Source organism: Triturus cristatus, chromosome 12 (genome assembly GCF_964204655.1).
Source record: "Triturus cristatus chromosome 12, aTriCri1.1, whole genome shotgun sequence".
NCBI lineage: Eukaryota > Metazoa > Chordata > Amphibia > Caudata > Salamandridae > Triturus > Triturus cristatus.
This window is the reverse complement of record NC_140595.1, coordinates 220,054,961-220,342,117: the sequence shown is the minus strand read 5'-3', so window position 1 is coordinate 220,342,117 and position 287,157 is coordinate 220,054,961. Positions and strand designations below refer to the sequence as shown.

At 45.9% G+C, this 287,157-nt stretch overlaps 2 protein-coding genes across 2 annotated transcripts in view; both read left to right on the top strand.

The window, feature by feature from the left end:
• The first annotated feature begins 44,996 nt into the window (after nt 1–44,996).
• On the top strand, nt 44,997–208,660 carry LOC146775741 (butyrophilin subfamily 1 member A1-like). Its single transcript, XM_085637865.1, has 7 exons — nt 44,997–45,190; nt 79,662–79,729; nt 115,220–115,576; nt 126,744–126,776; nt 168,281–168,301; nt 187,899–187,925; nt 204,011–208,660. The coding sequence occupies exons 2-7, from the start codon at nt 79,663–79,665 to the stop codon at nt 204,541–204,543; spliced, it is 1,038 nt and encodes a 345-aa protein (XP_085493991.1). The 5' UTR covers nt 44,997–45,190; nt 79,662; the 3' UTR covers nt 204,544–208,660.
• A 47,367-nt stretch (nt 208,661–256,027) lies between these two features.
• RFWD3 (ring finger and WD repeat domain 3) overlaps nt 256,028–287,157 on the top strand; it is a 162,950-nt gene continuing 131,820 nt past the window's right edge. The window contains exon 1 of the mRNA XM_085637103.1: nt 256,028–256,155. The gene's annotated coding sequence lies outside the window, so the exon portion shown is untranslated. The remainder of the gene's footprint in view (nt 256,156–287,157) is intronic.

Sequence of the window (287,157 nt, the reverse complement as noted above, 5' to 3'; positions counted from 1 at the left end):
GTGGGCCGAGACACTAGGCAGGGTTGCCCCCTTTCCCCACTCCTCTTTATCCTTACGATTGAACCAATAGCACAACAACTGTGGGAAGGTTGGATTCTTCTGAATGGTTCCCCCACTTTTCGCATGGTGCTATGCTGGTTTTCGACTAGTCTGACTGGGATCCTGCTGATCAGGACCCCAGTCTATCTGCTTTCTCCCTTAGATTGTTGTGGTTAGCACTTAGGTACATCCCAGATTGGATACTGGGGTTCCTTTATCAGTCCCTAGTATATGGTACTAAGGTACCCAGGCCATAGGTACCCCAGAGGTCTCCCATGGGCTGAAGCATGTATTATGCCACCCATGAGAGACCATTCAAAATAGAACTACAGGCCTGCCATTGCTGCCTATGAAGTTGGTGCTTGCACCACTTTCTAAAGAAATAGGTTTCCTATGTCTAGGGTCACTGCACTTAAAACCTATAAGCCACCCCTATAGCAGACCTTTGCAATCCTGAAGGCAGGGTGCTTGGTTCTTAGTGAGCGGGTGACCCTGCATGAGCAGGACACTCTTGCAGCGTACGGAGTCCATTCTTACGGGTTATCAGTGAAACAGCCATAAACTATATAGAGGGGCACCACGTAATTACGCGATGACCATCTCGAAAACGGCTGCAACGAATCCTATCTTGTTTGGTATCAAACATGTTGAAATCATACCCCTACACCGTAAATGGTGTGGACATATCATTCCAAGGACTGGAAGAGCCCTCCGTTAGGCTCTCAGTGTTCCGGGTACAAGCCTTCTTGACCCTAACAGCACAAAATGGTTGCTGCCGACCAGAGACACGATTCTGCCCTCCTGCTGCTGAGCCAAGCTCAAGCAGGGGAAGGCAGAACACTAGGCATCCTGTCAGAGGGAGGCGAGATCACTTCCCAGACAGGATTTAGTGTATTGGAGTGGGGTGGGTGCGCCTGCCAGCGCCACTCAGTCTGCATGAGGGGCACATTTGGTGTCCCTGTGCATAGTTCAGTTCAAACCAGTTTTGGGAGCCGTTTGCTCCTACTCTGGTGCAAAACTGGACAAAGGACATGGGAGCAACCTGCCCCCTGTCCAGACCCTCCCCTGGGAGGGTCCCTTGAATCTTCCCAACCCTTTCTCTAGGGTACTTAAGGACTTACCTGGGTTTAGGTCCCTAGATTTGTCAGGGTATAAGATTCAGATCAGACACCACTTCTACTTCTACCGTCTGGGCACTCTGGACTTCGCTGGACTTTGTTCGGGCCTGAATTTATCTCCCTTTCGATCTCCTGCATTGTCTGTGTCTGTGCATCATACAGGAACCTTTCAAGGCCTCTGAAGCAGCAAAGACGCTTGAAGGAATCTCCCTTGGAGTGAAGGAGTCACTCCCCGTCATTCGCAGACACTGCAACTAAGTCGACCGGTCTGCTGATCCTGAGCTCCTCCGGACTCTGTAAGGTTTTGCTACACAGGTTGTGGTTTTCCACAACTCCTGAGGCCTGCCCTGCCCTCCCACTAAGTTTGAGGCCAGTATCCCTCGTGGGGGTTGCAATAACTGAACCTGTGTGCACCGCATCCAACTTGCTATTGCAAAGGCTTATTGGCTTCCTTCCAAGAAGATCTTCGGGCTTCAAATAGCCCCAACCTTGAGCACCTTCAGTGACCAGAATCTTCAGCCACACCGCATTTTGTGCATCGTGGCCTGCATCTTTTGGTGAGCTGCTTGAGGTTCTCTTGCGACTCCAGTACCTCCAGCTTCTGGCTCCACTTGAGGCTCACACTTGTTTCGTTTGGGCTCCCCTGATTGCTCGGGACCCGCCCTGACTCCTCGGCTTTTGCTGAGCCCCCTGGACCTTGCTGGTACCAACGTTGCTCCTTCTTTGATTCCTGTGTTGGTTGCATTTGCCAAGGCTTGTTGGTGCTCCTGCCGGATGCTGACCTCTCAGCAGTCTACATTCTTCGTGGGACAGCTCGTCCATGGCTCCTGGTCCTCCTCAGCGACGCCTGGTCCTCACAGCTGCGGAGTCAAGGTCCTGTCACCCATGCGGCAACACCAGACTTCGGAGGGCATTCGTCTTCCTAGTTTCCTGGTCACTCCTGAGTGACATAGACTCTGTCATCTATGCTTGCAGGTACCTCTCATCAAGAATCCGTCCTGGTATTCCACTGGACACTTCTTCCTTCATCCACAGGGGCACTTTCCTGAAGTCCTCCATTGGGTTTGACGGTGGTTTCCGACACCACTTCACACGTGTGCACCCGGCTTCTCTGGTGTAGGTAACAGGGTGCTAGGGTATCCATGGGTGGGGTGTCTCTCCAAGCTTCTGTCTTCCACTGGTTTTTCTCAGGGTCCACTGGGAAGGGTCCTTAATCTTTTAAAATCCAACCGTGTCTTGCACATAGAGTTGTACTGAGCACCCAGTCGTATTTCCACACTGCAGACACTCTCCAGGGGGTCCCTATCTACTCACCTTGGGTGGGTCCTTGAGTCCCCAGCACTTCTATGTGCTCTCGACCCTGTCTTGATCTGACTCGTGGTTCTTAAACCACTTTCTTAGCATATGGTGTGGTCCGCCCCAGGGGTCCACTGTGTATTTCGGTCTATTTACTGTGTTTGCTAAAGTATTGTGTGCGTTGTGTTTATCTCCATGTAGGAAATACTGGAACGTACTAGAGAGCATTATATAATAAATACATATTTTTATAAATACTTTGTGTGGTTCTTTACACTTAATTTGTACTATAAGGTTGCATTTTGGTTAAACAAGCTGCTTTACACTCCTTCTGGACCAAGCCTGAAGGCTGATCTCCATAGCTACCCCTTAGAGTGCTGTTGAAGGTTGTCTAAGACCTCCTGAATCACCATATGGGGTTGCCTGGACTGGTGCAAAGTGCCCACTTACATTAGTGGATATCACATACCAGGCCAGCTGCTCACAACGACGTAGACAAGAAACAGGGCATAGGGGGATTCCAGTGGGCAACATAACCCATACCGTCTCACTCTATGCCAATGAAATGATTTCGTACTTTAAAAATATCCATAAAGAACAGATAGAAATGGCCCAATTGCTACCTACTTTTGGGACCCTATATCCAATACCCTGTGCAAATGTCAAATTATATAACAATTCATGTAAAAAGTTTAATGCACATGAGTTCCTTTCTTTATTTACTTAACTTCTTTTGCCCAGCCAACACGTGTTTCATGTTGGCTGGGCAAAAATAAATTGGTAATCGCAAATTGCTACTGCAAATCCAAGGGTGCCCATGGTCCTAAGGCCTCTCTGAAGCGACCCCTCCAAAAAGGTAAGTGTGCACATGTGTGCGCTGAATATGGCTGTTTACAATGAATGCGTTGTTCACGCATTCCTTTACAACGCGGTCGTTACAACAACAGCATTGTTACCACATGAACCATTACATCGCAAGTCGTTTCAATGACTTGCTGTAGGGGGCGCGCTGGACTTAGGGATAGTGTTATTCACTATTCCTACTCCAGTTTATGCAACAGCAGGGAAGGTGTTGGATTCTAAATCCAACAACAGCGCGCCTTCTACAGCAAGTCATAGAAACGACTTGAGATGTAATGGTACCGCATTGTGGAGACAGCGTTGTAAACGCTGTTTCCCGTGTGTGCTACATGGCACTTTGAAAAATGCATTTTTGTACATTTTTCAAACCATAGATAAATTACCATCAACTTGAGGCAAGGAATGTGCAAGGCTACTGGATTACACCAAGAGGGTGTCTTGTAATTCGAGATTTAAATGTATTAAGTTAAACTTGCCATCTTACTCCGAGCATACCTAACTCCACATAAAATTAACTTGCTATACCCTACAGTTTGTCCCCATTGCCAAGTATATGGGGCTGACTTACTGCACATGCTGTGGGGCTGCCCACAACCATCAGAATATTTGACAGGTGTAACAAAAGTACTAACTGAGGTCACAGGTGTGTCCCGTCTTGATACTATGGATTGTTGTATACTGGGATTACCATAGGTTCTAAAGGTACTAAGGTAGTGGTTTCCAATATGTTAGCCGCAGCATCCCAGTGCACCATCAAAACTAGCCAGGTGCGTCACGCACCAAGGCTTTCTGATTTTCGATTATAAGTGATAATTGCTGTTTAACATCACAGAAATGTGAATTTTTTTCAGTAAAAGCATAAAACCTAATTTTCCACTAGATTGCCGCAGAGCATTCTTGATTAAGCGTGCAGAAGTGAATGTTACTAGTACTTCGTGCCTGCAGCCATGGTTCCTGGTTTGACCTGATTTCCAGCAGAGAGAGAGATGGGAGCCTCATCTGCTGCAGCTATGCATGTGCGAGAAATGCGGTAATGGGAGTGGGGCGCAGGGCTCAGATAGCCATCTTGAAAGATGCTTAGAGACACGCTGCCCTTTTCTGCTATAAGGCAATCAGTGACCCGCCTGCTGTTGGAGGAGGGGTGGCTTCCTCAAAGTCAGGTGCATGTCTGTGGGTATGATGTCTGCTCCGGTATTGCTCTGTGATGATCCAAGAATACTAAAAAAAGCTCTGTCCTTTCACACATGGAAAGAGCAAAGGCTGATCACCCCTAATTGGTTCCTTCATGTTGGGATACCCTCCTACTGGGTTAACCTGATACTGTATCCAAGATTTTTGTTTTGTGACCCAGGGACTATTGGGCGGAGCTGCCCTTTTCTATTAGTGAGTTGCAAGGCCTGCTGACCGTCAACTAGATATTAATGTATATATAACTTTAGAGTACAAGATTTGGATCCTTGGGGGCTGGCGGGTTCCCAGTGAACAGACACCCGTTGGTTTAGTAATAATCATATCCTGATGATCACAAGTGTGTGACCCCATTATCACTAGGGTTCACTGGGTTCATTAATGTCACGCCAAATCCACATAGATGCCTCTGATCTCTCCCTCCCCTCCTCCTTCCCTCTGTCTATTCACATTGTTAGCCTTTAAGTGACACAGAGTAGTTTGACTTTGGGTTGGAATCCGGGTGGGGTTTAACATTTAAGCAACTGATTTGTTTTGGGTCCATTGTAAGTATTTGCATATGCTCTGACACATTTTTAACTACAGATTAAAGTACTCAAAATACTAACGTGTTATGGATAGTACATAAATATATCTGCTTTTAAGATGTGACTTCAGTCTCTTATAATACTGACTGTTTAATATAACAGAATGCAATAAGGTTTGTGTTAAAGAAAAAGCAAACGATCATGGTCTGAACAATGAGATGAGAGAAGATAGCATTCATGAAGCGTTAGAAGACTTCTGGGACAAGGCAAAGACTGAATGGCATTACTCGATTCTCAAAATGACTAAAGGGTGTTATAAATGATGTTTTCCATTTGAATTCTAATCTGGTGAGATACCCATTTTAGGACTACTCTGGAAAAGACTTTAACTCCTTGAACAGCTTCCAGGATATCTGATGTCAAAGGCATGGAGAAGTGATCCTTTATAGTTTCTCGATTTAAACCTCTATAGTTTATGCAGGGATGAAGTTCAGAAGTTCATTTCTATGGCACAAAGAACAAGGACGCTCCTAAGGAGGACTTTAAAGTAGTGATAAGACCCTTTGCCACATTTGTTTCTAGATATTGTTTTAAGGCTTGCCGTTCTGTGGGCAATAAAGTGAAAATTTCTCCGTAAGTAACAATTGCATCCGGCAAGATTTCAGTAGCACAGTCAAACATATGATGAGTGGTAGTCCCTTGGTATAAGATTCTTGAAAGACATTGAGGAAGTCAAAATAGGTCTTATCACTACGGAAAGCCGAGCCACAGAATGAGTTGGATTATCAGATAAAAGTGTAGGACATACTGGTCGATAGTACAGTGGGTAACACAATACTGTGAACCCAAAACCAAAGTTTTAGCAGATCAAATGATATATGGGTTATGTCTTACAAACCAATTAATCCCTAATATTATTGGATGACGGTGAGAGAGAATTAACTCAAGTGTAATGGTTTCTTAATGAGCGGAAATTCTAAGAGGTACGGGTCAAGTTTCTTCTACTACTAGGCCTGAAGCCACTAAAGTTCCTGCCACAGCTTTAACAGTCAATAAAATCTCCTTCTTGGTAATCAAAATTCGATGGTGTGAGACCCACAAGATGTTCAAATATTCTTTAGAAGCTCCACATGTGAAACATTAGAGTTTTAAGCTGAAGTAAAAACTCACCTGGTAAAACACTAACTGAATGATTCTAAATGAGAAGGCAAGGGTACCTGATTAGTACTCACCTCTATTGCATGCACATGGGACAAGCATTTTAATTTCAATACTTCTGAGAGGAGCAAGCTGGTCGAATAGGGCAAGAACTAAAAAGATGGCATTCCTGACCACAATACATATATAATCCCAATTTTTATTTTATTATTATTTCCTCTTCAGTAAGAGGACCCCTAGAATAACTCACTTCCATGGGATCGTCTTCGGGTTCAGAAGACTTGGAAACGGTCTTAAATGGTGGAGTTTTATACTTTGGTTTTTATGAAGATTGCTTCCTACTTTCCAAATGTCATTCCTGAAAACAGGTATTGAACTGGAGAGCTAATTGGATAAGATCCTGAAGAGTAGGTGGTGTAGCAATCCTGGTGAGTTATTTTATTTATTTAAATCTTGTAAACCCTCGCGAAAGAGGGTAAAAAATGTTTCTCTGGCCAAGGCCTTGAATTTGAAGATATAAGAAAGTCCACCTTGCGAAAGCCCTATAATCTCTTCTTGGGTAGAGAATTTATGATCATAGTGATTAAATACCTTCTCGAATTCAGCAAGGAAAGCAAATAATTATTAGGGTGAGGACTAGTATCTGAAATAAGGGGCATCACCCATGCCAGGGCATTTCCAATTATGTTACTCACTATAAACCCCATCTTTGACTTATCAGAAGCATAAATGTGGATCTTAAAGGTGAAGTGGACCTGGCAAGTGTCCAAAAAGGCTTTTAGTTTTTGGGGTTTTCATCAAATTTCATCTCCGCTAGACCAGCCAAGGGATGATCCAGAGAGCCTTGTTGCAAGATGGCCAATGACTATCAAAGTGAAGCATTCTCCGAAGTCAAGTTCTGTACTTGTAGCTTGAGGTTATTCACTGATACCAAGAGTTCTTAGCCCTGGGGTGTTTCCAGAGGTTGATCCATGTCTAAATTGCCTTAGCGTCGCAACCTGTCAGAAGCTGGTCTTCTCTGCATTGCTTGCAGGGTCTTCTTCATTTGGAAATAAGGCCATTTACTTCCAGAGGCAGAACCACACTCCAGATTGAAATAGGAAATCTGGAACCGCTCCAGAAAATACCTGCCATGGGCATATACACCACAGATTTCCTAGAGAATTATACTGCGCGTCCTACCATGAAATCCTGGACTATCGTAGTCCATTCACGGAGGCTTTCCAATTCCACACACATGATTTAATGTGTGCATGTATACATGAGGTAACCCTGGCAGCGTGACTATGTTTGGTTGCAGTACTAGCGCTGAAATTGTATGTGTAGAGCTATGTTCTCAGTGTGCTTGATTAGGTTGCCTGATGACTAAGGAATCAAGAAATTGCCTGATGGCTAAACAATCAGGCGGTTGCCTGATGACTAAGCAATCAGGACACAAGACTGTTAGCTGTTGGCTGCCATCTTGGCAAGGCTGAGTTTATAAGTTTATAAGTTCAAAGTGGCTCTGTCTCACAACAAATTCGCCAACTCTAATTTGTTATGCGCAGGGCTCTTAGTCAAAGATTACATGCCTCTACGCTCATTCAGTATCATAAAGTCCAACGCATTCCACGAGGTTTACGGTTGCCCATTAAACCACTGTTATATAAATTCCAATTCAATAAAGTTTTCATGGAGAAATGGCAGGCTGTGCTTAACAAATGCTCACTTGACCTCATCTTATTACTCATTGAAGAACTTGCTCGAACAATTCGAGAACTTGACAAAGAAATTGATTCCATAAAATCTGATCTCTCAACACGCTGCGAGGCTGATTATTAGAAATTAACTCTTGATGACATCAACAATAAACTTGAAACGTACGGTAAAGAATTGCAAGAGCGCAAATAACGCAAATTTCGGCGAGATACAATAGATTACACGTTGAATGAGGTTTATACCTGGGCAGAGGTATACGCCCGTAGAAGACCGTTCCAAAAACCCAACACCTCATCCCAGGAATCTGTTGTTTCAAATTGCGAGCTCGATACCACACGTACACCAGTCTCGCTTCCAGATGAGTCACCCACCACAAGTTCTCAACCTATGGACAAGGATTCAACCTCTCAATCAACCTCTTTTTTAGCCAGCGGACCATCCTCCAGCCGTCCACCGGACCCAAAAAAATTAGGAGGAGCAAAAGAAAAGGAATCAGAGGTCCGGAATCTAAGGAGCAAAGGCAAACCCTTACTATAAACATCTCGTCTGTTGCTTTATCTTCAGCACAGGAACAAGTTCTTAACAAAGGCATTTCCTTTGTCCCTGTACATCACACCAATCCTCTTGATGTGGAGATCTCTGTCTTCAAGTTTATGAGAAATTTGAGATTGAAACATTTTTTCTCTAACGTTGTACCTCCCCAAGTTTCTATTGATGGACAAATAGATGTTCCTTGTTCAGAACTGCAACAATTCAAACCTAAAAGCATTTTCATGCCACCAGTTTCTCACAAAACTCTTGACTCCTTTGAAACACTCATTCGCAGCGACCTCACCAAATTGAAACTCTTTTCATCTGTCTCTACTAATTTGAAAAAACATGAAGTTGCTATCATCAATAAACTAGCCAAGGATGATAGACTCACATTTCAACCCGCAGAAAAAGGCGGGGCCTTGGTCGTCATGGATCGCACATTCTATGAACAGAAAGTCAGCCTTCATCTTCAAGACACCACCACTTACATAAAACTTGACCAAGATCCCACCATTCTATTTCAAAACACTTTGTCTTGATCATGCGGAAGAAATGGCTTGGATTACCCAAAAAATCCGGAGTTTCCTTACCGTGTCTCATCCCAGACGACCTAAACTCTATATGCTCCCGAAAATCCATAAAAATCTTCAAAATCCGCCATTTAGAACTATTGTCTCTGGGTGTGACTCCATTTTCATGCCTGCGGGTCAATTTGTTGATCATTTCCTCCAAAAATTTTTACAGACGTGGAAAAGTTTCATCAAGGACACTACTCATTTTTTAACCCTCCTTAGCGAGGTCAACAACAATTTTTCAGAAACATGGTTACTTTGCACCATTGATGTCACATCTTTATATACATCGATTCCATTGTCTGAAGGCATTGAAGCTAGTGAATGGGCCTTACTCCAACTACCGGAAATTGCCACAGAAAAAGTTTTTGTCTTGGAGCTTCTCACTTTTTGCCTTCAACACAGTTACCTACAATGGAGAGATGACTTCTACCTTCAGATAAGTGGTACCTCGATGGGTTTTTCCGGTGCACCTGCCTACGCGAATGCGTTCATGGCCAAGTTCGAACACGACTACATCTTTTCCAACGCCTCATGGAGTGACAATCTAGTATTCTACGTGAGATTCATTGATGACATTTTTTTGATCTGGAAGAGCTCTGAAATCTCATTGGTCAAACAAATTGGTGAATTAAACCTCAAAAATCCACGCATCCAGTCCACACATAACATCAGTTCTGAAAACTTGTCGTTCCTGGATGTACCTATAACTAAAAATTCAAACACTTTGTCAACGTCAGTTTATTCCAAACCGACTGACAGAAACAACCTCTTGTTGTATTCCAGCTTCCATTCACCTTCTCTTATTCGAAATTTGCCGTATTCACAGCTTATCAGGATCAAGAGAATTGTCTCCGATTGCGAACATTTAGATTCAGCACTCCAAACACAAGTTGCTAAATTCAAAGAGCGGGGTTACCCCCAGACTGTCCTCGAGTCTGCTATATCCAGAACTCTCACCAAAACACGTACAGAACTTCTATCTCCTTCAGCTAAAAATGTTCAAAACCGTCATGTTTTTGTATCGACATTCTCCACCAGTTCTCGACGTATTCGTCAAATTATCAAAAACAGATGGGATATTTTAAAACATGAACCTGATTTTAATGGTCTGTTTTCCACAGATCCATTATTTGCGTACACTCGCAGCAAAAACATCAAAGATATGCTGTCCTCCACCACTAAAGCTAATCCAGACCAGTTTAAAGGCATGCAAAGATGTCATAACTGCGTCAATTGTCACAATGCCATTACCGGCAATTCTATCCATCATCCACATTCAGGTAAAACCATCAACCTCAGATACACCGGCACTTGTGACAGTACCAATGTCATCTACACCATTAAATGCCCCTGTGGTCTATTGTATGTTGGTAAAACCTCGCGCAAAGTGAAAGTTAGGATCTCTGAACATAAAAGCTCAATTCGCACTAAAAGCCTCAAATCTCATCTCGTAACACATTGGTTAGAACACCATCACACCATTGCACAATTGAGATACACCATTCTTGAAATCATGCCTTTGAAAACGCTAGCCAACACTGAGAGGCTACTAGCGCAGAGAGAAGTTTGGTGGACCAAATTTTTGCAGACTCTCTCACCCCACGGGCTCAATGACAAATTGGAAATGCAATGTTTTCTGTAATTACTCAGATCGCCAGCTTGTTTCATTCCTTGCAATTCCATCCAGATTGTAAGCCTGTTTCATTCTCAGCAATTCAACAATTCCTGTCTTTTTACTAGTCACTTCACTTTTATCACTATTTATTATTTAGCCTGTTTCTCTGTTCTATTTTTTCTGTTTTCTCATGTGTATTCATTTCTTAATCCCCGTCTTCTTTTCTGCATATTGCCTACGTTTTCAGACCTCCATCAATTCTTATTTTCCCTTTTATCATCACTTCCAACATGTGTTTTTTAGTTTCTCTCTAGTGCGTTTTTCTGTTCCTCTCCCAGTCTGACCCCTTGTCCATTTTTTTTATCTAGTCTGTCCTTGATTCTTTCCCTGTTTTTTCTGTTTTTTTTCATACTTCTATGTTATCCATCATTAGCCGCCCCTTGCATATGTTGTTCTGTCATCAGTTTCAGCACATCTTTTTCATTATTGTTTCCCCTCTGTTTTTGATTCGATAATGATTCTTCTTACGTTTCACTTTTCAGTTGCTTTTTGTTTTCCAGCTTTTTTCACAACATTCTGAGCACAGCGTTCTCTTCGGTTTCATTTGTAAGATGGTGCTTTCCTTTTGCGTAGTCCTCTTTCATTTTCTCTGCTCACTCAGGTCGCTCACGTGATTCCGTGCTTTACGCTTTTATTCACCAGCTCACACGTTTGCGGTTGCTCTTCTTCGCTCTGGCTTGCAGTGGTCACGGTTACTCTTTCCTTCACAATGCCTCGTTGGTAAGTTCATTTCTGTTTCTTTAGTTATTTCGTCCGATCACGCAGGCAACAGCTTGGTTTTTTTTCACCTTCGTTCCAGCTTCCTTTTCTACGTTTGAATTACGAGCGTTCCTCCTGTTAAGGTATCTTCCCATTATTTCTTCCCAGCATGCAGACTTTGGTGACACGCTCATTGTATTTCATTTTCCACGTATTTCTTTTCTTACACTCCCTTTATTTTCTCAGTGCAGTTGCATTCCCTGCCACGTTGATTCACAGTTGTCACACAACCTCCTGAACAGTAATCTCTGGAGATTCCACCCAGTAAGTTTTCTTTGACACTCTCTATTGACTTTCTGCAGTCTTTTTCCACCCCCTTCTGGTTGTCTATTGTTCGTTTTCTGTGTTTTAGAGTTTTAATTTTGAAGCCTCTGACTGATCTGACTGTTACTGCGGCCTCTAGTTTCAAGGAATTGTTTCCTTCGTCTTTTCAGTCGCAGTAAGAGTTTTTTTTAGTTACCTGCGAGTTATTCTTCTGTGTTTGTACGTAATCTCGCATGCACTATCATTGTCATCTCACGTTTGGCATTCTCACGTGGATTTTCACGCAACACCCTCTTTCAGCCATTGTTGTCACTTTTCCATTCATTTGACCACCATTGCATTTTCCATTAATTTGTGAGTTTGCGCTTTTCACGCATGCGTTTAATCTGCTGTTCTATTCTAAATGATTTCCATGCACTGTGCACGTTGAATTGCATTTGCTTTGAAACGGACCAGTCGCCCTCCTCCGTTTCCTCACCCACGATGCATCTTGTACCAGTCTTTTCATTTTGATAAAGATGTCTCAACATGTTGTTTGTCACAATGAATTTTCTTTTCTTCACAGCAGCCCATGAAGAAGGGATGTTTTCCATCCCGAAATGCATTGGGCACTCCTTTATGAATTGACGTCTAACTTTGTTGTTACTTTTGAAGTTTGCATACATGAATGCATTCTAATTTTCAATGTTATTCTTACATTGATGCCATGTGTAACCCTTCTGTTCGTTATGATTGAATTATAAAAAATTGTTTTATTTCAAATCTTTGGATTATTGTCTCATAGACATATGTTTTATTTATACAATGCTGATGTTGTCCTTTTTCATCATTATATTGTAAATTTGAAATACTAGTTCTCTTCAGACTTTTAGCTGTGCACTCAGTATACTGGTGACAGTACACCAGCAGTTCATATATCATTTTGCGAGGTGGGCTTCCTCGTCTCTGAGTTGCACGCCTCACTGCTTTCAATTGTTTAAATTGCTATCTGCTTATCACACAGTTGGTGTGCGCTAACTTACATAAATGAGTTTATAAATAGCCACGACCCGGCCACATCCATTTGCTAGGCAATCTGGACCTCAAGCAGCACCACAAGCCGTTGGATCATGCCAGTGTTCTGCCCTCAGCCAGGCCAGCAGCCTTGTGCCTTCAGGATATCACTCCCAGTTGAGCTCAGCGCTCCTACTGGCTCCGATATTTCCTGCATACTGACTCAAGAGGAAGGGCAAAGACCAGAAGTAAGTCATGCACCACTGCATACCACTGTACACTACCAGCTTGAGCGATGGATGGAGATCACGTCTTCTTGACATCTATTTTGGAAACAATTACCAGTCTGCAAGTTGAAGTACAAGATTCACGAGCAGAAAGCCAAGAATTACGCAGGGAATTAGGAACTGTACTTAACGCATCACCAGTAAGTGGAGTTGGACTGGTGGATGCGAATTGGGAAACAACTCCAATTAACCACCTGGTGGCGAACACATTGCAGGTATCTTCACCTCATTTGGTCCTTTCAGTGACATTAAAATTTAGACATCAAGGGGCATATCATCAAGCTGGCGATAAAAAATTCTCGCCGCTTTTGCGGCCGTTTTCAGCCAAACAGCGGCGATAATTTTTTCGCCTAATTAGCAAGGTCACGCTAACGCGTGAAACCTTGCTTTAGCGCTGGGATTCTTAACGCCCAGCTTTGCATCTCTAATGAGATGCAAAGTGGGCGTTCCTGACTTGACATGACAGGAGAAATGTAGCTAAGCGACATTTCTCCTATCATTAAGCCCCACGCTATGAAGCATAGCGGCAGGAAAAGTAGCGATAACCCCTGTTATCGCTACTTTCCTTACGCCTGCTTCAGGACTGACTTAGCCATGATATCCTATGGAAGGTGGATATCATGGCTAAGTTTGTGAGTCCCTATCAACAAGCTAACTCCACACTTCGTGAGATTATCGCTGGGTTTCAGCGATAATCTCACGTTAGGCAGTTAGCGCTAGGATTTTTATCGCTATTGAGATAAGCGTTGCTAATAGCACGCTATCTCAGCGATAAAAATCCACGCTAGCCGGCGATAATTATCCTAGCGCTAAGTGCGCTTAGCGATAATTATCGCCGGTTGTTGCTGATATGCCCCCAAGTTCTCAAAGAAGTCTCAGTGATGATAGACTCAGGGGCTATGGGAAGTTTTTGTGACTTACAATTTGCTGATTATATTGGTTTAAAGGCGAACAAGAAAGACAAGAGCAAAGTAGTCCGAGCAGTTGATGGCTCAATGAAGTAGAAACAGAAAAACGTCCCCCACATCGCTTGTACAATTGTAATATTACATTTGAACCTGGATCTAATTTGCCCTGCAGTCGGATATACACGCTGACGGAAAAGGAGAACCAGCATTTAAATGATTACCTTGAGAAGTATTTGGACAACAGATTCATTAGACCTTCTCAGTCCCCCCTTTTCTTTGTTCCTTAAAAAGGGGGGAACTAAGAACTTGCATCAACTATTGAGCGATCAATCATATCACAAGCAAGAATCGATATCCCTTGCCCCTTATTTCTGTACTTTTAGATCAAATAAAAGGGGCAACATTTTACACCAAACTGGATCTTAGAGGTGCTTACCACTTGATTAGACTACACGAAGGTGATGAGTGGAAGACGGCATTTAGGACGAAATATGACCTATTCGAGTACCAAGTAATACTGGATTGGCTTTTCAACACCCCCGCTGCCTTTCAGCATTTCATTAACGATGTCCTGAAAGACTTCATAGATCAATGTGCCATCCTATACATCGAGAATTTTCTAATTTACTCGGCATCTGAAGAGGAACATCGGGAGCAAGTGAGGGCAGTACTCCAAAGACTTAGAGAAAATACCTTGTATGCCAAGTTGGAAAAGTGCACCTTCAATGTAACTACTGTGGAGTTTTTAGGATTCGGGATCTCATCTTCTGGAATAACAATGGACGAGCAGAAGGTTAAGGCAGTCACAGAGTGGAAATCCCTAAAAACAGTGAAGGAAGTTCAAAGCTTCATTGGTTTCGCACATTTTTACAGGCGGTTTATCCATGAATTCTGCCAGAAAATTATTCCTTTGACTCAATTATTGAAGAATTATTGAAGAAAGGTGTATCTTTTAAATGTTCAGAGGAAGCAAAAGAAGCCTTCAAGTCCCTGTACTACTCCATGCAGATCCGTCAGAGCCATTCTACCAAGAAACAGACGCGTCGGAATTTGCCATAGGAGGTATTCTATCACAGAGACACAAAGGAGACGAGGCAATTTCATCCGGTGGCTTATTGTTCCAGAAATTTGAATCCAGCAGAAGTGAAGTAAACGATAACAGCGAAGGAATTACTGCCCATTAAGGATGCTTTTAAGGCATGGAGACACTACTTAATGGGAGCAAGACACACTGTGACTAATATTTCTCCGATCATAGGAATTTGACATTATTAAAATCCACAAGGACCTTAACTCCCGACAACTTCGATGGTCGTTATACTTCGCTGATTTTGATTTTATCATAACCTACAAACCAGAAGCTAAGAATGAAAAGGCTGATGCGTTATCAAGGATGGATACTGAAAATCACAAGACCTTAATTGAAAAACAAGAAATAATCCCTCTAGAAAAGATTGTGGGAGCAATCTCCAATGAGACTTTTGCAAAACAAGTCATGGAATTCCTTAGTCCTGATGAAATGAAGGAATAGGCAAATTGAGATTCAAAAAGAAAAATTCAAGATTGGTTACCTTACTAAGACGAGGCCTTGTATTTACCCACAAAAGAATTACAAGCTAAGGCAATTTGTGAATGTCATGATAGTCCTCTGGCTGGTCATAAAGGAATGAATTCAAAAGACTGAAGACTTGATAAAAAGAAGATTTTGGTTGCCACAAATGAAGCAAGATATTCAACAATACGTGACTAGTTGTGAGATCTGTCCTTTGAGAAAATCAGAGAGACAGGCCCCTAAAGGTGTTCTGCGCCCCTTACCAACTCCCACACCCCTGGCACACAGTGACCTTAGATCTCATAGTAAACCTACCCTTCCAACAAGGATATAACATCATTTTAGTCTGTGTAGATACGTTCACCCAAAATTACATATTTTATTGCTTTGAAGAACATTCCAACCGTAAACAACTAACACAACATTTCAACCAACACATAATTCGACTCCATGGTATACCCAAGCTTAACGTCACAGATAGGGGAACCCAATTTGTATCAACATTCTGGAGGGCTTACACAAAAGGGTTGCATATTGAAACCAGATTCTCTACTACTTTTCATACAGAGGCCAACGGACAAACTGAAAGTACTAATCAAGAGCTGGAGAAATACCTCAGACTCTTTTTATTGGATGAGGAAGGGGATTGGCCAGGACTACGGTGGACAGCAGAGTTTGCCCACAATAATGCAGAAATGTCTCTACTGGCTTTTCTCCCTTCTATATGAACTACGTTCTGCATCCAAACTCATTAATAGAATGTGGGACTGTAGAGGTACGAGGTGTAGAAGATACAGTTCAGCATCTGGCTCAGGTCCACCAAGTCGCAGTAAGAAATTTGAATAACGCTAAAGATCGTTATAAACATTTCGCTGATAAGAAACAAAGAAAAGAACCCACCTTTCAGGTTGGAGACAGGGTTTGGCTCAGTACAAGAAACCTGAAGTTAAAAGGGAACAACAAGTTTCAACCACGTTTCGTGGGTCCATATCCCTAGAGAAAATCAAGCATTTAGGGGCATATTATCAAGAAACGTCTGTAAAATTATCGCCGCTTTAGCAGCAGAAAACTAGCGCTAAAGCGGCGATAATGGGCTTGATAATATGCCCTTCAGAATTCCAATAGAAGCCCATGTTCTCGTGTCAACATGGACTTCTATTGGAATTCTCACGGGCATATTATCAAGCCCATTATCGCTGCTTTAGCTGCAGTTTTCTGCCACTAAAGCGCCATTAATTTTTACGCCGTGCTTGATAATATGCCCCTTGGTTTGACCTTCCCAGATAGCACTATGATTCACCCCGTTTTTCATGTCTCGCTGTTAAAAAAAGGTTTAACCAGATTTGAGGCTCACAGTTCCTTCTGAACCACTGTTAAAGAAAGAAGGAGTAGAATACTAGATAAAAAGAATTCTAGATTAAAAAAAGGTAAAGAATGAGCTGTACTATTTGATCGATTGGAAAGGTTAAGGACCAGATGAAAGATCTTTGGGAAAAGTACCAGGATGTTCACGCCCCTCGTTTGGTCAAGGCCTTTCATAGATAATTCCCAAACAAACCATGAATGGAGGAACCCTCCTTGAGAGGGAATACTGTCAGGATCCTTAGGAGGATTCCTGCAAACAAATCTACAATAGCCTGGATTCTGGAAACAAGGTGAACAGGAGTCTGCAAGGTACTGCAGTGAGTAATAAATGGAGGTTGAGCTGGCAGCGCTGGCAACTCAAGATGGCTGCCAATTCAACCTATCCAGCGGCGCACTAGTTTATTTCCCCATTAGACACGAATGGAATGTGGAGCATGCGCTGTCAAACGAATGCACACTTCACCTGACTAATTCCGTGAGGCAACAGCGTTATTGGAGTTCTCTGTATTGTTAGCTAGCCAGGGTAGTAGCGTCTTGTTTGTCATATAGAACCTTCGGTTCTCCTTGGTAAGGTTTTTCCATTTGTGCCGCGATATTTAATTGACATGCGCAATATGAAAGAATAGTGTCTCAGTCACGAGTCAGTCAAACTACACCGGCTGATTTGTTAAGTCCAAGCAAATAGTGTTCTCCTCCATGTTAATACTGCGCAAGGGTTAGAGAGCAGTGTTTCTTTAGAGGTATTTCGGCGCTCTCTTCCTCTCTACCTGAATGGAAGATTTTTAGGTGTTAGCATATCTAGTTGCTTAACGAAGCTTTACTATTTAGATCTATTTTAGACCATTTCAAGAACTCTAAATAAAATAAAGAAATAACTTCTAGAGACATTCTCCAGTACACATAAGAAAACGAAGGAGAAGAGAACGAGATTATTACCTTCAAGAACTTCCATCCAGTATTCTAGCCGATTCTTTGGTCACACAAGTACTATTCCTAAAAGGAAAAGAAAATACAATGATTATATGACGTTTGCACAAATAATTTGCATGAATTCTGTATGTTAATTGGATCTACATCATAAGAAAATGTAAATAAGAAAATTAGAACAAGAAGAGAAGCAAGGGCCTGGAAAGTATTGGGTATAAACTAAAACATAAAGAAAAATATAGTTAATTGCATGTTATTTTTAGAATAGGATTATACATATTCTGTTGTATTCTTTCTTTCATTCATAGTTCAGTTTTCACAGAAGGGAGCGAAGATAGAAAACCCAATTGAAAACCCTCCTGAGAAGAACCATGTTGACCAGGCTGTCTCTTCTTAACTCCTCATCCCCTTTCCCCCTTGGTAACTCAATTGACCTTAGTGTACTACACTGGGTGGTTTGGGTTGCCGGAGGGGCATTGGGAATTAATGTTCTTCTGCTACCGTGCAAGTTTTTGTAGTGCTATATTACACCTGCTTTCCCTCCCCCCCAGAGGAGGCGGCTCTCCTGACACCTTCTTTGCATTTTCCTTTTTTAACAAATTCTCTCCCCATTTATCTAACATGTTCTATGCACTCATTCCTAGTATCAATTTCCAAGCACTCTCTTTTCCTTCATCTCCTGATCACAGTAGGTAAGCCTTTAATCCCCTTGCAGCATCTTCGTTTGGGTCAAGTCTACATTATACCTTTGAGCCAGTTTGGTCAACTTCTCATGCACCTGTCTTGCCCTCCTAGTGATATCTTTCACCATAAACAGCAAGTCAACAGGTTCATATGTCTCCTCTCGGTCAAGTGCCAGATTTCCATTAATTATCTCATCCAATTCAGCTCTCATCCTTACTACATCCACCAGTTTAGCCTTCATGGTAAACTTTATAGTATACTGACTCACTTGTGCGTTCTTGTTTTCTTTGGTATTACTGTGATCTCTAAGCCATGACTCTAGATCTGAGACATCAAAGATATGCTGGCAGCCAAATATTCCCAGTCACTCTCCTTTTTCTCGAGGTGTGCTTCTTTGTACTCTAGGAAGGGTTCTCCACACCATCAAGTCTGACTCAGTGTTTCACAAATGTAGCGGCCTCATAACATGAGAATTACTTGGGTCTACCGAAGGGTCAGCCATTGCTCCATATGGTGTACTCGAGTTTACAGGAGGCAACAGAATGAAACCCCCCTCAACACTCACCAAAATGCCTTTTGATGTTCCTTCAACCCCCCACATGTTGTTGCTGACCTTCGTTTCCTGTTATGCTTGGGACGTATATGGAATCAACAGGCCCAATTGTGACTGGCACTGTAAGAGCTTCTGGGAGCCTCAAAGCAGCATTATAATAGAGTTGCTGTGGTCCAAACTCCCTATCTCTCCTCTTCCTTTTTCTTCTCTCCTCTCTGCTAATGTCGATCCCATCAATATTCTTCCCACAACCCCAGGTCTGGGAACGATTGGGGCTGAAGCGCTCCCAGTGTTGAAAGTCCCCACAGGGGTTCTCTCACTCTCATTCTGCAGCGGGCTATAGGGAGAGGGACGTTCGGACATCAGGCCATTCTACAAGCTATCATCAGAGTCACTGTAATAATTTCCGTCTGTCTCCTTTCTCTCCTTATCTCTTGTCTCCTTATCTTTCATCAACACAGGGTATAACCTCTCAGACTCGACCATATCCACCCTCTATCCCACTGCACTTCTTGGTAAGGTTGCATTATTTTCTTTATTTTTCTTCATTTTTCCCTGGTATTGCTTTCTCTGTCCAGCATGAACTGCATGCATCAATGCATCTAATGCCTCAACCTGTGAAGGCCTAAGTAAAGTTTCATTGCAAACATCACTCCCCTCAACTGATTAAGTATCTCCAACTTGAAAGTGACCTTGAGCCAATTTTAAAGCCAAATAATAATATGCAGTCCCACACTGGTTGCCATATAATGAACTGGTGTGTCTTCCGGTGGAGCTTCTTCGCCCACCCTTGCAATTACACTCTCATCCCCACGAAACAGTCTCCTAGAACCCTAAAACAATGGATGATTTTCCTGTTTATGAAACTCAACAATCCAAGTTCAATTTAAACCAAATAATGTGGCACTACGATCTCAAACACCCCAGATGTGATAAACAATCGGCAACCAATCCCAGTGTGGTATTACACTAGCCAATCTATCCCAGCACAGCACATTTTAACGTCACCTTCACCCCTCGCAATGGCTCACCCTCCTTCACAACTTCTGTGTACGCATTTTCTCACACAATCATCTTATATCTGTAATTGTCTGCCTTTCTAAAAAAAATTAATAGAATTCAAACACTCAAAGAATGGCCGTTTGTTATGAAACCTTGACCAGTGGGGAATCACCTGAATCAATATAGCTTACCCTTTGCGCTTAGAGTCCACTGTATTATTCCCACTCATCCCATTCACACAAAGTTCCCTGTCGTAGTTGGAGCTGCAGACGACGTCTCACGACAAACTTCTCAAATCTTTGGTCTTCTACACCTTTAAATATTCCGGGATCTTAGGCCACTTCGGGACCCGATAACCATAAATCAGCTCCATGGATCACCTCGTACCTGACAATCACATTCACTCAATTTTCGCAACACCTCCGCAAGACATTCCACAATCAAACCATCACTGTAATCTAACACGCTTCACACATACCCTATTGATAATCACTCCTTCGTTCGCCGCTGCTCTCGCCACGCATTGCCAAACTCCGTCCTCTCCGATTCTCGATCATTGGGGCCCTGCCTGGGGACTTTTGGGTCAGGATTCCAGACTATTCTAGGTATGGGTTCTGGATTCCCCCCTTGCTTAATGTGCTAACCATCTGACTCTGCTACCAACTGAAGGAGTGTGGGCCCACCGGCTCAGTTCAATCCAATGAACAGTATAGGGTGGTCCCAGTACACAGTACTTTGCCACAAGACACATAAAACACATATTCACAAAATGTAAAATAACAATGCTTAAATTGAGTGATTGAACAGTGTTATTTAATCACACCGTCACATTCTCAAATGCATATATTACAAAGTCAAATTCATACACAAAGTGCCCAGAGGGACAGGGAAAAGGAAGGGACAGATGTGGAGAAGATACATAGATGATGTGCTCATGATTTGGACTGGCACTAATAAAGAGCTGGGTTGCTTTCATGACTGGCTAAACCAGCGGAACAAGGATATCCAGTTCACGATGCAGTCCAACCGGAGTAGGATCGATTTTTTGGACATCACGATTTTCCATGAGGATAATCAATTGCATACAAGCTATACCGGAAACCAGCCGAGCGTAATTCACTCTTACGGTACAGTAGCCACCATCCACGTGGCTTGAGAGACAATCTACCTGTAGGCCAGTTCCTACGCATTCGTAGGAACTGCTCTAGGAAAGAAGATTATATGGCGGAGTCTGATGATTTGAGCCAACGACTACTTGAGAGGGGTTACCCTAGGCGATTGATAAAGAGAGCACAGAAGAAGGCTTGGTATAGCCCCCATGAAGCTTTACTCACTGTGAAGGATAAGAGTGGCAGTACTTTGGAAAGGATGATCTGTGTGACCACGTTCAACACCCAGAGCAATGCTATCGAAAAGGCAATAAATAGACATTGGGCTCTCATATCGGGTGATATAGAACAACCCAACTTACCTATTCATTCTTTTAAGAAAGCGAAGAGCGTGAAAGACCACGTGGTCTGCTCTTTCCTTGAGAGCCCTGTGACACCATCTCTGCAAACCCTCTGGACCTTTCCTGTTACACTGGGACACTTCAAGTGCGGCCATTGCATGGCCTGCAAGATGACCATTCAAACCAAAAGGTTCTCATACAAACAACATCAGATTGATCTGCAGTCATTCACCAATTGCAACACTAGCAACGTAATCTACGGAATTGTTTGCCCTTATGGGCTCATGTACGTGGGTCAGACCCAGCAGAAAATCAAAGCATGAATACTGCAACACTGCAGTAGAATAAGGTGTGATGTACAGGGGGCACCTTTAGTAGAACATTTCAAAGCTGCAACACATACCCCTGAAGACCTTCATTGGATAGATCTTGAGCAAGCAACCTTGGGAACAGGAGGGGGCATCCTTCTATATCCAGACAGAATATGCCCGCAAAGAGTCTGATATCATGCTTAATTGCAACTCTGTACTTTAACAGTCAGGGCAGTGTCTTATATAATAACTGCCACAAATGTAAGTTTATTCACGGTGCCCCTACTTTGTTTTATTGTGATTTGTATATCACTTTAAGGAAGGTGGGTTGGCAACTGTTCTATCTATCTTTCCACCACCAGATAGAATATGCACGCAAATAGTACCCTATAACGTTCTTTCATTTTACATGAATGTGATGTACTGCACCTTTGTATTTGACCATGAATGCGATGTATCGTACCCCTGTATTTGAACATTCCAGGCATGCCATGTCTTAATGACTGCCTTGATGTAAGTTGACCCAATGTGCACTCACATCGCTTTTATGTGATTTATTTATATTGCCCTAACGTGTCAAGTCGTCTATTAATGGTGACTCTCCTGAAAATTGACCAGGGTGTGTCTACCCATCGCCCTGTTGAATCTGGCGTTTTAATCCCCACTGACATCTGCCTGATCGTTTCACTATTAGTATCTTTGACCAGAAGGCTTCCTTTGTTAATTACCTTCGACTCACAACAGACCTCAGTTGAGTCTATTGCCCATTTCTATGAGAATGGGTGCAAAGCAGTGATGCGGTAAGACCAGCATCTAGCGGCTGCAACCGGGACGTCATCGAGGTGCTTGAGTGAACGAGCGAGTCTACTTAAAGGATGATGGGAGGATTGTTCGTTTCCCTCCATCCTGCCACAGTCAACAGCCAGCGCGTAGCGGTGCGCTCTTCTCCTCTCTGTCTGATGCGCTTTCACTCCGTTCCTTAATATTTCTGTCTCGTCCCAATATGAGCTAATGCTTGGCCTTTTCAACTTCAGATTGTGCACCGCCTGGCCTGGTTGTCTTGTGATACATTCCAACTCACCAAGGAGCAGTGAGTTATTCATGATTTAGGCCACTTTTGGCCATCTTTTAATGTGTTTGAGGTGATTGTGTGCCTCAATTAACCACTCTGGGCCCCCGTCTTCTTTCCCTCTCTCTCCAGATTCTGTGCCCTCAGATGCTAAGAGTTCTGAAGAAAGAGCAGGTAACCTTCCCCATTAATATGGCTATGTGAGGTGGTGTTTGAGTTTTTATGAATATTGCGAGGTTCCTGTGAGTTTCGGTTTTTAATTCCCCATCTGGTCCACAGATTTTTGCAGTAAGGACCTAGCTGATGAACATAGGCAGGATTGCCTTGACCAGTGTGGATGGGACATGTCAGATTGTATCCGATGAGCGTAAGTGTTTCACTTTCACTTCTGCTATTTGTTGTTTAATTCTTCCCAACCCCCGGTCCCTGTGAAATGAGTTGAAGGGGCTTTTGTGTGAAACTACACCTTATTGTTGCAGGTTCAGGTATCCCGCTCTCTGTGTATTGGAGCCCACGTGCCCAATCTTTTACATTTCAGCCCTCCTTGGAGGGCCCCATACGGTAATTCTAGGGACTATTTGGCCCCTTTATTATTGTTTTTATTGTTACCTTCCCTTAGAGGCGTTCATTATAAATATTGTTTCACTTTAACCCTAGGTGCCCACTCCCTTATCACAGTCCTGAGGAAGACCCCCTCATAAGGTGCCTGTAAACCTACAATATACTCCGGGTCGAAACGTCGACACTTCTTTCTGAGCCAGCCACAAACAACAGAGATTCTTCTACTGTGTTTTTTTCTGTGTTGCTTGGCTAGGATAAGTCATGTAAACAGTTGTGTATTAATGGCGGAATAAAAAAACACCTATTTTTTGTTGCTGACTACGAATCAATTGTTTGCACAATTTCTTTACATTTTTCACATCACTTTATCCTCATGAAAACCACTTTTCCAACAATCCCTTCCATTTCCCTATCCCTCCGGGCACTTTGTGTATGAATTTGACTTTGTAATATATGCATTTCAGAACGTGACGGTGTGATTAAATAACACTGTTCAATCATTCAATTTAAGCATTGTTATTTTACATTTTGTGAATATATGTGTTATGTGTCTTGTGGCAAAGTACTGTGTACTGGGACTACCCTATACTGTACTGCCTATTACCCAGGTCCCAGTACCATTGGGTCTTCAATCCAATATCGGATCTCTGATGTTTTTTTAGCAGAATAACACAAGAACACAAATCAGCAACCGATTGAAGGTTAGTCAGTCTTATTACATATCCAAAAATAGTTGGACATACACAAGTCTTAGCTTGAGAGTATAGAAGTACAAGGGAAATAACAGGAAGCCGAACCTCCTATAAAGTTTCACCCTGTGGAGCATAAAAAGAACAATAAGTTCAATGACAATTTTGCATGAGATGAGAAAACAAAACTACAAGTCTCCTTGCATCAGCACTTCTGTATGCTGAATTTAATTCTAACTATCCCTACTTTAGCTCTAAAGTGGCATCCCTAAGTTAAGGTATAAGCAAAGAGCATTAGAGAGAAAAGTTGTCAGTTTGCAAAGCCTTCCTAAGAAGTCACCCTGCCATAGGATGGGTCTGGAGCATGAAGCCAGAAGCAAAGGAAAGAAAGCACATTAGCGCACAGGTGCTTTCTGTCAGAAGGGCAAGCAGTAATGGTGGTGACTGTCCCTCTCTATGTGGCATCCTATACATAAAGTTGTATTCATTTAATATCCCATAATGTTGTTCTTCTCGTAGTCTTCACAATAGGCTGAACTACAAACTCCCATGACGTCGACTCCCTTCACAACCTTATCCACACATATGCCCCTCTGCATCAGCTCGTCCTTGGACCCAGCTCCTTTTCCCATGTGAAAACACCTCCCTCCACCTAATCTCCTGCAGCCAACTTAACTGTAACTTTTGCATTCTGAACCTTGTCTAATGAAACAATACCCCTATTCTTCACTAGTAAACGTTGTCCACCTGCAATGCAAACGTGAGACAGAAACATTCTACGAATTTCACGTAAGAGTTTGAACATTACTTTCAGAAACCAAGACGCTCCAAATGTGTTATAAATTGAGGCCTACTACTTAAGCTAAATTATAAATTCACCATACTATGTATATTAGAAAACACATTGGTCGTTAACATTCGATAGGAGCAATACTTTTGACTACATTAATACACATCTTGTATCTAAGTCATTGGCCTAAGATCGCATTTATCATAATTAATACATCATTGAATCACATTTACAAGTGAGACCTAGGAAAACTAGTCACATTGGTTGCAATGGTCAGTACACGTTCTAAGCAATAATTACTGAGCCTTACATTAGATCGCATTAACTTTCACATGAACATGTTAATGGTCCACATTTCTTCTAACATCTAAAGCTCTTATAACGTTGAATAATATGCAAGTGCATTCTACAAATGGCTATACTGCACTACCTAAAGAGTACCACACGTGAGATACAAATGTTCCACTCTATCACTAATCTAGAAAAGGCAGGCCTTAGCCTCAGAGTATTTTCTACTGATGAGGGTCCTAGCTATTAATGTAGCTAGCTCATTGGTGACCCTTGATGTAAATTCAAAAGATGCCTAAAAAAGTGTTTTCATGGACAACTACGGGGCATATCACCAACAACCGGCGATAATTATCGCTAAGCGCACTTAGCACTAGGATAATTATCGCCGACTATCGCTGGTTTCTAACGCTGAGATACCGCGCTATCAGCGACGCTTATCTCAAAAGTGATAGAAATACCAGCGATAGCTACATATTGTGCGATTATCACTGGAAATCCAGCGATAGTCGCACAATGATTGGCGAAACGTTGGTGATAGGGCAGGGCAGACTTAACCTAAATCAGATTAAAAGCAGGCATAAGAAAAGTAGCGATAATCGCGGTTAGCGCTACTTTTCTTATCGCCATGCCAGTTAGCGGGAGGTTTGATAATAGGAGAAATGTCGGTTAGCGACATTTCTCCTGTTATCCTTGGGAGGAACGCCCACTTTGCATCTCATTAGAGATGCAAAGATGGGCGTTAGGAATTCAGGCGCTACGCCAAGGTTTCACGCGATAACGTGACGTTGCTGATATAGCGATAAAATTAAGCGACATTTCTCCTGTTATCAAGCCTCACGCAAAGCAGCATAGCGACAAGAAAAGTAGCGATAACCTCTGTTATCGCTACTTTCTTTATGCCTGCTTTGAAACTGACTTAGCCATGATATCCTATATAAGGTGGATATCATGGCTAAGTATGTGAGGCCCAATCAGCAAGCTATCGCCAACCTTTGTGGGATCATCGCTGGGTTTCCAGCGATAATCTCACGTTTGGCAGTTAGCGCTAGGGTTTTTATCGCTTTTGAGATAAGCGTTGCTAATAGCACGCTAGCTCAGTGATAAAAATCCACGCTAGCCGGCGATAATTATCGTAGCGCTAAATGCGCTTAGCGAAAATTATCGCCGGTTGTTGCTGATATGCCCCATTGTCTTTTTGAACGTTTATTATCAGATCTGTTTATTTATTTGCTGTAGGGCTTTGGCTGCTTTTTTTCTAACAACAAAACATCTGGGGACAGTATTATGGCCAGCCTAATGGGCTCTTTTGTGGATACTGGAGTCTGCATGACTTCGGGCCATATCGGCAATGGCCAGCAATGATTATCGCTGGCCGTGCTTAGCGATAATTTTCTTATTGCTGGCTATCTCTGCTTTTTATCGCCCTGGTAGCTCGTTATCATCAACGCGCTGCTCCAGAGCGATACAAATTCCAGAGATAGCGATGTTATTGTGGTTTTGCAGGGAACATCGCTGGTTTTCCAGCGATGTTCCCTGCAAAAGGGCGATAACCTTGCTGATACGACCCTCTGGTCGTATCAGCATAATTCACCCCCAATGTTAGGGGTGGCTTAGTCAGGATTTTAGCAGATGTTAGAGTTTGGAGAACACAGCAGTTTTCTCCAAACACTAACGTCTGCTAAAATGCAAGCGCATCCTTGCTGATAGCGCAAAGACGCGTTATTGCTCTCCTGACATGTAGTGTATGTCAGGAATGCCCTCTTTGCATCTCATTAGAGATACAAAGGTAGGCGTAGTGTAAAAGGGTGCTAACATGCGAATACGCATGTTAGCACCCTCTTGCTGATAGGGCGTTAGTTTTATCTCCACTTTTCTGGCTTTTAAGGGAAACATAGTGAAAAAGGGTGCTAACATGCGATTTTGCATGTTAGCACCCTGTTGTTGATAGGGCGATATTTTTATCTCCGCTTCTTTGGCCTTTAAAGCCAAAAAATCGGAGATAAAGCGCTTGTTAATATGCCCGGTACTTATTGTTCTGGGGAGTATAAATATGCATTTCTCTGCTATACACATGAAATTTGTGGCTTGCTCCACAGTGTTTTGCCTCCTTTAAAGTCATACTGTGTTCAGTTACTCTGTGCTGCGATATCTCCTGCAATGCCCTTACATGTACCGCTAAGACACCCTTTCAAGGGGCATATTTACAAGGGCTTTATCTCTGCTTTTTTGGCTTAAAAGCCAAAAACACGGAGATAAAACTATCACCCTATTTACAAGAGGGTGCTAACATGCATAATCGCATGTTAGCACCCTTTTACCCAACCCCTCCCTTTGCATCTCTAATGAGATGCAAAGTGGGCGTCACTGGGCGTACCCCAGATGGACAACCCCAGCATTTTAGCACACGTTAATTTTTGGAGAAAACAGCTGTTTTCTCCAAAAACTAACGTCTGCTAAAATTCAGACTTACCTATCCCCAACATTGGGGTGGATTATGCTGATACGACCACAGGGTCGTATCAGCAACGTTATCACCGTTTTGCAGGGAACGTCGCAGGAAAACCAGCGATGTTCCCTGCAAAAGGTCGATAACCTTGCTATCACTGGAATTTGTATCGCCCTGGAGTAACGCGTTGTTAATAACGTGCTACCAGGGCGATAAATTCCAGAGATAGCCTGCGATAATATATTTACCGCAAAGCACGGCTGTTATTATGCCCCCAAGTTCTTCCTTCTTCACGGTCATGCCCCCTGCCCAGGAAGGGGATACAGGTGCTGTCCTACTTGAACAGGCATGGAATTAAAATTGCCTTTCTCCAGGAGCCGCATCTACCTCCCCCTGCAGACTGCGAGTTCACTAGGCCCTGGGGTACACACGGATACTTCTCCTGTTATGGCTCCTACTACCGGGGCACCTGTATCCTTGTGCATAAAAGCATCCCTTTCACTGTCCAATCCAGTCATTTAGATTCCGAGGGCCGGCACGTGCTTCTTCAGGGTATCCTTGCAGACAAACGGATACTGCGGTTGAATATTTATGCTCCCAGCCTTTATCCATGACCTCTTGGCTCGTATGGACTGTTAGGAGGTGGACTATGTGGTGCTGGGAGGGACCTGATTATGCTGAGGCACACTCTGACTGATTCCACAAGCATACACCCTAGCTGTAAGCCCCGGGCAGGGAATGCACTGCAGCTTTCGGTTCATACCCATGTCCGTTTTTGTTGCTTGGCGCTCCCGCCATCTCTCTACCCCAGGGTCCACTTTCTATCCTGCCCCCGCTCCGTCTGGACAAGGCTGCATTACTGGCTATTGTCGGCCAATGTGGACCCCTGGTTACATGAGGTTATGGTCCTGCCTCGTACACTGTCGGACCATAGTCCGGTTCTCCTCCGCTTGCAGGTCCCTTCAGGGTGCAGAGCGGAACATACCTGGAGACTCCCGAGAGAGTCCCTTTGTGACCCAGTGTTCTCCAGGGAGGTACTTACATCCATAACTGATTATTTCGAGCTGAATGTGGGGTCGGTGTCAACAAAGGCCATACTCCGGGAAGCCTTTAACGCCTTAATTCGTGGAGTATGTATCTCTAAGCCTATGGGTATATTATGTGACATATGCACGCAATTGCATAGTATTGAATCCGGCTTCATAGATATTGATGAGAGGGCTGCCGCAGACGAGGATCCCTGCTTGGGTAAATGCTCTGTTTTATGGCGGAATTTCAGTACCTCCCGAATAGAGAGGTCACTGATATGGGGAAGCCTGCCAGAGCTCGCCATTATTGGGAGGGAGAGTGCCGGGTCCCACTCTCGCCCGACTTCTGAGACCCAGCCAATCTCAAATCTATATCACGGAGATGTGCTCGGAATTTGGACGAGTGTCCGGTTGTGCGAGAACTGTGGCAGAACTTCATCAGAACTATCGTAATTTATGTTTTCTTGTGTTCCGGATCTCCCCTCTGAAATTTCCTCCTATCTGGAGGAGGTGGCAATGGTCTGGCTGTCGGATGGCCAACGCCAATTTCCGGTTGAACCCATCACTGTCGTAGAAGTTTCACTAGCCATTGACTCGTTTCACAGCTTAAAAGCACCTGGCTCGGATGGCCTGATGGGAGCCTTTCATAAGACCTTTAAGCAAATACTAGCCCCTCATCTTCTAGCGCTATACAATAAATCACTGGTCAACAGCACTCTGCACTCATCCCTACACGAGGCTATCCTTGTCCTCCTGCTGAAACCAGGAAAGGACCCTCTCTTATGCTCCTCATACCACCCCCTGTCTCTCCTGAACCTCAACAATAAATTTCCGGCTAAGGTCCTCGCCAACAGATTATCCCTCCTAATAGAACACATAATCTCGTCATGCAGTCTGGCTTTGTTCCATTCCTTTCCATTTCCTTCAACCTGCGCATTATGGGGCATATTTAAAAAGAAGTGACGGAGCGCCGCGTAAACCTTCTTGGCTTAACGTCACAATCCGCCACTTCTGAAACGCAGGGCCGCACCATATTTACAACAATACAGTGCAGGCCTGCATTTTCCCCTGCGCTGGCTCTAATTTCAGCTGCCTAAAACCAACGCAGGCACCCTTGCACAATAGTGCAAGGGAGCCTACGTTGAGGGGAATGATTGTTTATGTGCAGGAAGGTGCCCCTTCCTGAACATTAGCAATCTTAAATGGCGGTTTGGAACATCCATGTGTGCTGCTTTGTGGGACACCTTCCTGCACATGAACAATCATGCATGGTGTTTTGCTGTTTTTATGTGTGCTGCACAAAGCAGCACACATAGAAACAGCAGTTTCGCCATGTTAAGACCAGATTTGTTTGGTCTTCATTTTGGCACACCCATGGCAACATCCATTGCCCATCAATTTCACACTAAGTATAGCAGAAAGCACTGCCTTGTAAATAAGGCAAAGCCCTTTTCACCACAGGAACGACTTAAAAGTGATGTTCCTGTGGAGATAGGGGCTTGAAAATATGACCCCATATTTGCTGTTCTAAATAAGATCGCACCATTCACTCCTGTGTTGTGGTTCTGCTGGATGCTGAGAAAGCCTATTTTGAGAGCAGTCCTGGACAAACTAGGCATCCCCTCAATTTTCCTATCTCTATTTATGCTTCTGTATGCCCACCCTGTGGCTCGTCTCCATTTTACAGCACGCTTTCTGAACTGTTTCCCATAATGAGGGGAACCAGACAGGAATGTCCACATTCTCTTCTTTTCAACATTTCTATGGACCCATTGGTCCGTTACATGCAGGATAGTCACCTACGCTGCGGCCTACACATCACCCATGGCCTGCTCTTACTCTCCTTATACGCGGGCGACATCTTGCTATTTATCCGCCATCTGTCCGAAGTCGATCAATTTGTCAACTTGTCTGGACTCTTCATCGACTGGGCTGTATTTGAACTGCTTCCACTGACTGATGCGGCACAGCCGGTACTGGCAGACTATTCTTTCTCCTGGGCGGAGGATGGTACTAAATATCTAGGTATATGACTCCATCGCAATGGAGACTGCGTTCTACAACTTAACTACAGTCTGACTAAGGACAAACCCTCTACCCAGGTCGACCGCTGGATTAAACTGCCCTGCTCTATTACTGGCCGTACATCTAGCATAAAAATAGTTGTACTTCCTTGTTTTTTATACCTATTTTTGAATATTCCTATCCCGCTGCCTCAGTCTTTCTTTCACTCCCTACGTGGCCTTTTCCTCCGTCTGTTGTGGGCTGGGGGCCCCCATGATCATGGGCACCTCGGGGTCCCCGATTCTTAGGTTGAGCCAGCAGCTCATGCGCTGCTCTATGAGGCATGCTTTATCCACTTTATGGGCATTGATCCAGCCTCTCGCTTCCCATTGGTTTCTTTGTGTGTTTGTCTAAATTCCCTTCTTTTCTGTAGCTAACTTTCACATTTGTCCCTCCTTTCGGAATGCCCTTTATTTAAAACAATGCTGTTTTAGTTGAAATTCTGAACAATTTCCAGGCACCCACTTAACGGCTGCCTCAAAGCAGACAGGATTTAGACACCATAGCCTAAGCCTCCTAATTCCAAAGTCCACAACCCACACTAGATGAAAGTGTAGAATGCTTCCAAAAACAGACAGATCGTTCTAATGTCAATACATTCAATTAAAAATGTGTTTTATTTGTTTTATATAGTTTTGTGTTTTTTTGCAGACACACTGCTATTTTTTTTATTTGTTTTGCAATTGGACAGTTAATGTACTTTTCCTATACTGATTCCATCACTCAAGTTGTAATTGCAACTATTTAAAATGCTAGCTTACCAATGTTCACTTGTGTGAATTTTTTCTTTGCTTATTTGAAAAGGAAAATCACAATAAGAAACAGCAGATGCGCCTTTTATCGCTACTGCAACCGACATTCATTCTTGAGAGCCAGGGTCTTGGATCGGTTAGCGGTTTAACATCCTGTGAGTTGTGGTAATTTATTCTATTGCTTTCATTGGCCATTTCATTTTTCGGAGACTTCACATTACATTGCGTTCCCTACTTCCGCCCTTGTGACTGACGGGGATGAAATGAAATGAAATGAAATGAAATAGATTTATAACGCGCAAACTTGGCCCGAGGGGCATCAAGGCGCCTAACATAATAAATTGAATCACCATGCGCAGTTTAGTAGTATGCTTTCCCGAAGAGCCAAGTCTTAAGGGCTTTCTTAAACGAGGGCAGAGATGCTATAGTTTTAAGCTCAGAGGGAAGAGCATTCCATAATCTAGGAGCCACCGATGCGAAAGCTCTACCTCCCCATCTTGTCTTCTTAATGCGGGGGATAACCAGGAGGTTTTGTTGCGAGGATCTAAGGCATCTGCTGGGTACATAATTAAGCAGCAAAGATCCCAGTCCATCGGCCAAGTCTGCTGTCAGAGCCTTATGAATTAAACAGATAACTTTGAAGGAGATGCGTTGTTCGATGGGCAACCAATGAAGATGAGGATGGAGACCGACTAGTTTCCCACATGTACCGTACTTGCATCTCGTACTTGCATCTCCCTGTGGACTTCCGCCCTTGTGACTGACTGGGATGGAGACCGACTAGTTTCCCGCATGTACTGTACTTGCATCTCCCTGTGGACTTCCGCCCTTGTGACTGACGGGGATGGAGACCGACTAGTTTCCCGCATGTACCGTACTTGCATCTCCCTGTGGACTTCCGCCTTTGTGACTGACGGGGATGGAGACCGACTAGTTTCCCGCGTGTACCGTACTTGCATCTCCCTGTGGATTTCGCCGTGACTGACGGGGATGGAGACCGACTAGTTTCCCGCATGTACATACTTGTATCTCCCTGTGGACTTCCACCTTTGTGACTGACGGGGATGGATACCGACTAGTTTCCCGCATGTACCGTACTTGCATCTCCCTCATGCTGGACACCACCTCCAGGGTTCGGGAGGTGTGAGCAGACGAACTGGGTGTTCCTCTCACAGACAAAAGGTGGACGTATTGCTGCACACTAATTGGACATGTTTCAGGTAATTGCAGGCACAAACTACTGCATTTCAAATTGCTCCATTCAATCAATAAATCAATCAATATAAACTTTATTCGGATACAAATGCATATCCATAAAAGTGCAGACAAACAGCAGCATATTCAACGAAAAATATCAGCAACGAAAGAACAGTTCAAAAGAATCCAGTTGAGATTTAAATGAGTCCTCCAGTAGTACAGTACACAAGATAGAAAGTGCAAAATCCATTAAAATGACATATAACTTAAAAGTTAAAATATCATGGTAAAATACAAAGGATTCAGCAGGGGCACATAGAGTTACGAGTACGTACCGCTGCCTTCAAGAAAGAGCAAACCCGAAAGGTTAGCTCATCATTTTTTAAAACAATGACCTTCACATATGCAGCCTTATAGTCAGTCTCCAGTGAGGCTTTAAAATACAGAAGTAAAAACCTTTTAATGAGTATTGAATAATAGCAGCAGAAAAATAAAAAGTGCAACATCGATTGTTTCTGTTGGCTATTACATGTACATGGCAATAGATCAAGCTTAGAGGTAAACCCAGCGGGAAAAGAGAGCATAAATTTCATGGTGTCAGTCCTCAGCCGGAAGAGTAGCTCCCTTTCCCAGCTAGTAATTGGTTAATAAATAGCTAGAAGGTGTACGTGAAACATTCTCAATACACATATATCTAGCAACTGACACTTTCTTGCGCTCTTTATCCAATCTGGCATCCCTATAGAATGCATAGAGAGCCATCTGAAGGGATTTACTGCTAATAGTGCCGAGGTCTAAAGGATTTGATAATAAGTGTTCGCAATTCACACTGGATAAACTCTTGTGTATCGCTGCCAACCAAGGTATGTTCATTCCCTTATCACATTTCAAACAGTCTGATATTATCTCTCTGGTTAGTTGGGCCGCGGGATTTCTCCAAACTCTCAGCCAAAATAATGCTGGGCGAGCCTTAATGTAAGTTTCCTGTCGCTAAAGCGGCGATAATTTTAACGCCGTTTCTTGATAATATGCCCCATATGGTGTAGAGACCATCATTCATTTTTCGCAATCTTGCATAGGGAAATAGTGCTATGACCTCCACACAGAGGAAGCAAACACCATTGACCTATTGTTATTTTGCTCTGCAAGAGCAAATGCTTTACTCACCAAGGGGCATATCAACAACCACCGGCGATAATTATCGCTAAGCGCACTCTCTAATGAGATGCAAAGTGGGCGTTCCAGAGCAAAATAATAGGAGAAATGTCTCTAAGCGACATTTCTCCTATTATCAATCCCTATCCTTGTAGTTTTATCGCTGCATTACCAGCGATAACCTCCCAAAATGCCGCTTTTGCTGGATTTTTTATCGCCTAGGCGGTTAGCGTTGTTAATAACGCAATAACCAGGCAATATTATCCAGCGATAGCGGGCGTTTAAAAAATTAACGCTTAGCGCCCTTAGCGTTAATTTTCCCTGTTACTTGTTAATATGCCCCTATATTTTTAATTCATTAAACTCATTTGACTCTGCAAATAGGGGGGATACTTGTCTGATATAGGGGTAGAATCTAGCTTGTAAACTACATTATAGCCCTCCCTTGAAAGCAATGGGGCATATCAACAACAACCGGCGATAATTATTGCTAAGCGCACTTAGCGCTAGGATAATTATCGCCGGCTAGCGTGGATTTTTATCGCTGAGATAGAATGCTATTAGCAACGCTTATCTCAAAAGCGATATAAATCCTAGCGCTAACTGCCAAACGTGAGATTATCGCTGGAAACCCAGCGATAATCTCACAAAATGTGGCGTTAGCTTGTTGATAGGGACTCACAAACTTAGCCATGATATCCACCTTCCTTAGGATATCATGGCTAAGTCAGTCCTGAAGCAGGCATAAGGAAAGCAGCGATAACAGGCGTTATCGCTATTTTTCCTGCCGCTATGCTTCATAGCGTGGGGCTTGATGATAGGAGAAATGTCGCTTAGCGACATTTCTCCTGTCATGTCAGGTCAGAAACGCCCACTTTGCATCTCATTAGAGATGCAAAGCTGGGCATTAGGAATCCCCATGCTAAAGCAAGGATTCACGCGTTAGCGTGACCTTGCTAATTAGGCGATAAAATTATCGCCGCTTTTCGGGCAAAAACGCCCGCTAAAGCGGCGATAATTTATTATCGCCTCCTTGTAAATATGTCCCCAATGGCCCAGTGCCTTCAGTGGAGCTGCTGCATCTCGGATAAAAGCATAAAAGGAGAAGGGGTTTGCCCATCTCCCCCCGCGTAACCTGGGCAGAGAAATACTCGAAACAGGAGAGTGTTATATCGCAGGGATACATTTATAGAAATACACTCATGCCACAATTAAGTAATTAATTCCCACCAGGAATGTGACTCAATCAATCGTTGATAACTTTATCATTTAATTACATGAGCATGTATTTGCATTAACATTACATAATGTTTATAGATCTCTGGTGTGAAGATTAAGACAAAAAACAATTACAACACACCATTCTAAAATAGGACAAATGCACACAAACTACAGGAAAGATCATTGTCCATTTTGCAACTCCTTCCTTCTTTATTATTATAAGCTCAAGGCGGTTGTATAATCAGTCCAACTTACAAGCCACTAGGAGATAGTCACCGGGTCAAGTGAGTCCTGGGGCAACTCCCCCCTTGCTTTCTCTATGCCTGTGACCTTACTGATCAAAACACATTGGGCCATAGTTAGTGCAGCACAGCAAGTCACCATGCTACATTGCACTGCATGACAGGGCAGGTGTTATATTCCATATAGGTACCATAATATAGACCCCGGTAACTTTGTTACCCTTCACCTATATTCCTCCCTACAATACACTTGTCACAGTTTACAGGGACTGACCTTTTATCTAGATATAACACTGCATTCTGAACTAAGGTTTTCCCTAGTTCAAAATCTCATACGTTATGCATGAGGATTCTTGGAAGCAATGCAGGGCTACCATGCCCTGTATAAAATCTATGTACAAAGTTCATGCCTTAGGCCGAGACAGTAATACAGCATGGTAGGACCCCTGGGGAGACCTACGGGTAATTATACATCACATCTTGCTAAGATAGACAGAGGAGATCGAGACTTCCCGGCTGACACACTGATTAGGGACGCTGAAGTTCCTGCATGCAGACACTCCAGCTCGCAGTGGTCAAAACATCCCTCGCGGGGTGTCCAGCTGAAGACCACGACGGGGTCCCACAGTCTCTCACTTCAGTTAATGGGGTTGACTAAATCCTAGAGGGATTCTTGGCACACAGACTAGGTACATTTAGGTACATCTAGTTAGGGAGACATCGTAGGAGTACGCATCTTTTTATCATATATTTTATATACCTGAATGTATTCATGATTATATTAAGATGGTAGAACTATACCATCCATTTACCTTTGTAGTACTACTAATCATTTGTATCTTATTCTGTCTAACAGTTGTTGCAGCTCATCTATTCTACACCAGAATAACAACTGTTCAATAAATGCTTATTGAAACGCCCAGCCTGTTTATTCTGTGTATCTCTCTGAGACAGACTAAGTAAGCAGGAGTGACTGAGCGAAAGGTAGTATATTGTTTCCACGGTCCTGAGGGATCAGAGTTGTCATGTTCGATGGTTGCCAGGAACTATTCTCTCCTTGGTAAGAGGAGACTCTAGTGGCACTGTGAGCTAGTTGGTCCAAAAGGCCAACATACCCGGTGGGGATGTTCAGAGTCAGTCTGACACCAATCCTACAGTGTATGTTGTCTAAACGTGCAGATCCTGTATACTTTTTATAGGAACTACACAACACAGGCATGCACTGTATTTAAGGCAATATGGTGCATTCCTGCCCTATCACCCTTTTGGCTGCCTAGTGCCAATGCAGGTATCCTTGCACCATGGTTTAAAGGTGCCTGTGTTGCAAGGATGATTGTTTTTTGTACAGGAAGGGACACTTTTCTGCATAAAAGCAGTCCAGAGAGCATTTTCTTCATTGTAGTGTGCTGCAGAATGAAGAGGAAGTAACAAGGAGAAAAAAATATATTTCTTCTCGATTCGCCTCACCTGTGGAGGCGTAGGTTTTTGGCACATTCCCAGGTCTACCACTTCTGGTAAGTCTGGAAATTCATCAAAATCCATGGATATTACGTGGGAACACCCAAGCAACAGAACATATACTGTTGAATATAACTGATGATCTGGTATTGGACTACTGTAAAGGATTGGCTGACCTAGTGGGTTCTGTCTCTCACCAGGTTGGAGAAGACGCAGTTGCCAAGCACATAATTTGAATCCCGGAGACTGGGTGGTAGTGAAGAATCACACCAGAGAGTCGTGCCTAGCACCCAGGTGGGATGATCCAAAACAGGTCATACTGGTCACAACAGCAGTGAAATGTGCAGGTTTGCCTAACTGGGTACATGCCAATCATACCAAAAGGGTTCCAGTTCCTGAGGAACAGGTATCACAACTGACACAAGCAGTTGAGGCCGCTGAAGGTTGTGCAGCTGAAGAATCTAGAATAACAGATTCTGAAGAAGCTGACGGAGAACAACTGAGCACAAGTCAGGAAGACTGGATACCAGTGGTTGACATATCTGACATAATTGTTAAAACCAGAAGCAGAACTAAATTAGAAAGACAGGAATCTAGAAAGAATCAGTCAAGTGTAGAAGAACAAGCTCAGGAAAAGGTGAATAAAATTGTTGGCGACCCTGAGCAGGACCAGACAGGGCAGGGGTTCCCAAAATATTCACTCCTGAGGACCCCCATTGAGTCATTACTGGAATCCGGGGACCCCCAACCAATTTGTATGTTTTAAATCTCAAACATTAAAACTGTAATTCGAAGAAAAAAAAAAACACACGTGTGCACATCGAACAAAGACTGACTTGAATTACTAAAGATTTTAGATTTTTATATTAAAAATATTTGCAAAAATTGAAAAATCCTAATGGGAAGGTTGGTGCTGTATCTTGCGACTAACTTTTCATTGTTTGTTTTTATTTTGCCGCCCAAGGCTCCTGCTAGTGCAAAGGCTGGACTGGAAACCTAAAGCTGCTCTGGCAAATGTTGTCAGACCAGTCCCCGTACTGTGCACAAGTGCAGCGAGTGAGCCTGACCATTACAAAGGGGGCTTTGGGGAGGTCTCCCCCAAGAAAATTTGGGGGGAAATGGTGCATTTTACAACACATTTGTCATTATATATTAAATTGTATTAGCTTTTAAAGCATAGTAAACAATGACCTTACTATGCACCAGGATACAACAATCTTTTGTCAATCTTCAATGATTTACAATCTTCAATGATTCCCTCACTACTACCCTCCAACAGTGCCTCTCATCTCTCCATAGCCCCACTCTCACATGTATTTAATTTATTTTATAGCCCCTGTCATACCACTGTAGGGTGTAATAGCACTTTATATCACACACAAAGAGAGACCATGAACCATATGTGTGTAAATCAGTGAATAGAAAATGTTACATACGGCAAAGGGGACTACAAGGTGTAGAATTCACATGTCATCCATACTGGTAGGTATTTTTTTAAGAGTGCTTGGTCTGGAGAAGCAGAACCTCAGGATTCATAATATAACACAGGGATTAGCATTGACTTAAATAATAAGGATTTATTTCTACCCAAACAAACCTTTTTGGCAGCATCGGGATAATGAAAGACTGGGAAAAAGCATAACTTACTAACTTGTACTGTGCAGTTTGCATGCAGCTCTTCGATGGCAGTTCATAGCTCACTGTGCTAGATTACGATTGGAACTTGTGAACTGCACAATAACAAAAGAATCTCTTTGGCAAAAGCAGGAACCCACTGAGCTATGCACAAAACAAAATACTGTGTTAAAAAAAATGCATGGTAGACATTCTTTGTAGCAGGCATATTAACCACCAGCGCTTCCTAAGATGAGTCAAAGCTGCCACTGGACAAAACCTCCATCTCTCTACAGCAGGTACATTAATCACCGGAGTTATCTTGACACTTTTATTGCTACCCAAAAACTGCTGATTATTCAAGGGACTTTGCAGTGCTTTTAAAACTGCTGCCTGGGGACCCCCTAGAAATGTGTCACGGACCCCTGGGGGTCCGCGGACCCCAGTTTGGGAACCATTGAGACAGGGTAAGAAATCAGCACTCAGACAGACAACAAACATATTGAACTCGAGCCGGGACAGACAGGTATAGAACAACACGTTCAGGCTGCAGAAAAGCAAAGTGCAGTAAGACGTGAACAGGACCATTTAGAAAAAGAAGAACAAGTTCAGGAAGAAAAAGAACAAGTCGAAATAAGGCCTGAACAGGACGAGATAGAGGAAGAAGAACACGTACATGCAGATGAAGCCACAATAATAAGCCCTGAACAAGGTCAGATAGAGAGGGACTCTGAAGACGAAGATAATCAAATTGTGCCACCACATAACGAAAATAAAAGGGTTCTCAAAAGAGACGAGGAAAGTGAAAATGCAGTACAAGCTAAAAAGGTCAGGAAGGGCCAGGTGGTGTCAAAAGGTTAAAATATCACGTAAAGACAATAAGTGAGGAACCTGAACAAGTGAATGAAGTCACTAGTCAGTCAGGACAGTTAATTGAGAAAGCCAGACGAAGAAGCCAAAGACTGGGAATCTTGAACAATAAGTTCAAAGGCCCTGAATGGACCTATGTGATTCTTGAAGAACTTGAAAATCTAGATTTAAATGAAGAAAGTGACGAAGAAATAATTGTAGAACAGATTGACGGAGGAGAAGTGAGACCCCTTGAAGATCAAAAGAAATAAAATTCATAAAGGCAAAGTAAAGAAAAGAAGAGAAATCTTCTTAGATTAAAATGGCTGAGGATAGAGTTGCTGGAAGACCAAAACGTATATGCATAAAGAAGTGCTGTAGAATCTGTATATGTAGCATATTATTAGTACTCATAGTTTGGTTAATACTAACAATAGCAATTCCTTATCAAATGATGACAGAGAAGAAAAATAACACAGACACTAATGAAATGGTAGCTAACATAAAGGGAGATAGAGTGGAATTAGAAGCACCAGGTGAGTTAGACTTACATCACACTGTGACAAATAACGACACTGCATTACATGTATTCACAAAATTATTATTTCAATATGTAGACACCATGGAAATTAGTGATTGTTATGTATGTATGAAACTACCAGCTTCAGTAGCAGAAGGCGTCACCTACCATCATGTACCGTTAACATATGGTATTTCATGTAGTATATTAACCAGCTTATTTTATAGGACAGGAAAGTTACAATATTATTATTTAATTTAGACGTAACATTTTCAGAGATTCCTATTCGAAAGGGTATGAATCCAGTACTTAGAAATCAAGCTGCACAGTTTATGGGCGGATTTTTCTTGACACAGAAGACAATAGATATAGCAGAAGCACACAAAAACAATTTAACATGTCCATTACATGAAGAAGAAAATATATTTTTGAATTCAGTAGAGGAAAGGAGACAGGACTTCCAAGGAAAAGCTTCCGAAAAGAAAGCTCAGATTCCTCAATGGGCTGAGAAAGAGGGAATTTATACAGCTGGCAAGACTCATGCTGCAATGTCCCTAGATTTTGAAAAGAAAGGCACGATCTGTCTCCATAGATTAAAAACTGACTATAACAATGAATTTATTGGTTCCAGTGAATGTGAACATAACTTTTTAATTCTTGGAGGTTGGGGACTAAAACGGGGAACAGATCCAGTCTTTCCTGGAGTCTATTATGTTTGTGGGAATAAAGCTTACTTTAAGCTGCCTTCACGCTGGTATGGGAGTTGCTATTTTGGAATAGTATTCCCTAAAGTGTATCATGTAAAGAGAATCACTGGAAGCAATGAAAACACAAAAGAGCTATCACGAAGAAAGAGAGCTAGATTTTCAGAAATAGTAGGTGATATATTTAGTGCATTGATACCTTCAGTGGGAGTCATTCTGAATTCACGAAAAATCTGTCAAGTATCCACTGTAGTTGATCGCCTATCAACTGATACTGCTGGGGGGTTCTTAATGATCAATACAGAAATGGTTGCAATTAGATCAATGATTTTACAAAATCGACTTGCGCTTGATATATTATTAGAAAAAGAGGGCTGAGTCTGAAAAATGCTGAAGGTGCAACATTGTTGCACTTATATACCAGACAAAAGTGTAGAAATTGGAGGATACATTAAAAATATTTCGAAACTGGAGGAAGAATTGAAACCACTGGAAGTTGATAGTGTATGGAAGAAATTAACAAATAGTATTATTTCAATAGGGACATGGTTCACTAATATAGGAGAGATTTTTTTAGGCCAAATAATACTACCTATAATTGGGATAGCAATATTAGTCTTAGCAATGATGATATGGTGTAAATGTTGTAAAAATAGCAAGAGATAATAGGTGAATGGAAAAGGAAAGAAAAGAAAGTATGAAGAAATACAGTTAGAAGAAATGAAAGGTGAATTATACAAGAAAATGAAAAACTTAAAAGATAAAAATGAGGAAGGAAATGAAAAGACCGGGAAGGGAGTTGAGATGTGCTAAAGTTGGCATCTGATTGGTGATGGGTAATTTTGTGATGGCACAAAATGCCATCAGAGAGGGGACTGATGGAGCCAGGACTCGTATAAAAGAGACTTGCTCGGAAGCAATCCTCTCATATAACTCGTAACACCGTATTAATTGTGTATTGTGTAAATAAATATACACCACATTCCATATTTTAGCCAGACGAAGCTTGCTTATGTGTCTTATTAACAAGTAACTCGAGTGAAATCTAAAACGGCCGCTAATGCCGAAATACTGTGCATGCGTCAACTGCAAGATGACGGTCATTCGCTTGGAGGGAATCTCAGCTCCTACTTCCATCTGAAGATCAAGGCCCTCTATGACAACTTCAGCGAACCAGAACCGGACCCTACCCCCCTACCCACCGCTGCTGATAAGCCAACCATCACATCCTGGGATCCCGCGGCCATAGAACTCATCACCGCAACCATGAAGAAAACTCACTCAGGAGCCCCAACTGACCCCTGCCCACCGCACATCTTCCACAGGTCCGCCGCTGTCATCGCACACGAACTAGGACGGACAATCGACACCTCCCTCAGATCCATCTGCCCAGACAACTGGAAATGGGCGGAGGTGAAACCCCTCCTCAAGAGGGGAGTACCCTAGGGATCATCTCTCAGCCCCACGCTCTTCAACATCTACATGGCCCCCCTCGCCGCCATCGTCAGACAGCATGGGCTCAGCATCGTATCCTACGTCGACGACACCCAGCTCATCCTCTCACTCACGAAGAATTCCGAAGACACCAGACTCTGCTTCCAGGAAGGAATGAAGAACGTGGCAGCCTGGATACAAAACAGCTGCTTGAAGCTCAACTCAGAGAAGACCGAGGTCCTCATACTTGGACCCTGCACCTCCGCCTGGGACAACACCTGGTGGCCATCCACCCTCGGGAACCCACCCATCCCGACAGACCACGTTCGGAACCTCGCCATCATCCTTGACTCCTCCCTCTCCATGAGCCGCCAGATCAACGCCGTCGCTTCTACTAGTTTCAACTGCCTTCGCATCCTCCGTAAGACCTTCAAATGGATCCCACCCAACTGCAGAAAGACCGTCACCCACGCTCTCATAACCAACAGACTGGACTACGGCAACGCCCCCTACGCTGGAATCAACAGAACTACGCAAACTCCAAACCATCCAGAACACCGCAGCCAGACTTGTCCTCGGGACTCCGCGTCACGAGCACATGACCCAACACCTACGAGGCCTCCAATGCCTCCCCGTCGAGAAGAGGGTCACCTTCAAACTCCTCACCCATGCCTACAAATCCCTCAAGAACATCGGACCCAAATGCCTCAACGAGAATCTATCCTTTCACGTACCCAAGAGGAACCTCCACTCCGCCGACCTTGCCCTGGCCGAGGTCTCCCGCATCCACAGAAACAGAACCGGCGGGAGAGCTTTCTCCTACATCGCAGCCAAGACCTGGAACATGCTCCCTGTGAACATCAGACGTTCCCCGACCCTCGACACGTTCAGGGAGGACCTCAAGACCTGGCTCTTCAACTGATCCGGAGCCGCTACCCCCCAGCACCTTGAGACCCTCACGTGTGAGTAGAGTGCTATACAAACCCCTGATTGATTTAGGTGTTGAGGGTATGACATTGTTACACTGCTAAGCTCATTCATCGTCACTCAGAACCATTCACACAGGGGCACCTTCAATATCGTCGAGTGTCTGATTTTCAGACTGTCGGGCATATGTTCAAGGAAGTGGCGGAGTGAGGCGTTAGTCGTCATGGCTTTATGCTTCACTCCTTCACTTCAAAAACGCAAGGCTGCACCTTTTTTAAAACGATATGATGCAGCTTTAAGTTTTTTTCCCCTTTGCTGGTGCTACACTTAGCAGTATAGCGCCCAAGCAGGCATCCTTGCACCATAGTGCAAGGTTGTCTTCGTGCAGGGGAAAGATTATTTATGTACAGTAAGGTCCCTCTTCCTGTACATAAACAATCTCTAAATGCCATTTTGTCACTTCTATGTGTGCTGCTTAATGCAGCAAGCATAGAAGTGACAAAGTGGCATTATTGGGCAGGTTTACAATCCCGTTGCGCCTTCTTGCGCCGCCATTGCGTCACTTTTTTTGATGCAACGGCGGCACAATCAATTCAGCCAATTTACAACGTGACGCATCTAGGGAGATGTTTCACGTTGTAAAGCCCTGCATCACATTATTCCTGCGTCAGGTATAATGTGAGCAGGGTGGGCATTCCCACGCAGGAAAACCTCGTATAAGCGACGCAGTGAAATTTACAAGATTTCACTGTGCCACTTTTAGGACGCCACTGCTTCAAAACCTTACGCCTGCTTGAAGCAGGTGTAAGAAGTGACGCAGTACAGTAAGTATAGGCCTCAAAATACATTGCTGGAGTTGCGTTGTGCTTGCAACGCAACTCCAACAATACATGACCCTTGGGCCAAAAGATGCGTCAGAATTTCTGACGCATCTGTTAATCCTTGCGCCATGGAGCACTGTATTGTAAATACAGCGCATCCATGGTGGCGCAAGGACATTTGACACTGGCGCAAGGAAACTGACTCATCTATGCAGATAAGTCAGTTCCTTGTAAATCTGCTCCTTTATTTTTAAGATTGTTTATGTACAGGAAGGGGGACCTTCCTGTCCATAAATAATCCAAGGCAATTTGCTTTTTCCATGTGTGCTGCACAAGGCAGCACACATGGAAAAAGCAAAAACTTGGAGAAATAATGCATTCTTCTTGTTTCACCAACTTAAGACCAGCTTTACCTGGTCTTAAGTTTGGCGCTGCCTCCTATTTACACTGCCCTTGTAAATAGGGGGCAGCGTTAAAATCAATGGGTGTTGCGATGGAATTCCCACCGCAACACCTATTGCGGGCCTTATGTACAAGGCAGCGTTAAGTCACTTTAAGTGGTTTAACGCTGCCTTGTAAATAAGGCGAAGTGACGTTGTGGTTGGGACAGGGGTTTGTAAATATGCCACCATCTTTCCTGTTACTTGAAGTGGTTTTCCAGAAGCATCCTGCTGGCTTAGATAATTGCACAAGGACTTTCACGTTAGGTTACATTTGATCCCTATCACAAGATCGATATATCACGTCCAATCCTAAATGTTTCTTTACCATATCAGTGCACTCTGGGACTTGAAGGTTTAGTTCAATAAAACCTTTTGGACTAGCACATATAAAATCGATAATTTATGAAAGTAAAGTCAAGTACTGGAATAGTTGAGTCCTCGTGACGCTGTAACCCTACTTCAGAAGAGAGCGTTTGTTGTTTATTTATTCCAAACTATGGCGCCCTATTCTTTCAGGAAGATGGCACTTCTCGGAAAGAGGATTCCTGAATGTTCGTTTCTACTGATGCAGAGGAGGACAGCCCATGAGTGCGGGTGTCACTGACAGAATGTTCCTTTACTATGTCGCTGTGTTAATATTCTACATATTAAAAGTAAGCAAAGGTCAGAAGGCCATTTTACAAAACGTTTGCATTAGGGAAAATTTGGAGGAAATTCGTTTTGCATTTAATGCAAACTCATATATAGCAATAGGTAATAAAGACAATGTCAACTTATAATTACCCGCTGACGGAACCACATTTGAAATAAAATGTGCCCTTTCTATGCATAAAGTGCCTGGAAGACAGTCACACGTTCTGTCGTTTTGTGCTTCCGGTTTCAATAATATCATGGACTTTGAAGCTGTTTATCTGTCTCTTGGCCTCGGACAGCTGAGATTCACAGCCAGCTGGCAGAGAGATGGGTTTAGTGTTCAGGGCACGGGCCATATTTGATTCAGTTTGTTTGAGCTGGACACTAGCATACAGGAGCATGTATGACTGGCAGGGATACAGGTCTTTGATCTCTCTGCAGCTGCCATTGGGTAACCCACTCAAAGACCTTTTAAAATCCAGCCTCTTGCACAGTGCGGTACTGGAACAAGGCTACGGAGACATAGCAGCGATTGAGCGTGGCTATCTTTCTGAGCAGGTAAGGAAACAACCAGAACATTCATTTTGAAAATCTTAGGGGCAGATCTATGTTGCAGTTGTGCCACTTTTACGACGCCGTTGCGTCACTTTTGTGACGCAGCGGCGGCGTAAACCCTGCGCCACGTTGCGCCCTATTTACATCGTGACGCATCTCCATAGATGTGTAAAGCCCTGCGCCACATGAAACCTGCGTCAGGTTTCATGTGGGCGTTTCCACGCAGGGGGGGGCGTTCCGTCGCAGGAACGCCCCTGAAAAGTGACTCAGTGAAATCTATAAGATTTCACTGAGTCACTTTCCCAACACTGATGCGTCAAAACCCTGCGCCTGCTTGAAGCAGGCGTAAGGCTTGACGCACCATGTTAGGTATGGGGTAGGTTGGAACAGTGCTGAAGTTGCGTCGCACTTGCGACACAACTTCAGCACTGCACCAACCTTACGCCGGCAGATACGTCACGCATCTGCTTGTCCTTGCGCCACGATGCACCGCATTGTAAATGCAGCGCATCTGCGGTGGCGCAAGGGCAAACTTGCGTGACGCATCTTCCCTGGCGCATCCATGCTGATTTGCAGGGATGCGCCAGGGAACATAAATCTGCCCCTTAGAGCTTTAGGGCAAGATTCATCATTATGTGAGGCAGCGCCACACAGCAAGACAACTTGCTGCCCTGCGTCAAATGGAGTGGGAAGAAATGCCCTATATTTACCAAGATATGGGGCATTCCTGCTCTCTCACTGCGCTAGCAGACTTTGTGCTGCCTAGCAGTAATGCGCCATTGTGCAAGGGTGCCTGCGTTGCAGGCAGGATTACTTATGTGCAGGGACACCTTCCTGCACGAAAACAATCCTTAGAGGCATTTTTCTCTTTCTATGTATGCTGGAGAATGCAGCACACTTAAGGGGAAACAACGAGGAGTAAAACAATGTTTCTCCTCATCGTGCCTCTATTAAGAAGGTCGGCAATTTTAACCCTTCCACAGATTTACTTGTCTTGTAAATCTGGGAAAGCACCAAAATGCATGGGTGGATGAGTGGGCACTCCCACTGTCCACCCATGTAATGGCTTCCCAGGGCAGAGTAACGCAAGGCAGCAACAAGTGGAAAATGTTTCGTATGGCCTTGCAAACCACAAAAGATGTATCCGTAGAATAATACATGCCCCCCAAAGGGCTTCGGAACAAGCGACAGTTTCACCTGCTACAAACCCAAAGGAGACTAACCTTTTCATCATATTAATTTATGATGAGATCTTTGAGCTCTGATTATGCTGCCAGGAAAGGGTAGATTGCTCAAAAGGCCAGTGCCCAGTAAATATGTAAATGTAAATTGATACTTGTATAGCGCACTACTCACCCGCAAGGGTCTCAAGGCGCTTGTACAAATACCACTGTGGAACCCATCCTGGCTTTTCCCTGTGAGGCATCCACTCCTGGGCACCCCCAAGGTGGAGGCCAGGAATCCTTAGCGTTGTGGGGGCCGTTGTGGAGATTAAGCAAGCTATTGCCCAGAGATGCAGAGTGGGACTCCATGATTGGAATGGCACCGAGGCGAGAATTATCAGGTCTGTGGAATTTTTGAGCCCAAGACCCGCTGAGGTGGGGAATTGAACCCTGGTCCCGGGCCAGACCTCTGCATCAGGGTCTGCCGCTCTAATCATTGAGCCACACTTCTCCACTAAATACTCTTTGACAGGTGTGACTGTTGGTGAGATGCTGAGGGGTGTACTTAACAAAGTTCTGTGTCAACCTTGCACCACACAAGGTAACGCAAGGGGGATAATTTTAACACTGTTTCTTGATACTATGCCCCTAAGTACCTTCCTAGAGCAAAACCAAGAAATAATGTCAGTGAATCTCATTGGATGACCTCACCAAATTCAATGCAGACTTGTTTTCTGAGCTTCACATCAACAGTTTTACCTCTGTAGTGGTACAAGAAAGTGAAATCACTTCCACGTGAGTAATGACTGACACCCCTCTATAAATGAATTATTAAATAGTTCATACAGTTACATTCGCAGGTTCATCCTCCTATGCATGAAAAAGCTGAAACCTCTTTTGCTTCTTGAAGACTTTTACACAGCATTTCATGCCACAGCCCCTGGCAAAGCTGGACTGTGGCAATCCATTCTTGCAGGCATGCCCTGATCATCCTTAAAACATGCTGTACTTCACGCAACACCAAGGAAGACCTCTGGGACCAGAGAGTCTGAACACATTTTACCTTTCCTAAAAGATCTCTTAAAAGACAGAATCACATTTATACTGGCATGCATCAAATTTAAGGCCATATACAACCTATACTTTCTCAGAAATGCACTAAAAATTAAGGGCCAGATTTATCAAAGTGTAGAGTTGCTCTTGGATCATGCAAGGTAATGCAAGGGCAAAGCAAAACTAAGGTCACATTCATTCAGCCACATGAAGCCATCTTGTGCTACCATGTGGGGCTTGGGAAATCTGGAATAATGCAAGGCAGCTCAAGTTGCTGCCTTGTGGTACTCTGCCCCAAGGATGCGTTCCATGGGTGGAGCGCGGGTGTTCCCATGCATCCACCCATTGATGATGGCACATTCCCAGATTTACCATGAGTGGAAGACAGGGGAGAGAGTCAAAATGCTACACCTTCTTGAGGGAGGCGTAACGAGTAGAAATATCTTTATTTCCCCTTTGTTTTTTCCTCTTTCTAAATGTGCTTTATTCTGCAGCACACATACAAAGAAGGAAAAGCCACAGAGGATTGTTTTTGTGCAGTCAGGTGTCACTTTCTGCTCAAAATCAATCCTGCTTGGAACACAGACACCCTTGGACCATGGTGCACGGGGAACAACCTTTACAACGCAACTTTTACAACGCACTACACTTACAACGCATTTTTTACAACGCTAAATCCATTACAACGCATTCCATTACATCGCAGGACACTACAACGCATTTTTAAAAACTACCTTTACAACGCATTCCATTACAACGCATACTACCTTTACAACGCATACCATTACAGCGCATAATATTACACTACACTATCCAACACTTACCCTACTGTTGCACCTCCTGGAGTTAGAATAGTAATTTTTACCCCTATACTATCCAACACTTACCCTACTGTTGCACCCCCTGGAGTTAGAATAGTAATTTTTACCCCTATACTATCCAACACTTACCCTACTGTTGCACCCCCTGGAGTTAGAATAGTAATTTTTACCCCTATACTATCCAACACTTACCCTACTGTTGCACCCCCTGGAGTTAGAATAGTAATTTTTACCCCTATACTATCTAATACTTACCTTAAATGCAATTTAATATAATGCGTTGTAATGGTATGCGTTGTAAAGGTAGTATGCGTTGTAATGGAATGCGTTGTAAAGGTAGTTTTTAAAAATGCGTTATAGTGTCCTGCGATGTAATGGAATGCGTTGTAATGGATTGTGCGTTGTAAAAAATGCGTTGTAAAAGTGTGCGTTGTAACGACATACATCCATGGTGCACGAGTGCCTGCATAAGCGCTAGGCAGGCAAAAGTGTGCCAGCACAAGGAAAGGCCTGAAATGCTCCATACAATATTAAATATGACACATTCAAGTGCGTGGCCAAGCCGCGGACAGGAATGACCGCCTGGCGTTGAAGCTCCGTCAGCCAACCAACGCCAATAGCTAATAATTCCCGCATCCTTCGACAAACACCCAGTGATCTCGACATTGATGATTCATGAGAGAGGTGCCGCATAACTTCAGAGGCCCCCAGGAAGGCGTGGACCTTGTGGAAGTGTGGAAGGAAGACAAACGCCCGGGCGCCGACTGTAAAGAAAATGGCGGCCTGTTCGATTGCCGGGCCGGGACGCGGGCGCTGAGGATCCTGGTGCAGCGGCTTGGAATCAGGATGCTGCATAGTTGGTGGGTGCCGGTCGGGTGTCTCTCTGCTCCCCCCCCCTCCGGCGTGCTGATAGTCAGCTGGGCACCATCGCGGGGTCGGGTACTGCCTGACTCGGATGCCATTTCAAGACTGCGCTGCCGCCTGCTCCCTTCGGCCCACACTCGCGCTTAGGGAGGCGGCGGCAGGGAAAATATTGGCAGTTTGTGCATCTGGGTTAGAGAGGAGCCTGAGACCACCTGTTGCCCCCGGTGCCCGGTTCGCCTCCCCCGCAGCCCCCTACAATCAGTGTCCCGGCTATTTCCAATCCCCGCTGCAAGGACTGCGCATGACATACACGCTGCTGTCCAGTCTCGAAACCCTTGCCAGCTGAGCTACATGACCTCACGAACCCACCCCCGTGGAATGCTTGCACTGTGGTGAGCGGCCCCTGGCCCCATTGAGCATTTAATCCCGGGCCCACAGCGCCATAGCATTATCAGATCTTGGTCCACCTCACAATCCGCGCCAACGTTTGATCTGACGCCCTAGTTATCGCTCTCCAGTCCCTTCCTTGCTGTGTACACGCAGACAGATCGCAGTTGAGGGCCCGGCTTAGCGACTGATTGACGTGATATACTGCGAGTACTGCTCTGATGACTGGAGTGGCTCGTTGACCTGGCGTGGTTGCGGCTGGGTGGCATGCTCCTCGCCGGGCCTTCGGTGGCGCTCCCTGCAGTATTCCTTTGGCGTCCTCGGCCAGCCACCTGAACCCTATATATTTGCAGAAGGAATGGGCCACAAAGATCCAAAGCAAAGAACACTCCAGTTTGAAAAACTTGCGGAGCATACTGTGGAAGATGGTCCAGACATGGCAGAGTGTGGTCCGAGCCCGGAGCGTGGCGCGGCCCCTCCGGCAGAGTGGCTCCAGGAGATGAGAGCTGGTTTTCAGGCACTGGATGGCCGTTTCGACGCCCTCGCCAAAACTCTCGAATCCATGCGTACCAAGATTCAGGCGCATGACAGGCGTCTAGACGTGGTGGAGGTGTGGATATCCGATATAGAAGGTGGGACTGCGCAATTGCCCAAGAGATTGGACAGAATGGAACGCATCTTGAAAGAAGTCGCTATAAAGAATGAAGACCTTGAAGCGTGCAGTCGGCGCAATAATGTCCGTATCCCAGGGGTTCCGTAATCCACCGCCAAGGGTCGACTGGACACCTTTGTAGAAACACTGTTGTCAGATCTGTTCGGGAGAGATTCCTTCACTCATGGGTTTGTGGTGGAACGGGCCCATTGTACTCTGGGACTGCGGCCTAACCCGGGCATGCCGCCCGACCTCTTATTTCCCTCCTCATGAACTTGCGGGATCGTGATACAGCCCTTCGACTGGCGAGAGAGCGCAGAGACACCACTTGGCAGGGTTCTAAAATCGCACTCTATCTAGACTTCACTGTTATGGTGCAAGAAGCTAGACGCAAGGTTACCGGTGTGAAAGCAACGCTTCAGAATCTTGGCCTCAAATACAGCATGTTGTATCCTGCACGACTGAGCGTCGAGGTGGGGGGCCGCTCATGCTTTTTTGATAACCCTACCGAAGTCCAGGAATTCTGTCGCACTTATAAACTTGGCAATGAACAGCTGCAAGAAGACAGAGGTGGCCCATCCCCTCCTCACAGTGGCTCTGTGGCAAGCTTAGAACTCTTCTTCGGCTCCAGTGTGGGGTGACGTTGACGTAATGTTATCCTTTCTTGTTCTTAGGTTGAGTTGGGATTATGTTGTGTAGCAATCTAAGATACACCCCACTGGTGGAAACCTTGGGTTTCTCATTGTTGATTCTGATGTACCTCGCTGAAGCGGCGCTGTTCCATTGTACAATAATTTGGTACTTTGCTTTTTGGTTGCAGGGTTGGATGTGCCTTATCTTTATTGAAGTAGGGCTGGGTGGTGGGAGGGGAGTGTGGGAAGGCTATAATGTTCTCATTATTGATTATCGCTGTTGTTGCTCTTTGTTTTGGTCTACTGCTTTACTATTACACTTGAACACGTTAGATTCCTTAAAGTATACAGATGGGCCGTGACCCCACCGCACAGGAGACGTATCTCTCCGAGGCAGCCCTGGTGTACTTAGAAAAAGATATGCCAGACTTTATGGTGGAACCGATTACTGAGACCGAGGTACGTGGCGCAATTAAAGTGCTGCGCGGCTCCTCCGCCCCTGGCCTGGATGGCTTTACTGGTGAGTTTTTTAAGGCCTTTTCAGACCTCCTGGCGCCGAAGCTGATTGAAGTATATGCCGAGGCCCTGGAAAAACAGACCCTGCCGCCTACACTAAGTGAAGTGGTTATTATTCTATTGCCTAAACCCGGTAAGGACCGCTCCCTCTGCGGCTCTTATAGGCCTCTTTCCCTATTGAATGTCGACTACAAAATCCTAGAAAAAATTGTCACCAATAGACTTTTGCAATTAATGGAACTCATCAACTCTCCAACACAATTGGGTTTTGTTCCCCACTGTTCGACCTCCTTAAATCTGCGAACCCTATTCGCGGTGCTCCTTAGAATAAGTCCTGAGGTCCTGGCAGTGGTTATTTTGTTAGATACTGGAAAAGCTTTTGATACATTGGAGAGGCCCTTCTTTATGTCCATCATGCGTCGCATGGGCATGCAAGCTGGATTTATAGCCACAGTAGGCTTATTACATAGCCGACCAACGGCCAGACTTCGCGTAAACGGTACCCTCTCAGACTCATTTGCATTGACCCGTGGCACTCGCCAGGACTGTCCTTTCTCGCCATGGACCCTCTAATACAGCACTTCCAAGAGAGACATTTTCACAGGGGACTGCAGTTTAAAACTGGCCACCTTTTGGTTTCTTTACATGCTGACGACACTATCCTCTATGTTAGGGAGCCACATTTGAATTTGGATCCACTCCTCAGGGAGATTCTGCGATTTGAGCAGCATTCTGGATTGGGCATTAATTGGCCCCAGTCAATCATCTTTCCTCTGACCTCCAGTACCATGCCTTGGGATTGTGAGTTCCCTTTGGAATGGTGCTCAGACTCAGTCAAATACCTGGGTGTCCATATACACCTTGACCCGGTCCAGATTATTCGATTAAATTATGGACAAGCAATAGCCAAATTGGAGACTCAGGTGGAACGATGGTTTGGGCTCCCATTATCCATGGCAGGTAGAATCGCAATAATTTAAATGATAGTTTTGCCTGAATTTCTGTGTTTCTTTAACAATATCCCCATTCCCCTCACGCATAGCTTTTTCTCATCACTACGATCCCATCTTATTCGATTGGTCTGGGTCGGCAAACAACCCCGTGTACGGTGGAGAATACTCACGTTACCATATGAGAGGGGAGGCTTTGGGGTTCCGGATTTTTATCTACATTATTTAATGGCGCAGTGTAGTTTCGCCTACGCTTGGTACCACCCAGACGCTAGGATTCCGTTTCTGCACCCAGAGGCGGACTTGGTCCTCCCGGAGTGATTGGCAGCCGTCTTACCCAGAGGCGAAAATAGAGACCCAGTTGATAGACAGACAGTCTCGATCACTAGCTGGGCATGGAGCAGGCTCCATCGTTACGCAGGTTCGTCGGGTTTATACGCGTCAGCCCTTCCTCTGCCTAATGTTCTCTGGCTCCCTATTTCGGGTGAGAAAATTGTGCAACGCACGTTGACTAAGTTTAATATTTCAACGATAGGTTATTTATATCCACGCGGTCAAATTTTTTCAGCCGCTGAGGAAGCTCGCTTCCAGGAGGCCAGGTTCATGGATAAATTTGTGCTCACACGACTGTATTCTGCGCTCCGAGCCACGATTCCTGTTTTTTCCGATAGAACCTGACTCCTTCGCTCCTCTGTCCCTCCTTATTGAGAGCAATAGTGGAGTGCGCATTGTATCGAAACTTTACAAACTTTGCATCACGCAACTCCCTATCACAGACGATAAACTGCGCATGGAGTGGGAGACTGATTTGAGTCACCAGATCACAGACGACCAATGAACAGTCTGCTGCAGGGCCACTAAAGACATCTCAATGAATAGTCGCCATAAATTGTTACACTATCAGTTTCTGCGGCGAATGTACATGACACCAGCAAAGCTGCATAAAATCGATCCCAAAAGACCACACACATGTCGGAAATGCGGCGCCCAGCAGGCCGACTTTGCCCACCTCACCTGTACCTGCCCCTGCATAGGCCCCTTCTGGGACCTAGTACACTCGACACTAGATGAGATCCTTGAACTTCATATTGTTCCTATACCGGAGGTGGCGCTCCTGGGGTACACAGTGAATTTTCCCAAAACAGTCCGGAAGTTGGCGTCTCTTAGCTTGCTGCTGGCGAAGCGAGAACTTGCATGACGCTGGGGCAGCAAGACTTCCCCCACACTACAGGGTTGGTTGCATAGCTTAGCACACTGCAGCACAAATAGCGAGATATTCTCCAGCACATTATCTGGCACAGGGCAGCCCAAAGATATATGGGGCCCATAAAAAGTTTACATAGATGCCCTATGCAATTCCGCCTCTTCTCAGTCCAGCTTGTGTATAGTACCCACGGGGGTGGGGTAACTCCATGGTTTCCTACACAAACAAGCCACAGTGGACATTTCACAGAACGGTGGATGCTATCACTTCCGCTTACACGCTACCTCCAAATGGTCCAACGATTTAAGGGATCAAGACTCCTTGAGATACCTGGGTATAGCATGTTATATGAATAAAGATGGAGGGACTCAATAGACATATGCTTACTGCATTTCAATTGTTTAACATATGTGGTAAATAATCTTTATTAGGAGAATGGACAATGATGCTTGTTTCATATTCAATACTAACGTGATATTTTCGTATTGCAAATTGTGTGATTTACAGTGACCAACAATAACTGAGATGATTATGTAAAATGTGATAATCAATAAAAAAAAATGTAAAAAGACACATTCCTGCCCTCTCCCTTTCATGCAGTGAGATGTCTTGCTGCTTTGCATGAAATATTGATAAATCTGACCCATGGTGTTGAGAGAAGAACATAAGAAACATTGGCAACCGAAGACTACAAACCAAAGTTATTCAAACAACTCAATTCTTGTGTCACCGACAAAAAATCTTTCTCTGATGCACCCCCTCTATCTGGCAATCACCTTCTGTTGGCCTAAGATGCCATGTGTACCCTCTGGGTGGCCGGGATCTTGTAATACATGGACAGTATTATATTTTATGATATCAAACACAAGAGAAAGTTTTGTTAAGCGCATATCCTGAGTATATGTATTTCAAGGTACTCCTATATGGATGGGTTACCAGAAAAAAAGGAGGCAAAGTGAATTCAAGCAATTGCCATGGATCACACAATTTGATCACGTGGGTAAGCAGGCATTGATCACAGGTTTTCTGGTTTCACAGTGTTCAGTTCAGCCACTAATGATTATCTCTAGCTTACTCTCATTTTACGTCATAAGTTAATGCCTTGTCGTTAATTCTTGGCACATGAGGATAGAGCATTGGTGCAGACAGAAGCCACATTAAGGATCAGCTTATTTTGAGCTCAAGGGTCCAAGAGAACCTCAAAGTGAGCCATAGCCAGGCTCTTGGCCCAAGCCTTTAGTCGCTCACCCGCCTCTATCACATAATGGCAATTAAGGGTACAAAGGCAAAGGAAGGATATGATTTGACTATTATCATACAATTTGGTGAAGCAGGAGTACCAACACCACTGTGTAAGATTCCTTGGGGCATATGTACCAACCCCTATCACCACTAGAATTTCACTTTTTTTGATGCTCCAATGGCATAGCACCATTTCCCATTTTTAAACAGTGACGCCAAACCATTTAATATGGCTTAACACCAACTTGTAAATATACTCTTTCTGCCACAGGCCTCTGCGGCAAAGGGGCATGTAATGGGTGTTGCTGTCAGCGTTTCACCACAACTCCCATTGCTTTTTTAGGTAGCCGCAGATTTACAAGGCTGAGACAGCGTTGAAAACGAATGCCAGGGAATAACTGGTCTTAGAATGGCGACACAAGGAGAAATTATTAATTTCTGCTTTCTTTTGCTCTTTCTATATGTGCTGCATTCTTCAGATACACCCACCGTACGGTTGGAGCGTAGCAGATTACCAGCTGTTTGCGAGTGACCAAACAGTAAACACGCTGTCAGGGACATCGCCATTTCGCCTTTCATTTTCCAAATCTAGACAGTGGCTTTGGCATAAACCCCCTCCTTGACTCGTGCTGTGCTCTTTGAGCAGATAGGCTGCCTTCCTGCTGTGACAGGTTGCCTGGCAAGAGAAAAGCGTCAGTGCTGAGAAATGCCCTGAGAGCACTGGCAATACCGGTGTGCGGGGCCCACCCTGTAAGCCGGCATTGAACGTGCCGGCACGAGAGACCGGAAAGCAGAATCTCCGCGCTGGCCCCCCCTTGCCACAGAAAACGTAACTACAGCCTGGGCTGACCCGAGAGGCTTCATCTGTGGTGAAGAGTACACCCGAACAGCTTCGTATCTTGTAGCTAAGGTACTGTGAGGTGATGTAAAAACACGGGCAGCCAGGAGAGACTAAGGGGCATATCAGCAACACCCGGCGATAATTATCGCTCAGCGCTCAGGATTTTTATCGCTGAGATAGCGTGCTATTAGCAACGCTTATCTTCTCAGCGATAAAAATCCTCACGCTAACTGCCTAACGTGAGATTATCGCTGGAAACCCAGCGATAATATCACGTAGTGTGGCGTTAGCTTGCTGATAGGGACTCACCAACTTAGCCATGATATCCACCTTCCATAGGATATCATGGCTAAGTTAGTCCTGAAGCAGGCGTAAGGAAAGTAGCGATAAAAGGGGTTATCGCTACTTTTCCTGCCGCTATGCTTCATAGCATGGGGCTTGATGATAGGAGAAATGTCGCTTAGCGACATTTCTCCTGTCATGGCAGGTCAGGAACGCCCACTTTGCATCGCATTAGAGATGCAAAGCAGGGCGTTAGGAATCCCCGCGCTAAAGCAAGGTTTCACGCGTTAGCGTGGCCTTGCTAATTAGACGATAAAATTATCGCCGCTTTTCGGCTGAAAACGGCCGCAAAAAAGCGGCGATAATTTTATATCGCCAGCTTGTAAATATGGGGCATATTTACAAGCTGGAGGTCTCCCATGCCTGCATTTCACCGCCGGGCCTGTGATTCCAGCGGCTACCCTGCGCAATCCTGCACTGGGGGGCCCAGCAAAGTTTCCCCGCTTGAGTTTACAGGGAAGCAATCAAAGTACTGTATAACCCTTAGTAGGGGCTCTGGTGCTTTTGGGCCCCACGGGTTGTGTTTAAATGCAATCAATGTATTAGGGTCACTGAAATGACCGTATAACCGGTAAGAGGAGTGCATGTGTACGGTGGTTAGGTGTTCATTGTAATTTTAAGTGATTTACCTTTAAAACATCATGCATCTTTTGCAAAGCAATTACTAATGTGTCTTTCTTTTGCATCCCATGATGTATGCCATTTTGGTTGTTGTTTGGTACAAGATAACAAGTACATCTTAGAAATTGCATAGGCTGCTCAGCATTTACGATTCATGTCGTTTTAGTCTTTTTTTATGTACAATATACTATATACATTTGTATATAGTCCTGTGAGGAGGCTCTTTTGTGGTGTGTTCATTGTGTTTCTGTGTGAGTGTGTTGCGCAACTGCTTTACACATTGGCTTTGATGATAAGCCTGACTGCTGTGCTGCCCTATCAGATATGGCGCATTCCTGGCCTTTTCCCTTTCACCTACGTGCAATGGGCTGCTGTGCGTCAATGTAGGCATCTTTGCACCATGGTGTAAGGGTGCATGCGTTGCGGGGATGATTATTTTTGTGCAGGAAGCAACACCTTCCTGCACAAAAACAATCAAAAGAGTCTTTTTCCTCTTCCGGTGTGTGCTGTAGAATCCAGAACGGGGGGTGGGGGGTGGGGGGGGGGGTGAGTGCGCAGGGACGTGTATGAATAATAATTTTGAAAAAACAGACCTTTAACTGCCGGCCACCTCCAGCGTCGTGTCGCGTTCGCCGCCTCTCCTCTTCCTGGGTCCCCGCAGCCCCTGGGACAGACTCCCAGCCAATCCACACAGAGCAGCGCGGGGATTGGCCTGTGCAGTCAGTAAAGACACTCCGCTGAAGTCATGAAGTCTGTGGGGTTTCTCCAGCCCAGATGCTGAATGCGTCCTGACTGGAGAAACCTAAGTGTGCATGTGTGCTTTGGTTGGCCTGGGACGGCCGGCCAAACACACATGCGTACTTAGGGAATGCACAGGCACTCTTCCTTCCCCCTCCAATGCCATGCCCCTCCCTGCACAAGCTGGCTCAGAGCCACCAAACAACAAAAAAATGATGCTAGAATAACGTTATACTTTTTGTTTGCTGGCTCTGTGCCAGGCAGTGCGCCGACGCTCCTCCGCCATTGCTACCACATGGTGTGGCATATCTACAAGCCCCTATCTCCACCACAACATCACTTTTTCCGACGTTGTGGTGGCGATAGGGTTAGCCTTATTTACAAGGCAGCGTTAGATCACTTAAAGTGGCTTAGCGCTGCCTTGTAATTAAGACCCCCTTTCACACTATGGTTAGCAGTGGGTGATGCAGTGGGCATTCCACAGCAACACCCTTTGATTTTGACACAGCCCCCTTTGTACAAGGGCAGCATACATAGGAGGCAGAACCAAAATTAAGACCATGGAAAACCTGGTCTTAAGTTGGCGAAACAAGGAAAAATTGATTATTTCTCTGCGTTTTTGCTTGTTCCACGTGTGCTGCCTTGTGCAGCACACATGGAAAAAGCAAACTGCCATGGATATTTGGGGGGACAGGAAGGTCCCTTTTCTTGTACATAAACAATCTTTAACATCAAATTCCATTTTGTGACTTTCATGCGTGCTGCATGAAGCAGCACACATAAAAGTGCCAAAATTGCATTTTAGGATTGTTTATGAGCAGGAGGGTGCACATATGGTGCAGCCTTGCGTTTCTGAAGTACCGGAGTGAGGCGTTAAGCCATGACGGCTAATGCCTCACTCCACCACTTCCTCACACATATGCCCTCCTGTCTTCTGAGGAGCTCTAGGACAGACAGGCTGAGAAGGACCTGAGGTTAAAGCTAGTCCTGGCTAGCTAGCTAGCTGGCTATGGAAGAGAGAAGGGCAGAGGCTAAAAGAGCCTTCACCAGAAAATAACTTGCTCTTGAGGAGAGGAAATTGGCAAATGAGTGTAGTTTGAGAGTTCGGAACTTGCCAGGGCTGCAGGTAGAGTCCAGTGGTGACAGCAATATTGAGTCTTGTGTTAAAAATACCACCTACATACCCCTTGTAAATAAGCCCCTTGGTGTCTAGCTTCAAAGAGGGGGATGATGTGCATCAGTGGTTACAGGTGTATGAGAGAGCTCTGACCATGTGCAGGATCCCTGAGGAGGATTGGGTAACTGGCATGGGAAGTTATATTCCTGAGAATGGAAGGGATGCCCTACAAGAAGATGTACCCCCCCATGAAGGAAGCCCTGAAATGAGTTATCGTTTCCCCCCTGAAAAGTATAGGTTGCGGTTCAGGGACAGCAGGAAGCTGTCTCACCAATCTTGGGAGGAATTTGTGGAGGATTTTTGCAAAGCACTGTATGGATGAGTGAAGGGTAGCACAGTAAACAATGTTGAAGGGCTGTACAATCTGATTGTCAGAGAGCGCATATTCCGTTGTTGTTTTCTAGGGCTACGCCAAAACCTGTTCGAGCGTACGTCCTCTGATCCCAGGGAACTTGAAAAGGAGGCAGATCTCTGTACCAGAGAGTATGGAAAGGCATTTGAGAGTGATCCTAAAGGAAGTGGCTCAGGTTCCCCCCAACCGAGCAATGGGACGTTCATAGTTTCCCAGACAGTTCCCAGAGTAGTGGGTCCCTGTCCCTTCTCAAAGTAGGAGGAGAGGTGGGGTGGGAAAAGTCCCAAGGTGCCCTCTGCCCCAGTCCCAACTCTTGGATAGTATCTCAAGGGGGCACCAGGAGGGGAATCTAGCCTGTACCAGGAGACCATCCACTGAGAGGGACCCCTTGGTGTCAGGAGAACTTGAGGAGGGGCCGACAGTGTCCAACCAGTTCTGGTGTCTGGCAGTAATACTCAACAGTGGAGGGTGCAGAAGACCAGATGGGAGAGTTTGAAGGGAAGGAAGCACTCTCCCCTAACTCCTGTTGAGCCTAAGGGTACAGACCCTGGGTTCGAGAACCAGGGTCAGGGTATCAACCATGACCTGGGGATGGGGCAGCTGCCACAAGTGTCCCTACAGTTTTGCCTTGTTGGGGTAGCTCTCCCAGATGTAGGGTACGGAACTCCAGAAGGATGGGCAGGGAGAGGAAGAACTCGCCCACGACACCTGTCCAGCCTAAGGGTACAGACCATGGGCTGGATGACCAGTTTTAGGATACCACCCCTGAACAGGTGGGCGATGAAGTTGAGAAAGTATGTGATGCACCTAGGGCTACCCCCCCCCCCCCACTCTGAGACACCACAGAGGACAGAGACCCCTGGAGGGTCTGGGGCCTCGCTCTGGACACTGGCCGATGTCAGCAGCCTCTGTTGGTTGCTTTCCTTGTGGACAGAGTTTTCCTTGGGTTGGGTTCAGAAGTCAGACCCAAGGGGTGAAATGGGCCCCACTACTTGGTTAGCCATGGTGGTCTGTCTGTCTCCTTGGATGCATCTGTGAACAACTTAAAGCTAGGCCCTTCACAGATGGGGTCTGCAGGTTTGGAGAAGAGTTCCCCATGGGATAGCGTAGTGGGCCCTGAGAACATAGACAGAGGGATACAAATGGGTTCAGAGAGGCGTAGAACTGGCCAAAGTCCATTTTCTATTGCCCTAAGCAGAGAAGCCCATCAAGGTATTTATTAGTCTACCTTGGGTTCAGGCTGGAAGGTGGTTTTGTTGCACCTGACCGTTTTTGCAGGCTTAATGCAGCACACATACAAGTTGCAAAACGGCATTTTTAAAAAAATGATTGATTGAAGGAAGGGGAACCTTCCTGCACATAAACAATCATAGGCAATTTGCTGTTTCTATGTGTGCTGCACAGGGCAGCACAATATGGAAACAGCAAAAACGAGGAGAAATCAAGCATTTCTCCTCATTTCGCCAGTTTGAGACCAGGTTTGAACTGGTCTTCATTTTGGCACTGCGTCCTATTTACGCCGCCCTTGTAAATAGGAGGAAGCAGCAAAATGAATGGGTGTTGCGGTGGGACGCCCACCACAACACCTATTGCCCGCCCCTTCACGCTAAATACAGCGTGAAAGGGGGCCTTATTTACAAGGCAGCGTTAAGCCACGTTAAGTGACTCAACACTGCCTTGTAAATAAGGCAAAGTTCCTATCGCCATCACAATGTCATGGTGGCGATAGGGGCTTGTAAACATGCCCCTAAATGTCTTATTGCAAGCTGCTTTCTGACCCATGCTTCATCACTAAAAATAAAAAGAAATAGCTACAGTATAGTTATGGTTGGGACCCCATTTCCTCCAAAATATCAATTTGAAATTCTAGGGCTTATTTATGAAAACTTTTGTATCATTGCATGAAAACAGCAATGCAACAGTTTTCTCTGTACCCTCCTTGCGACATGATGGATGCGTCATATTTACTGTATGATGCATCATGTCGCAAGGAATTACAGATACATCAGTATTTCTGACGTATCTGTAGGCGCAAAAGTGACGCATTGATGGGATGTCTCTGAAAAACAGACACAACTCCAGCAATGTGTCCTTTCACATGGGGCAAGGCCCATGTGAAAGAGCCTGCATCAGTCTGACACCTGCTGTGAGGCAGGCGTAAGATATTGACGCAATGGGGTCCTAGAAGTGGCGCACTGAAATCTCATAGATTTCAATGCGCCACTTCCTTGAGGCTTTTTGCTGGGGAACGCCCACCCTGCATACATTATACCTGGCGCAGGTATCATTTGGCGCCCTATTTACAAAGTGACGCATCTGCCTAGATGTGTCACTTTGTAAATAGGGCACAACATGGCACATTTTTCACGCCGATGGTGCGTCACAAAAAGCGACGCACCGGCGACGTAAAAGTGATGCAATGCCTCATAAATAAGGTCCTGTAAATTTTTCCCAATACGTGTTCATCTATCCAAGATCAGTATTGGAAAATGTTGTATTAATGGGTGAAAGGAAGAGGGGGAAGTATTGAGGTGTGTTTCAAAAATGTACATTTAACATTGAAAGTCCTGTAGTAATTTGTGTTCAATTAAAAAACAAAAACTACTGGACAAATTTAAACCTATGGCAATAATGAAGGGCTCTGTCAGATTAAAATCGATTTGTTGTCTCTAATCTGTAAAAAAGGTATGAACTATTGAGAAAAAGACCATTACTAAGATATTTTTATAGTATATTTTGAGAACTTTTCCCCAATCCAAAATTCGAATCAAGGGGCATATCAACAACAACCGGCGATAATTATCGCTGAGCGCACTTAGCGCTCGGATAATTATCGCCGGCTAGCGCAGATTTTTATCGCTGAGATAGCGTGCTATTAGCAACGCTTATCTCATCAGCGATAAAAATCCTAGCGCTAACTGGCTAACGTGAGATTATCGCTGGAAACCCAGCGATAATCTCATGTTAGCTAGTTGATAGGGACTCACAAACTTAGCCATGATATCCACCTTCCATAGGATATCATGGCTAAGTCAGTCCTGAAGCAGGTGTTAGGAAAGTAGCGATAACAGGGGTTATCGCTACTTTTCCTGACTCTATGCTTCATAGCGTTAGGCTTGCCGATAGGAGAAATGTCGCTTAGCGCCATTTCTCCTGTCATGCCAGGTCAGGAACGCCCACTTTGCATCTCATTAGAGATGCAAAGCTGGGCGTTAGGAATCCTGACGCTAAAGCAAGGTTTCACACGTTAGTGTGACCTTGCTGATTAGGCGATAAAATTATCGCCGCTTTTCAACCGAAAACGGCCGCAAAAGCGGCGATAATTTTATATCGCCTGCTTGTTGATATGCCCCCAAGAATGTAATCTGATTGGGTGATAGGGTTTTCTTCTCCTGTCAGCCATTTCACATTTCAACAGCAATCTTACTCATAACACAACAAAAGTAAATAAAAGAGAGGCTCTGGTGGGGGAAAGTTGCTTGGGTCCCCTGCTTGGTCCGAGGGCCAGTAAGACACAAAACATCTGTGGCTAGAACTCCCTTTAAAACATTTTTAAAATCCGGGTTGCTCACTTTCCTTACTGTGGACAGCTCTGGATCAGGGAGGGAGAGGCTTTATAAACACTTCCTGGCTTTGCTTCAAGGTCGGGGAGTGCAACATATATGGCATCAGCCCTCACCGCCTTGTCACATCCATGTCCTTGATAATGGTTCAGCGAGCAATCTGTCTGAGGATCACCCGTCCCCCATGTTGCATAGCTGACTGGAAGACGTGGCACCTCTCAGCTGCCAAGGTTTTCATCCACTGCTATTTGTGACAATGGAGGAGGAGCAATGGTGCATCTGACACCTAACATGGCCCCCCAAACATTCAGAAGGACGGAATGGCTGTCTGATAACTTAGGGGCATATCAGCAAGCAGGCGATAAAAAATTATCGGACGAAAAGCGGCGATAATTTTATCGCCTTATCAGCAAGGTCATGCTATCGTGTGAAACCTTGCCTTATCACCATTTCCCTTAACGCCCATCTTTGCATCTCTCATGAGATGTAAAGTGGGCGTTCCTCCCCAGGATAACGGGAGAAATGTCGCTAAGCGACATTTCGCCTATTATCAAGCCTCACGCAAAGCAGAATAGCGACAAGAAAAGTAGCGATAACTTCTGTTATCGCTACTTTCCTTACGCCTGCTTTGAAACTGACTTAGCCATGATATCCTATGGACGGTGGATATCATGGCTTAGTATGTGAGGCCCTATCAGCAAGCTATCGCCAAAAGTTGTGCGATTATCGCTGGATTTCCAGCGATAATCGCACATTTGGCAGCTTGCGCTCTGAATTTTATCGCTTTGGAGATAAGCGTTGCTAATAGCGATAAAATTCAGCGTTAGCCTGCGATAATTATCCTCGCGCTAAGAGCGCTGAGCAATAATTATCGCCGACCCTTGCTGATATGCCCCTTGGTTCTCATGCACCAGGACTAAATGCATTCAACAGCACACATAGGAAGAGGAAAATGCGTCTGATGATTGTTTTTGTGCAGGAAGGTCCTGCCTGTAACAGGGACACCATGGCACAAGAGTGTCTGCGTTGGCGCCAAGCAGAATATAGTGCACCAGCACAGGGAGAGAGCAGGTCAATCAATCAATCAATCAATCAGCAGAATTTGTATAGCGCGTAAGGGTCTCAAGGCGCTGAGGGGGGGGGGGGGGGTCGCTACTGCTCGAACAACCAGGTCTTGAGTTGTTTCCTGAAGGAGAGATGGTCCAGGGTCAGCCGTAGGTGAGTGGGAAGGGAGTTCCATGTCTTGGCTGCCAGGTAGGAGAAGGATCGTCCTCCGATGGTGGATTTCCGGAATCGTGGGACGGAGGCGAGGGCGAGGCTGGCGGATCGGAGCTGGCGGGTGGGTGTGTAGAATGTGAAGCGGCTGTTGAGGTACTTCGCGTCCGTGTCGTGGAGAGCCTTGTGTGCGTGGGTGAGGAGTCTGAACGTGATCCTCTTGTCGACGGGGAGCCAGTGCAGGTCCTTCAGGTGGGCCGAGATGTGGCTGCGGCGAGGGATGTCCAGGATGAGTCGTGCTGAGGCGTTCTGAATGCGCTGGAGTTTCTTCCGGAGTTTGGCTGTGGTTCCAGCGTAGAGGGTGTTCCCGAAGTCCAGACGGCTGGTGACGAGGGCCTGGGAGACCGTCTTCCTGGTTTCGGTGGGGATCCACCGGAAGATCTTTCGGAGCATGCGCAGGGTGTTGAAGCAGGATGACGAGACGGCGTTCACTTGCTTGGTCATCGTGAGGGAGGAGTCCAGGATGAAGCCCAGGTTGCGTGCGTGGTCCGTTGGTTTGGGTGCGGTGCCCAGGGCAGGGGGCCACCAAGAGTCGTCCCAGGCGGAGGGAGATGGTCCGAGGATGAGGACTTCTGTCTTGTCTGAGTTCAGTTTCAGACCGCTGATCTTCATCCATTCTGCGATGTCTTTCATTCCTTCCTGGAGGTTGGCTTTGGCTGTGGTGGGGTCGTTGGTGAGGGAGAGGATCAGATGGGTGTCGTCGGCGTAGGAGATGATGTTGAGGTTGTGTTGGCGTGCGATGGCTGCGAGGGGGCTCATGTAGACGTTGAAGAGGGTGGGGCTGAGTGAGGATCCTTGCGGAACGCCGCAGATGACTTTGGTGGTCGCGGATCGGAACGGGGGGAGGCGGACTCTCTGACTTCTTCCGTCGAGGAACGAGATGATCCACTCCAGTGCCGCTCCTTGGATTCCGGTGTTGCTGAGGCGCTGTATCAGGGTGCGGTGGCATACGGTGTCGAAGGCTGCTGAGAGATCCAGGAGGATGAGGGCAGCAGTTTTCCCGTTGTCGAGCAGGGACCTGATGTCGTCGGTGGCTGCGATGAGGGTGGTCTCGGTGCTGTGGTTTGCTCGGAATCCGGACTGTGAGGGGTCGAGGGATCCGTTGGTCTCGAGGAAGGTGGTCTGTTGACGGTCTTCTCGATGACTTTGGCAGGAAAAGGGAGGAGTGAGATCGGGCGGAAGTTCTTGAGGTCCGTGGGGTCCGTGGTGGGTTTCTTCAGGAGGGCGCTCAGCTCGGCATGTTTCCAGCTCTCCGGGAAGGTGGCGGATGCGGAGGAGCTGTTGATGATGTCCCGGAGTTGGGGTGCGATGATGGAGTTGGCTTTGTTGAAGAAGTGGTGTCTTCGGTGCTGACCGAGGTCCAGGTGCAGGAGGTGGTGGTGGGGGGCGCTGGTTCGGTGGTTGGGTGCGTGGTCAGTGCGCCGAAGCTGTTGTGTATGTCGGTGATCTTGCGGAGGAAGAACGCGGCGAGGGAGTCGCAGAGGTCTTGCGAGGGTGTGATGTCGTTGTTGCAGGCGCTGGGGTTGGAGAGCTCTTTAACGATGCTGAAGAGTTCCTTGCAGTTGTCATATCTTAGTATATATGGTGCATGTCAGTTCTCTTTGTGTAATGCAGCACAACAAGTTGTCTTGCTGTGTTGCTTGACTTTTTAGTAAATCTGGAAGCTGATGTCTCTGACTATATGTGCTAGTGAGTGTAATTGAACCTTTAGGGGCTCATTTATGAGAAGTGTCGCATCGCTGCGTGAAAGTAGAGATGCAACACTTCTCAGTGCGCCCTCCTAGCGACACCAATGATGCGTCATATTTACAGTATGACGCATCAAGTCGCAAGGAATGACAGATACGTCAGTATTACTGACGTATGTGCTGGCGCAAAAAGTGGTGCATTGCTGGAGTTGTGACGGAAGCCTGACGCAACTCCAGCAATGTTCCTTGCAGATGGGGCAAGTCCCATGTGAAAGGGCCTGTGTCACACTTACACCTGCCATGGGTCAGGCATAAGGTTTTGACGCGTTGGCGGCATAGAAGTGTCGTAGTGAAATCTCACAGATTTTACTTCAACACTTCTACGGGACTTTGTTGCGATGTGATGTACTGGGAATTTTAAGCCCAGCGGTGCAGGGGAACACACCCTATGACTTCGGGTTCTTCCTGTTTCAGACCTACAGAAACAGAGAGTCTTCTGGGTGAAGTCAGAGATCAGTTTATTGGCTGCAGACCAATTACAGGTATCCTAGAAGTACAACAGCGTGTATGTTCTCAGGAGACTGCTAAAAATCACAGAAACGGGCTTCTCCTTAAATACAAAATATCATGCCTCAGGCACACATTCCTTGGTTTACGATATGGCCATATACATGTATACATTTCAAACGAAAAGGCAGAGTCATGATGACCATCCCACATTCCAGTTAAGCCAGCCCACAATTATTTACCCAGCAAGTCTCAGATCCCACATCAGATATCGATAGGCCCCAATAAACACGAGCATCTCCTGTTTGGAAAACAAGCCATAAAGCAGGAACAGTCAGGTGTGAAAGAGATTAGCTGGAGGCTCGTGTAGGATGAAAAAGCTTTATGGTGTGTCAAACCCTGATGCTAATCACAGGTGGAGCGAAGGACGGGGAGCTCGTGAGACCGGACTGACCTGGGGCAGCGGAGCCAAGCTGCCCAGGTCACAGAGAAGTCAAAGGAAGGCACATGTGCTCAAAAAAGGCCCGTATTTGCTTCATGATATGTAGCCTATGTGAGGGCAACCATAAGATGGCCACCGCTCTAAGATGGAACCCACGTAGTGATGTATAATAACGTATACACAGTGCATTCATAGCTAAAACGTTACACAAAGCACTTGTACATACCGCATTGACCATTCGCGGTTCGCTAATACCGTGATAGACAGGGGTAGGGCCCTGTCTCCTACGCGGTCCCAAATTTTAAAGTACGACAGACCCTCCTTTTGCCCTTACATAGGCAATAACTATACTCACATCAATCCGAGTCTAGGTCAATATTCATGAAGTCATGGAGATGTTGCTGTAGCATCATCCTATTACTTAGCTCGTCCCTCGATACAGGTTTCCTTACACATAATGTAGCACAGAGGCCACATATCGCAGGAGCACACTGTATGCACAGACAGAACAGGAAAAGGATGGCTAAGATCATTCCAATGACCATCAGAACTTTCCAACCCCAGGCAGATATCAGTTCCCAGAACCACCCCACCAGTGACCAATCTCCTTTATCCACGTGTATGGACTCAGATATCTTATGTAGTTTGGAGATGGCTTGATAAACTGTTGGAGCGTTGTCTGGTATGAAAATGCAACAACTAGATTGGATAACCTTACATACCCCACCGCGTTCTGCAAGTATAACGTCTAGAACCATGCGGTTCTGCAAAGTCATGAGGCGATCCGCTTGGAGCTCAGCTGTCAAATTACCAAGGGCACCAGCCGTAACATTAACGGTGGATTCAACCACACGAGTCAGTTGTCTCAGGTTCCTACTATTGACCATAGGTCCCCAAAACGGCAGGAAACCCAAAAAGAAGTCTCCCGCTTCCTGACCGGCAGTATCCTCCTTACTAATCACGCCTCTCACAACTCTGGTCTTGTGATAGTCAGAGGCAGCAGTAAATGTTGGCGGTAGCAAATTTGCAATATAACATGTGCCCGAGAAATCAGGGGGCAACCATGTATATGCTCGGTCATTGCAGATAAAATATGTGCCCTTGGCAGCCAAAAACGCTGGGGAAAACTGTGACGGAAAAGTGTACGTTTCAGTACAGTCACTTCTTCCCAGTTGAGCTCTTGGATTCTGACCATTACCTTGTAAACAGAACCGACCTATGTGGGGTACAACCCAGATTGGGGATGAGATCTTTCGCTGTCTTTCACCCAGACTAATACTATACCCCGTCGTGTTCCACCCTACAGAAGCTCTCAATTCTTCTTTGGGAATAGATGAGTATGCATCGATATCTCTGCTCATATCGGCAACTCCTTTCATTAAAGCTTTATTATTTGTGCTAGGTCTGATGGAACGCGGTTGTCGCGGGGAGTACGCATCTAGAGCAAAGAGAAACATGGTTTGGAATGCCCATGACGATCCATTGTAACTAAACGGCAGCACTAGATAAGGAATACCCTTATTAATGGTATGTGGCATTAAACCACACACCCAGCAATTGGTGGTATTCATGACTAGTTGGTGCTGGTGCAGGAGCTGAATAAATGAGTTGTTTACAAATTCTGATCGTCTAGCTTGTTCGTGTTCAGGCAGAGGGTGAAAAGAGTGTGAGGAGACAGTAGAAGGAGGCATAGGCTGTACAGTGGGTGCAATGGGCTCTTGAGAAGAGAAGAATACAAATCCTACAGTAAACACTACCATACTACATACTATAAACAGACATAATAATACAAAACGTTTGCTCTTCATTATTTTGCATATTTTCGCTTTAAAGTTCATTTCCTCAGCGAGTCTCTCCATCTTGAAAAACTCCATCCTCTAATCGTGCCGCTCGCGGCGAATGAGTATCTTCTGCTAAGGAGTACGCCTGTCAGTCCAGGGAACGCCCTAGACCAACCAGAACCGTTGACCTAACGTCTTCGGCCTGTACCCCAAAGTCTTGGCACCGCGACCCTGCGGCTGAACCCGGATGGTGGTTCGAAAAACAAAAATCAAGAAAGTCCTTCAGATGGGAGAGCTATGGTATCAAAAGCAAAAGGGGTAAGGAAAAAGAATATTTATTTGTCCATAGGCCTTGGTCTTAGATTATAATGAAAACGGCCAGGTACTGTCTGTTCTTGAAACAAGAGTTCAGGCTCTGTGGTGCCCAATCGAATTGACGGTGGCACAGCTTCTTGCAAAATATCGTCACTCTGTTGTGCTGAAGTTGTGCCTTTTATGCGTGCATCACTGAACGGCACAAAACGAGGTACAGTGTCTGTTTCAGAGTCTGCGATACCCTCCTGGACCCACTGGTCATACAGCAGAGGCAAAGAGATTCTTTTAACGTGGGCGCCGTGGATCCAGTTCTTCTTCCCCTTTACTCGAACAGCTGATCTTGTAGACAGAAGTACGAGATGAGGGCCGATCCAACGAGGCTCATCGTTGCTTTTGCGCTGGAAATTCTTCACCAGAACCCACGTGCCAGGGTCGATAGGGTGTCCTGGAGCCTCAGAGGCCTGGGGAAGAGTATCGTGCACCTGTTGGTGTAAAACACGCAATTTAGCCGTCAATTCGTACAAGTAATCAAGCAGTACTGGATGTTCGATTTCGCTGAATTTCGTCGGTCTTGGCACACCCCATACATTGGCCGGGCGGCCAAAAATAACCTCGTATGGGCTAAGTCCCACTCGTGAGTGTACGGTCATTCTGGTGGACAGGGTTGCTAGAGGCAGAGCGTCAGGCCATTTAAGACCTGAGCTCGCCTGGATTTTGGCCAGCTTGAGTTTTAGAGCGCCATTGTAGTGCTCTACTAATCCAGCAGATTGGGGGTGATTTGCAGCGTGGAACTTCTGCTTGATCCCTAATCCCTCACACACATTCTTCATCACTTGACCCACAAACTCACTCCCATTGTCACTCCACACCATTCTTGGCATTCCAAACCTAGGGAAAAATTCCTTCACAAGGGCTTTGGCTGTGGATAGAGCAGTGTTGTCCTTTAGGGGATAGGCTTCTATCCATTTTGAAAAAGCGCAAACAACCACCAATACATATTTCAGATTGTTGCACCTTTCCATGTGGATAAAATCTAACTGCAAAACTTCAAATGGATATGATGGAGGCGCAAAATGACCAGCTGGAGTTGGGGTTCCCCTACCAGGGTTGTACTTCAAGCATACCATACAATTCTTGACCACATTCTCTGCACACTTGGGAATTCCAGCATTCTGCCATACTGGAGCCAACAACTTATAGATTCCTTTCATACTGATATGTGCCATTCCATGTGCCATAGTAACCACTGGAAGCACATATGCATCAGGTAACAACCATCGCCTATGTTCTGACAAATCGACCCAACAACCATTCTCATCCAACTTACCCATACTTTCTCTCCACTTGCTCAACTCTTTCTCTGTGGCTTCAGCTTGAAGGGACTTTACACTTTCTATTCTGTTTTCACACATTCCAACATCACCAACCCATCTTGCAGGGCCTGCAACATACATTCGAATCTTTACATCTTTTGCTGTTTCTTTCGCGGTTTCATCAGCAAACGCATTACCACGACCAACATCATCAGTGATTTTCTTGTGCGCACTGCATTTCATAATCGCAACTTGTAACGGTAGGGTCAGTGACTCAAGGAGATCATTCACCAACTTGCCATTCTGAATCTTAGCTCCGTGCGAAGTCAGGAACCCACGTTCTTTCCACAATCGCCCAAAACTGTGCGCCACGCCAAAGGCGTACTGGCTATCCGTATATATGTTCACTTTCATTCCTTCAGACAACACGCATGCTCTCGTAAGGGCAATCAATTCTGCTGCTTGAGCCGAATTTTGTGGCACACGCGCAGTTTCCACAATCGTGTGCAAAGTCGTGATAGCATATGCAGCAGTCGTATCACCATTTGGAAGCTTAAAACACGAACCATCCACCCATAAAGTACCATCACACTCAGTCAGGGGAGTATCTTTAAGATCTACTCTCCCTTTCGTCTCTTCTTCTGTTCTGAACAGACAATCATGTTGCTCAATCTCATCTAGGTCTGCTGGAATTGGTAATAGTGTAGCTGGATTCAACGTGTTGCATCTCTTTATGTGTATATGGTTTGCTAACAGTGTCAGCTCATATCCAGATAATCGCGCACTAGTTAAGTGTTGTGTCTTGGTCCTGTTTAACAATGTGTCCACAGCATGTGGAACCATAACAATCAATGTATGATCCATCACTAGGCCAGCAGACTGTCGAATAGATATAGCTGCAGCGGCTGTGGCTCTTAGACAACTTGGCAATGCCCTCGCTACCGGGTCCAAGGTTGACGAAAAATATGCGCATGGACGCGGTCTGTCGCCAAAAGCTGTGTTAACACTGATAATGCGCAACCATCTTTCTCATGAACATACAATGTAAAAGGCTTGCTGTAGTCAGGGGTACCCAACACAGGAGCTGAACACAATGCATTGCGCAATTCCCAAAAACTTTTCTGACACTCTTCAGACCATGGAATAGGATTCGGTGTGTCTTTGCATGTTAATGCTAACAAAGGTTTTGCCAACAAGGAACAATTGGGAATCCAATGCCTACAGTATGAAGTAATGCCCAAGAAAGCACGCACTTCTCTCTGTGTTCTTGGCACACTCAACTGTGTAATGGCTTGAATTCTTTCTGGGGTCAGTTTCCTTCCCTCCTTCGATAAGAGATGACCTAAGTAGGTCACTTCTTGTCGACAATATTGCAGCTTTGAGAGAGGCACTTTGTGATGGAAGGCAGACAAATGACGCAACAATGACAATGTAGCTTCTTTGCAAGTCTTTTCAGTATCCGCGGCGATTAGCAAATCGTCACCATACTGAATAAGGATAGCGGCACTGGGTAAAACCAGTGCATCAAGCTGCGCTTTTAAAGCCTGACTGTATATAGATGGACTTTCACAGTAGCCCTGTGGAGCGCGTTTAAAGCGGAAGCTGCGACCTCCTAAACTGAAGCCAAAAATGTCTCTGCTCTCCTCTGCAATTGGGATGCTAAAGAAGGCATTCTTTAGATCGATCACTGAGAACCATGCAGCGGAGGCTGGAATCATGGTTAACAAGGCAGTTATATCAGGGACAACTGGAAACTGTGGCACAACAATCTTATTAACCTCTCTAAGATCAATCACAAATCTGTAAACAGGTGGCTGTGAAGGGTCCGTTCGTTTTAAGACAGGTAAAACAGGACTATTGCAAACGTTGCCTCTTGTCTCTTCAATTACACCCTTTTTAATCAAATCACTGACAATTGCTAACAACGCTTTTTGACCCTCATTGGAGATCTTATACTGGGGGATACGTGGCAATCTGACATTGGCTTTTAAAGTGACCACGTATGGCGGTATTTCCAAAAGACCCACATCATTGGGACCAGTAGCCCAAAGGACATCCGGAAGGGATGACAATTCAGGTGGCATTGCATTCTTAGACAAATACATCGGGGAAATCACATTCTTACCTAATGTAAGTTGTACTCCTGAGGGAGAACAATATAGCGTCGCATGCAATCTTTTAAGCAAATCTAATCCTAGCAAATTTTCACCACAACCTGTCGTTAGGATGAGGGGTGCTTTTAACTCGCAAGGTCCAACAGAAAGTGACATAGGACTAGAAATCGGGTTCCTAACTGGGGCGCCAGAAAAACCTACTGAAACATTCATTTCGCCAGACAAAGGCGCGCCAGGGAGTTTTGAATGCATGATTGAACTCTTTGCAGCACCAGTATCCAGCAGAAAGGGCTCCGTTACATTTGCTGTAGTTACTTTAACATAGGGTCCGCTCTGATCCACTGGCACTGAAACAACTCCCTCTCTCTGTCTACGGCTGTCCTAGTAATCATTATCTTCTGCATTGTCGTCTTCTGCATAATAATCATTATTGTAGTACTGAGCTGTATTACCAGTCGCATTGGCTTGCTGATCAAAGCTATTTATGGTATTTTGAGGCGGAAGAGGACGCGCGTTCTGGGGAGCATTCCCACGCCCTCTGCCTCTAGGAGCTTGCTGACCACCTCTACCTCTTGCGCCATACGCATTACTGTTACGCTGCATTAATTTAGGGCAACTATATTTAAAATGACCTACCTCTTTGCAATATGAACATTGGTTGGGACCTACAGGGATTCGTGGTTGATAATACCCATTCATTTGCTGATTATTCTGAAATTGTTGGGGTTGCTGATAGATACCTTGGGTTTGCCTATAATTACTCTGTCCTCCACGTGGTGGATAAGCCTGCTGCAAGAGGACCTTTGTTTTCAGTTCTTTCGTTTTTTTATCTGTTCTATCTTTCTCGTCTTTATCTCGATTTTCATAATACTGTGCAGTAGCCAGTATTTGCGCTGAAGAGGAAACAGCCCAAGAACTCTCTGAGTCTTTTAATTTCTTACATAGCTCGGGAAGTAGATTCTGCATAAATTTATCAACAAATAACCGTTGGTCACCTTCAGTGCTCATGTCTTGACCACTGTGGTCGATAAATGTTTCTTCAAACCTGGTAAAGAAATCGGACACTGTCTCATCTTTCTTCTGCTTACATGCGGATAATTTATCCCAATTTACGCGCATCGCGGGCATTATAGTTTTCATGTAGGTAATAATTCGACCAGGGAGTTCTGCTACTAAAGGGTCAGGTTTCGCGCCACCAACTTGGCCAGCATCTGCAGCAATGATATTAGCTCATGTGTTACCCAATTCTGCAGCGTGATCTACATTACGAATGGATCCCCATAAAGGCTGTGGAACAACATTCCCAAACAACATGTCTATGTCAGCCAGATTCATTACACATGATTCTGCAGTTTGTGATAACTCCTTATAATAACCTGTAGGGTTTTTACGGGGGTCAGGCAATGTCTGCTTAAGCGCTAACACTTCAGATCGTTTCCAAGGGACATGTACCCAAACACGCTGAAAATATGGCTGAACAGGTGGGTTAGCAGCCAAATCACCAGGTCTCCAAACTGGAGGAACCTCACGCATTGGATATTGGCGTGCTTTTACCTTTCTCCCCACAGGGAAATCTTGTTCAAACAACGACTGTTGACAATCATCATTCCTCAAGGATAATAAGATCGCAACTGCTCTATTTACATCGGGGCCCACAATCGTACCTTTTCCAAAATCGAATCTCACTCGACACAACTCCTGCGGGTTTGGATCTCTACCATGATCATCCAATTCCTCACAGAGGATTTCACACATTTTCTCGAACACATACCTCTGTTTCGGGGCATCCCATTGGTGAAAAACGTCAACAACTGACTCCACATCATAGAGTGAAGAAAAAATAATCCACCTACGCGCCATATGATCTAATGTCTTTTTCTCTTCAGGATCAGGCAGCTGACTGCGCAATTGCTTACGTTGTATACCAGGGGTCGCACTAGATGACCCAAAGAGAGGCGACATCAAACTAGTAACTACATTAGCTAGACGTTGTCGCGCTGAAGGAGAAGTTGAGGCGAGAACGGGGGGATAAACAGAGGGAAGAAAAGCGGAGTCAGATACAGGTACCTGGGTAGTGTAAGAAGGAGCGCCAGGGGAAGCCGCTGGCGTGTTAGACAAAGTCGCAGGAAGCGCGGGGGTAACAGGTAGCAAAACTGGCGGCCCTTGAGAAGGCTGCACTGCAGGGATAGGAGCCAGCTGAGGAGGAGCTGGCGGCTGTGGGAAGGCTTGCGGCATATTTACTGGAGGCTGCACATTTACAAGCTGTGGAGGTGCGGTTGCATTTTGCACATACGGGGGTGGCGAACTTAACAAATGGGACATTAGGGAATCTTTTTCTTTCTCTTTTGTCTCATCTTGCACAAGGGGTGACAAAACAGGGTAACATTTATCGATCCCTAGTTTGCGCTGTCTGTGCAATTGCTCATTCATTTGTTCCTCCTCATTATCTTTAAATTGCACAGCTGCTTGCATCACTGACATACCTCTTTCTCTCTTATTTCTTTTCGCTAGCTTAATTTCCTTCTGTTTGGCTTCCTTTCGCCATAGGCGGAAAGAATCAAACATCGCCGGCCGGGCTTTCTTTTTAAACAATTTAACTTCCAAATTATCTAAGATATCTGTATCGAAACTACCATTTTGGGGCCATTTTAAAACACCGTCCTTTCTGGTGTATCGGATCCATACTTCATTATACGCAATGGGGCCCACGCCATGTTTTACATAAAGCTCATAAGTTGGAGTTCCAATTGGAGGAACCGGACATGAATCCTCTAACTGGAAATCCCTTCCACAACCCAAACAAAATAATCTTCCAAATACACTAGCACCAGGGATCTTCGCTCACTAGTCTAGTTCCAAACTTCAAAGGATTATCGATTACGATAGTCTCGTGAACACACGAGTCCTCTGGCTTTGGCGTTTGCAAACTCCAAATCAAAATTATCCCGAAGGATACCAAACAAATTGGGAGACGCGCCACTTATACTTAACTGATTATCGATGATCAATGGTGTCACCAGAAGACTCTCTCGATTGTTTCGCACTACATTAATCAGGGCAGCAGTCCTTCGTAGCCGTCGGGACGCGGAGAACCTCGCAGAAAAGACTTTCGGACCACGTCGACATACAGGGGTCGATGAAGTGGCGGCCTTCCTCCAGAATTTCCACACGAAGCTCCTCACGAACCTCTGGCTTGGACTGGTACCGCTGAAATTGGCCCTACGTTGGGCGCCAACTGAAGTACTGGGAATTTTAAGCCCAGCGGTGCAGGGGAACACACCCTATGACTTCGGGTTCTTCCTGTTTCAGACCTACAGAAACACAGAGTCTTCTGGGTGAAGTCAGAGATCAGTTTATTGGCTGCAGACCAATTACAGGTATCCTAGAAGTACAACAGCGTGTATGTTCTCAGGAGACTGCTAAAGATCACAGAAACGGGCTTCTCCTTAAATACAAAATATCATGCCTCAGGCACACATTCCTTGGATTACGATATGGCCATATACATGTATACATTTCAAACGAAAAGGCAGAGTCATGATGACCATCCCACATTCCAGTTAAGCCAGCCCACAATTATTTACCCAGCAAGTCTCAGATCCCACATCAGATATCGATAGGCCCCAATAAACATGAGCATCTCCTGTTTGGAAAACAAGCCATAAAGCAGGAACAGTCAGGTGTGAAAGAGATTAGCTGGAGGCTCGTGTAGGATGAAAAAGCTTTATGGTGTGTCAAACCCTGATGCTAATCACAGGTGGAGCGAAGGACGGGGAGCTCGTGAGACCGGACTGACCTGGGGCAGCGGAGCCAAGCTGCCCAGGTCACAGAGAAGTCAAAGGAAGGCACATGTGCTCAAAAAAGGCCCGTATTTGCTTCATGATATGTAGCCTATGTGAGGGCAACCATAAGATGGCCACCGCTCTAAGATGGAACCCACGTAGTGATGTATAATAACGTATACATAGTGCATTTATAGCTAAAACGTTACACAAAGCACTTGTACATACCGCATTGACCATTGGCGGTTCGCTAATACCGTGATAGACAGGGGTAGGGCCCTGTCTCCTACGCGGTCCCAAATTTTAAAGTACGACAGATGGAACGCCAACCTTGCATACATTATACCTGACGCAGGTATAATGCAGTGCACGGCTTTACAAGGTTACACATCTGCCTGGATGCGTCACCTCGTTAATATGTCACAAAGTGGCACATGTTTTACGCTGCTGCAGGGTCACAGAAAGTCACGCAACGACTGCGCAAAACAAGCGCTGGGGTAATAAATAAGCCCCTTAGAGTAGCTCCCAGCCTTGAATTATTTTTAACTAAGAACTGCAATAAATAAGTGTTGCGTTTTCCTTTTAAAATTAAGGAAAGGCTCTGTGTATTTTACAATATTATCAGGCTGCAGATAGCAGAGCCTGATAACCAGCAGTGCTCCACTCAGATTTATTACCTCTGTGCATCACAGAGGTTCAGAACTGAAGCACAGAGTTATTTAACTCTTAAATAAAAGTGTTCTCAACTCAATATTGGAGCATGAGAACAAAATGATAATGCTGGATGCTTTTAAATGAGAGAAAATGAAAATTAAGAGTTAACTTATTGATTATGTTAACTCTTGCTTTTAATGTTTTCCCTTTTCAAAGTGTTGCATTTACAAACAGAAGGCATCTTGCTCCCTGTGGCTGGGAGACATGGGTATATTTACAAGTGAAGTGGTAGAGCGAGGCGTTAGCTTTGTTGGCTTAACGCCGCGCTCCACCACTTCTGAAACTCAGGGCTGCACTGTATCTACAACATTACTGTGCAGACCTGCATTTCACCCTACATTGGTGCTAATTGCAGCTGCCTGGTGCCAACGCAGGCACCCTTGCACCATAGTGCCAGGGTGCCTGCATTGTGGAGAATAATTATTTATGTGCAGGAAGGTGTACCTTCCTGCACATTAACAATCTGAAATGGCAATTTGTAACTTCTAAGTGTGCTACTTTGTGCAGAACACATAGAAGTTGTAACTCGTCATTTTTTGTAAATGATTGTTTATGTGCAGGAAGGAACACCTTACAGCACATAAACAATCAATGGCCTTTTGTTGTTTCTATGTGTGCTGCACAAGTTTTCAGTCTTAATTTTGGCGCTGCCCCATATTTACGCCACCCTTGTAAATATGAGGCAGCATCAAAATCAATGGTTGTTGCGGCGGAACGCCCACAACAAAACCCATTGCCTGCCCCTTTTACGCTAAGTATAGCGTGAAATGGTGCCTTATTCACAAGACAGTGTTAAGCCATGTTAAGCGGCTTAACGCCGCCTTGTGAATAAGGCGAAGCCCATATCTCCACAGGAACATCACTATAAGTGACGTTCCTGTGGCATAAGGGGCTTGTAAATATCCCCCACAGTTCCTTATTTATAACTGAAAAATACAGTAATTTGTTTTTAAATGGGAACATTTTAAAGTGAAGGAAAATGTTTCTGTTAAACATTGTCTTAAGGTTTTTCTCTACTTAAAATCAAGCTAAATAGGTCCTATTGTTTTATGTAGCATATTTCTTCACTTTAAATTCCTCACATTCAAACAAATGACGTGTTTTCCTGTTTTAAATATGGCACCATGTCAACATTCTACTGTGAGTAATATGCCTGCTGTTTGTAAAGACACTTTGACATGGGAGAAAATTAAAATAATGAGTTTTATGTAATGCATATAAGCCTAAAGTGAACTCTTCAGTTGAATTTTCTCCCATTTCAAGGTGTCACATCTACACACAGCAGGCATCTTGCTCGCAGTGGTTGGTACACATGCTGCCATATTTATAACTCAAAAATACAGCCATACAGAGAAACGTTGCTTATTGTGAACATTTATACAGAACATTTTTCTGCACTTTAAACTTCTCCCATTTAAAAAAAATGGTTGAATGTTTGTGTTGTATATGTAACCATGCCACATATGTTGAAAAGTATGCCCTGTGCCACAAGTACATACGGCACAGGCTCTCAGTCACCCTTACACATATATCCTATTCATTCACACACATGTTCAAACATCCCCGCAGACCATGCACTCACTGACGCACACGGTAGCCCTATCATGGTACCCCTAGTCATAGTATTTTATTCAAACCATGGGTCCGGGCTCCATGGATATTAGGTTTTAAGTCAATGAAGCTGAGCGTGGGGTTGTCTGGTAACATTGTGCGAGTTACTTGGCCTTTAGTATCTCACAACAATTTTCACTGATCAGAAGTCGCTCTCATTACATTAAAGGTTGGAGACCTATGCTCTATAGACACCGACTCAAATGGCATCAGAAATTACATCTGTAGTAAGTTGAAGTGCATGCCGGAGGCAGGATTTTCGAGAAGATTTATTGAGGTTCTTTCACACCCACGACAGGGAGCGTACGATGTCCACAAACCTCTCCTGCAACTGACTAGTGTTGTCAAGAGACACGCAGTCGCCGTCTCATCTCCCGAGCATGGAACACAAATTAAATGTAAATTGCATTGAACAGTACAGAGCTGGCCTAGAGAGACCGACACTAACAGGTCATGCGGGCCTAGAGAGACCGACACTAACAGGTCACGCGGGCCTAGAGAGACCGACACTAACAGGTCACGCGGGCCTAGAGAGACCGACACTAACAGGTCACGCGGGCCTAGAGAGACCGACACTAACAGGTCACGCGGGCCTAGAGAGACCGACACTAACAGGTCACGCGGGCCTAGAGAGACCGACACTAACAGGTCACGCGCTACCGCGAGGCTACAGACCTCATACTGTAACACCATTGATGATATCCTTTGTGGCATCACACATCACATCATCAATGACACAAGTGTTGAAATCACTGGAGATGCAAATGATGGCTCTTTTCCACATATCCTAAGTTGGAAATACAAACTTGTTTCAATATTTATCCTTGACGAAAATGTGTGTGTTGGCAGCACTACTGCAGCCTTACAACTGCAACTAAAATTGATTGCAACAATCTTTCTTTTGTATGGATTCTTCACACTGACATCACGTTGCTAAAATTAGTATTTCATTCTTTTAACTGCACTTCTTCAGTAATGTCAATGGTTATGTGATGTCTGTCATCTCACAAATTCTGAAATTTATGAGGTATTCAGTGACATCATGGGGCATATCATCAACGGCCGGAGTTAAAATTATCACCGCTTTTGTGTCCGTTTCCGGGCGAAAAGCGGCGATAATTTTAACACCCTATCAGCATGAGCACACTAACGCGTGAATCCATGCTGTAGGGCCTATTATCTTTTCGTCTCGCATTGTAATGAGATGCGAGGTAGGCGTTCCCGTGTGAAAGACACACGAAATACAGTGAAAATATTTGCTGACAGAGGTTCTCCCTATCAGCAAGGAAATCGCTAGCCGGCCTAGCGATATTTAAACTAGCGCTATTAGGCATTATCGCAGGCTCCTTACGCCTGCTATTTTTCCGACTTGGCCATGTTCATAATGGGAGGTGGATTAATATGCTGAGTCCACATCTCCCTATCAGCAATGTTTTTGTGTAACTCTCTTTTTTATCGCAGGTAATCCTGCGATATTGCCCCATACGCCGATATTGCCTGGATTTCTATCGCCTCGGCGATGCGCGTTGCTGATAGTGTGCTCACCCGGCGATATAATCCTGCGATAGGCGGCGTTAATTTTCTACACGCTAAACACGGCCAGCGATAATTATCGCTGGCCGTTGATGACATGCCCCCATGTGAGAACATAAGCCGAGGACTGGGGAGAGCTGAGAGTGCGACCACAACATAGAATGCCAATTACACTATTTTTCAGGTTTTGGATCATGTCCCTTCAACTGCATGTTTTAAGGTAGTAATAGTAACAATAACATGATGTTTGGTTAATTGGTGACTTTCTTGTGTTTGCACAGAATGGAGCCATTGCAACGCCTTCCAGGACTTGTTCTACTTGCTGTCAGCCTCCTGAGATGCATTGCAGGTAGGAAGCAGCACCTCCCTGATGCTTCTTGCAGGTCATGGCAGATCATTATCCCCACCCTCTTCCCCATCAGCATGCTCTTTGAATGCAAAAGATTCCTGTTAGCAGAATGACACCTGTGGCTGGACTGCCTGTATCACTTATAAAGGCAGACTCATACATTGAACGTTGACACAAATAAGAATGATCACATAAATCTATAGTATAAATGAGATTTGTTGTTAAAGCACATAGGGGGCATATTAACAAGGAACAGGGAAAATTAACAATAAGGGCGCTTAGCGTTAATTTTTTTAACGCCCGCTATCGCTGGATAATATCACCTGGTTATCGCGTTATTAACAACCCTAACCGCCTAGGCGATAAAAAATTCAGCGATAGCGGCATCTTGGGAGGTTATCGCGGGTAATGCAGCGATAAAACTACAAGGATAGGGATATCCTTGTTGATAGCCCATGGTGGATTTAGCCATGTAATCCACCTCCCATTGGATTACATGGCTAAGTCTGAAAATTAGCAGACGTAAAAAAGCAGCGTTAACCGTGGTTAGCGCTGCTTTTTTTGTCTCTAACAGGGTTAGAGTGAAGCTTAATAATAGGAGAAATGTCGCTTAGCGACATTTCTCCTATTATTTTGCTCTGGAACGCCTACTTTGCATCTCATTAGAGATGCAAAGGGAAGCGTAGTGAAAAAGGGTGCTAATAAGCGATTTTGCAGTTTAGCACCCTGTTATTGATAGGGCGATATTTTTATCTTTGCTTCTTTGGCTTTTAAAGCCAAAAAAGCGAAGATAAGCACTTGTTAATATGCCCCATAGAATTATACCAGTGTCAAAGTGGAACATGAACAGAAGCCAAAATCTGTCTCTGGGGTCAAAGCATCCCTGAGCATCACCACAAAGGGGATCAGTTGTAGTACAAGTCTTGGCTTGTGAGCAGTGTGAGGCATGATTACAAACCAATCAATGTCTGTTCTGCCTATCAAGATGCTGAGAAAAAAAATTGGTTAATTAATGATGCTCATGTTTCTCACATAAAAGGGCCCTTAGAAAGAGAACAACAGAATGACTTAATGGGAATTGGCAATTACATCTACAACTTGAAGCTGGCAGACAGCCCAGAATTCCCTTTTGAAAATGTGCAGTCTGTAACAGTCTGCTTAACCTTTTGTTCAAGTCAAGGTCACTAAACATTGCTTCAAGTTTGCCTCACTTATGCTGAAAACAAGACAGAAACTCAAGCCCTTTCACTGGCAGACAGAAGGCCTTTACCAGCTCCACTTGTACAGAAGCAGGACACACTACTACACCCACAGTGGTCTACATAAAGCATAAAGCAACCCTCCAGCCGTAACTAATCTATCACAGAAACTCTAGTCCTTTATGGTAAAAATGCATTATCAGCACTCACCCCAGGTATGAGGGTCAGGCAATCCAGCTCAACTCACATCTTGTCCACCATGCAGGAGTAACCAACCTTGGTTAGAAGAGCCAGTGAGTTAAAAGGGGGAGTCCAACCTGCTGGAGAAAATTCCAACATTATTCAGCTATCATTCAAACAATCTGCTCAACTCTTGGTAAGCAGAAATCTAGAAAATACCCTAATGAAAGGCATGTGCCATATTAGGTCAAGAACGATTCTGTACGAAATACAAGAAACCCTTTAACTAAACAGTTTTTTTCCCTTGGTCCCCATATGACCTTAGGGCCAGTGCTGCCGACTTTGGAACTGGAGAACCAGGGGCCATATTAGCAAGGGCTGTATCGCCGCTTTAGCACTTTAGCTAAAGCGGCAATATTTTTATCGCCCTAGCAGCAAGCTGTAGCTAACAGCTGTTAGCGACAGCTTTATGGCGAAAGCGACCGTTTTGGGTGCCGCTTTGCATGTCAGCGATATTTATCGCTAATGACATGCAAAGGAGGCGTTCCCAACTTGAAAGCGACTTTCAGTCGCAAACACACCTTCCGCCTATTACCAAGGCCCGGGAAGCAACAAAAAAACGCACGCTAATCGCGTTTATTGCTTAGATTTTACACCTGGTAGAAACCTGACTCACCCATTATAGTCAATGGGAGGTGGATTCTACGTCTGAATCCTCACCTGCCTATTAGCAACCTTTTCCTAGCGATGGGAATTCATCGCTGGAATTCCCGCGTTATTGCTGGAGAATCGTCGCTATCGCTGGTTTATTATCGCCTTGGAGATAAACGTTGATAATAACGCATTATCTCCGCGATCTAAACCAGCGATAGCCGGCGTTAAAAAATACAGCGCTAAGCGCGCTTTGCGACAATTATCGCAAGTCCTTGCTAATATGGCCCCAGGTTTGAGTCCTGACCGGTGCTCAACCCTGCGATTCTGAGCAAATCACTGAGGGGCATATCATGAAGGGCAATATCGCCGCTTTAGCGGCAAAAAGTGCCGCTAAAGCGGCGATATTTTTATCGCCCTATCAGCAAGCTGTTCCTAACAGCTGTTAGCGACAGTTTACTGGCAATAGCGCCCCTTGTCAGCACGCCTCCCATCGCATCGCTAATGAGATGCAAAGGAGGCGTGCCTGACAAGACTCCCTTGGGAAAATATCGCTAACCCAGCTTCGTCATATTGACAACGAGGGTTAGCGATATTTAAAATCAGGTTAAGTATGCCTTAATGCAGGAATTTAACGTCTGTTAAATTCCTGACTAAGGCATACCTAACATGGGGGGTGGATTGTGTGGCTACGGCCACATGCCCTATCATCTAGGATATCGCTGCTTTCCACCATGGAAAATGGCGATATCCACACAATCTCTGTAATTTTTATCGCCTTGGCGATGCGTGTTGTTGATAACGCGCTAACCGGGCGATAAATATGCAAGCGCTAAGTGCTCTTTGTGATATTTATCGCCGGACCTTGATAATATGCCCCTTTATATCTGCTTTTTTGGCTTAAAAAGTCAAAAAAGCAGAGATAAAACTAACGCCCTGTTTATAAGAGGGTGCAAACATGCATAATCGCATGTTAGCACCCTTTTTTCCCAACGCCTCCCTTTGCATCTCTAATGAGATGCAAAGTTGGCGTCACTGGGCTTACCCCGGTTTGACTACCTCGCAAATATCGTTGATGTTCACATCGCAATATTTACAAGGCAGCCCACAGGATTTTAGCAGACGTCAGATTTTGCGAAAACAGCAGTTTTCGTCAAAATCTAACGTCTGCTAAAATCCTGACTTACCTATGTTTGACATAGGGGGTGGATTATGCTGCTACGACCCCAGGGTCGTATCAGCAAGGTTATCGCCGTTTTACAGGGAACATCGCTGGAAAACCAGCGATGTTCCCTGCAAAACGGCGATAACCTCGCTATCTCTGGAATTTTTATCGCCCTAGAGAAACGCATTGTTAATAACGCGCTATCATGGCGATAAATTCCAGAGATAGCCTGCGATAAGAAATTTATCGCTAAGCACAGCCAGCTATAATTATCGCTGGCCATTGATAATATGCCTCCCGTACCTAAAAGATGTCTAACCTTTTGTAATGTAAATGGTGTTCATGTAAAGCGCTCCAATGCCCTTGGGCTGAGTTCGCGCTATATAAAACTGCAAAAATAAAATAAATAAAAAGTCGGACTTATTATAAAGGAAGACATTGTCTGTCTGTGTTATAAATAAACTGCTGAGAAACACTCTTCATGGTGTTCTTCTAAAGAATACCTGGGATTTGGACCATCAGAAACGAATGTCAGATGTTTCTTCCAACAGACTTCTAAGCTTGAGTTTCGGCACTTCACTTGGTCCGCTCCACAAGGTGCTTCAGACAAGCTGGACCATGCAGTGATCTCCCACATACCCATATCCTGGCATCAGACCGTGGAAGAAGGGGTCCCCAGCTCTTGTAGGCATCGACCAGTCTTGTGCACTCATCCCTCTGGAGTGCAGCCCTCCGAACAGGTCCTCCCCAGCACCATCTCTCAATGGGCTCTTCAGTGACAGTGCCAACCATCACTGTCACTTCGCAGCGACTAGCCACACTGCACTTGTCTCACTTGAATACAGCATGTGTGCCTGCGAACCGCGTTAACTGCTCCACTCACTGATCAGTGCGTCCTAACCCTTTTCTGTTCCCTGAATGCTTTCAAAGTCACTCTATGACAGACCATCGAGGCACATTAACCCTCCCCGCTACTTCATGGCGAGTCAATACTGCCACTAGAGAAAATTCCACTCCCTCACCAGTAGGAACATTAATCACCAGAGTTACCTTGACATTTTTATTTTTGCCTGAAACCTGCTGGATGCACATGAAAGTTCACGTGTTTCTAAACCAAATAGGGGCATATCAGCAACAACCAGCGATAATTATCGCTAAGCGCACTTAGCGCTAGGATAATTATCGCCGGCTAGCGTGGATTTTTATCGCTGAGATAGCGTGCTATTAGCAACGCTTATCTCAAAAGCGATAAAAATTCTCGTGCTAACTGCCTAACGTGAGATTATCGCTGGAAACCCAGCGATAATCTCACGAAATGTGGCGTTAGCTTGCTGATAGGGACTCACAAACTTAGCCATGATATCCTCCTTCCATAGGATATCATGGCTAAGTCAGTCCTGAAGCAGGCGTAAGGAAAGTAGCGATAACAGGGGTTATAGCTACTTTTCCGGACGCTATGCTTCATAGCGTGGGGCTTGATGATGGAAGAAATGTCACTTAGCGACATTTCTCCTGTCATGTCAGGTCAGGAACGCCCAGAGATGCAAAGCTGGGCGTTAGGAATTAGTGCGCTAATGCAAGGTTTCATGCGTTAGCGTGACCTTGCTAATTAGGCGATAAAATTATAGCCGCTTTTCGGCCGAGGTCACACACATGGAAAAAGCAATACCGAGGAGAAATTAAGCATTTCTCCTCGTTTCGCCACCTTAAGACCAGGATTTTCCTGGTCCTAAGTTCGGCGCTGCCACCTATTATCGTCTCCCTTGAAAATAGGTGGCAGCGTCGAAGTGAATGGGTGTTGCGGTGGAACGCCCACCCCAACACCCACTGCACGCCCCTTTCACGCTAAGTTTAGCGTGAAAGGGGCACTATTACCAAGGCAGCGTTAAGCCATTTAGGGGCATATCAGCAACAACCGGCGATAATTATCGCTAAGCACACTTAGCGCTAGGATAATTATCGCTGGCTAACGTGGATTTTTATCGCTGAGATAGCGTGCTATTAGCAATGCTTATCTCATTAGCGATAAAAATCCTAGCGCTAACTGCCTAACGTGAGATTATCGCTGGAAACCCAGCAATAATCTCACAAAATGTGGCGTTAGCTTGATGATAGGGCCTCACAAATTTAGCCATGATATCCACCTTGCATAGGATATCATGGCTAAGTTAGTCCTGAAGCAGGCGTAAGGAAAGTAGCGATAACAGGGGTTATCGCTACTTTTCCTGCCGCTATGCTTCATAGCGTGGGGCTTGATGATAGGAGAAATGTCGCTAAGCGACATTTCTTCTGTCATGTTAGGTCAGGAACACCCACTTTGCATCTCATTATAGATGCAAAGCTGGGCGTTAAAAATCTGGGCGCTAAAGCAAGGTTTCACGCATTAGTGTGACCTTGCTAATTAGGCGATAAAATTATTGCCGCTTTTCGGCCGAAAACGGCCGCAAAAGCGGCGATAAATTACTATCGCCGCCTTGTAGATATGCCCCCAAATGTGGCTTTTAGCCATGTTATGTGGTTTAACGCTGCCTTGGTAATAGGGCACTGACCCTATCGCCACCACAACGTCACAAAAAGTGACGTTGTGGTGGCGATAGGGGCTTGGTAATATGCCCCCTTGACTTTATACAAAATCGGAGCAGCCTTGGGTGAGGGGGAATCACAGCTCAGCACGTCCCAATACCAGAGGAATGGTCCATTGGTAAAAAAAATTACTCCCATCATGTAAAATGCACAGAAAAGACTCCTCGCCTGCCTGGGGCTCCCAAATTCATTATTGTGCATAAATGGCTTCTTGCTCTTGCTGTGAAAATAAAAAGTACTTCTCTGTCTTTTTTATTGAAGCTGCATCTTCAGGTACAACACAGCCTTGAGAGGTTGGTCGAGGCCTCGGAGGGATGATTTTAGGTCTGCCCTACGGACAGTCTTAGCTGTGTCTTCAGCTTCAGTATTAAAAAAAACATTAATTAAATATATACACATCAAAGGGCAGTGGCTTTTGCCTCTCGTGCACTATGAGTAACAACATGTTTCCTCTGATCACATGTGCGCACCCACCTGAAAAGAAGTGCACTGGTGTGCAAATATTTTACTGCTGCCTGTACGTCTGCTGGCTGTACCGCTGCACACTGTACCATTATAGCATGTGCCACTGCTTGCGTATACCACTGCTGGTTGTACCTGTGCGGGTGGCAATCTACAGTGCTTAGCTTATATCCCTTCCTCTAAAGGCTGTGCCCCTACCGCCCCCACACTTATACTTGTCATGCCGCTGCTTATGTACCTCCATTGGATGTAGCTCTTTTAGACCCAGACTCTTCTGCTTGTACTTCCAATGACCGCTCCTCTGCTTTTCCGAACCTCAACTTTTGCATAATGCAGCACACATAGAAACAGCAAGAATGAAGAGAAATTAATAATTTCTTTTATTCCCCAGATTAAGACCAGGTTTACCCTGGTGTTATTTTTGGCGCTGCCCCATATTTATGCCACCCTTGTAAATAGGGGGCAGCGTCATTAAGCAATGGGTGTTGCGGCGGAATGCCCACAACAACACCCATCGCCTGCGCCTTTCATACTAAATGCTGCGTGAAAGGGGACCTTATTCACCAGGGGGTGTTAAGCCACACTAATTGACTTAACGCCTCCTTGTAAATAAGGCAAAGGGCGTATCGCCACCAGACCGTCACAAACAGTGACATTCTGGTCGCTATAAGCTCTTGTATATGCCCTTGAGATTTCCTTGCTGCTTGTTTTAGCACGCTTGTTAAACGCCGCCGTCCGGATCCCCGCCGCCTCTGCTAGTTGCGGCGTGGGAGGACTTGCGCGGTCACTGCGGCAGACATCTTGGGTAGGGCAGGGGGCGGATTGCGTTCCAGCCTATTGGCTGAGCAGGACTATAAGTCTGCATGGCAGCGCGAGCGCGCAGCGGGCGAGCGCAGCGGGCGCGCCGCCAGTGCGCCGAAGGCGCGCTAAAGGCAAGCCCGTCTGCGCACGTCCGCGACCGTTCGGGACCAGGGGCCATACCCCCTGCCCCCCGGTCTTACCAACTTAAGCCCTATAGCACTGATGATCTAATAAAGTTACGCGCCGCTAGGAAACCAGAGTGCCAGCACTCTTTTCATGCTCTAGATCTCCCGGAGGTCTGTCCTCTATGTAAACATGTGTTTCATAGTACTCTGTCTCCCTCCATCAAACAAGACTTCAATCTGTTGCTCCTAAACTGTAGATCTCTACCACAGCATAAGACTGAAATTAGGCTGTTGTTGGAGGAATATAGACCGGACATAATATTTCTAACGGAAACCTGGCTGACACCTGACTCCGACCCAGACATCATATCTGCCTTACCTTTGGGCTTCCAGATTCTACGTAGGGATCGATCGGGTGGGAGAGGAGGTGGTCTGGCAATTGTATATAAGGAACAATATACCTGTAGAAGCTTGGCCAGCATCATCCCCGACTGTGAAAGCCTTGTGTTCAGTATCAACCTTTCTCCCAATACCTCTTTCTCAGGCACCCTGGTCTATAGACCCCCAGGCCCCTCGAGACAGTTCCACAAAGCCTTGCCCTCGATTCTAGCCGAAGATATCACTATATTCGCAAACTACACAATGCTAAGTGATCTTAATTTTCATTTTGATACCCCCCATGATCACATCGCCAGCGAGCTAGTGAATGACTTAGCGGCTCTTCAATTGGAGCAACTGGTTGACTCCGCCACCCATGTTAAGGGCCATTTGCTGGACCCTGTGTTCAGCAACTGCTCTGACCTGAAGGCTGGATCCCCCATCGCTCTGCCATGGACAGATCACCTGCTCGTCCCTCTTCTTTGGTCCACCTATACCTCTCCCCGGGTAACCCACCGTGGAAATAATTTTAGAAACTGGTCAAAACTTTCCGCTGTATCCTGGTCCAAAAGCCTTGCCAGCTCACGCCCCTCCCTAAATATGGATCTTAACGCTGCTAACCTAGAGTATGAAGAATGGATCTCTCATTCCCTTGAGACCGTCCTCCCCTCCCAAAAAATCACAACCAAACGACTGCAAAAATCTGCCCCTTGGTTCTCGGAGGAACTTAGGATAAAAAAGAGGGACTGTAGGAAAAGTGAGAGACGTTGGCGACTCGACTTTCTTGCTAGTGATAAAACACTGTATAGAAAGGCTATCAGAGCCTATAAAAATGAGGTTAAACTCGCTCAAGCTACCTATTTCTCCACTCAAATCCTGCAAGCCAAATCTAAATCCAAGGAAATTTTTCAAGTAGTAAAGAGCCTCATCAAACCCCCTCAGCCTCCCACACTACCGGATAATACATTAACGCATTGTAACAACTTGGCAGTGTTTTTTCATCAAAAAATCCTTAATATATATTCTTCCTTTTCTGCCACCGACTCCCATCGGGCTCCTCAAACATTGCCCTGCTGGGCGGAATTTCCTACCCAACCCGTGGTTACCCTGGAATGTTTCCCCATGTTGGAGCAGGACACCGTCGAGTCACTAGCACGGCAGGTGAAATCTGGATCTCCTTGCGACCCTGCCCCTCCCAAGGCCATGGTGTCAGTCATCCAGACGGTCCTTCCCACCATCAAGGACCTCCTCAATGCGTCTCTCACTGCCGGCATAGTCCCAGTACCTTGGAAGCAGGCCATGGTCCGGGCATTGTTAAAAAAAAACAATTTGGACCTGGGCGACTTTGGTAATTACCGTCCCGTCTCCCTGCTCCCCTGGACAGGCAAGATCCTGGAGAAGCACATCAATCTCCACCTTATGGCTTTCCTGGAGTCAAACCAGCTGCTAGATATCACCCAAACTGGCTTCCGACCAAAACATGGGACGGAGACTGCCTTATTGGCAGTAACCGAAGAAGCCAGGAGAATGATGGACCAGGGAGGATCAGTGGCAGTGATCCTCCTTGATCTGAGCGCAGCTTTTGACACAGTTAGTCATGATGTGCTTCTCGGCCGTCTCTCTCAAATAGGAATCTCGGGCAAGGCTCTGTGCTGGTTTAGATCCTTTCTAAGCAACAGATCTTTCTGGGTTTTTGAGGGAGACACTGTCTCTACCAGGAAATCTCTCAGCTGCGGGGTCCCGCAGGGCTCATCGCTGAGCCCTGCACTGTTTAATGTCTACATGCGACCACTGGCTGAGATCGTCCGCCCATTTGGCATCAAAATTATCTCCTATGCGGACGATACTCAGCTAGTGGTATCCCTGGCACAGGAGAACAGTAGCCCCAGGCAAAGAGGACTAAGGGACTGCCTGGAGGCTGTGAAAGTGTGGATGACAAGATCCTTCCTCAAACTCAATGGGGATAAAACGGAGTTGATGTTCCTGGGGCCTGCCTCCCCCACATCCTTGGACCCTCTCTGGCCCTCTTGCCTTGGTACTCCGCCAGTACCCAAGGACAATATAAAGAGTCTGGGCATTTGGCTGGACAAGGCCCTGACATTCAACACCCAGGCCACAAAACTGTCTGCAACCTGTTTCGGCCTACTTAGGATGCTTAGGAAAGTGCTCCCATTACTATCTATGGAGGCCAGGCAGGTCGCCGTGCAGGGTTTGATACAATCCCGACTTGACTTCAGTAACTCCCTATACCTGGGTGCCCCTGACTATACCCTCCGCAAATTACAGACGGTACAAAATTGTGCTGCCCGTACACTACTGCAACTTCCACGGAAATCATCAGTGAAACCAGGAAACTACATTGGCTCCCGGTCCGCCAGAGAATCTCTTTTAAGGCTCTGTGCATTGCCCATCAGGCCTTTTGGGACACAGGTCTGGCAATCTGCCGTAACCTCATGACTCACTACCATCCTCCAAAGCATCTCCGCTCCAGCCATGCCTTCTTAGCGACAGTACCTAGGGTTAGGAGAGCGCGGGCTGGCGGTAGAATGTTTTCATATAGTGTCGCCAAGCAGTGGAACCGTTTACCCCCCCCAACTCAGGTCCAACGCCAACCTCTCTTCATTCCGTAAACACCTAAAGACTTTTCTCTTCACTCTTCAAAATTAACTCCCCAAAAAATGTCCCGGTTGCCCCTCACTCCACTCTTCAAGTAGCGCTTGGACGCCTTCGGGCAGCAATCGCGCTTTACAAATCCACTTTACATTACATTACATTACATTACGCTGTTGTTAATGCACAGTTCACACCACTTGTTGCATTTCTCAATTTAGTTTAGGCCCCGTCTCTTTCTATTCTGCCCAGTGCCATGCCTCGCCTGGGGAGAGAATTTTTTGTTGGGTGAGTCCGTGCTTCTAAAACGCTGCTTTCATTAAGGTGTGAGCCACTGCCCAATGTCCTTGGAAGTTAGACACAAACTTGTACAGACGAAGTCGCCGGGACTGTAGCCTGTGGTAGGAAGTTGCAGAAGGCTCTCTGACCATCACTACTCACAAGCAGCCTTTTGCACTACAAGGAGGGACTATGGGGCATATGTACAAGCCCCTATCGTCACCACAATGTCACCTATAGTGACGTTGTGATGGCAATATGGGCTGCGCCTTATATACAAGGCCGCGTTAAGCCACTTAACGTGGCTTTGCTCTGCCTTGTACATAAGGCCCTCTTTCACACTATGGTTAGTGTGAAAGGGGTGGGCAGTGGGTGTTGTGGTGGGTGTTCCACTGCAACACCCATTAATTTAGAGGCTGCCCCTTATGTACACGGGTGGCGTACATAGGAGGCAGCGCCAAAATTAAGACAAGGGAAAACCTGGTCTTAAGTTGGCAAAACGAGTAGAAATGCATTATTTCTCCTCGTTTTTGCTTTTTTCATATGTGCTACCTTGTACAGCACACTTGGAAAAAGCAAAATGCCATGGTTTGTTTATGTACAGGAAGGTGTCCCTTCCTGTACATAAACAAACTTAAAAAAGAATGCCATTTTGTCACTTTCATGTGTGCTGCATGAAGCAGGACGCATGAAAGTGACAGAATGGCATTTTTAGGATTGTTTATGTGCAGAAAGGGACCACTTCCCACACATAAACAATCCACTCCTGCACGCAGACACCCTTGCACTCTGGTGCAAAAGGGCCTGCATTGGCGCTAAGTTGCTAAACTTAGCGCCATCGCAGGTGGAAACACAAGGCTACACCATATCGTTGTAAATATGGTGCAGCCTTGCATTTCTGAAGTGGAGGAGAGAGGCGCTAAGCCAGGAAGGCTAACGCCTCTCTCCTCCACTTCCTTGTACATATCCACCTATATGTCCCACAGCCCTATGTCCCCTACAAGTCACCAGGAGTGTAGTGGTGAGAGGAACAAAGAAATAGGATTACAGAGTGAAGTCCCACTTAAAATCCCTTTTAACTCTACATCACCTCTTCCCAACTGCTCATGCCCTGTTATTTGTAATTCTGGTGGTAGATGTACAGGCTAGAGATGTATTCTTACTTCTAAAATATAGATATAGACAAAAAGGCTTTTTTAACAAAAAAAAGAACGATCTGTCATGCACAAAGTACCACAATTTGTTCTTACCAGTTTACCACCCAAACATGAACTTCTCAGTACAGGGGAGAGACATGTGGCACTCTTTCTCACGAATCCCAGCTAGACACAGGCTGGAAGGCCCAGCAGCTTTTCTGGTAAGCTACTTCCACAGCATCCAATGTAGGTCCCCATTACAATGTATCTTCAATTCAATGAGGCTGGTAAGAGGAGATGCTGACCTTACCGGAATTGCAGGATCCACGGTTACTCCAGTGGAACATCTGCCTGAAATAGCAGGGAAAGTTAGGAATTACCAGGGGTACTGGATTCAGAGGGGCATATTATCAAGCACGGCATTAAAATTATCGCCGTTTTAGCGGCAGAAAACTGCCGCTAAAGCGGCGAAAAGGGGATTCATAATATGCCGCAGAGAATTCCCATAGAAGCCCATGTTGACACCAGAACATGGGCTTCTATGGGAATTCTCCAGGGCATATTATCAAGCCCATTATCGCCGCTTTAGCGGTAGTTTTCTGCCGCTAAAGCGGCGATAATTTTAATGCCGTTTCTTGATAATATGCCCCAGAGTTGCTTCGGGGCATATCTACAAGGCGGCGATATAAAATATTATCGCTATATTAGCAAGGTCACGCTATCGCGTGAAACCTTGCCTTATCGCCTGAATTCCTAACGCCGATCATTGCATGTCTAATGAGATGCAAAGTGGGCGTTCCTCCCCAAGATAACGGGAGAAATGTCGCTAAGCGACATTTCTCCTATTATCAAGCCTCACGCAAAGCAGCATAGCGACAAGAAAAGTAGTGATAACCTCTGTTATCGCTACTTTCCTTACGCCTGCTTTGGAACTGACTTAGCCATGATATCCTATGGAAGGTGGATGTCATGGCTAAGTATGTGAGGCCCTATCAGCAAGCTATCGCCAAACTTCGTGGGATTATCGCTGGGTTTCCAGGGATAATCATACGTTTGGCAGTTAGCGCTAGGATTTTTATCGCTTTTGAGATAAGCGTTGCTAATAGCACGCTATCTCAGCGATAAAAATCCACGCTAGCCGGCGATACTTTTCCTAGCGCTAAGTGTGCTTAGCGATAATTATTGCCGGTTGTTGCTGATATGCCCCTTATTCCCTTGGTAATTCCCCATTTTTCAAGGAACATCAGGGTCCCTCTTGAAATCCCTTTTAACTCCACGCCACCTCTTCCCAACTGCTCATACATTGTTAATTGTAACTCTGGGGATAGATGTACAGGCTAGAGAATGGGGTCCTTATTTGACATTTCTGTATACCATCCAAACAGTACCTTATCAAACGGTATTTATCTTATTACAAAATCCTAGGTCACTCCCAGTTAAAATACATGTTTAACAAGGGCAAATGTTTGCTTATAAAAGTGCAACACAGACCTTCAGAAAGGCAACAAAACACTGCAAGTGGAAGCAGTTTTTCAAACCATTCATTTTGGAATTTGAAGACATGCGATTTTATTAACTCATAAAAAGATCAACCCTGCGTTCATTTTCACAGACATGACACAATCTAAGACCAGAATGAATCACAATAAATAGAAAAGTTAAAGATACATTTGTTAGCATCTAAGCATGAAGAGTGGATGTAATATAGACTAAATTATATTTTCCCTTCAAGAGTCTGTGTTTTCCTCTTAGCAAAATTGCCATGTCCCAATACCGCAGTAGGGAGAAGATATCTGGGGGCAGATTTATGTTCCCTGGCGCATCCCTGCAAATCAGCATGGATGCGCCAGGGAAGATGCGTCACGCAAGTTTGCCCTTGCGCCACCGCAGATGCGCCGCATTTACAATGCGGTGCATCGTGGCGCAAGGACAAGCAGATGTGTGACGCATCTGCCGGCGTAAGGTTGGCGCAGTGCTGAAGTTGTGTCGCAAGCGCGACGCAACTCCAGCACTGTTCCAACCTACCCTATCCCTAACATGGTGCGTCAAGCCTTACGCCTGCTTCAAGCAGGCGCAGGGTTTTGGTGCATCAGCGTTGGGAAAGTGACTCCGTGAAATCTTATAGATTTCACTGAGTCACTTTTCAGGGGCGTTCCTGCGACGGAACGCCCCCCCCCCGTGTCAAAACGCCCACATGAAACCTGACGCAGGTTTCACGTGGCGCAGGGCTTTACACCATGACGCATCTCCATAGATGCGTCACAATGTAAATAGGGCACAACGTGGTGCAGGGTTTACGCTGCCGCTGCATCACAAAAGTGACGCAATGGCGGCGTAAAAGGGGCGCAAGTCCCACATAAATCTGCCCCCTGCTCTTTATCGGATCCATGTTTTAAACGTCTGAAACTTCCTGTCCAGAGTCAGCAGGGTGATGGGTGAAGCTGGGGTGCTGTACAGTAGAATACTTTATATGTGTAAGGAAATGCCTCTTTCTGTATGGTCACCGCAAGTTTTTCGACTGATGCTACTGTTTTTTTTTCAACTGCACTTAGTCCTGCTAACCAGACTTCAGTGCCAGTGCTCCGACCCTAAAATGTATGTGGAATTGGTTTTACCCCATTGGAAATTGCTAACTTACCTGTATATCCCTAGAAAATGGTACCCTCGTACCCAGGGAATGTAAGTTAGAGGGGAACCCTAGGGCTTGCAGCACTTGTTGTGCCACCCTGGAGGTCCCCCAAGTAAAATGAGGCCCCTAATCCGCCACAGCAGACTGGGCGAGCAGCCCAGCACTGCTAGCCCGACTTTGCCATTAAAAGCAATGGCAACGCCACTTCCAGTGTGTAAGTCACCCCTCTTGCAGGTCTACTTAGCCCTAAAGGCAGAGTGCACCATATGACACAGGCAGGACATGTTATGTACATGTCCTTGTTACGTACATGTCCTGAGATTAAAACCTGTAAAACTAATGTGAAAAGACTGCTAACTACTGAACGGTGTGACCAAAGGGAGCACTTCAAGGTATCAAATAACGAATTACATTAAGCCGAATTTGTAGCGCAAGTTGAAATTAATGTAACTTGTTGCAGTGTTCAGCTTTAGCAAACCTGCCACTTTGTCACCTTCAAAACTCCTGTGCCTTCCCAGGCCCACATGGAGCCTGCTCCATGAGACATCCTTCTGCCCTCTTGGAAAGATGTGTTAACGACTCTCATGATGGAGAAAAATGAGGGACTGAAGGCCAGGGAGGTGTTGCCTCCCTCCTGCAGAAAGCCACTTGGGTGTTAGTACCAAAAGTCAGGCTTCAAAGGTGAAGCTGTCTTTGAAGGGAAGATGTGTATCGCTAGGAGAGAGGGCTTCCCTATTGTTGTGGTAGACAGGCTGGCACGTGAAGGGGGGGGGGGGTCTGTTGTCAAACCGGTTTCCCCATGGGTAGCCACAACCCTGGGTTGGGCTAGGGAGGTCTGAACACCAAAAGAGGGGTTTTGTCATCTTGGGAGTGTGCAGAATGGTGCATCCTGGGATAGCCAGATGCAACACTGAACAGGAAGTGGTCACTGGGTGGCGGGAGCCTGGTAGCCCATTGGCTACCAATGGCATCCTGCCCTGTGGGCATTTTCTGAGCATAAGAGGGGCAGCTTTGGCACCCAGACCTCGTATCTCGACCAACTCAGAAGAAGGACCGAATAGGGACTTCCCTGCTGCACTGAGGGACCAGCAAAGAGAGGCTGCACCGAAAAGGACTGCACCTGCTGTACCTGGCGGCTAGCGAAGAAAGGGACCCTGCCTGCCATGTCCTGCTCATGGAGAAATCGTCTCCAGACCCCAGTGAAGCCAAGAGAACTCCAAGGGCCAGATGACTAGCCTCCAGTATGGTGCACATGCACACAACAGCTGAAGAAGCCTGCTGGGACAAGTTGGCAGCCCAAAGACTTCATGCAGCGGTGCATGCAACACCGAGAACCAAGACTCAGTGCACAGAGTTGCACCTGAGTTCGCTGAGCCCGGAACTGCTGTCAGAGAGTTGCTGAGATCTTCCAAAGGAAAGTTATCGACCAAGGAAGGATTGACCTGTGACCACGACAACGGGCAACTGGTAGTCCAGTGGTGACTGGATTTCAGCCAGAAAGGAGGGGGCTCCATGGGACTTTGACCCTGCAACCATGACCCCCTCACCATCTTCGTGGACCGAGGAATCCCTGCAGGAAGACCCCCCCTAGACCTCTTAAGTTGTTTGAAAATTTACTTATTTATTGTTGCTTGTCAAATCTATACCTTCGGAACCCTCGGGTGGATCTTTATCATTCTAGTGTCTAAATTCTTATAAAAATACAACCTATTTTTATAATTTGGTGTTTGATTTCTTGAGTGTTGTGTCGATTTCATCTTCAACAGTTTTGGTGCTGTTTAAATGTTTAACAGTTGTTCCTCTGTGTAAGCCTTGCTGTTCAGTGCCAAAGCTACCCAGGATTGAGCTGAGGGTTTGACAGATAAAACCCAAGCGTCCTAAAGGGGTTGGTAAGTGTACTACACAGTGAGGTTGCACTACCACACCATATAATACACCCCATTTCCTCACACTGGTGCCTAGCGGTGGGATCAAGAACTTGTGTTTAGCAGTACCATGCAGTTGTTGAAGTTAAGACTTCTGAGAATCCGAATAGCTGGACACCTAGAAAAGAAGTTCTCAAGTATTTCTCCATGGACTTGTCGAACTCCAAAGTACTTTCTTCAAAGAGTTGCAAAAACTTTCCCAAGGAGTGGTGGAGAATTTGAAAAAGCTTGAAAATGTTGGCAAAGTTTCCTTCAAATTCAAGCTAAGCAGGAAAATGTTTTCCACACATTTGTGAACTAGATCAGGAGCCACTTTTTGCCACAGGAGACATGGAGCTCGACTTGGCAAATCAGCTATCACACAAAAGGGACGATCTCAGGACATTTTCTGCAGGAAGGAAAATCATCATAGGAACCAAAGCCAAGAAACCTGCTTCTATTAAGGCCTTGAGAGCCTGGGGGAAGCCCACAGTGTACCTCCACACCTGAGGAAGGAATTACCCCAAGGTAGTAGGCATGAAGAGGAGGTGGAGGAGAATCACAACATGTTGAGTGGAGCCAGTGGGTGAGGCAGGAGCCTACCCCCCTTAAAGGGCTCAAGATGGTCCCCAGGGCACACAGACTGGTTGGCTCTGAACACTACCAGAGATTCATACAGGAGAGCATGGCAGCCCTGGACTTGGAGGAAAGGGACCTAGCTCTGGCTTGAAGAAGGCTGGCCCTAGACGAAAAGAGGGCCAGGTTGGGCTTGGAGCCCAGAGAAGATGTTGGCAGCAGATCTGGAGGCGCTGATGGGCCCCTGGTGTAAGGTTGCCCATTGGAGTTGTCCCTAGTTATGCTCCAGGGGATGACATTGACAAGTGGCGGGCCTCGTATGAGTGAGCCCACAAGATGAGGAAGGTGGGGATAGAGCACTGGGGACCACTTCTGTGGGACTTAGTACCAGGGGTTGGTAGAAATAGGCTATTCACTCCAGTAAAGGAGGTAGCAAATCTTACACCCACATGAAGGTAGCTCTTTTTGAACTTTTTGGGTTAACTCCTGAAGAGTATAGGCTGAAGCTTAGATCTCTTCAGAAAGGTAACACACAGACATGGGTGGACTTCGTTGACACCTCAGTTAAGGCACTAGATGGGTGGATTAAAGGCCACAAAGTGGATACATTTGTAGGGCTCTACAATCTGTTGGTTAAGGAGCACATTTTAACAAATTGTCATTCATAGAAGAGGAACCAGCATCTGGTGGACTCTAAGCTGTCTAACCCCAGGGATCTACGCAAGATAGCTGATTAGTGGGTAAGAACCAAGGTCCCTAAGAAGACCCTGGGTGGTGACCAGAAGAAAGGTGGTCAGGCCCCCTCTCAGGGCAAAAAGGGGGGGCAAAGGAGAATAAGAAGAATAGCCTCAAGGAGTCCCCAAAAACAGCGAAAGTGGGTCTGTCCCGAGCCACCTCACAGTCAAAGGGGAAGGGGTATCAGGTTAAGACGTTTGACCCATTGAAAGCAGAGGATGTGCTTTGACTGTAACCAGCCATGGCATAACAGAGGGAACGCAATGCGCACCAAAAAGGGTCCAAAGGGTTGAGTAGTGTGGGGCTCGGATGGGAAGTTGCCTCTTGAGATCCCAAAGGGTACACTGAGGCCACCTTAATGTCCCTGGGTGGGGAGAACATTGGGTTATATGTACCAGGAGTCAAAGCTGCCGTAGCGTCAACTTTGTGACGTTATGTCAGATTTTTTTTATCGCCATATTTACAAGCTGCTGCTAACCGCAGATAGCGGCAGTTTTCGGACGTAAACGTTCGATTTTCGGATCGCCAGTTCTGTTAGCGGGACTGAACGAAAATGAGATGCAAGGTAGGCGTTCCCAGGCAAAAATAGCCACTAACCCCACTTCACGATATTTACTAGGAATTCCTTGTATGGTGCAAAACCAAAAAAACTGCCTCTAATTCCAGTTAGAGGCAGTTTTTAAGAGCAGAAAATAGATGGTCTTAAAAATGGTGCAAATATTGGGCACTCATTTCAGGTGGTTTTGGTGCTTGACAGCGCTGCAAGTAATGTTGCTGTGCTGCCCTGCGACAAAACTACAGGGCAGGAATGCGCACCATCAATAAGATAGGGCACATTCCTGGGCCCAGGGGTGTAACACAGGCCCCCGCAGCCCCCACGGTTGGGGGGGGGCCCAAACTCCAGGGGGCCCCTCAGCACAGCACTCTAGCTGCAGAGCTCCTGATTGAGCCCAGAGGGGGCCCCTCTACGTGCCTCTCAGGGAGGCCCCATCAAGTTTCGTTACACCAGTGCCTGGGCCTCATTCATGAAAAGTGTTGCATCGCTGCGACAAAACATCGTTGCAACACTTTTCAAAATGCCCTTCTTGCAACACCATGGATTTATTGTACAGCGCTCCATGTCGCAATTCATGACAGATTCGTATGGAACCCTGACGTATCTGTCAGCGCAAAAGTCACGCATTGCTGCAGTTGTGGCACAAGCATGACCCAACTCCAGCAATGCATGGGGCCAGCCTATCCCTGTGACACTGCTTCACCCTTACGCCTGCCATGAGGCTTATGAGTGGGTAAGAACCAGGGTCCCTTAGAAGATCCTGGGTGGTGACCAGAAGAAAGGTGGTCAGGCCCCCTCTCAGGGGAAAGAGGGGGGTAAAGGAGAATAAGAAGAATAGCCTCAAGGAGTGCCCCAAAACAGTCAAAGGGGGTGTTTCTCGAGCCACCTCGCAGTCAGAGGGGAAGGGGTATCAGGTTAAGAAGTTTGACCCATTGAAAGCAGAGGGTGTGCTTTGACTATAACCAACCATGGCATAAAAGAGGGAATGCAATGCGCACCAAAAAGGGTCCAAAGGGTTGAGTAGTGTGGGGATTGGATGGGAAGTTGCCTCTAGAGATCCCAAAGGGTACACAGAGGCCACTTTAGTGTCCCTGGGTGGAGAGAACATAGGGGCATATGTACAAGGAGTTAACTCTGTCAACTTTTTGACGTCACGTCAGCTTTTTTTTATCGTCATATTTACAAGTTGCTGCTAACCGCAGTTACCGGCAGTTTTCCGGCATTAACCTTCGATTTTCGGATCGCCAGTTCTGTTAGCGGGACTTAACGGAAATGAGATGCAAGGTAGTCGTTCCCGGGCAAAAATAGCCGCTAACCACACTTTGCGATATTTACAAGGAATTCCTTGTATGGTGCAAAACCAAAAAAACTGCCTCTAACTCCAGTTAGAGGCAGCTTTTTAAGACCAGAAAATAGATGGTCATACAAATGGTGCAAACACTTGGGGCCTCATTTCAGAAGGTTTTGGTGCTTGACAGCGCTGCAAGGAATGTTGCTGTGCTGCCCTGCGACAAAACTACAGGGCAGGAATGCGCACCATCAATAAGATAGGGCGCATTCCTGGGCTTCATTCATGAAAAGGGTTGCATCGCTGCGACAAAACAGCGTTGCAACACTTTTCAAAACGCCCTTCTTGCGACACCATGGATGCACTGTATTTACTGTGCAGTGGTCCATGTTGCAATTAATGACAGATACGATTGGAATCCTGACGTATCTGTCAGCGCAAAAGTCACGCATTGCTGCAGTTGTGGCACAAGCATGACGCAACTCCAGCAATGCATGGGGCCAGCCTATCCCTGTGGCACTGCATCACCCTTATGCCTGCCAGGAGGCAGGCATAAGCTACTGACTCAGTGGCGTCCTACAATTGTTGGGTTTCACTGCCCCACTCCTATGAGGCTTTGTCTCGTGGGAACGCCCACCCTGCATACATCATACCTGATGCAGGTATAATGTGGCACAGGGCTTCACAAGGTCACGCATATGCCCCCTGTCTTTTTCCCCTAAGTTGGTGCACAATGGCTGCCATGCGCCAATGCAGCCACCCTTGCACCTTGGTGCACGGCTGACTGTGTTGCGGAGTTGATTGATGTTGTGGCTCCATCTCTTCTCGAGAAGTCTGCAGGTGGGGCTGGACTAGTGGAGGGCGGGAGTGAACCAGTTGGCCTTCTTGGAGTGTTGTTTGCATGGTCTTTTCTTGAGGGATGCCAGGGTGTTGGCGCAGTTGGAGATCCATTGGTGGAGGTTGCGCGCAGCGGTGTTGGCGTCTGTAAGCGTTGGCGGAGTGGTGGTGCTGAGGGAGCTGACGGGAAGTCCTTCGGTGGCCTTGATCCATCCGTGATGGGGGGGGTCAATGATGGCGATGGTGTGCGATGGGAATGGTGAAGGCATGATGTAAACAATGACGGTTGGTACAGAAGAGTCCTGTGGTGTGGCTGTAGTTGAAGTTCCCCCTGGTGGAGAAGATGGGCTTGAACGTGTGTCAGGCTATGTGGGTTGGTGCAGTGACTAGCTGCTTGAGTCCAATGTTGGTGATGTTCCCCAGGAGGGGGGTGGTTTTCTGGTCACTGGGGTTGTCCAGGTGAACTTGAGTTCTCCGAGTAGGATGTAGTTGGTGGATGGGAGAGCCTGGGGTGCGATGAGGTCTACAGTGGTATCAGTGAATGGGGGTTCATGGCCCAGTGGACCTGTAGATGAGGGTGCCACAGAGGATGGTGTTGGTCCAGATCTGGAAGTGGCGGTGTTCCATGGTCACCGTCAGGTCTTTAGAGCGCATAGTCAGTGAGAGTGTGCCTTTTTTAGACAATGACAATCCCTCCTCCTGCCTGCTTGGTGTGGTCCGTGCGGGTGTATTTGTAGCCGTCGTAAATGGTGATGGCAAAGTCCGGAGTAGGGGTTGGTCCAGGTTTCTGTGAAGAAGGCGATGTCTGAAGAGGTGGCGTTGAGGAGGTCCAAGATTTCTGTTGCGTGTTTGTGAAGGGACCGCACGTTGAGGACGATGCAGTTGATCCAGTCGGCTGGACGTCAGGAGGCGCTGGTGTGCTGATGTGGCAGAAGATCCGTTTGCAGTTTTGACAGGCGCAGGGTGCAAGAGAATTCTACAGTGTTGCTAGATGGCAGGGGGTGTGGCGTCCAGGGTTGATGGCGAGGAGAGTGCTGGCGTTGTAGCGGTGGAGTGTCCGAGAGGAAGGGTCCTTGGTGCTGGGCGCGATCTAGGGGCGGACAGATGCAGACGGGCTTGCCTTTGGCGCACCAGTGGTACGCCCGCTGCGCATGGCCGCACAGCGGCTGCCATTATGTAGTGCTGTGGGGGCACTGGACATCTGGGAGGTGCGAAACACTGGAAAGGACCCTGGAGTAGGCAGGGCCCTTACCTCAAGGTCGGGTACCGTGACTTCTGTGCTCCTGCTCTCCCGAGTCTGCTTCCAGGAACAGGAAGCAGGCAGCCAGGCTCCCTCCCCTAAGCCAATAAAAATGCTGCAATGCGGCGCTGTGATTGTTCCTGAGCGCCATGCCAAGGCATTTAGCCAGGGGCTGGAGAGGTGGGCATGTTCTCCATGCAGGCTGTAATGCAGCCTTCATTGCGAACAGGTATGTGCGCATGACTGCTTTAGGCGGCCTGAGAGGGCCCACCAAACAGTCATTGCACACTTGAGTGGGCATACCAATCCACCCCAGCCCTGCTCCATGGGTAGAGCAGCCCCACCCACCCTACCGTCCGCTAAGGAAACATAGCAGGAGTACAACAGAAAGTTATCATCATGTTATGTTTCCTCTTCTTGCACTGCTTGAAAGCAGTGGGGCGACACTCTTCCGCCATAGCGGATGAGCCGCCACTGGGGGTGTGTCACCCACAGGTGCTAGGCCTGAGCCCCCCTTGATCCCCGGACCTCCTCCGCTATGCGTCCCACTTTCTCTTCACCTGGACATTGACACCATGGCGCTATCTGCTGCACTCTCTCCAAATCTGTGACTCAGCCAGCAGGAGTCTCAGCCAGGCGCGATTTCACAAGCCAGGGTACACCAGTCGCCGCTAAGTCCGCTGGCGAACCTCCTGATGCAGGTGATGCAACAGGGCCCCCTTAGACGTGAAGTTGCAGTGCTCCCGCCACACAAGTTTGGCACACTCTGGGGCCTCGCCCTCCACAGTGTCTGGCCAGCACAACATCCTCTGACCTGTGATGCAGAGAGGAGCAGCTCACCATTGGTAATCTCCTCCGTGCACCCCGGTGTAGTGGTGGTGCGTGGTATGTGATGCAGACCTCCCTACGTTGGTGTGCAGGAGCGCCTTTACCGGACACAGCTCCAAGGGGCACCAGGCAGTCTTCTCACACGGGTCAGCAACGTGTCTCCATGCGACCTAGCAGACTTCACCACCAGGTAAGGCCGATCGCCAGCTCCTCAATGTCTATCACCACGGCCCAGCAACTCCACAGTACCTTCGCATCCCACTCCGAGGCCCAGACGCAGGCTCTCCAAGGCCTCCGGGCCCCGGGGACTGTCCTCGCTTTCAAGGTTTTGGATGCCATGGTGTTGCAAGGAGTGCGCAATGATAAGTGATGCATCACTGGTTTTGCCCAGCCTCTTTTCATGATCGTAACCCTGGATTTCCTCTTGCCTGGGGCCTCTGGCCGGTCATCCTGGCTGTTGAGAGGCTTGGGGGGGTTGGTGATCTCTGCTGCACTTGGCCCTGGCTGCTCCAATCTGCATTCCATTGGTTTTGTTTCCTAGTTTTCATTGGTGGTGCTCTTATAGGCTATTTTTGCCTCTAGAGGAAAAAAAAGTCACGCTGGGCTGACTAACGCGAGTTTTTTACCTGCAAATTTTCCTTTCATCAGTTTTCTCCCGCTAACGCCAAATTTTGTAACGCCTTCACGTTAGTGTTAACAGCAGTTTTCACTGCGGCTATCTGAAACTATTGTCATGTAGTAACGTATTGTAAATACATCGCTAACAGGGCAAGCGTTTTTGGTGATAGGCCGTGTTAAGAAAACTGCCACTAACTAACGTTAGCGTTAGTTAGCGGCAGTTCTTGTACATATCCCCCATTGAGCTTTTGGCCCACTGGCCTCCTAGCATGGAGAAGTATGGGTAGTGGCCAAAAATGGAGGTGAAGGCTCTGGGGAATACAAGAACCAGTATAACCATAGTTATGGCTAAACTGTTTTCCCCAGACCAGAACCTACCTGAAGAGGTGCACAGGATTGTCAATGCTGACAATGTCACATCCCATGGCTGTGGTTGACTTTGAGTGGGGAGACGTTACTTGCTTAAAGAAAGGTAGCTTCCCAGTGGAGTGTTTCCCAGTGGAGTGTTGACTGAGCAATGACTTGGGAAAGTCGGCTTGGGCAGAAGTAGAAAGGAGGACCCATGAAGCCATGCTGGGCCTCCCTGAATAGGTGTATGTCACAACCTAAGCTCAGAAGGCCCTGGGAGAGAGGCAAGGGATCCTGGAGCCTTAAACTATGGACCAGGTCCCTAAATCCAAGAGGAGGGGCAGAAAGGCTGGCAGCCCTGCCACCAAAAGTCCACTGGACCAAAAAAAGCCCATCCCTGCGGTGGATGACCTGATGCCTGAAGGGGAGCTGACTCGTGGAAACCTGTCAGATCTGGCAGAACTCCAGGGAGCAAGGGGTCCCTCTAGGGAGAACCTGAGCAATGGACAAAGGATCTGTCCCACTCTAGAAGGTCGGTGACAGGTAGATGCCAAACAGGCCCAAGGGGATACTGATGGTACCCATAATGTATACTGGGAAGAGGGGCTCCTGGACAGTGAGCCAGGGGACCTGAAACCCCAGGGGAATCCAAGCAGGAGACTAGTAGTCCCTCCACAGTACAGAGATTTTCTCCTAAACCTGGCCCAGTATATCCACATGGCAGGACACCTGGGGCAGACCAAGACCTGGGAAAGGCTGGTCAACCACTTACACTGACCCCAGATGACTGAGAAGGTCAAGGAGTTTTTCCGCTCCTGTGTGACCTGCCAAGTCAGTGGCAAGACAGAAGGCAAGCTAATGGCACCCCTCATTTTACTAACATTGGTGGGGACACCCTTTGAGAGGGTAGGGATATATATTGTTGCCCCCTAGACCCACCACAGCTCAGGTAACAGGTTCATCCTATTGGTAGTAAACCATGCCACTAGATATCATGAAGCTATTCCACTTAGGACTGTTACTGCAACTGCAGTGGCTAGAGTCCTCCCTGTAATCTTCACCAGGGTTGGGTTCCCTAAGGAGGATATTTTAGATAGGGGCATGAATGTCATGCTCCCCTCTCCAAAGGCAATTTAAAGAATGTGGGGCAACTTATAAGTTCACCACCCCATATTATTCCCAAGGCAATGGTTTAGTTGAGAGAATCAACAAAACCATAAAAGGCTTGATCATGGGTTTGCCTGAAAAACTCAGAAGGAGGTGGGACATTCTCCTCCCATGCCTATTGTTTGCAGAGAGGGAGGTACCTCAAAAAGAAGATGGCCTCAGTCCCTTTGAGCTTCTACATGTATACCTTTTGTGAGATCCACTCATCTAGTTTAAGGAAGGGTGGGAGAGACCCCTGAAAGAACCTGAGCAGGACATAGTGGACTATGTGCTTGGCTTTTGCTCCAGAATGGCTGAGTACATGAAGAAGGCAAGCACACATTTGGTGCCCAGTGAGGAGCTTGTCAAGCACTGGTACGACCAAAAGTCCTCCATGGTAGAATACCTGCCAGGACAATTGGTGTGGGTCTTAGAACCTGTAGCATCCAGGGCATTACCATACAAGTGGACTGGGCTCTATCCCATCTTAGAAAAGAAGGGAGAAGGCACCTATTTGTTGGACTTGGGTACTCCCAGGAACCCTCACAGAGTGATTGACGCGAGCATGCTCAAACTACACTGAGAAAGGGGCAGACATCGCCATATTGATGCTCATAGATGGGGGAAAGGAAGACCAGACCTCCTACAGTCTACAGTTATATGACCCCATTCCAGTCGACTGGTCCGACCAAATGCAGATCCCATTTTCCCTGTCCGGCTCTTATACCAAAACTTCCAGGCAACGCAAGAAAGAGAAATTATGGTTCATGGACACATTCAGCCTTGACACACAAGCCAGGGCCAGCATAGCACTTCCTACCCTAATTTTGATTACACCCCACATTGATATTAATGAGGCCACTTACAAATACAACTCCTGCATGGAATCTCTTATCGACAAATGTGCATCCCTCAAGGGCAAATCATCCAGACCAAAACCCTGTAGTCATTGTTTCTCAAAATAACTTTACAAAGAAAGAAAGCTTATCGGAAAGTGTGAAAGTGAACGGAGACTGGCACCCTCTCACCTGAGTGTTAATAAGCTTCGCATAGCGCGAAAACAATACAAAGACCAAATCCTCACAACCAAATCCTCTCATATCAGATCACTTGTAAATTCTGCAAAGAACAGACCAAAGAGCATGTTCGAGGTGCTAGCACAAACTACTAAGCCCTCCACCACTTCAGCTCTTGAGTCATCAGTGGTCCACTGCAACAACTTTGCAGATTTGTGGATTTATTTGATAGAAACTGAGATGCTACCATGCAAGGCGCTTCATTTATGGTCATGTTTCTCCGCAATTTCCGAATGAGACCTACAGCGAACAATCTCCAAAGTGAAACCCTCGAACCACCTTCAGGAAACCATTCCAGGTTCTATTTGCGAATCTCTTGCCACACACCTATTCCCCCTATGGAACAACATGGTCAACTCCTCTCTTCAACAGGGCCTATTACCAGAATAACTAAAAGTGGGTCAAGTCTCACCTCTCTTGGAAAAACAATCGCTCGACCCATAGAACATGAACAACTACCGCCCAGTCTCCACACTTCAATTTTTAGGCAAAGTCATTGAAAGTTGCATAGCGTCCCAACTGCCTTCACACATTTGAACAAACAGCCTCCTAGACACTCTCCAATCAGGCTTCCACCAGGGCCACAGCACAGAAACTGCAATCCTCCAAATAGTTGATGACTTCCTTAGAATCCTCGACTCTGTTAACTCCTGCCTCCTGGTCCTCCTGGACTTGTCCGCTGCATACGACACTGTCAACAATCTGGACCTCCTTCACACACTTGATAAACGCATGGGATGTGGAGGCGCAGTCCTCATCTTGTTCTCCTCTTACAAAACCAACCATTCCCAAATTGTGAAATGGGCAACTCGTTCTCTAGACCAGTCAATGTACATCAAGAAGTCCCTCAAGGCTCAATTCTCTCCTCAACCCTCTATAACCTCTACCTAGAACCTCTATGTCTGATTCTTAGAAACTCTGGCATTCTATTTCACCTCTACACTGACAACACTCAAATGTACATGAAAATCTCTTCCCCTGAAGACCTTGCCCACCTTTCAATCACTCTCATAGAGATCCAAAACTGGATGTCTAACCATTCTCTAACACTCAACCCAACTAAAACAGAATTTCTTTAAATCTCACATCCGAAAGCAAAAACCTTGGAATGGGAATTGATGGCCAACTTTCCCATCCTGAATGCTACTCTGCCATTTTCCAGAGTGCTAGATTACTTGGTATCACCCTTGACAATCACGTAAAGGGTGACAGCCACATCAAAGCAATGGACAAAAATGCAAGACACCAACTCAGGCAGCTTTGGGGCATCAAACAATTGATGCTGGAACAAGACCTCAAAACAGTGGTGCAGTCTCTCAATCTCTCCAGACTAGATCACGGAATTGCCCTTCTCTCAGGCATTCCCAGAGTTCACCTAGGCCGACTGAGAGCAACACCGCATGCAGCACCATGCTTCGTTTTAGGTCTCAAGTAATCTGACCGTATTTCTCCTGCCCTGCTAACCCTCTAATGGCTTACCATTGAAGCGCGGGCCCTATTCAAAACTGCCTACATTACCCGCAGAGTGCTGCACTACTCTTCACCCTCCTACCTAAACGAGGAACTGAAACTCTGCGGCAAGTAGGGGTGCAAAAAATGCCCAACCCCTGCTCCTAGAACCCCCCCACCTTAGGTTGAGAATGGTCCATGAGCCAGTCATTCTCACTCACTCAATAGTTCTTTATTCGATGGTTAAAAATCATCATAAAAGAATACACATGTATACAGTTAAAACAGTATTAAATCAATATACAGAACATTGAATGAATCTATGTACATACAAATAATTCATTGTTCACATATAATCCTCATGGATAGCTTCCTGAGACTAACAGTTTAGAAAATCTACAGTATTCATAATTAATACTGGCCTCTAGATACTCTGAGTCTGAGTGCAAATTTCAAGAAACTTATCACCGCACATAGTATTAACGGGTCGCTAGCCCTTTGTAAAAAGGTCAATGCCTCCATGGCTCGAGTGAATCTTGCCTTTTTCAAAATGTCTTTTAAAAATCTGCGTCTTGGGATGGTATAAATGGGGCATAAAAGTACAAAAGGAAGGGTGTCCTGCGGAGACTTATTGTCGCAGCCGCAGGCGCCCTTCTGCTCAATTGATTTACTAAAACCTGCTGGTTCAGCTAATAAATAAGGTAAAAAATTGAGCCTAAAACGTGACATTAAAAACCTCTCTTGAGCATTATAGAGGACACAAAGGTACGGTTCCATCCCGACAGTAGTTTCAAGCCTACTATAGGTGCTCACAGTGGGTTTACTCCCTTCTAGTGTACTCCTGGCCGATACTCTTGATTCCAGGAAAATTCTCTTTAATTTAGGCTTGTCCTGAGCATTGATCAATAAGGGATTTAAGTACAGCTCTTGGTGACCCATATTTTCTAAGGTAGTCTTAACATAATTGATCCATGGAATTTTCAGATGTTTATCTCTGCCCAGGCAATCTTGTATGATCAGCCTGCTCAGTGCAGCATCAGGGTTCGACCATATTTTAAGCCAGGCCAAAATTGGTCTAAGCTTAATCAGATCCTCTAAGTAGGGTCTTCCAAGTTCTTTATGGGCAATAATAGCTGGTGTGCAGTTGGGGACTTTCAATATTGAGCTAAATATTTTGTTTTCTTCCCTTTGCAAACCGTCCAAATTTATAAATCCCCATACTTCTGAGCCGTACATAGTTTTTGGGCAACACATTGAGCCGTACAGGTTCATTGTTTGTTCTGGACACCAGCGGCCGACTTTCCTCCCGTAACCAGAAATTGCACCAAAGGATGCCACCAATTTTCCACACCTTTCTTGCACAAGAGATGTGAATTTTAAAGACTCATCAAAAAGCACCCCTAAATAAGAGAATGTTTGCACCCTTTCAAGTGTGTGGATGCCAATTCTGTAGGTGAAACCAGTCCGTGGCTTGTGGCCTGCTGTCATTACATATGATTTTTTTAAATTGACGGACAGGTCTATTGCCTCCATAAATTTGACGAACCCATCAATGAGAATCTGCAAACTTTTCGGGGTCCGTGCCAGGAGCACCGCATCGTCTGCGTACAACAGCACTGGGATGTTACGTGTCCCTACCCTTGGGCAATCTACATTTAAATTATTAAGTGATTGTTCCAAGTTATTAATATACAGCGAAAACAAAAAAGGGGCTAATATACATCCCTGCCTCACCCCGCTTGTGCAGCTAAAGGATTCTGTCAATCCCCCGTCTTTGTTATACCGTACCCGTGCGGAGGTTTCTCTGTGCAATTCCCTCAATATGTGGATTATCCCAGGGTCGATTCCGAGTTGGTTCATCATTACATATAGCTTATTCCTATTGACATGGTCAAACGCAGCGGCCAAGTCCATGAACCCCAAATACATAGCTTCATTGCTGGTTTTGGTGTACTTTGCTATCAGCATGTATAGGTTCAGGCATTGGTCGCTGGTAGACCTGCCGGTCCGAAAACCGTACTGGGCATCTGAAATGATATTTTTGTCCTCGGCCCACTCGGTCAATCGGTTCAGGATTACTCTTCCCATGATTTTGGCAGTGACATCTATCAGGGAAATGGGACGGTAACATTGGGGGTCATCTTTGTTGCCTTTTTTAAAAACAGGTACTATGATGGCCGTTGACCAAGACCGTGGCAGACCGACCATTATAGTTGCGTTTAATACTCGAGTTATAATGGGGGCCCATAGATCCACCTGGCTCAGGAACAGGTCTGGGGGGATCCCGTCTGGGCCCGGGGCTTTGTTTTTAGTGAGACCCTCGATGCCCATTCTAATCTCTTCCAGGGAGAATACCACCCGATTGCACGCTAAATTCATCCCCCTCTCCTTTATTGAATCCTCCTCCCCATGGTTATACAGGCCCTCAAAATGAGCAATCCACTGTTCTGGAAGAATGTTTGATGCGACCTCAGGGGCGTTGTTATCTTGAAAACAAGGGGAGTTTATTAGTCTCCAAAATTCTGTGATATCCCTATTTTCAGAGGCCTCCCTCAGGGCTGCCCATGCTTCCCCCTGCAGTGTAACTTTCCATCTTTTTAACTCCTTTCTATATGTTGACCTACATATTTTGACTTCTGCTTGGTCCCTTGGTATACCGCTAAGGGCCATTTTTAGGTTCTTCAATGCACGTGTACAACCATTGTCAAACCATTTCGGTGAGTTAAAATAAGTTTTCTTGGGGGCCTTAACCAACAATAACTCATCCACCAGACTCGTTATTTGTCCAAACACTTTTATAAGGCGAGCCCCTGCCACCAAGGGGTCTAGGGACTCATCAATAAGAGACTTGCCTCTTTCCATCAGGGATTTGTAAAATCTAGCCCCGTCTATTTTTGCCCACTTGAGTCTTCTGCCCTGAGCCGTCACACATTCAATAATACCATCCGCAGACTTAATCTTTTGCTTACCCTGGTGCAGGAGCTCCATAACCAAAGGATTATGGTCGCTAAACGGACTCCACTTGATTTCTACTTTAGTGATCCGATTTTTTAGGCCTCTTGAGACAAAGATATAGTCTATGTGGGACGAGCACCCTCTCCCTTTGAAAGTAGGGGGGAGTGTGCCATCCGGTCCCAAAGGCATCATGTCAACTGTGTGCTCGAGGTCATAAGAATGAATCAACTTACCCCATTCAATGCCACTTAGGGTGTGGCTGAAATGGGGACCTTTTTCTATGGGGCATTTTGACCAGTTAGCACTGATCGGAAACAACCCCGGACATAAGTGACAGTTCAAGTCACCCATTACTAGTATCAAAGGGGCCACAGCGCCATGGGCGGGAGCAAGTTCTAGTTTCAGCCTAGCGTCCAGTTCCCTCATAGTGATGAAGTCATTTTCCGGAGGAATGGCGTTATACACATTGAACAAAACGAGACCCAACCCTTTATTACTAAATCTCAGTGCCTGAATGTTCCATGCGAACCAGTCCACCTTAGACCATTTGCCTTCTATGTTTAGATCAATGTATATGATCAATCCACCCTTAGCCCTACCTGAGGGGGTTTTTTGTGCAGGCGTGAAAAAACATTTATAGCCGACCATATGAAGGTGGGTATTATCCAGGGCCCAGGATTCTTGTAGGCAAATTATATGGAAATGGGCCATATACTGTCGCCATTCCTTGTTGTTAAATTTCCCTGCAATACCTGCTATATTCCACGAAATAATTTTCAGGCCCTCTTTCTCAATAGTAACAGGCCCTACCGCTACCATTTCTTGAGTGGTGTTAGCCCACCCCCTTTCCTTCTGGGGGATTGTTTCTGCATATCATTATCCTGGTGTCTTGATTCTGTAGCTATGATTCCTGTCCCTGAGGGTGTTTGTACACAACCCCCAGCGAGAGGGTCTGGGACTCCTGTGGTGTTTGCTAAGATCCTGCACCCACCTCCCCCCGGTAATGACTGCCCATCTTCATTGGTCAAACCATATCGGGGGGAGGTTCCTTCTATCAGGTCTACCTGATCAGGTGTAATCTGTTCCGTGTCAACCAGTACTAGGGATAAGTGTGAATTAAATAGTCAGTCAATCTCCTCTAGTGACCTTAGTGGGGTAAACCTATTTGCCCAACATGGGTGTCTTCCATCCCAGAGGCCTGTCACTTGTCGAGGAAAATTTAGACCTCCATTTAAACCTAAATTTCGTCCCTCCACACCTCTCCCTACATTGTGCTGTCCCTCTTTTAACACCTGCTGCCTCGAATAGAAATAACTAAGTGACAATGGCCTTATACCCGTCATGCGTCCAGGTGGTCCCTGGCTCAGAATATGCTCAACCACCCTCCTGTCCCTAAAATTAGCAATAATGCAGTTTCCCTCGATATTTTTAGGCCCACTCCCTAGCCAATTCACACGTCTAACCAAGAGAATTTCCCCTTCCTGGTTATTGGGTATTGGTCTGTTTTGATTGAGCCAAAAAATGAGTTTATTTTTTAACTCCTGGTGGGATTCTTTCTGGGCCTCTTTTAATGCTGGGACCCCGGCAAAAACAACAACCAGTGGGCACGCCTCGGGGGGAAGATTTATGGTGGGGAATCTCTTGTGCGTTAATGTGGACCTATCCTCGAGGGTGACTGCGTCATTTATAGGGTCAGCAGGGGGTTGAGGCTGTTTATCCGGCTTCTGTTTGCCTGGTCCATTGTTGGTGCACAATCCGCTCTCACTGGAAATGTCTTTACCAGGCGCTTGTCCATGGGGAACCGGTACATCATGAATTTGTGCGGATATTGTTTGTACATTCCTACTATCGCTAAAATTATTCACCCTTAGGATTACTGGGTTAGACTCTAGGATGCTAATGGGATTACTTGGAGCACCTGATGAGCTACCTTTTGTCACACTATTCTTTAATTCACTTAAGATTTTGTCCAGCCTACTTGTCACCGGCTTCAGCTGATTTATAACCAATATTTCTAACTGGGCCTGTAGGTCTGACATAATCTTATTTAACCAGATTGGGGGATCCGCTTGAGAAGGTGTCTGTGTAGCTCGATCAGTCCCAATAAAATTTTTGCTGGGTGGATTGGTGTGGGTGATTACAGTATTTATGTTCTTGCGCTTTTTTTGAGCGCATTTCTTCTTTTTGTGTACAATAACGCGTTTGGTGGGGCCTTGATCCTCCTTGTTACTAGTGGAGATGGGTTGGGCACATGAAATATCCCTCTCGCTAGTTTCTGAGGGGCTAGGGGGTGAGATTAGCACAACCTCCTGCTCTTGATCTTGTGTTGTTAGGAGAGGATCAAAGTCAGGGGTTAAAGACAAGCGCCTCTCAGTGCGCTCAATTTCGCTTGACACGACCCCTAGCGCTCTTTTTAGCATGCGATCAATGGCAGTAGGCTGCATAATAACAGGGAATACAGAGCTACTGTCCTCTTTGTGTGCCAGAGAAGCCTCGGCAATACTACGCTTCGCTCTTGACGAGCGTGTCAGTGTTTTGCCTACCATACTTCCCCCTACTGCAGGTCAATGCCTATGCAACTGTCCTGATTTATTTATTCTCTGGTAGTGCCACATGAATCTGGAACTCCTTACCTCCCTCCCTCCGACTAACAACCTGCATAGCCACCTTCAAAAAGGACCTCAAGCTCCTCCTATTTGACAGACACCTGAGTTAATCACCCTCAGCCATACCTTAGTACTCTCTCCACCAGGATATGAACTACCTTCATTGTGTGACCCCACCATCTTAATTGATGCTTGAACTATATACGACCCTTGACCAACTGCTGCATTTGTCCTGGTTGCAGCTACAGATGCAATTGTCTGAATTTTAATTATTGTAAGTGTAACTTGCTGTACCCTTGTATCCTGCTACTGTTGTAAAGCACTCTGATGCCTTCGGGCCATGTCCGCGCTATATGAAATTGCAAAAATAAAAAAAGTTAATGTGCTCTTGTTCAATATTTTTCATATTAATGAAAACGCCTGCTTCTGCTAAAATTTGAAAGAGGTGACTCCTCCATGAGCATGGCAACCTCGATCTGTGAGGGCTTTCCTTAATGACCACCATAAACAGGGTGCTGCCACCATTACTCGCTGAAGACTTCACTCTATATTCCAGCTGCACTTTAAGTACGAGAGGAGGAAAAATTATACACTGTAGCGATGGAGAATGGCAGTCAACACGAGACGTGCCAACTCCAAATCTCTTCAGTCGAACGCATGCCGCAAGGGCAGCACTAAAGGAGAGAACTTACTACTGTTCTCCAGTCCAGCTTTAAAACAAGCAAGGATGGTGGAGGGGGGGCAAGCAACAACAGAGTAAGGTATCAACTCGGGAGAATCGACAACGGGAGCAGAACAAAAAATAAAAAGTACCTCAGACCGTTCCTAGTGCGAACAGTGGTAGGACCCCCAATAAACAAATGAATTTGTGCTTGGTCCATGCTCCATGAGCACTCACAAAGAGGAACTGCATGTTCTGACCAATGAGGATTAAGGAAATGAGTGAAGAAGAAGCCAACCAGTGGTAAGTAATGGGGGGGCTAGAATCTACTTTTTAGATTTGTTTTTTTAAAGCACAATAGATTGCCACAAGCGACAGCACTCATGGGCTGCCTGCAGGCTCGACCATAAAAGTGCATGGATCCCACAACGTTTTCTTACCCAAAATGCCCTTCAAAACCTTGCCTAAAAATAGTAATCTTCCATGTACTTCTGTGGCGGTAACTTCTGAATCTGCAGACAACCACACAAATACCCAGCGGACCCAGCTTGTCCCATCAAAAATGATACCACACTGGTGTGGCTGGGCTTAGTGCCCGCAACAAGAACAGATCAAACCAGGGGTAATGGGAGTCTTTTGCGAAGCAGACCCCTTTTGATTTTAATAAAATTATATATCTACCTATAGCGGTTTTCAGGCAACCCACTTCATCTATTAGGCTGCTGTTGTGTCATTCATACTTTTATTCCGTCAACTACAGCACACAGCATAGGGAGGTGAAGCAGCACTTCAGCCTTTGGCTAACTCTGATGTGAGTGATGGCCTGCTGCTCTTTCACAAGGAGTATAACCACTCACAAAGTAGCCTCTATAGGTACAGAAACTGCTCTGGCAATGTGTGTTTTTTGAGACAAAAACATTTTGGGGCATATTTACAAGCTGGCGATAAAAAATTATTGCCGCTTTTGCGGCCGTTTTCGGCAGAAAAGCGGCGATAATTTTATCGCCTCATTAGCAAGGCCACGCTAACGCGTGAAACCTTGCTTTAGCGTGGGGATTCCTAACGCCCAGCTTTGCATCTCTAATGAGATGCAAAGTGGGCGTTCCTGACCTAACATGACAGGAGAAATGTCGCTAAGCGACATTTCTCCTATCATCAAGCCCCACGCTATGAAGCATAGTGGCAGGAAAAGTAGCGATAACCCCTGTTATCACTACTTTCCTTACGCCTGCTTCAGGACTGATTTAGCCATGATATCCTATGGAAGGTGGATATCATGGCTAAGTTTGTGAGTCCCTATCAGCAAGCTAACGCCACACTACGTAAGATTATCTGCTGGGTTTCCAGCGATAATCTCACGTTAGGCAGTTAGCGTGAGGATTTTTATCGCTGAGGAGATAAGCGTTGCTAATAGCACGCTATCTCAGCGATAAAAATCCACGTTACCCAGCGATAATTATCCTCACGCTAAGAGCGCTGAGCGATAATTATCACCGGGTGTTGCTGATATGCCCCCTTTTTTTTTAATATTGCTGAGGGCTTAGAAGCTTATACAACAATGGGGCATATTATCAAGGGCATTATCGCCGCTTTAGCGGCACTTTTTGCCGATAAAGCGGCGATAATTTTATCGTCCTATTAGCAAGCCTGCGCTAACATGCGTTAGCGCAAGCTTTCCGGCGTTAGCTGCGGTTTTCTTTCATCACCTTGTATGCCAGCGATATGTATCGTTAATTGCATGCAAGGTAGGCGTTACTTACCTAAATTTCACTGTAAAAATCGCTAACAGCACTTCGCTGTATTATCAAAGATGACCCGCGATACAATAATTCGCGCTAACCCCCGATGTACGCAGGTTTTTAACACCTGCTAAAAACCTGACTAAAGCCTGATCCCCATCAGAAGACCCACAGACATCAAAGAGGAAGGGGCATATTAGCAAGTAAGGGCGATCATTATCGCCCATGCCAAGTATCTCTTTGGTGTCTGTGCGCCGATCGCTGCCGATCTCAAGGTATCGCCTGAAAACCTATCGCCTCTTAGCGGGAGTTATCGCGCCCTTTCCCTGACACTATCGCCTCTCACAGACGTGTTGATAATACGTCGGTAAGAAGCTGAAAATAATCAGGGAAAGGAGGCGATAACAAAACTCCCGATACTTGGCACGGGCGATAATTATCGCCCTTACTTGCTAATATGCCCCAATGTTTTATAAAAAACTATTGCACAAAAAAACAAGCATTGAAAAAACAAAAGGCTGGCAGCCAACGCAGACCGATTGGTTTTTACCAATGCTTGTTTGTAGATGGTGTTCTTTATTTGCAGGGCCAGATCTCAACAGGGGTGTGAAATACAGGGAACCTATCTCTGTTATTTTGTATATGAGCTGTTTATTGTACATACTTCACATGAAGCTGTGTATTCTGTTTTATTTGCTAACCCTGCTCCTCTGTCATGATTACTGTACAGGGACCAGTGATGCCATTGCATCCGACAGCCTCCTGTGTGCCTCGGTCGGTCAAGACATCATGTTGGCATGTTTCCTCTTCCCCCCGATCAGTGCTGAAGACATGCAGGTGACATGGACCCAGGGAGCGGATGAGGACTCTTTTGTGCACTTCTATCGCAATGGCACTGAGTATGAGGAGAAGCAGACGTCGCTGTTCAGGGGCAGGACCAGGATGACCCGGAAGAACATTACCCATGGAAGAGTAGCTCTGACGATACGCAACGTCACTCTTACCGATGCAGGAGAGTACTTCTGCACTTTCACGTCCAACACTGTTCCACTGAAAACCTCAGACAGATTGAAGGTGACTGTGACAGGTTAGTGAGCTTATTGCATAATAAGTATTTTTTTACGTCTCCATAGGTTGGGCAACGCCACATATGTAACTATTGCACCTATGCAGCTTTGCATTTGTTTTTCTGTCGCACTTTTCTTTTGAATCACTTTTTCCAATTCCAAACCAGTAAATTTGGGTTTGGTGTGCAATTTTCACCATGAGACCACCGAGGTTCGAACTCCATTGTGCACCGCAAAGTTCTAGGATTCTTTTGGCTGGTGAAACACCGAAAGTGACCAATACTTTGGGCCTCATTTATAAAAAAATGTTGCGTCACTGGTTAAAAACAGCAATGCAACACTTTTTATTGCGCCCTCTTGGCGACACCAAGGATGCTCCATATTTACAGCGCGGCGCTCCATGGATTGACCAGATAAGTCAGGAATCCTGATGTATCTGGTGCGCAGTAATGGCACATTGCTTGAGTATGCCGCAAAACAGACGCAACTCCAGCAATGTGTCATTACACATGGGCAAGTCCCATATAAAAGTGCCTGCGTCAGTCCTTACGCCTGCTGTGAAGCATGCACGAATTGTATATTAAGAATATAACTGAATAATTGTTTAATCATGTAGATAAGTCACATGAATTGTATTGAATTTACAGAAAATATGCAGTCTGTTTTTACTGTTCATGGAAGCAGCCAATTTGGATTGTCTGTCTTTTATGTTTTGTGCAGTTTATAAGGGGCTTGGTTTCACATGTAAATTGGCTTTTGAAAAAGACCGCCAAGGTCGAAAAGCGTTGACGTTTAAAACAAATCATCTAAACTGAATAATGCGATCCTGGAGTGCGAGTACTTTGTGTTCTGATTAAGAATACGGGGTTTACTCTCATTTTACAATCAGGTCCCGGCACCCGTAGCTCGCACCGATCCCACCTCGGTGGATTAAATCAGCAGTGTCGGGAGGTTTTCGGCTGTATATTAGGAGAAATATGAAACTATGGGGCATATTATCAAGGGCCTATCGCCGCTTTAGCTGCACTTTTTTGCCAGTAAAGCGGCGATAATTTTATCGCCCTATTAGCAAGTTGCAGCTAACGGGCCTTAGCGCAAGTTTTTTGGCGATAGCAGCCCCTTTTTTTATTCTCAAAGCATGTTAGCGATATTTATCGCTAATGACATGCAAAGTAGGCGTTCCCGTGCAAAAAGGCATGCAAACACCACTACTCCATATTATCAAGGGGCTCCTTGAAATTCTGAAGAGCCCAAAAACTGGCTCTAACTGCAGTTAGAGCCAGTTATTTAAGACCAGAAAATAGCTGGTCTTAAAAATGGTGATAAAACTTGGGCCCATAGCTTTGCAGGTTTTGGCGCTGGCCAGCACTGCAAGCAATGTTGCAGCGCTGCCCTGCGACAAAACAACAGTGCAGGAATGCACACAATCAATAAGATCACAGTCATGAAAAGTGTTGCTGCGCTGCGACAAGACAGCTTTGCAACACTTCTCACTACGCCCTTCTTGCGACAGCATGGATGAGCTGTAATCACTGGACGGTTCTCCATGACGCAAATAATGAAAGATACGTCAGGGATCCTGATGTATCTGCCTGCGCTAAAGTCAGCATTGCTGCAGTCGTGTCACAACCATGACGCAACTCCAGCAATGCATGGGGCCAGACTATCCCTGTGGCACTGCCTCACCCTCATGCCTGCCTTTAGGCAGGCGGAAGGTACTGACGCAGTGCTGTTCATGAGGGGTGCCCGAATGTTGGCGCTGTCGGAGATGCATCGGTGGTGGTTGTGCGCTGCGGTGTCATCGTTTGGAAGCATTGGTGGAGTGTTGGTGCGGAGGGAGTTGACGAGATGTTCTTCGCTGGCCTTGATCCAGCTGCGAGGGGGTGCGATGATGGTGGTGGCGTCCGGTGGGCAAGGTGAAGACGTGACGTTACCAATGATGGTCGGTCCAGGAGAGTCCAGTGTTGTGGCTGTAGTTGAAGTACCCACTGGCGGAGGTGACGTGTTTGACCGTGTATCCTGCAATGTGGCTGTTGAGGTGACTTGCTGCTTGCTCTGATGTCGGTGACCTTCCCCAGGAAGGGGTGGTGCTCTGGTCACTGGGGTTGTCCAGGTGGAACTTGAGTTCACCGAGTTGGATGTCGTCGGTGGATGGGAGTCCCTGGGTTGCAATGAGGTCTACAATGGTATTTGAGAATGGGGGGCCGTGGCCCAGGGGGCCTCCACATGAGGGTGCTGCAGAGGATCTTCTTGGGCTGGTCCAGATCTGGGAGTTGACGTGGTCCATGGTCACCCTTGGCACATTAGAGTGTGTTGTCAGTCAGAGTGTGCCTCTGTAGGTGACGGGAATGCCTCCCCCTCCCCCTTGACGGCCGGCTGCTCCTTGCGGGTGATACTGCAGCCGTCAGTGATGGCAAAGGCAATGTCCGGCATTGAACAGAGGTTGGTCCTGCCAGGCGAGGTGGTGTCCAGGGTTGATGGCGTGGAGGGCACTGGCGTCGTAGCGGTGGAGTATCCAAGAGGAATGCTCCTTGGTGCTGAGCGAGGTCCAGGGGCAGACGGATGCAAACGGCATAGCCTATGGGTTGCCTTTGGCACGGGAGAAGACCATTACAATGCAGGCAGTATATCGTTAACAACGCAACTCCGACAACGTGGGTGCCTTAACATCGCATTTGATAACAACGCATTGTGAGGTCAGTAATGGGGTAATTTAAAGTTTCTCAGGTGTGTAAGGGTTTTGGGGTAAAATTTGAAAATGTACGTTTTTCTTGGGGTAAAATATGAAACATGGGGTGTTTGTTGAGGTAAAATATGAAAAATGGGGTGTTTGTTGGGGTAAAATATAAAAAACCGTGTGCAAAATCGGTTGCACAGCGGACGTGTGCCGCTGGCGCCCAGAAGGCGCACCTAAGCCAAGCCCGTCTGGGTCCGTCCGTGAGCTGACCACGACCAGCCCCACTACGCAAGTCCAACAAACAGCACCCCAGGAAAGTCGCCAGGTTCACCAGCGATCTCCAAGAAGCAAGACGCACCTGCAGATGCCTGGAGAAGAACTGGAGAAACACCAAGACACCTGAAATCTACACCACCTACAAGGACGCAATGACGGACTACCACAACCAAATCCTCAAAAACTCCACCAACTACAAGCAACTCTTCAAGGTCATTCATGAATTCACCAACCCACGCAGCAAAGCCACAGACATCACCCCGTCCCAAGACCTCTGCAATAAGCGTGGAACCTACTTCCACCTCAAGATCAAAAAACTCTACAACAACTTCGCCGACCATCCACCAGATGCCACAGCCGGCCCCCGCCCCCGACACACCAGCCAGCCTACCATCGTCACCTGGACGCCAGTCACAACCGAATACACCGCTTCGACCATGAAAGGCATCCACTCGGCCCCCACCGGCCCCTGCCATCCTCACATCTACCATAGCACCGAGATCGCTCTACTAGCCGCCACAGACAACATCTGCACCCTCCTGGACCAAGGCCACTCCGCAGCCCTCATCCTACTCAACCTTTCAGCGGCCTTCAATACCGTCTCCCACCGCACACTAGTCACCAGACTACACGATGCCGGCATACAAGGAACAGCCCTAGACTGGATCCGATCATTCCTCACCAGAAGAAGCCAAAGGATCAGACTGCCACCCTTCCTCTCCAATCCCACGGAAATCACATGCGGAGACCCACAGGGGTCATCTCTGAGCCCAACCATCTTCAACATCTACATGGCCGCCCTCGCCACCATCGTCCGACAACACAGCCTCAACATCGTATCCTACGCTGATGACACCCAGCTCATCCTCTCCTTCACCAAAGACCCCACCACCGCCAGACTCAACTTCCAGAAAGGAATGCATGACGTTGAAGTCTGGATGACCAACAGCAGCCTGTAGCTCAACGCCGAGAAGACAGTTGTCCTCGTCCTTGGAACCACCCCTTCAGCATGGGACAACAACTGGTGTCTGCCACCCTTGGAAGCACACCTACCCCCTCGGACCACGCCAAAAACCTCAGCATCGTACTCGACTCATCCCTCATCATGAACCGACAGGTCTACACCGTCACCTCCAGCTGCTTCACCACCCTCCGCATCCTCCACAAGACCTTCAAATGGAGCCCCCCGTAGTCAAGGAAGACAGTTACCCATGCACTCATCACCAGCAGACTGGACTAATGAAACGCATACTACGCCGGCATTTAGAAGTCCCTACTCCGCAAACTCCAGACATTACAGAACACCACCGCCAGACTCATCCTCGGCATTCCCGGCACGAACACATCAGCCAACACCTATGTAGACTCCACTGGCTCCCCGTGGCGAAAAGAGTCACCTTCAAAATCCTCACTCACGCCGACAATGGCCTACACAATAATGAACCCAAATACCTCAACGGCAGAATCAACTTCCACGTACCCAAAAGAGACATCCGATCTTCCAAACTCGAACTGGCCAAAACCCCACGCATCCACAGAGCCAGAGCAGGTGGCAGATCCTTCTCCCACATTGCATCCAAGACCTGGAAAGAGCTGCCGGCAGACATCAGAGGTGCCCCCTCACTGAACACCTTCAGGAAGACCCTCACGACCTGGCGCTTCGGCTAACAGTTCTGCGCCCCCCAACCCCCTCAGCACCTTGATACCCTCATGGGTGAGTAGCGCGCTTACAATTCCCCTGATTGATTTATTGATTGAGGTATCATCATGTGATGATTGTTCCTCTTCTGCACTGCTTGAGGCGGTGGGGCAATGATCTTCTGCCATAGCAGAAGAGCCGCCACTGGGGGTGTGTCATCTACGTGTGTTAGGCATGAGCGACTCACCCCCCGGCCCTCTTGTGCTACGCGTCCCACCTTCTCCTTACCTGGACATTGACACCGTGGCGCAATCCACTGCACTCTCTCCAAATCTGTGACTCAGCCAGCAGGAGCCTCAGCCAGGTGTGATTTCACTCGGCTGGGTACAGCAGTCGCCGCCTACTACGCTGGTGGACCTCCCGATGCAATTGATGCAGCAGGGTTGCCTTAGCCGTGAAGGCGCAGGGCTCACACCACACAAGTTCACTGTAGCACAGGGGCCTCAGCCTCCACAGCGTACGGCCAGCCCAACCTCATCCGGCCTGTGATGCAGGGAGACGGCACACACCGTTGGTAATCCCCTCTGTGCACCCCGGTGTAGTGGTTTGTAGTATGCGATTCGGACCTCACTACGTTGGTGCGCAGGAGTGCCTCTACCATTAACTGCTCCAAGGGTCGCAAGGCGGTCTTCTCACACAGGTCAGCTACGTGGCTCCATGCGACCTGCCAGACTTCACCACCAGGTACTGGTGATCGTCGTGCACCAATGTCTCCCGCCACGGCTCATCGACTTCACAGCTCCTCCACATACCACTCCAGGCTCCAGACGCAGGTCCAGTGAGGCATCCAGGCTCAAGACGCAGGTCCAGCAAGGCATCCAGGCTCCAGACGCAGGTCTAGGGAGGCATCCAGGCTCAAGATGCAGGTCCAGCGAGGAACCAGGCTCCAGACGCATGTCCAGTGGGGCACCCAGGTTAAAGACGCAGGTCCAGTGGGGCATCCAGGCTCCAGACGCAGATCCAGGGAGGCATCCAGGCTTAAGACGCAGGCAGGCGTAAGGTTTTAACGCATTGGCGTCCTAGTAGTGGCGCAGCGAAATCTCATAGATTTCGCTGCGCCACTCCTACGACCCTTTCTTGCAGGGTTCGCCCACCCTGCATTCATTATACCGGGCGCAGGTATAATGTAGCGCAGGGGTTTACAAAGTGACGCATCTACCTAGATACGTCACTTTATAAATATGGCGCAACATGGCGCATGTTTTACGCCACAGGTGCGTCACAAAAAGTGCAAAGGTGCAAAAGTGGCGCAGGGGCTCATAAATTAGCCCCAAGGTGTTCAGCATTGATAGTTTTGTGACCACGGGGACCCTGGCTGGTCTTGGCGGTGCACCAGCATGCCGCAGCGCAGTTTGGAGACTACTGACTTAAACAATCTTCAACGGCGACTTGCTCTTTCTATGTGTGCTGCAGAATGCAGCACACATAGAAAAGGCAAAAACAAGGAGAATAAAAGTATTTCTCCTCGTTGTGCCTATCTAACACCTGCTATTCAGTGGCGTTAGTTCTTAGCGCTACCTCAGATTTAAAGATCCTTGTAAATCTGGGGCAGTGACAAAAAGCAATGGGTTTTGCGGTGTAATGCCCACAGCAACACCCATTACACACCCCTTTCACGCAGCAATCTGCATGAAAGGGGGTGATATTTACAAAGCGGCGTTAAGCCACGCAAAGTAGCTCAATGCTGCTTTGTAAATATGGAGCAGGGCCTTGGGCTAACGGAACATTGGAAAAAGTGATGCTCCAGTGGCGCAATGCCCTTGTAATTATGACCCATAGGGGCATATTTACAATGAAGTGACGGTGTGCAGCTTTAGCCTTCCTGGCTTAACGCCGCACTCCGCCACTTCAGAAGGGAAACAGCCATTACAACGCGGCTGTTTCCCCGCATGATATCACATTGAATGCGTTACAATGCATGTGATGTAACCACGCGTAGCCATTACTACGCATGCTATTACATCGCATGCGCTTTTACAACGCATGCGATGTTTTGGCGATCCACATCGTTGTGAGGAAACTGAGGCTGTTCCGTTTCCTCACATCGACGTGCACCATGCACCGCCCCTCAGACGCAGGAACCAGGAGAGAGGAACCACGAGGAGAGAGAGGTAAGTGGGATTGGGCTAGGGGTGGGGGGTATTTTTTTAGGGATTAGGATAGTGTTGGGGTCGTGTTGTAATGTTTGTGTAGTGTAGGGTTGTGTTTTAGGATTTAGGGTAGTGTTGGGGGGATTGTGCAGGATAGTGTTTGAGTGTAGGGCCTGGACCGGGGGAAGGGGGAGGGTCGTGCTTGGGGTGGTGGTTTAGGGTTTAGGGTAGTATTGTGGTGTTTGTGTAGTGTAGGGTAGTGTTTTAGGATCTAGGGTAGAGTTGGAGGGTCATGCAGGGTAGTGTTTGAGTGTAGGGACCCAACTGGGGGAATGGGGAGGGTCGTGCTGGGGGTAGTGTTTTAAGGTTTAGTGTAGTGTTGTGGTATTTGTGTAGTGTAGGGTAGTGGTTTAGGTTAGTGTCTGGGGTCGTGCAGGGTGGTGTAGTGTTATTGTAAGGAGAGGACTGGGGTCGGGGAAGGGGTGTGCAGGGGTACTACATTAGGGTTTGGGGTAGGGTAAGGTAGAGTCACTTACTTTGCAAACTTTTATCATGAGTGTACCTTTACCATGCATGCCTTTGCGTTGTAATGGCATGCGTGGTAAAGGCATAGTCGTGGTAAAATTTTGAAATGTAATGGCATGTCGTTGTCATTCACATCGTGCAGTAATACACACGTTGTAATAGCACGCGTGGTATCAGTATGCGATGTAATGAGACATATTCCTTCAGAAACACAGGGCTGCACTATATTTACAACAATATGGTGTAGCCCTGCGTTTCCTCCTGTGCTGGTGCTAAACTTAGCGGCCTAGCGCCAATGCAGGCACCCTTGCACCATAGTGCAAGGGTGTTTGCATTGAGGGGAAGATTTTTATGTGCAAGAAGGTCTCCCTTGCTGCACATAAACAATCTTTAAATTACACTTTGTAACTTTTATGTGTGCTGCTTAATACAGCACACATGGAAGTTGCAAAATGTAATTTATTTGTTTTGATTGTATATGTGCAGGAAGGGACACCTTCCTGCACATAAACAATCAATGGCAATTTGCTGTTTCTATGGAAACAGCAAAAACAAGGACAAATAAAACATTTGTCCTCGTTTCGCCTGTTTAAGACCAGGTTTTCCCTTGTCTTAATTTTGGCGCTGCCTCCTATTTACGCCACCCGTGTAAATAGGGGGCAGCGTAAAAATCAATGGGTGTTGCAGTGGAACACCCACCACAACACCCATTGCCACAGCGTGAAAGGGGGCCTTATTTACAAGGCAGCGTTAAGCCACATTAAGTGGCTTAACGCTGCCTTGTAAATAAGGCAAAGCCCCTATCGCCATCACAACATCACTGAAAGTGACGTTGTGGTGGTGATAGGGGTTGTAAATATGCCCCATATCATCTCCTTCAGCTCAGGATTCGGAGACTAGAGCTTCCTTTCTCTGCTTGTGACCACAATAGAAGAGTCTGGCAGGTTTCTGCTTGTGGTAACATATTGGACTGGCTCCTTTCTGCAAGGGTTTCTCTTAACGTTTTGCCTTTATCCTCCTGGTTTCTGAACCTGTTTTAGTTGGCTTTTAGGACTATGCGCATTTTACCACTGCTAACCAGTGCTAAAGGGCTTGTAATCTTTCTTTAAAACATGGCAGAATTAAAAATTTCCTAGCTTTCGAAGCAGAATGTTTCAATGCTATTAACGACACAGAGGCAAGGATTACGCTGTACTTTCTTTACTTTATTAACAGCAGCCATTGAGAATTCACATAGAAGCCTGGTGTCAACATGGGCTTCTATTGGAATTCTCTGCGGCACATTATCAAGCCCATTATCGCCGCTTTAGCGGCAGTTTTCTGCCGCTAAAGTGGCGATAATGTTAACACTGTGCTTGATAATATGCCCCTTAATTTCCCACAACCCTTGGGAAGAAGTCACAGTTCAAACTTAAAAAATGTCTGTTCAGCTGAAGCCATGGTATCTCCATAGTCTCTTGTTGCTGTCACCTCCCCCTTTTTCTTCCTGGGACTAAAGAAGGATGGTGGCATCATCAATCCTATTTCAACGCACCAGATCCTAGCGGGAAGGAATGGAGATGTATGAATCCATATGAAGATTATGCTTACAGAACATAGATGTCCGGATTCAGCTTCATCACAAAAGAAGCAACGCAACTGTACAAGACTAATATGAACAGATTAATCCATACCTACCCATACGTAGTTCTCCTGTTCTTAGAAAGGGAATATGCAATAGCGGGAGAGTTAATCCTTACTCCATGTCTTTGATAGAATTAAAACCCCCCATTACGATAGCTAGAAAATGTTTCATTCTCTTTCAGGACCAGAGTTGAGGATTACACTGGTTTAAAGCTTATCCACAACCAGCGAAGCCATATTAGGGACTGGTTTGAAATAGAACCTCCTAAATGTAGAGTCTGAAGACCAGTCCACTGCGTTGAGAATATCATCGAAACGGGCTCCAAGGGAGAACTCCTTCAACGCCATAGCTCCTCTGACAAAGTGAGCCCCAAACAGTTTGCTATCTTTGCCAGCTTCTTGCATGGCCCATCAAACCCATCACTCCAGGAACCTTCAATTACCGAAAAATGGCACTTCCTGATCACTTTGTGCATGTACCATTTATCGGGTACATGCTCTAAATAACACTTTTTTTCAATATACTTTATTTCAGCCTACAAGACCATTAAAGTTCAAAACACATTAAAATACATTACACATATTTACAATTCACAAAAATGCGCTCATCCATTGGTCATTTCATTTCATCTATATGCCTCGACAATAATTACAGGGGATTCCAAGGGTTAGTTTTAACTGTCCAGTTACTTCCCTGGATAATTGTTCTTCTCAAAGAAATGTGGGGGCATATTATCAAGGACGGCGTTAAAATTATCGCCGCTTTAGTGTCAGAAAACAGCCTCTCAAGCGGCGATAATGGGCTTGATAATATGCCCTGGAGAATTCCAATAGAAGCCCACGTTCTGTTGTCAACATGGGCTTCTATTGGAATTCTCTGCGGCATATTATCAAGGCCATTATCGCCGCTTTAGCGGCAGATTTCTGCCGCTAAAGCGGCGATAATTCTAACGCCGTCCTTGATAATATGCCCCGTGATTAGGGCTAATAGGGCAACAAGATATACCACTTGTTCTCGATCGATGGCCGTTCCTTAAGAGGCACATGTATAATCAGATGTGCAAAATCGCAATTATTATAGTCTTCCACAATAAAATGAACTATTCCTACAAAAATCGATAAGCTATATGTTCAACTAAGTGCTCTAAATAACACACATTTGGCATTTAATAAAGGTTCTAAATAACGAGCCCATTGTACACTGTAGAAACTCATAATCAGTGTTGTTTAACACGTACTATATAGCGAACCCCTTGGAATCATTATTTACGCTATGTGCAAGGTTGGTGGGGGCATATTATCAAGACAGGCGATAAAATTATCGCCGCTTTAGCGGCAGAAAACTGCCGCTAATACGGCGATAATGGGCTTGATTATATGCTCTATGGAATTCCAATTTAAGCTCAGGTTAGATGTCCTTCACACCTAACATGGGCTTCACTTGGAATTCCATAGGGCATATTATCAAGCCCATTATCGCCGTTTTAGCTGCAGTTTTCTGCCGCTAAAGCGGCGATAATTGTGTAGCCTGTCTTGATAATATGCCCCTTGGTTTTTACCACAAAACTTGTAATCGAGGCCTAATGGGCCCGATTACGAGTGGGTCATTGTTCCTGCGTAAACCCCTATTTGCTTGTATTTAACGCATCCAATAATTATCTGATGCTTTAAACACCTCAACCTTCATTAAATTTCATCAGGTCAAACCTGTTGAAATATAACATGGGCTAAGTGTACAGTATTCACCATATCATGCAGATTTTGATTGCTTTAAACACCAAATTCTGCATGTTATGCCACACACACTTGTAATAGATTCTATTTATTGCACACAATAAATAACGGATCTCCCTGGTATCGTTATATATCAGATGCGATAAATAGCACCTTTAGGGGCATATTATCAAGCTAGGCGATAAAATTATCGCCGCTCTAGCGGCAGAAAACTGCCGCTAAAACGGCGATAATGGGCTTGATTATATGCTCTATGGAATTCCAATTGAAACCCATGTTAAATGTGAAGGAGTCTAACATGGGCTTCAATTGGAATTCCATAGAGCATATTATCGACGTTTTAGCGGCAGTTTTCTTCCGCTAAAGCGGCGATAATTTTATCACCTGGCTTGATAATATGCTCCTTAATGTGCACTAGGCTAATATTGGGTATGACAAAGAAAGGTGTCATTGTACTCTCATGGAAGACATATTTCCCATAGTTTCATTTCCATGCTCACCCCTTCTCTGTAATTCGCCTGCAGCTAAGCAGTCTGAAATGATCTTTTTTTTTCTTTCCTCAGGAAGATCAGCCTGTGATCTCGAACAGGAACTAGGTAAATATATATGGCTATTCTGTTTTATTGGCTTGTGCCGAGATATACTGCTGTTACAGTGATGGGAAAAAGTAGAATACAGACATTGAAAGAAACAAATCTACTTGATTAAAAAGACATTCACACTAAGGATAGAGAAATATTAGATCCAATGCAACAAAAGCAAGTATAGCCATAAATAAATCTGAAAAGGTTTGAAGGTAGCAGTCCTATAATCTTTTGACGCAGAAGTCCAATAAGCTACTTTGTGAAAATAGCGCATTCTTGATTGACACGTTTACATCATTTTATTTTGATATATTTTACTGTTAGGTGCCAGTTTATCCAAACAGAATCAGCAATCAACGACCTTAACTTACCAACTGTGGGGCAGATTTACAAGCCCCGTACTCCACATTTGCACCGCCGTTGCGTCACTTTTGTGACGCAGCGGCGGCGCAAAGCCAGCGCCATGCTGCGGGGCATTTACAATGTGACGCATCTAGGGAGAAGCGTCACGTTGTAAAGCCCTGCGCCACATGTGGGCGTTCCGGCACAGGGGGGAGCGTTCCGGCGCAGGAACGCCTCCGAAAAGTGGCTGAGTGAAATCTACAAGATTTCACTCAGTCACTTTTACGGCCATGCTGTGTCAAAACCCTGCGCCTGCTTGAAGCAGGCGTAAGGATTGACACAGCATGTTAGGAATAGGGGCACCCCGAGCCTTGCTGGAGCTGCGTCGCGCTTGCAACGCGACTCCAGCAATGCGCCGCCTTTCCGCCGGGGGATGCGACAGCCATCTGTCCATCCGTGCGCCACTGTGCACCGCATTGTAAATGCGGCGCATCAGTGGTGGCGCACGGGTGGGCAGATGCATCGCAACTCTTCTGCCGCATCCCTGCTGATTAGCAGAGATGCGCCAGAAGTTGTAAATCTACCCCTTAGACAGTAACTTATGGGGCATATTTACAAGCCCTTTGGCTGCCGGAGCGTCACTTTTTGTGACGCATTAGTGGAGCAAATGGCTGCCACATATTTACAAAGCCACGTAAAGATACCTTAGGTGGCTTTTCGTGGCTTTGTAAATATGACTCCTTATCACACATCACTTTCCATGAAAGGGACATGCCATGGGTGTTGCTGTGGGTGTTCCTACGCAGGACTCATGGATTCTGTCGTATTTCCAGATTTACGAGAAATTGTAAACCTGGAAATGCGTCCGACTGCTACGCCTCCCCAGGGAAAGTGTAGGGAGGTGCAACGAGGAAAAATGTTTTAATTTCGCCTTTTTTTTCCTCTTTCTATGCGTGTTGCATTCTGCAGCACTCATAGAAAGAGGAAAACACCTCTTGCAATTATTTTTGTGCAGGAAGGTGTACCTTCCTGCACAAAAACAATCACCCCCTCAACGCAGGCATCTTGCACCTTGGTGCAGGCGAATGGCAGCCAATTGTGCGCCAGCGCAGAGGAGAGCAAAGGGATCCATTATATCGTTGTAGATATGACGCATCCCTTTGCTTCCAAAGTAACGCAGCGCGGGACAGCCTAAAGGCTTGCGGCACCGTGCTCCGTTACTTTGTCGTAAATCAGGCCCTATGTTTCTTCGTCATCTTTGCACCTCTACCACATCAATCATATTTCGAGACACTAGCCTCTCATTTTTTATTGTTATGATGGTGTCCTCTGTATAAGATGCAGGAGAGATGTTTTAAATCTTTTGGCTGATCCACAGCTTAGTCTACCTGAACTTTTCATCAGATTTTACCAGTCTATCCTATGGGTGTGCATGGTATATACAGTCATGATTTATATGTGTTTTATAGTCTGTCTTGACAGCCCAACTGTCACCAGACAACTATGTGAGCATCACTAGAGCGGGGCTTGTTGGGAGCCAGAAGTTCATGTTTTGACCGGGCAGAAGTTGTGTGCGTCCACAAATAAAGTGATTGTCCCCCTCACAGCTCTGATCCTTTTGTTTATCCTAATTCTTCAGCTTGAACTTTCAGGGGCCACGCACCTGACATAATACTATTGGAGGGTCTTAGGGCCATATCAGCAACGGCCAGCGATAATTATCGCTGGCCGTGCTTAGCCATAATTTTCTTATCGCTGGCTATCTCTGCTTTTTATCGCCCTTGTAGCGCGTTATCATCAACGCGCTGCTCCAGGGCGATAAAAATTCCAGAGATAGCGATATTATCGCCGTTTTGCAGGGAACATCGCTGGTTTTCCAGCGATGTTCCCTGTAAAAAAGGGCGATAACCTTGCTGATACGACCCTGTGGTCATATCAGCATAATCCACCCGCAATGTTAGGGGTGGCTTAGTCAGGATTTTAGCAGACGTTAGTTTTTGAAGAAAACAGCAGTTTTCTCCAAAAACTAACATCTGCTAATATGCAAGGGCATCCTTGCTGATAGCGCAAAGACGCGTTATTGCTCTCCTGACATGTAGTGTATGTCAGGAACGCCCACTTTGCATCTCATTAGAGATACAAAGGTAGGCGTAGTGTAAAAGGGTGCTAACATATGAATACGCATGTTAGCACCCTCTTGCTGATAGGGCGTTGGTTTTATCTCCGCTTTTCTGGCTTTTAAAGCCAGAAAACCGGAGATGAAGCCCTTGATGATATGCCCCCAAGAGACCTACATAATTTACGGTGCTTTCCCTGGCAGCAGCGCAGAAGGGAAGGAGCACTCAATAACCTACATAAATGTTTAGGTCTGGCTTGCCAGTCAAACTGTCACCTGACCCTATAACCTAGACCAATATTATTCTACAGTTCTTTGCTTCCACACAAATACATAGCAATTCCCATACTATCTACTTGTAGTGCTTCTTCACATTACCATAAAGCATTCCTTTAAAGCCACACCAATTGGCATTGCCAATGCTTATTTAATAATTATAATGAAATCATCACCTTAGGGTTAATTTGTTAATTCCTCCACTCTATCCTAACCTCTTAAATAAATATTAGGGGGCATATTATCAAGCACGGCGTTAAAATTATCGCCGCTTTAGCGGCAGAAAACTGACGCTAAAGCGGCGATAATGGGCTTCTATGGGAATTCTCAAGGGCATATTATCAAGCCCATTATCGCCGCTTTAGTGGCAGTTTGCTGCCGCTAAAGCGGCGATAATTTTAGCGCCGGTTCTTGATAATATGCCCCTAGGAACCTTTCTTCTGCCTCCTCCTTCAGGAGCAGTGGAGGAAGTTTTGCTCATATTGGACCTGATTCACATGGTAAACTTTCACTTTTGTGTAGGTTTACGTTTGTTTTGGAATTCACAAACTGGGATTGAATAGTACATTTACGACGGCGGAGGCTCCACAGTCATGACGGAGAACTAGTATGCTTTCTATGAAATCGGAGTTCGTAATCTCCAAAACAAACAGAAACTTATACAAAAGTGTAAGTTTACCTTTGTGAATCAGGCACATAATGTTTTCTGTGTAATTTAAACACATCTAACAACCTTAGCAATGGCGGCCGACTTTAAGAATTTTTAGCAGTAAAGGCATTCTGTTTCAGTTGTGCCGACATGCCTCGCGGGTGGGAGGGTGCGGCTGGTCACGGGGAAGGAGGGGGGTCGTGGGGGAGGGGATCGCCATAATATATATATTTTTTTATCAAAGTACCTTTTGGCCGGGTCCCACCTTTTCTGTGCTCCTGCTCTCCTGCGTCCGACAGGAACAGGAAACAGGCAGCCAGGTTCCCTCCCCTAAGCCAATCACAACGCTGCAGTACAGTGATGTGATTGGTCAGAGCGCCCTGACCCGGCGCTCAGCCAGGGGCTGGAGGGGTGGGCATGTTCTCAGTCAATGTAATTTGCAGGGCAAGGCAATAATACATTTTCATCCGAATTCACTTAATACCCTATGCAGGTGGTGGTCTCTACACAGATTGTTTTTATTTTTACAGGTACAATCATAGGCATCACTGTGTTGATGCATCATTATTTCTTTGATTTCCCATGCACAAGTGAAATAATGGCACCAAAAATGTAAATTAATGTTAACTGCTTCAGTCGCTGCCTGTCATTGAACATACTGACAGATCTAAGGCAATAGCACTCTTTATTTATATGTTAGATAAACCCCTCCAATTCACACATCTGGTGTTCTTCACATACAGAAATATTCCTTCTTAGGGACGGTGGAAGTAACCAATGTAACCTATTTCTGTGTAGTTTAAAGTTTAGTTAGTTAAAACCTTTGCTCTGAGTGCTTTTAGAAACCTTCACCCGAAAAATAGCATAATACTGCTTCAGTTAATAACTATACAAAAACATGATAAAAGATGAGGAGAAAGGGATGCTAAAATATGGGGCGCCTTAAATGACCGATGTACCCTTTAAGTAGAACTCTGCTGCTGTCCCAGACTACTGTCCAGAGCTGCTACTAGTTGTACAATGCCACAGCTTCGCTGGTTGTAAAAGGTGCTTGTTCTGGGCCTTGGAGTCTTCAGCTCAAGCCTAATCAAGGGCCTCATTTATGACAAGTGATGCGTCACTTCTCAGTGCGCCCTCCTTGCGACATGAATGATGCGTCATATTTACTGTATGACGCATCATGTCGCAAGGAGTTACAGATACGTCAGTAAATCTGACGTATCTGTAGGCGCAAAAGTGACGCATTGCTGGAGTGTGTCACAAAAGTGACGCAATTCCAGCAATGGAGCATTACACATGGGCAAGTACCATGTGAAATTCACCTGCGTCAGACTTACGCCTGTCATGAGGCAGGCATAAGATATTGCCGCATTTGCGTCCTAGAAGTGGCGCAGTGAAATCTTATAGATTTCACTGCGTCACTTCTACGACCCTTTCTTGCGTCAGAATGCTCACCCTGCATACATTCTACCTGGCGCAGGTATAATGTGGCGCAGGGGTTTACAAAGTGACGCATCTACCTAGATGCATCACTTTTTTTACGCTGCTGGTGCGTTACAAAAAGTGACGCACCGGTGACGCAAAAGTGACGCAAGAGCTTATAAATAAGCCCTCAGGTATTTAGTAAGCCTGCAGCTGAGCTGCGTATCCGTTCCATTGAAATTGGCTAAGATCGCAGGCCTGCAGCGGCGCAGCCCTCTCTGGGTCCAGAGTGGTTTTAGGATTGCTCTTCGATCTTTTATGGTGGCTTTACAAATGCAGATCGGATGGACCAAAGTTTCTGGGGCTTTTCATCATAGCCCTGTCATGTTAGTTCACTTCCATGGGGTAGATGTGGAAGTGAACGCTGACAGCCCATCCGAAACCGCATGAAGACTTTTTCCAGTTGGTCCTTGATGGCTATGGCCAGGTATGGCTGAGGCGCTAGCCTATTGTAAGACCCCAATGTGAGCCAGGCATTGACCGTAAGCTTAGTCTGTCAGTAGGTGGCAAAGGTCCCCCATTGCTTAGTTAAGTCTAGTGATGCCAGGGACCTTGCAAGGTAGTCTCTACCAGGGAAGTGGGTCTTTTCCTTAATTTAAGTCCATAGATTGAAATCTAGGGGCAGATTTACGAGGCACTTGCGACGCATTTGCTCCGCCGCTGAGTCACTTCTGTGATGCACCGGCGGCATAAAGCAAGCGTCATGCTGCGACGGATTTACAACGTGACGCATCTAGGGAGATGCGTCACTCCGTTAACACCTACGCCACATTATACCTGCGTCAGGTATAATGTGGGCGTACCGTCGCAGTGTGGGCGGTCTGTAGCAGGAAAGCCTCGGAAAAGTGCCTGAGTGAAATCTACAAGATATCACTCAGTCACTTTTCCGACGCCACTGCGTCAAAACCTTGCGCCTGCTTGAAGCAGGCGTAAGGCGAGACGCAGCATGTTGGAGATAGGCCGGGTTGGAACAGTGCTGGAGTTGCGTCGCGCCTGTGACACGACTCTAGCACTGCGCCAACCTTACGCCGGCAGATACGACACGCATCTGCCTATTGGTGTGCCGCGGCGCGCCACATTGTAAATGCGGCGCATCCGTGGTGGCGCACGGGTAGTTTTGCATGCCGCAAGTTTTCTGGCTCATCCCTGCTGATTTGCAGAGATGTGCCAGACCTATTAAATCTGCCCCTTAGCCTCTCATGGCTAGCTTCCTTTAGCTTATAACAGAGTTTGATGAAGGCTCACTCCCTTCCAATAGTTTGCATAATTAAGCCAAATTTAAGACGAAGCAGAGTAGGAGACGTGTATACTGGCAGGAAAGACGGCCTTAAAAGGGTGTAGTAATGGCATTGTACAGATGGACGCCATGCCTCCCACTGAGAATTTTGCCTTTCTAGGCGGTGGTCGGGATTACTTTTGCCTGGCTAATTGTCAGTAGTGGTAGGTAGGTGGAGGATCCTGCGGCTGCTTTGATGCGCTTATGGGTGGCAGTGAGAGCAACTGATCCTGTGGGACATAGTCCTAATTTCATAATGCTTACCTTTTAGTACATAAAATCATTCGTCAATATCTTTTCTTCAAAGGTTCTGACTCTTTTGTTGGTCCCTGTATAGTGTTCACCACTCCAAAAAACTCAGGGGCATATTATCAAGCACGGCGTTAAAATTATCGCCGCTTTAGCAGCAGAAAACTGCCGCTAAAGCGGCGATAATGGGCTTGATAATATGCCGCAGGGAATTCCAATAGAAGCCCATGTTGACACCAGAACGTGGGCTTCTATGGGAATTCTCAAGGGCATATTATCAAGCCCATTATCGCCGCTTTAGCGGCAGTTTTCTGCCGCTAAAGTGGCGATAATTTTAACACCGTTTCTTGATAATATGCCCCTCACTTTCTCAGTTATTTCGCACTACTTGCTGGCTCCTAGGCCAGCATCCCCAGGGAAAATGTTTAAGCCTACCCAGTGCCTCTTAAATATGGAATCCTATTGGTACATTGGGGCATATTAGCAAGGGCCAGATCGCCGCTTTATCGGCACTTTTTGCCAATGAAGCTGCGATTTTTTTATCGCCCAATCACCAAGCTGTCGCTAACAGCGATAGCGACGGGTTTGGAGCCTGCTTTGCATGTCTGCGATATTCATCGCTAATGACATGCAAAGTGGGCGTACCCAAACTGGTAGCGACTGAAAGCAGTCGCTAACATAGCTATCGCCTATTAGCAATACCCGCGGCGCGATAAAAAAAACGCACGCTAACCGCGATTAGCGCCAGGATTTTACACCTGGTAAAAACCTGACTTAGCCATTTTAGTCAATGGGAAGTGGATTCTACGGCTAAGTCCCCACCTGCCTATTAGCGAGATATTCCTTAGCGATAGGATTTTTATCGCTGGAAATCTCACGTTGAAGACGGGATTCGCCGCTGTCGCTGGATCGCCGAGGAGATAAATGTTGGTAATACAGCGTTATCTCCACAATAGAATCCAGCGATAGGAGGCGATAAAAAAAATCGAGTTATGCGCGGTTTGCGATATTTATCGCAAGTTGTTGCTAATATACCACATTGTTTATTCAGTCATAGACAAGATCTACCTTTCATCTCTACAGTGCACCGCGAGGTAGGGTGGTATTTTACCCCACACACTGATGTAAGGGATAGTCTGGAAGAGGGCTAGGATAGCAGACATCTGGGACCTTTCCATTGTGTAACACGGGAATGTCTCTCATAGATTTAATTTGGAGAGCCTTTACCCTGACTCTACGGGGCATATTATCCACGGCCAGCGATAATTATCGCTGGCCGTGCTTAGCGATAAATTTCTTATCGCAGGCTATCTCTGAAATGTATGGCCCTAGTAGCGCGTTATTAACAACGCGTTGCTCCAGGGCGATAAAAATTCCAGAAACAGCGAGGTTATCGCCGTTTTGCAGGGAACATCGCTGGTTTTCCAGCGATGTTCCCTGCAAAACGGCGCTAGCCTTGCTGATACGACCCTGTGGTCGTATCAGCATAATCCACCCCCTATGTCAAACATAGGTAAGTCAGGATTTTAGCAGACGTTAGATTTTGGCGAAAACGGCCGTTTTCACCAAAATCTTACGTCTGCTAAAATCCTGTGGGCTGCCTTGTAAATATCGCAATGTGAACATCAGCGATATTTGCAAGGTAGTCCATCCGGGGTACGCCCAGTGACACCCACTTTGCATCTCATTAGAGGTGCAAAGGGAGGCACTGGGAAAAAGGGTGCTCACATGTGATTATGCATGTTAGCACCCTCTTGTAAATAGGGCGATAGTTTTATCTCTGCTTCTTTTGGCTTTTTAAGCCAACAAAGCGGAGATAAAGCCCTTGTAAATATGCTCCTACATTTGTGAAGATCCCTCCAGGAGAAACTGTTAAACAACTCCTTTCTGTCTTTAATCTCACTATCAACTCGTGTCACAGAGAGCTTTTCTATCATGCATCAAACTTCCAGCATTCCATGGAGGGTATCAAAGAGTTACCCATAAATCCAGCAAGAGGCAATACTTAGCGATGGAACTAATCTGCTCCTCTAGTGTTTCCAAGTGAACGTTATCTTGTTACGTGGCAATATATGTTAGTGTATATACCAAGAGGGAGAGACTCGGAGCGCGTAAAGGTCTAGCATACATACTTCGATTAGCTAATCAAGATCACAGTGGTGTGCAGTTCCTAGGGGGCATATCATCAAGGACCGGCGATAATTATCGCTAAGCGCACTTAGCGCTAGGATAATTATCGCCGGTTAACGTGGATCTTTATCGCTGAGATAGCGTGCTATTAGCAAAGCTTATCTCAAAAGCGATAAAAATCCTAGCGCTAACTGCCAAACGTGAGATTATCGCTGGAAACCCAGCGATCATCTCACAAAGTTTGGCGTTAGCTTGATGATAGGGCCTCACATACTTAGCCATGATATCCACCTTCCATAGGATATCATGGCTAAGTCAGTCCTGAAGCAGGCGTAAGGAAAGTAGCGATAACAGGGGTTATCGCTACTTTTCTTGCCGCTATGCTTCATAGCGTGGGACTTGATTATAGGAGAAATGTCGCTTAGCGACATTTCTCCAGTCATGTCAGGTCAGGAACGCCCACTTTGCATCTCATTAGAGATGCAAAGTTGGGCGTTTAGAATCTGGGCACTAATGCAAGGTTTCACGCGATAGCATGACCTTGCTAATTAGGCGATAAAATTATCGCCGCTTTTGCCCAAAAACGGACGCTAATGCGGCGATAATTTTATATCGCCTCGTTGCTGATATGCCCCCTAGTAAGTAAGGATTCGTCTGCTAAGGTCAGTTAAGTTCCACAGAGTCTGCAGGGAGCATTACTCTGTAGGAACCAATGCCCTCACACCTATCTACGTACTTACTAGGAACTGCATACCCCTGTGATCTTGAGTATATGTTTGTGCCCAACGCCACTAAAGTGTCTAATACAACTGAGGAAGAAGTGTGTTTGTGTTATCAATCACAGTACACGCAATAAAAAAATATGCCGGAACCAAAGCTAAACATTTTCTATATACAACGGTTTTAGAAAACATTAGCTCAACTGTCCCTTGAGATACCACCTCAACCTAGAAGCCAGTAACTGATCAATGGTCTGTATCCTGATTGGCAGTCACAAACCTTTGATACACTCCACTGCAGGTCTCAATAAAATGTGTGGTAGAGAATCGGTAAAGGCCAAACTACCAGCAGAGATCAGTGCCAACAATACCAAGGGGCATATTTGCTAGGAAGTGGCGGAGCAGGACGTTAGCCACCCTGGCTTAACGCCGTGCTCCAGCACTTCCAAAACGCAGGGCTGCACCGTATTTACAAGGAAACAGTGCAACCCTAATTTTAGCTTCCTAGCGCCAACCCAGTCACCCTTGCACTGCACCATAGTGCACCACACATAGAAGTTGCAAAACGTCATTTTTTTTACATTGATTGTTTATGGGCAGAAAGGGTCACCTTCCTGCACATAAACAATCAATGGCCTTTTGCTGCTTCTATTTCTGCTGCACAACGCAGCACACATAGAAGTATCAAAAACAAGAAAAATTAAACATTTCTCCTCATTACGCCCGTTTAAGACCAGGGGGCATATTTACCAGTAAAGCGGCGAAGCGTGTTGTTAAGCCACAAAGGCTAACCACACGCTCCGCCACTTCCAGAACAATCTGAAATGGCATTTTGAAACTTCTATGTGCTGCTGCTTAATGCAGCACACATAGTAGTTGTAAAACTTCCTTTTTTTATTGATTGTTTATGTAGAGGAAGACTCACCTTCCTGCACATAAACAATCAAGAGCCTTTTGCTGTTTCTATGTGTGCTGCACAACGCAGCACACATGGAAATAGCAAAAACGAGGAGAAATTAAACATTTCTCCTGGTTGCGCCTGTTTAAGACCAGGTTTCCCCTGGTCTTAATTCTGGCGTTGCCCCCATATTTACGCAGCCCTTGTAAATATAAGGTAGTGTCAAAATCAATGGGTGTTGCTGTGGAACGCCCACTGCACCACTCATTGCCCACCCCTTTCACGCTAAGTATAGCGTGAAAGGGGGCCTTATTCGCAAGAGGGTGTTAAGCCACATTAGGTGGGAGAGCGAACTACTGCACCGAGACTCGGGGGAACCTCAATACCCGGCATTCCTTGCTGCCCGTGAGCCGCCAACGCGCCTGATTGAACGTGCCAGGAGATGCACAAAAGGTCACAGAGCCTCCTGCAGTGTGGGAGAGCAAGCTACTGCACCGGGACCAGGGGGAACTTCAATACCTGGCATTACTTGCGGTCTGTGAGCCACCAACGCACCTGATGGAACGTGTAAGGAGGCGCACAAAAGGTCACAGAGCGCCCACAGAGCGGGAGAGCAAGCTGCTGCACCGGGACCAGGGGGAACCTCGATACCTGGTATTCCTTGGATCCTGTAAGCTGCCAACGTGCCTAATCAAACAAGCCAGGAGGCGTACAAAAGGTCACAGAGCCTCTCGCAGCGCGGGAGAGCGAACTACTGCACCGGGACCCGGGGGACCCTCAATATCTGGCATTCCTTGCGGCCCGTGAGCTGCCAAAGCGCCTGATCGAATGTGCCAGGAGGTCGCACAAAAGGTCACAGAGCCTCCCTCAGAGCAGGAGACCAAACTACTGCACCGGGACCAGGGGGAAGCTCAACACCCGGTATTCCTTGCAGCCCGTAAGCCGCCAACGTGCCTGATCGAACGTGCCAGGAAGCGTTCAAAAGGTCACAGAGCATCCCGCAGCACAGGAGAGCGAATAACTGCACCGGGACCCTCAATACCCAGCATTTCTTGCGGCCCGTGAGCTGCCAACGCACCTGATTGAACGTGCCAGGAGGAGCACAAAAGTTCATAGAGCCTCCCGCAGCGCGTGAGAGCAAACTACTGCACCAGGACCAGGGGGAACCTCAATACCTGCCATTCCTTGCGGCCCATGAGCCGGCTACGCGCCTGATCGAATGCGCCAGGAAGCATACAAAAGGTCACAGAGCCTCCTTCAGCGCAGGACGCGCGCAGACGTGCCCAGGGAAAGCCCGGGCCAAGGCCTGGCCCTTCTGCGCCCATCTGAGCCCGGAGGAGGCTGGGCTGGGCCACCCCTCTGAGGTCTGCTTGTGGAGATTCCTAGACTTGATCTATTAAGCCATCGCAGGGCCCAAGGTTAGTACCACTACACACTATTAGCATACATATTGTTGTCAGGACTACACAGCTCTCTTTTATTCTCCTGTGGCCTTTGCAAGCCTTGTTTAACTTTGGTCCCTGCTAACTTTTTCATGTTTGTACGGGGTTGCCACTTTCATCTGCAGCTAGCATTAGGGCAGAACGTGGATAAAAGATGTTAAGGAGTCTTAATTTACCCCAAAGTGTTATCCTTAAATACAAAAATGGGGACGGACATCTGTGCTGGGAAACAACAAATGCTACCCTCGCAATCCACCACAACTTTTCAGCCAACCTCGATTGACAGGATGATCCAGAGGGCTATAGGTGTGGTAGCCACTGAACTTGAACTAACCGAAAGGCATTTATCATTATTCCTGGATCTAGACCTACCATTGACCAACCATGACACATCATGCACATCACCAGTCCTGGCCACTGACTCTTCTAAGCTCCAGCCAAGGGCTCGTGCAATGGTATGGGAAACATCCAGCACTGACTTGCATCCGGAGGTTGTTCATCCAGGCCCTGTTAAAAAAGGGAAATCCAAAACTGCTGTGAGAGTAGGGACCAAACCCAAGAAGTGTGTTATAGAGTCTTCAGCTAATGGTGACTCTGGGGAGGGAGGGCCAGGTGGCTGTCCACCCGTGGTCATAGAGCAGCCAGCTTGGTGACTAACCTGGTGGTGGATCTACAGGTCCAAGTAAGGGTTATTGTCAAGGATGGACTCAACATTCTGATGGCTCGGGTGCATAAGCTTGCATCCTTGGTTGAGACCTGGGTAGGCAAGACAGAAGCAACCCTAAGGGGGGCTGAGTCGGCAAATCACCAGGTATTGCAAGCTGCTCCTCCCAATACTGGGCTGAAACCCATACCTACAAACCATCTGTCCCCCATCATATCCCCAAATCAGATCAATCAGGAGGTTGTAAATAAAATAGTGGATAAGTCAGTAAAGCCAATAGCAAATGATGGCACATATCTTCAGGGGCTTAGTCATAGGGGGGAGGATGGAAATAAACACAGGAATTACCCAGCAATGCCAGCATATATGATAACTTGCCTCGATAGGGGACCAGTCATAGGGCTGATGAGGGGTTCGTCTCACGAGCAGAAGCCAGTGAAGAGAGGCCAGCTTTGCCATCTATCAATCTTCCCCCGACCTCAACACCCTATGTCTTTATTTTAACTGGAGTACCAGAGCTGAACAAGGGGCAAAGGGAATCACACTTTGAACTGAAGAATAAATGTATATTATGGCTGGCCAAGCAACGCCGATTTTCTTACAAAGATGCAGGTGAAATCCTTTTGAAGTGCAGGGTTGGATGGGTGGGCTGGAGGCCGAAAGATGTGCCAGGGGATTGCATTGTGATCAACTTCAGAAACCCATTGGTTGCACAAGCTCTCCTAGACCGGAACCACCACAGGAATGAGGGGGGATTAAGGTCTTTTTCGCTGGGTTATTTTTAACTTTTAGAGCCTGACCCACAAAACAGAAAGCGGGGTAGCCACAAGGAGGGGATGTGGAATAAGAACAAGCAACATACTATTTCGGGCCAGGATCAACTCAGTCCGTTATTTTTCAATCCACCACTATCAAATAGATTTGCGACCTTAGAGTCAGTAGATTGACTCGATTCTGCATGGCTCCCGATCGAGAAATTAGATTGTCAGAAGGAGCCCTTGGGGAGCCTAACTCAATGGGGGGGATCTTTCTCAGCAGAATGGACATCTTAAGCAGGAAGTGGAACAGGCAAAGGTGTGTGCTTACGGAGTGGGAGGAGTTGAAAGTGACGGCTGGCACAGGGCTTTTATTAGCCGACCCTTGCCTGATCAACCTCATGAGTCCATGCAGGCACGTAATTGCCAACTGTGGGTATCCTTAAAATCCCCATCCACTATTTCTGACCATTGTACTGATAGCAACGGTTTAAGGCCAATGGGGTTGGAGACGATCAGCCCTCTTCAACAAGAACATGGCATATTAACAACTGGGGGCCAGTCTCAAAACTTAGATAACTGTGCAGGCCCATCTAGGCTGCGGGTATTATCATGGAACATTGCTGGTCTCACTACTAAACTGGACAACCCGGAGTGGGGGGCATTTATAGAAAGACATGAGATCTGCATGTTCCAGGAAACCTGGGCTAGGGTGGACACACATATACTAGGCTATGCGACATTTAGCATAGCAGCCACTTTCGGGGGTAGGGGAAGGCCCTCAAGGGGGACTTTGTACCTGGGTTGGTGAGCATTTGGGTTGCGTAGCCAAACAGATAGAGACATCTTCATGTGATATCCTTTGCATCTTTCTGATCTTTCCTACAAAGGTCAGAATTGCCCTGATAAATGTCTATTATCGACCGGTTGGCTATAGACAAGAGTCAATGACTCTTGGTCAACTGACCATCTTTCTGCTCACCATTCCAGATAATTTCTCGGTGATTGTCGGTGATGATTTTAATTGCCAGTTTGAGCCCCCGAATGGCCTGAATGCAGGTAACCTCAGTGATGAGGATTTACACTGGGCCATTCCAGAGCCCAATATTTTGACAACTAGGGCGTGGACCCCATTGGTGCTTCAGATGAACACCCTCACATTGAATCATTCATTAAGGTCATGTAATGGTCGCATAAAATCTGAAACATCTGGGAACCACACCTTTAATAGAATAGGACATGCCTCTATCTTAGATTATATTCTGGTAGATACAAAATCTTGGCATAGGGAGATAGATTTTAAGATTGTGCCCTGTTACGACAGTGACCATAATGCTCTTATTTTAGAGGTGATCTCGCCTTGTGTCAAGAGCGAATCTGAATCAAAACCTCCACCTGACTCCAGATTAACAATGACTAATTGCAGGAGGAGAGTTCGATGGGGTAAATCTGCCAGTCTCAGGAAAAGCTGTCCTCTCTATATCAAACCATCATCCCATTCCTTATGGCCGTAAATCAATCTATTTTGACCAACGGCATCTCATTCTCCCTCGCTAAAATATTTGATATCCATCAAGTCTTAATATCTACTATGGCTAATATTTTTTATCCCAATAAAAGAACAAAGGAAAACATAAAATCACAACACCTCTGGTATAGCGATAGCTGCCGTATGGCCAAGTCAGCTCTCATCTCTGCTATTAAACTCAAGGACAGGCTGCTAGTAAGAGAAAAAAGGGCAGCCTACAAAAGCATCACTGACAAGGCCAAAAGAGGATGGGAACCTCATAAGTGGGACACCCTGAGAAGCGCCCTAAGTACCCATGACATGAGGACTTTTTGGAATGTGGTAATGTGGGCTGCTCAGAAGGTAAACTGGCTATAGAACCCAATATAGGGGCAGTTTTATGGAAGGCTCATTTTGAATCTCTATATCTAAGGGTAGAGGACGAGGATGGGCTAACTGATAACGAGTTCTCCCTTTCCCAGTCAATTTGCTGTGATGCTCCCATAATTTCCCTCAAGGAGATAACTGATGCCTTGAGTAGGGTAGCATCATCTAAGGCTCCAGGGTTAGATAAGATCCCTGGGGACCTCTTCCGTAGCGAACCTACTATCTGGGTCCCCTACCTGTGGACTTTGTTTAATTGTATACTGCAGGGAATGTTGATCCCCACCACTTGGGACAGTGCGGAAATTATACCAATTGACTAGGGCAAAGCTTTGTTCTAGGTGATCGTCCTTTTATCATTTCAAAAGAAGACTTTCCCTTGGATGAACAAGATGACATTCGATATGCAGTGTTCTGATTCTGCAAAGTCCTTTTCCAGTTCAATTTATTTGCTTTGGCCAATTGAACACTCTCTTTAAGTGTTTTATTGAGTTTCTCAACGGCACCGTTCGTTTCGGGATGATAAATGGAACATTTTTTAAGTACTATTCCACACTCATCAAGATACTTTTCAAATTCACACGAATAGAATTGCGGACCATTGTCAGTCAAGAGTGACCTAGGAAAGCTCTCTCACTTAAAAATCTCACCGTAAAAGTTAATCATGCTGGAAGACGAAATATCATGTACGCAACTCACCACCACCCACCTTGAATACATATCTGATAATACAATTAGATATGGAAATTGATGTTCCCCACGCAAAGGTCCTACCATATCCATTGTAACCTCATCCCACGGATGTTTTGAAAGTTTCCTGTGTACCATAGGTATCTGTTTAGTTACCAGACCTTTATCAGGATTACACCATTTCACACTATCTCTCACATGCATCTCCACTTCCAAATCTAGCCCAGGCCACCAGAAATCTTTCTTTGGTCTCGACTATCCCCATTTAACCTTTCGTGCACCAAAGAAATTAGGGGCATATTACCAAGCACGGCGTTAAAATTATCGCCACTTTAGCGGCAGAAAACTGCCGCTAAAACGACGATAATGGGCTTGATAATATGCTCTATGCAATTCCAATTGAAGCTCAGGTTAGATGTCCTTCACATCTAACATGGGCTTCAATTGGAATTCCATAGAGCATATTATCAAGCCCATTATCGCCGTTTTAGCGGCAGTTTTCTGCCGCTAAGGCGGCGATAATTTTATCACCTGGCTTGATAATATGCCCCCAAGTTCTTTCTGCACACGTCTTGCTTCTTCCTGCACTTTTCTTCTTCTCTGTAGACTTCTGTTGCATCTTTCTGCATTTCTTTTGCTTCTTTCTGTGTGTTTTTTCTTCTTTCTTCACATGTCCTACCTCTGTAGGTATAGTTAGAAACTAGCATTTGAAAAACCTTTAAAATTCACTGAAAAAAACATAGGTTTCAGGAACGTTATAGTTAGAAATTAGCATTTAAAAAACCTTAGAAATTCACTGAAAAAACCATAGGTTTCAGGCACGTTATAGTTAGAAATTAGCATTTAAAAAACCTTCGAAATTCACTGAAAAAAACCATAGGTTTCAGGGGCGTTATAGTTAGTTGGACATTTCACTCGTACAAAACCAGTGAAATTCCCCCGTTATAGATAGTTCAGCTAAATAGAACTCGCATCCCCGCAATGCACTGCTGATGATGTCACATATTACATCACTCATGACATGGTCAGTGACATCACTGATGACAGCTCAAATGACATCACTGATGACATCATCCATGTGATAATTTCATGCATCTTCTCACACTCTAATATAACTTTAGATACACCAACTCTAAATTACAGACTACCATTCTCAAAACCATAGACACTCCAACACCAATAACTACATACTGATTTTTAGGTCTACACACACATCCACTCACTCACCCGTACAGTCACTCATACTTATGGTCACTCAGTACAGGACTATCATATGCATTCAAACACCTATATAGACATTCAACCACCGCCACTCATCCATAGAGGTACTCACACACCTAGTCAGTCATGTAAATAATTAATTAGTTAATTATAGTTGGGAAATAGTTAACTGTAATGTTCCTGTAACCTTTGTTTTTTTCGTGAATTTCTAAGGTTTTTTTTAATTCTTTTTCCTAACTATAACATCCCTGTAAGCTTTGTTTTTTTCTGGGAATTTCCACGTCTTTTAATGCTATTTCCTACCTATAACGTTCCTGTAACCTTTGTCTATTTGAGTGAATTTCGACATTTTTTTAAATGCTATTTCCTAACCATAACGTCCCTGTAACCTGGCTATGTGGGTGTGTGAGGGGGTTTGTGTGTGGGTCTGTGAGTGGGTGAGTGAGTGGCTATATGGGTGTGTACATGGGTGTTGGAGTGGTAGTGTGAGTGCCTCTGCCGGTCTGTGAGTGGGTGTGTGAGTGTTTTTCTGGGTCTCTGGGTGGGCGTGTGAGTGGCTGTATGAATGTGTGAGTGTTTGTGTAGGTGTTAAAGTGGATGTGAGTAGGAAGCTAGCTCTCTATATAGTGTACTAAATTGAAGTACACTGTGCAGAGAGTCCAGCGGGTCCCAAATTTCTACACAGGGCAAAAATATATAAGATTAACCCGCTATTTGTGGTAATGTGGGCAAGCAGTTAGGCTTATCAGATGGTTTTACTCACTGAGGCAATATATGAGACACATACTCAAGAATAAATCCAAGACCTATTTGCAAAAATAACACTGATTTTAACTTAGGGGCATATTATCAAGAAACGGTGTTAAAATTATCGCCGCTTTAGCGGCAGAAAACTGCCGCTAAAGCGGCGATAATGGGCTTGATAAAATGCCCTTGAGAATTCCCATAGAAGCCCATGTTCTGGTGTCAACATCGGCTTCTATTGGAATTCTCTGCGGCATATTATCAAGCCTATTATCGCTGTTTTAGCGGCAGTTTTCTGCCACTAAAGCAGCGATAATTTTAACGTGGTGCTTGATAATATGCCCCTTCGTTTGGGAAATAATTCACAGTTGTGCGCAACTACACACAATGATAGCCTATGGGAGAAAATTAAAAAATGCAGGTTAAATCATACAGTCAATTCTAGGAGTTCACCTTCGGTCAGAGTTTAGGGTATCAGCAGGCCCAGGTCTAATGTTCTATCAGAGGATCGTCGGAAGCGTCTCGGATTTGGCCTGGAACAGTGTGCTGAGGTTTTTGGTAGCTGGTGCGCTACAAAGAAGGGGGCTTCCTAAAAACAGGCTGAACAGGAGGACTCACGGGTAAATCAGGGGGACCACAAATTAGGGATCGGGTCACAAGGGCCTCTGGACCATGGGAGCACAGCTGGTTCATCGATAGTTACTCCTGAGGCGGAAAGCCGGGAGCAGGATACGTTAATTTACTATTGCACCGCTTGATTTTTAAATTCACTGTACTAATTTTAACTTTGGCAGAATTCAGTTTCTCTCACCGTTCCCTGCCGATTAGTTGCTGGGGGTGCAGAGACATCGCGCTCTCGAGTCTACCGCTGGGGCGGGCAGACATCTTGGGGGGTACTGTAGGGTAGCGCGCTAGTGTTCGCTACTGTCTGACCACATAAAAAGTCGACGCTAACGCGCAGGCGCTACACTAGATTCTAGTTACTCCTGAGGCAGAAAGCCGGGAGCAGGATACATTATTTTATTATTGCGCCGCTTGATTTTTAAATTCACTGTACTAATTTTAACTTTGGCAGAATTCAGTTTCTCTCACCGTTCTCAGCCGATTAGGTGCTGGGGGTGCAGAGACATCGCGCTCTCGTGTCTACTGCTGGAGCGGGCAGACATCTTGGGGGGTACTGTAGGGTAGCGCGCTAGCGTTCGCTACTGTCTGACCACATAAAATGACGACGCTAACGGGTGCGCGCAGTGGACGCGCAGCGGACGCGCGCAGCGGGCGCGCCAAAGGCCCACCAAAGGCAACCCCGTCCGTGCCCGTCCGTGCCGGTCCGTGCCCAGCTGAGACCAGAGGCCAGAGATTCTGCTCCTTTTGAGGTAAATACTTGCCACCAAGCCTCCATAACATACACTGCTGAATCTCTACACACGATCAGAACTCTTGAACAAGCCAAGCGCCAAACCCATATTTGTTGTACTCAGAAGTTTCCAAACATGTTGGAAGGGCTAGTAACCTGTAAACACTGCCGATTTCAAAGTGATCTGATAGTAGTTGACACACCAGATCCAAGGAAGTGTCTGGATCTGGATACTATCGGTCTAAACAACATATTATGCAATGTAAGATCACTGGCTAAACATCCTTTTGAAATATGGGACATGATTGTTTCCCACTCCCCGACACTATGTTTCTTCACAGAAACGTGGTTAAATCCCTCAAATCATCCTTTGATAAACTTGGCTATTCCAGAGAACTATAAATTCCTTCATCTGGACAGGGAAGGAAAAGCAGGAGGGGGCATAGCCATAGCTTTTAAAAATCACCTCTCTGTGAACTGGGTCTCCACCCTAAGCAATGATTGCTTTGAATTGTGAATTTTTAAGAACACTCTATCTTCTTCTGATAGCTGATATGGAGCATTAATTTATCATCCTCCAGGATCCAAAGCTAATTTTACGGACCTTCTGGTGGAACATATCGCCTTACATGTGCTTGCTTCAAATACATTTCTTCTGTTGGGGGATTTTAACTTTCATGGAGAAAATCTTACTAACTCTGAGGTAAATAAACGTTTTTCCCCCCTAGATTTAATGGGACTCACTCAAAGAGTTGAAGGTCCAACTCACCGGGCTGGTCACTCATTAGATTTAATTTTTTCCAACTCAGACCAGCTGAGTTGTAGCCCTCCTGAGCCCCTGACATGGACAGATCATTCCATGATCAAGATTTCCATTCATCAGCCGTGTCAGAGGAGCTCAGAAATATATGCAGAACAAAAACAAGAGCTGCGCAGGCCATGGCGTAATCTCTCCTAAGAAGCCTTTAACAAGGCTTTCTCCATGGAACCAGTAAAGAACGCTATGGAAGTATCCAAAATGTTGGAGACCTTCAATGCTGCCTTAGGAACAGCCTTAGATGCCATAATCCCAAAAAAAGTACGGTACTTCTCAACGGCGGCCTTCGACCCCCTCATTTACGGTGCAGCTAAAGATGGAAAAATCTAAATGTAGGCGATTGGAAAGAATCTGGTGAGCTAGTAAGGATTCTCATAATAGACAACTTTACAGACAGTCCTTGTCCAGATACCATTTGAATCTAAAAGCAGCAGACGTCTGTTCATCATTAACCAAATAGAACATGCTAGCAATTCCCCAAAAGCCCTTTTTAGTATAGTAAGGGACTTTGTATCCCACAAAAGTTTGTAGACAGTCGCCAATGGAATCTCAGGAGTTTTGTAACTCCCTTGCAATTTACTTCCAAGAAAAGATATCTAAAATCTATGCGAACTTCTCATCTATAGCCCCCCCTGCTTCTGAACCTCCTACCAAATTGGAGGAGTTAGGAAAGACAGCAAGTAGCACTCTTGATTGTTTCAAACTGACCTCGATTGAGGAGGTCTCCAAAGGCCTCTCTACTGCTAAATTTGGTTCGCCGCTAGACCTCTGCCCGCCAAAGACAATGGCTCTCCTAGCCCCGAGTTGTGCCCCTGCCATTCGAGACATCTTCAACTACTCAATACAATCTGGCACCATTCCTAGGACATGGAAGGATGCGTTTGTCCGCCCAATATTAAAAACAACAACAGCTGACTCTTTAATCCTTAACAACTATCGCCCTATTTCTTTACTACCGCTTCTGGGCAAACAGCTGAAAAGCATTACAAACAGACAGCTAAGTTCATATTTGGAATCCAATCAAATTTTGGATACATCACAGTCTGGCTTCCAGCCAGGTTTCAGCACCGAGACCGCCATCTTGGTGGTGACTGACTCCCTTAGGCAGACAATAGACGCGGGAGGATCAGTAGTACTGATACTCTTAGATCTCGTCGCAGTGTTTGATACCATCTCGCACTCAAAGCTGGCGGAGAGACTATTCTCCTGCGGCATCCAAGGGACAGCCTTGCAATGGCTGCAACACTTCATGTCTGAAAGAACACAAACCATCATGTTAGGACCCTATCCTTCAGCAAAAATGCGTCTTGACAGGGGTGTCCCGCAGGGCTCTTGCCTGAGCCCAACTTTATTTAATATATACATGCCCCCCCTAAAATAGTTGAACAGCTAGGATTTAAGATCATCTTATAGGCTGATGACACGCAGCTTATGTTTACCATCGGCTCAAATCCAGATACAGAGAATACTCGCTTCGCCATCGGCATGCTCGCAATATCCAATTGGATGACAGAAAACTGTCTTCAGCTGAACCCTGGAAAAACTGAGGTCATGCTAATGGGGAAAGCCTCAGATATCTGGTCGGACGACTGGTGGCCCTCTCAATTGGGTACAACTCCTGTTCCCAAACAATCTGTAAAAAGTCTAGGTCTAAAGTTGGACCAGGCGATGACCATGAAAGACCACATTGCTGCCACTACCAGTTCCTGTTACTACAGTCTACGTTTGCTTTGAAGAATTCTTCCCTATATGCCTACCTCCCATCGTTGAACATTAGTTCAGGCAATGGTAATAAGTCGTTTGGACTATGGAAATGCTCTGCTTGCTGAAGTGGGAAAGACCTTGCTTGCTAAATTACAAGTAAAACAGAACACTGCAGCTAGAATGATTCTAAATCGTCCTGCAGGCTCCCCCTCGATTCCTTTGCTCAGGGAACTGCACTGGTTACCAGTAAAAAAAAGATCTTTTTTTTAAATCTGCTGTTTAACCTACACTGCTATGAAAGGCAGAGGTCCTCTCTACTTGCAAAAAAACCTCATAAAATACTCACCCTGCAGAAACCTCAGATCCAACACACTAGGCCTTCTTCAGGTTCCCCGAATTCACCTGATTCGCACAGGGGGCAGAGCATTCTCATATCTTGCTCCAAGATACTGGAATAAGCTCCCCATAACCCTGCGCAAAATTTCCAGCTATTGTATTTTTAGGAAACCGTTGAAAGCCTTTCTGTTCCAATTGATTTCCTTTGATTCGTTCTGGTCCTTCCAATCCTCAGGTTACTATTTCTAGGCAGCGCCGAGATGCCCCAGGGTGAGTCGAGCGCTATAGAAATTACACTAACATAACATAACAGGCTAGGCGGGCTGGGTGCAGAGCAAATAGGTCAGCCAGGCTGTGTGTTTCAAGGCAGTCTTCGCAGTCAGGGGCAGGCAGGTTGCAGGGATGATTTACGGACAGCTGGGCCCTTCATGAAGTGGGTCTCAGGAGTCTCAACGTCCCTTGATGGGTGCTTGCTTCCTGGGTGGTTGGAGTCCGGATTGGACCCTTTGTCTCGGTGTCGATTGCAGGTGGTCAGGTACTTTGTGTATTGCTACGTCACAGCTCCGGTAGGTTCTGGTGTCTTCTCACTCGGTTGGGGGGACAGACCTGATCCTCCAGACTGGTGTACCTCTTCTTGATTGCGGGCTGTGTCAGAGTCGCCAGAGAGCAGTAAGTCAATAAACCGAACTCTGTAGGTTTGGTGCCTGTAGACTGCAGAGGAGTATTTCCTCTACTCCTGTAGAGGAAATACTCCTCTACAGGAGCAATTACTGTAGCAATTGGTGAAGGGTTGGAGGTGCTCCAGGGTTCTTGGAAGCCTCACATTAGCAGTATGAGACAGCACACTACAATTTCCGAATCTCTGAGATATCAGGCAGTGTTTCGTGCCAAAATTCTGCAGCAGGTACTTCATTCTCGGGTCAGAAGCTCTTCTTTGTCCGTTGTCTTCTTCGGCCCGTCAAACCTAAAATTCAGGGTCCAGGAGTGCCACCTAATACTAAATTTAGGAGCGTTACGGGGGAGACAGATAGTAGCCACTGAGCTACCTACCTTTATGGTGTCTACCCTCTATATAACCACTTCCTTTGGGGAGTGGGCACAACCCAGACCCTAATTGGCTAATTCCTTTTCAAACAAGATGAAGGAAACTGAAAAGTGGGGTCCACATCAACCGAATGTGGAGCAGGACGGGGGGGGGGGGGGTTGACATCCTCTACTATCTGGAGATGCCTGGGTTGCATTTTAAAGGTGGCATTGCCTTTGAAGCTTCCCGCCTTAGAATGTAATTCTGGCCTGGAGGAAGTGTGAAGCACCTCTGCCCATAGTAGGCTTTGTTCCTGGCCTCTGAGAGCGCAGGATCTCATCCCATGTGGTCAGAAACATGTCTGATGATGGCAGGGTGGCTAAGGCTCGTCAGAGACCACACCAGTGTTTGGCAGATTTTATGGGGATGCTCTAAGGTGTCCAGTTTGTGTATTTATTAATAAATCCAACACTGCCATCAGGGAGGATTTATTGAGACAAGATGTTTGGTACCAAACATCCCTGGGTACAGTGAAGCCATCATGGTGCTGGGGAACTCGTAATGACAGGTGTTCAGCACATGTACTCTCTATGGCTTCCCTGTGCACTTACAATCTCCAAAAATGGACCTAGATGTTGTAGGATCATATCTGCTCAGGCAGATATGTCCACGCATGTGATATAGTGCACTCTGTCTTAAGGTTTTGCGGCCTGCAGTAGGGGTGGCTTACCTATGCCTCATGCAGTGTCTGTGGGCATGGCACAGAGGGATGTGTACCATGTTGACTTTTCAGTTTTCTCTGCACCAAGACACACATCTTGCAGTGGCATTTTGCATGTCGTTGGTGAGGGGTCCCTAGGGTGGCACAATTTGTGCTGTTGCCCTAGTGGATCCTCTTCAGTCCTAATGCCATGGGTGTCAGGGTTACCATTTACCAGTGACTTACAGGGGTTGCTGAGGTTGTGCAAATTGTGGTACCATTTTTAGGAACGAAATCTGGCACTGGGAGCCTGGTTATCAGGGACCCAGTGCACTTTCATTCAAAATTAAATCATTCAAAATGACATCATGTTCCAGGCAAAAAGTGGGGGCTAACCACGTCAAAAGAGGCACTTTCCCACAGTGTGTGAGTGTGTGTGTGATTGGCTTTGGGTGTGTTAGCGGTTTTGTTGGTCTCTGAATGGGTGTGTGAGTTGCTGTACAAGTGTGTGAGTGGGTGTGTGAGTAGTTGCGTGGATGTGTACGTTGATGTGTGAGTGGATATGTGATAGTCCATGAGAGGGTGTATAAGTGTTTCTCTGGGTTTCTGAGTGGTGTTCTGTGTCTCTGAGTGGGTGTGTAAGTGGCTCTATGGATATGTGAGTGGGTGTCTGAGTGTCTGTATTTTTTTTCAAATTGGGAACTGTATCTGCCACAGATTCACACGCAGGGCCATGCCGAGTGCCACGATGGATCCGCAGTATCTTGTGCACCTAATTTTTTGCCCAAGAGAGGTCCATCACAGACCTCTACATCAGCCTCATGGGGTCAGGATACATCTATCATGACCCCTTATATCCTATTTACATTTAATTCCACCCCCCCTCCAGAACCGTGTCCCGATTGACAAAACGGCAGTCACTTTTTTCTCTCAGGTTGCGGCATTGATGTTGTTGGCGTGTGGATCCATAGATCCACAGTGGTGGCTCCAAGATTTATATAAATCTTTTCTCTTTACTAACTACTGAACAGATTTACACCAAATTACAAACAGCACTCTTTCTGAACCAAGATCTATCTTTCTGCCAAATTTGGTGTAATTCTGTTCAGTAGTTCGGGCTATAGTCATGTGTAAAATCCCAATGGAAAAACACATTTTGGGACCCCACTTATTTCTCGGCCCCTGCTTGACGAGTCACCCTGGCACTTTCTAGACAGCTGCTGGAGTGGCTGGCAGAATACTTTTTAAATTTGTGGGAAGATTCGTCAAACAGCACCAAAGTTAGTAGCCAAAACTAAAAATGCTTTCCTAAGGAAACTAGGGGGCATATTTAAGAGAGGCTTGCGTCACGCTTGCACTACGCAAAGTGGTACATGCGTGACGCAAGCCTCTAAGTAAAATTTATAAAGCCACCTTGCGTGGCTTTGAATGGCTACATAAAACTGGAGTAGGGTATCGCAGTGTGAATTGCTGTGGCGCCTTACACTGGACAAGGGGGCATTCCATCGGCATTGCAGTAGCTGTTCTCACGCAACTCTCAAGGTTTTTGAAGCATTCCCAGATTTACAAAGACTTGTAAACCTGGGAATGCATCAAAATTCTATGCCTCCCCAGGTGAGGCGTAAGGAGGAGAAATATGTTTATTTCTCCTCGTTTCTTTCTCTTTCTATGTGTGCTAAATTCTGCAGCACCCATAGAAAGCAGAAAATGCCTCTTGAAGTACTGGGAATTTTAAGCCCAGCGGTGCAGGGGAACACACCCTATGACTTCGGGTTCTTCCTGTTTCAGACCTACAGAAACACAGAGTCTTCTGGGTGAAGTCAAAGATCAGTTTATTGGCTGCAGACCAATTACAGGTATCCTAGAAGTACAACAGCGTGTATGTTCTCAGGAGACTGCTAAAAATCACAGAAACGGGCTTCTCCTTAAATACAAAATATCCTGCTTCAGGCACACATTCCTTGGTTTACGATATGGCCATTACATGTATACATTACAAACGAAGAGGCAGAGTCATGATGACCATCCCACATTCCAGTTAAACCAGCCCACAATTATTTACCCAGCAAGGCTCAGATCCCACATCAGATATCGATAGGCCCCAATAAACATGAGCATCTCCTGTTTAGAAAACAAGCCATAAAGCAGGAACAGTCAGGTGTGAAAGAGATTAGCTGGAGGGTCGTGTTTAATGTAAAGGCTTTATGGTGTGTCAAGCCCTGATGCTAATCACAGGTGGCCAGAGGACGGGGAACTCGTGAGACCGGACTGACCTGGGGCAGCGGAGCCAAGCTGCCCAGGTCACAGAGAAGTCAAAGGAAGGCACATGTACTCTAAAAGGCCCGTATTTGCTTCATGATATGTAGCCTATGTGAGGGCAACCATAAGATGGCCACCGCTCTAAGATGGAACCCACGTAGTGATGTATAATAACGTATACACAGTGCATTCATAGCTAAAACGTTACACAAAGCACTTGTACATACCGCATTAACCATTCGCGGTTCACTAATACCGGGATAGACAGGGGTAGGGCCCTGCTTCCTACGCGGTCCCAAATTCTAAAGTACGACAGACCCTCCTTTTGCCCTTACATAGGCAATAACTATACTCATTTCAATCCGAGTCTAGGTCAATATTCACGAAGTCATGGAGATGTTGCTGTAGCATCATCCTATTACTTGGCTCGTCCCTCGATACAGGTTTCCTTACACATAATGTAGCACAGAGGCCACATATCGCAGGAGCACACTGTATGCACAAACAGAACAGGAAAAGGATGGCTAAGATCATTCCAATGACCATCAGAATCTTCCAACCCCAGGCAGATATCAGTTCCCAGAACCACCCCACCAGTGACCAATCTCCTTTATCCACGTGTATGGACTCAGATATTTTATGTAGTTTGGAGATGGCTTGATAAACTGTTGGAGCGTTGTCTGGTATGAAAATGCAACAACTAGATTGGATAACCTTACATACCCCACCGCGGTCTGCAAGTATAACGTCTAGAACCATGCGGTTCTGCAAAGTCATGAGGCGATCCGCTTGGAGCTCAGCTGTCAAATTACCAAGGGCACCAGCCGTAACATTAACAGTGGATTCAACCACACGAGTCAGTTGTCTCAGGTTCCTACTATTAACCATAGGTCCCCAAAACGGCAGGAAACCCAAAAAGAAATCTCCCGCTTCCTGACCGGCAGTATCCTCCTTACTAATCACGCCTCTCACAACTCTGGTCTTGTGATAGTCGGAGGCGGCAGTAAATGTTGGCGGTAGCAGATTTGCAATATAACATGTGCCCGAGAAATCAGGGGCCAACCATGTATATGCTCGGTCATTGCAGATAAAATATGTACCCTTGGCAGCCAAAAACGCAGGGGAAAACTGTGACGGAAAAGTGTATGTTTCAGTACAGTCACTTCTCCCCAGTTGAGCTCTTGGATTCTGACCATTACCTTGTAAACAGAACCGACCTATGTGGGGTACGACCCAGATTGGGGATGAGATTTTTCGCTGTCTTTCACCCAGACTAATACTATACCCCGTCGCGTTCCACCCTACATAAGCTCTCAACTCTTCTTTGGGAATAGATGAGTATGCATCGATATCTCTGCTCATATCGGCAACTCCTTTCATTAAGGCTTTATTATTTGTGCTAGGTCTGATGGAACGTGGTTGTCGCGGGGAGTAGGCGTCTAGTGCAAAGAGAAACATGGTCTGGAATGCCCATGACGATCCATTGTAACTAAACAGCAGCACTAGATAAGGAATACCCTTATTAATGGTATGTGGCATTGAACCACACACCCAGCAATAGGTTGTATTCATGACTAGTTGGTGCTGGTGCAGGAGTTGAATAAACGAGTTGTTTACAAACTCAGACCGTCTAGCTTGTTCATGTTCAGGCAGAGGGTGAAAAGAGTGTGAGGAGACAGTAGGAGGAGGTATAGGCTGTACAGTGGGTGCAATGGGCTCTTGAGAGGAGAAGAATACAAATCCTACAGTAAACACTACCATACTACATAATACAAACAGGCATAAAAATACAAAACGTTTGCTCTTCATTATTTTACACATTCCTGCTTTAAAGTTCATTTCCTCAGCGAGTCTCTCCATCTTGAAAAACTCCATCCTCTAATCGTGCCGCTCGCGGCGGGTGAGTATCTTCTGCTAAGGAGTACGCCTGTCAGTCTAGGGAACGCCCTAGACCAACCAGAACCGTTGACCTAACGTCTTCGGCCTGTACCCCAAAGTCTTGGCACCGCGACCCTGCGGCTGAACCCGGATGGTGGTTCGAAAAACAAAAATCAAGAAAGTCCTTCAGATGGGAGAGCTCTGGTTATCAAAAAATAAAAAGGTAAAAGAAAAAGAATATTTATTTGTCCATAGGCCTTGGTCTTAGATTATAATGAAAACGGCCAGGTACTGTCTGTTCTTGAAACAAGAGTTCAGGCTCTGTAGTGTCCAATCGAATTGACGGTGGCACAGCAAAATATCGTCACTCTGTTGTGCTGAAGTTGTGCCTTTTATGCGTGCATCACTGAACGGCACAAAACGAGGTACAGTGTCTGTTTCAGAGTCTGCGATACCCTCCTGGACCCACTGGTCATACGGCAGAGGCAAAGGGATCCTTTTCACGTGGGCACCGTGGATCCAGTTCTTCTTCCCCTTTACTCGAACAGCTGATCTTGTAGACAGAAGTACGAGATGAGGGCCGATCCAACGAAGCTCATCGTTGCTTTTGCGCTGGAATTTTTTTACCAAAACCCACGTGCCAGGGTCAATAGGGTGTCCTGGAGCCTCAGAGGCCTGGGGAAGAGTATCGTGCACCTGTTGGTGTAAAACACGTAATTTAGCCGTCAATTCATACAAGTAATCAAGCAGTACTGGATGTTCGATTTCACTGAATTTTGTCGGTCTTGGCACACCCCATACATTGGCCGGGCGGCCAAAAACGACCTCGTAGGGACTTAGTCCCACTCGTGAATGCACGGTCATTCTGGTGGACAGGAGTGCTACAGGCAGAGCGTCAGGCCATTTAAGACCTGAGCTCGCCTGGATTTTGGCCAGTTTGAGTTTTAGAGCGCCATTGTAGCGCTCTACTAATCCAGCTGATTGGGGGTGATTTGCAGCGTGGAATTTCTGTTTTATCCCTACTCCCTCACACACATTCTTCATCACTTGACCCACAAACTCACTCCCATTATCACTCCACACCATTCTTGGCATTCCAAACCTAGGGAAAAATTCCTTCACAAGGGCTTTGGCTGTGGATAGAGCAGTGTTGTCCTTTAGGGGATAGGCCTCTATCCATTTTGAAAAAGCGCAGACAACTACCAACACATATTTCAGGTTGTTGCACCTTTCCATGTGGATAAAATCTAGCTGCAAAACTTCAAATGGATATGATGGAGGCGCAAAATGACCAGCTGGAGTTGGGGTTCCCCTACCAGGGTTGTACTTCAAGCATACCATACAATTCTTGACCACATTCTCTGCACACTTAGGAATTCCAGCATTCTGCCATACGGGAGCCAACAACTTACAGATTCCTTTCATACTGATATGTGCCATTGCCATGTGCCATAGTGACCACTGGAAGCACATACGCATCAGGTAACAACCATCGCCTATGTTCTGACAAATCAATCCAACAACCATTCTTATCCAACTTACCCATACTTTCTCTCCACTTGCTCAACTCTTTCTCTGTGGCTTCAGCTTGAAGGGACTTTACACTCTCTATTGTGTTTTCACACATTCCAACATCACCAACCCATCTAGCAGGGCCTGCAACATACATTCGAGTCTTCACATCTTTTGCTGTTTCTTTCGCGACTTTATCAGCAAACGCGTTACCACGACCAACATCATCAGTGATTTTCTTGTGCGCACTGCATTTCATAATTGCAACTTGCAACGGTAGGGTCAGTGACTCAAGGAGATCATTCACCAACTTGCCATTCTGAATCTTAGCTCCATGCGAAGTCAGGAACCCACGTTCTTTCCACAATCGCCCAAAACTATGAGCCACGCCAAAGGCGTACTGGCTATCCGTATATATGTTCACTTTCATTCCTTCAGACAACACGCATGCTCTCGTAAGGGCAATCAATTCTGCTGCTTGAGCCGAATTTTGTGGCACACGTGCAGTTTCCACAATCGTGTGCAAAGTCGTGATAGCATATGCAGCAGTCGTATCACCATTCGGGAGCTTGAAACACGAACCATCCACCCATAAGGTACCATCACACTCAGTCAGGGGAGTATCTTTAAGATCTACTCTCCCTTTTGTCTCTTCTTCTGTTCTGAACAGACAATCATGTTGCTCAATCTCATCTAGGTCTGCTGGAACTGGTAATAATGTAGCTGGATTCAACGTGTTGCATCTCTTTATGTGTATATGGTTTGCTAACAGTGTCAGCTCATATCCAGATAATCGCGCACTAGTTAAGTGTTGTGTCTTGGTCCTGTTTAACAATGTGTCCACAGCATGTGGAACCATAACAATCAATGTATTATCCATTACTAGTCCAGCAGATTGTCGAATAGACATAGCTGCGGCAGCTGTAGCTCTCAGACAACTTGGCAATGCCCTCGCTACAGGGTTCAAGGTTGATGAAAAATATGCGCATGGGCGCGGTCTGTCGCCAAAAGGCTGTGTCAACACTGATAATGCGCAACCATCTTTTTCATGAACATATAATGTAAAAGGCTTGCTGTAGTCAGGGGTACCCAACACAGGAGCTGAACATAATGCATTACGTAATTCCCAAAAACTTTTCTGACACTCTTCAGACCATGGGATAGGATTCGTTGTATCTTTACATGTTAATGCTAACAAAGGTTTTGCCAACAAGGAAAAATTAGGAATCCAATGCCTACAGTATGAAGTAATGCCCAAGAAAGCACGCACTTCTCTCTGTGTTCTTGGCACACTCAACTGTGCAATGACTTGAATTCGTGGGGTCAGTTTCCTTCCCTCCTTCGATAAGAGATGACCTAAGTAGGTCACTTCTTGTCGACAATATTGCAGCTTTGAGAGAGACACTTTGTGATGGAAGGCAGACAAATGACGCAACAATGACAAGGTAGCGTTTTTGCAAATCTTTTCAGTATCCGCGGCGATTAGTAAATCGTCAACATACTGAATAAGGATAGCGCCACTAGGTAAAACAAGTGCATCAAGCTGCGCTTTTAAAGCCTGACTGTATATTGATGGACTTTCACAGTAGCCCTGGGGAGCGCGTTTAAAGCGGAAGCTTCGGCCTCCTAAACTAAAGCCAAAAATGTCTCTGCTCTCCTCTGCAATTGGGATGCTAAAGAAAGCATTCTTTAGATCGATCACTGAGAACCATGCAGTGGAGGCTGGAATCATAGTTAACAAGGCAGTTATATCAGGGACAACTGGAAACTGTGGCACAACAATCTTATTAACCTCTCTAAGATCAATCACAAATCTGTAAACAGGTGGTTGTGAAGGGTCCGTTCGTTTTAAGACAGGTAAAACAGGACTATTGCAAACGTTGCCTCTTGTCTCTTCAATTACACCCTTTTTAATCAAATCACTGACAATTGCTAACAATGCTTTCTGACCTTCATTGGAGATCTTGTACTGGGGAATGCGTGGCAATCTGACATTGTCTTTTAAAGTGACCACATATGGCGGTATCTCCAAAAGACCCACATCATTGGGACCAGTAGCCCAAAGGACATCCGGAAGGGATGACAATTCAGGTGGCATTGCATTTTTAGACAAATACATCGGGGAAATCACTTTCTTGCCTAATGTAAGTTGTACTCCTGAGGGAGAACAATATAGCGTTGCATGCAATCTTTTTAGCAAATCTAATCCTAGCAGATTTTCACCACAACCTGTCGTTAGGATGAGGGGTGCTTTTAGCTCACAAGGTCCAACAGAAAGTGACATAGGACTAGAAATCGGGTTCCTAACTGGGGCGCCAGAAAAACCTACTGAAACATTCATTTCGCCAGACAAAGGCGCGCCAGGGAGTTTTGAATGCATGATTGAACTCTTTGCAGCACCAGTATCCAGCAGAAAGGGCTCCGTTACATTTGCTGTAGTTACTTTAACATAAGGTCCGCTCTGATCCACTGGCACTGAAACAACTCCCTCTCTCTGTCTACGGCTGTCCTAGTAATCATTATCTTCTACATTGTCATCTTCTGCATAATAATCATTATTGTAATACTGAGCTGTATTACCAGTCGCGTTGGCTTGCTGATCAAAGCTATTTATGGTATTTTGAGGCGGAAGAGGACGCGCGTTCTGGGGAACATTTCCACTCCCTCTGCCTCTAGGAGCTTGCTGACCACCTCTACCTCTTGCACCATACGCATTACTATTACGCTGCATTAATTTAGGGCAACTATATTTAAAATGACCTTCCTCTTTGCAATATGCACATTGGTTGGGACCTACAGGGATTCGTGGTTGATAATACCCATTCATTTGCTGACTATTCTGAAATTGTTGGGGCTGCTGATAGATACCTTGGGTTTGCCTATAGTTATTCTGTCCTCCACGTGGTGGATAGGCCTGCTGTAAAAGAACCTTTGTTTTCAGTTCTTTCGTTTTCTTATCTGTTCTATCCTTCTCATCTTTATCTCTATTTTCATAATACTGTGCAGTAGCCAGTATTTGCGCTGAAGAGGAAACAGCCCAGGAACTTTCTGAGTCTTTAAATTTTTTACACAACTCGGGAAGTAGATTCTGCACAAATTTATCAACAAATAATCGTTGGCCACCTTCAGTGCTCATGTCTTGACCACTGTGGTCGATAAACGTTTCTTCAAACCTGGTGAAGAAATCAGACACTGTCTCATCTTTCTTCTGCTTACATGCGGATAGTTTATCCCAATTTACGCGCATCGCGGGCATTAAAGGTTTCATATATGTAATAATTCTGCCAGGGAGTTCTGCTACCAGAGGCTCAGGTTTTGCACCACCAACTTGTCTAGTGTCTGCGGCAATAATATTAGCCCATGTAGCACCTAGTTCTGCATCGTGGTCTACATTACGAATTGATCCCCACAAAGGCTGTGGAACAACATTTCCAAACAACATATCAATGTCAGCTAAATTCATGATACATGATCCTGCAGTTTGTGATAACTCCTTATAATATCCTGCAGGGTTTTTACGGGGATCAGGCAATGTCTGTTTAAGTGCTAACACCTCAGAACGCTTCCATGGGACATGTACCCAAACACGCTGAAAATGAGCTGGCATAGCAACGATATTGTTAGCGGCATCAGCCGCAACGGCTTCCTTCCATACCGGAGGGACTTCTCTCATGGGGTATTGTCGCGCTTTTACCTTTTTCCCCACAGGGAAATCTTGTTCAAACAACGACTGTTGACAATCATCATTCCTCAAAGATAATAAGGTCGCAACTGCTTTATTTACATCGGGGCCCACAATCGTACCTTTTCCAAAATCGAATCTCACTCGACACAACTCCTGCGGGTTTGGATCTCTACCATGATCATCCAATTCCTCACAGAGGATTTCACACATTTTCTCGAACACATACTTCTGTTTCGGGGCATCCCATTGGTGAAAAACGTCAACAACTGACTGCACATCATAGAGTGAAGAAAAAATAATCCACCTACGCGCCATATGATCTAATACCTTTTTCTCTTCAGGATCAGGCAACTGACTGCGCAATTGCTTACGTTGTAAACCAGGGGTCGCACTAGATGACCCAAAGAGAGGCGACATTAAACTAGTAACTACATTAGCTAGTCGTTGTCGCGCTGAAGGAGAAGTTGAGGCGAAAACGGGGGGATAGACAAAGGGAAGAAAAACAGATTCAGATACAGGTACCTGGGTAGTGTAAGAAGGAGCACCAGGGGAAGCCGCTGGCGTGCTAGGCAAAGTTGCAGGAAGCGCGGGGGTAGCAGGTAACAAAACTGGCGGCCCTTGAGAGGGCTGCACTGCAGGGATAGGAGCCAGCTGAGGAGGAGCTGGCGGCTGTGGGAAGGCTTGCGGCATATTTAGTGGAGGCTGCGCATTTACAAGCTGTGGAGGCGCGGTGGCATTTTGCGCATACGGGGGTGGTGAACTTAACAAATGGGACATTAGGGAATCTTTCTCTTTCTCTTTTTTCTCATCTTGCACAAGGGGTGACAAAACAGGGTAACATTTATCGATCCCTAGTTTGCGCTGTCTGTGCAATTGCTCATTCATTTGTTCCTCCTCATTATCTTTAAATTGCACAGCTGCTTGCATCACTGTCATACCTCTTTCTCTCTTATTCCTTTTCGCTAGCTTAATTTCCTTCTGTTTGGCTTCCTTTCGCCATAGGCGGAAAGAATCAAACATCGCCGGCCGGGCTTTCTTTTTAAACAATTTAACTTCCAAATTATCTAAGATATCTGTATCGAAACTACCATTTTGGGGCCATTTTAAAACACCGTCCTTTCTGGTGTATCGGATCCATACTTCATTATATGCAATGGGGCCCACGCCATGTTTTACATAAAGCTCATAAGTTGGAGTTCCAATTGGAGGAACCGGACATGAATCCTCTAACTGGAAATCCCTTCCACAACCCAAACAAAATAATCTTCCAAATACACTAGCACCAGGCATCTTCGCTCACTAGTCTAGTTCCAAACTTCAAAGGATTATCGATTACGATAGTCTCGTGAATACACGAGTCCTCTGGCTTTGGGGTTTGCAAACTCCAAATCAAAATAATCCCGAAGGATACCAAATTCAAACTGGGAGACGCTCCACTTATACTTAACTGAATATCGACGATCAATGGCGTCACCAGAAGACTCTCTCGATTGTTTCGCTCTACCAAAATTGTCAAGGGTCCAAAACAGGGCGATTAATCAGGGCAGCAGTCCTTCGTAGCCGTCGGGACGCGGAGAACCTCGCAGAAAAGACTTTTGGACCACGTCGACATACAGGGGTCGATGAAGTGGCGGCCTTCCTCCAGAATTTCCACACGAAGCTCCTCACGAACCTCTGGCTTGGACCGGTACCGCTGAAATCGCGCCGAGTTGGGCACCAACTGAAGTACTGGGAATTTTAAGCCCAGCGGTGCAGGGGAACACACCCTATGACTTCGGGTTCTTCCTGTTTCAGACCTACAGAAACACAGAGTCTTCTGGGTGAAGTCAAAGATCAGTTTATTGGCTGCAGACCAATTACAGGTATCCTAGAAGTACAACAGCGTGTATGTTCTCAGGAGACTGCTAAAAATCACAGAAACGGGCTTCTCCTTAAATACAAAATATCCTGCTTCAGGCACACATTCCTTGGTTTACGATATGGCCATTACATGTATACATTACAAACGAAAAGGCAGAGTCCTGATGACCATCCCACATTCCAGTTAAACCAGCCCACAATTATTTACCCAGCAAGGCTCAGATCCCACATCAGATATCGATAGGCCCCAATAAACATGAGCATCTCCTGTTTGGAAAACAAGCCATAAAGCAGGAACAGTCAGGTGTGAAAGAGATTAGCTGGAGGCTCGTGTTTAATGTAAAGGCTTTATGGTGTGTCAAGCCCTGATGCTAATCACAGGTGGCCAGAGGACGGGGAACTCGTGAGACCGGACTGACCTGGGGCAGCGGAGCCAAGCTGCCCAGGTCACAGAGAAGTCAAAGGAAGGCACATGTGCTCTAAAAGGCCCGTATTTGCTTCATGATATGTAACCTATGTGAGGGCAACCATAAGATGGCCACCGCTCTAAGATGGAACCCACGTAGTGATGTATAATAACGTATACACAGTGCATTCATAGCTAAAACGTTACACAGAGCACTTGTACATACCGCATTAACCATTCGCGGTTCACTTATACCGGGATAGACAGGGGTAGGGCCCTGCTTCCTACGCGGTCCCAAATTCTAAAGTACGACACTCTACAGATTGTTTTTGTGCAGGAAGGCACAAAAAGGAGCCAGCGCAGGGGGAAAAAGACAGGAATGCACCGTATTGGATAAATACAGTGCATTCATGCCCTTTCCCTCTGGAGCAGGACAGCGCAGCAAGTTACAGTGCCACCATTCCTGTAAATTTGCCCCTAGGTCCTAACTATAACAACCTGTTTGAGTTGCTCTATGGGTGTGTGAGTGGGGTTCTCTGTCTCTGAGTCGGTGTGTGAGTGGCTGTATGGATGTGTGAGTGGGTTTGTGAGTGGTTGTATGGGTGCGTAAGTGGGTGTGTGAGTGAGTGTGTGAGTGAGTGGGTCTGTGAGTGGGTGTATTTTTTTATATTGGGAACTAGATTTTCCACAGATTCACACGGACGGCCACACTGACTGCCGCGGTGGATCCGCTGTATCTCGTGCACCTAATTTCTTGCCCAAGAGCGGTCAATCGCAGACCTCTATCTCAGTCCCATAGGGTCAGGATACCTCTCTCATGACCCCTTATATCATATTTACATTTAATTCCACCCCCCTCGGAACTGTGTCCAGATTGACAAAATGGCAGCCGCAATTTTTCTCTCAGGTTGTGGCCAGCCAATATCTGCATTGCTGTTGGCCTGTGGATCTGTGAATCCACCGTAGTGGCTCTAAAGTGGATCCACATCTTTCGATATAGCTATAAATCTTTTTTCTTTAATAATTCCAAAGCTACTGTACAGATATACACCAAATTACAAAAAGCACTCTTTCTGGCCCAAGATCTAGCTTTCTGCCAAATTTGGTGTAATTTTGTTCAGCAGTTCGGGCTGTAGTCATGTGTAAAATCCCTTTGGGAAATTGCATGGGAAAAACACGCTTTGGGACCCCACCTTTTTCTCGCCACCCCCCCCCCCCCCCCCTCCCCCTTGATGAGTCACCCTGACACTTCCTATACAGCAGCTGGAGTGACAGGAAGACTGGTTTTGAAAAGTTTGTAAAGATTCACCAAACAGCACCAGAGTTATTAGCCAAAACAAAAAATGTAAGGGGGCATATTTATGAGAGGCTTGCACAGCATGGTAACTTGAATTTTATCAAAATGTAATTGGTTAGATTGGAGTTGGAATATTTTTTCTTGAATCTTGCAAATCAGTACTGAGTCGCGTGTATGAGGATGGGGTCAATAATATAAAGAATGTCACCTCCTATTTTAATGTTTCGACATGTCCACAGGGACCCCCACCACCCCATGGACTTGAGTGTTCTGCAATGAGGTCAAAGCCCCATGAACAACCGAGTGACATCGCACTCTGCATTTTCTTTTCAGCTCCCTGTGACAGCCAATGGCTTAGAAGCAACATGTGGGTGCTGCTGTGCTCTGCAATTTTTTTTTTAGCTCCTCAGGAGGCCAGAGCCCCGAGAGGAATGTATTCTGCCACATTCTGCTCCCCATAGTTGTGAAATTGGGAAGCGTGCAATCAAAGAAATAGGCAGCCGGCTTCTGCACCTGCACTCCATACTTGTGTGCCAGATGGGGATGCAGCCAGGGCTCTGGGAGCTACAGGGCTTCCTGCAAGTTCCCAGCCTGAAAAAACACTAGGTTGCCCGATTGAAGCCGGGGGCCCGATTATGAATTTAAAACATGGTTAGCCCACAACAAGGGCAGGGACGCCCATAAGAAAATAGCATGTTGGTCGTGGTACACCAAAGGCAGTGGTGCTGACCGCAACCCGGTAGAGGCTCACCCCATAAGGCCCTGAGTTGAGCAAAAAAACTAGCATTTTATTTTATGTGGCGTTCCAGGAAGTGCAGGGGCACCACTAACATGTTTGAAACTGTTCCGGGGGTTGTGAGAACTGTAGCAGCCTGCAAAAGAGACTTTCGGGCTTCTTTATAAGCCCCTTGCACCGCTGGTGCGTCACATTTTGTGACGCCCCGATGGCGCAGGAGCCTGCTTCGTATTTACCAGGCAGCACTAAGCCACTTTTTTTGGCTTAATGCTGCCTTGTAAATATCGTTCCCTTTAACGCACTTTTCTGTGTTAAAGGGGCATGCAAAGGGTGTTTGCAGGGGCTTTTTGACACTGCCCCAGATTTATGAGAAATCGTAACTCTGAGGCAGCACTAAAAGCTTACGCTTTCCCAGGGGAGACGTAAATGAGGCACAATCTTTACTTCTCCTTGTTTTTCCTTTCTCCTTTTTTTATGTGTGCTGCATTCTGCAGCACACATAGAAAAAGGAAAAAGTCTCTTGTGATTGTTTTTGTGCAGGAAGGTTTCCCCGCAACATAGGCACCCTTGCACCATGGTGCAAAGGAGCCTGCATACGGTGCATTCCTGCCCTTTTCTTTTGCCGTAGTGCAGTGCAGCAGGAAGGCCTGCTGAGCTGAACTACAACTAAAACTCATAAATGAGGCCCCTGTGTCAATTGCTACTGGTAGGCACCCTACGTCTCCGAGGGAGCCAAAGTTATGACCTTGGGAAAGGTTCACGCTATTTTTAAGCCTTTCTGGGGCTGTGATTTTATTTCCTTACGGTCTCACTGGCATATTTACAAGCCCCTTGCACTGCCAGTCCGTCACTTTTTGTGACGTACCGGTGGCGCAGTGTGCTGCCCCATATTTACAAGGCCACGTAAACCCACCTTGCCTGTCTTTTTGTAGCCTTGTAAATACGGCCCCTTAACACGCATCACTTTGCGTGCAAGGGGCATGCCACGGGTGTTGCTGTGGGTGTTCCCACGCAACACCCATGGATTCGGCCTCATTTCTAGATTCATGAGAGATTGTAAACCTGGAATGGTGTCACCGCGCTGCCTTACTTTGTCATAACTAAGGCCCTCTGTTTTTAGGGTCTGTTGTTTTTGGGTTCTAAGGCTGTTTTGTGGTACATTGTTGGTAAATGCCCACTATCACTGGTTCCAAATGTATACAGTGTGCATTTTCACGTCTTTTTTTTACTTAAGACATGTTATTTTAAGATTTTGAAGAAAGAACATAAAACGGTACAAATTCTGATGGATATACTGGTATATGAAAAGATAATACACCACAAGTCAAATTTCAATCGTACCGATTCAATAAGGTGTTGCATGTGACAAAGCGTGACTATTACTGAGAATAGAAGTATATAGGAAGGATAGAGAGGGAGATAGGAGAGTGAAGTATACACTTGCACTTAGGGGTATATTTACCAGCCCTTATCGCCAAAGGAACGCCGCTTTTTGTGACTTCCCCTGGCAATAAATCCTTCGCTTTATTTATAAGGCGGCGTTAAGCCTTCTAAATAAGGCCCCCTTTCCCCCTACACTTAGTGTGAAAGGGGCTGGCAATTGGTGTTGTGGTTGGCGTTCCACCGCAACACCCATTGATTTTGAAGTTGCCCCCTATTTACAAGGGTGGCGTAAATAGGAGGCAGCTCCAAAATTAAGACCAGGGAAAAGCTGGTCTTAACATGGCGAAAAGAGAAGAAATGCTTAATTTCTCCTCGTTTTTGCTGTTTCTATGAGTGCTTTACTGTGCAGCACACATAGAAACAGCAAATCGCCATGAAGTATTGTTCATGTGCAGGAAGTTGTCCCTTCCTGCACAAAAACAATAATTTAAAAAACTTACAATTTGCAACTTCTATGTATGCTGCACAATGCAGCACAAGTTGAAGTTACAATTTGCCATTCTGGATTGTTTATTAGCAGGAAGGGACACTTTCCTGCACTTAAACAATCATTCCCCCCCAACGCAGACACCCTTGCACTATGCTAGATTTAGCACCAGCGTTAGGGGAAACGCTGGGGTGCGCTGCATTCTTGTGAGTATGGCACATCCCTGCATTTTCAGAATGGCGGATCATGGCGCTAGCAATGTTTGCTTAATATCTAGCTTCACCATTCCTTTGTAAATATCCCCCTTAGTTGGGGTGATGAAGAGCAAAGATAAATAGGAGATCCCATGATAAAGTATAACATTGTAATTTCTCAATATCAAAAGATGTTTGATTTTGTTCCAGGTACAAGTCTAAACTATTCCACAGTAATCTGTATGAGGTAGTATTAAAATTGGCATTATATTACACTTTTAATGTAGCAAACCCCAGCCCACTATGCGTGATGCAAAACATTACCTGTAATTTTTCCACAGTGGAAAGGATAGTTGTGATGCCTGTTGTGAGTTGCAGATCAAGTAAGCAGCAGTCCAATCTGTTAAATGTAAGCTTAGGTGCAATTGCTGAAGAACCAAGAGTGACAATTATGGGATTTAGAATAAGAGTAGTGATGAATATTCATTTATTGTGCGTTCTATATGTTTCCAATAAAAAAGCTCATATGTTTGCAGTAAAAAAAAGGGCCTGTATTAGTGATAGGGTGCACTGTCTTTGTTTGCGCCACGTTGCATCTGTCATGTGTTCTATACAGTGCCCATTGTAGTTTTCCCTATGTTAACCTAACTGTGCATGACACAGGCCGCTTTAGCTTTGCACACGTTACTACATGAACACGTTTGCTTTTGTGGCACATTATATTTTCACACAGAACCTACAGTTGTTTTCTCGTTCTGTTCTTTCCTGGGATTTTGTCTGAACAGCAGACAAGGTAATACAACAATGTCACCCTGCCCCAGGGAGGCGTTCCATGGGTAAAGCGTGTGTGTTCCCACGCATCCACCCATGGATTTTGATGCATTCCCAGATTTATCTTTACTGGTAGACATGAGAATGCGTCAAAATGCTATTCCTCCTCAGGTGAGACGTAATGTGGAGAAACATCTTTATTTCTCCTTGTTACCTGCTCTTTCTATGTGCGCTGCATTCTGCAGTACGCATAGAAAAAGGAAAATGCCTCTCAGGATTGTTTTTGTGCAGTAAGGTGTCACTTCTTGCACAAAAACAATCCTGCTTACAGTCCAGGCCCCCTGCACCATGGTGCAAGAGCACCTCCGGTTGCTCTAGGCAGCATATTGTGCTGCAGCGCATGGAAAAGATAGGGATGCACCGTATCATGTTAGATACAGCACATTCATGCCTTTTTCTTAACACGCAGCCCACTAGGTGGTTTGCTGCGATGTGTGCTTTTTTAGTAAATATGCCCCTTAGTGAAATACGGACTGGCTGCTTCAAAACTGCTCCGTATTTCACAGTGCTAGTGGCAACTTGCCTGCACATTGAAAAGGGGAGAGAGATCCCCTTGCAGGCTAGTGCAGTGAATAACTGAACCCATCTGCAGGGGGATGTCAGGGGGCTCCATGGGACCCCTTTTCACCCCCTTCCAGATGGCTGCCCTCAGGGGGGGAGCACTGACAGCGCGCCACTTTTTGTGGCGCACTGCCAATGTGCCTCCTAAGGGCATGATTGCCTCTGCGCCTGCATTCATAAACTTCACGGGTATAGAGTCAAATTGATTCCCTCATTTGCATTGGGCCGTGCCCCCATGCAAATGATGAAACACCCTCTAAAGATAGTGAAGGTGCTACATGTGTGCCAGCGCTATCAGTATTACAGAAAAGGCTGCACCAGCATCTGCGACCAAGTCTGTGATGACATAGTGCCCCAGGGGTGCAAAAAGCAGGTGCGCACGCCCATTGTGCGCCTGGAGCACTATCCGTAATACGGCGCTAGGCGTTCTCGATCTCCCGAGGATTCACTACAATGCCAACAAATGGCTGAATCAATCAAGCCCAGCATTTGTAGTCTAGTAAGAGTCCAAAAATGTGTACCCAAAATTGTGATGCCTTTGCATCTCCGGAAGGCCTATTTCCTGCCCCTCAGAGAAAATGTACTCCCAAGAGAAAATGTGAGTTAATCTTTTTACGGGTGTAAAATACATATTGTAACTCAGAAACATGTCTTTACAATTGTAAAGGAGTCTATTTGCATGCTTACAATCAACTTACACTCGCACTTCGGTGACGTGCATGCTTGTTTGAAAGTAAATGTTTTTATTTATTAACTTTATTGTTAGTTAAGTTTTGCAGAGTTGTAATTTGTCACTGCATGCAAACTGTAAACTGCATATGCCTTAATTTCAGCAATATTCCATATTTTGTGAAGTGGTTCTGCGCTGTCTGCATGCCTGTGTCTTAAGGTGTAAGTGCTGCAAATATTAGCAAGCTCTGTAACGAGTGCTCTTTTTTCATTCTACAGGCACCGTTATTAAAGAAAGAGGTAAGGGAAAACGTTTTGTGAAGCACAGATATATAAACAAATAACACATGTCAGTGTGAGAGTCCCTTGGCATAAGACACCTACAGTGCTCACTGGAAAAATGGGTTGTCAAGAAGGTCTGCATGCTGTTTGTGCCAATATCACACAGAATCTGTGGAGCATGTCATTTGTTGTTGTCCAGCTCTGCAGTCCTCAAGGCGCTTGTATCTAAGAACCGTGGGGCAGATTTACAAGCCCCTTGCGCCTCATTTACGCCGCTGTTGCGTCACTTTTGTGATGCAGCTGCGGCGCAAATCCTGCACCATGGTGCGGGGTACTTACAACGTGACGCATCTGGGAGATGCGTCACGTTGTAAAGCCCGACGCCACATGTAGGTGTTCCTACGCAGGGGGGGGCGTTCCGGCGCAGGAACGCCTCCTAAAAGTGGCTGAGTGAAATCTACAAGATTTCACTCAGTCACTTTTAGGCCCATGCTGTGTCAAAACCCTGCGCCTGCCTGAAGCAGGCATAAGGATTGACACAGCATTAACAAAATAGGGCCACCCAGAGCATTGCTGGAGCTGCGTCGCGCTTGCGACGCAACTTCAGCAATGCGCCACTTTTACGGCACAGATGCGTCACGCATCTGTCCGTTTTTGCCCCATGGTGCGCCGCATTGTAAATGCAGCGCATCCATGGTGGCGGAGCTGTGGCGCACAATAGCTGGCGCATCCCTGCTGATTTGCAGGGATGCGCCAGTTATTGTAAATATGCCCCCATGTTCATACAACACGGCGTAAGAACATGCAAGGAGGCCTTAAGGCATATACACACCACCATAGTTCCGATTGAGCTCGCACGAATTGGGAAGTTTTATGCGGCGACTGGACTGTCTTTACGATCAGCCCGCGAACCGACAACAAACGAACTCATGAATCACGGAATACTTCTAATCGCTTTCGGTTAGTATCGCCCTCAATACTACTACTGCCCATAGCAACTTTTTTGATTTAATAGACTTTGGTGATGTAGCTATGCATATTCTTTGCACGTAATACCAAACACCTGTTTTAATTTTAAATGTATTTTTTATGCGGACTACGATTGTACTTGGCATCTAAACCCTATTCAGATTTTATTTATTTTATCTTTACTTCTTTTTAATTTGCATTTATCTGCTCTGCTTTTGTAAAGGATTTTAAGTAATCATACAATAAACTTTACTTACTGACACCTACAGTGCGTGCATTGTTCATGCAGGCAATATAGATGCATAGCTATTAAGAGCAGTAGAGTACATACAACTCAGAGGCGTAGCTAGAGCTTTTGACGCCGACGAGGAAGAATAAAGAAAAAACAAAACTCGCCTTGCACTCACGGCTCGCCACCGCACCCCCAAAAAGTGACGCCTGGGGTGGGCTCCCCCCCTTTGCTACACCACTGGTACAACTCTAGACACATACAGTCAGCCTAACTCCTCGTTTGCTGTAATATCTCTATAGATTCCGCTTAATCCCCTTTTCTGCCTTCTCTCTTAGATCCAGAGTAGTTACTTTTGATATTCCGTGATTATTTAAAAAATGTTACTGATTTTGCCCCAACCACTCCTGATGCACATTGGTTCATTGCATTTACCGCCTTTTCAACTGTGAAATTCCTTATACTACTTCTGAGTAGCAGGTTCCCCTCTCTGCCCACTGGCATGTCTCTTTTCATGTCCCTCTGTCCCACAGCCCCACCTTCTCTGGAGGATGCTCTTCACTTTTATGTATTTGACCCCTGAGATACTTAAATGTGCCTGTTATATAACCACTTTGTCTTGTCTCTGGTGCTATAGTTCCTTGAATCACTATTTCTCAGAGCACTTAAGACTCGTCTCAAAAGGTTGTTGCAAATTACACACTGACTTTTTGTGACCAGTCTTTAATTTTGCTATGCGACCTATGTACTAATAGGTCACATTGCAAAATCTCCAGTCATATGATGTTGCAAAACGACCTGCCAAAAGAATATTAATGCGTCAAGTTGCTATTTGCGACCCCCTTGATTGGCTGCAAATATTGGGATAGTGGCCTGCAAGAAACAGTATACTACCAGTGGTGGTCTGGTACAGAATGGGGGTGGCGGGCGGGAGGGTGAACAAAATATAACACTTACCGCTGCACGGCCGCCGCCTCCCCTCCATCGACTCTCCTCCGCTTCTCTTCCTGACTCCCTCAAACAGGAAGCACCCAGGCTCCCCTAAGCCAATCATGATGCTGCTGTCACCAGCATGACAGCAGTATCGTGATTTGTCTGAGCGGCTTGGTTCAGTGCTCAGACAGGGAGTGGGAGCCTGTGTATGTTCTCCACCAAGGCTGTGCCATACAGCCAGGTGGAGAAAATGGTAAGTGCGCATGACTGTTTGGCCGACCCAAGCTGGCCGGCCAAACCGTCATGCGCTCTTAAGTGCACATATTTCCTCCTCCCACTGCTCCAACAGCACAGCCCTGCCCGCCCTAACCTGGCTCACACTGAAAAATAAATGATAATAACATTGTGTTATTATCATTTTATTTTTCCTTTTTGCACTATGAAAAGCAGTGCGGCCGCTGCTCGCTGCCGCTGCATACCACCGTGGAGGAGCCGCCGCTGAATACCACCGTCCCTGTCTTTCAATTTCCTAAAGGAAACATGTTTTTTAGAGCAGCCGATGTTCCTTAAAAGAACCGGTATTAGTTTAAGAAAAACATGAAGGTTTCCCATTTGGGAAAGCAACCGGGGAGCACTCAGTGGTCCCCTGAACCGCTGCCTTCTACCCCAAGGGTGCTGACACATTTCACAAAGGGGAAGGGGCTTCCAATGGTACTCCTTCCCCTCGGTGAAACAGTTGCCACCTCCATTGAGGCTTGGTAACTTATCAATGGTCTGCAACTGCAATTACGGTTGCAAATTGATACATAACATACTGAATCGCAATTTAGGAAGGAACGTCCATTTCAACCCCCTTCCTAAGTGCCATTCGGTATGGGTCGGTAATTTAATTTTGAACTGAAAATGCATTTCTAACTCGCAAAATTGGTTTAGCACTTTGTAAAAAAATCTGTTGGTTTGCAAATCCTGTGGGTCTTATTTATGAGCCCTTGTGACACTATTGCGCCGCTGGTGCGTCACTTTTTGTGATGCACCGGTAGCTTAAAAAATGTGCCATGTTGCGCCCTATTTACAAAGTGGCGCATCTAGGCAGATGCATCACTTTGTAAACACCTGCCCTACATTATACCTGCTTCAGGAATAATGTATGCAGGGTGGGCGTTCCCCCACATCAAAGCCTCACAGAAGTGGCACATTGAAATCTATAGATTTCAGTGCGCCACTTCTAGGACGCCATTGTGTGAAAACCTTACGCCTGCCTCATGGAAGGCGTAAAGGTGACGTAGGCCCTTTCAGATGGGGCTTGCCCGATGTGAAAGGACACACTGCTGGAGTTGAGTCTGTTTTCAGACACACCCCAGCAATGCACCACTTTTGCGCATACAGATATGTCAGGAATACTGACGTATCTGTAACTCCTTGTGACATGATGTGCCGGCGCATCATGATGTCCCAAGGAGGGCGCACTGAGAAGTGTTGCAGCGCTGCGACACTTCTCATAAATGAGGCCTGTGTTTTTTGCAAACATCATGGTTTGTAAAGGCAGAATGATTTTGTACATCAGGCAGCCAGGTAGGGACTATAGCGGGTTCATATGGAAATGATGCGTAAGTGTAAATGTCCAGGGGTCAGATTTACAAGCCTCTTGCGTCACTTTTGCACTGTCATTGCGTCACTTTTGTGACGCAGCAGCAGCGTAAAAGTTGCGGCCCATTTACAACGTGACGCATCTAGGGAGATGCGTCACCTTGTGAAGCCCTGCGCCACATTAAACCTGCATTTAATGTATGCAGGGTGGGCGTTCCGTCGCAGGAAGCCCCGTACAAGTGACGCAGTGAAAGATTTCACTGAGTCACTTTACGTCCATGCTGCGTCAAAACCCTGCGCCTGCTTGGAGCAGGCGTAAGGAGTGACGCAGCATGTTAGGCATAGGGCGCCCCTGAGCATTGCTGGAGTTGCGTTGTGCTTTCAATTTCTGACGCATCTGTCATTCCTTGCGCCATGGTGCGCCGTATTATAAATACGGCGCATCCATGGTGACGTAAGGGTTTTGCATGTTGGCGCAGGGAAAGTGACGCATCTCTACAGATGCGTCACTTTCTTGTAAATCTGCCCCAGGTATTTATGTAGCACGTAATGCTTGCATTTACACTGTTTCTAAGGGGCATATTATCATGAACGGCGTTAAAATTATCGGCGCTTTAGCCGCAGGAAACTGCCGCTAAAGTGGCGATAATGGGCTTGATAATGTGCCGCAGAGAATTCCAATAGAAGCCCATGTTCTGGTGTGAACCTGGGCTTCTATTGGAATTCTCTGCGGCATATTATCAAGCCCATTATCGCCGCTTTAGCAGCAGTTTCCTGCCGTTAAAGCAGCGATAATTTCTAATGCCGTCCTTGATAATATTCCCCCAAGGGGCATATTTACAAGCAGGCGATAAAAAATTATTGCCGCTTTTGCGGCCATTTTCGGACGAAAAGCGGCGATAATTTTATCGCCTAATTAGCAAGGCCACGCTAACGCGTGAAACCTTGCTTTAGCGTCAGGATTCCTAACGCCCAGCTTTGCATCACTAATGAGATGCAAAGTGGGCGTTCCTGACCTAACATGACAGGAGAAATGTCGCTAAGCGACATTTCTCCTATCATCAAGCCCCACGCTATGAAGCATAGCATCAGGAAAAGTAGCGATAACCCCTGTTTATCGCTACTTTCCTTACGCCTGCTTCAGGGCTGACTTAGCCATGATATCCTATGGAAGGTGGATATCATGGCTACGTTTGTGAGGCCCTATCAACAAGCTAAGGCCACATTGCGTGAGATTATCGCTGGGTTTCCAGCAATAATCTCACGTTAGGTAGTTAGCGTGAGGATTATTCTTTAATGGAAACGTTTTTGTGACTTCAAATGAAAATGAAATCCGTCAAGCAATGGACTGACCCCCTAAGGCTTCCATGAATTACAATTGACCTGTGCTTGATTTACCGGCAGCTGTAGATGTTTGATGTAGTTCCAGCTCTTACTCAAGCCATACTTACCCTGTGGGAAGTCTGACTGTATGTGGATTTGGCTATCTACTCTTCTGTTATCAGTCCTGAAGAAGACCCTCTGTGACGCTTGTTGACTTGCAAATATTTTTGGGTCGAAACGTCAACGCTTCTGGTTCAGCTCATGTCCATAGTCTCCTCACCCCAATATCAAGAAAAAGGAATTTTTAAGGGTGTGGCTACAACATGTGATATAAGTGTAAAAGGACAGACCCACATTGATTCATATTGTGTACACATACTTGTAATCCGTGCATCTTGTATAGTTCATCTACAGCACCACCTTTCACTTCATGTCACTTGACTCACGAAAGTCACAGTATCCATGTTGTATGTTGTTTAATACATGTATGTGACAGCCATATACTAAAGTAGTAAATATCAACAAATGAATCAGTATCTTCAGTGTGTTTCGTTTGGGGTTTAAGAAATACTTATTAGCCTTTGTTCCAATAGTTTTTTAATTTTCCTTTTATGCTGTATCCTTTATTAAATATTGTTTACTAAGCAATCGGTTTATCCTACAGAACCTATTGTACATTTTATTACCATTACCCAGGTTCTGAGGGACACAGGGTTTACCCCATTATCTTTAATGAGAAATGTCTAATGGTAGGCTCAACGTATGCAGGATCCAAACCAGACCTTGGGCAGCCAGACACAAACTCTGTTTTCATCCTGATCAGCAGGAGCAATATACCAGGCTAAAAGTACTCTGGGTTGTACTCAGGATTTTCCAACTAGAAAAAAATGGTGAAAGGAATATCTTTAGTGTGCTTGGCTAGGGACACATTGCACTCACTTTGTCCCATAAAGATACTGCTGTTGCCGACGTCACAAATTAGTCTTGAGCTGTGAAGATGAACATCAGGAGGTAAGATGTGTTAGTCAGACAGAGGCATTGCCTGATCCGCAAGGGTAACACAAGTAATGAAATTATCACATTCTGAAATGAAATGCCCATGCACATGTACGTCATCGCACTGTTACCTCCAGTCAAACGTGCTTGGGATCATGGGCATTCCTCCATTGGATCTGCGGATACGTGGCTGCACACTCAATATGAAGAGTGGTTCAAATTCTCTTTGTACTATTCCAAAACTTGCAGAAAGGTGTTGTCTTTGTAGATCTCAGAATGGTCGATTTCTTCCTGCCTGCTGACCACCCCCACTGGGTAAAGACACATGATGATCCAACTAATCAGACTTGCAGCAAAGAGGCCCCGCCAAACCAAGGGGCATATTATCAAGACAGGCGATAAAATTATCGCCGCTTTCCAATTGAAGCCCTTGTTAGATGTCCTTCACATTTAACATGGGCTTCAATTGGAATTCCATAGAGCATATTATCAAGGCCATTATCGCCGCTTTAGCTGCAGTTTTCTGCCGCTAAAGTGGCAATAATTTTATTGCCTGTCTTGATAATATGCCCCCAAATGAGGTATCAGGTAGCTGGGAATTTCAGACTACGAGAGTACCAGGGATAGCCATGTGCAGGAAACGAACTGCATCCTGATGACATCCGTGCAACATACAGACAAGAAAAGGAGTGCTTCAGTCAGCAAGTCTGGCATCCCTGTGGTGAGGTAGGGGAACAACCTTTACAACGCAACTTTTACAACGCACTACCATTACAACGAAACTGTTACAACGCAAATGCATTGACAACGCATGCCATTACAACGCAAGTCTTTACATCGACTTGCACTAGATGGCGTGCTAACATTAAAAATAGTGTAGTTTACTATCCAAACACCTTCCCTACTGTTACGTGGACTGGAGTTAGAATAGTAAATTACACTTTTTTAATGTTAGCACGCCATCTAGTGCAAGTCGATGTAAAGACTTGCGTTGTAAAGACTTGCGTTGTCACTGCATTTGCGTTGTAAAAATTTTGTTGTAACAGCATGCGTTGTAAAAGCATGCGTTGTAACATCATACATCCGGTGAGGTACTGTGCTTGCAGTGTGATTTTAAAGTCAAGCCCAGGCAGAGCATGCGCTGCTCTGCGCGGCATGCTATATTTAGGTATGAACTTGAAGCTCCGCCCACTCTCGGCCTATATTTTTCATTCACTTGTATCATTTTCCTAGGTGAATGCTGGCTTCCAATCCGTTAATAGGCTTGTTAGTCCCTCCTTAGTACAGCTTTGTCTTAATTGGTAACCTCCCATAAGGACTACTTTTATTAAGTGTGTTGGTGCTCAGTAGGCTTTAATTACAACCTCTAAGCTCTATTTTCTTAAATGCTTTTCACCACACTCTCTTGTAAGGCTTTATTTTTTTTTCTCAAAGCAAGACACAGTGGTGGCCGCACCTTTGGTTTATTTACGGCAGCTTTTCAGCGCCAAACGCAACAGTATGGGTTGCTTTTCTATTTTTATTTAATTTTTGTTTGTAAAACCGCCCCATGCCACGCTTTCACGTTAATGGCAGCCGCGCCCCTTTTGTTAGACGAGCCGCGTCTAAGTAAAGGGGCGCGGCCGCCCTTAAAAAAGCATGGCATGGGTCGCATTGGCAAACAACCATTTACAATGCAATGGGTCTCGCACTTTCGAGAGTTTTGTAAATGCGAACCTATTGCATTGCAAATGCTTGTTGAATATAGCCATTTGGTCCTAGACTTATTTATATACAGACAAGTTGTAAAGGCATTTATAGTTGGAAGAACACATTAGATATGCATTTGATTGGCATAATAGTCACAAGTACATTCAAAATTCACAAATATGCGCATCCTTAAAGAACAATGGCATCCATTATTTATGCAAAGTGTTTTATTTATATTTTAATGGCACTTTTTGGTAAACCGATCACCATACACAATAACAAGATGAAAGGTTGCTCCAAGGGGGAGTGAGAAAGAAGAAGCGTGCTCATGTGTAAGATAGATAAGATAAAAAGACCAAGATCATTTTTGAGCGATTGACTCACCCTTGATGAATTATTTCCCTCGATAATTTTGGCAGCCACAACTTAATAAAAAATATTTACTCTACGTCGCAACTACGGTGCGGACTACCCACCACACTGGGTCTGTGACCTGGCAATACCCACTGAAACCTACATATCTTCCTCAGGACAGGGGGAGTGGAGAGAACCTATATGTAGGGAGAGTCAATCGCCCAAAAATGATCTTGGTCTTCAAGATTACGTGCAGCCCAGGGTATCCATGCCGTACTCAACTAGTCAAACGTTTAGGTTGTCTCCACTCCCCCTGTCCTGAGGAAGACCCGTGAGCTGAGGATGTAACTTACCCTCCATGCACCAGGTTCAAAATGTCGACACTCTTTCCTAAGTGGGCCTGTACCCGGTACCACCCCTGCCCTGCCCAATCCACAGATGATATCTCTCTGTGCAGTTTTTGGGAAAATCATAAGTGACATTTAGAATAACCCGTGAGGGGCAGGCCCGGATAAACTGGTGTCACTGTATTATAGCCAGTTTTTCTTGATGTATAATAATTGCAAAAGATTCACTTTTGAATGTACCCTGACTTTGATTCCCTTCTTTTTATCTTATCTATCTTACACATGAGCACGCTTCTTTCTCACTCCCCCTTGGAGCAACCTTTCATCTTGTTATTCTATATGGTGATCGGTTTACCAAAAAGTGCCATTAAAATATAAATAAAACAGTCCCTTTTGCAGAAATAATGGGTGCCATTGTTCTTTAATGATGCGCATATTTGGGAACCTTGAATGTACTCATGACTATTATGCCAATCATATGCATATCTAATGTGTTCTTCGAACTATAAATGCCTTTACAACTTGTCTGTATATAAATAAGTCTAGGACCAACTGTCTTCTATAACAATTGATACCCAGGTCCGTGGACATTTTCTTGGGTTACCCCATTAGGCTATTATGGGTGTTGAATATAGCCAGGCAGTCTGTGGAAACTTCACAGCTCTGTTGGTGATGAGAAGGATCGGGCACAGGCCTTGCCACTGTGGCTGGAGTGAAGAGTTTCACTGGTAAAGCTTGAAATGAACCCTCTCTCGGGCTGTATATCATGCTGGCTTTTGTTGGGCTCATAGGCAGTGCAACTTGGCCATGAGAATGGAAGCAGTTGAGACAGTGAAAACGTTGTTTGCAGCATTCTAAAGTCAATTCATCTTTTAAGAGCAAATCTAGCAACACTGTATACACTGGAAGCGTGGTTGGTGCTCGGCTGTGGAATGAGTTACCAAAGAAGGTCAGACAGATCGACTCTCTTAGGGGCATATCAACAACAACCGGCGATAATTATCGCTAAGTGCACTTAGCGCTCGGATAATTATCGCCGGCTAGCGCCGATTTTTATCGCTGGGATAGCGTGCTATTAGCAACGCTTATCTCATCAGCGATAAAAATCCCAGCGCTAACTGGCTAACGTGAGATTATCGCTGGAAACCCAGCGATAATCTCACGTTAGCTAGTTGATAGGGACTCACAAATTTAGCCATCATATCCACCTTCCATAGGATATCATGGCTAAGTCAGTCCTGAAGCAGGCGTAAGGAAAGTAGCGATAACAGGGGTTATCGCTACTTTTCCTGACGCTATGCTTCATAGCGTTAGGCTTGCTGATAGGAGAAATGTCGCTTAGCGACATTTCTCCTGTCATGCCAGGTCAGGAACGCCCACTTTGCATCTCATTAGAGATGCAAAGCTGGGCGTTAGGAATCCTGACGCAAAAGTAAGGTTTCACGCTGATTAGGCGATAAAATTATCGCCGCTTTTCGTCCGGGGTTATTTTCCCAACGCGGGAGGGCTGCGATGTTGAGAGTTGCGTTAAGCTACTCTTGCGGTAGTTATCACATGTTCTTGTGAATATACCGCTATATTTCTTACCTTAAAGTCGATATTCTAGACCACGATATTCTTGCGATCGATATTTCTGTATCACAATATTTCCAACTCGATATTTGTGCAAATCTACATTTAACTAGATAATCTGTCTGCATACCGTTTTTCCCAACAAGACAGTGATTTAGTAGATGCAGAAATAGGAGACCTTCTGCAGAAAAATGTGGTGGCCTTTTGCGACGACAGCCCCAAAGGTTTCTGCAGCAACGTCTTTCTGGTCCAGAAGAGAGGAGATGGACACAGATTAGTCCTCAATTTGAAAGAGTTCAACCAGTTTGTCAGTTACAGGCACTTCAAGATGGAGGGCATCCATCTGTTGACAGACCTGTTGAAGGAACAGGACTGGATAGTCTGTTTAGACCTCAAAGACGCATACCTGACAGTACCCATCTTTCCCCCTCACCGGCGTTTCCCATAATTCTGGGGGAAGGGCAGATGGCTACAATATTTGGTCCTGCCTTTCGGGCTCTCTTCAGTGCCTTGGTGTTTCATCAAGTTGATGAAACCTGTAGTGGCCCATCTCCGAAATCAGGGCATTCGTCTGATAATTTATCTAGATGACATTCTCATTATGGCCACATCATCCTGCTTGGCGACTCTTCACCTACAGATGACAATATCTCTATTACAGAGTCTGGGATTTGTCATCAACTCCTCTAAATCAGTTCTGCCTCCCGCCCAGTCAATAGAGTTTTTTGGGGTTTGTAATCAATTCCCAAATGGCACAGTTACAGTTGCCATAATCAAAACTAAGGGGCATATTTACAAGGAGGCGATAATAAATTATCGCCGCTTTAGCGGCCGTTTTCGGCCGAAAAGCGGCGATAATTTTATCGCCTAATTAGCACGGTCACGCTAACGCGTGAAACCTTGCTTTAGCGTGGGGATTCCTAACGCCCAGCTTTGCATCTCTAATGAGATGCAAAGTGGGCGTTCCTGACCTGACATGATAGGAGAAATGTCGCTAAGCGACATTTCTCCTATCATCAAGCCCCACGCTATGAAGCATAGCGCAGGAAAAGTAGCGATAACCCCTGTTATCGCTACTTTCCTTACGCCTGCTTCAGGACTGACTTAGCCATGATATCCTATGGAAGGTGGATATCATGGCTAAGTTTGTGAGTCCCTATCAACAAGCTAACGTGAGATTATCGCTGGGTTTCCAGCGATAATCTCACGTTAGGCAGTTAGCGTGAGGATTTTTATCGCTTTTGAGATAAGCGTTGCTAATAGCACGTTATCTCAGCTATAAAAATCCACGCTAGCCGGCGATAATTATCCTAGAGCTAAGTGCGCTTAGCAATAATTATCGCCGGTTGTTGTTGATATGCCCCAAAGGGACTTGAAGAATGAACTGAAAGTGGCTTTATCCAAACAGGTCATGTCTCTGCAAGCGATAGCCCGCCTAGTGGGTCTCCTGGCCTCATCGATTCAAGCCATCTTCCCAGGTCCCCTGCATTATCGGGCCCTTAAACACCTCAAAATACTTCAACTTCAGTGAGGTTTGTCCTACTCGGATCAAGTTCCTCTGACGAGGAGGCAACACATAGATGCCTAGAACAGCAGGGTGATGTTCGGGTCCCTTCCGGAGATAGTCATAGAATCCAATGCCAGCTGCTCTGGTTGGGGAGCCAATTGCGGCAAGGTATCTACAGGGGGCAGGTCGTCCCTCCAGGACTTATCTCTTCACATCAACTGCCTGGAGCTCCAGGTGGGTTCATTTGCAATTCAGAACCTTTCCCTCAAGTCAGTATAATGTTGCCTCCTTCTTCACATGGACAATATATCGGGGTACGTTACATCAACAAGCTAGGGGGCAAAAAATCCCCAATGTTGGTGGAGATAGCCAAGGACATCTGGCATTATTGCCTATCCCACCAGATCTCAGTAATAGCGGAATACTCACCAGGTCAATTCAACACAGTGGCGGATTGGAATTCCTGCCACCTGAAGGATTACAGCGACTGGCAGCTTCACCATTCCTTATTTCTGATGGTTTACTCAATTCAGGGTCCATGCACAATATATTTATTTGCTTCCAGACTCAATAGACAACTGGAGATTTTCTTCAGTTGGAGGCCGGACCTTCTAGCACAAGCCACGGATGCCTTTTCACAGGATTGGTCGAAGACGTTGTACTATGCGTTCCCTCCATTTGCCCTTATTCCCCAAGAGGCGAACCAAATATCCCGACAGAAAGTGGAGATCATCTTGGTCACCCCATATGGAAAACTCAACCCTGGTTCCCCATGCTTTTCGAGTTGGCGTGCGATTGTCCCCTTCTCCTTCCTTGGTCTCCGATGATGCTCCAGGGCCCTCAGGGTGAGTTGCATCCTCTAGTACTAGCAAGGCAGCTTTCAAATCAGGTGTTTGTTAAGCACGACTACTCACCCGTAAGGGTCTCAAGGCGCTGGGGGTGTGGGGGGGTTTGCAGGTTCCAGTCCATCAAGGAGGGGGTCTGTCGAAGAGACAGGTTTTGAGGTTTCTTGCGAAGATGGGGAGCGATGTTATCTGTCTGAGGTAGAGCCAGGCTCTGGCCGCGAGGAAGGATAATGAGCGGCCCCCCGATCTGGTCTTTCTGGTGCGGGGGACCACTGCGTAGGAGAGCTGGGCTGATCGTAGGGTCCTTTGGGGTGTGTGGAATTTGAGTCGGCTGTTCAGGTATGCTGGTCCGGTGTCGTGGAGGGCCTTGTGAGCGTGGGTTAGCATCTTGAAGGTGACTCTAGCTTCGATGGGGAGCCAGTGGAGTGTTCGCAGGTGCTGGGAGATGTGGCAGTGTCTTGGCAGGTTGAGGACCAGTCTTGCGGCGGCGTTTTGGATGTTCTGTAGCTTGCGGAGAGGTTTTTGTTTATTCCAGCATAGAGTGCATTGCCGTAGTCGAGCCTGCTGGTGACCAGAGCGTGAGTGACGGTCTTTCTGTGTTCGAGGGGGATCCATTTGAAGGTCTTACGTAGGAGGCGGAGGGTGTGGAAGCAGGAGGACGAGACGGATTTGATCTGGCGGTCCATTTTGAGCTCTGAGTCCAGGATGAATCGCAGGTTGCGTGCGTGGTCCGTGGGGTTAGGCGGGCTTCCGAGGGCGGGGGGGCCACCAGGTGTCATTCCAGACGTCTGGGTTTGGGCCCATGATGAGCACTTCCATTTTGTTGGTGTTTAGTTGTAGACAGCTGTTTTTCATCCATTTGGCGACGGCTTCCATGCCTTCTCGAAAGTTGTGTCTGGTGGTGTTGGGTTCGTTGGATAGGGAGAGGATGAGTTGGGTGTCGTCTGCGTATGACACAATGTTGAGTCCGTAGGTTCTGACAATGGGGGCGAGCGGAGCCATGTAGAGGTTGAAGAGTGTAGGGCTGAGGGAGGACCCCTGGGGGACTCCGCAGGTGGTAGGTGTAGTGTCTGAGAGGAAAAGGGGGAGTCTGACCCGCTGCGTTCTGCAGGAGAGGAAGGAGCGGATCCAGTCAAGGGCCTTGTCTTGGATCCCTGCGTCGTGGAGTCTGCGTATTAGGGTGCGGTGAGAGACTGTGTTGAACGCCGCTGAGAGGTCAAGAAGGATGAGGGCTGCTGTTTCTCCTTTGTCCAGTAAGATACGGATGTCGTCTGTTGCGGCGAGCAGGGCGGTTTCCGTACTGTGTTTTTTTCTGAAGCCTGATTGGGAGGAGTCGACGATGTTGTCCTCTTCGATGAATGTGGTGAGTTGGCTGTTGATGGCTTTCTCAATGACTTTCGCTGGGAACGGGAGCAGGGAGATGGGTCTGTAGTTTTTGAGGTGGTTGGGGTCCGCCGAGGGTTTCTTCAGGAGGGGGTTGATCTCAGCATGTTTCCAGTCATCAGGGAACGAGGCGGTTGCCAGGGAGCGGTTGATGGTGTGGCAGAGCATGGGTGTGATGGTGTTGGCGGCTCTGTTGAAAATGTGGTGGGGGCTGGGGTCTGTGGGGGCCCCGGAGTGGATTGACTTCATCGTCTTCAGTGTGTCTTCAGTGGTGAGGGCTGTCCAGTTGTCGATCGCTGGCTTCAGGGTGTCGGGGTGGTTGGTGAGGGTTCAGTGTGTTGGTTGTCTTCGTCGAAGTTGTCGTAGATGCTCTTGATTTTGTGGTGGAAAAAGGTGCTGAGTTTGTCGCAGAGGTCTTGTGAGGGAGGGATGTTGGTGGACTTGCTAGTGGGTTGGGCAAACTCCTTGATGATGTTGAAGAGTTCTTTGCTGTTGTGTGCATGAGTGGAGATTCTGTCTTCAATCGCTCTGAAGTTGTTGTGGGCTTCTGTGGATTTGGTGTTCCTCCAGGCCTTTTCGAGGCGGCGGCAAGTGCGTCTGGACTCTCGAAGTTCGGTGGTGAACCATCTAGCTTTCTTGGCGTGGGTGTTGTTGTTTTTCTTGAGGGGGGCTATGGTGTGATTTTTGTGGTGAGCTTTTCCTGATGGCCTGGTGGCTTTCTGGCAACAATGGTCATTTCCAGGAATTTCACAGGCAGCTTCGGACTTCATGCATCAGGCCTGGGCTCCTTCCACCAGCAAGCGTTACTCGTCGGCATGGTGAGGATGGTTGGGTTGGTGCTTGGAAAAGCATGTGGGTCCCGTGGAGGCAGAGTTAACTAAAGTGATCAATTTTCTTTCACAAAAAGCCTCAGAAGGGTTGACATATTGATCTGTAAATAATTTTCGGTCCGCTATTTAGGCAGGACACCCTCAGGTGGATGGCAGACCGGTTGGGATGCATCCATTGATCTGTAAGTTACTCAAAGGGATCCGAGTGGCTAATGCGTCTAAGGCTAAGTATTCAGTATTGTAGGATGTTTCTAAGGTTTTAAACTTGCTTGAAAAATGGCCAGATCATTTTCAGCTATCTAGGAAACAATTATCTGCAAAGTTAGCCATGCTTCTTTGTTTATCTGCTTGCCGACGCGTCTCTGACGTGAGAGTTATGGATTTGGCAGGTAGAGTATTCTCCCCTGAAGCGCTTTCCTTTACTATTTCTGCTAGGACTAAAACATTTTCACGATCTATTGATTACAAAGCTTTTCCATCTAATGATAAACTATGTGTGGTTAAATGTTTAAAAAGCATATGAAGAGTTTACCCGTCCGGTTCGTCCGGAGGGCTGTACAAGAGTATTAACTGCTTTAAACAAACATTTAAACCTGTTACATCTGCCACTATTGCCAGATGGCTGAAATTTATTATGGCTGAAGCTGGTATTGATACAAAAGTATTTGGTGCTCATTCGGTGAGAGGCACTATGGCGTCAAAGTCATTTATGTTGGGTTCAAGTGTACAAGATATAATAAAATCAGCTGATTGTTCTTCTGATTCTACGTTTAAACAAATTTATTACAAACCTGTGGGCGATAATTCCTCTGTTGTTCTTGGGATGCGTTAAACTAGCATAATCCGAAGCCTTTGGTCCTGTAATAGAATAAAAAAATTGCTAGCATTCGCTCCAAGAATTTTCAATTCCATTAAGGACACTGAGGCGAGGATTATCCCGCCCAATATGTCATCATCAGTAAAGTTAATTGACTACCCGCCCTGATTTATGGGTATTCGTTCTGTGGTTATTATGAGTTGGGTTTTCTATTTCAGGTGCAAAACAGAAATGAGAGTGAACTCTCATCAAGCTGTGCATCTGCGTTGACACTTCGTGTCCTGGTTCAGAATTGGTTTAATGCAGAACTGCTCAAGTTGGCCGTTTTCCGATATTACGGACTGTAGGAGAGTAGGGTCTGCTATCCTATGGTCACCCCAAATTTTTGCTTTTTGCTTCACTGGTTTTTGACATATTGAGGCTGTGGGCCTGCTAATCAGACCCCCAGCCTGCTGTTCTCTCTACTAAATTGACACTATGCACTATAGGTGCATAACCAATTGGAATTGGATCACCCTGTGAGCCCCTGTACCAGTGTACACTAGGTACCCAGGGCATTGGTGCATCTAAGGCCTACCAGGGGCTGAAGCATGTATTATGCCACCCCTGGCCTGGCCTAGCAATTTGACACAACTGGCTGATCACTCAGCTGGGGTAAGTTGGTGTAACCACCTCTTACTTAGGTGTAGTATACCTATACCTAACCTTAAATGGGACACATGTTAACCTATAAGTCACTCCTATGGCAGGCCTTAACAATCCTGAAGGCAGAGTGCTTGGTTCCATGAGAGATGGTGCTCTGGCATGAGCTGAGCCTGTCTGCAGTGGTCGGAACTACTTCCTTCTACCGTTTCCAGATATCGCCATACCATATACTCTTAAGTGCATTATGAACCTCGCGGTTAAATGCTATCTTTGGTTTGGCTTTATCAAAACATGTCGAGTAAGGTGTCATACGAATTGGAATACTAACCCCTCGCCAATTCTGGCGACGGGGTTAGCATTCCACCCTTCTAGAGGGACACGACATGTACAGTACCTGAAACCCGGGTAAAATCAGACATAGCCTCAGCTCCACAAAATGGACGCTGCCACCACAGACACAAGTCTGCCCTCCTGCTGCTGGGAGTCCTTCCAGCTTGGGAGACGTGGACAAAGGGTTTCCTGCCAGGGGAGGTGCGTGCACCACCCCAGACAGGATTTTGTGTATTGGTCAGGTAGGGCTTGAATAGAATCAGACGTGCCTGAGGCTCACAAGGAGCCTCGGTGCATATGCCAGTTCAAACCGGTCCTGGGGCACACCAGCCCCGGACCTGGGGCGAGCTGGACAAAGGATTGGGGGTGTAACCACCCCCCTTCCTGGTCCCACCCTTAGGGAAGGACCTAGCAGGTAGTCCGGCCCCTAGAATCCGCTTAAAGGTAGGAGCTGTGTCCTAAGACTTCAGACATCCTGGAATCAACTTACTACAAGGAAGAAGACGGGAACTTCGACGCTCTGCTGCACAGAGGACAGAAGGAAATCTCCCCTATGGTCAGGGAGTGACCATCTTGCTAACGCAAGCACCAACCAGCTACTCGACGTCTGCTTTGCCGCCACCTCCTGCCGGAGCCCGAGCCCAGAGCCCGACAAGACCTGGACCTCCAGACCTCTCACCGCCCGATCCATAGTCCCTGAAAAGAAGGAACCCATGGAGGCACCGAGACACGTGGAGCCAGCCATCTTGAAAGACCCACGACAAGCTGCAAGTGCGACAACAGAGGCTCCCTCCAAGTTGTGCTTTGGGTCCTGAGAAGCCCAACATCCGAGCAGCATCTGCACCAAAGGTGAGCCCTCCAGCATCTCCACGATCTGCGTGGGGCCCCTCTGCACTTTGCATCTTGACGCGCCTGCCTGGTCCCTGGCCCGTTGGCTATTGGCCATTTTGGCGACAAACCTTGAAAACTACGATGCTGGTTGCTCCAGACTGGCCCCTGCTGCCCTCCAAAGGAGCAGCCCCTCTGACCTTGCTGGTCAGAGCAATCAGCTTTCTTCACTTTCCACGACTCCTGCCTTTGCCAAGGCTTGTTTGCTTCCTTTGAGTCGCCGACACCGCCGACAGCGAGAACCTGCGTGGGACAGCTCGTGAACTGACTCCTGGATGCCGTTGACCTTCAGGGACCACGTGGCTGCGGAGACAAGCTACACTTCATCACCTGTTTGCACCCGACATCGCCTGGTACCTACCTGGTGCCACGCCGGTCACTGGCTAGTGACTGTGAACACTGTCCCCTCTGCTTTCAGGTCTTCTACAACTCCGATCCACTCTTGGATCCACCGCATCTCTTCTGGACCGGCCGCCTGCAGCATCTTTGTCATCAGGCTCAATTGAACAGATATACGAAACCCGACGCACTTCGAGACCTATGCACCCGCTTCCTGTGGGTGAGGTAAAGCTGGCACTCCGGTGCCCCAGTGTAGAGAAACATCTCTAGTGTCTGTGTTTTAAGTCTTAAGTTCGTAGTCCATCCAGAAGACCCTTCTAGTAGTAACTTTTGAACTTTTACGCACCCATTGAAACCCTATGGGAGCCCGCGTGTAACTTTCCTCACTGCACACACGACCCGTGGACCTCTTGGTCACTAACTAACGTTAGCTCCTTGTAGGCCCAGCGATTCTAGAGGCCCTAGGCCTTTTCCCTTTCCTAGTCGTGGTACTTATACCACTATTTTAGTATATGGTTTGAGTGGCCACCAGGGCCCATCCATATAAAGTGCAACTTCTGTATATTGTAATACTTTCTTGTTTAACGATTTGTGCTCCTGTGCTCATAAAGAGTCTAGGGGATACTTTGAGTAATAAATACATATATATTTTGAATATATATCTGTGTGGTGTCCTTTCATTGGTATAAAGGGGGGTTACATATGGTAAAACAGCCTGCTTAACACGTTTTAACGAGTTTAGCCTCAAAGACTGCTTAGCCTACGCTACCACTAGGGCAGCTAGTCCGAAAAGGTTGACTTACAACCACACCATAAGGGTTGCTTGGCATGGTACAAGGTGGTCACTTTAACTAGTGAACATCATATACCAGGCCAACTTCTCACACGGACATTGCTAGTTTTCAAGCAAAGGAGGAGGATTGGTCACGTGAAAGGTCCTATTTGTAGGGACTCTGGGACTAAGAGTGGTTGATATGCACCATGGCATCATGGGAAATGTCGTTTTGATATATATGTTGAACGTTTTTATTAGCTGCTGAAAACTTGTAGTAAAGAAAGAGAAAGCATTTATCTCGGCCTCCGTGTCCTTAATAGAATTGAAAATTCTTGACGCGAATGCTAGCAAACTTTTTATTCTTCTAAAGATGTCGCTTTGACTGGACTACCGCCTTCTTGAGTGTTATTACCTTAAGTCCTTTGGAATTTGAGAGTTAATCCCATGCTGCGCCAGGAGATTTTGGCCTGACTGTGAAACCACAGTACACTTTTGAGAATCAGGACACAATTCGAAGAATTAGAGATACAATGAGCGGTGCAGAATTACCCGAGGTCCTCTTACAACAGTGGAAATGTTCTGCAAAGTCTATTAACGTGTAACAACTCTCGACATAACTGCACACAATGGGGCAGATTTATGTTTCCTGGCGCATCCCAGCAAATCAGCAGGGATGCGCCAGGAAAGATGCGTCACGCAAGTTTGCCCTTACAATGCACCGCATCGTAGCGCAAGGATAAACAGATGCGTGACGCATCTGATGGCATAAGGGCGGCGCATTGCTGGAGTCGTGTCGCAAGCACGACGCAACTCCAGCAATGCTCAGGGGTTGCCCATACCGAACATGCTGCGTCATGCCTTCCGCCTGCTTCAAGCAGGCACAGGGTTTTGACGCAGCAGCGTCGGAAAAGTGACTCCGTGAAATCTTGTAGATTTCACTGCGTCACTTTTCCGAGGCTTTTCCGAGGGAACGCCCACCCTGCATACATTAAACCTGACGCAGGTTTAATGTAGCGCAGGGCTTTACAACGTGACGCATCTCCCTAGATGTGTCACGGTGTAAATAAGGCGCAACATGGCGCATGGTTTACGCCGCCGCTGCGTCACAGAAGTGACGCAACGGCGGCGTAAATGTCTCTCAAGGGGTTTGTAAATCTGCCCCAATGTATCTGTCTCATTTACTGGAATGAGTGTGAAATGTATTCTTGTATTTTTATTGCATGCTTTTTCAGCATTTTATTTTCTATTTATTTGCAGAGTGGAGATGGGCCCGCAGTTTTGCAGGTAATACTTCAGAATTATAAATGTGTTCAACTCTGAACGAGGGATTTTATAAAACGGGCGGGATTTCTCAGTTGTATTTCCAGCAGCAATATATAAATCACTTATGGGTATGTAGGAGCCACCATTGCTGTGAGACAGAAGTGTACATATGTTTCAGCAGTCAAAAATAGCTGGTTCCAATTTTAAAGAAATATGACGAAGGTGCGCAACGTATGGTTTAGGAGCAGTCTTCAACTCGAGAAGCATATGTGCCCTTCTTTTTTGCGAACAGTGGGCCATATTATCAAGGAACGGTGATAACATTATCGCCGCTTTGCCGCTAAAGCGGCGATAATGGGCTTAATAATATGCCCTTGTGAATTCCCATAGAAGCCCAGGTTCAGACCAGAACATGAAACATGGGCTTCTATGGGAATTCACAAGGGCATATTATCAAGCCCATTATTGCCGTTTTAGCGGCTGCTTCTTGCCGCTAAAGCGGCGATAATGTTATCGCCGTTCCTTGATAATATGGCCCAGTGTTTTGACAGGACCCGAGAGGACATTTTTCTGCTTTGAAAAGCAAGTCTCAGCCTATTTTCTGGGCAGCGCTGAAATTTAGATAATTTCTGTGAGGTACTTAGGGGCATATTAACAACGGGCAGCGATAATTATCGCTGGCCGTGATTAGCGATAATTATATTATCGCAGGCTATCTCTGGTATTTATCGCCCTGGCAGCGCGTTATTAACAACGCGTTACTCCAGGGCGATAAAAATTCCAGAGATAGCGAGGTTATCGCCCTTTTGCATGGGTCGTATCAGCATGATCCACCACCTATGTTAGGGATGGCTAAGTCAGGATTTTAGCAGACGTTAGGTTTTGGCGAAAACGGCCATTTTTTCCAAAATCTAATGTTTGCTAAAATCATGTGGGCTGCCTTGTAAATATTGCGATGTAAACATCAGCGATATTTGCAAGGTAGTCCATGTTGGGTACGCCCAGTAACGCCCACTTTGCATCTCATTGGAGATGCAAAGTGAGGCATTGGGAAAAAGGGTGCTAACATGCGATTATACATGTTAGCACCCTCTTGTAAATAGGGTGCTGGTTTTATCTCCGCTTTTTGGCTTTGTAAGCCAAAAAAGCGGAGATAAAGCCCTTGTAAATATGCCCCTAAATGTATGATTTGCATAGATAATTAGAGCTACAAATGACTGTCATGGTTAAAGGTCTAGATGCATTTTCTATAGGCATCACTAGATGGGAGTAGCAAATGAAGGCATTGGATTATACATTGGAACTTACAGCGCTCGTAAATCAGATTTACAAGCGCAATTCGCTGGGGTCACAACTGCAAGTGATTGAAAGAAGGTGACCTTTGCAGTTGTAAATCCTGGCACCCCACACCCCGTAAAATATTACCCCACGATTGTAAAATATTTAGCACATGCAAGGGGTGGCAAGTGGCAGTTTGTATGCATGGTTAGCCTAGACTATTTGTGAATGGTCACAAACTAGTTAGTGGCCTTTCACAAATGTCTGACACCATTCAACCCTGGAAATGGTCAAAGATTCACTCCTGTCAAGGGGAGGAGTAAATTAATTTCCAAGTTGAAAAGGGGAGAAAGTGCGCCAAACTTCAAGCGGTGTAGGGGAAGAGATTTAGTTATATAATTCCAATAGAAGCCCAGGTTAGATGTCCTGCACATCTAACGTGGGCTTCTATTGGAATTCTATAATGCATATTAGCAAGCCCATTATCTCTGTTTTTGCGGCAGGAAACGGCGATAATTTTATCGCCGGTCTTGCTAATATCCCCCTTACATTTTTATAGGGGAGGGTGTTGCAGTACCAGTGGTTGGCCATGTGTCGTGCTAGTCTTGCTTCAAAGAGTAAGTTACTGCAAAAGTTTAAATTACCACAAAAGAGCAGTTTGTGAATACCAAAAAGTAGTAAACTTAGTAAAAATTGTGCTCTCTTCTGTCAACATCTGACGTTAAAGTGGCAGGCGGTGCATGAATAACGGTGTTTATGGGTTAAGCAAAAGTCGAATCCCATGCATTCACAGTCTCCAATTTATGATACCTGTGATATGGCCTTTTATCTTTATGATTTTGGTACAAGTCTCTTGAAGAAACATGTAATAATCTAGTGCCCTTGGAGTCTGTGGAGTTCCGATATAGCTGTTAGCAGGGATCGGCTGATGCTGCACTGTAGGTCTTCTCAGTGTTGTGATGCCCCGCTGTTGGGTTTGGGGCAGAAGATGAGGCACCTAAAGTAGTGTGTGAGCTGCAGAGAGCCATCCTCTGGCACTCCCACCCATGCACTCAGAGGCTCACTATTAACCAAATATAGCATGCTACAACGCATACTTTTGCATCACGTTCCGTAACAACGCGGTCGTTACAACGACCAGTTGTTATAACGCAATGCCATTACATCGCAAGTCATTAGATCGACTTGCACTAGATGGCACTCCAACATTAGGAATAGTATAATTTACTATTCCAACTCTACCCAGCGCAACAGTAGGCAAGGTGTTGGGGCGCCATCTAGTGCAAGTCAATCTATTGACTGGCGATGTAATTGCGTCACGTTGTAACAACGGGTCGTTGTAACGACCGCGTTGTTATGGAACGAGATGTAACAACCGCATTGTTAAGGCTGTTTCCCCTGTTGACCTTGAGGAGCACAACGAGTAAGGCGGTGCATGGGGTCTTCAAAGAGTGTAAACAGGGGAGCTGGCTAAGATGGTCAAGGCGCCTATTGGAATAATAGTTTAACTTCAGGGTCGCAGGTTTGATGCTCACCAAACTAGACCAGGCCTTTAAATAGAATATCACACAAGAGGTGTTTTTGCTACAAGGAGTGCTTTAAATTGGCTGGTCCTGTCCGGTACTGAATTCCGGCACTTTTTTATTTTGAGAGGGAGAGTACCTGCACTTCTCAAGAGAGACTGTGGGGCATATCAGCAACACCCGGCGATAATTATCGCTCAGCGCTCTTAGCGTGAGGATAATTATCGCCAGGTAACGTGGATTTTTATGGCTGAGATAGCATGCTATTAGCAACCCTTATCTCCTCAGCGATAAAAATCCTCACGCTAACTGCCTAACGTGAGATTATCGCTGGAAACCCAGCGATAATCTCACGGAGTGTGGCGTTAGCTTGCTGATAGGGACTCACAAACTTAGCCATGATATCCACCTTCCATAGGATATCATGGCTAAGTCAGTCCTGAAGCAGGCGTAAGGAAAGTAGCGATAACAGGGGTTATCGCTATTTTTCCTGACGCTATGCTTCATAGCGTGGGGCTTGATGATAGGAGAAATGTTGCTTAGCGACATTTCTCCTGTCATGTTAGGTCAGGAACGCCCACTTTGCATCTCATTAGAGATGCAAAGCTGGGCGTTAGGAATCCCCATGCTCAAGCAAGGTTTCACACCTTAGCGTGGCCTTGCTAATTAGGCGATAAAATTAATGGGCTTGATAATATGCTCTATGGAATTCCAATTGAAGCCCATGTTAGACGTCCTTCACATTTAACATGGGCTTCAATTGGAATTCCATAGAGCATATTATCAGCCCATTCTCGCCGTTTTAGCGGTAGTTTTCTGGCGCTAAAGCGGCGATAATTTTATCGCCTGGCTTGATAATATGCCCCAGAGTGTGGTGGTAAAAAAGTCCCAGGCTCCAAAATGAGTGATGATGCACACGATCTGCAAACATTAGGATGAACCAGAGAACAACGTTGCCTTAATCAGAAACAAACTACCAAAGCAACATTAATTTTTTTCATATACATTGCCGAGAGGACAGACAGCGGGTTGCGGCGGTTCCTCCTTTAGGGCGGAGGAGCGCTGCCCTGCCTGCTGTGAGCACAGCAGGAAACCAACTCGAATTAGTGCCACTGGTGAGAGTGAGGCCAGAGACTTCTGCTGATTGATTGGCAGCAGAGATTTCATGAAAAGTGCTGAGTGCGCATGCCAGATTGGTTGGCTTTCTAGCAACAGCCAGCCCGATATGCGCATTTCTGCTACGCCTATCCAGCAACTGTGTACACAACAGCCGGGGATAGCGCAGACCCCCAGTCTAAGAAGGAGCGCTGGGTTAGCCTGCTCCATCCAATCCTGCAGTTGCTATCATGCCGAGAGCAGCTTCAGGATTGGTTAGGTGGGCGTTAGTGTGAAACGGAAGATCCATCTTACCTCGAGTCCTTGACTTGACAGCAGGCAGCATCCTCAGTGCCTAAGCAGACCCGGCTGCCGCTGCTGCATACCCAGAACCCTTGAACGGAAGCACCCCTGCAGCCAGATATACAGCAAGGACATCTTCAGGTGAGTGGGAAGGCTACCCGGAGCACTAAGAGTGCCGCACCCAGCCGTGCACTCAACCAAAGTCAAAGCGCAAGTGCGACTATAATATGCACCGTGTGTCCAAGAGCACGTGCGCACTCTGAGCTGTTGGGATCTGTATAACACAGGACTCTTTCTGATATGCCATGACCGTAGACTCTGGCAGAAGCTGCTGCTACATTAAAATAGGAAGAGGCCACATGAGCTTCAGAAACTTTTTGAAGAATAAGGGGCATATCAACAAGGGCTTTATCTCTGCTTTTTTGGCTTTAAAAGCCAAAAAAGCAGAGATAAAACTAGCACCCTATCAACAACAGGGTGCTAACACGCAAATTTGCATGTTAGCACCCTTTTACTCTACGCTTCCCCTTGCATCTCTAATGAGATGCAAAGGGGGCGTTCCAGAGTAAAATAATAGGAGAAATGTCGCTAAGCGACATTTCTCCTATTATCAAGAATGTCGCTAACCCTGTTAGAGACAAAAAAAGCAGCGCTAACCGCGGTTAACGCTGCTTTTTTACGTCTGCTAATTTTCAGACTTAGCCATGATATCCTATGGAAGGAGGATATCATGGCTAAGTTTGCCTGTCCCTATCAACAAGGTAACGTATGCTTATCGCTGGGTTTCCAGCGATAATCTCACGTTAGCCTGTTAGCGTGAGGATTTTTATCGCTATTGAGATAAGCGTTGCTAATAGCACGCTATCTCAGCGATAAAAATTCACGCTAGCCGGCGATAATTATCCTCACGCTAAGAGCGCTGAGCGATAATTATCGCCGGTTGTTGTTGATATGCCCCTAAGTTCTTGCCGATGGATGTCCTTTTGACACTGACAAGACTCCAGGGGGCATATCAACAAGGGCTTTATCTCTGCTTTTTTGGCTTTAAAAGCCAAAAAAGGAGAGATAAAACTAGCGCCCTATCAACAACAGGGTGCTAACATGCAAATTTGCATGTTAGCACCCTTTTACTCTACGCTTCCCCTTGCATCTCTAATGAGATGCAAAGGGGGCGTTCCAGAGTAAAATAATAGGAGAAATGTCGCTAAGCGACATTTCTCCTATTATCAAGAATGTCGCTAACCCTGTTAGAGACAAAAAAAGCAGCGCTAACCGCGGTTAACGCTGCTTTTTTACGTCTGCTAATTTTCAGACTTAGCCATGATATCCTATGGAAGGAGGATATCATGGCTAAGTTTGCCTGTCCCTATCAACAAGGTAACGTATGCTTATCGCTGGGTTTCCAGCGATAATCTCACGTTAGCCTGTTAGCGTGAGGATTTTTATCGCTATTGAGATAAGCGTTGCTAATAGCACGCTATCTCAGCGATAAAAATTCACGCTAGCCGGCGATAATTATCCTCACGCTAAGAGCGCTGAGCGATAATTATCGCCGGTTGTTGTTGATATGCCCCTAAGTTCTTGCCGATGGATGTCCTTTTGACACTGACAAGACTCCAGGGGGCATATCAACAAGGGCTTTATCTCTGCTTTTTTGGCTTTAAAAGCCAAAAAAGGAGAGATAAAACTAGCGCCCTATCAACAACAGGGTGCTAACATGCAAATTTGCATGTTAGCACCCTTTTACTCTACGCTTCCCCTTGCATCTCTAATGAGATGCAAAGGGGGCGTTCCAGAGTAAAATAATAGGAGAAATGTCGCTAAGCGACATTTCTCCTATTATCAAGAATGTCGCTAACCCTGTTAGAGACAAAAAAAGCAGCGCTAACCGCGGTTAACGCTGCTTTTTTACGTCTGGTATTTTTCTGACTTAGCTATGATATCCTATGGAAGGAGGATATCATGGCTAAGTTTGCCTGTCCCTATCAACAAGGTAACGTGAGATTATCGCTGGGTTTCCAGCGATAATCTCACGTTAGCCTGTTAGCGTGAGTATTTTTATCGCTATTGAGATAAGCGTTGCTAATACCACGCTATCTCAGCGATAAAAATTCACGCTAGCTGGCGATAATTATCCTAGCGCTAAGTGCGCTTAGAGATATTTATCGCCGGTTGTTGTTGATATGCCCCCAGATTTCTTTGCATGCTAAATTTCTTTTCAGGTACTATCACTCCTTGTCCCTTCTATTATTCTGTATGTCCAGTCACTTTTCTAGTACGATCCTTACTTGCCACGATAGATAGAAAACCTTGGGGCATATTAGCAAGGGCTGGCGATATAATTATCACCACTTTAGCGTCCGTTTTTGGGCGAAAAGCGGCGATAATTATATCGCAATATAATCAAGGACACACTAGCACGTGTTTCCTTGATGTAGAGCCCGTTTTTTCACAGCCTCGCCTCGCATTGCTAATGAGATGCAAAAGAGGCGTGGCTGTGAAAACAACACATGTTAATATCGTGAAGGCAGCTTCGCGATATTAACAATGAGGTGCAGCGATAAAACAAATCGCGCTACCTCAGCCTTAACTCAGGAATTTAACACCTGTTAAATTCCTGACTAAGGTATACTTTTAATGGGAGATGGATTATGCTGATAGGACCACAGGGTCCTATCAGCAATGTTATCGCTGTTTTCAATGGAACATCGCTGGAAAACCAGCGATGTTCCATTGAAAACACCGCTATCGCTGAAATATTATCGCCATAGCGCTATGCCTTGTAAATATAGCGTTATCATGGCAATAATATTCAGCTATAGCTGGCGATAATTTTTCTATCGCTATGAACGGCCAGCGATAATTATTGCTGGCCGTTGATAATATGCCCCCTTAGGCGTTGTCCATCTTGGTTGAGAAACGGCTCAGACAGCGAGTTAAAAGCAGCGCAAAATTCGAAACACCTCACAACTTTGACACACAGGGATAGATCTGTCTCAGGCGGGAATCAGTTAAATCCGATAGGTATAATTTTATGGATAGCTCTGCTGTATGAGGTGCGTGTTAGCAAGCTCTGTATAGCGTTAGGGATAGCTGTGCTCAATATGCTGTCTCGAGGTGTGAGTCAGTACGGTCTATTTCGCAGGAGCTCATATGGTCATGCTCCAGAGGAGATGCGCATTTGTGTGTGCGAATGGATCAGAACAAAGGAAAATGATGATCATGTCACAGGATACCTATGAGGCACAGTTTTACAGACAGATTAAGCTTCAAGAGTTGCTGGAGAGGAGCCAATCCGACGTGACTCCGATTGGCTCCTCTCAAGCCCTGCAGTAACTACGCATTATATGGCACCCTTGGCTCCCAAAAACGCCCCACCTTGAGTTTGAGGGCGACTGGCAGCGAGGGGAGTCCCGGGGGCGACCTGCAACCCTGAGGGGTCGAGATCTGCAAGGGGAGCACCCCGGAGAATGGAGTCCGCAGCATCGCCTAAAATGGCAGCTCACACCTACTCTGCTTCCCGCTCCGAGTGCGGTGGCCCCGAGTCACAAAGGGAGCCACGCGATAACCACCGAGGCAGCAGACAGCGGACGCCAAGGCACTGCATTGTGGACCCTCCCCGACCCCCCCACCGACGGCCCTTGCAGCTCCGTTGCTGGAGCGCGACTCGTGGTGACGCCCGAGACCGGAGGGTGATGCTCCAAGCCGAGATCCCCACCAGCTGGAGAGGACCTTCAGGGGCATGATGGCCCCCAGCGGTGAGTGGAGCTCCGGTTGCGAAGAGGGGCGGGGGGCTCCCTAGGCTAAGCTTGCCACAGTCATTGGAAGCATCCATCAGACTGGCGCCTGACCTTAAGATGGCGGCGGTCAAGTGCCATCTCACAGCCTTACAGGGGAGCCCCTACCCGCGGTCCTGTTTTCGGCAAGCTGCCTCTGCCATGGCGCCCTCCCTACATGATTAGGAAAGTCGTGAGACCACCAGAGGTTAGCCTGTGGGGCAAATTCATGTTTTAATTGAATCATAGTCATTTCTGGACTAAAGATTTTCGGTCACCCAAGATCACCACCCTTGAGTGCAACACCACCTGAACACCTGGGTGAACAATGGCAAGAATTTCCTGCTCTGTAAATATGTAATATATAATTGTCCAAGCATAATCGCTGTTAAAATGTAATCCTGAGTGAATTTGCAATTTGTATATATATTTATCTTTAACCACTAGTATATGTAGTAGACCTTTGTACTTAATACCATTCCTATATGATTTTAGAGTTTATCTGTTTGTATCTCTTCCTTGAGTGACTCTACAACGTGTACATTTGCAATTTTTTCCTCCTTTCACTGCACTTGTACATTTGCAATTATTATCATTTTTTCCCTGTTTATATGTCTCATGTAACTCATGTAATCCAAAGTCCTTATGTAACGCAACTGGTTCTTTGGTAAAGCGCTCTGACACCTTCGGGTAATGTTTGCGCTATATAAAATTGCATTAAATAAATAATGATTTGATTTGATTTGTCAACTTGTAGAGCGCGCGAATGCCCGTGGGCGTCTTGGCGCTATGACAGATCCTCATCTCATAGGAACGGTTTCTAGAGTTATGCAGAGAATAGCCAGGTTTTTACTTCCTTTCTGAAGGATTTCAGAGATGGGCAAGTTTTTATGGCAAGAGGCAGCTGATTCCAGGTTCGTGCTGCATGTACAAGGAAGCTTCTTCCACCCCAGTTAGCTCGCCTGAATCTGGGGACACTAATTAGTTTTAATTGGCCGGATCTGAGATGTCTCGTTGGTTCATATATTTTTAAATGAGATCTTAGAAATTGTGATCCTATTCCCTGAAATGCCTTGTAGGTCAGGCAGAGTGATTTAAATTTCACCCTTTTTTCAATTGGCAGCCAATGCAGGGTTTTTAGTTTGTGACTGATTGGTTCAAACTTAGGTATGCCTAAAACCAATCTGGCTGCTGCGTTTTGTAGGCGTTGTAGTTTAGCTATGATTTTTTTCGTAGCTCCGGCATATAAACCATTTCCATAATCCAGTCTTGACAGAGCTAAGGCTGTCACTACTGTCTTATGCGAATCCTGTGGTAGATAAGGCAGTATCTTTTTTATCATTTTTAAAATATACCAGAGTGTTGATGACAGCTTGCTGGCTTGGGCTTCAAAAGATAGATTGGTGTCAAGGGTGACGCCCAGATTCTTCACTTTTTTTGATGAGCTTGGGCATCTACCCAAGTCATTAGGCCACCAAGCGGGCGACCAGATGTTTGTGTCACCCCAAGCTTCAGACAATTTCTTTCCATCCATTAGCTCACCTGTATCATACATAATTGAAATTGTTCTGCTGTGTCCTCCACATCCTTGCTGATGGACACCACAATTTGGGTGTCGTCAGCATAGGATATTGGAGTGAAACCACAGCTTCTTATGATTTCTGCAAGGGGGGCCACGTACAAGTTAAAAAGGGTGGGACTCAGCGAGGACCCTTGTGGGACCCCGCATGGTGAATTAAAGGATTTAGATTTTGCTTCTCCTACTTCTTCCGAAAAAGTTCTGTTTACTAGGTAGGATGCAATGAGGGTGCATGCTGAATCGTGTATTTTTGCATTTTTCAAACGAGTTAGGAGAATCTCGTGATATATATCAGGTCTGCTCAGGGGAGGCTGTGCACAGATAGTGCGCTAGATTAAAGCGCTGCATTTTTTGTGTGCATTACCATGGCACCTGCAGGACAAACATCACACATAGGTGACCCACCACCCATTTGCCCACCTCACCACTCTTGGTAGTGGCCAGCTGCCCCTGCTTGTGAACGGACAGAGTCCTCACCTTTCTGTAGCGAAATTTCATCCAGGGATGATCGGGGATGGCTGACATACATGTTTAAACCTGATTTGTAGGACTGAACCTCCCTTTAGAAATTTTATTTGACAGTGTTGTGCTGGTTTTACAATTTCTGCTTTATGGCAGGAACATTTTGTTTATTTTTGGGCAGCTTTAAGCCTTATTGTCAAAATGTTTTTTTGTAGATAACTTTGTGCCTGCTTCTTTCTGATTTGTGGTCAGGAGCCACCAGCCAGAGCTTTACAATTTTTTGAGAAGACCTTGTGCCTTTTTTTTAATGCTGAGTTGATTTGGCGAACTAAAGGGGCGTTGCCTTTGACAATTGTAAAATGATACTTTTTTATTGGGATACACATGATTTGGAGGCTGATAGAGAGAGCATTCATTGCTTTGAGCATGCTTTTCATAGTTATTAGGATGTATCCACCGTTTCTCTGATTGCAAAAACATTATCTTCCTCCCATTTGTGTCAAAGGTTACATAGATGTTATAGTGAGGAAATAAAATAACAAAAACCTTTGAAATTCACTGGAAAAACCAAAGGTTACAGGGACGTTATGGTTAGGAAATAGAATAAAAAAAATAATTCAAAATTCACTGAAAAAAACAAATGTTACAGGGTTGTTATAGTTAGGCTCACATTTCACTCGTACAAAACCAGTGAAATTCTTCAATCAATCAAGAACATTTATAAAGCGCACGGCTACCTCCGAAGAGGTGTCCCAGCGGTAAAAAAAAGCTTACTAGAACAGATTGAAGGCTTGCGCCGCTATTCCCCTTGCTTGAAGAGCCAGGTTTTCAGCGCCTTTTTCAAATCCTGCTCTGAGTTCAGCATACAAAGGTGGTGGGGTATGGCATTCCATAGTTTGCCAGTTATAATTACCTGAGCGAACTGTAACTTACGCCCCAAATGCAACGCTTATGACCTCACTTATTGCATCACTCTTGACATGGTCTGTGACATCACTCATGACATCATCCAGTGATACTGCAAATGTTAAATTAGTAAACGTTGTGTACTACTAATGACAGTTGTGGCTAGTAGGGAACGGTGGGGGGTTAGGAAATAAAGAAAAGTAAACGTACCTGCTGGTTGCCGTCGCCAGACACTGCATCTCCTCCGACACAGGAACCAGTGACAGGAAGCACCGAGGCTTCGAGACTCCCATAGCCAATCACGATGCTGCTCATAGCAGCATCGTGATTGTTCTAAGCACCGTGGTTCAGCGCGCAGAGAGGGACAGGGAGCCTGGGCATGTTCTCCATCTAGGCTGTACAATACAGCTGGTAGAGAACATCCAAAGTGCGCATGACTGTTTGGCTGGCCCGAGAGAGCAGGCCAAAATATCATGCACACTTAAGGTGCAGCAACTGCCACTCCTCCTCCCTCTGGGTCACGGGTGCCCAGCCCTGCCCCGCCCTAACCAGGCAGCAACTGCAATACTAAAAATAAAAAATAAAATGATAATAACGTTCCGTTATTATCATTTTATTTTTACCTTTGACCTGCTTTAAAGCAGTAGGGTGACGCTCCTCCGCATTAGCGGAGTAGCAGCCGCTGACTAATGAGTGATACTATTTGTAACACATTTTATGTGAGGGGCTGTGTGTATCCATATGTGAGTAGGTGGCTGAGTGTCTCTATGGGCGTGTGAGTGGTTGTATGGTGAGTGTGGGTCTGTATTGGTGTGCAAGTGGGTTGTGAGTGGCTGTATGGGTGTGTGACTGTGTGTGTGGCTGAGTGACTGGGTGTACCAGTGGTATATGGTTGAGTGAGTAGGTATGTCCGATGCAATATAGGTAGGGCATGGGCTGTGAGTAGCTGTATGGGTGAGTGAGTGGGTACATAGGTGGTGTATGGGTGATTGAGTGGGTGTGTGTAAGTGACTGCATGGGTGAGTCTGTGCTTGTGTCAGTGACTGTATAGGTAAGTGAGTACATGTGTTATTATATATATGACTAAGTGAGTGGGTGTGAGTAACTGTATGGGTGAGTGACTGTATGGGTGAGTGAGTAGGTGTGTGGGTACTTTATGGGTGACTGACTCAGTGTGAAAGTGTCTGTATGAGTAGATGTGTGAGTGAGTGGGTGTGTGAAGGCTGTATGGGTCTGTCTGTGAATGGGTATGTGAGTGGTTGCGCGGGACTGGCTTTATGAGGCATTCTATGCGGTGTGAGTGGTTCTGTGGATGATGACATTAGTGACGTCACTAACCAGGTCATGAGTGAAGTAATATGCGAGGTCATAAGCAGTGCATTCCAGGGGCGTAAGTTATAGTTAGCTCAGATAACTAGAACTTATGAATTTCACCGGTTGTAAATGAATGAAATGTGAGTCTAACTATAACGTCTCTGTAACCTTTGTTTTTTCAGTGTATATATATATATCAAGGCTCAGGGGGAGCCGAAACGTTATGACGACATCGAGCAGTTGAGCAAATAAACTCTTTGCACTACAGAAGGTGGTCCGTGTTTGTATTGTTGCGCGGGGGCTACGAGGAGGCTGCCCTGCCAGGGATGCAACTGAACTGATATATATATATATATATATATATATATATATATATATATATATATATATATATATATTATATATATATATATATATATTCAATTCAAGTGGTCTTGGCTATTGCCAGACCCACAAATAATAATGATGACAAGTTAGTTTCCCGGATAGTATTCTTGGAAAGTTGAAGTTCGCACTGCTTTCCTCCTAGAATGTGTTTTGAATTCTAAAACGTTATAAACGTACACCCGTACACCGGTAGGACTTGAACCTCATTATGTCAGGTGGAAAGCCTCTGACCGGCGGTCGGAGGCTTTCGGCTCGACAGGGTAGGTTTACAGTCTTACAGTGTTAGCATGACGGCGGTCAGAGTTAAACCGGCAGAGGGATTCCAACGTGGTTCCAATGAGCTCAAGGAGCCCATTGGTGCTTGGAAAGACAGCATAATCCCTTAATGACTGCGGTTTCGCCATCAGGATGATGATGTCAGTTTCCGACCGCCTTTCCATGGCGACTTTTCCGACATGGAAAGGCTGTCAGAAAATGACATTGGGGATCCCTAGCAGGGCTTCATCCCCCCTGGCACCACAAAGTGGGGACTGTGCCCCCCTAAGCATCCCTGCACCATGCTTGCCACATGGTGCAGGGATGTTCACAAACATTCATTTTTCAATGGAAGCTTGTGCTGCCGGCCTTTTCCACCTGCCGCACAAGCTTCTATTGGAAAATGGATGATTGTAACTGCCCTATGGACAGTCACATCGTAATCATGCAGTTGGAACCACCGACCTAAGGTTGGGCGGTTCCAAACTGCAGTGGAGTCAGGCGGACGGAAGTCTCCCCGACATCGTAATCAGTCCCTTTGTGTTTTTCAAGAAATCTGTGGGATAGAGATAGGATTAGATATATTGAGGGTTCTATGTTTCAGTGATAGGAGCGCCAAATACATTATAGTGGCAATGAATTACTATTTAAGATGACCAGAAGTTAAGGTAGTAAACACCCTCAGAAACTAATAAATGAGAATATTTTTGGAAAGTATGTTTAAGAGAAAAGGAATCTAAATAATCTGGCAAAAGATAATGGCAATTTTCTCTGAAAAAAAAGGAAAATGGATGGAACTTAATCGAGTGGAGCAAAAAGTGACTTTTTTGGCCCTTATTACAGGTGTCAGAATTGCAACCAGAACAAAAAAAACTGCTGGAATTCTACCACCTTTAATTCTGAGTTGACCTGTGTCTCCAGGATCGTGAATTTCTAAGGTCTGTAAATTCTGGATTCAATCATCCTGGGCCCATAGACACCAGACTCAGACATGCACCTGGTGAAATACTAAAGGGGCAGGGCTTGCAGAAAGAAGCACAACCAGACCCCGTTCCAATCCCTGCAGCACCACAGGAGGAAGCAGACAATGCCCCACACGGGTAGATGCCAGAACCCCCTATCCCCACCCCTTCCCAAGAGAAGGACAGCCATGAGCATTGCCAAAGTTTGGACTGAGGGCACTCTCAACACCTTCACCCAGAGGCAATGCAGACAGTCTTATCCCAAGACGGCACCAATACTGCCTTCATCGTGGAACCCCTGCCCCACATCACCCCATGCCCCTCCGTCTGCCACTTACTGACTGCACTGAGCAGGCAGAAAATGTCAGTGGCTTTTTACTTGCACACAGGAATATCTGCTGGATAAAGACCCTGGCAGTAAAGGGTTTTTGTAGTTATTCCCCCTTTTGGGAAGAGGTGTTGTGTCGCCTGTGCAGGCTTGTGAACGAATGAGTGTGTGCATTGAATGCTCTCATGGAACACAGTCTCCACCACTGTCAGTTGTTCAAGTGCTTCTAATCTAAAGTATCTTTTTTCATTATCTCAATAAATGCAACTTTGGAAGCAACCATGTAAGCATTAGGATTGTTTCATGATTCCTAGTGTTTTTAGTGAAACAAGAACAGATTAAAGGCTGGCTAACTGGTTGCAGACTCGTCTTGGTCCCTGAATTCTAACTCTCAATTCTTGAGCATTGATTATTGAATACAGAGATCACACATTTTGGATTGTTAACTTTAGATCAATCAACCAATCAGGGTTGGTAAAGAGCAACTACTTACCCGTGAGGGTCTCAAGGCACTGGGGGGAGGAGGGGCGGCTCCATTGAGTGATGGGTCATCCGAAGAGCCAGGTCTTGAGGTCCTTCCTGAACTGGGGCAATGTGAGAGATTGCCGGATCCTTCAGCCCAAATTTGTGAGCATTAGCAAAGTATGACGTGGCACAGGTAATATTCTTCCCACTGTGTAACTGGCCCTGTACACCATTTAAGCATATGTAAGCCCTCATTACAAGTGACCTGTTTAGTCTGACACACCGCACTATTTGATGGTAGAAGTCAACTGTTGCATGATGGCAAAGTCTCCAGGTGGAATACCGGGGGGGGGAAATACGACAAAATCGGCATGGAAAATCCTGCATGGTATTTCCCCAAAGCTTGTAATCCCTGGTATTTACCTCCTACTATAATAGTCGGGACTCCAAATAACTATAATTCCAGGGCAGTGCATTAACAGATATTATAATGGGCACTTGTAACAGAGGACATTGTGTGGTCATGTTTAATTTGCAGCATATTCCCATGTTTCAATTTTCTTTTGTGGCTAAATCACAAAAACCCTAGAAGGTAACTAAAATGCTAAAAACTATGTGCAAATTATTTCTACAATGTAGGCATGATCACTGGGTGACATACTAGATATGCACTCTGCTAATTCACATTTCATGTAAATTCACAATTTTTTCTTTGGGCGCAGAAAGATCAAAATTTGTTTTAAAAAACTACAGCTATAGAGGGGCATATCAGCAACAACCGGCGATAATTATCGCTAAGCGCCCTTAACGCTAGGATAATTATCGCCGGCTAACGTGGATTTTTATCGCTGAGATAGCGTGCTATTAGCAACGCTTATCTCATAAACGATAAAAATCCTAGCGCTAACTGCCTAACGTGAGATTATCGCTGGAAACCCAGCGATAATCTCACGAAATGTGGTGTTAGCTTGTTGATAGGGACTCACAAACTTAGCCATGATATCCACCTTCCATAGGATATCTAAATCAGTCCTGAAGCAGGCATAAGGAAAGTAGCGATAACAGGGGTTATCGCTACTTTTCCTGCTGCTATGCTTCACAGCGTGGGGCTTGATGATAGGAGAAATGTTGCTTAGCGACATTTCTACTGTCATGTCAGGTCAGGAACGCCCACTTTGCATCTCATTAGAGATGCAAAGTAGGCCGTTAAGAATAGGTGCGCTAAGGCAAGGTTTCACGCGTTAGCGTGACCTTGCTAATTAGGCAATAAAATTATCGACGCTTTTCGGACGAAAACGGCAACAAAAGCGGCGATAATTTTCTATTGCCGTCTTGTAAATATGCCTCAGAGTTCCTTGGAAGCGGCTTTGAATAACAGGAAGTTTGTCCCTTCAATATGTTTATTGCAGAGTGTGGTTGTGGGTGTGTGTTATGTGATGTTTCACCATGTCTGTGATGTTTTCTATTCCTTAGCTCAGATAACAATGGATCCTGACACTGCCAATCCGCGCCTTGCCCTGTCTGAGAATGGGAGAAGTGCAATATGGCTCGAGGACTCTGAACAGGATCTACCCGACACTCCTGCCAGATTCAACAGATCACCTTGTGTCCTCGGACGGGAGAGGCTCACCTCTGGGAGGCATTACTGGGAGGTGGAGGTGGGGAGAGAGGGGTGGGAACTGGGGGTTTGTAATGAATCTGTGAACAGGAAGGGGAGGGCTGCACCCTCGCCTGAGAAGGGATGCTGGGCAGTGGGTGTCTTAACTGGCAAAGACTACCATGCATTCACTTCCCCCAGCACTCATCTCAGGCCAAAGTTTCCCCCAAAAGCGATAGGTGTTTTCCTGGACTATGATGCAGGAAGGGTCACATTTTATGATGCGAAGGAGAAATCTCAGATCTTCAGTTTTCCTCCTGCTCGTTTCCCCCGCACCCTACTTCCATATTTCTGCACTTACGACAGCGGGAAGCATCTGCTGCTCCGTCCGCTGACTGGCCAGGATTGAAAAAATACATTCAGGGGCATATTATCAAGAAACGGCGTTAAAATTATCGCCGCTTTAGCGGCAGAAAACTGACGCTAAAACGGCGATAATGGGCTTGATGATATGCCCTTGAGAATTCCCATAGAAGCCCATGTTCTGGTGTCAACATGGGCTTCTATTGGAATTCTCTGCGGCATATTATCAATCCCATTATCGCCGCTTTACTGGGAGTTTTCTCAATAAAACATTTCTCCTTGTTTCGTCTGTTTAAGACCTGGTTTTCCTTGATCTTCATTTTGGCGCTGCCTCCTATTTACGCTGCTCTTATAAATATGGGGCAGCGGCAAAATCAATGGGTGTTGTATGGAATGCCCACCACAACACACATTGCCCACCCCTTTCACGCTAAGTGTAGCATGAAAGGGGGCCTTATTTACAAGGCAGCGTTAAGCCACATTAAGTGGCTTAACACTGCCTCATAAGTAAGGCCAAGTTCCTATCGCCATCACAAAATCACTCAAAGTGATGTTGTGGTGGCGATAGGGGCTTGTAAATATGCCCCTGTTTTTCTTAGTGTAAACGGTTATGGTACCCCACACCTCACCGATTCATACTATGCTCCGTGAGGTTCACACTGAATATGTGTCTTAAGGCCCCAAAGCCGGTTTAATTATTATTATCCTGTTTCATTATTATAATTTTAAGGACCATTGAAACTCAGGAGACTACTAAAGTTGTCACTAGCCCGTTGCGATAAAGAGGGGCACAGCATTTATTTGAATTTCAACATCTAGCATTAAAAGAACTGAGCAACAAAACCCAGATCAAATAAAGGACAAATATACTAGATCTGATTCACCCAGATCAGTCTGGGTTTATGCCCCATCGCTCCACACGCCATAACATCTGACGCGTGCATAAAGCGATGGCTAAAGCCCCAGAGCTTGGACGCCCTGGAGCTATACTGCTTGCAGACATCGACAAGGCGTTCGACTCTCTTAGCTGGGCATACCTTTTTCGACTCTTAGAAGCCGTTAACTTTGGCCCACACTTCCTAACCTATGTGCGCCTCCTCTATACAGGTCTACCGCCTCGATTCGAGTCACTGGACATCGCTCGGCCCTATCCCAATATATCGTGGTATGCGGCAGGGCTGCCCCTTATTTCCATTATTGTTCGCCCTCGCTGTGGAACCTCTGGCGGTGTGGGTACGTAGCGACCCTGTGCTCAGGGGCTTTGACTGGGATACATCTCGATCTGACCCGTCTGCCACCGCACACTATGCACGCGCGTTCACGACGCAGGGATCTGAGACAAGGCCCTGGACTGGACCACCTCGGCAGAACTCAGAGAGTCCGCCTCCCCCCGTTCCGATCCGATGCCTCCGAGATCATCTACGGCGTCCCTCAAGGATCTTCCCTCAGCCCGACGCTGTTCAACGTCTACATGGCACCACTAGCACGCATCGCCCAACAGCACGACCTCAACATAATCTCCTACGCCGACGACACTCAGCTGATCCTCTCCCTCACCAAGGACCCCCTCATCGCCAAATCCAACCTCCACCAGGGAATGAAGGCCGTCGCAGACTGGATGGAGGACAGCCGCCTCAAACAGAACACAGACAAGACGGAAATGCTCATCCTCGGGTCCAACCCCTCCGCATGGGACGACTCCTGGTGGCCCACGTCACTGGGGTCCCCCTCAGCCCCAACCGACCACGCACGCAACCTGGGAGTCATCCTCGACTCAAAACTCTCCATGACCAAACAAGTCAATGCAGTCTCCTCCACCTGTTTCAACACCCTCCGCATGCTCTGCAAGATCTACAGATGGATCCCGACTAGCACGAGGAAAACAGTCACCCAGGCCCTAGTCAGCAGCAGACTCGACTACGGAAACGCCCTCTATGCCGGAGCCCCGTCCAAGCTCATCAACAGACTACAGAGAATCCAGAACGCCTCTGCACGCATCCGGAGAACTACTTCCGGAGGCAGATCCTTCTCCCATCGGGCCGCCAAGACCTGGAACACCCTCCCCCTCTACCTGCGACAAACCGAAGACCTGCTGACCTTCAGGAGACAGCTCAAGACCTGACTCTTCGACCAATAACAGCAGCTCCCCCCCCCAGCACCTTGAAACCCTCATGGGTATGTAGTGCGCTTTACAACTTATGTGATTGATTGACCGCATTGCACTGTATGCGTACATCCTATTCTTTATAACAGACCCGTGGTTCTCGGGCCCCGCATCCTACAGATCCTACAGGTTTTTGGTCAAACCACTGGGCTTCACACAAACCCCACTAAGTCTGTACTATTCCTGGTATGTGGACACCAGGGCCGTGAGAAGTGAGCTGAGAAGTTGTCACGCGCTACCACTGGCTTTAAGTACCTAGGCATCTTTATGTTGCCCTGCTGACAGACTTCATGGGCTAGTAACATCAATCCCCTCCTTAAAAGCCTTAAAGATGAGACGGCGGTTTGGTCCTCTCTTCCGCTCTCATTATGCGGGCGATCAGCAATTTTTAAAATGGTTTCCCTACCCAGAATACTCTATAGGCTGCAGAATGTCCCATATGCCATACCGCGGGCTTGGTTTACTCAGGTGAATGCCATACATAATACATTTCTCTGGCATGGCGGGGCTGTGCGAGTGGCACTGAGCACATGTACGCAGTCAACCTATTGCGGTGGTATAGCGATAGCGGACATTTACGCCTACTACACAGCTTCCCATCTGCAAGTGGTCAATGAATGGTGGAACAATCCACCATCGGACCCAGCATATGCATTGGATCATATGGCAATGGGGAATATTCCACTCCTTCAATTCCTATATAGTGCACAGAACTTGGATTTCCGACCCCCCGCCAGCAGCACTGTCATTCGACTACGGCAGGCTACGGTCCGACAGATGGGATGGCACGGCAACCTGACCCAGATGACTCCGCTGTGGCACGGTACACTGTTGCATTCGGTAACTGCACTTGCGGGATTCCGCTGGTGGGACATAGTGGGAATATCCACCCTGGGAGACGTAGTGTGAGGCACCGTTTTAAAGTCATTTCAACAGCTCCAGGCAGAGTTTCAGCTACACAAGTCGCAATTCTATAAATATCTCCAACTTCGGCATGCACTTACCCCCATACAGCGACAGACCGATACCTTGCCCGAATTCCATCCCCTAGAAGGACGCCTAGTGATGGGTGACATAGGTGCTCACAAGATCTGCCAGATATATCAAACCCTGACAACGCACAATCATACCACATTACATAAGACCAGAACAGCTTTGGAGGAGGACATACCAGACTTAACTGATGAAGACTGGGCAGAAGCCTTGGCTAGCCCACGAGGTGTGGCAATCTTAACACGATACCGACTGATAAAGTTCAAATACTTGCACCGTATATATTATACTCGATTCAGACTCAGGAAGATGGGTGCCATCCAAACCCCTATATGCTTGAGATGTGGGATGGAAGAAGGGACCTTCATGCATACTGTCTGGGGCTGTACCGCATTGCAACCATTTTGGCGGAAGGTAGTGGCTTGCCTGAGTGAGGTGCTGTTGTGGGATCTACCTCTCGAGCCGAAGTTAATGTTACTACATAGCACAAATAGTATTGGGGGAAACCGATACAAACAGCACTTATTGTTTTTAGCCATCACCATTGCTAAAAGGGATATCGCTCAACAGTGAAAAAGTGTGTCTCCTCCAAAAATCGGCAGATGGAAAAATGCCACAGATGAATGCATGAATGCAGAGATAGCTGTGTTTCAGGCTCGGGGATGTCCCCAAAAGCATAATAAAATATGGCTGTGGTGGGCGGACTACAGGGGCATAGAATTACCCCAACTCATTGAGTCTTGAAAGACTATGTGCCCATGATAAGATTGGTCTCCATACAACTGGGAGTTTCATTTGATCACTTCCAGCCACATATTCAGTGGTTCGATTATAATTTGGTGGGATTTGAAAGGAACTGCGCGGTGTTGTTATTGTTATGTTTGGGAGTTTTTCAGCAATTACAATCAGATGTATATGGTGTTATGTATATCCATCATACTGTATCCTCTGGGGCACGACCAGGTATATACCATGTAAAATCAATAAAATATATTGTTAAAATAAAGGACAAATAACATTGAAACAATGAATTATACTGCTTTGTGGAAAGAGAAAAGGTAAGTGAGGCACAGTGTGTGAAATGAGTGACATCCAGCACCATTTTGGTCATTGGCATTGCAGAGAGTAGTATCACATAGTCTCAGTAAAATATTTGGGGAGGCCTGATGTAAAAATACTTAATGTTTTCTGAATTACATTTATTCAACTTGTAAAGTATGCAGGATTTATTTCTTTTCAAAAAAGAAGCCTTTCTTTCAAGGGCACCACTCTTGCTATTTCAGATATAGGCTCTCTGGCCCAGAAAAAACTCCACTAAAGCTTACACCAACAAAACATACTAAAACACACATTCACTCCTCTTAAAGGTTAAAATAAAAATGTATCATTTTGAACTTTGGTTAAATAAGATGCTAGAGATTGGAAAGAATGTCTTCAAAGAACTCTGTGGCACTCGTGGTGGTCTGACTCATCGCCTGTCCAGTAGCAGACAGCCGGGATGCAGGAGATTGTTATGGAAATCAGGAAAATATATGGAATTTTGCACATGAACAATAAGGGGGAGAAGGAAACTTTTTTGACCGATGGGACCGAAGATCACTCCAGGTGCTTTTTAAGTCTTGCCTGAGACAGTGCATGTGATGTCGCTTTCAAATCTTTTCAAATCACTTCTAAATACAAAAGCTTGCCCGTTAATTACCATTGGTTGACTTAGACGCCACTCCCTTACTTCTTATTGGGCAGTGCCTCCTGCTTTCCCGTTCTCTTTCTGTCTGCCAGGTTCTATGGAGTATGGACTGTGTAGCTTTCATATCCACGGCCAGTGTCCTTCCACTGCAGACTTATGCAGAGATATTTTTTTTATCTTGTAGCCAAGCATTTTGCAGGCAGTCTCTACCAGCCCCTCCCACGATGTAGTATCCAGCTGGATACGTTCTAGTGTTCCACTGAAGATGTAACCCACACTATTCACCCACCCACCACAGGCATCACCAGTCAGGTGACCCTGTCAATAAAAGGGGCCGGGCGGACGTGCCCGGGCCAGTTCCAGTACCATACTGCAATGTGTGTGAGTCATCATTGGTAGCATGTGGGCCCAGGGCCCACAACACCACAATGGCGACGAGGGGGTCTTATCCTGCGTGTGAGGTAATGATCGCCTTACAGCGCCTCGTTGAGGGAGTATAGCCTGAGGCGCTCAGCGCTGATCGACCCTGAGGTAGGAGTGAGAAGACACCCTGCACGGCAGTCCAGCCCTGCCAAAGCCGTTGCGCAACAACGTGCATACCTCGGAAGTGCTGTGGCCACATGTGAGCCATCCCGCCGCATGCACCTGCAGCCAGGTGTCGGTGCCCCATGAAGGAAAAGGGACACGTCTGCACCATTAAGGAGCGCTACCGAAGCTGATCCCGTCCAATGGAGAGAGGCAATGCAGTGAGCCGCACCACAGGCAAGTGCCCAGCATGAACCGGTCAGCAACGGAATAAAAGGTACACCCCCATCGGCTGAGGTGCCCATCGGCAGCGGTGCCTGCCTCCATCTGCCCCGGGTGAAAAGGGAGAGAATAGCACCCTCCCCACGATATGCATTGAGACCCCCAGCGAGGCCTAAGCAAGTGCAGTTTCCCCGGGTGGTGCGTATTCGCCGTGTAGGAGGAATCTGCAGGCTGCTGCTGCAAGCCTACTGAGACATAGCCAGCAGGGAGAGAAACAGAGGTCGCACCCGCTCCTTGTACCTGCCTGAAATGCCCGCAAGTAAAGGCACGGCCAGCACCAGGAGAAAGGCTGCTATGTCCGTGTGAAAATCTTTGGTGCTATCTAGTGTGTAATGTTGGGCCCGGGGCCTGGAAATAATGACACTCGGTACACACAGGTATGCAAGTAGTGGTCAGTGCAATGCCTGCCACGCCCAGAGCCCTGGGCTTTTTATTAGCACTAGTGCGTGCCGTCCGAGGGGACGTCGGGCGCACCCAACTCCGGCCACGCAAGGGGGGGGGTGAGACCCTGACACACGCGCGCGGACCCTCGGGCTATGGTTCGGTCCGTCGCGCAACATTACATTCCTCCTTTACCCAGAATTGAAAACTCAACACAACTCGTCGCCTATCGCGACTCGAAAACAGCTTTAGCAGTCTCTAAAGAGTCTCATGGAAAACAAAAGAACAGTCTTACTTGGTCGGTTGTTGGAGGGGCAGCCTTCCTTCACTCCCACAGCTGACAGCGGGCCACAAAGTCTCTGTACCTCTGGGACGGTCGCGGGTGCGGGCGTAGGTGATACTGGCCCTGGCTGCGCCCATCTGATTGGGTGAGAGACATGTCCTCTGATCCGCCCGCTTCCACCGAGTCCGGGCGGCCTGGCGCCGCTTGTGGCACCTCTTCCCGTCCTGTTGACGCTGAGGGGGTATTGTCGGCGCTCTCCGCCCTCCGGGGTTCTTCCGCTCCTGGGGTTTTCCGAGGGCTGTGGGATGGGGTTGGGTAGTGGTCTTCCAACTCCGGGAGGTCTTCTTCCTCATTTTGCGGGGTTTTCTTGAAGAACGACACGTTTCTAGTCACTTTTTCACCGCCTCTGGCGGCTGTGATCAGGGTCCCTTGTACATCGGTGACAATCCATGGGGCCAGTTCAAAGGGCAGGCGGAATTTTCCCCCGGGGTGCCTGTCTTTCACTAGCACCTGGTCGCCGACCTGGATTGTGCTGTCTGACGCTCTCCGCCGCCGGGAGGCTTCTTGGTTCGCTTTAAGTCGATTTTCTGTGGAGCGGTTGGGTGGGTCTGGTGATGACTCCCACACAGGATGGTGCGGGATAGTGTCCCGGATCGCTCGACCCAGACACAGGTGGCTCGGGGGAACCCCGGTGGTGCAGTGGGGTGTCAGCCGGTACTCTCGCAGGAATTGGTAGAGGGCTAGCTCGACGTTGACGCCGTCTGCCAGGGCAATCTGAATAGTTTTGTTTAGAGTCCTCATCAGTCTCTCAACCTCACCGTTTGCCTGCGGCCACCGGGGGGTGATGCGGCGGTGTTTAATGCCGTGGGATTGCAGGTACTCGGCCAGTTCCGTGCCATTGAATGGTGGACCGTTGTCTGTGCGCAGCTCACTGAGGAGTCCGTGGGTGGCCATGACTTTTTCCAGCTTGGGGATTACGTCCGCCGCTGCAGTTGAGGGGACAATCTCCACTTCGGGGTACCGCGAGTAGTCGTCTACCACAACTAGCATGTGCCGCCCTCCAGGGAGACTGCCGAAATCGGCGCTGGCTCGCACCCACGGCGAGGTCGGGCCCTCTTCCGTGATCACGGGTGCTGGGGGGTCGGGTAGGCTGGTCGCCAAACACACCGGGCACCGCTGGACCGTGTCTTCCACCATCTTGTCGAGTCCCGGGAACCAGAGCTTGCACCTGAGGCGGTTCTTCGATTTGACAATGCCTTGGTGAGCGCCATGCGCCAGGAGGGCGGCTCGTTGGGTGAGGCTGCCGGGCAGCACCAGGCGGGGACCTCTCAAGAGACACCCTTCGGGGGACACCGATAATTCATTCCTGACGATGTAGAGCGCTTTCAGCGCCGCCTGAGCCTCGGGCGTGCGAAAGGATGACGGGCTTTGGAGCGGCCTCCAATCTCCAGATGCGACCGCTCGGATGGCCATCTGCAGGCAGTCGTCTCCTTCTGTAGCCAACGCAACCTCGTTGAGGGACATCGGCAGGGGCCGGGACCTTTCCACAATCATCCGGACATATTCCTCGGTAGCGGCCGCCTCCGTGGCTTCCATGTCCGTGGCCGGGCGGGCGTGTCTGGACAGGAAATCTGCCGGATTTCGGGCGCCTGGTCGGTACTCCACAGTGAATTGGAACTCTTGGAGCTGGAGGACCCATTTCTCTATCCGCAGGGGAGGGCGTGATGACGAGCCTTGGAACAGCGGGACCAGAGGCTTGTGGTCAGTGATCACCACAAACGGGTGTCCATACAGGTAGATGTGGAAGTGGCGACACCCCCACAGGATCGCGATGGCCTCCTTCTCGATCTGCGAGTACCGCTGCTCCGTTGGCGTGAGTGTCCTGCTTGCGTATGCGACGGGGGCCCATTCCCCGCATCTTTGCTGCTGGGCTAGCACGGCTCCTAGGCCTGTCGGGCTGGCGTCCACTATGAGTTGGGACTCGAGCCGTGGGTCGAAGTAGGCCAGGGTGGTGTCGGCCGAGAGCGCCTCTTTGGTTCTCTGGAACGACTCTTGCTGGGCGGGGCCCCACTCCCAGGTGGCGGAGGCTTTGGTGAGGTCGCGGAGGGGCCCCGTGAGGTCAGATAGGTCGCGGATGAACCTCCCACAGTACGTGACCATTCCCAGGAAACTGCGGACAGCTGTCACGGAGGTAGGCGCGGGGGCCGCGTGGATGTCCTTTACCTTATCTGGGTCCGGGCCTATCCCCTGTTCGGAGAATCGGTATCCGAAAAAGCTGATGTCTTTGCGCAGGAAGTCACATTTGTCTCTGTGGAGGGTCAGGCCTCGTTCCTGCAGCCGGGAGAACACCGCTCGGAGGCGTCGGATATGTTCATCCAGGGTAGGGGCATGGACGAGGATGTCATCGATGACGTTCAAGACGCCCTCCAGCCCCTGCAGGACATTCTGGATAATGTTCTGGAACACCTCCGCGGCGCTCGAGATCCCAAAATTTAGCCGGGTGTAGCGCCAGAGGCCGGCGTGCGTGGAAAAGGTGGTGATTGGGTGGGAATCGGGGTGCAACGGGATCTGGTGGTACCCCGACCTCAGGTCCATCTTGGAGAACCATTTGGAACCTGACAGCTCTCCCACGATGTCGTCGATGGTCGGCGTCAGGTGGCGCTCGCGCCTGATGGCCAAGTTGGGGACGCGCATGTCCACACAGATCCGCACTGCGTCCGGCTGTTTCGGTTTTTTCGCCACCGCGATGGGTGACACCCATGGGGTGGGCCCGCTTACCCGTTCGATAATTCCCGCTTGTTCCAGTGTCCGTAGTTCTGCTTCCACTTTGGGTCGTAGGTGGAACGCGATGCCTCGATGCCGGAGGGCTACCGGGGTAACTGTCTTGTCGATGTGGAGGTGTACGGCGGGCCCTCTGAGGCACCCGATCCCGTCGAATAGGGCTGTGTGCTCCTGCACCAGATGGTCAAGGTTGCTTGTTTGGACCGTGAGGGCGAAGTGGATCAGGCCTAGGTCTTGGGCTGTCCGGCACCCCACTAGGAATCCCGTCCCTTCCTGTGACACGTATATTTTGGTTGGCAGCCGAGTGGTGTCGTGGGACAGGTCAGTCCTGAAAGCCCCGCACAGGCGTAGGGGGCGATGGGTGCCGTAGGCATACACTTGCACCCTCGTGGGCCGGAGTGGTGGAGCGCTCCTCAGAGTCCGGTACACGCTGGCTGACATCAGGTTGACGGGGACGCGGCCAGGGTGTTGAGCATCCGCACGACGTGCACCGAGGCGACATCCGCTGGGCAGGGCAGGGCAGGGGTGCCAGCTGTCTCACCCTCCTGGGCGGGCCTCCTTGCTTCTTCCTTGATGTGGACAGGCACACGCTCGCAAAGTGGTTGGCCTTGCCACATGCGCTGCAGATTTTGCCTTGGGCCGGGCACGCCCCTTTATGCGGTGTCGCTCCTCCACACCACACGCAGGCTCGGCTGGGAGACGATTGGACCGGCTTCGGGCTCCTCCGCTGGGGGCGCTTCGTGCGGGTGTCCGCTACCTCTGCCATGATGGCGCACACCGGTTCCGTTTTGATGGTGACTGCCGGCTTCGGTTCCATGTGCGCGGCTCTGGCCTTGGACAGTTCCTTCGAGCGGCCTAGCGTGAGGATGTCGCGCATTGGCATATTGTCCGCCTCCAGTACTCGTTCACGGAGCTTGGACGATGCGCAGCCTTGGATGAACTGTGCGCGGATCTCGTCGTCCGCATCGGGGAGCGTGCACGTGCTGGCCAGTTTTTTGAGCCTGGCGTAGAAGACGTCCACCGACTCCTCTGGGAGCTGGCGGGCTTGGCGGAGCAGGAAACGTTCATAGTCTGCGCTCGCAAACGGTTCAAAGTACGCTGTGATGGCGTCGCGTAGCGTGGCGTAGGTCATGGGCGGCCCAGCTTCCACCACGTCTTTAGAAATGTCATGTATCGCCTCACCTCCCAGGTGCAACAGCATGGCGCGCCTCCGCACCACTGCGACTTCCGCCGCCACGAAGTAGTTCTCCAGACGTTCCACCCATTTCTTCCAGCGTGCGGCTTGAGACGTTGGGGTGCCGGTGACCTCGAAAGGTTCGAGGGGAGGTACTGTGGCCATGGTCGCAGAGAGCGGCAGCCGGGGGCGTCACCGACTCACTGTAGGGGGCACACTGCACACCCAGGCGTTGTCCGCAGGCAGGCAGGTCAAACGGAGGGCCGGGGGCCCGTCGAGGGGGTGCAGGGCCAGCCAGGGGCTTCCTTCGCCGGAAAACGGGCCTCACGCGAGATGCGTGAGATTCGGCAGGCGGGTCCCAGCGTTCCGCGCGCGCAGGCCCCGTAGCAGAGGCAGGCAGCCGGAGGAGGAGGAACCAGTCGTCGCCGGCCTGGGAGGCAGTCAGGAGCGTCGGCACACAGGTGAGGGCCAGCCGGGGACCTCACAGGGCTGCCAGGGGGGGGCCAGGGCAGCGCAGGGGCCGGGCCAGAAGCAGGTGGCAGGAACCGCTCCTTGGGCAAGAGCGAGGGTTCGGTGATTACTCGAGGGGGTGGCGAGTGTAATGTTGGGCCCGGGGCCTGGAAATAATGACACTCGGTACACACAGGTATGCAAGTAGTGGTCAGTGCAATGCCTGCCACGCCCAGAGCCCTGGGCTTTTTATTAGCACTAGTGCGTGCCGTCCGAGGGGACGTCGGGCGCACCCAACTCCGGCCACGCAAGGGGGGGGGTGAGACCCTGACACACGCGCGCGGACCCTCGGGCTATGGTTCGGTCCGTCGCGCAACATTACATAGTGGTCTATGGAATAGCGCACCTGACAAAAGCCCTGCTGAGATACACTGCCTGCAGTCACTGATGGTCTCACCCTGCGAGCCTGCATGCCAAAGTTAAGACAACTTGCAACCGGCGGGTATAGCGACACCTAGCTGTGGCTCAGGACACCGCACCCTTCCAAGTGTCTACTGCGGGTATGAATCGGCCCAAACTGAGCTAACACTGTTGAGCATCGCGCACCACATTAAAGCAGCAGAGTAACCTGCCCAGCGTCTCTGGACCTACCGTGTCAGCTGTCTCCTGAAACCACATAGAGACCGTTCTGTGCCAGCACAACCTGGACTGCTCACTTCAGAAGAAAATTGCAGAGACCGGAGTACATCACCACCTAGTGGCCGCCTACCTGCACTGCACCTCGAATAACGAGCGGTAACAGTGCGTGTGACCCTGCCTGGCACTGGGGGAGTTTTCATCCCCTCATGCTGCCGGCCCCCCGCGGCCCTAGCACTCCTGACTGAGCCAGCAGTGTGTGACCACAGCGCCATCTAACGCCAGCACAAAGTGATTGTAATGTGGTAAATAATTTAATTACCGGAACTTAATTTGATGCGGAAAATTAATAATAATAGCTCAGAAAAATAAGAGGCAGAATCCGTGGTATTAGAGGTTCGGAACGGGCTTTATTCCAAAATCAATTCGAATTGATGGACTCCATATTCCATCACCACGAAGGTTCAGGAAGTGAAGGACCAACTTTATTGACAAGTAATCATTTTTATACAATAGGCATTACAGTGAAACAGATGCAGGAGGCGTAACAGTTGATAACAAAGATAAAACATACATGCGTAACTAAAGTGGGTGTAACTAGGCGTAACTAAAGAACGTCATTAGGTATGATGTCACAACAGGGTGGTTCCATGAAAGAATTTCGCAATGTCAGCAGAAATACTCGGCAGAGATGCGCGCGCAGCAGCATGACGTGTGATTGACGTGCAACTAGGGGGTGAAGGGGACTTGACATTTAGCTCTACATGTGGAGACAGAAGTCTGGGGGGTCAAGTCAACCTAATCCCAAATCATATCTAACATCCTATGTTTAAAGAACTATGTTATCCAAAAAGAAAGGTCTTTCGAACAAAATCTATTCTATACTGACTGTGAGTGCGTGTACAAGCGTCTAAGTGTCTACACTAGATGCGAGGGCAGAAATCTTCCATAGTAACAGGGCTATGAATTACTTGCATAAAGACAGAGAAGCCGGGCCCTTTGCTCGGTGGCTGGAAGAATGTTTACTTAAACTACTAGACAGGAATGCATTGGATAGGGAGCGGAGCAGATAATCTCGAAGGTGAAATACAGTTTTTGGCAGGCAACAGGCTGGAGTCAGGCACCGTTAGCCGCGCAGGGAATAGGACAAAGTTCATGGATACAGATGCGAGCTCAGACTGGAGCTTTCAGAGGCAGAAGGCAGGAAAAGGCTTAATGGCAGAATCAGGGCCTACTCGCCTGGACTGAAAAATGGGATAAATGAACCATATAAAGCCGGTGGCCTTTCATACTTAGGAATGGAATATCCGACCCATTCATGGCGGATCTGAAAGAGGACATGTTGGCGGTGGACGCACATGTGTTTGCGTCTTCATAACTGGAACTGGAGGGAACATACATGTACTTGTGATTTATACATGAAACCGTTGGGGTCCAAGATAGGGGACATAATTGATCATAAAAATCCATATTTCCACATTCCCTCCTTGTCCCCTACTTGCCCTTAAGAGATATCAATCTTCATCAATCCGTTGATCTGTTCATATAGCATCATTTGTTCTTCTTTTTTCTTCTGGGATGAATGAAATCTTGGTGGTGGGATACACGATGTGGCACACAGACCACAAATCGCTGGTCCACATTGTAGGCATAAGCAGCAACTGAATAGTATGAGAAAGCCAATACCTAGGAAGGATAGGACCCTCCATCCAAAGGTAGATAATACACTCCAAAACCAACCGGACCAAGTCCAGGTGCCTGGATTCTGGTGTATCTGGCTTACAATCTTATGAAGGCGAGTTATGGCTTTATATACAGATGGCGAATTTTCTGGTATGAAAATGCAACAACTTGATCCGATGACCCTACAAGCTCCGCCCCTATCGGCCAGGATGACGTCAAGGACAAGACGATTTTGAAGCACAACAATCCGCATAGCAGACTGCTCTTCTGTTAAATTGCCTAAGGCGGAAATAGTTTCGTTCACTACTGCTTCAAGGGTTCTGGTTAATCTACGTATCAGCTTACTATTGGTAACTGTACCTATATAGGGAAAGAGACCTTTATTGAAATCTGTGTATTTTTCCCATGCTGTCTCAGTGTAATCGACTATTGGGAGATCTCTCCGTTCTCTATTGTGTACTAAATGAGTATTTCTATGATAATCAGGAGGAGCTAGGAAAACAGGTGGCAAAAGGAATCCGATGTAGCAGGTACCATCCCAATCTAGAGGCAGACGTATATATGCAGTCTGACCACATACGAAGTAGGAATGGCGAGAAGCTCTAAATGTAGACTTGCCTTGATCACTGAATTCTATTACAGTGGTGCATCTACTATGGCCCATATGTATGGAACCATTCTTTCTTACACATAATTCACCTTTAACTGGGAATACTGACATGGCGGGCGAAATTGGTGCAGCTTCGGATTCAACATTCAGGATCATGAGATTAAGCGTGAAATTCCCTAATCCATATACTTCATTTTCTAGATCAGTTCCTGTTCTTTTGGGAAGTCCCTTCTTGTCAGGGTAGCAGACTTTGAGTAAAACTAAGTTCAGGTTTCCCCATACCCAGTTGTCTTGATAAACTGCAGAATTCGAATCTAGGGAATTAATTAAACTAAACCATGCTCCACAGGAGCCATTGTGTGTGAACGGATATGGAAAGAGAGGCAGAATTCCCTTATAATTCTGATAGGGAGGGAGTCGGCCACATATCCAACAATTTGTAGCATTGCTAGCCTGATGGGAATGATGTAACATACTAATGAAAGTGTTATTGCGCAGCGCAAATCTATATGACAACTCATGCGGCGGTAATTCACTAAAAGAATATTCAGCAGTAACATTGTAAACATGTTTAGAAATAGGATAATATATGTGCAACAATATACTTGCAGCGATTATTAAAAGATTTAAGAAAAACAAAATTAATAACGTCACTGTGCAATGACTACGCAGTGATTTACAGTACACATGTTGTTTCATTTGCTTCTTTCGGTGTCTTTCTCTATTCAGGTCTAGGGGATTCATGTCAGAGACAAATTCGACCGATTCACCTTGGAGAGGACTTAAACAATCAAATTGTCTGACTTATTAGACCTTAGTTTTAGTTTATATTGTTCCTGATTACTCGGTTCAACCAAAGGAAGCTTTGAGTCAATCGGTGAAGACACGCGAGGTGTATCGTTTACATCTGATTGTAGTCCATGAAATTTCTTGATATGACTTGAATGTATCCAGCCTTTGCGACCTTCGATCTTCACGGCTGTCCTCGTGGTGAGCAGTACTAGTTGAGGCGATTTCCACCTAGGGTCCAGCTGAGACTTCCGGTCAAAATTTCTCACTAACACCAAGTCCCCGGGAACTACGTCATGGGGTTTCACCTCGGTGTTGTCGGGAAAGGCTGCAGCTACCTGTGAACGACAAGATTGTAGTGCAGACATCAAGGAAGCCAGGTAATCTGTCAGCATATTACAGTCAACATCAGTTATTTTGCGTGGTATAGGCGTCCCCCACATATTTGGTGGTCTGCCAAAGACCACCTCATAAGGGGATAGCCCTGTTCGAGAGTGCGCTACCATTCTCATGTAAAAGAGTGCAACTGGTAAGGCTACTACCCAGTCGACACCTTTCTCTCTACATATTTTGGACAATCTAATTTTCAGAGTTTGATTATGTCGTTCCACGAGACCTGCTGCCTCGGGGTGTCGGACACAGTGAAATTTCCACTGATAGCCTAACAAAAGTGAAACGTGTTTCATTAGTTCGGATGAGAACGGCTGGCCGTTATCTGAGTAGACAACACGTGGTAAACCGTACCGTGGGAAGAATTCTCGAACCAACTGTTTGGCAGTAGTCGGGGCAGTGTAATCTGAAACCGGGTATGCCTCTGTCCAACGGGAAAGAGCACAGACAACTACAAGAACATATTTGAATCCTCGACATCGTTCCATCTGGATATAATCCATCTGGAGGACTTCAAAAGGGTGATCAGGAGGCTGAAATCCACCCTGTTCTACGGGAATGCTTTTACCTGGGTTAAACTGACAACAAATCATACAGGTACGAACTTTTTGTTTGTGGCTGCTGCTCGTAAATGTTTGTTGAACCAAATGTGTTGAATGCTGTCTAGCATAGCTTTTTCTCCTAGGTGCGCTGGACTATGTATTGTATTAATGATAACTTGGACCATTGAATCAGGAAGGAACCACACAGATTTTTCCTTCGTCATCCATCCTTGATCCGTTTGGATCCCTCCTAATTCAGTCCATTTCTTTATTTCATCTGGTGTAGCATGTGTCTGTATGTCAATTACGTCAAGAGCGGGATCCTTAACCGTCATGCAATATGTTGGTGTCGGAACTATTGTCTTTGTCATGTCAGATGTGTGAGTTTGAGCAGTCTGTTTAGCTGTTCTGTCAGCTAGATCATTGCCTTGGGAAATGATATCAGTAACTTTCGTATGAGCTTTACATTTCATAATTGATATTGCAGTGGGTAGATGTATTGCATCTAATAAGGCATGAATGAGGGGTCCGTGCTGAATGTGGGCACCGTGAGAAGTTAAATAACCTCTCTCTCGCCACAGCACGCCGAAGTCATGTACAACTCCGAATGCATAACGTGAATCAGTGTATATGTTGACTTTTTTATTTGTGGCTTGAATACAGGCTTGTGTCAGAGCGATAAGCTCTGCTGCTTGAGCTGACAAGGTATTTATGCCATTGGTTTCAATGATTTCAGTGTCTGTTGTGACTGCATACGCAGCCACTAGCTCTCCTGTACTTGTTCTCATACATGACCCATCTACATACAATGTCAGGTCTGGATCTGACAATGGGACGTCTGTCAAGTCTTGTCTAGGTTTCGTCGTGATAGTGATAACTTCAATACAATCATGTGCTAGTGGGTCTGTTCCGTTTACTGGTAACAGTGTGGCAGGATTCAATGTACTACAACGTCTGATTTCTATGTGTGGCTGAAACAATGTTAACTCGTAACCGGTGAGTCTTGCTATAGTCAAGTGTTGTGTTTGTGTGCGGTTCAAGAGAACCTCTACTGCATGTGGTACTTGTACTGTCAATTGGTGTCCTAACACTATGGCATCGCTTTGTCGGATTGCTAAAGCTGTTGCTGCCACTGATTTCAGGCACGCAGGCAGAGCCTGAGCTACGGGATCTAATGTACTAGAAAAATAAGCACATGGTTTGTATGATCCTGCTTGTTCCTGTGTGAGTACTGACAAGGCAGTACCTTCGCGCTCTGTAACAAAGAGTGTAAACTGTTTATTGTAACATGGTGTTGCTAAAACAGGTGCTTGACATAAAGCTTTCTTTAAGCTTTCAAAAGCTTGTGTATGTTCCTGAGTCCAAGGGAGAACAGTCGATGTGGCTGCCTCCTGCGTTGTCAACTGAATGAGTGGTGTTGCTAGAAATGCATACTGAGGGATCCACTGCCTACAATATGAAGTGAGGCCTATGAAGGCCCGCACCTCCTTCTGTGTCTTGGGTATTGACATGTTAGCAATTAACTGGATGCGATCTGGTGTAAGCTGCCTTCCCTCCTTGGACAGCGAGTGCCCAAGGTAAACAACTCGCTGGACACAGAATTGCAGCTTAGAAGGGGACACCTTGTGCCCCTTTTCGGCCAAAAATTGTAAAACCGTCAGTGAGGCTTTTTCACATTCAGGTTCGCTTCTAGCGGTGATCAGCAGATCATCGACATATTGAAGCAGGGCAGTGTTGACTGGCATGTGGATACTGTCAAGTTCTCGTTTCAGTGCTTGGCTATAGATGCTGGGGCTTTCTGTGAATCCTTGAGGTGCGCGTGTGAATTTAAAGCTTCGTCCATTTAAACTAAATCCGAACAAGTATTGGCTTTCCGGATCTATTGGGACGCTGAAAAAGGCATTCTTGAGATCAATTACAGTAAAGAATGTTGCTTCGGAATCAATGGCTGTCAGTAATGAAGAAATGTCTGGGACTACGGGGTATTGTGGTACAATACATTTATTTAATTCGCGCAGATCAATAACCAATCGATATACTGGCGGGGCTTTTGGATCAGTTCGTTTAAGAATCGGAATTATCGGTGAATTACATACATTGGAGTCGGTTTCCACAACCACTCCTTGGGTAATAAGCTCGTCAATGATTTGCAGTAAAGCCACTACAGCATCTGGGGGTAACTTGTATTGTCGCATTCGTGGTAGTACCACTCCTGCCTTTAGTGTGACTCGATATGGTGTAATGTTCATGCAACCAACATCTGTAGGGCCTTGTGCCCATAAATGTGTGGGTAAAGTCTGCAGTCGGTGATCCATGTCTCGGGACACATAGTGCCCTTTGAAATCACGTAGAAACAATCTTACTCCTTCCGGAGAACAACATATTATAGCTCCTAGGGCTTTCAATGTTTTTATACCTAACAAGTTTTCTGGACATGATTTAGTAAGTAATAAATCTGTAGTTCGTGTCAAGGGACCAATCGTAAGTGGAAGAGGCTGTGATACTTCGTTAATGATAGGTTTTCCTGAAAAGCCAAGGGAAATATTCTGTGAGCCTGAGAGGGGTGCCCCTGGAACTTCACTACGTTTTATGGTTGTTCGGCTTGCCCCTGTATCAAGTAAAAATTTTCTATCTTGGCCTAATAGTTCACTGTGTACATAAGGTCCTTCTTGATCTACAGGGACCTCAATAAGGGGTAAGCCAACTTCCCTCTCTAGGCTGTTTCATGAGTATCGTTGATAATCAGGATAGTCATACTGTGCGGTCTGATACATCTGTTGTGTCGTTGTTTGTGTGGCAGCAATAGGCTGCGGTGGTGGAGCTGGCATAGACTGTTGCGGAGCTGGCATGGACTGTGCATGCTGCGGGGCTCCTTGTTGGTTCTGATCCTGTCTAAGTGGCCGTGGTCTTTCTTTTGTATTACCTATGGCGATATTATGTTTTAAAACTGGACAATCGTATACATAATGACCTGGCTGTTTACAATAGTTGCACGTCCCTTTTACAGGACCTGCTGAAACACTGGACTGCGTCATACCCTTTTTATGACCGTCAGCTGGAACTGTCTGAGAAACTAGCATTTTCATTTTCGTGTCTTTCATGCGTCTTTGTTCATGTTCTTGTTCCTCTCTAATTCTATTGTGATGGTACTGTAGCATTTGTAACATTTGTGACGGAGTGTTACCTTGCCAGGTACTCTCGAATTTCAATACTCTATTCTTAACTTGGGGCAAGGAATTTTCAACCAATTTTGTCACAAACAGATGTGGATACGACTCGCTACTTGCTTTTATTCCACTATTTATACCAAAACATTTTTCAAATCGGGAATAGAAATCACTAGTGTCTTCATCTGGTTTTTGTTTACAGGCTGAGATTGCACCCCAGTCTTCCTTTTTCGTAGTTAATAAACGTGGCAGTACCTGTACTAGTAAACCTGGTAGTGTTTTTGTCTTTTCCCCAAGCCCTGAACCTGGACCTCGAGCTTTTTCTTCGTTTTCTAATGCTGTCCAATCTATCTTCTGGTCTCCCACCTCCCAATACACAGTTTATGAGGAAACGTAACAGTTCCCCCTGTATTTCCACTTTTTGGTACTCCATGGCTCTGTTAATACTCTCAGAATCTCGCCCTGACTGGACAAAGTGATATATATTTTCTAAATGTGTAGTCATTCCTGGTAGCCTCCCTAAATATATTGCAGCTCGTCGGATACGTAATGATGCCAGCAGCATTTCGTCCCCTTTTCCGGGCACAGGGTCATATCTACAATCTATTAGAAGTTCCTTGAGCGTGTCGGGAGTTACTAGTTTGGGCGTACGTTGGTGGGCTAATTCTTGAAAGGAAAGTTTATTTACTCTGGGTGGCGTGGAAAAAATGTTTGATGTACCTCCGGTAGCACCACCTGGGGTGCTGGGTGTGAAAGGATTTGTTGAACGTGATATAGCAACCATAGGTGTGGATACAGATGTAGAAACAGATGTGCTTGCCGGAACTTGTGTCGGAGTTTGCTGTTGCGGAGGTACAGACGGAGGAGGGTCTTGGCGTTGAACCCCCTCGGCAGGCGGTCTATGTGGCGCAGTATTAGCATACTCGGGAGCTGCGTCGTCTAAATAAGAGGAAAGAAAAACATCTTCTGCGGTTCTGGGATGCCCTTTGGGATGTACTTTTATCGGAAACAATGGGGGTGGCAAGTCTTTTGGTATCTCCGGAGTAGCCTTAGGTAACCCTTCGGCCAGAAGAGGATACATACCATTCATAAGGGCATTTCTTTGTCTGTCTATTTGTTCTGATTTTACTCGAGTACCTTCTTCAATTAATAGATTTTCTCGAACTTTATTTGAATTCTCCTTACCTTTCTCTTCCTGTCTGAGCGCTTTTTCTGTACGTCTATATTATTCTTTACGCCATAATTCAATGGCATCTTTCTGTGACTGTCTAGCTTTCTTTTTCCATAATTCTTCCTCTACTTTCATGATGCAATCTGCATCCCAGGTCCCAGCTGCGGGCCACCTCTGACTTTCTGGTAATTCCTTGGTGTAGTCTACCCATAAATCAAGAAATAATATGGCGTCTAGGCCATGTTTATGATACATGAAGTACCCTGGAGTGTCCCTAGGAGGAATGGGAACAGCTTCTTCGAGTACCCCTTTTCTAGTTTTGATCTGTCTTAATTTCGAAAGGAGCGGCATATTGAGAACTGATCTGATACCTAATTTTGAACACGTTTAATACAACAAAACACAATAATGAACAGTCATTCACACCACAATATGCAGAACGTATTTAAAACATTTAACATTTAACATTTAATGAACAACAATGATGGCCATTTTTAGGGAACTAGTCACTAAGCATAATACTCGGCACTAACTAGGTAATTCTGAATTATATACTAGACATACTTGATATACTGCTAAACAGTACAGATACACTGCTGAAACAGTGCAGACCGGATTTGTGTACCCAAACCCGTCTTGACCGGCACAAACTATGTGCACGTCAGAACGCCTCCCCGACAATGGTACTCACCGGGTAGCTCGGAATGGAAGGCCTCGGAACTGAACTGAACTGGACTTGAACCGGACTGGACTCGACTCGAAACTTCGGAACCTCGGAAACTGGTGGGCCTCTGTATACCTCGGATCTTGCTCTCTCAGCTAGGCTCTGGTCGGGATACTTCGCACTTCTCACCGCCTCGTCTGGGTGTTGATCGCAGCCTCAGTTACCCCCGCTCGGCAGGAGGGAGATACAGGAAATCCTGTGGGTACGCGTTGTTGTCCGTCCAGCTGTGGCAGGAGACCGGGCCTGCAACGCACCTCCGGCGCGTGAGATGAGAAAGTGTCCCTGTTCGGGCGCCATATATGTGGTAAATAATTTAATTACCGGAACTTAATTTGATGCGGAAAATTAATAATAATAGCTCAGAAAAATAAGAGGCAGAATCCGTGGTATTAGAGGTTCGGAACGGGCTTTATTCCAAAATCAATTCGAATTGATGGACTCCATATTCCATCACCACGAAGGTTCAGGAAGTGAAGGACCAACTTTATTGACAAGTAATCATTTTTATACAATAGGCATTACAGTGAAACAGATGCAGGAGGCGTAACAGTTGATAACAAAGATAAAACATACATGCGTAACTAAAGTGGGTGTAACTAGGCGTAACTAAAGAACGTCATTAGGTATGATGTCACAACAGGGTGGTTCCATGAAAGAATTTCGCAATGTCAGCAGAAATACTCGGCAGAGATGCGCGCGCAGCAGCATGACGTGTGATTGACGTGCAACTAGGGGGTGAAGGGGACTTGACATTTAGCTCTACATGTGGAGACAGAAGTCTGGGGGGTCAAGTCAACCTAATCCCAAATCATATCTAACATCCTATGTTTAAAGAACTATGTTATCCAAAAAGAAAGGTCTTTCGAACAAAATCTATTCTATACTGACTGTGAGTGCGTGTACAAGCGTCTAAGTGTCTACACTAGATGCGAGGGCAGAAATCTTCCATAGTAACAGGGCTATGAATTACTTGCATAAAGACAGAGAAGCCGGGCCCTTTGCTCGGTGGCTGGAAGAATGTTTACTTAAACTACTAGACAGGAATGCATTGGATAGGGAGCGGAGCAGATAATCTCGAAGGTGAAATACAGTTTTTGGCAGGCAACAGGCTGGAGTCAGGCACCGTTAGCCGCGCAGGGAATAGGACAAAGTTCATGGATACAGATGCGAGCTCAGACTGGAGCTTTCAGAGGCAGAAGGCAGGAAAAGGCTTAATGGCAGAATCAGGGCCTACTCGCCTGGACTGAAAAATGGGATAAATGAACCATATAAAGCCGGTGGCCTTTCATACTTAGGAATGGAATATCCGACCCATTCATGGCGGATCTGAAAGAGGACATGTTGGCGGTGGACGCACATGTGTTTGCGTCTTCATAACTGGAACTGGAGGGAACATACATGTACTTGTGATTTATACATGAAACCGTTGGGGTCCAAGATAGGGGACATAATTGATCATAAAAATCCATATTTCCACAGTAACGTGACAGCCCAGACCGGGAGAACCCCATGCAATTCAAGAACCACACTCCCACTCCTACTGGAAGAATCCTGCAAAGCCCCTCTCACTGTGCTCTCTAGATCAGAGGGCAGGCTCCCCATTTGCAGAGCCGGAGGGACCTACACAGCAGGCAGCTTTGGGACAACTGCTACGGCCTCCTGAGGGTTCTACAGTGCCACCTAGGGGTGGTTAGCTGCACCGCACCCCAAAAATTACAGTGAGGGCCAGCAAAGGCACCCCTGGACGACTCTGGCTGCTACAGGTGTGTCACTCCAAGCCAAGAAGCAATTAAACATCTAACAGAAAGGCACTAGCAGCAAAACAAGGAACCTAGAGTACATCTGTGGCACACACTTGAAAATGTATGTCAGACACGGCCCCCAGCACTGACTGAGTGGCTGCACACCCCCACTCTGCTTCCACACCAGCAGGGAGACCAAAAGGTGAGGAACAACCAGATGGGTGCACAGTGCACCGCACACCCCGAGTAGCAATAGGCCACTACTGCTCCACCAGCAGGAACAGCACAAGCGACAAGGCCAGGACTGATGATGAGTGCACCACATGCCCAATGGGCTGCCTATACTTTTAAAGGAGGAAGACTGTCACACCTCGCCAAGAGCCCTAAGAAGCCCAAAGCTGCACCAGCATCAAATAGAGAGGAGCAGAAAAGCCTATGAAGGCAGCAAGCCCCACGTCAAGTATAAGAAGAAAAGGTGCACTGTGCGCAACCCCAGTGGCTACCAGACGCCAGTGCAAAAATTGCGCCATTCGCCCCTAGTGGTGAACAGTCACCACCGCAAGCTACAAGGGCACACCAAGTACCAGAAGGGGATGCCTGAGAAGAGAACCGAGTGCACGAAGCCAGAAAGGTGCAGGAAGATGCAACAGCGAATGTGACAACACAGGCAGCCACCTGGGAGAATGAGACTCCTCCACAGAGAAGCACTGCTGAAGACAGAAAAGAGTATCCACATACCGCCCCAGCGAAGCCCCGCAGTGGGCCGAAGGAAACACAGTGTCCTCCCTCGCACTGCCTCAGGACGGAGTCGGAGTGATCCACGACAGGCAGGAGAGGAGTCGCACACTCCATGTGGCAGGCCGCCACAGCGACAGATGCTCCCACAGCATGGCGAGACGTGACCGGACGTCACAACGCACAGCAGACAAGGAGCCCGTCACGCAAAGTCACCAGTCCGGACAAGCGCACCGGAAGAAAGGAAGAAGCAGGCGCCATGACAGCGCAGCCTCGAGGCGCAAGCACGACGCCCTCCAGTGAAGAGAAGAGGAGCACCGGGACATCCTGGACGAGAGGATGGTGCCACGAAAGGTTCCTAAGGGGCAGAAGCAAGTCCTACTGACAGGACAGGCCTTTGACCGGTCCGCAGAAAACTGAAGACCGCCCAAGAACTGGACGCGACCAGAGAGATGTCCATGTGGCCCAAACATGAGACATGTGGCAGGACGCCACATCCAAGTGAGGATCTGGTCAGAAGGAGGAAACGCCACTCCACAAAGGAAGAAAGAACAGTGGCACAACGCCACAGGGCAGACAACCACCACAGGCGCGCAAGATGGAACAGGGAAGAACAACAGGACCAAGGACTCGCACCAGCACTGAGGAAGGTGTTCATCCACACAAGCCAGCCACCGGGGTGCAGAGACGTCACTGAAGACAGCTCCGCGGGAGGACCTACCGTAAGCCGCTAGCAAGCGCGATCTGCGTCCTGGCCCCACGCTTCGCAGTTCGACCGTCCTCTCACCTGTCACCGGCTGCTTGGTATCGATAGCACCAAACCTCGCAGTGCACCTGCCTGAAGTCAACGGAGCAGTGCCACGAAGTCCATCAAGTCCTTCTCACTCCCTAAGGTCACCCCAACAGAAGATCACCGCCTGTCTGCCCACTGAAGCAAACTAACATCCTTTTTCCACCTTCCAGGTGCATCATCATCAAGGAGCATCGCACCTCCCGAGTGAATCCACGCACGCCCCGAACAACCGGAGCGCAAGGAGGCGAATCACCCAGGAACAGTCTGTGCACCCCAGTCAACCTACAGCCTGCCGAAGTCGAGCATACCCGGCCATTGGAAGATCCGCCGCTGGGGACTACACAAGACTTGGCCGTGGTCCTGTTGGGAGTTCCGCAGTGACCCCTACACGCGGCCTACGCAAAGGCCCGTACAGCCCACGCGGTCACGTGGCAGTCCAGGGGACAAGGGCCTCATCGGAATTCCCGCCGCGAAGGGAGTCCGAGTAGGAGAGATAAGTCGGCCGCGGTTCCATGTCAGGCGCAGGAAACACGAAGGTCATGGCTGAAGACTGGTCACCCACAAGATCGCCAGAGGAAGGCGCATAACCCGACTCCAGACGGCGAGGATGCCCAGACGAAGAGACCACCATCGGAGGCTACATGAGCGACTTGGCTGTGAGTCCGTTGGCAGTTCCTCAGCCACGCCTTCGTGCAGCTCACACGAAGCCCCGCACGGTCCCATGGCAGCCAGCAGGAAAGCCCTCCAAGAGGCTCCAGTGAGAGAGGAGTCTGGGCGAGAGAGGCAAGTCGGATGTCGCTCAGCAGTCAGGGGTAAAGAAGGCCATCGAGCACGCCACCTCCAAAGGAAGGCCTAACTCACAGAGATCGTCTCCAACAGCTGCAAGTACTGTCATCCACCAAGGCCTGAGAGACCCTCCAGAGTGGATTCCACGTCAGCTCCAGATGCACCAGCACTGAAACTATACATAGACTTCAACACCGCGAGACCAGGCCGGCCTAAAGAACATTACCAAGGCAGATGAAGGAATTCTGACCGTGCGGTCCGAAGCTCCAGCGCTGCCTGGCTGACGGCCTGAAGAGACTAATTTGGTGCTATTGTTGTTTGTTTGTTTTGTTCAAGGTTGGACTGTTGTGTGTTTTTTATTAAAGTTTGGGAGGGATGTAGTATGCAGCTGGACACGTTCTAGTGTTCCACTGAAGATGTAACCCACACTATTCACCCACCCACCACAGGCGTCACCAGTCAGGTGACCCTGTCAATAAAAGGGGCCGGGCGCACGTGCCCGGGGCCAGTTCCAGTACCATACTGCAATGTGTGTGAGTCATCATTGGTAGCATGTGGGCCCAGGGCCCACAACACCACACACTCCAACGGCATACGGTTGTTGGTTGTACCCATCCCTTCCACCACCTTCTTCCTGTTGCGGCTGCCGAACCACCCCTGTTGACTGCCCCATCCACGATCACTGAAGCAGCATTCCCAATGGTCCTAAACCCCTGCCCTCATTTTTTTTTCAAATCGTTTTCATTGACCTTCCACTAGCCATGCACTTGCAGAGGGACTTTAGCTCAGATGTATCAAACGGATTTACCCAGTGTTCGAACGTGTGGCCCTTTGTTTTTAGGTCGAGCCTGGCCAGTGCATGCACTGCTCTGTGAAGCATGTTGTAATCTAAACTGTCGCTTGGAACACCTACCATCTTTTCCATTTAGTTCCTGTTTGTGCCCTTTATACATGAATGCTTTTTATTGGTTAGCATGCTTAACTAGTCTCGCCTTTTCGTGTTTCGGACCCTCCCAGCAGACTGCCCCTGCTTCATGTGGTCCTACACGTTTTATAATTTACATTCCTTCCTGCACTATTTTTTCTTTGGGGCTGAATGCTATCAGCACGGCACCCACTTAGCGGACGCCGCGCTTGCATTTTTAAAGGTATGTTTTTTTTATTTCCTACTAATGCGGGCACTGCACGCGCATAACTTTTTTTATACATGGAACTGTGCTTCATGTTATAGCACGGCACCCGCTTTCATGTCTATTTTTTTTATCACCATGGCACCCCCTTTTTATAGGCCGCCCATAACTTTTATATAGACGGGCGCACGCATTTATGTTTTACATCCCGATAGCTGTAACTCTGGCAAATGTGTAAGGAATCCAGGAGTGCGTGCATGTTTCCCAGCTGGGTCCCTCCTGTGCTTCTTTCTCCTTTTACATCTCTATGTACAAGTTCAGCCTGTCTGGGTGTCTGAAGCTTCAGGTTGTGCACCTCTACAGTGGGGCATATTTACAAGGAGGCGATAATAAATTATCGCCGCTTTAGCGGCCGTTTTCGGACGAAAAGCGCGATAATTTTATCGCCTAATTAGCAAGGTCACGCTAACGCGTGAAACCTTGCTTTAGCGTGGTTATTCCTTAACGCCCAGTTTTGCATCTCTAATGAGATGCAAAGTGGACGTTCCTGACCTGACATGATAGGAGAAATGTCGCTAAGCGACATTTCTCCTATCATCAAGCCCCACGCTATGAAGCATAGCGGCAGGAAAAGTAGCGATAACCCCTGTTATCGCTACTTTCCTTACGCCTGCTTCAGGACTGATTTAGCCATGATAACCTATGGAAGGTGGATATCATGGCTAAATTTGTGAGTCCCGATCAACAAGCTAACGTGAGATTATCGCTGGGTTTCCAGTGATAATCTCAGGTTAGGCAGTTAGCGTGAGGATTTTTATCGCTTTTGAGATAAGCGTTGCTAATAGCACGCTATCTCAGCAATAAAAATCCACGCTAGCCGGCGATAATTATCCTAGCGCTAAGTGCTCTTAGCGATAATTATCACCGGTTGTTGTTGATATGCCCCAGAGAGTCAATACTGTGCACCATGTTGTAGTGCACATTGGTGTGAGCGTTTGCAGTGATACGGTTTTGAGTACATCACTCGTGTACGTATAGGAGATGGAAAGCATTGCCCAGCCGTCTTACAGTGTAAGAGACGCTTTCAGGAGAAGGGCAATGTGCTTAAGTTGGTCCCTGTCGCCATCCACACACATACGTCAAGCAAGCTGCATCTGTGAATTTAAAGTTTGGAATCTCGCAGAAGCAGCAGCAAAAGCCGGAACTGAAGGGTGTGAAGGAAGGGTGGGTAATCACTTCCTGGGTGAGCAGCTTATGAACTACAAAGCGAGGGCAGTGACAGGAAGTGGACCGTCTTTTCATCTTTCTGTGGTAAGTCTGTTAAAGGGCTACTGCAGCTCTCACACAGTCACATTTGTTTTTCATTATGGAGGCCGTTCTTTTTAAACCACTCTTAGAACACTGCTGTCCCTCCAGTCACTAACAGAGTCTTTACCCGGTGACTCTGTACAACCTCTGTAGCCTTTCATCAGGTTTGCACTAACCATATGTATAGAGCCAAATTATAAGCAGTGCCCTGGTGATCCTACAGCTAATTCTGTTCACCCCCTCCCCAAGTGACATGAGTTGTAGATAATGGGGTTACTGGCACACCGGAGCAGAGTTAATGGGGAGTCACAGGTTAACACCTGATCTTGCACTAAAAAATGAAGAGTTACCAGGGGAATTGGTAATTCAAAATCCCCCCCTGTAGTTTCAAGCAGCGATTTCAGCTGATTTTCCGAACTAAGGGGCATATTTACAAGCTGGCGATAAAAAATGATTGTCGCTTTTGAGGCCGTTTTCGGCTGAAAAGCGGAAATAATTTTATCGCCAAATTAGCAAGGCCACGCTAACGCGTGAAACCTTGCTTTAGCGTGGGGATTCCTAACGCCCAGCTTTGCATCTCTAATGAGATGCAAAGTGGGCGTTCCTGACCTAACATGACAGGAGAAATGTCGCTAAGCGACATTTCTCCAATCATCAAGCCCCACGCTATGAAGCATAGCGTCAGGAAAAGTAGCGATAACCCCTGTTATCGCTACTTTCCTTACGCCTGCTACAGGACTGACTTAGCCATGATATCCTATGGAAGGTGGATATCATGGCTAAGTTTGTGAGTCCCCATCAACAAGCTAATGCCACATTGTGTGAGATTATCGCTGGGTTTCCAGCGATAATCTCACGCTAGGCAGTTAGCGTGAGGATTTTTATCGCTGAGGAGATAAGCGTTGCTAATAGCACGCTATCTCAGCGATAAAAATCCACGTTACCCGGCGATAATTATCCTCACGCTAAGAGCGCTGAGCGATAATTATCGCCGGTTGTTGCTGATATGCCCCCAACATCTGTGGGTGAAACAAATCATATCCGGAGTTGTCCAACACGTCTCCTATTTGTCTGTCGGATTGCTTCTGTTATGCCTCATCTGAATTAAAAGGGAATCATTAATGTGTTTTAATAGCATATTACATTTTCAGTTTTGTGATGCCCTGGCACTGTGTCCCATACTCTGTTTAAATATGTTTCTTTAGTGATTAAGTAGCCCAATTCTTGATTTGGAGATTTAACCCCTTGCGACTTATTTTTATAGCGCCAAATACAAACACTTTTTAAAGCTTTCTGCACCTTCACAGATCATGAAAGTCATGTGGCTGACGTGCAGCTCTAACTGTGAATGCACTTTACACACGCCATGGGGCAGATTTACAAGCCCCTTGCGCCACTTTTTCGTCACTTTTAACATGGGAAAACATGGCTTGGCAGTTCGGGCTGCACTGTTCCTATGAGGCACAGGGTCAGACTGATTTGCATATGGCCATGTCTGAACTGGGGTGGTGGAGTGAGCTAAAGAATGATGATGGATTAAACCCAGATCAGTTGACAGGGGGTGAGTGCTTGCAATGTTCAACACTCCGTCCATCATCCTGTTTGGTTTTGCTTTGTTCGCCCTAAGTTGGCAGGGTATGCCCAGACGTGGGTCCCTTGCTCACTTTGCCACAGGATTCAAGCTAGCCTGGCTGATGACGGCTGATTAGCCAGAAACCGGTCTCAGGATGCTTGTTTCCGGTCCAGGGAAAACATGGCTTGGCAGTTCGGGCTGGACTGTTCCCATGAGGCACAGGGTCAGACTGATTTGCATATGGCCATGTCTGAACTAGGGTGGCGGAGTGAGCTAAAGAATGCTGATGGATTAAACCCAGACCAGTTGACTAGGGGTGAGTGCTTGCAATGTTCAACACTCCGTCCATCATCCTCTTTGGTTTTGCTTTGTTCGCCTCCTTTCTCACTTTGCCACTGGATTCAAGCTAGCCTGGCTGATGACGGCTGATTAGCCAGAAACCGGTCCCAGGATGCTTGTTTCCAGTCCAGGGAAGACATGGCTTGGCAGTTCGGGCTGGACTGTTCCCATGAGGCACAGGGTCAGACTGATTTGCATATGGCCATGTCTGAACTGGGGCGGCGGAGTGAGATAAAGAATGATGATGGATCAAACCCAGATCAGTTGACTGGGGGTGAGTGCTTGCAATGTTCAACACTCCGTCCATCATCCCCTTTGGTTTTGCTTTGTTTGCCCTGAGTTGGCAGGGTATGCCCAGACGTGGGTCCCTTGCTCACTTTGCCACTGGATTCAAGCTAGCCTGGCTGATGACGGCTGATTAGCCAGAAACCGGTCCCAGGATGCTTGTTTCCGGTCCAGGGAAGACATGGCTTGGCAGTTCGGGCTGGACTGTTTCCATGAGGCACAGGGTCATACTGATTTGCATATGGCCATGTCTGAACTGGGGTGGCGGAGTGAGCTAAAGAATGATGATGTATTAAACCCAGATCAGTTGACTGGGGGTGAGTGCTTGCAATGTTCAACACTCCGTCCATCATCCTCTTTGGTTTTGACATGTGTGAGTAACTACATATGTGAAAGGCAGTATATGTGAGTGTTGGAGTATATAAATCACTATATGTGAGAGTGATTGTGAGATTGGCTGTATGGATGAGTGTGTGCTTGTATCAGTGATTGTATAAGAGTAAGTATGTGTTAGTATCTGTATGAATAAGTGAGGTTTTGGGTGTATAACTGTATAGGTGAGCAAATGGGAGTGTGATTGATTCTTTGCATGACTGACTAGGTGTGTGAGTAACTCTATGGATGAGTGCGGTGTGTGAGTGTCTGTATAGGTGTATGAGTGCATATGATAGTGCTATATTGATGAGTGACTGCATGTATGAGTGACTCTATGGGTGAATGAGTGGATGTGTGTGTAGACCTAGGAATCAGTGAGTGGGTATGTAGTAACTGGTATTGGTGTGTCTATGGTTTCGAAAATGGTAGTCTGCATTTTAGAGTGAGTGTATCAAACGTTTTGTTAGGGTGTGAGGAGGTGCATCAGATTATCATGTGGATGATGTCATCAGTGATGTCATTTGAGATGTCATCAGTGATGTCACTGACCATGTCATGAATGATGTAATATGTGATGTCATCAAAAGTGCATTGCATGGGCACGAGTTATAGTTAGCTCAACTAACTATAACGGCCGAATTTCTATGGTTTTGTACGAGTAAAAAGTCCGACTAACTATAACAGCCCTGAAACCTGTGGTTTTTTTCAGTGAATTTCTAAGGTTTTTTAAATGCTAATTTCTAACTATAACATCCCTGGAACCTATGTTTTTTCCGTGAATTTCAAAGGTTTTTTTTTAAATGCTAATTTCTAAGTATTCCTACAGAGGTAGGACATGTGCAGAAAGAGGAAGAAAGGTGCAGAAAGAAGCAAGAGAAATGCAGAAAGAGGCAACAGAAGACCATAAAGATAAAGAAAGGTGCTGAAAGAAGCAAGAGATATGCAGAAAGAACTAACAGAGGTGCAGAAAGAAGCCTTGTTGCAAAGTCATCCTGTGCCCCCAACTTTTTGCTGACTGGTACTGGTGGTAACTGACTCTGACTAACCAGGCCTGGAGCCAGTGCTATGCTGAAAGACACTTAAAATACGGTGAAAATACCTACATACACAAGGGTACACTATGGATTGGGGTACCCCTGTGATTGGCATGACCTTCCCTGTAAGGCCCTAGTACATAATAGGGCAGGGAGATTAAAACTACCTCTAAGTCAGAGGTGCCAAAAGAGGCAAAAGTGGTGCAGAAAGAAGCAAGTGAAGTGCAGAAAGAGGCAACAGAGGTGCAGAAAGAAGCAAGAGAGGTACAGAACGAGGCAGGAGGGGTGCAGAAAAAAGGAAGAGAAGTGCAGAAAGAGGCAAAAGAATTGCTAAAAGAAGCAACAGAGGTGTAGAAAGAAGCAAGAGAAGTGCAGACAGAGGCAAGTAAGGTGCAGAAAGAAGCAAGAGCAGCGCAGAAAGAACCAACAGAGGTGCAAAAAGAGGCAAGAGTGGTGCAGAAAGAGGGAAGAGAGGAGTAGAAAGAGGCTAGAGAGTTGCACAAAGGGAAGACGGGTGCAGAAAGAGGCAAGAGGGGTGCAGAAACAGGCAAGAGAGGTGCAGAAAGAGGTAAGAGAATTGCTGAAAGAAGCAACAGCGGTGTAGAAAGAAGCAACAGAGGTGCAGAAGGAGGCATGAAGGGTGCAGAAAGAGGCAGCAGAAGTGCAGAAAGAAACAACAGAGGTACAAAAAGAGGCAAGAGTGGTGCAGAAAGAGGGAAGAGAGGTGTAGAAAGAGGCTAGGGAGTTGTACAAAGAGGGAAGACGGGTGCAGAAAGAGGCAAGAGGGGTGCAGAAATAGGCAAGAGAAGTGCAGAAAGAGGCAAGAGAATTGCTGAAAGTAGAAACAGAGGTGTAGAAAGAAGCAACAGAAGTGCAGAAGGAGGCACAAGGAGTGCATACAGAGGCAAGAGAACTGCAGGAAGAAGCAACAGAGGTACAGAAAGAGGCAAGAGTGGTGCAGAAAGAAGCAAGTGAAGTGCAGAAAGGCAACAGAGGTGCAGAAAGAAGCAAGAAAGGTACAGAAAGAGGCAAAAGAATTGCTAAAAGAAGCAACAGAGGTGTAGAAAGAAGCAATAGAAGTGCAGAAAGAACCAACAGAGGCTAGAGAGTTGCACAAAGAGGGAAGATGGGTGCAGAAAGAGGTAAGAGCGGTGCAGAAACAGGCAAGAGAAGTGCAGAAATAGGCAAGAGAATTGCTGAAAGAAGCAACAGAGGTGTAGAAAGAAGCAACAGAGGTGCAGAAGGAGGCCCGAAGGGTGCAGAAAGAGGCAGCAGAAGTGCAGAAAGAAGCAGCAGAGGTACAAAAAGAGGCAAGAGTGGTGCAGAAAGAGGGAAGAGAGGAGTAGAAAGAGGCTAGAGAGTTGCACAAAGAGGGAAGATGGGTGCAGAAAGAGGTAAGAGCGGTGCAGAAACAGGCAAGAGAAGTGCAGAAAGAGGCAAGAGAATTGCTGAAAGAAGCAACAGAGGTGTAGAAAGAAGCAACAGAGGTGCAGAAGGAGGCACAAGGAGTGCATACAGAGGAAAGAGATTTGCAGAAAGAAGCAACGGAGGTACAGAAAGAGGCAAGAGTGGTGCAGAAAGAGGGAGGAGATGTGTAGAAAGAGGAAGAAAGGTGCAGAAAGAAGCAAGAGAAATGCAGAAAGAGGCAACAGAAGACCATAAAGATAAAGAAAGGTGCTGAAAGAAGCAAGAGATATGCAGAAAGAACTAACAGAGGTGCAGAAAGAGGCCTTGTTGCAAAGTCATCCTGTGCCCCCAACTTTTTGCTGACTGGTACTGGTGGTAACTGACTGTGACTAACCAGGCCTGGAGCCAGTGCTATGCTGAAAGACACTTAAAATACGGTGAAAATACCTACATACACAAGGGTACACTATGGGTTGGGGTACCCCTGTGATTGGCATGACCTTCCCTGTAAGGCCCTAGTACATAATAGGGCAGGGAGATTAAAACTACCTTTAAGTCAGAGGTGCCAAAAGAGGCAAAAGTGGTGCAGAAAGAAGCAAGTGAATGCAGAAAGAGGCAACAGAGGTGCAGAAAGAAGCAAGAGAGGTACAGAACGAGGCAGGAGGGGTGCAGAAAAAAGGAAGAGAAGTGCAGAAAGAGGCAAAAGAATTGCTAAAAGAAGCAACAGAGGTGTAGAAAGAAGCAAGAGAAGTGCAGAAAGAGGCAAGTAAGGTGCAGAAAGAAGCAAGAGCAGCGCAGAAAGAACCAACAGAGGCTAGAGAGTTGCACAAAGAGGGAAGATGGGTGCAGAAAGAGGTAAGAGCGGTGCAGAAACAGGCAAGAGAAGTGCAGAAAGAGGCAAGAGAATTGCTGAAAGAAGCAACAGAGGTGTAGAAAGAAGCAACAGAGGTGCAGAAGGAGGCCCGAAGGGTGCAGAAAGAGGCAGCAGAAGTGCAGAAAGAAGCAACAGAGGTACAAAAAGAGGCAAGAGTGGTGCAGAAAGAGGGAAGAGAGGAGTAGAAAGAGGCTAGAGAGTTGCACAAAGAGGGAAGATGGGTGCAGAAAGAGGTAAGAGCGGTGCAGAAACAGGCAAGAGAAGTGCAGAAAGAGGCAAGAGAATTGCTGAAAGAAGCAACAGAGGTGTAGAAAGAAGCAACAGAGGTGCAGAAGGAGGCCCAAAGGGTGCAGAAAGAGGCAGCAGAAGTGCAGAAAGAAGCAACAGAGGTACAAAAAGAGGCAAGAGTGGTACAGAAAGAGGGAAGAGAGGTGTAGAAAGAGGCTAGAGAGTTGCACAAAGAGGGAAGACGGGTGCAGAAAGAGGCAAGAGGGGTGCAGAAATAGGCAAGAGAAGTGCAGAAAGAGGCAAGAGAATTGCTGAAAGAAGCAACAGAGGTGCAGAAGGAGGCACAAGGAGTGCATACAGAGGAAAGAGAACTGCAGAAAGAAGCAACGGAGGTACAGAAAGAGGCAAGAGTGGTGCAGAAAGAGGGAGGAGATGTGTAGAAAGAGGCAAGAGAGTTGCACAAAGAGGGCGGGGGTGCAGAAAGAGGCAGGAGGGGTGCTGAAAGAAGCAACAGGGGTGCCGAAAAGGGCAAGAGAGGTGCAGAAAGAAGCAAGTGAATTGCAGAAAGAGGCAACAGAGGTGCAGAAAGACGCAAGAGAGGTGCAAAAACAAGCAAGAGAAGTGCAGAAAAAGGCAAGAGAATTGTTCAAATAAGCAACAGAGGTTTAGAAAGGACCAAGAGAAGTGTAAAAAGAGGCAAGTGAGGTACAGAAAGAAGCAAGAGCAGTACGGAAAGAACCAACCGAGGTGTAAAAAGAGGCAAGAGGGGTGCAGACAGAGGTAGGAGAGATGCACAAAGAGGCAAGAAAGGTACAGAAAGAGGCAGGAGGGGTGCAGAAAGAAGAAAGAGAAGTGCAGAGAGAGGCAAGAGAATTGCTGAAAGAAGCAACTGAGGTATAGAAAGAAGCAAGAGGAGTGCAGAAAGAGGCAAGTAAGGTGCAGAAAGAAGCAATAGCAGTGCAGAAAGAACCAACAGAGATGCAAGAAGAGGCAAGAGGGGTACAGAAAAAGGTAGGAGGGATGCACAAAGAGGCAAGAGAGGTACATAAAGAGGCAGGAGGGGTGTAGAAAGAAGGAAGAGACGTGCAGAAAGAAGTAACAAAGGTGCTGAAAGAGGCGTGAAGGGTGCAGAAAGAGCAAGAGAAGCGCAGAAAGAGGCAACAGAGGTACAGAAAGAGGCAAGATGGGTGCAGAAACAGGCAGGAAAGGTGCAGAAAGAGGGAACAGGGATGCAGAAAGAGGCAAGAGATCTGCAGAAAAAAGCAACAGAGGTGCTGAAAGAGGCAAGTGAGGTGCAGAAAGAAGCAAGAGAGGTGCAGAAACAGGCAATAGAAGTACAGAAAAGAGCAACAGAGGTGCAGAAAGAGGCAAAAGGGGTGCTGAAAGAGGCAGGAAATGTGCTGAAAGAGGCAACAGAGGTACAGAAAGAGGCTAGAGAGATGCAGAAACAGGCAGGAAAGGTGCAGAAAGAGGGAACAGGGATGCAGAAAGAGGCAAGAAAGATGCAGAAAGAGAAAGGAGGGGTGCAGAAAGAGGCAAGAGATCTGCGGAAAAAGGCAACAGAAGTGCTGAAAGAGGCAAGTCAGCTGCAGAAAGAAGCAAGACAGGTGCAGAAAGAGGCAATAGAAGTGACGAAAGAAGCATCAGAGGTGCACAAAGAGGCAAGAGGGGTACAGTAAGAGGAGAGAGAAGTGCAGAATGAAGCAAAAGAGGTGCTCAAAGAGGCAAGAGGAATACAGAAGGAGACAACAGCAGTGCAGAAAGAACCAAGAGAAGTCCAGAAAGAAGCAACAGAGGTTCTGAAAGAGGGACGAAGGGTGCAGAAAGAGGCAAAAGAAGAGCAGAAAAAAGTAACACAGGTACAGAAAGAGGCAAGAGTGGTGCAGATAAAGGGAAGACAGGTGTAGAAAGAGACAAGAGAGTTGCACAAAGAGGGAAGAGGGGTGCAGAAAGAGGCAGTGGGTGCAAGTGAAGTGCAGAAAGAGGCAACAGTGGTGCAGAAAGACACAAGAGAGGTACAGAAACAAGCAAGAGAAGTGCAGAAAGAGGCAAGAGAATTGCTGAAAGAAGCAACAGAGGTGTAGAAAGAAGCAAGCAAGGTACAGAAAGAAGCAAGAACAGTGCAGAAAGAACAGAGGTGCATAAAGAAGCAAGAGGGGTACAGAAATGGTAGGAGGGGTGCAGAAAGAGGCGAGAGGTGCAGAAAGAGGCAGGAGGGTTGCAGAAAGAAGGAAGAGAAGTGCAGAAAGAAGTAACAGGTGGTGAAAGAGGCTGCAGAAAGCGCAAGAGAAGTGCAGAAAGAGGCAAAAGAGGTACAGAAAAAGGAACAGAGGTGCACAAACAGGCAGGAAAGGTGCAGAAAGAGGGAACAGGAGTGCAGATAGAGGCAAGAGAGGTGCAGAAAAAGAATAGAGGGCTACAGAAAGAAGCAAGAGAGCTGCAGAAAAAAGCAACAAAGGTGCTGAAAGAGGCAAGTGAGGTGCGGAAAGGGGCAAGAGATCTGCAGAAAAAAGCAACAGAGGTACAGAAAGAGGCAATAGAAGTGCAGAAAGAAGCAACAGAGATGCAGAAAGAGGCAAAAGGGGTGCAGAACGAAGCAAGACAGGTGCAGAAAGAAACAAAAGAAGTGCAGAAATAAGGAACAGAGGTGCAGAAAGAGGCAAAAAGGGTGCAGAACGATGTAAGAGGGGTACAGAAAGAAGCAAATGATGTGCAGAAAGAGGCAACAGACATGCAGAAAGAGGGACGAGAGGTGCAGAAAGTACAAGAGATTTGCAGGAGGAGGCAAGAGCTGTGCAGAAAAAGAAAGAAACGTGCAGAAAGAAGCAACAGAAACGCAGAAAGAGGCAAGAGAGGTGCATAGGGAAGCAAGAATGGGTTGCTCACCATTAGTACCATTTTAACACCCACATTTAGCAATAAGTAACAGATGACCATTATAGGTTTGCAAAGGGCCTTCCACCACGCTGTAACACTAGTCGCTGCATTTTTGGTAATGTTTGAGCTAGAAACAAGACTTTTTGGTTCAAATCTGCAGATTAGGGAGCATATGATAAATTATGTGGCTAATGCAGAAAATGTATAATTGTGCGAAATTCGGTGCAGCCAAACAGTCACATATTTCCAGTGGCCCTGTTCATACCTCTAACTAGGTCCACAAGTGCTCCTAAGTGATTCCTTCTTTTTTTGTCTCACTGAGTTCATAGTTAAGCTTCTATGGAAACAAGGAAGACTAAGCTTGAGGTTATCACTCCACAACACAGACTACCATAACACATAATTACTCTCCATAACACATAATCCCACTCTACATAATTCCTATACACTAAATACTACACACTTTCTATCCACATAATCTCACTGCACAACATATCACATAATTCCACTACACACAACGTACATCCACTCCACTCCAAAAAACATTAGTAAAAAACTTTTGCATTTACAACGCCAATAGCTCTAATTCTCACAAATTCAAAACCTATTACCTTGCAAAAACTTCTTCAACTAGTAGTCGCGTTTGCAGAGTGGTGGAGAAAGGATGCTGGGCCTCCGACCAGCGCTCAGGAATTCCGATGCATAGGACTTACAGGAGGTACTATGAGGGCTTCTTGGCCCCCAAAGTCCCTCAGGAGTAAATTGGACTTCATCCCCCATCCCATAGTCTGCCAGGAGGTGCGTTTGCAGAGTGGTGGAGAAAGGGGGGCATAGCCTCCGAAGACGTTTTAGCAATCCCACTGTGTGGGACTTACTGGAGGTAACAAGAGGACATCCTTGGGGGCCAACTACCCATCCTATTACCTCCATATAGCAGGCCACTCCCCCTTTGCCCACCACTCTGCAAACCCGCTTCCTGGCGCGCTCTTGGATGGGGATTGAAGTCCCCTTCACTGCTGGGGGTCTTTTAGGGGCCAACTAGCCTACCTCTTACCTCCAGTAAGCCCCACACAGTGGGGCTGCTGAGAGGTGGACAAAGGCCAAACCCACTTTTCCCACCAGTCTGCAAATGCCCCTCCTGGCGCGTTTTAAGTTCGAGTATTAAGTACCCTTCATTGAACAGAGCTGGATTGCAGAGAGGTGGTCCGAGGCCACGCCCCTTTTACATCACTCTGCAAACGCGGCTCTTGGCGCACTGCTGCTCAAGGGCTGAAGTCCACTTGTGTCCTGAGGTACTCAGGACACAAAAGGACCTCATCGCCCCACCAGCAGAGCGCCAAGAGGCGCGTTTGCAGAGTGGTGTAAAAACAATGCGTGGCCTCGGACCACCTCTCTGCAATCCAGCTCTGTGGCGCATACTGAAGGTACCTGGTGGGCTAGTTGGCCCCCAGGGACCCTAAGTATTTAAGGGGACTTAATCCCCCAACTTACAACGGGCCAGGGGGTGCGTTTGCAGAGTGGTGCTGGGAAGGGGTGGGGCCTCTGGCGAGATGCCGGCTTTTTTACAATTATTTTTGTAAGAAGGTGGGCTGTGTGGCCCCCCTTCTTTTAATCTATTTTTGGGCCCTGGGGACCCCATCCCCCAGGGCCTGCCACATTTAAAATAAATCGGGACGGGGGCCGCGCAGCCCCCTCCTGAGGCCGATTTTGGCCCCGGGGACCTCATCCCCCTGGGCCTGGCCTTCTGTTTTTTATTTAATTACAGGAGGGGGCCCCCCTTCCCTAGGCCACTTCTGGCCTCGGGGACCCTATCCCCTGGGGCCTGGCCACCCTTTATTTTTAATTTTAGAGGGGGGCCCCGGCCACTTAAAAAAATTAAAATAGAGGGGAGGGGGGCCGCGTGGACCCCTCCCGGGCCACTTCTGGCCCCGGGACCCCATCCCCCGGGGCCTGGCCTCACTGTTGGGGACCGTGGGGGGAGCTCCAATTCCCCCACAGTCCCAACCGGCTCCCCGCCTCCTGCAGGAGCCGGCATTGCTTTTGCACAAGGGGAGCTGCTAACATGCAGCTCCCCTTGTGCAAAAGCAATTCTGCTTCGGCTTTTGGAAGCGAGAGCAGATTTCCTGCTCTCACTTCCAAACACCGAAGTAGAGTTTGCTAGAACAGGGTGGGAGCTGTGTTCCCTATCAAACAGCAATGTCCCGGGGGTTGGCACCCTGGGACATTGCAGGAGCTGGCCCTGCGGGTGGCGGTCCCCAGGGCCATCAAGGGCTCCAGGAGGGGGGCCACGCGGACCCCTCCCAATGTTTCTAAAGCACCGGGGAGGTGGTGGTCCCTGGGGCAGTGCACTAATTACGTGTTACAGTCCCAGGGAGGTGGTGGTCCCCGGGGCTTGGGGGGGCCCGCGAGGCTCCCCTTCCTTATTAAATTAAAGCCCAGGGGAGGTGGCGGTCCCCGGGGCTGTGGGGGAGCTTCGTGCCCCCGCAAATAAATTAGAAAGCCCCGGGAGCCCGTGCTTCATTTTTGTAATTTTCAGATAGATTTGCACACCGGCGTGATCCTGCCCGTATGCTTTTTTTGGTCTTGGGAGTCAGCAGGCCTGGGGGGTCAGGGTGTTTTACCCTGCCCCCTTTTCTAGTTTGCAATGTATGTCTCACCTTTTTGATTTTCACTCGATGTGAGGCACAAGATGGCTGTCAACACTTCCTGGTTTGGAGTATCAACCAATTAGAATGAAGCTCGTGCTGGGGAGGAGATGTGTGGTTAGGCTCCGCCTAGATATCTATATTTCTTTTTCCTTTAATATTTCAAAAACTATTGAACGGATTTACACCATTTAAAAAGAAGGGTGCCCTCTGAAGCAAGAGCTACCTTTTTGCCAAATTTGGTGTAATTCCGTTCAGCAGTTCGGGCTGTAGATGTTCCAAACATTCCTATGGTCATACCGGGAGTTAATCAGAACAACTCATTGCCAATATTTAAATTAAGGAATGCCAGGAAACCAAGGAATGAATTTCCCCGAAGTTTATTTTTGCAAAATGAGGAGCACACTACAGCGCATCCATCAGCATGAAAGTCCTGAAGCAACTGTTACATGGAGCCGTTGGCTGGAATCTTTCATGTAGAAGAATTCCAGAGTGCCGATATCACGAGCATTCGAAGCCAATGACATATCAGGTAATGAAAAGTAAATCAAACCCCTAAAGACGCAAGAATAAGAAACAGTTGTGGGAAATACTTTGTTAAACAAATTTCGACTTACAAACATGCTAGAGTTGCACCTTAGAATGTTTTTAACTGCTGCAGAAATGTTTTCACATAGAAAATGGCACGTAGGAAAAATAAGCTTGCTTCATAACCTAAAAGAATAATTTTCAAATCCATTATTAATGTCACAAATAATTAACAAATTAATCACACGTTAGAAAAATTAGCATTGCTTGAATAGATATGAAATAATATTAAGCATTTTTTTGTACTAGGCTATCATTCTCAAATGTATCCCTTTAATTCGGCCCAAAAGCCTTTTTATTCAAAATTCTGCCCTTAGCTTAATAAATGTTTACTTAGTGCATTTTGCCTAGCACCAGCATCTTGCTTAAGAATGAGCTGACTTCAAGCTTGTTTCGTTTGCCCCATCATGCCACATTAGTTCATGTAGAATAAACAATAGACTTTGCTGTGGTTGTTCGAATTAGTAATGATTTAGATATTTTAACTATGCTTCATCTGAACATTATTGGTAGTTTTGTACTGAATATCCGACTTGCTTTGTATTTTGAAGTGGACATAGAGGGCATCTTTTAGCTTAGGTAAGAAGGTTCTCATATAAACGATCCTCCATTTTGCAAACGGATGATACATTGTTTTACAATACACCAGAGTGAATGTTTACCGTGGGAATCGAGTGGAGAACCATCGGAAGTTGATGAGACCATCGAACGAGCTGTTTTCATCAGAGGAAGATTATTAACAATTTCTAAACTTTGATTTAATATTGTGTGATATCATATTAATAAGTGTTCCTAGCTAGTTAGGGTGAGGACGCTCTCACTTCTTCTTGACCCTTACTTGGGACTCATTGTGAGACTCAACCTACTTTTCCTCTGAGAATCGCATGGGGGAGACTTCATCCTTATTACCGACAGCTATTGCTAAAGGGGACTCTATTGTCTACCTTACTCAAATCTTTTCTTGATCAATGCTACTCCAAAGATCATTCCTCCTTTACTGATATTTCAACGGCCGTTCCTGCAACTGTTGGAACTCTGCTGAGTTTCAAGAATGTCTCTCTAGGGGATGTACAACTTGCTCTTTTCCGGAAAAAGAACTCTTTAAGGGTTCTATTCTAGGGTAGATCATTAGGCTCTTAGCTAGTTTAGTGACAATTCTCCTTTATGGAACACTTTGCATTGATTTATGCCTATCACTAATCAATCTTTTTATTTGATATTCCTATAAACCGAACTAATCTGAATAAAGATGATGAAAGTCATACTAATCCTTCAAGATAATGGTTTTGAAAACTATACCAATCTCTAATCATTGACTGAACATTAAGAATCTGACAGTTGATGATATATGCATGACTTGTACTCTTGTACCAACTCCATTCAAATACGGTGGCAAAGGTCCATTGACCTATTAAGGAGCCATCAAGATTTCCAAGGGACAAAGGGGCATATTATCAAGCACGGCGTTAAAATTATCGCCGCGTTAGCGGCAGAAAACTGCCGCTAAAGCGCCGATAATGGGCTTGATAATATGCCGCAGAGAATTCCAATAGAAGCCCATGTTGACACCAGAACATGGGCTTCTATGAGAATTCTCAAGGGCATATTATCCGCTCCAACAAATCTTGGTATGGAGATTATTTAATAATATCATTAGAACTGCAATAGACTAGTAGTTTAATATTTGATTATACTTGGGGCTGCATATATCTCCTTATCCCATTTTTAGGTGCCTAGTTTATTCTTACAGACTCGAGAACTAGGACTATTTGGCCCTCATATACGGACAGCGTATCACCTCTGTTTAGAATTGAAAAATACGTGAAGGTAGGCGTTTAAACAAGACAAACAACACTACCTCGAGGGTCAGAATTTGATTTAATAATGTCACATGACCGAGTATGTTGATGAGACTGTCTCCCTTCTCTGATATATATATATTTTTACTTATATGTTTTGCAGGGCCATTAAGTACTTCATTTTTATAAAACATTCTGATGCTGCTTAACACGGGTTTACGTCAATATGAGTAAAGATGTTACTGCAAGCACGTATCTTAACCGAATCAGGTGGGAGCATATAACTTCAGTGGTATTGAACCTATAGAACTTATAGAAAGTATTTTGTGATGTGCCTTGATTAGTCGTACATGGTTGTTGTTGCTTTTATTTAGATAAAACAAGCCCTATTTGGAGGATCCCAGTGTGGAGATTACGATTATATTGAGCTCTGTCTAGTTTGCTTATCAATAGTGAGGTATGTGCACTATTAATTCATTTACCATATGTATCCTCTAGATGGATAAAAATAACTTTGAGAGATCTCTCAGAATCAGTGATGATGAGGTCATACAAAATCATTAGGGAAGAGAACCATACTATTGATATGTTTAGACCCTTGATTTAGCAGTGGGCTATTCCAACTTATCCCTAATAAGATGGATTGTTTCTGGACCGATTGTTTTGTATGTGTGTATTTTCTGGAGAACCTGACAATAATTATAACAAATATCAATGTATTTGTAATTTGGAGTTTTTAGAAATGATGGAGCACTGTAGATTCTTTTTTAGTTTGTTTGTATACATGTTTGTATTGTTTTTTAACATAATGATGATATAGATATGGAAACATATTGCACACACGATGTTTGATGTATGCATTTTGTCTCAACAGAGGCACACATGATCTTTGCTCATTTTTAGAAAGCGACAATTATCGTGAAAGGTCCTGATGAAGGTGGTGCAAAATTCGTTAGCACATCGAAACGCGTTGATGCTCCTGTGGTGTTAAATTCGAGGAACTATTGAGTCAGAAACTGTTTACAATGAGATGACTTTCAATATAGCTTCAATCGAAATTAACGAACTGTTGATGATTTTTAATACGTTGCTTGTTTTTGTCTCTTGTTGATTGGCTTATTATTGTATTAATTTTATGTAAATTGCATTGCCTTTTTAAAGAATTGTGAGTCATCAGTGTTCAAATATTTTGAATAAATTCATGTGATTTTTAATATTTGATTGTGATTTTGCGTTTATAATTAATTGCTGGGTTCTCTTTTAACAATACACACTTATGGGAGTGATTCTCATGATGCATGGTGGAGTGTGATTATTGTACGGTAGTTGATTCCAAGGGAAACATTTCTTCTGTTAGTGTTACTATTTTTGGCACCCTGTCCCTTGGATAGTTGGGCCACTCCCTTTTCTTTCAATATCAACACCCTGCAGTCACACGAGCACACTACTCACCCTGAACTCATGTGACACTTCACTCACCTGTCCCCTTCACCACTCAATCTGCAATCTTACTCAAACAAGCTCATCATTAACCATGCATTCATTCGTCCCACTCTGCACTTACATCCGCACCTTAATTCATATAGTCACCTCACTCTCTCCTCTTACCCTACTCTTGCACTGTTGCATTGCTCACCATGCACTCACACAGTGCAGAGGTTTAATGTGTCAGCTATAAAGAACGTGTACCATGCAGATCACAGAAATGAGTGTGAGTAAACTATGATTAGCGCTATACAAAAAGTGAAATGTTTGTCAGAAAGGCGCTATAGATAGATGAGGTGCATTGCAGGTGAGTGGTAGTGAGGGAATTAATGGAAAAGGAGGAAATGGGGGAGGGGCGCCGAAGAAGATTGCTGCACCGTAGGCGACCAGTGCTAGGGCAAGCCCTGGCTAGAAGTGTTAACCCTCCCTGTTACATTTATCTTTTGTTGTTTTTCTCGTGCTTGCATGCACAAGCTTCTCTATGTGTTATTTTCCAAACTCTTGATTCATGGCACGATCAGTGTGTTCTAGAATAGAACATCTGATCGGTCCCATGAATCAAGATAAGGCAGTTGCATGGAGCCAGCCGGAGCTTGAAGTCCTATAACCGGCAGTGCTTCCTTTTCATTTGGATTAAATCTTTTAAAAGTACATTCCTGAGTCTTCAATCCTTCGTAACAAATTGGCGACGAACTAAGGAAGCACATAATTATCGAACCTGCTACTTGGATTTTTATTTTTTTTATTTCCTCTTTTACTTCGAAACTATACTGCGCAACATTTGTATATCCAAGTCTTCTACTTCGTCTGATGAGAATTCCTGTGTCCGTCTACTCCTCACAACTAATTCGGATTGTGAATTGATTTGCATTTTTCGGTTTGTGGGAATAGTTCTTCTGGCGATATACGTACTTGGAAAATTTTAAGCACCTCGAAGGTGAGAGGCATTCAAAGATCAAAGAATTTCTTTGCCTGTTTCTGGAAGTGCGGAGCTTATGGCAGTGTAAGCATTCGTCTGTTTGAGAAGTGCGGAGCACTTGTCCTTGCAAGCATCTTTCAACTTGTTATGTTTCAAAACATAACCAATGCCTCACTCACCTAGGGGCATATTTACAAGCTGGCATATTTACAAGGAGGCGATAATAAATTATCGCCGCTTTAGCTGCCGTAAAGCGGCGATCATTTTATCGCCTAATTAGCAAGGCCACGCTGACGCGTGAAACCTTGCTCTAGCGTGGGGATTCCTAACGCCCAGCTTTGCATCTCTAATGAGAGGCAAAGTGGGCGTTCCTGACCTAACATGACAGGAGAAATGTCGCTAAGCGACATTTCTCCTATCATCAAGCCCCACGCTATGAAGCATATCGTCAGGAAAAGTAGCGATAACCCCTGTTATCGCTACTTTCCTTACACCTGCTTCAGGGCTGACTTAGCCATGATATCCTATGGAAGGTGGATATCATGCCTAAGTTTGTGAGTCCCTATCAGCAAGCTAACGCCACACTACGTGAGATTATCGCTGGGTTTCCAGCGATAAATCTCACGTTAGGCAGTTAGCGTGAGGATTTTTATCGCTGAGGAGATAAGCGTTGCTAATAGCACGCTATCTCAGCGATAAAAATCCACGTTACCCGGCGATAATTATCCTCACGCTAAGAGCGCTGAGCGATAATTATCGCCGGGTGTTGCTGATATGCCCCCTAGTGTGTCTTAGTCTTCATCTTCGTTCCAATCTCTCCTGTGGACTCCCCGACAGGAACGTTCTTTCTTACTGTGCTTGTGACGTGTCTTCCGTCTTAACGTCCTACGTAATACGTAAAGCAGCCAACTTCCGACACTTTGTTCATTCGGCTTTCATGTCATGCGGAAAACGTTCTTTTCTCCTCATCATGCCGATTTGAAGTGTCGACCGTAAAAGGAAAACTTAAGGTATATTTTTTTTTACTTTCTTTTTTTTTTTTTTCCACCTACGAGCAATTTTTGACAGATTTTTTTTGATGGATTTCATCGTTCTTCTCAATTCTGTGCAGCACTCTCTATTATCATAAGAACTTGGACTTCGATCCATTTGGATTTGCATCTTGACTCGTTCCTGTGTAAAGAAGTTAAATGTGATTTTCCTCACGATACTTCATTTCAGATTTTCTTAAACTTATTTGACATTTTAACTGCGCCACCTGGTGGGTTAGATCAGTATATTCTATGGTGATAACAATCAGAGTTTCATTATAGATCTTTATTGGCTCTTTTTAGGTCTCGCCTGACCCAGCGCATGCGCTGGCCTTGCGAGACTTTTTGTGAGGGCTTAAAAAAAATGCTGCCATGGCCGGCCTAGAGCTACAGTGCATGTGGGCAGGCGCGCGCTTACGAGCAGAGGCTTTCCTCCTCATGCTCATTAAGCGCATCGCTCGCCGCGCTTGATCGCGAACACGATCACTTTCACTTTCACAGCCGCGCGTTTACGATCGCGCGGGCAATGCTGGTCTATGATGATACCTTTTCTGCTGCTTATCTGCTTGCAGAAACTTTCATCCATCACAGCATAATCTGCGCTATTAAGGAATAACTATACTTGTGGTTTTGAAGCCATTGCAGAAATGACATAAATGCGCCGTGTGAGAAACATCCGATCAAAATGGCAAACACAATTGATGACTTTTTAACATCCGCGTGCAGATGCATCATACTTGCTATGGCAGACGCCTGCGAAGGTATATGCTATTCATCACGGCCGCTTTTGAGCCATTTGTTATTGCATCTTGATGCAATGTTGAATGAGTTTGCTGTCCAGTTATAAAGTAACACGTGCACTGCAGGGGCATAGCTTCAATAGATGCAGCTGGTGCAGTGGCACCAGGGTCCAGAAGCCTTAGAGGTCTGTTGAATTCTGATTAAAGCTGTATTTTATAGTTAAAACAGCAGCCATAGTTCCCATTTTCTCAGTTTCACTCGCTGGCAATGCTACTAATACACTAGCTCATTTATTCTTGTGAATTCATGCTCAAAGCCAATACTTCGATTCAGAGCTCTTCCATGTCGCACATTGTGTGGGATAGAGCACGTATCTGCTTCTCTCGCTATCTCATTAGGGAAGGGACTTTGGATTCTAATAAACACGGACATGCATTACATTACAAACTCCTAAAAACCCATTTGGTGTGAATGTTGTATACACTCCACTTTTGCTTATATTTTAGTATAACCAATAAAAGTATTCCATAACTGCTCAGACGATCATCATGTTCACAAGATAGTGTCAGAAACCTAGAAAAAGTGACTCAGCAATTCCAGAATAGATTTATTGGCTGAAGGGAGAGGCAGATAGTTTTAAACACAATCTACTTCAATCCATTTACCCGTGTGTAGTACAGGTTAAAACTGAAGGAACTTTCTGAGTAATTTCATGATGGCCAGTCATTCAGGCTAACCACCAACTGTGTGTTTGACTTCTTTTTATTCACCTTATTTTATCTGCATAGCCTGGTAATTTGTCATGGATATGTCCCTACTAGGCCTAAATTTTACTCCCCAGCTTTAGTGTTAGATGCCTGGCATCATGGTCCCTACCTTCCTATGGCAGCTGCCGCCTTCTGTCTCATAGCTCAACAATCATTTGCAATGCAATAAATCTTCCATTTGCAAGAGTTTGAGCTATTGGCATTATAAATTACAATGCCTTTATTTATGTGTTTAGAAAACCTGCAAGCACTGCGTAAACTCGCACTTTGTACTTGTAGTCCTTGCTTACGTCTGGCAAGGCTGGCAGTAACTGCGCCTCTTTTACTGCCAGCCTTGCTTCTCGTAAGCAAGGACTATAAGTGTAAAGTGTGTGTTTAGGCAACCCTTGTACATTTTCAAAACACATAAATAAAAGGCATTGTGATTTACAATACAATAGTTCAAACTCTCGTAAATGCGAGACCTATTGCATTGCCAATGCTTGTTTTTTAAATTTCTCTGTTATTTTCATTGTGCCATTTATTTTCCAACACTACATGCAGAACTACTGTAACTGTTTCTATTAGCTGCAATTAGTCACATACAAGTGTCAGTGAAATTTAGTTTTCTTTTCTTCTATTTATTGTATTTTCTTATTTATTTATTTTCTCTTTCTCTAAATCCTCAGTATGTGTGCACAAGGATATACTCTTTCTCCTCCACAACCTTTTTGGTCTGCCGGTAGTTCACCATGTATGCCCTGGGTTGAATGGAAAGCGTATTTCTTGAACTACATTGAAACATTAGATGCTAATGGTAAAATGAAACCACCTGAAAAAAAGGTATTTTCTTACATTCCTTAGGCCCTGAGGGTCTCAAAGCGTTTAACCAATTACCGAGAACTGAAAGCCGTGGTGATGGAAATGTTTTTGAAAAGGCTATTTCGGATTTCGATCGCTACTGCTCACCTAAAGTGTGTGTTGGCATCTCAAGGTACAAATGTTTTCTAAGAAAACAACTTAGTGACAAATCTGTTGATAGTTATGTTTCCGCACTTAAGACTTTGGGGCAGATTTACAACAAAGTCACGCAGCACGGTGCAGCAAGTCATTTTGCTGCGCCGTGCTGCGTTAGTTTGGAAAGCACAGATGCGACATATTTACAAGAATATGTTGCATCTCTGTGTTTCCCCTGCGCTGGTGCACAAATTGCAGCCATGCGCCGCTGCAGGCACCCTTGCACCATGGTGCAAGGATGCCTGCGTCGTGGGGAGATTGTTTTTGTGCAGGAAGGGAAACCTTCCTGCACAAAAACACTCACAAGAGGCTTTTTCCTCTTTCAATGTGTGCTGTAGAATGCAGCATGCATTGAAAGAGGAATAAACGAGGAGAAATGAAAACATTTCTCCTCGTTGCGCCTCGCTACACCACCTCTAGGGTGACATAGCATTCACACGCATCTCCAGATTTACGATTTCTCGTAAATCTGGAGATGTGTCTTGTTCCATTGGTGTTGCGTGGGAACACCCACAGCAACACCCATGGAACGCCCCTTCCACGCACAGTGCTGCGTTTGAAGGGGCCATATTAACGAGGAGAGGAAAAGTCACGCAGGGTGGCTTTTCCTTTCCTTGTAAATATGGAGGAGCCCCCTACGCCACCAGTACGTCACGAAAAGTGACGTAGTGGTGGCGCAGGGGGCTTGTAAATCTGCCCCTTTGTCTTTAGATTGTAAGCTTGGTACTCAACAAGAAGATTTCATCAGAGATCAAGTTGTAATGCATGCTAACAATTCTACGATTCAAGAGAGGCTATGGGTCAATGGTGATTCTGATCTTGAAAACATCCTAGCTATTGTAAGAAAATCTGAGATGTCATGTAGAAGTGCTAAACAAGTTAAGGGTGAATCTAACAGTAATACCAAATAAGTTATTGCAAAGGTAAACACAAAAAATCGTTTCAGGGAACAAGACTTAAAGAAAAAGAAAACCACCAGTTCTTTCAAGAGTAAAAATGAAGATCAAAAGGATAATTTAAAGTGTTACAGGTGTTGCAGTAAATCTCACCTTGCTAATTATAAATTCTGTCCAGCCATTAAACAGAAGTGCTCAAATTGTGGTGTGGTTGGTCATTTTTCAAAAGCTTGCAACAAAAAGAATGCAAACAACAAAGTCAAGTGTATAGATCAAACTGAAGATAGCGATAGTGAAGAACCTAACACAGATTGTGGTGATGTAAGTTCCTTTGTTCTCAACATTAAGGATTCTGAGCATCCCATTCTGAACATTGACAATTCAGTTCTTTAAAAAAAAAAAACTGTATATGATATGTTTATCGGTGGAGTAAACTCCAAAATGTATGCAGATTCAGGGTCACCTTACTCTATTGTGAATGAGTTGGTATGGAATTCACAATTTGTACCAAAATTAGGTAGCGATTTAGAATTGCCTGACATCAGCCCAGACGGTTATTCTGGCGAAAGAATCGATATTCTTGGGTACAGAACTCTAATTTTTAGATTAAAAAACCGTGAGTGTACTGCTAAACTATATGTTTCCAAAAAAGGACCTTCTGTTTTAAGCTGGTTTGATCAAGGCAAATTAGATATTATTCTTAACCCCAACAGCCCTGATCCAGTAATGGTTATTGATGAGTCTAACGGTCTTAGTGAATTTTTGTTACACAAATTTCCAAGTGCTTTTAGAACTGATATAGGTAAATTAATTGGTTTTAAACATGAGCTCTGTTTAAAAAAAGACTAGTGTTCTAAAATTCACAAAGCACGCAACATTCCCTTAGCTGTGCGTGAAGAGGTTAAAAAAGAACTTGATTCTCTAGTAAAAGATGGCATCATTGAGAGGATCGAATCCTCTGAATGGGTTTCACCCATTGTCGTTGCCAAACGTGCCAATGGGAAAATTAGATTATGCATCGACTTACGCCATTTAAACAACAACAATATGATTGATCAATTACCTTTACCACGTATTTCAGAAATGTTGACCAGTGTTGGGGGAGCTAACATTTTAACAACTATCGATTTATCTGCAGCTTACCATCAGATTGAGTTACATGAGAATAGCAAAGACTACACTGCATTCATTACTCCTTTCGGGTGTTTCAGGTATAATAGAATGCCTTTGGGATTAGCTTCTGCTGCAGCTATCTTTCAACGTGTTATGCAGGATATTTTAAAGAATTGCAATAATGCGATCTGTTTTCAAGATGGCATCTTTGTTTTTGGAAGTGATGCCCAGGAACATTTATCAGCATTAGAGAACGTACTTAAGGTTCTTTCTGATCACGGTTTGACTATAAAACATTCAAAATGTAGATTTGGAGTAAAATCCGTGACCTATCTAGCTCATGAACTGTGTGAGGAAGGAATCAAACCCAAAACCAACATAGTTGAGGCTATACAATCTACTCCACATTCTAAATCTAAGGATGATGTTAGGTCCTTTTTAGGTCTTACTGAATTGTATTCAAGGTATGTACCAAATTTCTCGTCGTACATTTAACATTAGACAATTAATCATTGCATGTAACGTAAATTGCATTGCCTTTTTAAAGAATTGTGAGTCATCAGTGTTCAAATATTTTGAATAAATTCATGTGATTTTTAATATTTGATTGTGATTTTGCGTTTATAATTAATTGCTGGGTTCTCTTTTAACAATACACACTTATGGGAGTGATTCTCATGATGCATGGTGGAATGTGATTATTGTACGGTAGTTGATTCCAAGGGAAAAATGTCTTCTGTTAGTGTTACTATATTTGGCACCATGTCCCTTGGATAGTTGGGTCACTCCCTTTTCTTTCAATATCAACACCCTGCAGTCACACGAGCACACTACTCACCCTGAACTCATGTGACACTTCACTCACCTGTCCCCCTCACCACTCAATCTGCAATCTTACTCACACAAGCTCATCATTAACCATGCATTCATTCGTCCCACTCTGCACTTACATCCGCACCCTAATTCATTTAGTCACCTCACATAGGGGCATATTATCAAGAAACGACGTTAAAATTATTGCCGCTTTAGTGGCAGAAAACTGCTGCTAAAGCAGTGATAATGGCCTTGATAATATGCCCTTTAGAATTCCCATAGAAGCCCATGTTCTGGTGTGAACATGGGCTTCTATGGAAATTCTCTACGGCATATTATCAAGCCCATTATCGCCGCCTTAGCAGCAGTTTTCTGCCGCTAAAGCGGCGATAATTTTTACGCCGTGCTTGATAATATGCCCCTCTCTCCTCTTACCCTACTCTCACACTGTTGCATTGCTCACCATGCACTCACACAGTGCAGAGGGTTAATGTGTCAGCTATAAAGAACGTGTACCATGCAGATCACAGAAATGAGTGTGAGTAAACTATGAGTAGCGCTATACAACAAGCATTGGCATAGCCAATAGATCTCGCTTTTGGGACCTTATAAGTGTTTAGCCATGCAACAGTTGCATAACTAAATACTTATAAGGTCCCAAAAGCGAGACCTATTGGCTATGCCAATGCTTGTTTATAGAGGCACTACAGTTGAAGATTCTAAGGGTGGAAGAGCACTGCTCCGTTAGCAAGTATAGGCACTACAGCGCTTCCAGCTTCAAAAGCAACTGCAGACACAAAAGAACATGGAAGGGGGGGGGGGGTCGGTGAGTGCTAAAGCAACACAGGGAAGGCTGGCATATGGTGAGCACTTTCGCGGCCGCTTTGATGTTCTTAGTGGTCGCGCAGCTCACTGAGAGCATCAAAGCGACTGCGAAAGTGATCAGCAGGCTGCCAAATGGTGCGCGCGCACATGCACTGTAGTTGGCGGCCTGAAAAGCACTCGTTTGCACTTCCAAATCCCGCTTTCTATAGCTCTCGCCAGAGCAGCGCTAAAGCGCTGGCTCAGGGGAGACCTAAAAAGTGATATGTTTGTCAGAAAAGCGCTATAGATAGATGAGGTGCATTGCTGGTGAGTGGTAGTGCGGGAATTAATGGAAAAGGAGGAAATGGGGAGGGGCGCCGAAGAAGATTGCTGCACCGTATGCGACCATTGCTAGGGCAAGCCCTGGCTAGAAGGGTTAACCCCCCCCCCCCCCCCCATTTTCAAGTCTTGTTGCGACCCTGGTCTACAATGACCTATCGCATATCATGTAATAACATTTCACATAAAGTAACACCCCAGTAACCTGCAGGGCAATATGCGTCTCGTACAGCAGTCACTAAGAACACCGAAGCCAGCCTAAGGGGCACGCCCGGACAAAGAACAGATTATCAGTCGTGAGCAGACGGTCCAGCACGGGGCTCCGTGAACGAACTGATCCAACGATCACTCACGTAGACCACTAGAGATCAGTCGTGCTCCACGACGCCACCCTTTTAATCCAGAATCTTTGCGCCGGCAGCCTATTCTGATCAGCCCAGCCCGGTACAGGACAGGCGATCACGAGACCATCATATCAACCACAGTCCGTTCCAAAAATGAGGGCCGCCATTAGCTGTCGCCCGTCAACTTGGCCAAAGTCGTCTCGGGAAGAGGTACGTATATAAACGCCACAGCTCAGGATGTACGATGCGCTTTACATAGGCGAACGTTAGAACAAATTCTCCAATTCTACGTCATTTTACACATTGTGGTACCGCCCACTCCCAGGTAGTGCCCGGAATATGCTCAGCCGTGGGATTGGTTGTTATGTAACCCGGAAGTGGTAAAATTACAGAAACGTGATATCCGTTTCAAGATGAGCGCGGGACAACAGACCTTAAGCTGAATTTATGGATGATCCTTGTAAGTAATATATGAATGATTGTTTATTACGGAATTTCTAACACACTTTCTCAGTAGAGCGTGTCAACTCGCCCAATTAAAGCAAGACTCTCGATTTTAAAACAAGCAGAAGGGTTCTATTTTACTTTTTTTTTTTAAAGCTAATTTGCACTCACTTCTGTTCAATCATGTGGGGGAAATTCCATTCACCCGGATTATTTTTCGAAAAACCTATCTTTCCCGCTCCCAAATCTGGGGATGTACAAAGAATGTGGCATTCAGCGTTGTTTATGTGTGGGGTGGACCAATGTTCAAGAAGAAGGTTTCTTTCGCACCGTAGCAGTTACACACTATAAACAGCAGTCTCATACCTCACACACGAAAAATCTCGCATTCCAAACGGCACTAAATACTGACATTACTCACAAACTAGCAGTTGGTAAAGACTGTCACTCTTTACCAACATCGACCCCACTCCACACAGAGTAGTCTCACCGCCGGCAGCACTCTTACATTCCCCACACACAAGCTGTCTCAATCAAGCAAACAGTTGTAGAGCGCGCTACTCACCCGTGAGGGAGGGTGGGGGGATAGCTGCTACTGTTTGAACAACCAGGCCTTGAGGAGTCTCCTGAAAGTCAGCAGTTCCTGGGTCTGCCACAGGTGGATGGGGAGGGTGTTCCTTGTCTTGGCGAGAGAAGGATCTGCCGCCGGAGGTCGTTCGGTTGATGAGTGGAACGGTGGCGAGGGCAGCTGGCGGTTGGCAGTGTAGAAGGTGAGTCGTTTGGTGAGGTATGCTGGTCCGGCGTTGTGGGGTGCTTTGTGAGCGTGGGTGAGGAGCATGAGGGTGATCCTCTTGTTGACGGGGAGCCAGTGCAGGCCCCTTAGGTTGGCGGTGATGTGGCTGTGACGGGGGGATGTCGAGGATGAGGCGTTCTGTATGCGTTGGAGTCTCTTCTGGAGTTTAGCCGTGGTTTCAGCGTAGAGGGTGTTGCCGTAGTCCAGCCTGCTGGTGACGAGGGCCTGGGTGACCGTTCTTCTGGTTCCGGTGGGGATCCATCTGTAGATCCTGCGGAGGGTGTTGAAGCAGGAGGAGGCGGTGTTGACTTGCTGGGTCATTGACAGAGATGAGTCCAGGATGAACCCCAGGTTGCGTCCGTGGTTGATGGGTGTTGGCACAGCTCACAGTGAGGCCGGCCACCAGAAGTCGTCCCATGCGGAGGGGGTGGAGCAGAGGATGAGGATCTCCGTCTTGTCCGAGTTCAGTTTCAGGCGACTGCTCTTCATCCATTCTGCGACGGCCTTCATTCCTTCGTGGAAGTTGGTTTTGGCGATGGCGGGGTCTTTGGTGAGGGAGAGTATCAGCTGAGTGTCTGCGTATGAGTTGATGTTGAGGTTGTGCGATCGGACGATGTTGGCGGGCGGTGTCATGTAGACGTTGAAGAGGGTCGGGCTGTCTCATACAACTGGTAACATTTTCACACACTTACAGACTTTGAGGAAGAAACTATTGACAGCATTCAACACCCTTCAGTCTTAAATGGAACACTCCATGCAGAGTATCAGTTACGCTGGTCCTAATATCAAAAATGTTTTGTATTGCACACAAGGTAACAGTCAAGCTCCACTGACACCTGTTTTACACATTTTACACACAAACTGTTTCTCCTCCTCACATGGTTAAGAGTGAGTAACTGTCTGTTTTGAAGCACCAGGCATTGTTATAAGCAAGACCTGTTGGCTTTGCCACTGCTTGTTAACAGGATGTTTCCCAGCAAAACGCACCATACGCAATACTTTAGTTAGGAAGTTGAAGATTTCTTCAACCCATGGTTACAGATATGTTGAAACTATCGCTGACTTTCCTCTGTACCATGAAGTGGTTATAAGGTTTTATTAAGCACACATACATATTGTGCCATTTCGCCTTGACTTAATATAGGCAAAATGCCACCTACTCAATTAGACCTGAATTCAATTTTTTTCCCTTTTTGAGGTCAGTGCTTTCACAATATGAATATGCCGATACCTGCATGCACTAAAGTGCTCTGGCTATTTGTGTATTGTCCTGGCTATTTGTGTATTGTCACCCTGTAGCCTGCTGTATTGTAATGCAAAATTGGCGAATAAAAAAAACAGCCAGATGTAGGGAATATATAGACTATTTTCTCAGACACGCAAATTAGTCCGATCCACACGAAAGGGGTAAAAGTACATGCATTGATTTACACATCTATTTGAATGCACTTTTACACTTTCTGGAATTCACAAAGTACTAGGCCTGGAGTGCTCTGCCAGGCACAAGTTTGCAGGTGTGCTTCTGAGGGAATGAATGTCATGTGACATTTTTATGCCTTTCCTTTTCAATGGTACATACTAGTATAGAGTGTATTTAAACGGTGCTGAAATGTAGCCTGATGTGCACATATATATTTTTTTCTTATTGAGAAAACGCTTCACCATGTAGAAAATTATCTTCTTAACGTCCTTCATTACGTTTTGGGCTAATTTGATTTCACATGGAGTGAGTTGCTTCAGCTCTTTGTTTCATGGGTGCGAAAGGTTATGATTGGAGATTGTAAACGCCCACAGATGTACAGGTTTGTTCACATGAACTTTCATGGCTGACCGGATCCTCTACAGCCCATGTTCCACCCGTTGCTTGGGACCTCATGCTACACATTTTTCCACAGCACTATTCCCGCCTGCTAGTATTACTTTTGTGAACACCTTGCAGGAACAAATGTAGCTTGTTTTGTATATAAATGTAGATTTAGAGCTGTAAACCTACTGAGCCCCTCCTATCGTCTGTGCTTGCCTGTAGTATGCATTCCTTTATTTACATATGTTAAAACTCTAAAGCAAGAATTATTCTTATTGCCAGTACTTGTTTTTCTTAGAAAGAAGCCTTCTGTGCACAGTTTATACCCAGAAATGGGTTCATAGCTTGCTGTGCCAAAGAACTCAAGTAGCATTTAACCATCTTCACAGCTAACACATGCAAGCTAGTTTAAAGACTTTAAGGAGGTCTGGAAGATGCCACATTTCACACCACCTATCTCGGAGTCTCTGACCAGCACAATCCAGGCATCCTGGGATTATCATCCCTGCTAAATACCCCACTCCTGCACTCTTGCCTTTTTTTTTTCTTCTATTATTCATTCTTCTGTTGTGATGACCGCTTCCCTTGAGGATAAATCAGATTGCTACGTGGACTAAAAGCAAAAATGTCTTGGCTCCCACAGCAAGAAACTGTGAGCCAGATTTACAAGAACTGGCGCATTTCTGCATTTTAGCAGAGATGCGTCAGTTCAATTGCGTCACGCAAAAAAAGACCTTGCGTCATCGATTGACAGATGCATCACACATCTGTTGGTGTAAAGGTAACTCATTGCTGAAGTCGTGCTGTAAGCGCGACACAACTCCAGGAATGCCTATTCCTATTGTTCTGCGTCACTCCTTACGCCTGCTTCAAGCAGGTGTAAGGTTTTGACGCAGTGGTGTCGTAGAAGTGACGCAGTGAAATCTTTTAGATTTCGCTGCGTCACTTTTACGAGGCTTTCTTGCGTTGGAGCGCCCACCCCATATACATTATACCTGATGCAGGTATAATGTGACGCATGGCTTTACAATGTGGCGCATCTCCCTAGATGCGTCACGTTGTAAATGTGTTGCAACGTGGTGCATTATTTACGACGTCGCTGCGTCACACCGGCGGTGTAAAAGTGTTGCATGGGGCTTGTAAATCTGCCCTTGTAAGTTCATAGGCCTTTCACTCATGCAAGCATCGACTGCTGTGCCTCTAGACTATATTCCGGTGGTGCGTACACTTATGCTTAACTTGGGTAGAGGTTGCTGATGTCCAGTCGCCACATGTTTACACTGCATGATCTTATTTATACACCAGTAATTTGGCTGGTTGACAAGCATGGCTGGAGCTTTTAAACGTGAAGCCCTTTTGTTCCTTTTGCTGGGCGTACAAAACTTGGATATGCTCATAGGTGGGTCGAGTGCTCACTGCGGTAGGGCTGGCGCTACCTCAAAAGGCTAAATCTAGTCTGTCGCAGGGAACGGGGTTTGCCCCATGGGCTTGACAGCTCCTGTTTGAGCTAAAAGTACGTTGATATGTGTATGGCTGGGTGTTGTATGTAGTGGCAGAGTGATACAAAGTAGTGGAAAGTAATGTGACCCAAGAGAACTGCCTGTGGCTTGATTAATTTTAGCAATCTGTTAAAAACTTTTTTGTTTTTTTCTCAGTGGGTGCATAAGGGGTCTCTTCTGTAGCTGCTACTTCAATGGCAGTTTGTAGCTGTTGCATCTGTTCTTACGGTAGAACTTGTCACTCCCTGTGCTATGTTTGTAGTTGTGTTCATTGTGTTGGCCCCGTCATGGTGGCAAGCTGTGGTCACTGCTGGGTCCCTGCAGTTATTGCTGTCCTTGCTCATTCTGTGATTGCTTTTTTTCTTGCTGTGTAACCGCTGTTGTTGCTGTAATGACTGTGATTACACATTTTTTGCCACTGTTCCGTAATATTGGGACATTTGTTGTCTCGGCCCTGTAACAAAAACGGTGGCCCCCAGGTGCCCAAACCCGGCCCCCACCCGTGCGGCGCACCGGGGGATTGCCCGGCCCTGCTGATACTGCCTTGTTGGTGATGCTTGTTGCTAAATTTTCTGTTTATCAAAGGATTTCTATTTATAAAGCTGCCTCTAGCCAGATCTGCTTTCATTAAGGATGGATAACAAACGCCTAAAAATGGTTGGGAAATAATGTCTCCGGATAGCGTACATATAAAACGTCTTTGTTGCAGAAGGTGGAGAAAATACTTATAAATTGGGCATCTAAAAAGAAATTCACTTTAAAAATGAGGGTGGCCAGCAAAAAATGTAGGAGCAATATTAGATGTAAAATGGTCGCAAGAAAATAAATGACAAAAAAAGAAATATAAAATGTCGATGTAGTAGTTTGCTGCCTAACCATTGGTTCCAGTGAGCCATCGCTGCTGGATACAAGTAGATTATATTATGGGACCAGTGTTCTGTACATTTGCTCATCGTGTATACATAGCTTAAGAAACCTTTATTTCTGTCAAACCGATGCTTAACGTTTTCAGATAACTGGACGGCTTCTGGCTATTCCAGCTGCCAACTTTGTTAGATGCTTGATCAAAGCATGTCTTTGGTACTGGCAAAACCTTTCATTTTTAGGATAAACGGATTTATTGCATTTAACAATGTCTCTCAAGAGCTAAGTCATTTTAAAGAACAGATGGCTTTAAAGTTGCAGCAGAAATCAGGCCTTAATTTTTTCATGGCTCAGATGACAAAATAACTGTGGCCGTCCTTCTTTCCAAATAGTAACAGGGTTTGGTTTTAAAGGCCCAAAGTGGGAGGTAGGGAATCTGTATCTGCATATCAAGCAGCACCAGTTAGCTACTGTTTGTTTCATCCTGAAAATGGGTTTCACATTTTTAGGTCTCGCCTGACCCAGTGCATGCGCTGGTCTGGCGAGACTTATTGAGAGGGCTCCAAAAAGTGCTACCAGGCCAGCCTAGGGCTACAGTACACGCCCGCCGCTTTGATCGCGATCACTTTCACGGCCGCTTGGCATAGCCAATAGATCTTTCTTTTGGGACCTTTAGAAGTATTTAGTTATGCAACTGTTGCATGGCTAAACACTTATAAGGTCCCAAAGGCGAGACCTATTGGCTATGCCAATGCTTGTGTTCTTTTGTTGAACACTCCATGAGAGTGCGTCCGTCGTTGTCTTCACTCCCATGCTCTCCAAAGTGTATTGGTTTTGCCTGTACTTGCTATTTCTTCTTTTGTGTTGCTATGTGCTAGCCAAGTTTGAATCACCATTTAGATTTCTAACCATACATACCTTAAGGACACGTTTGCTATGTATTTTACATTGCAATAGAGGTTGCTTATCTCCGCCCTTGCTTTTAAAATTGAATTTTGACAGATGTCGAACCTTGCTGTTTAATGTTGTTCTAGCCGAACTGTGAGGTTGCTTTTGCAGTATTTGCTCGTAATAGATACATAAAAAACACTGCTGAGTAACAAATGACTCCTTCATGGACACACAACTGAATTTGGTTCAACAACGTTCGGTATATTAAGGACCTTGTGTATTTTGTATTGCTCTACATTTAGCAAAGCACTGCTACGTAACATAAAAAAAATATTTTCAGTTGTTTTGCAAAATACGTTGTACAGCTCTGTGTGATGATTCCAGCCGCAGAAAGAGATTACTCCTCAGTCATTTTCTAATTGTACAATTACTAAAACACTGCTACTTCAGGAAAGAAGCCATCAGTGTGTGCAAGGCAAAGTTTCACGAAATCGCACGTTTTCAAATGGTAGCAGTTGTCATTGGCCTTCCCCTTGTGTCTGAAGCTTGAAAGCACCCTGTAGGATGTCAAATGTAAATGTCTCGAGAGCAGCGACTGACTCCCGTTAGAGCGACCTCCACAAACAAAAGATGGAGGACACAAGAAGCACACACAAATGTTATGTTTGGGATCTGGGGCCGCGCCAGTTCGAGACACCATTCCCTGTATTTTTTTAGGTCTCGCCTGACCCAGCGCATGCGCTGGTCTGGCAAGACTTTTTGAGAGGGCTCCAAAAAGTGCTACCAGGCCAGCCTAGACCTATAGTGCATTTGCACGGCCGTGCTTGACGTAAGTACTTTCGCGGCCTCACGGCCGCTTTGATGTTTGATCGCGATCACTTTCGCAGCCGCTTGGCATAGCCAATAGGTCTCGCTTTTGGGACCTTATAAGTGTTTAGTTATGCAACTGTTGCATGGCAAAACACTTATAAGGTCCCAAAGGCGAGACCTATTGGCTATGCCAATGCTTGTTATTTGTCCCACCCATTACTCTCCGTATCCCAAAGTTAGTAGATTAGCTCGCAACTATCATAATGCAGATACCTTCCTGGGATGTTCTGAGAGGTCACAGCCGCTAGTGCTTTTGCCACGGAGCTGGCTGGGACGTACGCCAAGATCTGCTGTGTACAGTGTAATTAATATGTCTATCTGATCAAATCTGCAAAGTGGCAGTTGTGCAGTGCACATTTGAGTAGGATGTGCCAGAAAGTGTGTAAATGTCTACTTTGTTAATGGGGGGGAAAAAATGATTTAAACAAAAAAATTAGTGCGACATCCTGACTATTCAAGCAGTAAAGTACCATAATTTGTCGAGAAATGGCAATAGAGAGAGCGGTGTTTTTTATTTTATTATTTTTTTTTTGTTTGTTTTTGTTTTACAAGCCAACACATGCTTTTTAAAGAATCTAACACGTTTCTTCTAAACACTTTATCAGATAGCCATGCAGTTGTAATTTGGGAGCAGACCTCATGAACGTGTGTTAAACCTAATACCTAGCTAATAATATTTAAATAACTGCGTTCACCTGAACAGTGTGAAAAGCACATTTTAACAGTTTTGCAACTATCTTGTTTCCGAGAAAGATTGTGATTTGCACAGGATCACAGGATGTTGAGCCGAGGAATTTGAACCTCGTTACCCAGTTCCAAAGTCAGCAGCTCTCGCCATTAAGCCACACCTTCTCCCATATGCTCCTAACTTTATAAAAATGTAGACATGAAATCTAACAGCACAATTACACGTTGTTTAAAATAAGTTTCTAAAAAATGATAGATCTCTAACACTATCAAATCAAGGTGTTATATTTAAAAAAACATTTTACTGCTATTAATACCATGCTATTGCAGAACTGCAGTTTTATATTTTTGTATGTTACAAGTCTATAATAATGTAGTTCCTTTCCTAATGTCAAATAACTTCATACAATCACATACTTATGCCTGTAGCACATTGGTCAGCATTCTTTGAAAACGTTTCAACATAGAACATTACAAGTAAACCAAAATATCGAAACCAGTAGCTAGCACCTCGCCTGCATATCATAGGCTAGACGTTTTGGCTTTGCCAATGCTTGTTACTTTTATATGCTCCCTGTGGGTTAGTCGCCCTTCATCAACTCTGTGCAGCTGTCAGCCACTGTCACCTAAACATGTTTTTGATGTAGCAGGGTAGGAGATGCAGTTCCATGATAAGGAAAGCCAGCATTGGCAAAGCCCAATATGTCTAGCTTTGGCATGCTGGTGCGATGGTTAATTAATTTTTTATTGCATATACCGCAAAAGTAAAACATTTTTAAAATACATGAGATCGCTTTAACATGGGCGACACATTCCTGTAACAAAAATGTAAGTAGTCACCTATGGAGCTTTTACCAGTGATGTTTTTTTTTTTTTTTAAAGAGAGAGCCTTCCTGTTGCACCATGCATTTTATTATTATAATTATTACTATCACTATTATCAACAAAATGAAATCACAGTTTAACCTAGTACTCTAATATAAAAAGTGGCAATAGTGTTGCACCGTTACTTCAACACTTTATAACATAACCTTCAAAAGGTGTGAAGGCAAAATAAATAGCGGTTATTTAAAGTTTTTTTATAAATATATATATAACACATGCTTTGAACCAGTTGTGCAACTAAAGAGAAAAGAACTGTTTGTGGACGGGCATGATCAATGTGCAGACTTTGGGCAGTCACACAAAGTGATGGGAGCCAATGGGTAAAGGGAAGCGGCTGATTTCGGCATGCTGTGGTGAGTGGTAGCAAAATGCGAGTCACAATTTAATAAACCAGTGCATGAAGCCCGCTGGCCAAAAGTTCCTTGTAGTATCGATATTATGTATGAATTTCATGAAAACAAACGCTGGTCAAGTAGGACCACTGTGGTTTCCTCAAAAGTCAGGCTTAAAATAAAAAGTTTAGCCTTGTGTGGTGGTCGAGCATCTCTGTTACACGGGGAAAACGGTTAAGTGTGGGCACCACCATTAGGGAAAATCAGTATTCAAACCTGGGCATAGTAGTGCACCGAGGTAGAACAACACAAAAACAACCAAGAGATATGCAGTGCACAGAAAAACACAAGCAACATTTTGGATCCGAAAAGGAGGCTTGCTCTACTGAGGAGATGGGCCACAGAGCCCAATTCATTATTGTTTTGTGGTTGTGGCCTTCCTCCACCACTTACGACTGTTTGCGCTCCTCCACATACAGTAGGACAGGCCCAGGGAAATGCAGTAAAAATAATAAACCAGCATTTCCAAATCCAATAGGTCTTGTCAATTGGCTGTGCCATTGCTGCTTGCTGATGCTGTGCAGCATTGGCAAAAAAAATTATTTTTCCCAGTTCGGTGCAGCATCGGTCAAAAAAAAAAAAAGAAGCATTGGCATAGCCAATAGGTCTCGCTTTTGAGACCTTATAAGTATTTAGTTATGCAGCTCAATATCCTTGGTGCTACAACATCAACTGTTGCATGGCTAAACACTTAAGGTCCCAAAGCGAGACCTATTGGCTATGCCAATGCTTGTTTACTTTGTAACTTCTGTTTATAATGCAGGTTGAGCTTTAAACTCAGTTGTATTGTTTTACAACACTCTGCCAAGCATTAAAACCTTTGCATTAATAAATAATGTGTACATCATTTTGAACACATTTTTTATCTTTTGACTTCACCCCATACAGCTCTGTAAGATAAATGTGGAGTACATAACACAGATGAGTACAAAACTCGTGTGTCAAACGTGTACACATGAATACTCACATTTATTAGGATTCGCTTTCACATTGTTTGGAAAATCTCTTTTAAATAATCAAGTCAAATAAGCTTTATTCAGTGCATAATATACAGCCATAAAAGCATACTAGTCAGAAAAAAGTACCATTTCTAATAATCATTACAATTGTACTAAACCAAATGATTTACTTTCATTCAGGCAATCCATGTATAATTGATAATACAAGAACAATCAATCATTGCTAAATTAGAGTATACAATACGAAATTAAAGGCATTTTAATCAATGCAGATATCAAAAACAACATGTTTAATAATCATTTAACTCCTTTGGGTATGGTGCATTTTCATAAAGTGCAGAGTAATGACCTATGTCAAAATAAGAAATCATAGACCTTCTGAAATTCGGCTGTCAATTGGACAAGGAATATTTTCCTAAAGTGCGCAAGGTGCAAAATAATAACTTATGTCAGGATAAAATGTAATAATACTTCTAATTCAGGCATCACATTTCTCATGTTAGAGCCTCTAAATGAGTTATCCTTTCTTCTCCTGATTGCCATTTGTGTAAAAACAATAACTGCACTCATAATTCTTTTCATTTTCCAGACTACAGATGTAAATAAGTGTGTTTATGATAAAAAAAACGTATTAGCTAAAAAGAGTGGTTTTAAAACAAGTTTCCGAATGTCCCGATAAAAACGTCAAAGTATGAAATGCAGCGTAGACTGAGGGGATTTACCATCACAAGGACAATTTAAGAGATTGACTCCACTTTCTCGATCTAGGGAATGCTATTATATAGTGTAGGGTGCCAAACCTTAGCCTCGTTTGATAAAATCTATGCTGGGTTTTTCTTACCGAGATGAGATATGGTTGAGTGCCCATCAATAGTGGGCGCTCACAGTAAGCAATAACGCTCTGTTTTAAGCTAACTTCATTGTCTCTTAGGCATTCCCTGACGGTAATAAGCCTTGTCTTTAACTAATTTTTACTATAATCCTGGATAGACGATGGCTCCTTTCGGTCGGAGCCTACCTTACAGCATTTTAAAATGTTATAAATGTACTCTAACCGGGGGGTTTTCCTACTATAATTAAGGGCAAGGCAGTCCATGGTTATGTCTTTAGTGAACCTGGTCTCATATTTTGTCCAAATCCCATGTCAAAAGGTAAGTCTTGTTGTGCTTGCTGATAAATGGAACGGACAACTCTTTATGTAATTGGCAGTGGAACTTGGGACTGTCAACACTCTTTTCAGAAACTTATTTTCTTGAGTTTGTAAAGAAGTTATGTGGGTCCTCCCCCCCATATGTCTGCCCCATAACATGCGCTAGTAATACGTTTTACTGCTATACAGGACTAGGATTTCCCGTATTGATTTATTACCTATTTTTGTAGAGAATCTCAAAATACCCGCTGTTGATCGCAAACATTTCAGATTACATAGTTCTATGTATGTGCCCCAAGTACCATTCCTAATAAAAAGTAATCCCAGATAATACCACGTCGTCTGCATATAAGAGTACTGGGGTGGGACATGTGCCAACTCTTGGGGCATCAACATTTAATTTTTGTAAAAAAGGGATCAACATTATTAATATATAAGGAGAATAAAAGGGTCGCTTAAACACATCCTTGTCGTATCTCGCGTGTAACCCTGAAATCTGGGATACATTCGCACTTTGTGCCAAACCGTACTCTAGAAGTTAAAAAGGTGTAGATCTGGGATAAATAAATGATATCATTTGGAGCACCTAGCCGTTTCAGTGTTTTCCATAATTTAGCGTGGTTAACTAGGTCGAAGGCACTGGTGAGGTCGACAAAGCAAAGGTGTAAAAGGCCTTCCTAAGCTAGGGTGTATTTCCCTATCAGTAGCTCCAAATTTACTCATTGTTCCACCGTCCCAATACCCCTTCTAAATCCATACTGAACCTCAGTTAGGATGTTCTTCTCGGTGGCCCAATTTTCTAGTCTTCCAACATGATTCTGCCCATCAGTTTAGATGTAGAATCAAGAAGGGATATGGGACGGTAGCATTTAGTCTTCCCTCTGTCCCCTTGTTAGGTCTCGCCTAGCGCTGGAGCGAGTATGCGCTCCTCGCCCGGCGAGGCTTATTGTGATCGATAACATTTCTGTAGTGGACATGTAGCCACACCCATCATTTTGATTGGCTGGCGTCATCATTTATGTAAACACTGGCCTCCGATTGGAAATGAGGCTTCTTGGTTAACGCTCTGTATCCTTTTGGCCCCGCCCATCCTGACTGTATCGTTTCCTTGCGGCGATATACAGTCTCCTTTCAATTAGTGGGTGAGCACTTTTTTATTCTATTTGCGCAATGGCGACAGCTTGTTGAGTATGTTAAGGGAGACAAGTCCACTGTGCACGAAGCTTCGCAGAAGTGACGCTTCTGTCCTGCACTACTATAGCACACAGTTATCCTTGCAACGCAGACTTCACTGATTTTCTTTAATGCGCCCCCCCCTATTGCACTCATGACATCACAGCACCTTTAATGTATTTATTTACTTTAGAGCACTGTCCGCTTCAACTATAGCGACCACATTTATTTATTTATTTTACGGCAGGGTCCGCCTTTAAGCGGCCACGCGCCTTTATTTTCTGCTGAGGTATAATACAATGGGGTAACCCAGTGTCCCTCAGAGCCTGGTTGAGTATATAGTAAACTACAATGGCTCCGTCGGGGAGCGCCAATCGCTTTGATGATAGACACAAATCATTAGAATGGACAATTATATTTACTTAAAAAGTCCAGTAAACCTATTCGGTTAGAGCACTCAAACCAACAGAAAAACAAAACACCCTAACAAAACATGAAGAACTCAGAAATACTTGCAAATATTTTTAGTGTTTGATTTTTTTAGCATTTCATCAAACGATATCAATAAACAGGCTGTCCAAAATAAGGCACAATAAATTGGTGAAGCGTGTTTCAAGGTGAAAAGAGTGCTCCGTGTTGGTGACAAGGTGCATATATATACAAGTTTGAGGCTATATACAAATATGTGCAGTATGAAGAGGGGAAAAGGGGGGGGGGGGGGCAAGACAATGATTGGAAGGATCACCCTGGTCAGGGCTGAATTGCTCCAAGTTGAAAGCCAGGGATGTCTTGGAGCTGAACCACGGTTAAGCATCGATGTTTCGACCCTATCTGCGCATCAATGGTATGTTGCGGCGGGTCTTCATCAGGACAGGGGACAGCCCTGAGTACAAGGAGGCGTCTCGCACAGTACGGGGGCAGCCAAATAGATCTGTCAAGGTCAGGAAAGACGTAAAATTGCAGAATTCCAAAAGTGAGTCCCAATTGTAATTAAAACACCCAGGGACACCAAATGAGTCTCAGTAATTCCCTGCGAGTTGGCAGGCTGACTGGGATTATTCCAGTTCAAAGCAGCTGGATTGATTCAGGGCCGAGAGATCAGTGGCAAAGTCGTAATGCTGTAAAAATCCAGACGGGAGAGGAAAGGAAATCACGCAATAAATCCGAGAAAACAGGCAGCCGCTCTGCAGTCTTTAATTACAATTGGGATTCACTTTTGGAATTCTGCAATTTTACATCTTTCCTGACCATGACAGTTCTTCATGTTTTGTTAGGGTGTTTTTTTTTGTTTTTTTGTTGGATTGAGCGCTCTAACCGAATTTGTTTACTGGACTTTTTAAGTAAATATAATTGTCCATTCTAATGATTTGTGTCTATCATCATAGCGATTGGCGCTCCCCGACGGAGCCATTGTAGTTTACTATTTATTTTCTGCTGAACCCTGCTCCTTCTACCATGTCTTTCTATGTAACATTGCTGGGTGGGAGTGGTGTGTACGTTTCTATCTAAATCATACTGTTTGAGAACCGACCCTTACACGACACCCTGCTAAAAAGGATTCAAGCACTTTCTCTTCTGGATTGTTCAAGTGAAGAGAAGGACACGTGGCGTCGACGCACGAGACCACAAATTTACCACAACTAATCCACATTAGGGAAAAAGGAAGCACATTCAACCAATCAACCAACTATTTAGCTCTAATCTTGGGTTCTGAAGTAGTGCGTTACTCACTGCCAAGTGGTTCAGTGCCTTATTAGTGGTAGGAAGTGCTATACAATTTCTGGGTCCAATACTTTAAAAAAAAAAGTTCAAGTTAAAATAGCGTCCCCCAAAAGCAGTTTTCCGACAGCAAATAAACCCTGCAGCTCCCACCTGCCATAAGTGTGTGGGCTACGCTCCGAGTATAGGGTTTCACAGTGAGAACACAAGAGGGCTTTTGTAAGCGTCGGCTGCATGTCTCGGTGCCATGTTTTTTACGCCAGCCACGCCCACTGTATCCACGTGTTCTTTCCTTCTTTACACACATTTCACTTCACTCTCTGTTAAATTTCTCTTGTGCGCCTGGATTCCTTCATTGAGAGTGGTGCTAGGCCCGTGAGGGAAAGGAGACGACACAATCATAAACGTGCATATTTGGAACACTTGGTTAATAATATTTTGATTCTTGTATTTAAATTGTATTAAAGTCGTTGTGTGAGACGTTAGATGAACTAAAAAAACACTCAAAGCTGTGAAAGAAACTTCCTATTACAAACCCCACTCTGAATCATAAGCTCGTCTTTCCATTTTCATACTGAGATCTATTCTTTTTTTTTACCTCTGCCGTTTGGACTTTACTTTTATAACTGACCCCACCCCCCCCCCCCACCGAACCCCCTACTTTCTTGCCTCTTTTTAGGTCTCGCTTGAGCCAGCGCTTTAGCGCTGCTCTGGCGAGAGTTTTAGTAAGCTGGTTTTGGAAGTGCTAACTAGTGGCGTTTGTCAGGCCTCCAGCTACAGTGCATGTGCGCCGGGCGCACGCACCATTTGCCAGCCTGCGTGCCTCTCTCCGCCTTAGTGCACGCAACGTGCCATACCCCCCTCCCTTATCCCACTTCCTGCTTGTTTTAGACTTCCTGCTTGTTTTAGTCCCCAGGTTGTCCGTTTGGTTTTTAACAGACACTTAAGGTTTTAGTGCAATATTTAGTGCAAGGGGCTGTCATAAACACCTCTATTGTGTTCCAACAACTGTACAAACTGTGATATCAGTGGTGATTTTAAGGATGCATTGATAGTTCTCCGGGTGCTATCCATAGCGACTTTTCTACTTTTTGATCACTAGGACTGTAAATGAAATGGCAGGGAGTTCCTTTTTTGAAGTCCATTGTTTCCCTTAACATGTGTTATTTATTTTCCTTTCCGCTGCCACCCCAGTGCACGTTACCTGATTTTATGGTAGCCTGGAGGGCCCTGCTGCCAGACAGCCTCCCAGCATCGCGTGCCTGCAGCGAAAAACGTATCGCTCGCCTCTGCTCTCGTGTAGGAGAAGGAATCCTTTGACGTATTAGGCAGACGTAATTCACTCCTCCGTTTTAAGCCCTAGCTGTATACACGCATTCTCGCATTTAGATGCAAAACATTTGGGTTTCGGCGGGAGGCGTTTTGAACTATAGCAATGGCCGACTTTAAAATCCCAAACAGTCTCAAGTGCAAAATGCACTTCTGAGATTTTATTATACCATCACAAAGCGTTGTAAGTTACGCATTCAGTGGCGTTCACAGGCTGTTTTATCTTTCAGTAAATCTGAATACCCGAGTGTTTGTCAAGGTTAATTATTTCCTGGCTATTAGCACGCCAAATACCAACGCTACATCTTTGCCGTGCGACATGCTAACATACAATATATATAGCGCATTGGACCATCTGTCTGGTCTCTAGGCGCTGTGTGGTTTGGTGTGAACCAATGTTTTCCAGTGAAAAAAAACATTGCGATGACGTCACAGGGTGCTTACTTTGCGTTTCCTCCCAAATGAGTAGGCCGATCCTTCACTGTGGAGAAGCGTAGTTTACGACCACCTTTGAAGGCGCTATTTCACCTCATTGACCTTTTGTTGTCCCTTAATGGCCTAATGTTTTTGTACAAACCAGGAGGGGGTGTTTGCGGCAGCAGTCGGAGAGGGGCAATTAAAACACTCTAAGCAGCCCCCTGTTGTCAATGAAAGACAATTGGAGCCCCAGCTGGCCTTTTCATCAAGCCTCGGACAGGCGTCTCCTATTACACATAGTTTACAACCCACTTGAGCTCAGGCCTGTGGTGTTCATCAGTGTGTGATTGCTGCCTTCCCTCCAAGCAGCTTATTTTATTTGTTAAATTAATGTTTCAGAATTAATAGTTGAGCGCCCGGTTAATTCAGACCAAATACATAAATCGACTTCAGCATTAAAAACAAGCATTGGCATAGCCAATAGGTCTCGCCTTTGGGATCTTATAAGTGTTTAGTTATCCAGCACAATATCCTTGGTGCAACAACATCAAGTGTTGCATTGTTAAACACTTATAAGGTCCCAAAGGCGAGACCTATTGGCTATGCCAATGCTTGTTTTTTTTCTAAGAAGCCCCAACCCCTCTCCTTTATTTCTTTGAAGGTTCAAGCAGGCCTTTATGCGTGAAAAATATGCACGGGTTGTGCTGTTTTGAAAGTACATTGTGACTGTGAACATAACAGGGTCAACATAACATGGAGAGGCAGGGGTGGGGTGTGGGATCAGAGGTAGGAACGGAGCCCTGCTGCTGAGAGAAGCTTGGGAGGGAATCAAACAAACATGCTGGTGGTGGCAACCCTCCCCTGACACCAGACAGAGGAGGTGCCGCAAAGAAAAGCAAAACTCTGGAGCAAGCCAAACCCTCTCACTTGGGTTTAGTGGTTACACAGTGCCATCAAACAAATGGGTATACCGAGCACTTTTTGTGTCAGAAAAGAAAGGGGAAAAAACATGGATTGGAGAGATGGAGTCCAAGTGGCACTCTTTGCCCACCGGTTGGGTCCAAGGTTATTTACGCGTCACAAAAACATTGCGCTAAAGACATTAAACCAATAAATGGCAGAAGGGCTCTTATGCAGCTGACGTACCACAGTGATGTGCCCTATTTACATTTGCAAGCTGCTGAAGAGGAGGAAAGCAGAAGAGAACACGTTTTGTACTCGAACGAAAGTGGTCGAGCTGTTCAACAACTCATCAGTTCATTGCCCCAGACTATTGAGTACAAGCGGTGCCGGCCATGCGACACTGAAGCCAGCCTCAAACTATGAGACAGGGCCATTGTCATCACTGTAAGGGCTCCATTGTACGTTTGCCAGGCCGCAATAAAACGGGAGAGATGGGGTGTTGTTGAAAACACTACTTTAAGAATTAAAATACACGCGTCTAAGTATAACGATCGCGATCAAACTTCAAAGCGGCCGTGGTGCCGCGAAAGTGATTGCGATCGCGATCAAACATCAAAGCAGCCGCGCGTCAGCAAAAGTGAAAGTAATCTCGGTCAAGTGCGGCGCGCCCGCGCACATGCACTGTAGCTCTATGCTGGCCTGGTAGCACTTTTTGGAGCCCTCTCAATAAGTCTCGCCAGACCAGCGCATGCGCTGGGTCAGGCGAGACCTAACTAGCATTGGTATAGCCAATAGGTCTCGCTTTTGGGACCTTATAAGTTTTTAGCCATGCAACAGTTGATGTTGTTGCGCGAAGGCTATTGTGCTGGATAACTAAGCACTTATAAGATCCCAAAGGCGAGACCTATTGGCTATGCCAATGCTTGTTTAACGATTAGTTGGCTGTACAGTTTGGCAGTGTTCCTGTAGCGTTGGTCTCTTACCCCACCCCCTCCTTTCTGCAATGACCACTTCGCTGGCATCTGGAGATCAAAGGGCAGCAGCTCCGCCTCCGACCTAAGGTGGGGGGGGGGGGGCGCATCGCAGTATCTGGGGATGTGCGCTGCACACCTAGCCACCACCCGCTCTCTGCAGACAGGCGCCGAAGAGCAGAGTTGGCCTGTTCTCTGCAGTTAACCCTCTCTCCCAGGCCAGAGTTGTGGAAGGGGGGAGAAATGCCACGTCCCACATCGAAGGACCTCACTGCTTTAAACACTGAGAGAATGGAGAATTCCAATAGAAGCCCATGTTCACACCAGAACATGGACTTCTATTGGAATTCTCTAGTGCATATTATCAAGCCCATTATCGCCGCTTTAGCAGCAGTTTTTTGCCGCTAAACCAGCAATAATTTTGAACACCGTCCTTGAGAATATGCCCCAGCAACCTGCACATTTTTGTCAGTCAAACCTGTACAGACGGAGAAAAGCAATCCAATTTCTCAGTCACATACCGCTTCACTCCACTGAAGTTTCCTTTTTGATCTGTTCATCTGAAATATATTATAAACTCTGCTTGCAATCCGAAATTTTGTGTTACGGTGGTGGGGGAGCAAATGACTACAAGAGCGCTATCCACCGAGCGCCCATTATCCGCGAAGTAGTCTTCTATCGCCTTATGTATCACTTCTTTGTAAATGGGATCCAGTAGGGCCGCAGCATTAAAGCGCCATACAAATGGTGGGGGTGTGTATGTTGGGATCAAGAGGGCTAATAGGACCGGTTTATGATCCGATAGGGTCTGGGGAAGGTGTTGCACATCCTTTGTCCATGTGGAAGCGTGCTCAGTAAGGAGCCAGTAGTCCAATCTGGACCAACTGCTATGCACCGTGATATTTGATAAAATAGTTAACCAAAAATCAATGTTATGTTTAAAAACATCAATAGGTACCCCATCGGGTCCTGCGGCTTTGCCATTTGCACTTTTGTCTAAGCAGTTTTAATTTCATCCAGGGTTATTGGGGGTATCATAACAGTTTCCACTAAACTAAGGTTACGTTTATCACATTTAGAAATAGCAGCTTCTGGATTAGCAATTCTCTTCAAATGTATTGTCCAGTCATCCAGCGAAACTATGGTATCTATTTTCGCTGCTGTATTATCCTTAAAAAAGGGTTGGTCTGTCGTTTTCCAAAACAAGGCTGCATCACGTGACTCTGCAGCTTGGATCAATTTATACCAAGCTTTCTCATGAATCTCCATTTTCCTAAGGTTCAGGGTATTTTTTATAGTTTTCCTTAAATTACTAATCCTTAAACTATCCCTGGTTCTTATCTTTAGGGCTGTTTTTAATTCCCTATTTAGCCTTGAGCACTCCTGATTAAACCATCTTGGGTTTTGATCAGTTTTTTAATATCATTTTTAAATACCTGGCAATTTCGGACATGATCTTACAAAAAGGACTTGCGATGTCTGAATTTAAGGAGGAACTATGCAGACAGGTATGAATATCTGTTTTTCCCTATAAGGTTATCCATAAAAATAGTTGGGTAGACACCCGACCATTTAATGGAGACGCCATTATTACCTTGTGTCTCTATATTTATATCAGCTGCCTTCCCCCTTTCTTGCCGAGACAGGCTGAGCTCCAAAATCATAATTAGCAGGTGGTGGTCATGGAACAACCTTGCAGAGAGAAAAAAAAATTCCACTAAACCCCTAAAATACTCTGATACAAAAAAAATGGTCAATATTCGAAGGAAGATCTAGCTCCTACATATGTTTGAATGGTTAACTCTCCATCATGTTCATCCGGCTCCATAACTACTAAGTTATATTTATGGATAGCAGTATTAATTGTTTCCCCGTAGGTATCGTGTGGAAAGTGAAGGATTCGGTCACCAAAGCGGTCACAATATCCACATTGTTCCACCGCTATAATTTCACATTTATCACAATTAAAATCACCAGCCCAAATGAGTATATAGTCTCCCCCACCCTCTTTTTAAAAAAACATCCAGATCTTCTTCTAATGTCTTAATTACCCTAAATCTTGTGTTATCAAAGATATTATAAAAGTTTATTACAATAATAGACTTTTTCCCCTCCAGATAAAGGTGTAAAAACTGATAGAACTGCGACGAGGTGTGGGCTTTCCCTAAAGTTAAAGGTGAGGTTACTGGAATTAAGGTAGCTAGGCCGCCTTTAGCTCTCCCCACTCTAGAGGGGGTAGCCTGTGTACAAATCATTTGGAAGCCATTAATGACAAGCATTTACAATGCAATGGTCTCGGCATTGTTAAAGTTAGAGCTATTGGCATTGCTCATGACATTATTTTTGTTTGTTTTTGTTTTTAAAATATTTAAAGAAACGGCATTGTTATTTACAATGTCAATAGCTTAATCACTCTCCAATGCGAGACCTATTTCATTTGCACCCACACACAGTCGGAGATCTCCAGTTCTTTCGTGTTGGTGAGAGTATCTCCTTCAGTCCTTTATTTCTTTCTGGCACTTCGAGCGCTGCAGAAGGAAAGCAAAACTACAATTCTCACAATGCAAAGAAAACACACAGTGTGAGAGGACCACAGAGCTCTCTGTAACTGATTGATTCCTGCCCACTAAGTTCAGTTAACTATACTAGTTGCACAGAGAGCCAGTGATAGCGCTGTCCACCTTTTGGAGCTGAAATCATTAACAAGTACTCAGTGAGAATTATCGTGTCCTACTCCTCTTGCATTACCCAATGTGATATTTACATTACGCTCAAGCGAGTGAGAAGACAAAGTAACAGTGTGTCAGGCAACAGGAAAGTGATTGGAAGTTAGACACTGCGACCGACATCCGCGGTAAGCAGAGTTAATCAATTGTTTTTCCCAAACATTAACTAGCCACCAAAGCTATAGGGACTAAACATAACCAAACGATACACTGCCAGGGGATTACATCTTTCCAGAATGCTAAATAATGATGAATGAATAAAACAAAAACAAAGCTTATGAACTATTGACAAACCGAGGAGACAGGATACTTAAGAACATCCCAGTGAATGATAGGAGGCACGGTTACAAGGTAACAAGCGGCAGACTGAAAACGTATGCCCCAGCTCGAAGATTAATTCAATTGACTTTAGCCCTAAACTATTACGAGAATCAAGAGGCAAACTAACCAACACCATCAAAGAAGTGTGCCGCAGCGCAAAAAGGAAAATAACTGACCATTACCCCATAATTTCAAACGGAGCGCGCAAAGATACAGCCAGATGTGTCACCACATAAATAAGTGAAAGATATAAGCGGCAGATAAACACGCAAGTCAAGTCAGTGCGCCTAAGCTTAGGGGCATTAATGGACTGTAGGCGTTAAGATTTCACATGGCACACAGAAACACATTACTAAAGGTGTCAACGCCAGCCGGAGAGGACAGGGGGAGGAGACCAGAGCAGCAGCCGGACACAGGAGCACCGAGGGAGCCGAGAGCAGGGGGAGGGGACGAGCACCAGCCGGGCCGTGTATGGGGTACCATGGTGGACGGGGATGACGTCATGAACACCACCATCTTTCTCCGAGGTCAAGAAGAAATGCCTCGGAGAAACGCAGCGTCATTTTCGGATTCGGGGGCGTGTTTTTCTTTCTCTCCTTCCCAATGGCTGGAATGTTTACATTCCAGAGGAGAGAAAGAAACTAAAAAACACACCCCCGAATCTGAAAAAGACGGGGCTTAAATGGACAGACGCCCCTCTCCTCCAATGGCTGGCCTCCGTTTAGGAAGCCAGCCAATGGAGAAGAGGGGCGGGTTCAAGCCCCACACTAAAACATAAGATCTCACCGGCGAGACTGCGCAAGCGCAGCCTATGCAGGCCGAGACCTAAAAAAGGGCTCAATAGACCAGGTTTCCAGCATCAAAATGAAAGCTTGGTCCTCTAACATTTTTAGCCATTCCCCATCATTTAACCTATTTTTTACACCTGCTACATTCCAGGACATAATGGATAAAGAACCGTGTTTCGGTGAACTGGGAACTGCATTTATTGTGTTACCAGTAGGGATAAAATCCTTGTAACAAGCTGGAGTCCCACCGGCATTCTCCCCCTGTCAATCAGTTTTGCTACAGCTTATTAGGGGAGCGTACTTATTGTGTGAGGGGGCAATCGAGATTGGGTCAAACCTGTAGTGTATGTTCACTTTACTATATATGGGCTCATTTCTAGGCCTATAGAAAAAAAACAAGTGGGACGGCAATTATATAATCATCCTGTTGAAAATAAGGCTCCGTTAATTTATTTGAGAGCAATTCCATCAGGTTCCCTACCAACTCCCTGCTATGAAAATTTAGAACCACGCAGTCTCCCTGACATGAATTTACTGGAACTACCCACCCAGTTCACTCTTATATATATTCTGTTGTAATAAATGAATACCAAAATTGGTCTTTACGGAAAACCAGTTTACAACTTGGTTTTTCAAAGTCTCATACAGTTCCGTATTATCCATTAGTTTCTGAACATTTTTCAGAATAATGATGTATGGAGTCGCCTGTGGAGGTAGATGTAGTGATTCCTCAAATATGTTCGTAGGTTGCAGAGTCCTACTCATTTTGTTCACCTGGTTGGCATTAGCATTCCTGGGAGAGCTAGTCATGCTAACTTTGTTGGCCCTTGCACGTGTTGTGTAGTTGGGCAATCCTTTGAAGGTGGTACCGGGAATGTCGGCCTCTGATGGGTTTTGCCAGCACCAATTGGAATACCTAGACCTTCTTTTGGCCTCTCAACTAGATTACTCGCAGTTGATGCCTTATTCAATGATTTTAGTGGTAGTAATTCTGTAACTAAATCTGTTAGATAGGTAACACCCTTTTGGACTAGTTTAATTTCCGACATTAAGCGTCGCTCGATGTTACCTATTTTGCTGTGCAGTTTTTTAAAGAGAGTTTCAAGATTTTGCGGGTTTTGCACATGATTTGTAGTATTGCTAGCCTCTGCGCCTTTTACAGCCCCTGTGTTTCCTCATTTTTTTTGTCTTGGTTTTGTTTTTTACTATCTGTGTAGCTGGAGGTGCGTTAATCAATTGAGATAGTTTCGAGTCTTTTTATTTTTATTTTTTGGGTGGAGGAGACACCATAACTGAGTTATTAGATAGCACCTTAATGTCCAATGAGGTCGTTGAGATACAAGGGTTGGCCCTTTTCGGTAAATTACCCTCGTTATTTGCACATTTGCTTGGTATCTCTACCGCAGATTCCATTTTACTCCCATTACTCACAGATCCTGGAGGATCTAGCCTGCCTTCTAGTACAGACTCTTTTAAGGCAGCGTCCAATGCAGATTTAGTGTCCGCAAGTTGTTCCTTAACTTGGATGATCTCGTTAATCCACAGCATTTTTCGGATATTTGGTAATGGGTGCACTTTTTGTGGGCAGCTTCCCAACGGTGGGCGGTAATTTCCTTTTGCCCATTTTCCCACAGTTATATATGATCACAAGAGGTAAAGCAAAATGTTAAATTTCCTTACCGGTAGTTAGCAGCTCCCAAAGAAACAAGTGGGGTAGCCCAGCCTTGTCCTGGCGTAGACAGGCCCGGGCACGGCCCGCGCGCTGCGGGAGCTTCAAAGTTAATTTATGCGCCTCTGGTCGGGGTGTTGTTGACAGTGGCACCGAGGCTGCTGGGAGTTGGAGTCCTTACACCACGCTTCTCTCCCGATGGTGCACGCACTCTCGCTATGGCCCCCTTGATGCTGGCAGGCTGGTGAGTTCTTTCAGTGTCCTTTGGCTTCTCTTTCGGCTTGGCAATGGCAATCACAATTCAAGGCCTCAATCTTAAAAGTGGCTAAGAGCTTCTGCCCATTACTTACCTTTACTTGCCATTGGTTGGCTCCCACATCACTCTCATTTACTTGCTTCCTATTGGTCAGCTGCTCCTCCGGCTTCCTCATGGGCTTTGGGGACCTCATCCATGCAGTGGAGCATGGACTAAGTACTCCTCTTGTGGTCTGTGCCCTTCCACAGGCCAGCAGGCTCCTGTGAGTACACTCTTTATTTTATTTTTTTTAAACTTACCAGCATACACTCTAAGAGTGCGTACAACTGTAGTCCCTCTCCTTCACTCTGCTGTCCATGGAGTTAAAGGTGTAACCTCCTGCTGGCCTTTTTCACCAAACCCTCCCTCCCTTTCCTCAACCTCTCCCCATGGTTTCACCCAAAGCCCCTAATACAATCTCTTTCCCAACCTACTGGCTTCGCCAATGCTTTTTTTTAAAGGGACGCCCCTTTTAATGAGTTTGTTTGCTAGGTAGCGAGGGGTAGAGGTGTGAATGGCTTCATAGGGGATGTGATAGTAGCAGTCTTGTAAATGGTCCTGGCTTCAATAGGAAGCCAGTGAAGAGTTTTCAACAAAGGAGTGATAGGGTCATTTCTTTTAGCCTCATAGACAAAGCGTGCAGCTGAGTGAAGGATGGTTTTTAAAGGGCATAAGTAGGTCATAGGGAGGCCTGCAAGAATATAATTTCAGTTGTCCAGTCTGGAGAATACCAATTGGAGAAGAGTTTTCAGATCTTGTTCAGGAATGTAACATTGAATACCCTATAGTTGTAAACGTGCATTCTTGACCATCGTGTGGATTTGAGTTTGCATTTGGATTTGGATTCAGCATTTGGATTCAGCACTGATTTGGCTGATTTGGATTCAGCACTTTCAACTATGGTGGGTTTCCTTTTGAGGATGGTTAGATTATTCATCCTAGATTGGAGGTGGAGAGTTTGAGGTAGAGATGAGAAGGAATTCAGTTTTAGGGTGATTACGTTTTTTAGGTCTCGCCTGACCCAGCGCATGCGCTGGTCTGGGGAGACTTATTGAGAGGGCTCCAAAAAGTGCTACCAGGCCAGCCTAGAGCTACAGTGCATGTGTGCGGGCGCGCGCGCCGCTTTTTACCGTGAATACTCTCACTTTCGCGGCCGCAAGGCCGCTTGGCATAGCCAATAGGTCTCGCTTTTGGGACCTTATAAGTATTTAGTTATGCAACTGTTGCATGGCTAAACACTTCTAAGGTCCCAAAGGCGAGACCTATTGGCTATGCCAATGCTTGTTAAGTGATGAGATGACATCCATTCTTGGATGGAGTTAAGGGTGGTGGCAAGAAACGCAATGTCATGTGCGGAGGACACCTTGAGGTAGAGTTGGGTGTCATTAGCATATAGCTGGTAAAGGATACCAGCTCCTTTTAATAGGGCCCGAGTGGTTCAATGTAGAGAGTAAATAGTCGGAGCAAGGATAGAGCCTTAAGGGACACCTTGATCTACAGCCCTTGGAGTTGAGGGACCGTTCTCCATTGTAACCATCTGAGATCTCCTAACAAGGCAAAATTCAAACCAATTGAGAACTACTCCTTCAATTAACATTCCAAGTATTAATGTGTTCAGAAGTATGTGATGGTTAACCGTGTCAAAGGCTGAAGAGAGTGTAGTATGTCACATGGTTTTTATTCATCTTAGTATGTCACATGTTATTTATTCATTGCCTGCTCCTTTAATTATCCTTATTCCACCATTGGAATCTTAAGTCCCTGTTATTCCAAGTTCTATTCCCCACGACAGTTGCGGTTTGATCTTTCATCTGTCAGCACCTCTGCAGTGGGCTCCCCACCTTGTAACCTATAATAAATCCTTCCATCTAAATCAAGACGGAGTGGACAGAAGATCGTTTATTTATTACTGATACGTTGTACTACAATTTGGTATCAGGAGGAGAAAAAACGAAGACAACTACCCTTAACTAAATGTCCCCACATGTGTCTCAATGTAGATACATGTACATGTGTTTTGACTACCTATCTAATAACTCATACAAAAGGTTGAAGGTGGGCTAATACATATGAAGGGGAGAGCCCTAATAAACAGAACCGCCCCTAAATGTCCCAGATCCCAACTGAAAGTCATTTATAGCTACTCAGCCATCCGCTATCTTTACGACTTCCCTCGACTGTCAAATAACTCATCCGCCTCTTGCACTTATCTGATGTTATGCATTTTGTTGTTGTGCATAATTTTTTAGAGTTGTAGGATATTCGAGCTGGGCAACCGCAAAAGCTTTCTAAACTTATCCAGCTTCCTGCCCAACTCCCACTGCCTATTCAGGGTAACACGAGGAAGGTCCGAGCGGATTTCGTATGAAAAGTCGCCGGCTTTTAATGATTTCATTTTTAGGGCTATATTAAGGATTTTTTCCTTTAAGGAGTAGGTGAGAAAGTTCATGAGGATCTTCCTAGGTTTTGTCCTGTCGGGGTGCCTCCTGAAAGGGTCTCTATGAACTCTTCGAATATCTTTTTTCAAGTCCTCCTCAGATTCCTCAATCTGCAATGATTCTTTTAAGAGTGACATTATGAAGGACTTAAGGTCTTTCCCCTCTGGGACATTCAAAATGCGCAGGTTGCTTTTCCGAGACTTATTCTCTAGCGTCTCAAGCTTTTCACGTAGAACCACCTCCTCCCTCTTGAGAGATGATATATTGGCTTTTGCAGCTCCCAGGTCTTCTCTTTGATCTCCCACTGTGTTCTCCAAAACGAGTGTTCTTGAGTTTAGGAGATCAATTTTCTTCTTGAGCGACTCACAGAACACCCTAATCTCACCTAGATTGGCCTTGGAAACGGAGAACCCCTTCTTAATATCTGCTCAGAGGGTGGAAAAAAGAGAATCTAGAGAGGCCACTGAGGGTCCCCTACTTTGACAGTCTTCAGTGACTTTATCAACCCCTAAACTACAGCTGGCTGCCTTTCTTTGACCAGCCAAAGCTTCTCCTCCTGTAGACCCCTTTCCTTTATCCAAAACAACGCCAGGAGTTGCCGATAAGGTTGATGACACGGGGGCGTGGGGGGGCTACCTACAGACTCCATTTCCTCCAGGTTAAACCTTGAGTCCAACTGGCCTGCAGAACTCTTTCTAAGGGCCTCCCCTTGTTTCACAACATCTAACACCAGGGATTGTACTTTAAAATATGACCGCAAAGAGGGGGTGATCCTAACTTTCAAATCCAGCGGATTGCTTTTCTCCCTGCCTGCCTTTATACTCCTGCCTTTAACCTCGCAGTGCTACTTTCCGTTGCCACTGCTGGAGTAGTACTGCCTTTCCCCTGACCTCTAGCCTCTTCTCTTCTTGTCGATTCTTGTCTGAGGAGGCAAGGTTCAGGGTTACCCCTCAATACTAGGTAGGTAAAGTTTGGGAACAATGGGTCCCTTCCTTGGGGTTGGTACACCGCCCTATTGTGTCACCTTCTAGTGGAAGGGGGGCATATGCCTCGTTCTGGTTGTCTGGCTCCCTTCAACTCTTCACTTTGTTCTGCACCAAATCACGCATCCTGCAAAGGCAGTGTGTGGGTGTAAAGGTTCAGGGCCTCTAAGGGTGGCACAATAAGTGCTGCAGCCCTTAGAGGCTATATTTAATAGAAACAGTTTTACTCACTTTTAAAGTTCTCCCACTTAATTAAAAAAAAAAAAGGTGTATTTTTCAGTTATAAATAAGACACCGTGGCTACCATCCACTGAGAGCAAGATGCCTGCTGTTTTTAAATGTAGCACTTTGGAAATGGAGAAAATTAAAATGAGGAGTTAACTTGATCATTACGTTAATTCTTACTTTTAATTTTCTCTCTTTTGAAAGCATTCAGAAATGTCATCTTGATCTCATGCTCCAATATTGAGTTGAGAATGATTTTTATTTAAGGGTTAAATATCTCTGTGCACCACATGGGACATAAATCTGAGTGGAGCACCACTGCTCATTATCTGACTCTTCTATCTTCACCGTGATAATAATGTAAAATAGATATAGCTTTTCCTTAACTTTAAAAGGAAAACACAGCACTTATTTATTGCAGTTGTTGGTTAAAAGTGAACTCAAGGCTGTAGGCAACTTCGAAAGGTTTCTGCGAGCTACTGGTACCTCACTGTAGGAAGCTGGCTCCGCATATGGAATTTCTACTAGGTGGATATACCGTGCACAGAGTCCAGGGGTTCCCCTAAAGTATGCAGGGCTCAATGTAAAACCCAAAGAGCTCTATTTGTGGTAGTGTGGGCAAGCAGCTTTAGGCCTAACACAGAGGAGTGTAAGACATTTAGTGCACAAGAGTGATCAGTAAAAGACACACGACTCAAGAAGGAGATACTTTGTATTTTATTTTAAAACCAAGATCTTCGCAATAAGGTAATTAAGTTTTTAAATAAAAATACTTTTCTCTTTGTAAAATTGACACTTAAAAACTTTCAGCTCAGTTAAATACAATCCTATGGGGAAAACAATATTGCGGATAAACAGTTAAGTAATGTACTTACCAATCCAGTCTTCGGGACCAAATTTCGGCAAGGGTCAGGTGAGAATCAAAACTGCACCACAAACGGCACGGGGTGGGGAGGCTGGGTGCAGAGGCCAAAATCGGAGTTTGGCCCAATGCCTTCCAATGGAGACTGGGGGGGGGGGGGGTGCCTGTAGCCACATTGCTTGCAGGTGAGTAGATCGGTTGCAGGGGTTTGGGTGTTAGGTTAAGTGCGGGGGGCACAAAGCAGCACCAAACATACACCACCTGCGGCACAGGGGTGGCTGGATGGATGATGTAATTTAGGCAAACGGGCTGCAGGCATAGCACTGGAGGTTGCAGGAGGGAGACCAATGACAGCAGAGGTAAGTAGAGATAGGGGGGTTGTAGGGGCACCGTCAGTACATCTCACCAAGGGCCAGGGGCTTCGAGTGCAGGGGTGCCTTTCGTCATCGGAGTCGTCTTACCGGATCCGGTTGCTGTCTGGGGGAGCCTCTGGATTCACACTGCAGGCGCTGCTGTGGAGATCAGGAGGGGTTCATAAATGCTGGGCACGAGGTCAGGATCTCTGGGGAGACTTCACTCCACAGGTGAGGGGCTCGGACTCTGGCCCTGGGCGTCCGGTACAGAGTTGGCAGGGATCACGGTTCCAGCTGGATCCGGTGCCCTTGGAGTCTGTTTCTATTGGAAGGTCCGCTGTCCACAGGAGATATGAGTCTTTTTCGAAGGCAACAGTCCTCGCAGGGTTTTCAGAGCTTGCTAGCTGCAAGACCGATTGCAGGCTCGCAGAAGCTGGAGACAGGCCGGTAGGGCTGGGGCCAAGGCAGTCGTTCGATCTTCTCTGCATGGTTGTCTTCTTGCTTCTTAGGTCGTTGAAGATCTAGTTCCTAGGTCTGGTGGAGCCACCTAAATACTAGTTTTAGCAGGTAAGGCCAATGGGCATCTTTCTTGGAATTATTACACCCTCTATTATGCCACCCTCCTGTGGGTGGGGGCATAGAACTAGCCATGATTGGAGGAGTCTCCCCATCTTCAAGATGGCGGTGACTAAAAGATGTGCTTCACCTCACCTCCCCCACCTTAGGGGTGGAGTTGGCATGGGTGGTCACCTCCTATTCTCCGAAGTATTCCTGCTGGTTTCCCAGCCAAAGTGGGTGTGTAAACCAGAGGACCCTCTTCAGCTCCCAGGCCCTAGGTACCACTTATTAGGGACTTATAAGGGGCAGAAGTACCAATTGGAGATATGTTTTTAGGGGAGAAGCACTGGTACAGGAATTGAGTGACAGGGACCCTGTGCACTGCAATTTAAACTACATCAAACCCTGGCAAAAGGTGGGAGCTAACCATGGAATAGAGGCCCTCTCTCACACTCTCGATCAAATGGTTGGAGACACCTGCTCTAAACATAAGGTCACTGCTGCAGTGACACTGTATTCAGAATGCTAAGTCATTTGAGCTCAGATGTAGCATGTTATTGAACAGAACGTGGATGCTGCTGTAGCAGCCAATGAGAGAAATCCCTTTTCTAGATCACATCAAGGGCGAACCCCTTTTAGCGCAATGCCAGTTCACAAGTTACCAATTATTTGTAGGTGATCGAGTTTTCAGGCACATGAATTTTTGGACATTTACTGAACTACAATAGAGAGAATGTAACAGTTGATAGCATTTGTTATTGGAGCTGGCTGTTGCTGTCCAAAGGTGTCTATTGATTTCAATTGATATCATTTATAAGCAGATGAAGTTCTCTTTTCTTTATTCCACTGGACATTAACCTCCTCCTGCTGTCGGTTGTTTCTCGCCACCCCTTTTCCCCAGTGTTTCTTGAACCCCACCCCAAACTGTATTTAGATATATTGCACAGCAGCTCTGAAGTAGATGGTTGGGTACAGTGTTGTGTATCCTGGACTTTCAAGTAATGTAAATGAGACTGGACCATCAACCTTCATTGACGATGTGTTGAGACTGTAGTATTGTTACCCACATTGGCTTTGTTAATTCTTATGACATAGTTTACTGTTAAGACATTCTGAACCAATAAAAGTAAGAATGATAAAGAATTCGGATTACAAGTAAATAGCTTTCCATTTTTCATTGCTGGATCTTCGTTATTAGCTATATGCATATGACCACAGTAGAAAACCCATGCTACTAGAAAGATTCAGAAGAAACCCCAGGATGGTAAACCACTACAAATAGGGATAAGTTGACCAAACAGGTTTGTCAAAGCAAGGTGGCTTGCGTTAGTGTCAGCTCTGGAGTCTGAATCCAAAATGTTGTTAGTAGCTGGTTATAGCTTTGATAGCAATGGTCACATTTCTTAATAAAGCTGAAGTGGTCCCTTTTATCAAGTAAAGACATGTTAGCTTTCTGGTAACAAAGTTTTGTACAACAAAATCCCCAGGAAATGGATTGCTTAGATGTGGGCAGGGCCGAATAAATAGGACCCTTATTGATGTATATCCTGACAGCATCCATCAAACAGGCACCGACTCCGTGAGTAATTGGCAAAGAAGGTTTAATTCCAACTTCGACCCAGACGCGTTTCGGCGGGACAACCGCCTTGTTCACTGCATCAAGTTCTCTGCCATTATTACATTACAAAACCAAAGGGAATGATGGACGGAGTGTTGAACATTGCAAGCACTCGCCCCCCAGTCAACTGATCTGGGTTTAATCCATCACCGTTCTTTAGCCCACTCTGCCACCCCAGTTCAGACATGGCCATATGCAAATCAGTCTGACCCTGTGCCTCATGGGAACAGTCCAGCCCGAACTGCCAAGCCATGTCTTTCCTGGACCGGAAACAAGCTTCCTAGGACCGGTTTCTGGCATTTCAGCCGTCTTCAGCCAGGTTTGCTTGAATCCAGTGGCAAAGTGAGCAAGGGACTCACGTCTGAGCATACCCTGCCAACTTATGGCGAACAAAGCAAAACCAAATGGAATGATGGACGGGGTGTTGAACATTGCAAGCACTCACCCCCAGTCAACTGATCTGGGTTTTGTATTACATTACAACATATATACTCTCTTTACTCTATTTTGGTTGTCACAGCAACCCACCATATTGATAAACATAGAAGGGTGATGTTTTACTTAGTCGTCATGACAACAGAAAAACAGACCCAGCTGAATAAGGATGCAGAAATACAATGGGAACTAAAATTACGTAAATGTGATATATAGATATCTATATATATATATATATATATATATATATATATATATATATATATATATATTATTTCAATCTTTCTCTACTCTCCTAGTTTTATCTGAATTAAAACAAACCACTCTTATAGACCCGGTCGAAATGTAACTCGCCTAAATGTATTACACAAAATATAGAACTATTTGAGAGATGTCACAGATGCTTGGTGAAATTGTCAGCACTTATGTATTTAGAAGTAT

Coding starts and splice junctions, on each gene's coding strand:
- LOC146775741 (XM_085637865.1), top strand. CDS start 79,663: ATGGAGCCATTGCAACGCCTTCCAGGACTTGTTCTACTTGCTGTCAGC. Junction 79,730..115,219: donor CCTCCTGAGATGCATTGCAG/GTAGGAAGCAGC, acceptor ATTACTGTACAG/GGACCAGTGATGCCATTGCA. Junction 187,926..204,010: donor ATGGGCCCGCAGTTTTGCAG/GTAATACTTCAG, acceptor TCTATTCCTTAG/CTCAGATAACAATGGATCCT.